The sequence below is a fragment of the Bos mutus genome, chromosome 23, assembly GCF_027580195.1.
Source record: "Bos mutus isolate GX-2022 chromosome 23, NWIPB_WYAK_1.1, whole genome shotgun sequence".
In the NCBI taxonomy this organism is placed as follows: Eukaryota; Metazoa; Chordata; class Mammalia; order Artiodactyla; family Bovidae; genus Bos; species Bos mutus.
Genome location: NC_091639.1, coordinates 4,685,092 through 4,973,449, shown reverse-complemented (window position 1 = coordinate 4,973,449; position 288,358 = coordinate 4,685,092). Strand labels below are relative to the sequence as shown.

Below are 288,358 nucleotides of genomic sequence, written 5' to 3'. Positions count from 1 at the left end.
CCAATCTTTAAAATGTTGCAAGATGTCAGCTGAGTGGCGGGAATTAAGGAAGGACCTGATCCTCAGGCTCAAATGTATGGTGGGGACCGAAGGGAGAGAGCGCCCCGAGGGGAAGGCGGGCACTGTACCTGTGCCTGCCTGGGAGCATCTGGTTTCAGTTTTAGTAAAGAAAAGGGCAAGTTCCTCTTTTGGAAAAAAATTCAAGGTTACAGCAAGTCCAAAAGTAAGAGGCAATATTCATAGTTGAAGCAGCCAGTAGACTGGCTGAGCCAAACCTAGGTGCCCAGTGATTAAATGTGTACAGAAGAAAAAAATGCATGTTTCAAACATTAGTTAGAATCAAACTAATTGTCTTTAATTTTTCAGAAGATGAAAAGATGCAAACTTAAAGCTTATGCAGAATCATTAATTTAACATACTACAAATGTACTAGAACTGACCCCTAAACTGGACAACCCCCCCGCCACCATCCTCAGGCCCCACACTAATCCTTCCTTTAGCTGCCACTCCGTCCACCTGCCCACGCTCATAACAAAATGCCCGGAAGGACTCTGGATGTTCGGTGCCGTTTGCACTTCCCTTCCCGGCCTTCTTCCCTGAGCCCAGCCTGGAGCCCCTCCCAGGCCCTGCGCCCCTCCCCGTCCTCCCTTCCACTGACGCCCCTCTTGTCAGCACCCCCAACAGCCGCCATCGGGCCAGATCCCTGCTCTGTCCTCTTTCGCCCCTCTGTGGTCAGCAGGTGACCCCTCCCTCCTCTGGGGTCCCTCTCCCCAGGGCGTCCTGGTGGACGCAGTGCCGCTCTGCCTCCCCTCGCTGTGGGGACTCCTCTGCTCTCACACCGTTGCCGTGCCTCTCAGTCGGGTCTCCAGCCTGTTCTCTGCCCTGAAGCTGGGCCCATGATTCTATCAACGCCCCAGCTTGTACCTGCAGCCCTGACTTTGCCCTCACAGATTCACTGCCTGGTCAGCATCTCCAGTTAGGGATCCAGGACATCTGTCAGGCTCCAGTGCCTGAACCTCCTGCCCCCTGCTCCTCTCCAGCCTGCTCCCCCAGACTTCCCATCGCCGTGTGCAGCATCAGCTATTTATCCAGTTGTGTGAATCAAAGTCTGGACTTGGGTTCTTCTCGAAGACCCCATGCCCGACCCAGCAGCTTGCCAGTCGGCTCTGCCTTGCTGTGCGGCTCCTGCTCAGTCGCCGGGGCGCCCGCCTCCGCTGCAGCCCTGCTCTCAGCCACCCGCCGCCCCCCTGCTTCCTGCCCACTCTCCCTGCCCGTTGTCCTGTCGCCCCCCAGCCCCACCCAGTCCATTTTTCTTACTGCAGCCATGGATCTTTCAGAAGGCACAAACCAGATCTGCCACCCACCACCTTAAACCCTCTACTGACACCCTCTCGCTCGCAGTGAAACCCAGAGCCCTGACCCGTGGCTGACGGGGTCCTGTCGATGTCACGGCTCGTCTCCCTCCCCGCGCGCCTCGCGGAGTCTCCTCCAGCCACACCGTGGTTCTCTCTGCCCTTCAGACACATCTGAGCTTGTCTCCACCTGGGCGCCCTGCCTGCCACGCGGTGTCCACAGATCCTACCAGCTCCCTCACCACTCTTCTTAGCTGTCTGTTCACATGACGCCCCCAGCGCCCTGCTCCTCTGAGAGGCCTTCCCTGACCACTCACTCGAAAATAGCACCTTCCCATTGGTATCTAGTGTTTCCCTGACTAGAACGTGAATCCTGAGGGCAGGAAGTGTGCCTGCCTTATCCATTCGGTGTTCCCACATGTAATCCAGGCATGTGGGACTTGCTCATTGAACCAGTGAATGGACGGATGGGTGGGTGGGTGTAATCCAGGCGTGTGGGACTTGCTCATTGACCCAGTGAATGGACGGACGGGTGGGTGGGTGTAATCCAGGCGTATGGGACTTGCTCATTGACCCAGTGAATGGACGGACGGGTGGGTGGGTGTAATCCAGGCGTGTGGGACTTGCTCATTGACCCAGTGAATGGACGGGTGGGTGGGTGGGTGTAATCCAGCATGTGGGACTTGCTCATTGAACCAGTGAATGGACGGACAGGTGGGTGGGTGTAATCCAGGCGTGTGGGACTTGCTCATTGACCCAGTGAATGGACGGACGGGTGGGTGGGTGGATATGCTGTAGTCTAGCACCCCTTCACCTGGATCTCTTTACATCTGATTTTTAAAAAGTGTAACATGAAGCAGCTGAGATATTTCTTCAGAGCTTAATTCTACATTTGGTAATGGATTTTTAAAAATCACGTAAAGATCCTTAAACTTTTGGATGACAGTACCAGGCGTAGATGTTCCATGGAGATGGTTTCCTCTTCATCGATGTGCCTTACCATGTGGCCCTGTGGCATACTGTTGCAAGGAAAGCTAAAATCTTTCTGTAGCAACTATTGAAAACTAACATTGAATTATAATAGAACTGTGATGTTTCTATTAAAAAATATTTATACTTCGAAAATGTTCAGTACTTGTCATATCATTAACAAACCAAATAATCATCTTGGAGGTACAATCCTTGTATCATAACTGAATCAGAAGAGTCTGAGAATCACAAGCTCTGGGATGGTTGAGGGGTCTGAGTGTTCACCGTCAACTCAAATTCTGCCTCTGCCACATAGTAACTAGGGGACCGTGGCAAGTTCCCGAACCTCCCTGTCTCAGCGTCCTCACCCATTAAAATATTAGTTCCCGAACCTCCCTGTCTCAGCGTCCTCACCCGTTAAAATATTAGTTCCCGAACCTCCCTGTCTCAGCGTCCTCACCTGTTAAATATCAGTAGTTCCCGAACCTCCCTGTCTCAGCGTCCTCACCTGTTAAATATCAGTAGTTCCCGAACCTCCCTGTCTCAGCGTCCTCACCTGTTAAATATCAGTAGTTCCCGAACCTCCCTGTCTCAGCGTCCTCACCTGTTAAATATCAGTAGTTCCCGAACCTCCCTGTCTCAGTATCCTCACCTGTTAAAATATCAGTAGTTCCCGAACCTCCCTGTCTCAGCATTCTCACCTGTTAAATATCAGTAGTTCCCGAACCTCCCTGTCTCAGCGTCCTCACCTGTTAAATATCAGTAGTTCCCGAACCTCCCTGTCTCAGCATCCTCACCTGTTAAAATATCAGTAGTTCCCGAACCTCCCTGTCTCAGCATCCTCACCTGTTAAATATCAGTAGTTCCCGAACCTCCCTGTCTCAGCGTCCTCACCCATTAAAATATCAGTAGGACAAGTACCAAAGTACCCGCTTTGTTCCAGGAATTCACTGGTTAACTTGCGTAACATATTTTAAACAGAGCCTGACATGTAAGTGCTATGTTTAATATTTGCTTTTATAAGTTTTATATCATCACCATCAGTTCTAGATGTCCACTAGGAGATTACTCTTTGTAATCCACCCGTAAAAAGGTTGATCGGTCAAGATCATAAGTGATTTAAGCTTCCTCAAGTGAAGTCCATAGCAGTTCCCCTTGGAGCATTTAGCTCGATTAGACTCCTTTCTGTTATCCCAAAATACGTATTAAAGCCAAAGGAATACTAGTTTTATAAATCCTTACATGGCACACCCATACAGCTGGTACCACAAATGATGTCACATTTCAGGAAGACCAGCTAATATATTCCATAGACTCAAAGGTACTTCTCGGGATGAAACGTGTTTGACTTCTAGTTCCCAGGCTGGTCTTTGATTTAGACTCAGATGAGGGGAAAACTCTAGCCTTTCACATAGGTCTCTGCCGAACCCATTTTGATAGCACTTAATGTACTGGAGTTACTCATTACCACATTTAGTAATATTGGTGAAATTTCTTCATTTCTCAAAACAAGTTTTGCTTACACCCTTTCAAAAGAATGTTACTGGTATGTGGGTAGGTTGTCTGGGGCCAGCCTCTTATCTAGAGACCAGATTCAGAAAGTCTGAGTTCATCGAAGCGACTTGGGCTGCGTGCTCTTGTTTTGTTTTGTTTAATAAGCATGTATCGGTCTGGCTAAAACACAGCGCTCCCCCAGCTAGGAACAATGCCACACACATCATTTCCTGCAGTAATGGAGTTGGAAGGCAATTATCTACTCACAAAACGGGCTGAAACAACAGTTCCTGATATTCTTCTCAAATACTTTTAACTTCCCAAGGAATCCGGAAAAAATAATTCCATGAGACGGTGTTGTGAATGAAGGTGTGACAATTCAGTTTCCTTGACGGGAGCCCAGTGACCAGCAGAAATGAATTACTACCCACTTGGCGTTACTGAGAGGGGCTCTGGCCCAGTGAGCTGCTTATCTTTGCTCCAGGAACCCTGTACTTGTGTGAGGATGGCCTTGGACTATTTGTTGTCCATTTATGGGAACCATCCCAGAGAGGACCTGCAGTTCCTGGAACTACACTTGTTTAATGACATTGTTTCCTTTTGCTCCTAAAGAGAATTTGAGACTGCTGTTTCAGACTTTCTAGATAAGAAATGTATGTTCTCTAGAAAGAATCAGTATAATACGATTTATAGTATTGTGAGAGCTTTCTCAACCCTTTGGTTCCTTTTTCTTGAATAGAGATTGGTGGTGGTTATTGTTCGGTTGCTAAGTCGTGTCCAATTCTTTGCATCCCCAGGGACTACAGTGTGCCAGGCTCCTCTGTCCTCTGCTATCTCCTGGAGTTGTCTCAAATTGATGTCCATTGAGTCAGTGATGCTATCTAACCCTCTCATCCTCTGCCGCCCCTTTCTCCTTTAATCTTTCCCAGCATCAGGGTCTTTCCCAGTGAGTCAGCTCTTCACATCAGATGGCCAAAATACTGGAGCTTCAGCTCAGCATCAGTCCTTCCAATGAGTAGTCAGGGTTGATTTCCTTTAGGATTGACTGGTTTGGTCTCATTGCAGTCCAAGGGACTCTCAAGAGTCTTCTCCAACACCACAGTTTGATTGTTAAATACTCATAGTAAGAGCTGTCTTCTCTGTGATCCTTAACCATGAAGGCGTCGCCCAGGTAGCCTAATGATATTCATGGCAAAAGTTAGCAATTGAGATGAATATTCAGACCGTGCCTTCTGGAATTCTCATCTGAAAGAAACCTTTGCCACACATTTCATCGGGGATACACACACAGGTTTTCTTCTTCATGTCCTGAGACAAAACTGGGCAGTCATTTGCATGGTGATCCTGGATGATGCCAGTTGTAAAGGTATTTGGACACTTCAGGGGGTTAACTGCCTTGAATTTCATCTGAATGTTTGTATTGACACACTTCTCGTTACTAAATACAAGGTGTAATATGTGTGTGCAAGTATGACCAGAGCGGCAGCAGAATGAAGAGAAACTCGAACACTGATGACTCAGGGAGGTTGTAGAGGCTGTCTTCAGAAGTTTGTCACAGAAAGGTAGGCTGTATTCAGTCCAGCTGTTTGTGTTTCATAAGTATTCTCCCTGCCTGGAATGTTAAGTGTTTATTGAGTATCTTTTCATTCAAATTGTTGTTGTTGTTCAGTCTCTCGGTCGTGTCCGACTCTTTGCGACCCCATGGACTGCAGCCCGCCAGGCTCCTCTTTCTGTGGGATTTCCCTGGCAAGAACACTGGAGCAGGTTGCCATTTCCTTCTCCAGGGGATCTTGCCGACCCAGGGGTTGAACCCGCATCTCCTGCACTGGCAGGCAGGTTCTTTACCACTGAACAACCAGGGAAGTCCCCTTTCCTTCAGATACGTCAAGTCAAAAGTATTTGACTTTTTTCTCTAAGGAAATATGTAACTTAAAGACACAGTATGAAATAGGCATTTAAAATTTTTTTTTTTTTTCTGACCGTATCAGGAATGGGTTGATTCTTTGGAAATAGTGGAAATAGCTCACCTGAGACTTTCTTCCTTTAAAACATCCTTCCACTTTGCCTGACCTCACTTGGCTGGACGGTGGTGTTGGCAGCCTCCACCTGGCTCCCAGTGGTCCACGTGTCCATGCTGTGGACCTGTCTCCTTTGGACTCCTGAAAGCTCTGTGCAAGTCCAGAGACTGAGAAATTCCAGGTGGAAATGGGTCAGTTGCTTTCAGGTAGCAGGTGACACTCAGAATGCCTAGCGAGGAGTGTGATGAAGCTAAGTGACAAGGGCTCGTGCCCCCATGGGGTGGCTGGTGGGCGGCGGGCCGTGCAGTTCTGGGTCCTGGCTGAGGTCGATCGGGCAGGTGGAAGAGGGCCAGGCAAGGTCTTGGCGCCCTGTTCCTCCCGTGGCGTCTGCTGGGCCGGGTCCAGTGGTCGTCAGCACGGTTCAGGAGCTTATGGAGAACAGACTGTGTCTGGAGTCTTAAGTCAGTTGCCCTGGCGTTTGGCTCTAGTTTGTATCACTGGAGTCATTCCTGTTCTCTTATCTTGGCTCACTCCCAGGACTGGCTTAACACAACCGTTAGGCCATTGTATAAATCCCAGTTACATTCATTGTCTTTCTAATGACCAGCTATGAATAATCAACACACTGAAACACTTAAATCCTAATGGCTGCCATATACATTTAAGGATGGATGCCGTTAATGTTTTCTAGTATCAACGTGATTTCCTTGGTAATACAGCAGTTCAGTAATGTAGATCACAGTTAAATTCCAGCTTGCTCCTTGTTTTCAATTCATTGTTACCATGCTGGGTAAAGGAACGATTATGAATTTGCATTTACCATAATACCTCTTTAATAATTACTTCAAAATGTAGAATGAAATTTTTCTAAAGCAAAAATCTATCTTAGACTGGATCTGAGGGCTGCATCACTCACCCAGTCCACATTTATTTAGTTATTACAGCATACTTTGTGAAGAACAGGAGATGGAAGTGAAGTATAACAGTGCTGCTGCTTATAAAAACTTCTGGTGGAAAAACAAAAGCTACTTTACACGAAATGGTTGGAAAACAATTCAGAACTAAATTTTAGACCTCTTGGATTGTGCATGAGGCAGAGACCACGGTGGCTGACATAGTTCGTTCCACCTTCCAAGGAGCCTTCGTGGAAGAGGCAGGATGTAAAAGATGAGGGCGGCGTTACTGGCCAGAAAAGAGAAGTGGGAAAAACATCGAGGAGCCTCTTTTGAATGCCAGACTCTTTTGACAGTAGCTTCATGCACGTAATGTCATTAATCCTGCCAAGTGGACATTTATATCCCTGTGTACACATGAGAGTACTGAGGATTAGAGAGATTACGAAGTTTGCTTAAGCTCGTGCAGCTAGGTTAGGGTTGCTAATAAATGGTGGTTAAGCTTATTGGCTCTGAATTCCTGGAAGTTTGGAATTTGTCTCTCTTTGTTTAGAGAGAGGAATCCCCTGTCCTGTAAACGACTGACTGTATGTAATGTCTTTGAACTTCAATTTTTTTTTTCACCTGTAAACTGGGGGAAATAATAATAGCCACCTCATAGATTTAGTGTGATGAGTAAACTAATGAGACCAAGAACTTAGCCGTTTCTGACCTACGGTATCCACCACATACGTGTTTTAAAGATACATATAGAGAGAATTGGAGTGAGATTCACACGTACACCTTGTCCGTCTCTAAAGCCTGTCCCTTGCAGAGGGAGCAGATGGGAAATCCAGACAGAATATGTGCAGGCAGCATGTCTGCTGAAGAGAGGCAGAGCCCCTCCTGCCTGAGCGGGGGTCAGGCTGGTGAGGGAGGGAGAGCAACGGGGAAAGTCTCCTGGAAGCTGAGGCTGAGGGGGGTCAGCCGCCGGGTAGAGGGTGAAGGCTGGGGGCCACAGGGGCCCCAAACGCCAGGGAGCTCGAGGACGGGGAGAGTGGGCTCGGCACCGTGGGGGGACGGGGGGATCTGGCATGTGTCAGCACTGTGCACGGTTGGCAGCACGGGGGGCTCCCGGTGCCACCCTCCCGCTGGGGACCCTGTCCCGCTGCCGACGCCCCAGCCACGGCTGCCCCTCGAGGGACCCCTGACTTCCTTCGCCTCCCTGACCTCCCTCCCTTCCCTGACCTCCCTCGCCTACCAAAGCCACAGCCAACTTTAACTAGAGATGATTCTGTCTCGATTAACAGAAGTCCACAGTGTTTTATTCTACGTAAATCACAAAACTGAATGAATGAGGAAAGTGCAGTGTACCAGAGAGTGCATTAGGGTGTGATTTTGTGTCTTCAGCAGGCTTCACATGCTGTTTTACTGCCAGCCTATACTTTACAATCTGGTAAATGGACTGCACTGCTCAAAGACGACATTTCCAACGTTACATCCTTGCCCCGTTTCTTACGTTTTCGCCGGGTATGTCCAGTTTGAATACAGTAATGCCCAATCTTCTTCCTTAGCAATATAGCCGAGTGGTTCCACCTTGTAGGTCTTACGATCATCTACAAAGGTTAATATCTGAAGATAGAAAGTAATCAGGCTGAGTATTTCCTGAGCAAATCCTTTGTTAATTAAACTAAGAGCTCTCATCTCAAGGCATAGCTGTTGCTAACATATTAAAGGAGCCCAAGTCCTGCAAATTATTAATAACTTGTATGTTCAGCCACTGGCTGGGATGAAGACTTGTAAGAGGTGTAATAACAGTGGTAGTAAATGTTAGGAAAGACTGTATCATAATGATTATGTGATCCCCAGAGAGGGGTGGGGTTGGGCCTGACCTCCTCCTCCTCAGCTGGGTCAACTTTGCATGCTTATCAAATTATATTTTACAAAAAAAAACAAAAAACCTTGCTCACATATTCACGTATTTATCTATCTGAGCCTGTCCTGTGAGGTGGACAAGAAAGGTGTTAGTATTCTCATCTGATGTAAGAGCTGAGGTTTAAAGAGGCTTTAAGTAACTCAGCTGAAATTAACTAATGGCAAATCCAAGACTCAGAATCTGGAGCTTTTTCCTCTGCCTCGTTCAGCAGCACAGACCAAAAGCAAGACTTGCATGAATGTAGTAAGAGCAGGTCCCTGACAGCAGTCATTTCCAAGGGCCCGTCCATGGAAGACGATGATACATGACAGGGTTTCCTCTCTGTCATTCAGCTTTTGGGTTGATGGTGAAGTAAGATAGTGAGGGGCCCCTCAGACAGAGTTAGATGTATCCAATTTAAAGCCCTGCCTGTTACTCCCAGGCCACATCTTTCCTACTTTTTGGTGTTCAGATAGTCTTACGAAATGATGACAGAACACGGTTATTTTGTTTTGTTTGTTAGCATCCCTACTTGATATAATAGAACTTCGGCAACACTGCATTGGGCCACAGCCTTTGTTTTAGAGATTTTTTTGAGTTCAGAATTTGAGAATCAGTGCTCTAGCATGATTTCAATATTTATGTATTAAGAGTTTAGGCTCGCAGTGTTATTTAGTTTATGTTAAGCCATTAAACCAGGCACTTGAATTTTTATACGAATTTAATTTTCTATCTCTCTTTTATTATCCTAAGTCAGTGATTCTTAGCTTTTTTGGCATAAGTCACAGATCGCTTTGAGAACCTGATGAAAACCCTGGATTCTTCTCGCACCCCCGCCTGCTGAAAGCACACACACCAACAGTTACCAGCACAGGCTGAGTAGTTCACAGACTTGGCGGTCCCAAAACCAGGACCCTCAATGCAGTGCTGCTTGGTTTGATTGTATATCCCATTCTGTTTTGTTCGTCCTGTTTGCTCTGCTCTGTTCGGTTTTAGGGCTTATGCTGTGGCATGGTTTCACAGGAGCCAGAGTAGAAGGCTCGGTGTTAAGAACTATTTTTTGTCTGAAGGTCCCTGTACTCTGTGTGCTTTTTCAGGTAGAGCTGTCACTTGGTGGAAGACTGACGGTTATTAGACTGTGTTGGCAAGGAAGTGGGAGCGGTTCATGACAGTATAAATTGATGTTATTTCTTTGGAGGGCAATCTGAAAATACCTATCAGCTTTTAAAGTGCACGTATTTGTGTTGGGTGTGAAGACATGTATACAGAGGTCTTTGTTAGAGTCTTACATGTATGAGTGAGCAACTAGAAACATAAAAACCTGTCAGTATAAACACCTGGAACTGGGTACATAAATTATCATGTCTTCACAACAGAATATAATGCAGTCGTGAAAAAGGATTGAGCAGCCTTATTGATGACCAAATGGAATGATCTCCAGAATATACTAAAATGTGAAAATGCATTTTAAAAGGAGAAAATGCACACACATGTGGGTTTGGCTGTCTCTGGAGTTTACACCAGCAGCTGGTAATGACGACTGGCTTGGAGGTGGGGGCTGGGAGACACGGGTCCTCTGGTGGCGGGGAGACGCTTACTTTTTCTGTGTGTTGTGGTACCCGAATGATTCTAACTGGGTCCTTAATAGTATTCAGTTTTTTAAAGCTAGTTTTTAAAACAAATTAATTTTTAAAATCAGTATAGAGTATGAGAAACAGAAATGAAAGAATATTTAGATTACATGAAATCCACCTAAATGAAAGGGATGTTGCAAAATGAACAGGCTTATTTATTTATTTTATTGATGCATAGTGGGGTTGACACGTATTAATTTCTGCTATATAGCAAAGTGATTCAGTTACGTATGTATATGTATGGAAGTTCACGCATTCTTTTCCATTATCGCTTACCGCAGGCTGTTGGGTGTCGCTCCCTGTGCTGTGCAGTAGGACCTGCTGGTTGTCCGTCCTGTTCATAACACTTTTGCTCCCCCCAAAGCCCCAGTCCACCCCCTCCCCCAGCCCCCTCTCCCTTGGCGACCCCAAACCTGCCCTCTGTGCTTGTGAGTCTAACCGACTTTTCTTTTTGCCTCGTTCCCTAATGTAAGAACACGGGGAGCGGGCGTCTGATGGAGTTAAGAGCTGGTAAAGGAATAAATCAAAAGAAATAGCTTTTCACACAGTGTGTGGCCAGTCTAAGGAATTTACCGCCACAGGCAGTCCTGGAGGCAAATATTGTGGCTGGATTTCTTTTCTCCTTTTTGGAAGACTAGTCACTTTTGTGCAGTCGTAACACTTGTCGTTATGCAGGAAGAGATAAGGGTAATCAAACCTGATGGTGCAGGATGTGAGCTGGTCGCTGGGAAGGAAGGACTCTCCCCAGCCTCCCTTCGTTTTTGGCTTCTTCAGTGCCGCAGAATAACATTACACAATTGGCTGGGTTCTCTTTGAAGAATGGACAGTACTTCCTCTGAATCATTAGATATTATCCGCAGCCAAGGGAAGGATTGCAGACCTGCCAGAAGCAAAGCTCTTCACTATATATATATATATTTTTTTTTTTTGCACCCAGAGTGATGGCTCCTTCAGTTCAGAATGAGGACTCTTGGTGGGACAGCTCTCCCGCTGCTGTACTGCTGCCGTGGTTCCCGGCAAAGAACAGGCTCGAAGGGGAAGACCAGGCTTCAGCTCCCCTCCCGTGGAGCAGGCCGGCTCCTCTAAACAACACACCCCAGATTATTGAGCGAGTGACTGAATAGATACTCAGGAAATAATTCATGCTTTTTTTTTTTTTTCTTGCTCTCTCTCTCTCCCCTTCCTTCTTTGGCTCCAGCTAGTAATGAATCCCTCCACCAGGGGGTAGACAGAGGACATAAACCACTGCCGGCCAGTCTCATTAAGCCCTCGTTAGCCAATTTGACATCTTTACGGGTCTCATACATTCACACGACTCAAGAAAGACTGCACCCACGTACCTCTCTCTTATGTTTTAAGACCAAGAGTAACGTGTATCAGGTTGACTGGAATTTGAGCACGTAAACGAGGTGTAAAATAGAATATGATGTCAAGCTGCGCAAGCTGAGTTGCACCGCAACAGAGTCCACTGCAGAAGGACTCCGTTCTGTCCCTGCCGTGCGATCAGGTCAAGGGCAAACCTTTGAAGCGTCCGGTCACGTGTATAAGGTGACTCTCTTGTTAAAGGAATTTCTACCCTCTTGGAATCCAGTAGCAGGCCGGTGGGGTAATTTGTTCAATGTGCAGAATCAATGTGCTTCCTTTCTTTCTTTTGAAGGAGGGAGGGGGTGCATGCTGAGTGGCTTGGGGGACCTTGGTTCTCCGGCGAGGGGTTGAACCCAGATCCGCTGTGGTGGAAGCTCGGCATCTTCACACTCGACCCCCAGGGGAGTCTTGCTGCCTGTTCTCAGTGCTCTGCCTTGCGGGGCCTTTGCCATCGGCCAGCAGCTGGATGGCGTCTACACAGTTAGGATCCCTGGCCCGCCTGGTGGCTGAGCACAGGGGCGTGGCATCTTGTCTGTCCTACAATCAAGATCCAAGACAGTCAGTCGTCCAGATACCCAGAGCCAGGAGAAACTCGCTTCCGTCATTATTGTTTGGCTTAATTACATGCTAGGAAGTTCCAGCTGAGCTTTTAAAATAAGATCTCTCATTATATTTAATTACGATGCCTTTTTTGCTAGCCAAGCCCACGGGCACCACGTACAGTCCCCGGGCACCACGTTTTACAGTCCCAGTCCGTTTCCAGCACCGTTTTAGGTGCTGGAGACCCAGTCCGTTTCCAGCATCGGTCCCGTTACGGCAGCCCAGTAGAACTTTCTGCGGTGCGGTCCCAGCCGAGGTGTGACCGAGGGCGTCTGTTCTGCGGTGCTGGAGGTGTGTGAGCGGTCCCGTTAGGGCAGCCACCAGCCGTGGGCTGGTGTGACCGAGGGCGTCTGATAGGGTCTGACTGTCGCTGACTTGTAAACATCGATGCCACCCAGCTTCAGTCCTTTACATCCCAGCCCATCATGACGTTAGTGTCCAGGCACATACAGAAGTGATGCAGCTATTTTCTCCCTTCCTGGGCAAAGCATTGCCATGGAGATTTAAGAGCAACACTAAGAAATGGTTTTCACATTGTTTCAGGGAAAGGGGTACAGTCTTGTCACCATGCAGCGCCTGCAGCTGTGACTCAGGTGCTGTCATGGGGCCTGAGCCCCTACCTCCTACCTGAATGGCAACCTCAGTGAACAGTAGTGAGGCCTCTTTTTCTAAGTGGAAAAACCTCGAGCAAAAATCTAAAAATCTTATGTTTGCATGGCCAAGAGCAACATGGGGTACTGGGAAATTCCATCAGTAAGCCAAGCAACTTCTTGGCAGCAGGAACCCTGTCTTTTTATCTGTTTCCTTCGTTCCTAGCATAAATTTTAGTAAGTGCTTCTCCAATGAGTGGTTTAGTATGTGGACAAACGAACATGGCTTAGAAAGGACGCTGGTAACTTAACCTCCCAGGAGTCTCTCATTAAAACCCCCGTATCCCAGCAGGTATCTTTCCTAGCAGAGAAGTGAAGTCACAGATACACACAATGTAAATGATCATGTTTTGGACTTAGGCAACAGCTGATACAAAAACACTGCAGACTCATCTGTGACTGATTGGAATACTGTACACAGTAAATGGTAGCCTGCATTTGAGCCTGTATAGACAATGGCACCCCACTCCAGTACTCTTGCCTGGAAAATCCCATGGACGGAGGAGCCTGTTAGGCTGCAATCCATGGGGTCGCTAAGAGTTGGACACGACTGAGCAACTTCACTTTCACTTTTCACTTTCATGCATTGCAGAAGGAAAATGGCAGGCCACTCCAGTGTTCTTGCCCGGAGAATCCCAGGGACGGGGGAGCCTGGTGGGCTGCCATCTATGGGGTCGCACAGAGTCGGACACGACTGAAGTGACTTAGCATTCACTGGAAGGACTGATGCCGAAGCTTCCCTATACTCTGGCCACCTGATGGGAAGAGCCGACTCACTGGAAAAGACCCTGATGCTGGGAAAGATTGAATGTGGGAGGAGAAGGGGACGACAGAGGATGAGATGGTTGGATGGTATCACCGACTTAATGGACATGAGTTTGAACAGACTCGGGGAGATAGTGAAGGACAGGGAAGCCTGGTGTGCTGCAGTCCATGGGGTCGCAAAGAGTTGGACACGACTTAGCGACTGAACAAGATTTATAAAATCTATGAATCCAGAAAAAAAGTGTCCACTTTCCACCAGACTTTAACTTCTCATTGAATGTATTTTGTAGGATGACCGACCCTCCTCCCTTCCTGCCGTTCCTTTTCACCTGAACCTGCTTTTAACCGAAGGATGTGACCTAGCCCAGTCCCTTCCTGCCATGACTCCTGCCCCATTTTACCATTACTGTGATCCATTGTGAGAAATTGCTTTGAGAACTAAAGCACAGGCTGGGTCGCTTGCAGACAGCAGCACTCGCCGTCTGCATCCTCGGTGGGCCGGGCGGCACCTGTGGCCCAGCCCGTGTGCTTTCTTCATCGTTGTCATCGCAGCAGTCCGTCAGTGTCTTCACCCGATCGACTCCTGCCTGCCCTTTTTTTAAAGTCATACATAATGATTGGAATGTCCTATCTGGTCAAGTGCTCTAACCTCGTTTCCTTCCTAGTATCAGCATACTTGAAATTCTAGCTCAAACGTAGATGCTTTCAAACAGCAAGCTGGAGAGCTATGGAAGGAAGAACTCGGAGCTCTGGGAAGTGTGATAACTGACCTAAAAGTCTGCTCGTGCCAGTAGCTGGCTGTGTGATCTTGGATGAGTTATCCTGCCTGGGGTCATTTCCTACCTCTGTAATATGGGGAGAAAGGAGTCCAGGTGTCCCAGATGGTCCCTCCACGCCCGAGAGTCTCACTGAGCAATTTGGTCACCCTCGGGTGCTATAAGGCGACACGAGACATTCCTGAGTGACTCAGGGAAGTTCCATCTCCTGTGATCCCAGGCCCACGTGATGCTGAATTGTCTGTCCTAGACCTCCACAGGGAAGGTGTTCCTGGGACTGGAGCAGGTTTCGTCCTCCTGCCTGTCCTCACTGTGACCCACACCTTCAGGGCTGAGCACTCACCTTCCTTGGGCACCGCCCAGGGGGTTCCTGCTAAATCAGCAAAGCCTGTGTTTGGCCCCGCTGTGTGTGACCCGCACAGGTGGCGAGAGGTGCTGGTTCCTGCGGCCCATGACTGGACCCAGCGTCTTGCCGTGTGTGCAGGGTGCACACGACGCACGCCCCGCCCCCGCCCTGTGCTTCTGCTCAGGGACAGAGCCTTGTCTGCAGCAGGTTCCTGCCAGCTTTAGGAGAAGGCTTGTGTTCTCTCTCTACAGGCACGTCCACGGCCACATTCAGGATGGTTTCCCTGATTACAGGGGGATCTGTTCTGGAGGGGCTTCCCTGGGGGCTCAGCGGTAAAGAATCTGCCTGCCAAGGCAGGAGATGCAGGACTCAGGTTCCACCCCTGGGTGGAGAAGATTCCCCTGGAGGAGGGCATGGCTATCCACTCCAGGATTCTTGCCTGGGAAATCCCATGGACAGAGGAGCTTGGCAGGCTACAGGCCATGGGGTCGCAAAGAGTCAGACACAACTGAGCCACTGAGCACACGTGGCCGCTGTTCAGAAGACAGTCAACTTCTTGACAGGCTTAGTGCTTCTGAGAACACGGGCTCTGACCAAAGGGGAGATGAAGGATGAAGATAGAGATTCGCAATGAAAGAAAACAGCACCCGCAACCCCCCAAAATACTTTCCATGCTATGTAAGTTACACACAAACATCACAGCCGATTCATACTTGATAAACGCTGAACTTCCCCTTTCTTTGATAGGAAGGCTGGGAAGTGAGATAAAGCAGGGGCGAGCCGTGGAGGACAAACGTCTTGACATCCAGTAAACCTCCACGTGTTTCTTTTTTTTTTTTCTGTTTTCAAGACTGGTTGCCATTTCCTCCGTGTGTCTTGTTTATCAGTGTGTTGACTCGTCCCCACACCAGAGAGATGGGTTTGCACATCTGCCAAGCGGAGTCAGTGAGAGATAACCGCCAGCGACAACAATGGTCTTCCTCAGTCCGTCGGCCAAAAACACTTTTGGCAGAGCGGGCTGAGAATTACTTATCGTCGGTGCCTGTTCTGGAAGCCCAGCGTGGTTGTTTGCCAGACAGAGATAGCAGGCAGGATGCGACCGAGAGCCAGACGTGCTGGGGCTCCACCTGGCAGACGCCGAAGAGGAAAGAGGGATGGAGCGGCCAGTTAGCACATGGCTTCCTGGTGCCCGGTCCTCGCCGCCAACACGAGCCAGTGTTCTGAAGTCAGCCAGAAGGACAGAGTGTGATCCCGAGTCGTGTAAGAATACTTAATACTTGATGCTGCAGAGAAGAGTTTCCAGAGATGTAATTTAAAACACACACACACACACACGCACACACAAACTATTAATACAAGCAACTCATCTGAAAAAGAATCTATTTTCAGTTGCTTTGGTTAAAACATACGTGATTGTGTGACAAGATGAGGGATGTTTTGCTTAATTCCCTGATCAGGGATGGAGCCCGTGTCTCCTGCAGTGGAAGTGCAGAGGCTTAACCAGTGGACTGCCAGGGAGGTCCCAGGGTGAGGCTGGGATTGCCTTGTAAATCACCCTCTCAATGATTTCTACAGCCTGACACATCCTTCCTTCTCCAGGGGTGGCTTTGATAACCTAGAGATGCAGTTGAAGTGGCCTAGCAGGCTGGACCTGGTTGTTCTGAACTACTGGACGGGTATACAGAACTAGTAGTGACTGTTCAGCTCCCCTCACTTTGCCTTAGAATGCGGGATGGTACACATCGCTTTGCAGGCTGTTCCAGTTACCGACATCAGATGCATCAAGTGGCACCTCCCTTGCCAGTTTCTGTTGAAAATTTCCTTCTTTGTCTCATAAGACTTTTTAGACAATTAAAACAGCAATAAAGGGATGATTTTTTTTTTTTTTAGTGGTACAATGCTAAACTGTAAATCACTAGTTAAACTACAAGTCCTGTGCAGCGTGAGTACAAATGAGCTTGATTCATTTGAAAGAGGGCAGTGGAGAGCCAGGCATCAGAGTTCTGTTCCAAAGTTACAGGGCTTGTCCTTCACAAAAGGACTCAAAGCAGATGTCAGTGCTGCGTTATTGGAATCTTGATACATAATTGATGTTTACAGAGTGATTTAAGAGTCCGACATGAAAGCTCCCTTGTCAGTGTAAGTAACTTAATTACACTGTGTGTAAATACAGCGTTCTCTTTCCCCTTACGTAACACCCACTCCCATGCTGTCAGTACTGTAAACTAATCAGCATCATCTCCAAAAGTTGTCTTATCAGGCATCTGTTACGGGGTTGTGCTAGGTCACCTAAAAATAGCCCTCCAGATCTTAGGGCACTCCTTGTCTTCTTAATGTGTGCCTGGGTTTGTTTTTATATGTTGGTCATTTAAATCCCCTGAAGAGGGATCTCAGAGTATGAGTCTTACCCCAGTGAAAGCCATGTTTCCTGGCTCTCCTTATTCTCAGTAAGATTTTGGCAAGTGAAGATGAGGCTTAGCTAGAGATTGCTTTGGTGTGGGTAAGGACCACACATCTTGGTCGAAGCGTTTTTGTCATTAGTCTCTTGGACTGTGTAAGATTGTAATTAGCCATCTGATTTCAATAGCAGCCCCTTTCTTGCATGAGGCACTTGACTTAGTATAGATAAATCAGAAATGTCAAGGCCAGAAAGGCATAGCAGTGACTTCCTTGGGATGAGGGGATTTTAATGCACAGAGCCCTAAAAACAGAATTCTGGATTTTATGGGCCTACCTCCCTTGGGCCAGCCAAGGGAGGGCAGGTAGGAAAGGATGTAGCAATGGAGAAGCCCTCAGGGTGTCTTCCGAGTCATCTTCTCCAGGTAGAAGAGTAGGACTTTGGGGGAAGGGGGGACATGGTACCTGCCGGTTCCGTGGGACGCTGGCACCTTATCTGTGCATATGAGACGAAGCTGGTTCCTATCAGCACAGAAGGTACTAACAGGTTATTGGGGAAGAATTGTTTTCCAAAATTTAGTTAATGTGACAAATTTAAGTATTTTTTGATTGTCAGAATGCTTTTAATGGAATGAGGTAGGCCCTTGTCTCAGCCACTTTACCTCTAATCTAGATGGTTTGGGTTTTTTTATAAACAGTTATGCTTTAAGGCAGTAATATTTTAGAACGGAGAATGGATTAAGGAAAAAGGAATGACACTGAACACATCTAAGGCAAATCGTCTGAACGCTAAAGAGAAGCACAGATGATCTGAATTATTGCTATGTTAAACCGTGTTTTCTCAAATCTAAGGTACACTTGTTTATTTTTTACATGTTACTTTTCTGGAATAGATAGCATCTTACACTGGATCTCTGTATTTAATGTGTCTGTGTTACCTTCCTTCCTCACCTCCACCAAAAGTCTGCTATAAACTCGTCTTAAAAATCAGTGACATTTTAGAATTAGTGGAATAAAGATGCCAAGAAGTAAGCAGAGATCAGTTTTCCCATACTTCCTCAGAGCCTGTCATTATATATGTTGAAGTGTAAAGATTACATTTTCCCTTACATGGTTGTCCTCAAAGGAGTATGAGGGCAAAGGTGGCTGTCCTGCTCCGTATCTCTTAGATAAGGTGTATGCAGGATCCTCCCCCATCACGTAGTTTAGAATTTCTGTTAGTGGCTCCAGATGATGAGAGAGAAAATACAAGAGTCAGTAACGTTTCCATCTGGAGCCATGCTTCTAAAGATCACTGAACTCCTTCACAGCTGTTGTGTATTTTACTCTCGGCAACTCGCTCGGGCGTGCTCCGTCCACACGCCAAGCAGGTGTCCTGCAGTGCACCCTGGCACCAGCCACCTGGAGTGAGTGTCACAGCCCGTGGGTTAAAGGCTCAGTCTCCCCAGCCTGCCCTCTCTCCCGACACCAGACAAAGTCGCAGGTGCCCACGCTTGTGATGGACTGGGTTCCCCTAGAATAACGCACGGAACTCAGGAAAGCATCACATAGTTTTATTAGAAGGGATGCAAATGGAAGGGACGCCCAGGGCCCCGTCTAGGAGGGTCCCGGGCACGGAGCCCTGTGCCTCTCCGTGTGGAATCTGGCTGGGCCACCCTTCCCGAACATCAGTGTGTTCAGTAACCGGAAAACTCCAGGGTTTTCGAGGGGTGGGGCCTCATTAAGTAGGCACAGTTGATTAAATCATCTCCAGTCCCCCCTTTCTGGACGTTATGCGTGTGTGCCCAGCTCTTTGCGACCCCAGGGACTGCACCGCCCACCAGGCTCTTCTGTCCATGGGATTTCCCAGGCGAGAATACTAGAATGGGTTGCTATTTCCTTCTCCAGGGGATCTTCCCCATCCAGGGATGGAATCCACATCTTTTGCATTGGCAGGCTGGGTTCTTTACCATGGAGCCATGGGGGTTGAGCTTGTCCCAAATTCCAAGCAGTTGGTCTTTCTGGTAATCAGCCATCCTGAAGCTCTCTAGTTGACCCAACTTGAGTCATCTTGTTAGCACAACAAAGACAGTTCAGTCAGTCTCGAAATTTCCAGGGACTGGAGACAAAGATCAGATATATATTTTCCATGGTACCCCGGGGCATAGTCCAGGTTTTGTATAAGGCTCTAGCTTGTGTCTCTAGCTCGGTTCTCTTCACTGGCTTACTCACAGCCCACTGCAGGCTCTGAGGGTTATCTCTTGCTGCCATGTGCAGCTCAACAAATCCTAAATTATGCTTAACTTCATCCCCTGAATTAGCTTGTCCTAAATCCCCATCATGGTTTATAGAAACCCCTGTCCTCCCAGGCATGGAAGCTCCAAGTTTCGGATTCAGCTCCAAGTTTCGGATTCATCTTTGACTTTCTCTGGTTATTAAGATTTTCTATAAATCTTATAAATCTTGTCTGATCCCATTGTTCAGATCACTGTACACCTTGTTTGAACTTTGGCTTCCTGGTGATAAGTGTTAAAAGATCCAGAAGCAGGACTTCCCTGGTGGTCCAGGGATTAAGACTCCAGGTGCAAGAGGCCCTGGTTCGATCCCTAATGAGGGAACCAGAGCCCGTATGCCACGACAAAGACCAGGTGCAGCCAAATAAATAAATACTAAAAAAAAAAAAAAAAAAAAAAAGCTCCGTAAGTGAACAAGCTGTTAGACCCCAGACCGTGTTCAACGCCACACTCTTCCTCACTTTGTCCTTCACTCCAGAGAGGAGAGATGTCCTCTCTGGTTGAGCATTTCAGGGCTGGATTACAGCTGAATCACAGATGTGACCACAGTCATCCTCAGCCCTTCTGACTCGAAGATCATCAGTCACATTCCCAGGGAACTTCCTCTGTGTGCCCTTGGCCGCATGGCCCACAGGTATCTCACAGGTCAAGTTTGGGGCTTAGCCCTGGGGTCAGGCTGCATGTCTTGGGAGTGGCAGTCAGACCTGGCAGATAGTGGGTGATTGCAGGTTGCAAGCAAACTAATCTCAGCTTCCTTTTTCTTCCCATTTCCTGGTGTTCTGTTTTATACATCCCACCATTTCCTACCCCACGTCTTCAGCGCATCCGTTCACTCGTTCGATCGGTTACCAGTCCACTTAGCCCCATCTCTCGAGCTCTTCGTCTGGACCAGGCACCGTTCTAGCATCGGGATAGAGCAGCGTCTAACAAAACACAGCCCCTGCCTCTGCGAGATCCGGGTCCAGGGTCCCAGGTGACCAGCCCGGCATTTAGGAGAACCTCAGGTGCGAGGCGTGCTGTGAAAGCAGTGTTAAGATAGGCTGAGGTGGTAGACGGTGGGGGTGGGGGTGGGTGCTCACGGGGATTCCAGGGCTACAGTGTGCGGAAGCCACGTGGGAGTTGGGTGCAGATGCACCTGATTCAGGAACACAAAGGCCCACTGGACCTTAACTCTGACAAAGTTGGGCCACGGTGTGTTCCGCTCGAGTCGGCTCCTGGTTCCCATCAGGGAAGCTCTCTGCTCTGAGTGAGCGCGAGCTCTCTCTCCCGGAAGCTCAAGGTGACAAGGCCGGGCCTTCCGCATCCCTTCTTTGTTGGTGTCGTTCAGTCGCTAAGTCGTGACTGACTCTTGGCGGCCCCGTGGACTGTAGCCTACCAGGTTCCACTGTGCATGGGATGTCTCAGGCGAGAATACTGGAGTGGGTTGCCGTATCCTTCTCCAGGGCCTGTTCCTGACCCCAGGATTGAACCGGGGTCTCCTGCATTACAGGAGGGTTCTCTACCTCTGAGCCCCCCAGGGCCGCCCCATCACCCCCCTTCTGTCCCCAGAAGCGCTTCCAGGGGTCTCTGTTGGCTCCCTGCCCCGGGGAGGGCTCAGCCGCAAACCCACTGCTGCTGCTCCTTCAGATTCCATGGCTCCCTGTCTCCCTGCCCCTCTCTCTCCATAAATAACCGTGCCTTCGATTTCTCTAGGGTGGTGAGTCTCTTACTTCCACAGCACACAAGGTCACAGTCAGCCTTGGGGCCCTCCCCAAGCATTCCGTGTCGGGAATCTCAGTGGGCATCGTGCTGGGGAGTCCTAGGAAGGGGCAGGCAGTGGCAGGCAGATGTGAAGACCGTGGGGGCGCGCTGCGGCCCATGGCCCTTTTCCGTAGGCAGGTAGCCCCTGGGTGACTGAATGCCTCATCATTAAGTCATGCAAGGAAAAAAGTCTCTTCTGGCCTGAAACCAGATATGGGAGCTTTCAACACCAAAGACAACTTTCTCGGAATGTTTTGTACGGAGTTCTGTTTGAAAATTCAAGTCAATATGATATCCACCATAAAGATATACTTTTGTTGTAGTTTGTAGTGTAGCTCATTTGTGATACAGGTATGTCCCTTTCCAGTGGTCTGCTCTGATTCATCAGGACAATGCAGTGTTTAATCCAGATTAATGTAATAGATTATAAAATACCTTTCTGTCTGTCTAACCTGCTTGTCCCTGTTTTTGCTTGACCCAGTCCAAGAAGGCCTGGTGAGAAGCTCTCTTCATGTGTTATTCTGGCTCCCTGTTTTTGGCTGTCCTGTGTGAATCCCAGTCCATGCCCACACCGCACTGGGCCCTCCCTCTGCATGGCCTGGTGAGAAGCTCTCCTGCTGAACGTTTAATGGCTGTTCCCTGTGTGAATCCAGGCGTTTTCCCTGTTTCCTCTGTGTTATTCTGGCCTCTGAGCGATGGAAGAGCTTTCCTGTGTGAATCCAGGAGCGTTTTCCCTTCCCCTCTGTTTAATGGCTGTTCCTGGGGATAAACCAGGAGCGTTTTCCTTCCCCTTCCTGCTGAACGCTTAATGGCTGTTCCTGTGTGAATCCAGGAGCGTTTTCCCTTCCCCTTACTGCTGAACGTTTAATGGCTGTTCCTGTGTGAATCCAGGAGCGTTTTCCCTTCCCCTTACTGCTGAACGTTTAATGGCTGTTCCCTGGGGATAAACCAAGGAGCGTTTTCCCTTCCCCTTACTGCTGAACGTTTAATGGCTGTTCCTGTGTGAATCCAGGAGCGTTTTCCCTTCCCCTTACTGCTGAACGTTTAATGGCTGTTCCCTGTGTGAATCCAGGAGCGTTTTCCCTTCCCCTTACTGCTGAACGCTTAATGGCTGTTCCTGTGTGAATCCACAGAGAAGGAAAGTCAGCAGAGGGGTTAACAGCAAACCAGAACACTAGCCTACACCTGGCTGTGCCAGGAGGGCTTCCCTGATGGCTCCGACGGTAAGGAATTCACCTGTAAAGCAGGAGACACAAGTTCGATCCCTGGGTCAAGAAGATCCCCGGGAGAAGGGAATGGCAACCCACTCGAGTATTCTTGCCTGGAAAATTCCATGGACAGAGGAGCCTGGCAGGCTACAGTCCATGGGGTCTCAAAGAGTCGGATATGAGCAGAGCAGAGCTTTTTTGTAAAGACTTAATGAAATGTGGTGTTGGAGAAGACTCTTAAGAGTCCCTTGGAGTGCAGGAAGATCAAACCAATCCTAATGGAAATCAGTCCTGAATATTCATTGGAAGGACTGATGCTGATGCTGAAGCTCCAGTACTTTGGCCACCTGATGCAAAGAACTGACTCATTGGAAAAGACCCTGATGCTGGGAAAGATTGAAGGCGAGAGGAGAAGGGGATGACAGAGGATGAGATGGTTGGATGGCATCACCGACTCGATGGACATGAGTTTGAGCAAGCTGCAGGAGTTGGTGATGGACAGGGAGGCCTGGCGTGCTGCAGTCCATGGGGTCACAAAGAGTCAGACACGACTGAGTGACTGAACTGAATGAAATATCGGGAAAACCCTGCTCACGGATTATTAAATTAAAAGTTGCCCAGGGAAAGCGTGTTCCATTCAAGGGCCTAAGTGGTAATGGTGCTCCAGGCACCAACAAACAAGCCAGCAATTCCCCCAGATCCCTCTGTCAGCAGCGCCTTAAGCCTCCAAGAGCTCGGAAGCCTCTAGGGTTCATTGGCTTCTGAAGCTGTGTCCCAGGACGGGCCAGCTCTCACTATTAGATAGCTTTGTTGAACTGAAATTCCTCTCTGCCCACTGGAAATAGCTCTGCGTCTAAGGGAGAAGGGGGGAAAGGTGTATAAAAAAGACCCAATTTTTCTTTAAAAACGCCATCCTGTCTTATCTCTGGGCTAAACACATGGACTTAAGGGAATAATTTTTACAAGATGTTTTTTCAAGTCCCCTCAGCATCTTGCTTTTCCTCCTTCTGAATTCTTTATAATTTGTCTGTATCTTTTACACTCGTTCTTTTTTTAAACTTGTTTTCTTAGCATTTTGTTTTATTATCTTGGCCTTGCTGCTCAGCCTGTGGGATCTTAGTTCCCAAACAGGGCTGGAACCCGCGCCCCTTGCCGTGGAAGCTTGGCGTCTTAGCCACTGGACCTCCAGAGAAGGTCCCCACTGTCGTGTTCCAGCCCCTCCTTTCAATACCCTCTCCCCTCCCATTGTGAATCTTTCCCCGATAAAACATGGATGGCATCCCTCACCTCTTAAATTCAATTTCATGGCTCTACTCTATAAAAACAACCACTTTTTTCCTGAAAACACTGATGTTGTGTGTGAATGGAAATGTACATATTCTTGGTGTTATTGGTAGTTCACATATGTTTGTCTGTGTACAGCCTGGGAAAGGTGGACGAGATGGAGATCTTTGTCCAAAGGTCTTGTGACAGTAATAATAGCTTACATATTTGTATCAAGTATTGTTTGATAACAACTACTATTCTAAAAGCTTTGCGTGGATTTTCTCATGTACTTTAACCCTCAGAAACTCACCAGGCTGGACTTGCATGGCTGTCCCGTGGGTGAGACTCTGAGCTCCCCGTGCAGGAGGCATGGATTCGACCCAGGGTCGGGGAAGTCCCCTCACGCTGCAAGGTCCGGCCAAACACACACACACCTTACCAGGTAGCAGTGAAGCCGAGGAAGACTACCTGACCCACCCGAGCGCCACAGCCAAGGCGGCAGAGGCAGAACTCAGGCCGCCTTCACAACCTCCGCGACTCCCTGCAGCCACCTCTGGGGTCTGTCAGTATCCAGCAACTACTCATAGGTTTCACCCATCAAAACCTGACCCAGCATTGCCCTTTTTTTGAGAGCTCATCTGACTAGTGACAAAATGCTTGAAGTGTGTTTGGAGTCTGTACCCTGAATAAAGATCCAAGGATTTGATGATATTAGGACCTGTGCAAAACTGCTGTGTTTTCATTTAGGCATTTTGTATTTTTAACCTGTACACTTTGGTCAAAGAACCATCTTAAAGTAATTTTTGTGAATCGAGAAAGACTCGTAACCACTAGTTTATTCTACGTATCTGTGAGCCTGTTTCTTTTTTGTTATATTCACTTGGTTTTGTTCTTCAGAGCCCAGGTATAAGTGACATCGTGGAGTATTTGTCTTCGTCTGACTGACTTCACGTGGTATGATGATCTCTAGGTCTGTCCGTGTTGTTGCACATGGTGAAATTGCATTCTTTTTTTATGGCTGAGTTGTGTTTTCATTCTTTCTCTCCCTCTTCTGCTTGTGGACAGCAACTGTTTCTTGTCTTTCAATGAATAAATACCTCGAAGATCCTTAACAAGTATTTGCAGAATGATTGATGCAGTACCGCTGACAGGCACTTCAACTGAAGGTATATATCCTAAGTGTTTTGCTGTTTAAAAATAATTAGCCTTATTAGACTTTCTCCGTGTGCCAGACTGTAGAAGCAGACTCCAGTCCTTCCTGCCCAGAGCCTGCCCTTCCTCCTCGGTGAGACGACATCCTTAGGGAGCGGCGGCGGGGGCGGGGCGTTAACCTGCGGGTCAGACTCCACAGCCTGCAGTGAGACACTGTGACTTCCCACTCGTGTGTTCTTGCTTCATCTGATACCTTGATTCAGGAACTTGGGGCTGTTTCTGCTTTGCTCTGACATGTCATCTGAGGACCTGGCCACTCTGTGGTACGAGAGTACCACTCAGAGGTACCAGCTGCAGTGGACCTCTGCAGGACTGGTGCCCAGGTGCCCACGCAGGCCTGCTTCATCCCTATTGCTTGAAATGCTCTGCAGTGCCCGACCCCTGCCTCCAGGAGAGACATCGGAACCTTAGGTTTTTGTTTTGTGCAGACTCCTCTCTGCACTTTGCCCTGAGTTTTCCTTGCTCTCCCATTAGAAGGAATATTAGTTTTTTGTTTTTAGGTTTTTTTTCGGCTGCACGACGTTGCTTGTGGGATCTTAGGGGACTGAACCCAGGTCACAACAGTGAAAGCGCAGAGTGCCAGGCAATGTTTTTGTTCTTGCATGACTTTCTTTCTCATTCACGTGAGCAGTCTGCAAAGGACTGCAATGTCACATTCTTAGAATTGCTCGAAACGTGACATCCTGAAATAGAGACTCTGACACTGAGACTAAAACCATCTTAGGGACTTGCCTGGGGATCCAGTGGCTAAGACTCCAAAGCTTCTGCAGGGGAAGCTTGTTTGAATCCTGGTCAGGGAACTAGATTCCACACGCTGCCGCTAAAGAGCCCGCATGTGGCAACAAAGATTGAAGACCCTGTGTGCCAGAACTGAGACCTGGTGCTGCCAGGTAAATAAATGATATATATATATTACATATATATTATTATATAGTGTATATATATATATATATATATACATATATTGTATATTTATTATTTGTAATTGTAACTATTAATATATAATATAATTGTATATATTATATAATAAATGTATTGATGTTAATATTATATTACATTTATATATTATTGTTTATATTGTATTAATATTATTATATACTAATATTATATAATTATATATTATATATGTTATATATTTGGAGAAGGCAATGGCAACCCACTCCAGTACTCTTGTCTGGCAAATCCCATGGACAGAGGAACCTGGTAGGCTGCAGTCCATGGGGTTGCTAGGAGTTGGACACGACTGAGCGACTTCACTTTCACTTTTCACTTTCATGCATTGGAGAAGGAAATGGCAACCCACTCCAGTGTTCTTGCCTGGAGAATCCGGGATGGGGGAGCCTGGTGGGCTGTCTCTGGGGTCACACACAGTCGGACATGACTGAAGCGACTTAGCAGCAGCATGTTAATATATTATCATATTATATTATATATTATATTATTATATTAACTATATAATTATATATTATATATAATATAATCATTATATACATTATATATTATACAATATATCATGACTTCATACATGACTGAAGCAACTTAGCAGCAGCATGTTATATATTATTACATTATTATATTAATTATATTATATATTATATTAATTATTATATTATGAATTATATTAACTATATAATTATATATTATATATTATATAATCATTATATACAATATATCATACTATATTATATATAATTATATATTATATAATTATAATGTATGATGTATATTATATAATTATAGTATAATAATTATATATTGTATATAATATATTTATATAATATATATTATATATAATATTATATATTATACAGTTATGTATATATAACTGTCTAGGGATTGTGCCTTTTTTCCTAGTAAAAAGGACCTATTGGTCTGAGCCTCTGCTTGGTGACAGATCTCGACCTGCTGGAACCCCAGAGCTGGTTCTTACTACTTACAATCAGCTTAAGTGGCTGCTGCCCTTTCAAGACCACCAGAACTTCTATGGGTGAACACAGCCTTCTGGGATAGAACCCACAATGTAACCTAATACTCTGGACTGAACTTCATGGAAATTGAAGTTGATTCCATTAGCAATAGATAAATCGGTCTGTTTTATTTTTCTCTAGTTTCAATAACAGTAATTTTAACATGAGTTTTACATTTGCTTTCTAGATAAATAGTTATCTTCTGTATTTTGGAACAGTTTTTATACTATAGAATTTGTGTGTATGAATTGGATAAAATTCACCAGTAGAAACAAAGAGCCTATTAAAAGAATTCTTTGATAAGCATCTTTACTTCTTTCTTGATATTTGGTCTATTCAGAATTTCATCAATTTGGTTAACTTTTTTTTTTTTCAGAAATGTTTTCAGTCTCAAGGAGTTTGTTGACTCTGTGAACATGCAGTTATATGGAGGCTCCTCTTAAAATTTTAGTGAATTTTATGATTGTCTTTAGAAATCAAAAAAAATCAGGGAGATGGTTTTAAGATTGTGTTAATGTTTTATTTGGCTGGGAAACTCAGAAATCTCCAAATCACAGGAAACTGAAGAATTTCAGTCTCTAAAGTGGGAAATTTTAAGATCTGAAAGGCAATTGAGCTGTAATGAGCTGGAGCAGGTAACACTGTAGAAGTTTGGGTTGTGAGTTGGGCTCTTCAGCATATGAATCTGCGCCTCACACCGTCCCCTGGTTTGCGCGTATGAATCTGCGCCTCACACCGTCCCCTGGTTTGCGCGTATGAATCTGTTGTTCACACCGTCCCCTGGTTTGCGGGTATGCATCTGTTCTCACACCGTCCCCTGGTTTGCGCGTATGAATCTGTTCTCACACCGTCCCCTGGTTTGCGCGTATGAATCTGTTCTCACACCGTCCCCTGGTTTGCTGCTGTGCTGTGCTGCGGCGCTTCAGTCACTTCAGGCGTGTCTGACTCTGCGACCCCACAGACTGCAACCCAGCAGGCTGCTCTGTCCATGGAATTTTCCAGGCCAGGATACTGGAATGTGTTGCCATTTCCTTCTCCAGAGGGTCTTCCCAACCCAGAGATGGAACCCGCGTCTCCTGCATTGACAGGTGGATTCTCTACCACTGAGCCACCAGGGAAGCCCTGTCCCCCAATTTACTCTGTGCTAAGTTGTTCCCGCAGAGTAACCAAACCTGATGTGTTTAATACGAGACTTTGCAACCTTTCCCTGCCAGTTTTCCGTGTAAGAACAGTTTTTCCTCTGATGGCATTCCTTGCAGAGATGGAATCTGTGACATTATTGAGAGTCCTTTCTCAGCGTCCTCGTGGTGAGCACACTGAGGTGTGGCCTGATGACTCGTCTCGTGTAACTGACTCCACTCGCTCCAGGAACCAAGCCGTAGTCATAAATGTATGAGCTCCAGCCCAGATGTCAAAAAGTCAGCGTGTATTTAGGAAAGGAACTATGTCATTGAGTGATTAACTCCTAGGAGCAATAGCTAAACTTTTGAATCATCTGAATTTAAAGTGCCACTTTTCGTCTTTACTTCGTAGCTGGAATTATTTACTAGACACTTGGGTTTTCAGTGAGAAAATAACATGGACACCTGTCAATATCAAGAATTTTCTTTTTATGGTCAGTCTGTAAAATTAGCCTGGGAAATGCAGCAGTTAATAATTTCCTACTTTGAGAGGAGCTTCTGAACCTTACCAGGAATTTTCCATCAGAGAAGGCAGTGGCACCCCACTCCAGTACTCTTGCCTGGAAAATCCCATGGACGGAGGAGCCTGGTGGGCTGCAGTCCATGGGGTCGCGAAGAGTCGGATACGACTGAGCGACTTCACTTTCACTTTTCACTTTCATGCATCGGAGAAGGAAATGGCAACCCACTCCAGAATTCTTGCCTGGAGAATCCCAGGGACGGGGGAGCCTGCTGGGCTGCCGTCTATGGGGTCGCACAGAGTCGGACACGACTGAAGCGACTTAGCAGCAGTAGCAGTAGCAGCAGGAATTTTCCACGGGTTGATTCCTCTAGGTGTATGTTCCTGGAGACAGGGAGCAAAACTGTACAGGCGGAAGGATGCTAGGAGCCAACCAATGTGGCATAGTGATGTGACCCTGTAGGCTGGCTATAACAAAAGTTTCACTCAAGGAACTTGTGGCCCCCCAAAAATCTTTCCCAGTTGAGCAGGAAAGCAAGGGAGTTCCCTGGTAGTCCAGTGGTTAGGATTCGGAGCTTTCGCTGCCACGGCCCAGCGTCAGTCCCTGGTCCAGGAACTAAGATCTTGCATGCTGCATGGGGCAGCTAAAAAAAAAAAAAAAAAAAAAAAAAAAGATGGGCTCTTCAGAAAAGGAATTCACTGATAAATGACTGATATGAATAGTTCCTTTTTTTTTATGGACTCAGACAGTAAAGAATAGTTAAACAGCCCTGCACATGGGTGGGTTATCAGTACTTTGAGGTAGTCAGTCTACCCCAGTGTTAATTTAGCAGGTGGGGAGCAGTGACATGTTTACTTTAGTTGGCCGTGGGTGCTGGTTGAGAGTTCTGTTTTGTTCCAAATGATATTACTCATGAGTCATTTATAATAGGCTTCCTGAGTTCATACTCTACCTACACATTTCAAAGAAGCACTTAAGTCAGTCCAGAATTATTTCTTGGGTTACAGTATTTTTAAGGCTAAAAACACTTCTTATACCATCCATGGTACATTTAGTAAAATGTCCTTTGATAAGCTTGTGGTTTAAAATATGAATGTTTTGCCTTGAGGGAGAAATAAAATAATTAATTTAATGTAATTTAAAGTAGGCTACTTTTCCATCTCCTGTTAGATTTAGCTAAGCCCCAAATAATGTAACTCCATTTTAAGTCTCCATTTTAATGTTAAGTATAACATTTAAGTCTCAGTATTATATATTGAGTTATAAGATGTTGCTTTCCAAACAGGTTTTCCATTGGAAGTGTTACTGTTTCCAAGTATTCTTTACTGTGATATTTATTGCATGTTGGAATATACCTTCAATTTTATAAGAAAAGTTAACGATGATAAAGTAATTTTATCATCAGCTAGACAAAATGTTTTATCATCAAATAAAATATTTTCTTACCAACTTTCAAAAAAGAACTCTACCCAATAAATGACATATGAGTTGGCTGGTGTGAAACCTATTAAAATGTACTATAGTTTACATGATTATATGTAGTATTTAAAAGTATTTTTACTGTATTCAGTAAACTTAAAATTAGTACTGCTTATAGCATGTACATATGTATGTGTGTATACACACTTCTTAAAATTGGGCACAGTATTTAAAAAAGAAAATATGATTCTTTGTATTCAAAAGGAACACTTATTAATCATGTATCAAACCCTGTTATATGCCAAGTCATTAACAGTAATTTTTGTGGCTGTTGTTAGAAGTGATAGTAACTGTGGAAAAAGTCTCCAGTGTGCCCTCTTTCATGACATTTAAGCATTCGGCTTTTCGATGGCACTTAATGGCTACTTCAGTTACTTGCGGATGCTTCCATTTTTGAAGACAGGTTTGGTAGTGGTTTTCAAGGTATATAGTGTTGAAAACAACTGCAGAACATTAAATTGTGAGTTAAGTTTCATGTGGGGCAAAATGAGGACTGCAGCCCGGGACACAGTGTTTCTGAGAAACTTCTCCGAGGAGGCAACCGGGGAAGCTAAGATATATGTAAGTGTTGCAGCAAAGGGCAAGTGATCGGGACATCAAAAGATTCCTGTTAATCAAAGACACCAGATACGTGCAGTTAAGGAATGAAGTGCTTCTCTGTGTGTGGGAAGCTGCAGGAGTCTGGGCCTACTGAAATCAGCCCTTTGGTGTGCCCCGCAGCTCTCTGGGAGCAGTTTCCCCGTGTTCACATCCTGCATGTCCTCAGGGCTCACCGGCTCAAGTGGAAGGGCTATAATCACCAGTGACCATGACATCCTTTGTTTACTTGATAGAGCAGGAAATATTCCATTTCTCAATAGGAATGCTTTAATATAGCTTCCCAAATTATTAGTGGTGCCCTCATCAGTATTTTGCCTGTGTATGTGTGTTTGCCTTTCCTTAAGCTCCTTCATGAAAGTGAAAGTGTCAGTTGCTCAGTCGTGTCCGACTCTTTGCGACCCCATGGACTGCAGCCCTCCAGGCGCCTCTGTCCATGGGATTCTCCAGGCAAGAATACTGGAGTGGGTTGCCATGCCCTCCTCCAGGGGATCATCCTGACCCAGGGATTGAACCGGGGTCTGCTGCATCACAGGCGGATTCTTTGCCGTCTGAGCCCCCAGGGAAGCCTGAGCTCTTTCTCCTCCCTTCCCCCCTCCCCCCACTGGGGTTGCTGGACTGGGAGAAATTATATGCCTTTGAATACACCCCAAGTTATTGCTAAATCCCTCTTCATGACAGTTCTTCCTTCTCTGATGGATTTCCTTTAGCTTCTCTCCTTAAAAGCTGCCCATACCAGACTTTATTAAAATAAGGACTTCCAAGAAACTTTCGGGCAGTTGAAAAAGTGCAGAACTTTAAAATGGGGACAGAGGAGACCAGCCTCCAGGAACCCGGTTCTCGTCTGAGTCCACCTCTGGCTTACGGCCCTTGTGCAGGAGCTGCTCCTTGTCCCACAGACGGTCCCTGGGGTTGATAGATGGGGCGGGTGTGCCCCTGCTCCTCACTGCGAGGAAAAGAAGCAGTAACCCAGCCGCAGCTTTTCTGCTCCTCAGGCAAAAGATGCTTTCTCCTTTGAAATGGAAGAGATGCCACCTTTGTCATTAATTCACAAATCTTTCTGGAGGGCCCAGAATGGTGTTCGGCCTTGGGAAAACAGAGATGCAGAAAAGACCACTTTTGACATCTCTGAGCTTCTGGTATAGGGAGAAGGGAGACAGTCAACAAATAAAACGGAGGTGAGTCGCCTCAGAGAGAGTCGTTGACAACAGAGAAGTGTCTCCCTGACTGCCAGTGGCACAGTGTGAGGGTGTTTCCAGAAGAATTCAACGCCTGGGTCTCAAGGAAGGACCTGGCTAGTCATAGGCGTTGGTCTTTTATGAACGGATGCCATCGGATACCAAATCAGTCAAACAAACCCACGTCACTCCTGACACCTCTTCGTCCCTGAGAGTTTTCTGTACTACCCTCCAGAATGTTACGCGGGAAGGTTTCTAGACGATGTCTGGGAATGTTCTTCCTTGAATGGGAAAGGCTTTCTTGATTCCTGAAGAGATGTGTTTCTGGAATGGGGAGACACAGGCTGGAAACCCTAGAAGCCAACCGTAGAAGGAGGAGGAAGGGAGAAGAATGCCGAGTGCTGCTTCTTAGAATTCAGTTTCAAGACAGAAAATACGTGGGGTTATTTGCACTCTTTTGGGAGTCATGACACAAGTATGATCGTGGGATGATCGTATTGTGATTTTCGAGGGACAGATCACTATTGATAAATCACACACATTTGTAAGAACATGATGGTAAATTTAGAGCAAATGAAACGGCCACTTGACGAGCTGCTGGGGGATAGGATGGGACATTATCCAAATCTGGCAAAGTGCTCCCAAACTCCCAGGCTAAACCGGGACAGGAGCCAGGGGAGGGTAGGTTGGGCCCCACCAACCTGGGAGACCCAGTCTACCTTGGTTTGGGTGAACGATGTCTACCCACCAATGACCCCTGACCGTTGACAAGGTATTAAGAATAATCCCCATGACGGTGGAAACCGTTGTGTCGGCAGAAACCACACAGGCTGTTGAGATGCAGAGCGTGTGAGTGCTCATCCCGTCTCTGCCACTCGGCTGGCTACCACAGCTGGCAAAAATCTGGGTGTCCTTAACCCTGCTGTTCCTGTCTCTAACCATCAAGGTAAGGCTGGATCAGGGAGGAAGGGGGAGGTGAGGGACCTCACACGAGGACTTTGTGCAGACAAGGTGTTGCCCTGCCTTGAGCTGCATCTGTGGAGCTTCTAGAAGGGAAGTCATCTGGGAAGATTTTGCCTTAAGTCTACTGATGGAGTTTTTAACATTTTTCCAACAATAAGTATTAATAGGTTATTTATAAAATGTTAAAAACTGAAAGACTACAGAAATAGAACTGTGTCTTCTTAAAGGAATAGTTTGTCAGTTAAGGAAATTTAATGTAAAAGAAGTAACTTATTTGTTCCTCTCTTGGAGTATAGCTCCATAATCCTTCATTGTTCTGAAATCCAAAGAGCTTTCAAAACAATTTTTAGAATAAGTTTGATTAAAACCTAATTATAAGCAGCTTTCCCAGGAAATCCTAAATGTGCTAGACCAAGCCCTGAAAGTGAGTAAATGGAGATGTAGGAATTTTTCTTCCCCCAAAGCCTTGTGTCCAGGTGCCTCGTGGTTCTGGCGCTGTTTGTTCCTTCTGAACTGTACCTTTCTGATTTATTCCCACTTTGATGATTATAGCATATACAGTTCTGTCGACTACAAAAGTAGTCACAGCCTGAAAGTAGAGAGTTATTTTATTTGGTGGGAAGGTTAAGGACTCTGAGCCCAGGAGACAGCATCTCCATAGCCCTGCGAAGCGCCAAGTGGGAGTCAGGTTTGCAGCAAAGAGGGAGGGCAGCCTAAACATCAAAGATTATTATTAAGTAAGGAAAACCAGGTATCCGGCTAAGGAATCTGGCGCTCTTCTCAAGCCTCAATGGCAACCCACTCCAGTGTTCTTGCCTGGAGAATCCCAGGGACGGGGGAGCCTGGTGGGCTGCCATCTATGGGGTCGAAAAGAGTCGGACACGACTGAAGCAACTTAGCAAGGAAAACCAGGTATCAGGCTAAGGAACCTGGCGCTCTTCTCAAGCTCACTGAATTCATTCCTTTTATAAGCACGCTGGCTGTCGGGCCAGATCCTGTTTCCCGAGCTGTCTGCATCCTTAATTCCTGTTCACTCAGGAGGAAGTGGCGAAGCGCTGCTGCTTACTTCCCCCGAGCTGCTCGCTCCCCTGGAGCAATCTCTGTGGGGTGTGTCTTCCTAAAAGAGTATTTTATCAGTTAAGGAAATTTAATGTAAAAGAAGTAACTTACTTGTTGTTCTCTTTGGGTATAGCTCCATAATCCTTCGTTGTTCTGAAATCCAAAGAGCTTCCCAAACAATTTTTAGAATAACTTTGATTAAAACCTAATTATAAGCATCTGCTGAATAGCAGGCATTGTATTCCCTTTTGGGAGCCCTCGTCATGTTTTTGGAGGCCCGAAATCGCTGATGGCTGTGACGTTTATTGCCCGCCAATATGGCAGGAAATATTTCATCTCACAGTTCCCTGATATGGATACAGTAGAATTTCCAAAATCACATGTCAAGAAGTTGTGTGTCCTTTAATGGAAGAGAATTTGAACACATACACAAAAAATGTGTCCCGCATCCCGGCCAACACAGGGGAGCAGCTGCAGAGTCAGCAGGCAGGAAGCAGCCTCTTTGTGACCTTTGACAACTTGGGTCTGTACATGGCACGTAGGAACTCTGTGGTGAGAGCAGGAAAGGTAGCTTAAGGACTGACCACACAATTGCACCCGTTCGTGTTCAGACCCCAGCTTCCCAAGCCCCAGGCTGTGAAAGTGCTAATGGAAAGGGGCTCTGAAGCTCACAAATCGCCTCACAGAGGGCGCTTTGACGTGGCTCTGGGGGAAGCTAATGGCTTGTTGTCATGGTCCTGACTTCACGGTGCCCACAGGTGCCAAACGGAAAAAGAACACGGGGCAGAGAATTACTGTTGCGACAGTGTTTCCTCTCAAACCCACAGAACCTGTCAGCTCGGTTGGAGTTGTCTTCCTTTGCGCGTATGCCATCTTCTGGGCTGTCAAGCTCCTAAGATTTGTGGGTGGCGAGATGATGTCATGTGTATTCAGCAGCTTGCAGTAATTTCCCCTCCTAGCCTTGCTCAAAGGTTGAGATTATTGCAGTGAGTGGGATCTGAGCCCGCGGATGCAGACCTCACTTCTCTTTTCCATTGCGATCACAATGCTCTCCTCTTCAGCCCGATGACAATCGCGCGGTCACAGCATTACATCAGGCTATCTCTCTTGAAACAGCATCATCTCAGCGTGCAAGCACAGCTGTGAAAACAAAACAGATTTTACTGGCAGCTTGCTTAAATCCTCAAGGCACACATTAATTCATTTGCCTTTTTAAAGTCGTATCGAAAACGTAACGTGAGAGACGTGGCTGCGGCGGGTGAGTCAAGAGCAGGACTCGGGAGCACAGAACAGACCCGGGTGCCGTGGCTGGACCCAGCGGGTGGTGTTTCCATCGTGGGTCTGGTTCCTGCTTGGGAGCGAGGGTTCCTCTGTGAGTTAGGGGGAAGCGATCCTGAACAGCCCAGTAGGAACAAGTAAATAGGACGAGCGTGCAGTGGTTGGATATTGTCACCTAGCAATGCAAAAGCAAAAGCCGTTCCTGGTGTCGGAAATAAGCTTCGGCCGAAAAGATGTTATAGTGATGGAAGGGAGAGGATCGGAAATGGCCGAGAGTGAATTGACATGAGAAGCAAAGGAACGTTCACGTCTTTTATTCCATAAATGGCAAAAACTGTCTAACTCACCGACAATGCCTACTCCATGCTTACCAGCCAGGCTTCGCCCAGACTGTTAAAGGTCCAAACTGGTATTGCTCACTGCCTATGTTCAGTCGCTCAGTCGTGTCCAGCTCTTTGTGACCCCGTGGACTGCAGCAGACCAGGCCTCCCTGTCCATCACCATCTCCCTGAGTTTGCTCAAACTCAACGTCCATTGAGTAGGTGATGCCATCCAGCCATCTCACCCTCTGTCACCCCCTTCTCCTCTTGCTCTCAATCTTTCCCAGCATCAGGGTCTTTTCCAGTGAGTCGGCTCTGCAAGTCAAGTGGCTTCATCATCAGCCCTTCCAGTGAATATTCAGGGTTGATTTCCTTTAGAATGGACTGGTTGGATCTCCTTCCTCGCTGCATGACCGGGCAATAAATCGGGACAGCTGTTAAGGCAGGAAAAGCAACTTTATCTGGAAAGCCAGCAGACTGGCAGGACAGCAGACTGGTGTCCCAAAGAACCTTCTTGCCCAGGTTTGATGCTATTAATAGTTTCTTTTATAGAAGGAGTTGGGGGGGAGGACACTGTAAAGTAAAAAGGTGATAAGTTGTTGCAGTTATTTCCTGACTCTGGCCAGACTCCAGAGGGGAATGTATCAATGTCTTCCTTCCTGCAGCCACTCACAGGTGGGCCTGGTCAGACTGTTTCCTGTGAACTGAACAAAGGTATTCTAACCTAATGTTTAGGCTTGGGAGGCAGGGTTTCCGTAGATGGGCATTTATGTATATTCTAAGTTATAGGCGACATCATTTTGGGCTTTCCAGGTGGCGGGTGCAGTGACAAAGAACCCGCCTGCCAATGCAGGAGGCACAAGAGATGCCGGTTCGATCCCTGGGTGGGGAAGATCCCCTGGAGAAGGAAATGGCAACCCATTCCAGTATTCTTGCCTGGAGAATTCCATGGACAGAGGAGCCTGGTGGGCTATATAGTCCCTGGGTCGTGAAGGAGGTGAAGGAGTCGCACACAATATCATTTTAGTGATTAACTTGTAGCAGAAGCAATAGAATACAAAGGTCCAAGGAAAAGGAACAGATCCAACATGGAGTCAGATTTGTTCTTCCCTGTCAATTCTTCGTGTGAAAAGGGCCCCTACTGAGAAGTCAGGGACCCGCCCGTATAGTCACAGATGGTGTGGACTGTGAGCTGCAGGGGACTGCAGGCTGTCCCCTTTCCTGGACAACGGGGACCGTGGCTGGACCTTCCTTAGCAACTTGGCTTGGTTTGCCTCTCACTGGTCTTGTATTTTGTTGTGTTAAAAAGCACGGAGAGGAAAATGAGAAAAGGGAGTTCACTGTGATATCAGAGAAGAGGTGCCTCCTTCCCTGAGCTGAATTCCAGGGTAGAAGCCCCCTGGGTGGCTATTCCCGGGCACAGGTCCCCCTCCAAAACAGAAGGACTTCCTGAGGCTCAGTCTCACCCAGCGAAGGGAAGACTTGGATGGGGTTTGACTTTGCCTGGGCCTCCACAACAGAGGACCACAGATGGGGGCGCTTAAACAACAGAAGTATTTTTTCTCATAGTTCCAGAGGCTAGGAGTCCAAGGTCACGGTGCCAGCAGGGCGGGTGTCTTCTGAGGCTTGCGGACGACTTTCTTCTCCCGTGTCCTCCTGTGGTCTTTCCATCTGTGTGCGTTCTAGTCTCTTCTTCTAAGGACGCCAATTATATGAGATCACAACCCACCCATATGACCTCATTTAACTTAATTACCTCTTTAAAGTTCTTATTAACTTAAATACGGTCTCATTCCAAGGTACTGAGGGTTCAGACTATAATATATGAAGTGGGGTGGGGAGCACCCTTCATCCCCCTAGATAACAAACAGCACCTGTCTCCAGCCAGGTGAACCCTAAAAGAGTTCACCCTAAAACCCTAAAAGAGTTTTGGTGAACCCTAAAAGACCAGGCAGTCTTACTGGTCAGACTGGACGGACTGGCAGTGGTATAAGTAGGAAGGACCCCTCGAGGACCTCAGAATCCACCCCACTTGGCCTTGACTTGAGAGCTCTGGTGTTAAGTCCTGTCACTAGGCCTTTTTTTTCTTTTTTTTTTCCCACTGGGGTGGTTTAGTTGCTCAGTCGTGTCTGACTCTTTGCGACCCCAGGGGCTGTAACCCACCAGGCTCCTCTGTCCCTGGGATTCTCTAGGCAAGAATACTGGAGTGGGTTACCATTTCCTTGTCCAGGGGATCTTCGTGACTCAGGGATTGAACCTGGATCTCCTGCACCACAGGCAGATTCCTTACCAACTGAGCCACCAGGGAAGCCCTTGTAGGGTGTAGGGCATGTCTTAAAGATCCATACGGAGGTCCTTGTTACTGTGTCTATTTTGCAGACACAACACTTTGCCAGGAAGTCTTGGCAGACACAGCCCCGTAACTCAGAAATTCCATGCTCCTGCATCCCCAGGACAGATGTGAGCAGCTGCCCTGGCAACCGGAGCTGCCCGCCTGCACGTGGTGAGACTACACCCCCAGGATGCCTGGGGTGTCTTCCCTGATAGCCAAGGGAGGAGGTCGCTGCGGGCTTTGGGATTTGGCTGGAAGAATGGGAATAACACCACCGTGTTGCTGAAAAATGCAAAGGGAGTTTTAATGGAGCAGGAAAGTTATAGTTACATCACTAGGGCTTGCCCATCATGAAATGCATTCGGTTTAGTTTATATGACGTCTCAGCTGCCTGTGTGGGACTGAAGATTCTTCACGTTTAGTGAAACATGGAGCAAGAAGGCACAAGTGACTAAATGCTAGATGTTCAAGACCTAGTTTTTGGTGCTGGTCAAAGGTTCATGGTCGTCCCATTATTTGTATGCATGTAGACTGAAGACCTGATTTTGTTGCCTTAATGGAATCAGTTATTAAAATGTCTTAAACTTTAGTTTTCTTTATACACATGGATTTTTTTTTTAAGGAAGAATTTTAAAAAAAAGGTAATGATATATCCAGAAGATGTTAAATTTGGACTAAAATTCTTTAAAAGGAGACTTTTATTTCTATGGAGATACAATTTTACTCAATCTAAAAAGAAGTAGATGAAAATGTACTCGTGTGTATATATGTGTACATATATATATATATTAACATTTCTCAAAGTTTTCCATAGGGTCTCTGTTTATAAACTTTAAGTTCATTGTCTTAAGTGCCAGGAATTTTGAGTCAAACAAAGGAAAGTTGGACCTGCTTATTAAATGAAATAGAAATATTGAATGAGGCATCATTCTTTGAAGTAAAGAGGAATAAAATGATGTTAATTCTTTAGACACTTGAACGTATCAGCACTGAGAAGTTCTGTCATTTTTTTCACAGATGAGTGCTAATTCACTCTGAATTGATACATATATATATGTGTGTGTGTGTGTGTGTGTATATGTATATAGTAAGTATTATAATATTTCTAAATCAGCAACTCAACAACAACAGATGGAACCAGGCATGGTTTGAAGCACTTTGTATGTAATAACTCATCATGTTGTAATAATTTCTTACAACAAATCTATAAAGTGGGTGTTATTAGAGTCCCCATTGAACAGATGAAGAAACGTAAGCACAGAACATTTAAATTATCCAAAACCACACAGCTGGGCAAGAGCTGGAATTCAAACTTCAGCAGTCTGATGCAGAGACTGCACCATTATTAACCACTAAAATGCACTGCTGTTCATATTGTAAATGGTCTGAATATACCATATATATTTTTAACTCAGTCCTCTCTTAAGGGATATTGGGTTGTTTCCAAAGGTTTGCTATTTTAAACAATGTTGCAATGAACCTGTGAAGTTATCTCCGAAAGATAAGGTGCTTAACCTATTGCTGCGTCAAGGGTATGCATGTGCTTATTTAAATTTAAATAACCTGTATTGTCAAATTGCAACAATCATGTCCATTAAATTTAAATTTTTTTTCAATTACAGAATTACAAAAGTGATATGAAGACATGCTTATTGCAAAAATACTCAGATGAAAGATGCACACACACACGCACACACACACAGAGCTCACTCCAGTCCTACTCCAATCCCATTCCTCTCCTGTACCCAGTGCTATCACAGTGCAGTATGTACCCTACTACAGGCAGTAAGGAAACCAGCCTTCTGGAACAGTTACACAGTATAAGAGACAAGATTGCAGAAGTAGAGGGAGCCACGAAAGCCACGCAGAGGATTTGTGATGTGGTATAAGATGACATACAGCTCGCTTACTCAGCCGTGTCCAACTCTTTGTGACCCCTGGACTGTAGCCTGCCAGGCTCCTCTGTCCATGGGATTTCCCAGGTGAGAATACTGGAGTGGGTTACCATTTCCTCCTCCAGGGGATCTTCCCGACCTAGGAATTGAACCCAGGTCTCCTGCATCTCCTGCACTGCAGGCAGATTTTTTTTTTTTTTTTTTTTTAACTGCTGAGCTACCAGGGAAGCCCTGTAAGAAATATAGAGCTATTCTTTACTGGAGACTGAGCAGTGACACACTAGACCTGTTATCTCAAGATGATCTTGGTAAAAGCAGCTGCACATGGTTTGGACAAGAGTACACAGAACTCGTCCTAAGAGCCAGGAGACTAGAAAGACCACCCAGGCAGCAAGTGGTGCTGGGCTGAGCCGAACAGTGCAAGCAGAACCAGAGAAGGGAGCATACATATGACTTCCCAATAAACTAATTGCCAAGTGACCTGCTGGAACTTACTTAGCAAAGCTGTCATGAACTCATGCACTGTATGTAGACATGGCTAAGTATCACAACCGCTTCGGAGAATTGTTTGATTAATTGACCGGCTTCAGTTCAAGTACTATCATTTCTTTCCTGCCTCTGCTGTCACTGTGTTCCCTGTCTCCTTCTTTGCTCCCTGCCTTGACTAAAACACAGAGCTGGCTAAACCCAGCTCCTTGTCTGTTCTGCACAACAGAACGTACCTGGAGGAAGCCCAGGTGTGTCCCGTTGAATTCTGGTGGGTCCCCACAGCCACCAATCAGTCATGCCAGACCACCCTGGTCCATCACTCTCCCATGCTTTTCTGGACCTCAGACTTCCTCTTCCCTCTCCAGACTCCAGGACTGCTTTGGTCTCGGTTCATGATACTGGCTCCCATTTTAGGACAAAATGGAAGCAACCAGAAGAGGACAGCTAGACATCTGTGCTCAACGGGCCCTGCAGCACCCCTCTCCTGGGCACTGAGGGCAGAGACCCTGACTGTGCCTCACTGGGGCCCAGTGCTTTTCCACGCTGGAGCGGGGCTGGGACGTCAGCCCTGTGCTCAGAACACAGCTGACTACAGCCATGAGACCCACTGGGTTGGGTCCACCATTCCCCTGGAGTCTGAGTTTGGAATAATGCTCTGGGATTCAGGCAGCTGTTAGGAGACGGCCTCTGAGCACCGTGAGAGAGATGTGTCCACGTGCTCACAGAGAACATTGCAGACCATGGCCAAGGCCATCTGCACAGCCAGCACGGCCAAGACGAGAAAGGAGCTGCTGAGGAAGTGGCCTTCTTCCTTGGTGGGAAGACTGTGCCCCAGCCCGAGTACTGATGGGCAAGCTTTGCATCAGCCTGTTGGCCTTGCACCCAAGGAATGTGTGGAAGACGAGCTGCCATGATAGCAGCCAGCAAAGGAGGAGCTGGGAAGACGGCAGGGCGGGAAAGCGCCGAAGACTGCAGCCGGATGTCCCCAGACATGGAGAGATAGCACGGTTCTTTCAGCTTCATCATTCAACGTGGGAACTCTTCCCCCCCCAACCCCCCCCCCCCCGACCACCAGCGTGCATCCCACATGAATTTGGAAAGATTTATCTCCCAGACAACTAAATCTCTTATGTTAGAATGTCTCTTCCTGCACCTATTAATCATTTAGGAGGAGATGGGCAGTGTTAACCAAGGAGGTTATGTGGATGGTGAGTAAATACCAACTCTCCATTAACCATTTTATGTTAGTAAAAAAAACAATTTATTGTAGTTTACTGCATTTACAATGTTGTGTTACTTGCAGGTGTACAGCAAAGTGAGTCAGTTAGTGTTGCTGTTCAGTTGCTGAGTCACGTCTGACTCTGCGACCCCGTGAACTGTAGCACGCCAGGCTTCTCTGTCCATCACTGTCTGCGGAGCTTACTCAAACTCATGTCCACTGAGTCAGTGATGCCATCCAGCCATCTCATCCTCTGTCACCCCCTTCTCTTGCCATCAATTTTGCTCAGCAACAGGGTCTTTTTCAGTGAGCTCTTCGCATCAGGTAGCCAAATAATTGGAGTTTCAGCTTCAGCATCAGTCCTTCCGATGAATATTCGGCACTGATTTCCTTTAGGATTGACTGGTTTGATCTCCTTGCTTTCCAGGGGACTCTCGAGAGTCTTTTCCGGTACCATAGTTCAAAAGCGTCAATGCTTTGGTGCTCAGCCTTCCTTATAGTCCAACTCTCCCATCCATACATGACTACTGGAAAGACCATAGCTTTGACTAGACAGACCTTTGTTGGCAAAGTGATGTCTCTGCTTTTTAAAACACTGTCTAGGTTTGACATAGCTATTCTTCCAAGGAGCAAGCGTCTTTTAATTTCATGGCTGCAGTCATCGTCTGTATTGATTTTGGAGCCCAAGAAAATGAAATCTGATGCTTTTTCCACATTTTCCCCATCTATTTGCCATGAAGTGATGGGACCGGATGCCATGATCCTAGTTTTTTGAATGTTGAGTTTTAAACCAGTTATACATAGACACACATCCGCTCTTTTTAAGATTATTTTCCCATATAGGTTATTACAGAGTATTGAGTAGACTTCTCTGTGCTATACAGTTGGTCCTTATTAGTTATCTAGTTTATATATAGTATGTGAACGTCAATCCTAATTTATCCTCACCCCTTACTACCTGGTAACCATAAATCTACACCTGTAACTCTTATTTCTGTTTTGTAGACGAGTTTCCATTAACCATTTTCGTTTTTTTTTTTTTTTTGCCTCATTCTGCAGCATGCAAAATCTTAGTTCCTCAACCAGGGATCAAACCCACGCCACCTGCATTGGGAGTGCGGTGTCTTAACCACAGGACTGCCAGCAAAGTCCCCCATTAACTATTGTAAAGCACTAAAAATAGCCCCATTTCTCTGATCATCACCAACTGGGAAATGGCTTTGGTCTTTTCTTTGGACTTGCTCTGTTGAGAGTAATCGTTCAGCTCTGCTGTCTTTTTCAGCAATCACATCTGAACCACCACAAAAGCTCCTTGAGGAAACTGGTTTCTCTTCTTCTTCAGATACACCTTCCAGAATGTTCTGACCTACAGAACAACAGGATGTCAGTGCTTTCAGTACCTGCCTAAAAGTAGCATTTGTAGCCCAATTATAACTCAGAACGCACCTGTTGAGTTCAAATGGCGGCGTTTCGGTTTCCACATTTAGAGAATGTTCTCTGCGGTCCTCTTCCCAAAGTGGCAACACACTGGGGGTTCATTTCACTCTCGGCAGGTGGGAAATAAACGCTGTAGATCCCCACCCCCTCCACCAGCAGGGATTTCTCCCACTGGCGTTCTCCCCCCTAACCCCCGCGCAGGACAGCTTCTCCCACACCTCCCGGCTGCAGTGGGGACCCGGGTACAGGGCTGGGAAGGAGCCACTGTAGCAGCTCTATTCATCAGTGGTGGTAACACCCCTGTGCCTGTTGTTTGTTTGGGAAGAGGCCTTGATGGTTTCTCAAGGAAGCCATCATCTGAGGGAAAACCAAATACGCTTTCGTTCATTCATTCAACAAATGTGTATTAAGTGCCTGCACCAGACGTCGTGTTCACGCCCATCAACCTACAGAGACTAGAGGGGAAAGCTGACGCTACATAAACCCACAGTCACTGTTCTGTTCGAGGGTCCAGAGAGAAAGGACAGATGTTAGGAGAGCACCGTGGGGCTGGGGGCTAGCCCCTGCTGGGGGTCAGGAGAGTCTCCCTGGAGGGAATCGTGTTCACTTCATTGTTATAAATATGCAGTCTCCCCACTTTTAGACTTCGTTGAGCTGGAAGGCAGGCCACCCAGAATTGGGAATCTAAGCAGGCCGCTCCTGGCTGCTTCCCACTGGGGCGACGTGTTCGTTCCAAGTGGGCCCTGGGAGCTGAGAGGAGGAACCTGGCAGAGCCGGCCAGGGAAGCCAAGAGCTCTGGGCCAGTGGTGACGGGGGCCATGCGGGGAAGGCAGGGCCATGACTGGCCCAGAGAAGGGGAGTGGCAGTGCAGGCACGGGGAGCAGCTTGACACCTCCTTGGGAAGAGCGAGTTACCAGTATCTAGTCTTAGTGGAGCCTGGGAGAGAGACGGGGAGGACATGGGCTCTGGGTTCCAGGGAGAGAGTGGTGGGCTCACTGGAGAGAGCGTCCTTCCTGGGGCTGACAGGGAGGAGGGCCAGGGGTTCTGGCCCTGACGAGCGAGCAGGGTTTCTGGTTTGAGCCAACCACAAGGAAGGACCATTTTCCGAGGTGGAGAAACAGAAGGCCAAGCAAATTGCGGGGAATCCTGTGTGTGAGGCTGGGCTCTGCCTGCGAGACAGGCAGATGCGGAGATCAATAGGCAGTGAGTGCACGGAGAAAGGTCTCGGCTGGTTAACAGAAGGTCAGCATCATCAGCACACAGATAGTGTGTCCACCAGGGCCGTGCATGAGCTCAGAGAGAGGGCAAGAGGAGCCATTTGGAGGCCAAGAAGCTTCAATCTCAGGGCCGGGCAGAGGGCACCGAAGAGGATGTACGCGTGGGAGGCATCGCGGTGAATGACTGATCAAGACATGGCCAGTTTTGTTTGTCTCGAAGCTGCCAGGAAGCCCAGTGACAGAGAGAGTGTAGTGTTCCTCCCATTTGCTGGTGTGATATCGTCGGTGACTTTGGTGTCCACTGGGTGCGGGAGCCAGAGGGGCACGAAGAATGAACGGACAGGGACTTGTGGATAGTGCTGGAAGGATTTTGCTATGAAGGAAAACTAAGGAATTGGGGTAGTAGCCGGGGGCTCCTGCGGTCAAGGGATGTTTTCTAAAGTTAGGAAATAGGAAGGTTTGTCCGTGGGTGGGAATGATCCAGCAGAGGGGAAGCGGTTGGGAATTCGTGCAGGAGAGAGAGCGGTTGCAGCAGGAGCCAGGCCGGGAGGAGGCCTGCGGTGGGGGCAGGGGCAGCCGGCTTACGGGTCTTCCTGGGCTGCTCGAACAAACTACCCCAAACCTGGTGTCATGAAAACAACACATGCTTCTCCTTTTACAGCCTGGAGGGCAGAAGTCCGGATCCGTGTCGCTGGACCAATAAAGTCAGATCGACAGTATGGCCAAAGGTCCCTCTGGAGGGGCCAGGGAACCATCTGTCTCTTGCCTTTTCCGGCTTCCAGAGCTGCTTCTAGAGCTGCTTTTTTGTTCTTTGTCGCTCCCTCCATCTTCAGAGATGGCTAGGGTGTTGAACATCTTCACATTTATCTCTGCTCTAGTCACACCATCTACCATGCCCACATTCCCCCCTGCTCCTCTCCTGTGAGGACATCTAGAGCCAACCGAGACAGTCCAGAATTACCCTCCTCCCCCCACCAAAGATCCTTAATGTATGAGAAACGCTGGGCTGGAAGAAGCACAAGATGGAATCAAGATTGCCGGGAGAAATATCAATAACCTCAGATATGCAGATGACACCACCCTTCTGGCAGAAAGTGAAGAGGAACTACAAAGCCTCTTGATGAAAGTGAAAGAGGAGAGTGAAAAAGTTGGCTTAAAGCTCAACGTTCAGAAAACTAAGATCATGGCATCTGGTCCCATCACGTCATGGGAAATAGATGGGGAAACAGTGGAAACAGTGTCAGACTTTATTTTTGGGGGCTCCAAAGTCACTGCAGATGGTGATTGCAGCCATGAAATTAAAAGACGCTTACCCCTTGGAAGGAAAGTTATGACCAACCTAGACAGCATATTAAAAATCAGAGACATTAGTTTGCCAACGAAGGTCCATCTAGTCAAGGCTATGGTTTTTCCAGTAGTGATATATGGATGTGAGAGTTGGACTGTGAAGAAAGCTGAGCGCCAAAGAATTGATGCTTTTGAACTGTGGTGTTGGAGAAGACTCTTGAGACTCCCTTGGACTGCAAGGAGATCCAACCAGTCCAGTCCTGGGTGTTCATTGGAAGGACTGATGCTAAAGCTGAAACTCCAGTACTTTGGCCACCTCGTGCTAAGAGTTGACTCTTTGGAAAAGACTCTGATGCTGGGAGGGATTGGGGGCAGGAGGAGAAGGGGATGACAGAGGATGAGATGGCTGGATGGCATCACTGACTCAATGCACATGAGTTTGAGTGAAGTCCGGGAGATGGTGATGGACAGGGAGGCCTGGCGTGCTGCGATTCATGGGGTTGCAAAGAGTCGGACACAACTGAGCAACTAAACTGACCTGCAAAGTCTCTTTTGTCCCATAAGGTAACCCTTAGCTGACATGGACGGGCTCTGGAGTGCTGTGGAGGACCCGCCTTGGCTTGGAGCAGGGAGACTTTCTTACTTTGTATAACTGGAGGGAAAGGGACTCGTGCGGGGCTTTGTAGATTTGGTGGCAGAAAGATGAGGGAGTTTCTGCTTTTGGCTTCAACTTTCTGCAGGAAGTATTGACAGCCGAGAAGGATGGTAACTGCAGGAGGGCGGGGAGGGGAGGGGAGGGGTTGAGGTCTGGAAGCAGCGCACAGAGTGGGGAACTCAACAACGTCTCGGCCTGGCCAGGCGGTAAGTATAGGATGAGAATCCACGGGATTTAACCGGGAGGTGAGGGAAACATCGTAGCCGGGCGGCTTGCGAGGAGACTGTGAGCAGAATAGGGTGTTGAGGCTTCAGGGGTGAACCCTCAGGGGTGTTGAGGAGGAGACACTGAGCCAGCAAACTTTAAGTACCGGAAGGATGGGCAGAGTGGGGTGCCCTTAATGCAGATTTTGGAGACACTGTGATGTCCAGTTATGACAAGCTCTGGGGTTTCCCTTGGGGAGGGAGTCACTGGGGGACAGAGAGACAGGTCATCAACCTGGATGCTGAAGGTGCTGGAAATGAAAACAGGGAAGACGTGGCCCGAGCCACAATCTTCAGTGAACAGGGAAGGGGGAGCTACCCGGAAGAAGACTGGTACTAGAAGTACCCGGGTGACCGGAACCGGAAGAGCAGTGGGGGCCACGCTCAGCAGCTTCCACGGAAAGGGAGCTGGTGGTTTGCTGGAGGAAGGAGGAGAAGTGCTATGAGCGGAATCATGCAAGCAAGGAGGCCTGGGTTTTCTTCCCGACTCGGAGGTAGGTAGCCAAGGTGTGAAAGACAAGTAGCTAACACTTGAGAGGGCTCCCATGTTTCCATTCAGATAAGTCAAGTAGCGAGGCTCTAAGAATGTGTGCTGATGCTTTAGTGGAAAAGTTTGGGAGGCCTGAGGTTCAAGGCACAGGGAAGTGGGAGTTCAGCAAATATGGGACTTTTGGAGAGCATCCCTGTGCTTCTAGTGGTGAGTGAGTTTCACAGGACACAGAACTTTTGGAACCAAGGGCCTCGAGCAGTGGACTGAGGACTGCGTTTTACCCTGTAGTGGGGGCTGGCGGGGGGGGGTGTTCTGGCGAACTATCATGGTCAAAGGCAGGCTTAGGGAAAGTTAACTTTCCAGCCTGATGAGTGACAGAGGCCCTTAGAAAGCCACTGCATGGTCCAGGAGTAAGGGCTGATCAAGGTACGAACACCGCGAATGGTGGAAAGAAGGGATTTGTCAAGAAATGCGGTGGGCTCTAATTACAGGAGATAAGGGAGAGGAGGGAGTGCTGGGGACAAGGCTCCCATGTTGTTGAGTGTTAACTGGTTGGTTTGGAGGGGAAATTGATGGCTTGGTATTTGGCAAACCGCGGTCTTAGGTTGAGCAGTGGCCAGAGCAGTGTTGATGACAGGTGAGTCATGGGGCGCTCCCCTTGCCGTGCCCGCAGTCACTGCCTCGGGTTCCCCAGACTGCGGACCACAGGAGGCAACCTGAGTCTCCTGATTCAGCTTCAGATCCCCAGGGCGAGGCCTAACCCTCAATTATGGCGTGCCGTCGGGTATGTGCGCAGGTGTGAATTGAGGTGCCCGATTCACACGCGTCGCACCTGGGTTCGCCTCGCAGCCCACGGGGCCAGAGCAGGCGCGTCCAGATGCACCTGGGGGCGCGGGCGCGCTGGGACGCCAGGCGGGCGCCGGTGGAGGAGGACCCTAAGGGGTTTGTGTCCGGGAAGACGCTGTAGGCAGGCTTTCCTCTCAACCCGAGGTAGGGCGGGGCAGGGCGCGCCCCCAAGCTTTCGCTTGGAAAACGGGTTTTCATCACACCCCTGGGCTCGGACCCAGAATCACAGTTGAGGTCCGAGAATTTGATTCATTCAGGTGTAAACCTCGCCCACTTCTGCTCAGTTTCGTGAATTCTGCTGACGGCAGCTCGCTCTTTCTTTCGCCTTTGTGTAGTTGAGGTGAGCCGAGGCCGACACCGCCCTCGGTGGCCTCCGGGCCCGGCCTCTCTGACCCTCCAGTCCTGGGCGCAGCCCCACGCCAGAGCGGGCCCAGCGGGGCTTGGTGGGGGGGGTGCCCGCGGGATTGGCCCAAGCCGTCCCTCCAGCCCTCAGGTGCGGGAGGCCCGCGTGGGAGACTGTCGGGGGCCTGGCCCACCCCTCCCCCGGGCTCCCAGCGAGGATCCCCGGGCACGCGCGGGCCCGTCTGGGCCGGGGAGGCGGGCGCGCGCCGGAGGGCGGGGGCTCGGGGCGGGGCCTCGGGGGCGGGGCGGGCGGCGCGGAGGGGACCGGCGGCCGGGGCGAGAGCGCGCCCAGCCCGCCGAGATGCCCGCGCGCGCCGGACGCCTCCTCCCGCCGCGGCCTCGGGCCCTGGCCCCGGCCATGCCGCCGCCGCTGCTGTTGCTGCTGCTGCTGCTGCTGCTGGACGCCGGCGGCGGGCGGGGGGGCGCCCGGGCCCAGGAGCCGGGGTCGGCGGCGGCGGACGGGCCCCCCGCGGCCGGCGGTGGGGGCGGACAGGACCCGCACGCCAAGCACCTGTACACGGCCGACATGTTCGCGCACGGCATCCAGAGCGCCGCGCACTTCGTCATGTTCTTCGCGCCCTGGTAACTGGCCGCGCCGCCCGCCTGGGGCTCTGCGGGCGCTGGTCGGGCCGGGGCTGGCGCGTGGGGCGCGGGCCCGCGTCCTGGGGCGCCCGGCGAGGGGCAGGGGCACTTTCGCGCCTGGGGGCGCGGGGGGCGGCGCGGGCCGGGCGCTCGCCGCTGACGTGGCGCAGGGGCCGGGACCAAGCGAGAGGGGGCGGTCCCCGAGGGCCGAACCGGAAAAGGCCGACGCTCCGGCTCCTTCGCCCGGCCCCCCGGTCCCGGTACCGGGGGGTCGGGGCAGGGGTCATTGTCCATCGGGGCCGCTGGGAGCCCGGAACCCGTCCGCCCCCAGTTCCCCAGCCCCAAACTAATGCGCTGGTCGGAGGCAGCGGCCTGCGGCTCGGCCGGTACCCGGAGGCCACGTGCGGCCGCGCGGACACCCGGGGTCCGGCGTGTACACGTGGACTTCCTGTCCCGTGCGCTCGCTGCAGGGCGGACCCCGGCCTGGGGGTTTAATTGAAACTCAGGGACTCCCAGGCTCTGCGTTCGCGAGGTGGGAGGGGGTGGTCCGGACATTAGAGGGTTCCCACTCTTCTCCCAGGAATCGGGGTGCCTTTTGGAGGCTGGGGGCCCCTCCGCAGCTCCGGGGGCGTGGCGAGCTGTGCTCCAGGTGACAGGAGCTGTTGACCCCCGACCCAAGGCTGTCCTCGGGCGCGTGGTCCCCTCCGCTTTCTTGGGGCCTGGCCATCTGGGAAGTGTGAGGTGGGAAAAGGCACAGCGTTGGACAGACTCCCCCGCCCCCGCCGTGGTTCCAGGATGGGGGGCTTTGCTGTGAGCCTCGGTGCCGACCCCAGAGACCCTTGCCCTGCGAGTCGTCCAAGAGACCCTTGACACGAGCAGAGGGACCGAGTGCCTTCTCCCAGGGCCTAGATGCCCACTGAGGGGGGTCCTCTGTGGGCGGCGCAGCCAGTCGGTCTAGGGCCCAGGCCTTTGCAGGCTTCACTGCAGAATTTGGCATTCTTGCCCAGAGCCAAGAGACTCCTTGAGATGTGGGAAAGGGATGCAAAAAGGATTAGGAAGAAGATGCCCAAGAAAAGCCGCCTGTTGAGAAAATGTGCCGGCATAAGTTGGAGGAAACTTTCCCCCCATATTCAGGTTATTACTACATTTCAGTTCCTTTGGAGTGACATCGACACTTTCAGTCGAGCTCAGACTTGTCATTTCCTAACTGTATTTATGGGATAGCTTGTGTTTCAAGAACCAAAGGAGCTGAATTTTTAGAACCCAGTGGTATAGAAATGTAAAGTAATGGTTGTGGATAGTTTCTTTGTGGAGGGTGTTCTCAGAGTAGCTGTTGCAGTTAAATACACTACTGAACTGAAGTCTGCTTCTGTGGAATAAATCTGCCCCTGGGTTGGTTGGTTTATTTTTTTAAAGACACCTGACATGTAGACATCGTAGGTCCCCGCAGTGCCAATGGAGTTTTGGATTTGGAGTCTCTGTGATGCTCACCATTTAGTCCTGGCCTGAGTGAGGGAGAGGACTAGTACATTCCTGTTTCATTGTGTGCGGCTTACAGAGTTTTAGGTGGATGCTCCCAGAAAAAGTAACTTTTAAAGTTTTTGTTTGCTTTCTCATAGTCTACTAGGAAATATTTAAACAGATGTGTGGGTTTCTGTGACAGCATTTAACAGACTTTATGAGCAAATTGGAGTATCAGCTAGTATACACTGGGCTGCCCCTGGTCTCTTTGCAATTTCAGTCTCTGAAATGTTGCGCACCCATGCAGGATTCGGGGGCAGGAGCCAATGATAGCATTGATCCTGTGTGTTTGCTCTGAACCTAGCAGAGGCAGGGCTGTCCTACTGCGGTAAATGGTGTGCCAGCGTCAGATCATAGCTTCTGTATGGCCAGTTTTCAGGTCACATTGAATCTGGTGACAACGAGGTCAAGGTTGGGGCCGCCGTCTCGAAAGGACCAGGTGGCTTTGCTCTGTTACTGACCACAAACTGCCTCAATGCAGCTGCAGTCTCAGTTTTTGTGCTGTAGCCCCAAGGGTCCAAAACCAGAGTGCTGACTGTGAGGCAGCCATGGAACCATCACGAGGAAGTTGCTGAGCACTTCGTACACGTCTCGGGCATCCAGTTGTAGAAAGGAAGATGCTTGTCGTCTTGGCACTTGCACCACATCTACTTAAATCTGAAGGTGGTTTCCCCTCAAAGTTATCTTCCAGAAAAGAGAGTTCATATTATATTTGAGTCTCTTATAAAGCAGGATTCTCTCCTCTGGCCTAGAAGGTGTTGCTTAGGGAAAGTTTGCTTAAAGCAAGCTCTTCTAGTGCTGCCTCTAGATGCTTCCTGGTGAGGTCATTTGTCAGAAAAGAGGCAAGGGGACTTAACACTGATTTTGTGGAGAAACTGCTTTGAGGAGGAACTTAGAAGTGCTGGGTGTTCTGACAGCACTCTAAAAAGCACTACAGCGAGGGGTTCCATGGTAGAGATCAGGAATTCACACTCACCAGGAGAAGGGGGAGCAGACCATGTGCCATAATGCTTTGAGAGCGTTCCTGGGGTCTGAGATTCAGTTTTCAGTATCAAAAGTATGGCCCTGTGAACAGCTGACAGTTAAAGACAATGATCAGCCATATGACTCAAAAAGATTTAGCGATGGGGAAGAGACTGATGCTGTCAAGAAATGGGACAAGTAGAAGCAATCATTTTAAGTTAGCATATTATTTTAAATGATAGATGATTTTAAAATACTTATGTCATTAAATTCTTACAGTGAATATTTTAAGTGTCACATTTAGAAGTTTTGAGTGGCCACAAGCGTGTTGTTTTTTTTAATCTTCTCACTGGTGAGAATGCAGAACGGATTTCATTCTGAGACTGACTTATATTTGGAGAGAGTGGGTTACATGGGGGAGGAGACCTGACCCTAAAGGGACCATGGCAGCGAGAAGGGCGGAGTTGCTGCCACCGAGAAGGAGCGAGGGGGCTCTCCCGACCAGAGAGAGAAGAGAGTGGATACCGGTGTGAACAAGGGTGGGATCAGAGCGCCCCGCTAGGCTAGGAGATGGCTGGCTGAGGAGCTGGGCTGGGCCCCCTCCGCCCCCGCGCTTAGCACGCTTCTTAGCGCCCCCTTGTTACAGGTGTGGACACTGCCAGCGGCTGCAGCCAACCTGGAACGACCTGGGAGACAAGTACAACAGCCTGGAGGACGCCAAGGTGTACGTGGCCAAGGTGGACTGCACGGCCGACTCGGAGGTGTGCTCCGCCCAGGGCGTGCGCGGGTACCCCACGTGAGTGACGGGCGCGCGCGGGGACCCCACGTGAGTGACGGGCGCGCCCTGCGCCCTCCACGTCTTGGTTTTTCACCAACCGCCTCAGGCCAAACGAAGTGCAAGTTGCGTTTTTGGCAACTTTGTAGTTCTGAGAAGTGAGGCAATGCCAGCTTGGAGCCGGCAGTCCCTATTGTTAGGGAGGGTTATTTGCGCGCTGTGTGTTAGATGCTTTTTTGTACTTTGTTTGGAAAAAGGCTTCAATTAGCTGAGTTTTCCTTTTTATGTAATTATGAACGTGTTTGCCAGACAAAAATGGTATTTTTCTCCATGAGGTCTTACCACATCTGATGTTCCAATGAACACCAACTGTCAGGAATTTTTGTCTGAATTTTTGGTCACTCTGTTTTTTTTTCTTTTTTGTAAGATTTGTGTGTTTTTGACTACTCTGGGTCTTTGTGGCCGTGCACAGGCTTTTCTCTAGTTGCGGCGAGCAGGGGCTACTCTCCACTTGTGGGCCCAGGCCTCTCACTGAGGTGGCTTCTCTTTGCAGAGCACAGGCTCTCCACGTACGGGCTTCAGTGGTGCAGCTCTAGACTAGAGTCCAGGCTCAGTAGTTGTGGCACACCGCCTTATCTGCGCCAAGGCATGTGGGATCCTCCTGGACCGGGGATCGAACTGGCGTCTTACATTATTGCAAGGCAGAGTCTTTACCCCTAGAGCATCAGGGAATCCCCGTCACGCTGTTAATTCTTCAGTCTCTTTTCTGCAGTTATTCCCCACGTGACCAGCACAAGGGCCATTTTTGTTGGAAAGAAAGTGCAGTCATTCCAATAAGTGAGACTCTATTTCCTTGGCAGTTAAAATAGTTTTTAAGAACAGAAGTTGAAACTGGCTAATTGAACAAAAGAGGGGCTTGATGAAGCTGGCTTAGTCTGCAGGCTGTGGGAGCGCCGAGGTGCTGCTCCACGGGTCTGGAGGCCTGTTTCTCTGCGCCCCACTCAAGGTGACTCAACTTGCCAGCTCTGCATCGCTCTGTTGCCATGGTGGGCTTAGGCCCATCGCTGATTGGCCCATCTTGGATGGAGTATTCATTCCAGAAACAGACCTTGTGGCCAGAGAGGCAGGATCTTGTTGGAAGACAGACTCTGCATTCGATGTTGGGGTGAAGGTCACATCTTCAAAAAGGGGAAGATGCCATTTTCAAAAGGCTTGGGGGGGAGGGGTCGGGCACTGCAGGTCCCAACATTTGTTCAAACTGATGAATGAAGTCAATCCTGTATGAGACTGGAGCTGATCTTCAAACCCGAGGGGCCGCGTGGAAAGTGGCGGGCACTCTGAGCTGGAACCTGGATGCCGCGCTTTGGACCCTGCCTCTGCCGTTCACTTATCCTGCAGCTCTGGCTGCGGTCCTCAGCCTCTGAGTGTGAAGTCGGATGCTGGCACCCCCAACCCCCACACTGGTGTGTGCAGGCACCAGTCTGAACGCACCCAATGCATGCTAAGGTTTCCCCCAGCATTCGGAGACTTGGCATTTCCATAAAGGGCTCTGGGACTCTTGATCTTTGGTGACTGCTTGCTGATCTGGGTACGGAAACTCAAGTCTGTGTCAGATCAGAGCACTAGAGACACAATTTCCTGCCGTACGTACCTGCCTGTTGGTATCATTGTCCTGTGCTTCACTGCATTGCCTTTAAAGTAAACTCCGCTTTGGATGAAGAGCATCCCAGAGAAGCAGCCAGTGCGCTGTGGGGCCAGTTCCCTGTTGAGGGCTTGTGACTTCGAGGGGCAGGAGCTGCAGGTGGTTGGTGTCCACTCTTGAGTCTGGCTGTGTGTGGCCGTATGCACCATAAACCAGTGACAGGGCTGAGCAGGCGTGTGTCGGGGAGGGGAAGAGGGGAGGGGAGGGGAGGGGAGGGGGGTCCCACCCCACCCAGGCCTGCTCGTCTCAGCTCTCTGGGTGCACCATCAGTGACCCCACAGACGCTGTTCACAGATATCAAAAGATCCACGTTGGAGCAGGCATCCTGATTTGGTTTTTAGATGTGATCTCTCCAAGAAAACCAGACCCTGCTTTAGGGTCGTTAAAGAGAATTACCAGCTCCCACTGCATGGTTTGCAAAGGAGCCCTGTGACCATCACAACCAACACCAGATTCTTTTCACAGAATGCAGAAGGTGGGGGTGTGCTGCATAAAATGTAGGGGCCTAGGGCCTTCACACGTTGACCTGTGCCGGCTTCTAGAGGCGTTTCGAGGCCTGGATCAGATGATGCTGTAAATGCTGGGCGTTGGGGGGATGGGGGGGTCAGCACATTAATGCTTGTGTCATCCCTTCCGGGCACCTTTAACGGGAGTAAAGGGTCGGAGAGGCGGGGAGCTTGGGTTCCTAGGTCCCTAGAGAAGGCTGCCTGTGCTCAGGAAGCTGTTTTGAGATCTTCCTGTTGAGCCATTAAAGCATCTTTATCATCTGGGAAAATGTTAGCAGGGGCAGAGCTGAAGGAAGTCTCCAGGGCTGCCATGCAGAGCGCCCCAAAAAGAACAGAGAGGCAAACTCTCATGGTCCCAGGGGCCGGAAGCCAGAAATCAAGGCTCTGAAAGCCCTCGGAGATCCTCCTTTGCCTCTTCCTGGCTCTGGCAATCTTTGATGTTCTTTGACTTGGAGAAGCACCACCCCAGTCCTCCTCCTCAACACAGCCTTCTCCTGTGTGCCGTCTCTCTGTCTAAATTTCCCTTTTTATACAGTCACCAGTCATATTGGCTTAGAAAGAAAGTGAAATTTGCTTAGTTGTGTTCAACTCTTGGCGACCTCATGGACTATACAGCCCATGGAATTCTCTAGGCCAGAATACTGGAGTGGGAAGCCTTTCCCTTCTCCAGGGGATCTTCCCAACCCAGGAATCAAACTCAGGTCTCCTGCATTGCAGGCAGATTCTTTATCAGCTGAGCCACAAGGGAAGCCCAGGAATACTGAGTGGGTAGCCTATCCCTTCTCCAAGGGATCTTCCTGACTCAGGAATCAAACCAGGGTCTCCTGCAATATAGGCAGATTCTTTACCAGCTGAGCCGTCAGGGAAACACGGTATTGGCTTAGGGCCCACCCTACTGACCGCATTTTAACTTGATTGCTTCCATGCAAATCCTGTTTCTAATTCAGGTCACAGTCTGTGGTAGCATGGGTCAGGACTTCCGGCAGATCTGTTAGTCACCTCATAACACCATCCCGTCTATGGTGGTAGGACTTCGTCTTGCTGTTTTCCAGAGAGACCTGTCAGTGGGGATTGTCTCCCCTGCAGTCTCCTTGAGAGAGAGACAGTTCACCAGGAAAACAGGTGCCCACGGCGGAGGTTCAGCAGCAGCAGAAAGGTTTGGGGCTGTCCTTGGCGCTTGAACCCGGTGGCCTGCTCTCCACTACCGCCTGCCTCTCCATCCATGGTGAAAACAAAGTTAGATGCCCCGTCAGGGAAGCTTGTCTCTCCCCAGGGTCTGTGAATGTCTCCAGAATCTCAGACTTGTGCAGCTTAGAAAGGTTTTTAATCCAATAACAGAAGGAGATTTTTAAAAATCAGTTTCGTTTCAATCAGTGTATACCGAATGAGGAAAAATGAACAGATGAGGCTCTCCTGCTTTTAACCTTAGCAAAGAAGCGAGGTAGGCAATGCCTGGTTTCCTTCTAACACTCTGAGAAGCCACTTATTTCCATCCTGAAGCGCTCTGTCGGAGGGTGGCGCCTGGCCGAGAGGGAGGTGTGGAGGACGGGTCACCCCAGTCCTCAGTGGGCGCGGCGCACGTCTCCAGAGCATCTCAAGGGGGTGGGCACCAGTGGTCACAGGCGTGAGGTCAGGTTGAGTTGCTTGAAATGTTAAACTTCATGGTTTTTGTCATGGTTATAAAAGCATAAGCTGCCAGGGAAGGGGAGAGATACACTTCATTGGAGTCACATCGAGGTGTACCCTAGCCTATCACAGAATCTGAGCTTCTGGGTGAGGTTGGTAAGCCCATTCTCACTTGAATGCCTTCTGCAGCCAATGTGTTGGTTTTCTTGTTTGGTGTGAAGCTTCATTTTAAGATCTTTGTGAGGTCAGCCATCCAAACTCACAGTTCTGATTTCTGCATATCTTAACTTCGTATATTCTGATGCTGCACGTTGGGCATCTCCAGCAAAATCCACATACACGCCAGGAAGCATTAGGGGGTGTTTAGATGGGTAGGCTTGCCCCAAAATGCTAGTCTGTGTTGCTCTGTTTTCAGTAGCTATATTTTAGTAGCCATGCTTCCCCTTCCATCCTTGACGCCTTCTATTCTGTCAATCAGAGAACTATTCCCTCCCCTCCCTGCGCCCCTTGACACCTCCTGTTATGTTCTGTCGGGAGCACGTTGTCTCGTCGCCCAGGCAGCGGCCCGGCTTTGGACCTGTTTGTCTCAGGCTCTGATGATGCCTTTTGTTGTTGTTTAGTCGCTTAGTCATGCCTTTTTGCGACCCCGTGGACCGTAGCCCACCAGGCTCCTCTGTCCACGAGATTTCCCAGGCAAGAATGCTGGAGGGGGTTGCCGTTTCCTTCTCCAGGGGATCTTCCCCACCCAGGGATTGGACCTGCATCTCTTGAATTGGCACTCGATTTCTTTGCCACAGAGCCAGGTGATGTCCCCGCTCCCCTCCAAGGGCAGAACTCTTGCTCCATCTGCAGATACCTTCAGAGGCTCGTATGTGTGGAAAATAGAAAAGAGTCCTTCTCTGGGGACAAGTGAACAGGCCGTTATCAACCAAAGTCAGGGCTGTGCTTAAAGTTGGAAACTTGAGCTCTCATTGTAGCTGGATAGTCACGCCTTGTGAAAATTGAATAGCTGACACAGGAAATAGCCTGGAAATAAATTTACTGTAGAACAGTGCAGTTTCCACGACAGTTCTAGATTGTTCTTCAAAATGCAGAACATAAAAACGACTGAAGCCGGGAAAGGACAACGAATACCAGGCAGGGGAACCTGGGGAATTCTTACTCCTGAATCCTTGGATCTGTGGGGCTCAGCCTGATATGTTCACCTTGGTTTTGTTTTTCAAGAATAACACGAGAAGCTTTTAAAAATTGAGGATTAAGTGAATATGCCACCTCCTCAAACATTGCTTTTCTTTTTTTTTCCCAAGCGTTATCAGAGAGGGGCAGGGGTGAGCTGGCTGCAGCCCGCCAACACCCCGTTTTTATGATTGCTTCGCTAAATGAGTTTATTCTTTGCTCGGAGCAGTTTGAAGTGCTTTAAAATCTACTCTGTCTAATCCTCTGTTACTCTTTTCAGCTTGAAGTTCTTCAAGCCTGGCCAAGAAGCTGTGAAGTACCAGGGTCCCCGGGATTTCCAGGCCCTGGAAAAATGGATGCTGCAGACACTGAACGAGGAGCCCCCTGTGAGTGCACACACGGCCACCCCTCTTTCTTCCTGCATTTGCGGGGTAGTAAAGAGGCCAGATTAGCTACCATCTTAAAGCAACTTTTTAGAACTCAGTGATATCATAGGTAAAGATTCACTTTTTTGTTATTGGTGTTGCGATTTTTAAAGATTCTGATAAAATACAGTATAAAATTTACCCTCTTAACTATTTTCCAGTGTACAAGTCAGTGGTATTAAATACATTCATAATGCGGTGCAACCATCCACCCACAGAAATTTTCCATCTTCCCAAGTGGAAACCTGGGCTTCCCAGATGGCTTAGTGGTAAAGAACCCGCCTGCCAAGCAGGAGACATGGGTTTGATCCCTGGGTTGAGAAAAATCCCCTGGAGGAGGAAATGGCAACCCACTCCAGTATTCTTGCCTGGAGAATCCCATGGACAGAGGAGCCTGGTGGGCTACAGTCCCTGGGGCTGCAAAAGAGTCGGACAGGACTGAGCAAATGGACAATAAGCAGAAACCTTGTTCCTGTTAAACACTAACTCCCCAGCCCCTGGCACTCGTCACCCTATATTCTGTCTCTATGAATTTGAGTACTCTCTAAGTACCTTACTGGGGAAAGATGAAGTTTTAGAAGCTTTTTATTTGGAGATGTTCAAACACGCACAGAAGTAGGGAGAAGAGTGGTGAGTGGCGGGCAGCGCGCAGTGGAGGTGGTCCTGCGTGTCCACCTCCGGCCCCAGCAGTGCTGGCAGTTTGGTCTCCGGCCTTCCCACCCCTTGTTTGGATGCGGTCAGGGCCGTCGGTAACCATTTCAGAATGCAGCCCACAGGAGCGACTTACTCCTTTTTAACGTACCCTCCACTCCTGTCTCACGCGTCATTCAAATCACGCTAATTCCTCAGTGCCAGAGATGGACTCGCGGCCTCCCGGGGGCCAGGCCTCTGCCGGGGCGCCCAGTCCAGCTCAGCCCTCCCCACCTCCACAGCCCACTGCCTTGGGCCGTACCCCCAGTGTGACTCTCCTTTGCTGCTCAGCCCCACAGCCCTGGTGGCGTTGCTGATGACAAAACTTAATACCCTGAACTCCCTGTGTCTTAATGGCCACTACTCCCTGCTCTGAGGATGTAACTGTGGAAACTCTGATTTCTGAGGCCTGTTTTTTTTTAATTGAAGTGTAGTGACTTACAGTGTTGTGTTACTGAGATGCTTTTTAAAGACATGGTTACGTGTAGCATTCCTGAGAAAAACCTGTAGTCCTCAGTCCCCCAGTGGACGATAGGCGTCTCCGTCTTGTCATAAATCACGATGACCGTGAGCCCTCCACGCAGTGTCCCTCCATGCACGCTGCCTTCTGGTGAGTGCTGAGGGCCCAGGCCGCAGAGGCCGAGCTGGGCCTGACGGGAGCAGAGGTGGCCAGTGCGCCTGCTTCACGTTTCTGATGAGGCCTGAGTGCGTCTGAGGTCTCTGCACGTGGCTTCCGTCTCAGCACTTGACTCAGTCTGTGGTCTCGCATCAGGCGAGTGTCCCCTGGCCTGGAGCTGGTCTGGGCAGTTGCAGGGGCCTTCTGCTGTCCCCTTCCAGGGTGTCTGTGTGGTTCTTCAGCTCTCCCCTACATTCTGTGTAGAGCTCAGAGCCGATCAGAACCCCAGCTACTTCCCAAGTGCTGCTTTTATCTCACATTTTAAAAAGTCTCGAGGCTTCCCTGGTGGCTCAGTGGTAAAGAACCCACCTCCCAACCTAAGAGACACAGGTTTGATCTCTGGGTCGGGAAGATCCCCTGGAGAAGGAAATGGCAACCCACCCCACCCCAGTAGTCTTGCCTGGGAAATCCCATGGACAGAGGAGCCTGGCAGGCTACAGTCCACGAGGTTGCAGAGTCGGACACGACTGAGTGCCACCACCCAGAACTGCGTGCTGAAGACCGCTGGCGTACAGTGTTGAGTAAGTGTTGACCAGAGCTGTGTCTAATTTTAGGTAACAGGGAAACCACAAACCCCTCAGAGTAAATTTGCATCTTTGTCACGACAAGAAAGCTGGACCAGCAGGTGTAACTTTCACATAGATTTAAACTTAAAGTTGTTTTTTTTTTTTTTTGATTGTTTTTTTGGTGTTCTCTGGAGCGGGGAGGAAGCCAGTTTTAAAGGAGAGTTCATAGTCTCCAAAAACATTTAAAGTAAGTTTTTCACCAAAAAGCCAGTCTTCTGCGATGACTGTATTCAGGAAGCCATCAGCCAGGGTCAGGATGGCAGAAAGCCGTCATCTCCCCAGCCGACATCCCTTTCGGGGTGGAGCCCAGAGCACAGGCTGGGGACGGTGTGGCCAGGCCGAGGCTCAGCATTGCCCACCTCAGGGCCTGTCCTGGGGGCATAGCCACATGGATCCCAACCCAGACCTCAGTCACCCCCCTGCCATATCTTGGCGTCTCAGAGCCGTGGGCATCTCAGGTAATTGCTGGAAATGATGATAGGGTGGCTTATTACAGAAAAATTCAAGTATTCAGACTTCATATTACAAACCAAAATTCTTCTCCATATGAATTTTGCTTTATATTTTAAGTGAAAGCTTTTTTTAAAAACTTCTATGAAAGTGTTGGTCTCTCAGTCGTGTCTAACTCGTTACAACTCCATGGACTGTAGCCCACCCCTGTCCCTGGAATTCCCCAGGCGAGAATACTGGAGTGGGTTGCCATTTCCTTTCCGGGCGATCTTCCCGACCCAGGGTTTGAACCTGCGTCTCCTGCATTGCAGGCAGATTCTTTGCCATCTGAACCACCAGGAAGCCCTTCTGTATTTATAACTAAAAATAACTTAATATATACGTTTTCCTATCTAAACAGGATAAATTTAGGGGTTTCCCTCCTATTTTTATAGTAATATATTAAAGTCAAGGAAAATCTGCCATTTCTTACCTTCTACTCCAATTTTTATATTTCCATGTTTCCTTCTGTATTTTTTCCTTAAGTAGTCATCATCACATAGACATGGTTCATTTCACTAATGATCTTTTTATATAGTTGAACATCTTTACAGTGATCATGTTTTATCTTCTGGATATGCCAGAATTAACCTTTTTTCTGTCATTGGATATTTAGGTTGTTGAGATAATTTTTCTCTCATCAGAAACGCTATCTTTGTAAAGGACTTTTTTCCCTACTTTGGAGTGACTTTTTAGAATATCCAAACATAACATTGCAAGGCAAAAAATAAAAAAGCCAGACCACTTTTAGAGCTCCTGTTGAGTAGTGCCGAGCTGCTTTCATTTTTTAAAAAGGTCTTTATTCTTGGCCGTGCTGGGTCTTCACTGCTGCGCGGCCTCTTCTCTGGTTGAGGCGCAGGAGTTCGCTCTAGTTTTGGGGCACAGGCTTCTCCCTGCGGGGCGTTTCTGGTTGCGGAGTGTGGCTCTGGAGCACACGCTCAGGAGCTGTCTCCCTGCGGGGCGTCTCTGGGGAGCAGGCTCTGGAGCACACGCTCAGGAGCTGTCTCCCTGCGGGGCATCTCTGGGAAGCAGGCTCTGGAGCACACGCTCAGTAGCTGTCTCCCTGCGGGGTTTCTCTGGTTGCGGAGCGTGGCTCTGGAGCACACGCTCAGTAGCTGTCTCCCTGCAGGGCGTCTCTGGGGAGCAGGCTCTGGAGCACACGCTCAGGAGCTGTCTCCCTGCGGGGCGTCTCTGGGGAGCAGGCTCTGGAGCACACGCTCAGTAGCTGTCTCCCTGCGGGGCGTCTCTGGTTGCGGAGCGTGGCTCTGGAGCGCACGCTCAGTAGCTGTCTCCCTGCAGGGCATCTCTGGAGCGTGCATCTCTGGGTCTCCCTGCGTGCGTCTCTGGAAGGCTCTGGAGCCTGCGCTCAGTAGCTGTCTCCCTGCAGGGCGTCTCTGGGGAGCGTGCCTCTGGAGCACACGCTCAGGAGCTGTCTCCCTGTGGGGCATCTCTGGTTGCGGAGCGTGGCTCTGGAGCACACGCTCAGTAGTTGTGGCTCACGGGCTTAGTTGCTTCTGTGCATGTGGGATCTTCCCAGACCAGAGATCAAACCCGTGTTTCCTGCATTGGCAGGCGGATTCTTGACCACTGGACTTCCAGGGAAGCCCCAGGTTGCTTTCTTAAGACTCTTAAGCCCACGTTGTCCCCAGCTTGGGGACGGGACCCATTCTGTGATACACTGAAGTTCCTGTAACGATCATCTATCTTTACCTGCCATGGAACAAGGACCAAAGACGTGCTCCTTTGGTGCCACAAGTGGGCGTTTCACCACCGCAGGCCCTTTGAGCACACACAGCGACACCCAGCCCCCTCTTTCACTGTGTTGGACTCGCTGCCTGTGCCTTAGCCGTCTCTCTCAGACACCCTTCTCTGTGGGTCCTTAGCACTTAACACAAACGTAGCATGGAAGTCAGGCCAGCAGCAGAAAGCTTCACGTTGCTGCTGTTCAGTCGCTCAGTTGTGTCTGATTCTTTGTGACCCAGTGAACAGCAGCACGCCAGGCTTCCCTGTCCTTCACCAGCTCCCAGAGCCTGCTCAAACTCATGTCCATTGAGTCAGTGATGCCATCCAACCATCTCATTCTCTGTTGTCCTTTTCTCTTCCTTCCTTCAATCTTTCCCAACATCAGGGTCTTTTCTAATGAGTCAGCTCTTCCCATCAGGTGGCCAAACTATTGGAGCTTCAGCATCAGTCCTTCAAATGAATGTTCAGGACTGATTTCTTTTAGGATTGACTGGTTTGATCTCCTTGCACTCCAAGGGACTCTCGAGAGTCTTCTCCCAACACCACAGTTCAGAAGCATCAATTCTTCGGTGCTCAGCCTTTTTCATGGTCCTACTCTCACATCCATACATGACTACTGGAAAAACCATAGTTTTGACTATACAGATTTTTGTCAGCAAAGTAATGTCTCTGCTTTTTAATATGCTGTCTAGGTTTGTCAAAGCTTTGCTTCCAAAGTGCAAGCGTCTTTTAATTTCCTGGCTGCAGTTGTCATTTGCAGTGATTTTGGAGCCCAAGAAAATAGTCTGTCACTGTTTCCCCATCTATTTTCTATGAAGTGATGGGACCGGATGCCATGATCTTAATTTTCTGAATGTTGAGTTTTAAGCCAGCTTTTTCACTCTCCTCTTTCACTTTCATCAAGAAGCTCTTTAGTTCCTCTTCGCTTTCTGCCATGAGGGTGTTGTCATTTGCATATCTGAGGTTATTGATATTTCTCCTGGCAACCTTGATTTCCAGCTTGTGCTTCATCCAGCCCAGCATTTCTCCTGGTGTGTTCTGCATGTGAGTTAAATAAGCAGGGTGACAATATACAGCCTTGATGTATTCCTTTCCCAATTTGGAACCAGTCCGTTGTTCCACTTCCGGTTCTAACTGTTGCTTCTTGATCTGCATACAGATTTCTCAGGAGGCGGTAAGGTGGTCTGGTATTCCCATCTCTTTAAGAAGTTCATTGTGATCTACACAGTCAGAGGCTTTAGCATCGTCAGTGAAGCAGAAGTAGAAACTTCATGCTGCTTTACAGTTACAACCCTGCCCAGCTTTGAGCTCTCAGCATTTTGAAAGCTTCTAATGACTTGACTTGGATATTCATTTTAATAGAAATACGAACCCCTAGATAAGAACTGAATAATAGATACCCACGTGTCTGTAGGACCGTAATGTCTCAGTGATCATGTCTTTACCTCTGCTTGCTTTGGCTGGAGACCACAAATGTGCTGGCCTAAAAGAAAATGAGATATCTGGAATGGTGTGGTTTGGTGGTTAGTAATTAGCTATATACTGGTGTCTGCTCAGGTACTGGAGAAGCGCCTTTTTAAAAGCCACTGCAGTGGCACCCCACTCCAGTACTCTTGCCTGGAAAATCCCATGGACAGAGAAGCCTGGTGGGCTGCAGTCCATGGGGTCACTGAGGGTCAGTCATGACTGAGCGACTTCACTTTCACTTTTCACTTTCATGCATTGGAGAAGGAAATGGCAACCCACTCCAGTGTTCTTGCCTGGAGAATCCCAGGGACAGAGGAGCCTAGTGGGCTGCTGTCTATGGGGTCGCACAGAGTCGGACACGACTGAAGCGACTTAGCAGCAGCAGCAGCTTGTCCCTTCACCGTTTCTGTCCCAAACTCAGTCCTGTGAATTACGTTCTTAAAGGCGCAGCCCACGTTTGCCCTGTGGTTTTTTTCTCTGAGGACTTTGATCCGTCCAGATTTCCCTCTTGTCACTTTTTTTCTTTTATAAGCTCTTCAGAGTTTCACCTTCCTTCCCAGATTTCCTTACTGCTGCTGTGCATAAAGGGTGGCCGGGCCGCCTGCTGTCTGCTTTGTCCCCTGTGTGCCTCGGTGCCACTCGCTGCTGTGTTCTGCCAGCCACCTCGGGTCTCCTCTCCACGAACCCAACAGGGTGCTGGTTTGGGGCGGCCCATCCTTCAGTTTGCTCTGTTGGGTTGGGTTTGAGGGCAGCAGAGGACAGGTTTGGGAGGGGGGGCTGGTTGTCACCTGGTTGCCCTGGAGCATCAGTCCTACACCACTTGCCAAGGGGCCTCTTGCCCCTCGACACAGCAGCATCCCCCGGAGGGGGTAGTGGCAGAAGGTTCCAGGCAGAAGCCGTGATGGGCTCCATGGTGCCTCGACACACATCCGTGGTGACTCTTGTTCTGTCTCCCCCATCAGACTCCAGAGCCCGCGGTAGAGCCGCCCCGCACTCCCGAGCTCAAGCAAGGCCTGTACGAGCTCTCTGCCGGCAACTTCGAGCTGCACGTGGCGCAAGGTAGGCGGGCGGGCGGGCCTGCGTGCGTGGCTAGGGGCGGGCCGCAACCCTGGGGGCGGGGCGTGCCTAGGGTCCTACCTCCCAGGTGGCCAGGGCTTCTCTCCCAGCTTGAGGGCTCGGGGCCACTGCATGGGTGGCGTTTGTCCAGGGTTTCTCTCGTGCAGCCCGCCGACACCTGTGTCTAGCGCTCTTTCTCTTGGAGATGACACCTCTCCATCCGATGGAGAAGCCGGTTCTGGTGCCAGGCTGAAGCTTCGGGTGTGCGGAGCACACGCGTCAGGACTGGGCGCTCTCACCTAACTTGTGCACGGGCTGGACTCGCACCCCTGGATGATGTGATGTTTCTTTAGTTAGCCTTAATCACGTGCTTACTGACCTGAGGCAGAAACAAAGGTTTCTCGTAACTGTTTAAAGCAGAATTTAGTTGGGACCGTTATAACACAAATCAGGATACGTGTTCTTCACCCTTAAACTACTTTTTTGATACCACATCTTAGTCTCCTGGGACTTCCCTGGTGGCTCAGACGGTAAAGCGTCTGCGTACAATGCGAGAGGCCTGGGTTCAATCCCTGGGTCGGGAAGATCTCCTGGAGAAGGAAATGGCAACCCACTCCAGTATTCTTGCCGGGAAAATTCCATGGACTGAGGAGCCTGGTAGGCTACAGTCTATGGGGTCACAAAGAGTTGGACACGACGGAGCGACTTCACTTTCACTTTCACTTTCTTAGTCTCCTAAATGTCAGAGTGACCCAAGTACAGTTTCTTAATAACGTATGTAAGAACTCCCTTCACAAGCTCAGAAGCATGGGCTCAACAGTGAAGGGCTTGAACGTGAATCCAGCCGCCAGGCTGACCTCTGCTCTCAGATGCTGCCCTGGAGAGAGATCCTCCGTGTGACTGAGGCAGGACCGTTCTGAAAAAGGGCTTAAAATTGTGTCTGGCCTTGTGGGTCCTGCCTGCTGGGAGTGAAAACCCACCCCCTCCAAGGCTGGAATCACTTGTGATGCCTGCAGCCACGTTCGATTTTTAATTAAAGGTCATTATTGGTACCGATGCTCTGGGAGTGGACCTTCAGGGTTTCTGTTCTCCGGGAGTCACTTTGAGGCGTGCTGGGACTCCCCGCAGGACGTGTTACCAAAACCACCCAAAGCCCAGCCCTACCCCCTGAGCGGGTCACCTGCCGAGGGGCCGAGTCCGCAGGTCTGCTGGGAAAGCGGTGCCCCACCCACCCTGACCCCGCTCCCCTTGAGGCGCCGGGAAGTCCTGGACCCGCTGTCTCCACCTCACAGCTCGGGGCGGTGATGGGCCTGTCTGGGGAGACATGGTTCCAGCCTTGCAGACCAGCTGCTAACATATATATATATATATATTTTGTTTTGTTTTACTTTAAAGAACTGAGGTATAGTTGACACGAAACATTGACTGTCGAAGCAAGTTCCCCTCAGGTCCCTCCGACGCCTCACTGCTGTGCTGACCAGGTGCCCCCTGGGCATCACCACGCGAGCCTGACTTGGAGCCTGGGTCCCCGTCAGGGCTGCTGGTTGCTTCTCTCCCTGCCTGCAGCCTGACGCCTTTCTTTGCTCTAGGCTGGTCGAGGTCGAAGAGCCGAGATAAAAGTCTTCAGTGTCTCAGTCATGATGTGGTTTACTTCCTAGCCAAGAGAGTGATACTCGAGTTTTTGGGTTTTTTTTTTTTAATCTTCTATTTTATCGTGAAATAAAAGCTGGATACAGAAAGCAGTGTAGGGGCAGTGAATGGTCGTAAAGCACTCACCCTGTAGCCACTGTCCAGCTCACGTCCCCGCTCCTCTCCCACCCGCTTCCTTCTGTCCCCCGAAGAGCCCTGCCTGACCGGGCGGAAACCACCGCTTACTTTCCTCTCCGGTTCGTCACTCGAGTGTGCCCTCCGGCACAGTAGTTGAGGCTGGTCTCTCTCCTTTTTTAAATCTCTCTCTCCTAAGTCTCTTTCAGTCTCTCTGTTCCCTCAGCATCTCTTTCTCCCTTGCTTCTGTTTGCCAAGCACACAGACCTGCACATTTCCTGCAGTGGGGACTCCTCGTATTCCCAGGGTGTGGAATACAGCCTCTCTGTCCCTGGGCCCTCATGTCTCTATTCCATGTGAGCTGGCAGTTGGCTCTAGGGCTGTTTTCACTCCGTGTTTGATGTTTTGAGGGGTGTGAGCATGGCTGCATGGCTGGGCAGTCTCTCTCTGATGTCAGCAGCCTCGCCCATCACTGCGCAGAATCCGTAATTCACCAGAGATGCCAGCCAGCACCACTGCTGAAATGACAGGGTCCCTTCTTCATTTTTTTTCAGCAAGAGGTAACTGGCCCTTGTTTATCACTCCGTTATCCAGAGTGCAGTTCATCTCAGGAAAGACAGGCTGTAAAGTGCCCGCTTCTTCCCCTTTTTTGCCAGTTTTCCAAATAATGAGTTGGTTCCCTGGTGTCCTTCAAAGGTGACAAATTCCTTTCTAAGGATTGCCACGAACTCAGGGATAGAGACATATTTGATGGGGAGTCACTTCTTACCGGCTGAAGGGTTCATCCTGAGCTGAGCTTTGCAGGAAGACGGAGCTGAGATGCGCCCATTCTGTCCGTGTGGGTGGCTGTGAATCACTCTGTCCCCCTCCCTGCTTTCTCCCCCCGAAGGAGACCACTTCATCAAGTTCTTCGCCCCGTGGTGTGGTCACTGCAAAGCTCTGGCTCCGACCTGGGAGCAGCTGGCTCTGGGCCTTGAACATTCCGAAACTGTCAAGATTGGCAAGGTGAGTGAGCATCCTGTTGAACTGGAAATAGACCATCTTTGGCTGGATTAATTAGCCGAGTAGCCCATTATTAATTCTGTGCGTGTAGTCGCAAACTTGATTTATTAATTCCATTTAATGTGCCACTTGATAATTCATTTCACCTTCACAGATGGCAACCTGGTTTCGAGAGTGCTGACTTTTCCACATTCTAGAGATTAAAATTAGGGCTTTGGCTCCTTGGTTGATTTTGAAGCCATGGCCTGTTAAGAGGCCTTTCTGCCAAGACCTGGGACAGAGCTGTAGAGAACATTCACTGGATGCCCTCAGAGACCAGGCACACTGGGTCTCAGCCAGGAGCTGGTTCCTAAAGGACCTCGGCTACATGCCCACACAGGGTACAAAAGACCCACCCGAAGTGAGCCCCACCTGCTCACACTGCTGCCTGGAATCCTTTCCTACTTCACGTGGGGAAGCCAGAAGTGGTGCCTAACCACTGGGTTTTCTAGAAATATCTAGGGTAGCTTCTGGATCTTCAAGCACTTTGTAATCTCATCCATCCCCCATCACCCACCAAACACCCCTGCCTGCATCGCTTTTTATCAAAGCCTCCTCCTCTGCTTTGCCGGGGACTGATTCGTATACAGACTTAGCGCTGTGTGTCCAGTAGTTAATAAGAGGCTCTGCCCAGCACAGGGAGATGCCAAAAGCACAAGCCTGGGGTTCAGACAGACGTGGCCAGCCACCTCAAGCAGTTCTGCACCCCCGTCTCCCGCTCTGCAAAACCAGGACGAGATCTGACTGAAGTGGGTGGCAGTGAAGCGCTGAGCGCAGACCTGGGCTCGGAGCAAACGCCTCGGAAGTTAGAGTGTCGTTAAAGGAATTTTTCACTGTTGCCTGTTAAAGACTTAAGAGTTTTTTTTTGTTTGTTTGTTTGTTTTTCAGTTTTGTCTTTTTATTATAGTCCAAATACTCCTATTTAAAACTGATGACTTTTTTCCACTTTATCTTAAAACTCTGTAAGCTTGAACCTGAGAAGACATTTTTCCCATCCGAGTACTAACCTGGCCCTACCCTGCTTAGCTTTCGAGATCAGATGAGATAGAGCGTGTTGAGGGTGGTCTGGCTGTAGACCTGAGAAGACGTTTCTCAGCTCACCTTGTGACTGGCTGGGGCGGGGGGCGGGTCTCTGTCCCTAGCAGCAGGCCATCTCCTCTCCAGCTGTCAGGGTAGGGTCCCTTTTTCCACCTGTTAACCTGCTCAGGGTAAATGATCACTTCCTAAAAGCTGGTGTTTTTAAATGAGTGAAAATAAATCACATCTCTGAAGTACATCTTGTTCCCCTGCCCCCTCCACTCAGGGGCAGCTGAGCAGTTCTTGGGAAAGGTCTCTCCAGAATCTGCAGACACTGCAGAGACTCTGCCCATGGGGGACTTGAGTAGTTTTCTTTCTGAAAAAAGTGCTGAGTGTCCGACAGACAGTTGGTAGTTGGTCAGGAAGGCCCTCGGAGAAACTGGGTGTGCGCTCTCTCTCTCCAGGTGGACTGCACGCAGCACTATGAACTCTGCTCAGGAAACCAGGTCCGAGGTTATCCTACGCTCCTCTGGTTCCGAGATGGCAAAAAGGTGCGTCTTCAGGTCTCCGTGTGGAGATAGGAGGTGTGTCTGTGCCCCAGCTGAGCTGTCAAGTGGGTTAACAGGGCACGGCAACCCACCCCAGTGTTCTAGCCTGGAGAATCCCCACGGACCGAGGAGCCTGGTGGGCTGCAGTCCATGCAGCCGCAAAGAGTCGGACATGACTGAGTGACTGAGCTCAGCACAGCTGCCAGCACAAGTGGTTTGGGCTCTGATTTAAAGGAACACATGTCACGGGACGAGAGGTTCTTGGTCTTCCCTGGTGAGATCTGGTGGTTGAGAGGAACCGTCAGCTGTTGACACACAGCGTTGCAGGCTCAGGTTATCTTTAGAACAAGCTGGATCCACGGTCCTGTTCCACTGCTCTGGCCCTGACCTTTGAGGGAGTCAGCGTCCGCTCCATCCCTGGCCGATGGACTGAGCCCAGGCCTGGTGACCCTTGGTTCCCCAGAAGAAAGGCCCTGTCAAACTCTGCTCAGAGCAGATCATTTATGCTTCGCCTTGACATTCGAGCAGCGGACGCCACTGGCCAGGACCCCCAGAGGGAGCCGCCCGAAGGCAGGGGTCCCGGGCGGGCAGGGGAGGGCCCACAGCGCTGACGTGTGCCTGTGCCCCGACAGGTGGACCAGTACAAGGGAAAGCGGGATCTGGACTCGCTGAGGGAATACGTGCAGTCGCAGCTGCAGAGCGCGGGGCCTGCCGCCCCAGAGCCCACCCAGCCCTCGGAGGCCCCGGCGCTGGCCGCCGAGCCCGCGGCCGACCAGGTGGGTGCCAACCAGGAACGGTGTGGGAACGGCCCGCACTCCACGTTTCAACACGACCTCATCACCTGCTTTTATGTGCTTATAGGGGTTTCTCTTTTAAACACCTTGAAGCAGGTGTGAGACAAGGATCCTGAAAGTATGTGTCCACGTTTCTGGAGCGTTCTTCCCTTGGGTTAGTCATCGCTGCCCTTGTGTCAGCGAACAGCTGAGGGGCAAGTGGGTATTTGCTGGAGGGGCTGCGCCGGCAGGAGGGCAGGGCGAGGAGGCCAAGGGCGCCGTGTGGGGTGGAGAGGAGGTGGCCACTGCGCCGAGGAAGGTCTTGTCAGCCCGCCAAGGGTCTTAGGTCTGTAGGAAGCCAGTGGCGGGCTTGGAACAGATGGGGACTTGACAAAAGCTGCCCGGCTACAGCCCGTGTGCAAGAGATGGGAAAGGGTTGTATTGAGATGGGCGGTGTGGGCCCCCACAGCTGAGGGGACTCCAGCTCCACCAGCGCGTTGGGGTGGTGGGGAGCTTGGCCAGGGACGCTGGGTGGGCACTGGGGTGTCCGGGGGACGGTGCACCGAGCTCAGGGTGGGAGGAGGGAAGCAGTTTTCAGGGCTGGGCGGGGGGTGTGGACGTGGCGACAGGTCAGTGTGTGCGTCTGAAGCTGCAGCCGATGTCTGTCTCCCCAGATGAGTCGGGTGCCGGGGGTGGGAACGAGACTACTTGGGGAATAGAATTGTGTTTGCTCAGCTAGGAACCGTAAGGCGTGGTGGTCAGTTTAGTTCCTAAGTGGAATCCTCGTGTTGCTGATTCAGTTCACATGGTCTGTGGAGTTCTTCCCCGGGACGGGGTGCCTTGGTCCTGGCAGGGACGCCCTCCCTGCCCCACAGTGACCCTCTAGCCTCAGTGCTCACAGGGTGGTCGTGACTGGCTGGAGCCACCACGCCCCGAGGCCAGGCATCCATGCTTGGAAAAGCCAGCGGCCACCTACCCCCTCCACCCCACGTGGGGCTGCGGTGGGCCTCCCCTGCCCACAGCGGGAACCTCAGCGCCTGGGGACTGCGTGGATGTTGGTTAAACATTGACATTTTGTTTTCAGAAGTAAAGAAATGATTTTGTAGTTACGGACCCCGTGTAGGGGAGCATGTTGCAGTGGTTGTAAAGGTCATCCCAGATCCAGTCTAATTATATACTGGGATGTTTTCATCAAGCCCAGACGGTTTCTATTTATACTCACCTTTTCCACCGTTAAGTGGATCTTTTGGGGAGTGTGGTCACCTCTCCGGACAGAAAGGTGGCAGGGTCCGGACGGCCTCCCGGGCACTGACACCAGGACTCGGCCCCGGACTCGCGGGGGCGGCCGTGGCACGCAGTCACGTGACACAGCGCCATGCCCTTGCTCCCACGTGAGGATGGCACGTCCACTTTTGGAGTAGATACAATTCTGTAAAGAACCATCCCGATGGAAGCGCTTAGAGCGGACTGGCTCGCTGCCCCTTTGCCCTGAATTCTCCAGAGTTCAGATTGAACAGTTTTCACATTGACTTTGAATTTTAAGATGGAAAGCAGCCTGTTTATTTGTAAAACACATCAGTGCCTATGCTTTTCTAGGGTCCTTAGAGAAGAAAATCTCTTTACGAATCCACAGATGAGAGCAGTAGAACCAGCGAGAACAGCAGTGTGCGTGCAGACTTCAGGGAGGCTGGCGGTTTGGACTTGGGTCAGTGTTTGGGGCTCCAGGCCCACGCGGTGCAGACCTGGGCGTGGCCCGCCCGTCTGCATGGCATCTCCTGGGCTCCGGACCGTGGGACCTGTGATTAGTTGCTGATGTTTTGTGAAAAGCGAGTCTTGTGGGTATGTGTATGTAGCCTTGGAGCACACGTTGCAGCACACGTTGCAGCACTTTAAAGATGTCTGACGGGCATTTCCGGGATCCCGAAACTTGACCCACACGGTCGTATCTGCTGTGTTTGAGTCGTGGCTTTTCCCTCCCCTCAGGGCACCGTGTTGGCATTGACAGAGAGGAACTTCGATGACGCCATCGCAGAAGGCGTAACCTTCATCAAATTTTATGCTCCATGGTAAGTGGCTGTTGGATCAGAAGCTGCTCTGTCGTCATGCCCTCAAGGTACACCCTGATTCCCCACTCGCGTGCCGAGCCTCGAGACTCAGTGTTGGGCACATACCACGCTCACACACAGTCGTGCTCTCGGGGAAAAGAAGGGTTACCGCTCAGCTCCTGCATTCAGGTAGGCGGAAGTTTGGAGGAGGAGGAGGTTCATGCTCAGCCTGCTTTGGAGAAAACACTGGAACAAGACTGGCCCCACGGCCAGCGTCATGTTGAAGTCGTGTGGGGTCTGGGTGCGCTCCCACACGGATGGCCGTTTGGGTTCAGCACCGTGAACTTCCTGATGGAGCTTTGCCAATCCGTCTCGGGATGTTAGGGGAATTGACTGGAGCTCGGGTTGCCGCTGGAGCCATGCAGCATGTCAGTCAGCTGCCCTGCCCGTCCCGTGGCCTTTGGGGACCGGAGCAGAGGTGGGGGCTGCTCCAGACCAAGGCACCGGAGGCGGCAGGAACACAGTGGGTTCCGGGCTGTGCCTCGCACCTGTGACCCTGGAAGCCTGTTTCCTGTTCACCTCCTGCTCACGGTACACTTATAAACAAGGGAGCCCGCAGTTTACCGCAGAGAAGGCTTCCCAGCTCAGTATCGCTGTCAGCCCTTGTTGCCTCTGTCCAGTTACCTGAACATGTGGATTCAGGGACGGGGGTGGGGAGGAGGAAGGCTGACATTTATAAACTCAGGCCCAGGAGGCCGTCTGGGCAGCGGCGCGTGGGTGAGCGGATCCAACGCCTCAGCGGCTCCGTCATGCTCTGTCCCCAGGTGCGGGCACTGCAAGGACCTGGCCCCGACCTGGGAGGACCTCTCCAAGAAGGAATTCCCCGGCTTGGCGGAGGTCACCATCGCCGAGGTGGACTGCACTGCTGAACGGAACCTCTGCAGCAAGTACTCGGTGGGTCCGCATGGCCGGAGCCTCCTGGGGACAGAATGGGGGTGGGGGGGTTCCCAGGGGGACTGTGATGGGGTGGCCTCATCCGAGGTCACTCACGCTGCCCTCCTCCTCTCAACAAAGTGTTCGTGTCCTTTTGAGCGTCTTGAGGTTTTTTTCCTTTCTCATTTGAAAAGCAAAAAGAGCTGCTCTCCCAAAAGATAAGGCTTTTCTCTGTGAGTGCACATGATTCCGTGGTGGTGGGCGGGGAGTGAGGCTTCCCCACCTGGCAGGAGGCTGGCGGTAGCTGAGACTCAGAGCTGGAGGGCAGGACCCCACCTGCAGGACCGTTCTTGTTGGCCGAACAGCTGGCGCGTCGCCTTCCTTGTAAACGCCTGAGGAGCTTGCTTTTCAGACACGAGGCGGCGCTCCACAGAGGAAGTGTTTGATCCTACACTTCCCCGCTGGGAGGGCTGCACCAGCAGCCTAGGCACGTGGCTTGGCTTCTTCATGCAGCTGTTGCCTTCTTTCCAAGCTATTAGCACCACTGAATAGCCTAGTACACTTGCAGTTTCTGTTTTTCAACTTGTGCTGTTCTCTTAAAACACTTCTGAGGCCTCTGGAGTTTATCAGAAGAGATAATACCACAAACGTCATCTGCTTACTAGAAGACGGCGTGTCTGTGTTTTCAAGAGAAAAGCGGTGAGCCGTAGCGGACAGGCGTGTGTCCACGAGGTTCTCGCTTCCCCTTAGTGTGGCCTCGGAGCACCTGCATGTCACCCGGGAGCTTGTAGGAGTGCAGCCTCTCAGGCCCGCACCAGCTCCCCAGGGCTCGTGTGAAAGTCTGAGACGCACTTCAGGGTGAAGTGCCTCCTCAGTGCTGATCTTGAAAGTGTTTCGTTTGGGTTTGAAAAGTGAAATAGAGCCCCAAGGCTCTGCTTTCTGCAGCCTTGGGTAGTTTGCTGAGGGTCTGTGCGCTCTGAAAATCTAGCTGTAGACTTCCTTGGGCTCGAGGGTCTTTTCTGATTTTACTCTGTGCATGAATCAGGCTCTTTTTTAAGCTTTTCTTTTCTTTTTTTAAGGTACGAGGCTATCCCACACTGCTGCTTTTCCGTGGAGGAGAAAAGGTTGGCGAGCACAGCGGGAGCCGCGACCTGGATTCCTTGCACCGCTTCGTCCTGCGTCAGGCAAAGGACGAGCTGTGAGCCCGGCGGGGCGCCGTCCCTCGGCCGCTCCCTGCTTCCCTGCAGCGGTGACTCAGAGATCCGAATGTACTAAACTCGTGCTGTCTTCTCCGTGTGTGTTTTTAAGCCAACACACCCTACAGATTCTTAAGTTTCTCTAAGTAAATGTGTAACTCACGATCCCTTTGCAAACTAAATATTTTCGGTGGCGACCTACCATCCATTCCCCCCTTTAACTTGCTCTTCGTGAAATCGAAATGGTTTCCTTTGAGACTAAAACAGAGTCGAGGAAAACCCAACTGCCAGACTACTTTTGGCTCCCTAGTGATTCTGGTGACAGCGTCATCCAAAGCATTGTTTTCAAAGGGCCCACGAGTCCTAGCCAGGTGGCCTTGCCTTGTGGCCCTGTTGAGTTGCTTTGATCACATGACTTGTTCATACGTGGCTGGTCCATAGCTTGGAGCAGGTTTCACACACAAACCCCCGATGCCTGTGGAAGAGCCACTTGTCCAGCCCCTCTGGACCTCCTGTCTCTGCGGGTGCCTCTCACGGAGGGTGGTGAGCCGCCGTGAAAGCCGTGGTACCTGACACGTGCCTGAGTAAGATAGTGCCGCTGCCATGGCCTTGTGTGGGTGTTGACACTTGACCGATTGCTTATTACTGTTCAAGGAATACTTCTGTCTCTCCTGCAAGATTTCATTTGGGAATGTGAAGCCAGAGTCCCTGTGAACGTCAGGATTCGATGTCTCTCGTGGAAACTGTGGACGTGGGAAGTGCCACACAGCTCGTCGTGACCCTTCTAAGAACTCCTAGGAAGGTTGTGATTGTCTCTGCCTCCCAGGAGGGGGCAGGAGGGCTGCACGAACTCTCCCAGGTCGGGTGTCAGGGACCGGGAACACCCCGCGGCCCCGCAGCAGGTGGCGGCAGATGCCCTGTGTTCGGTCCGCCTTCCAGGAGGCCGCCCATCTCCTGTGTGCAGAGGGGATTGACTCGACCTCCAGACCAAGGCAGGCAGGGTTGCAGTCGGCCACGTCCCTGGTGTCCTGATTCACGCCATCCTGGGTATAAAGCCCTTTTACCGACGCCCTTGGAAATCAGCCGCCGTAGGCCTAGGCTCCCATAAGGTATGTAACCTGTACATCCTTCCGCATCAGTTAGCCCTCGTGATAACACCCTTCGCCCCACCGCCCTTGCTCAGGCAACGTGGCTGCTTAGTGAGAAACGAGACCCCGTCCACTGTCCGCAGCAGATGAAACAGCAGGATCCTGGCCAGCCTCTGCCTTAAAGGAGATCTTTATTAATCATGTATGGTTCACAGATGTTCTTTTAAAAAAAAAAAAACCCAACTTTCTAGAGAAGCACAATCTTCATGAGTGGCTTCGGCTTTGCATTGAGTCTTGTTTTAAAAGAAAATCAAAGTGGTACAATTTGTTTACACTATGATACTTTCTAAATAAACTCTTTTTAAAAAAAAAAGTCTGGTGTTCCCTTAAATGTTACAGCAAAACAGATATAAAATAGACAATAAATTATAGTTTCTATTTACAAAAAAGCTGTGAGTGCAGATATAGATCATAAATGTATTATTTAATCAGTTTAGTATGAATTGGTTTCCTAGTACATGATCGTGAACAAGACATCTTAAGAACATCCTCATCTTTGATCTGAGTCTCATTTTCAACAGGAGAAAACCATGATTTCGGTTCCCAACCCACACGCCTGTCCTAACCCCTTCCTCAGTCTAGATGACTTAGGAAGTCCTCAGCCCATCGCTTCTACTGGTCTAAACCCTTGATGCAGAACGCTATCCCATCAAAGAACTGCGTTACCAACACAGGAGAAGTGGCGGTCCTAATGTAAGTGAGCTTTTCAGAGAGCCATCCCCCACGGGAAGGGGTGCAGACGAGTCGCTCGGGTAAACGATGGCTTTAAAAAGGCTTCTCTTCTGTGGAGCCTCCCCCTCAAAGAGAGGGTCACTCACTCTCTGCTTTTGGTCCTAGCACAGAAAACAGCAAATGCTGGGGCGAGGAGAGGGGTAAAGGATGTAGTTTAACTAAAATAAGTGTATCTTCTCTCACCAACAAAATGCCCACATGACAGCAAGACTGAGACAAAAGGCACTTACTTGCAGGCCGCCCAGCTGAGACCCACGTTCCCAGGGCAAGATCGGAACAGAGGTGTATCCGACCCTTCCGTGATCTGCAAACTCTGAGAAGCTACTGAACCCGCTGATATTTGAGCCAAAGACGACTTTTACTTCAAGATTATTTTCCCTATTTACTCTCTAAAACCACAAGGATCTAAAGCAGTAACTGATTTTGGTGGGTTTGGGGAGGGTGCAGAGGGGAACCCCTCCAAGTTACATTTCTGCAGTCCCCAGACTTCAGACGCTCGAGTGCTGCTTCCTAGAGCCCGATGGCTACTCACAACGCTCACGGTGTGAGCAAGGGGCGGACGGGGTCCCTTCGGGTCTGCATCGGGCGGAAAGGCCAACGCCAGCCGAAGGTGGCCTCGGGGTCTCCTCCTGCGTCCCGGGGGCCTCTGTGGGCTTAAGGCGGACGTGATCCAGGAGTCCAGGCAGTGTGTGCACAGCGTCCCCAGCCATTCACCCCGAGTCAGTGGCACCCACACGCTCGTACGACCATGTTCCGGTACTTCTTCAGGATGACATTGGAGTTGTCGTCGAAGTAGAGCACCGAGATGGCGTTCAGTTTCGTGGGCGCGCAGCACGGTTTGGGGACGTACTCGGGGTTCATGAGGTGAACCTGTTCCAGAGACGAGAGGAGGGGGCGGCATTAGGGATGGCCCCCAGTCCTGGCTGACCCCCCGCCCCCCGTGGCGTGAAGCCGGCCAGCGCTCACCAGGGTCTGCACGATGGCATGGTTGGTAGCGTTCATGTGTGCGTTGAGAGGGAACGAACATTCTCCGTCACAGTAGTTGGCAGCGTAGCCCTTGGGGGCAATGATCCAGTCCTTAATTGAACACAAAAGGAAGCGACAAGGGGTCAGCACACGGGCCCCACACCCCCTGGGTGCTGAGGAACCCCATGAGAAGGCCTCGCTCACGTGGGGCAGCTAAGGAGACAGACACGGGGTCAAGGACGCGTGAGGGGCAGAGTGAGGTGCAGACCTGCTCAGTCTGACTCTGGAGCCCTGGTTCCCACAGCTGGGCCCACCTGCCCCGGCCTGCCTGCAGGCCTGCGGGTGGTCGGCTCCAGGAACCTGGACCAGAGGTGCCTCCTGGAGTCCAGGGTTCCCCTGTCCCCATAAGGCCACCTGCACACGAGAACCATCTCCAGTCACGTGGCACCTAGAATTTGCCTGAGCAGCGGCTTCAGGAAGGAGGCAGCACACGGGTGCCCTTCCAGTCTGGGTGAGCTGATAACTGTCAGATCAGTTTTTCCAGCCCTTTCTCGAAACGCAGTGCACACTGTTGAAATGCCCAAAGCAACGCAGGCCCTGGGGACTGAGAAAGAACGAGGGGAGAACTCTGGGCTGGCTGCGGATCTGCAGGGACTCGGAGGCCGTGCACCTGGGGGTCCCTGGAGAGGTGCAGGGGCAGGGGGCTTCAAGCACAAGTGGGCGGGCTGTCTCCCCTCCTCTCCAAGACCTAGGCAACTGAAAGGCTCCTAAGTACCTTCCCAGGAGGAACCTTCCCGACCCTGAAGTGCAAGGTCTCTGATGATGGCAGCCGCTGCCTTCAGGACGAGAGGAGGCCCTGAGACGGTCAGGAGCACTCACCTGCCACCCCAGGTCCTGGAAGCTCACGTAGAGCTCATGCTTCCGGCAGGCCGTCTTCAGCTCGCTGCTGTTGTAGTCTGCTGGGGATCAGAAGGCGCACCCATAACTCCCTCATTCCCTCCTTCACAGCCTCACCCGGACCCTTGGCCGCGGGCGAGCCCCCACTGGCCGCAGCCTGGGGCACCCAGAGCTCCGCAGGCTGCCAGCCGCTCGGGCGTCTGACACGCTGTTTCCCCTCTACCCCAGGGTCGGGCACACCGGCTCCCATCTCGACATGCCCGCACTGACCCGAGTGGACCTTTCAGCAACAGGGGCATGTTGTGACCCCCTGTTGGACCAAGAGGCCCCAGAGCGCTAACTCAGAGGACACGATTCACGTTCAAGACAAACACACTGGCAGGTTCCAATTCTAACGGGGACCATCCTGAAGCTGCTTGGAGCCTGTGAGGATGGCTTGGGGGGTCAGGAAGGGCCTCCTGAAGGGGGCGCCCTGGAGCCAGGAGGCCAGGAGTGGGGGGACACTGCTGTCCAGTCCCTTGACCGGGTCAGTGTCCCCCAGCCCCCACTAAGCCACCCCAGGAGAGCAGCGCCCGGCACATCAGCAGAAGCGTGCACACCTCTCTGGAGTCAGGCCCCGCTAGTCTGGTTTCTCACCCGACCCCCGCTCATCGAGGGCTGACAGAGCCGCTTCTGTGTGGCATGCCCTTCCCAAGAAACGAGGGGCCCCATCAGACGAGGCTTCTGTCCTCCAGCAGCTCGGGGAGCGGCAGGGGTGATGCGTGATGTGCCCAGCTCACTCCAGCACAAGACAGAATCTGGATGCTGTGCACGGGCTGCTGGAGAGAAACCCCCTCGGGAGGTCAGAGAAGGCACAGTTACGAGGCAGAAGGGGAGAGAGCAGTCATGGAACGAGTGTGAGGACGCGTGAAGAGTGACCCAAACCGTGGACTCTCCTGTGCGATCACTCCAGCTCCAGGGGAGAGAGCAGTCATGGAACGAGTGTGAGGACGCGTGAAGAGTGACCCAAACCGTGGACTCTCCTGTGCGATCACTCCAGCTCCAGGGGAGAGAGCAGTCATGGAACGAGTGTGAGGACGCGTGAAGAGTGACCCAAACCGTGGAATCTCCTGTGCGATCACTCCAGCTCCTCATGGGTCCCCAGAGAGCCCAGGATGGGGTCTGCTCCCCAGAAAGAACTCAGGCCAACCTGACCTCTGGGGAAGGGGGATTGGAGATGGAGGCCAAGTCCTGAGACCCGCGTGATGGCTCTGGACATGGGGCTTGGGGGAGCCCGCAGGTGGGCAGGCACGTCCGCGTGTGGAGCGCGACCTGCCGGATCCCTGCGGGGGGGGGGGAGCCCCGTGTCCCAGGCTGCTCTTCTCAGAGGGGGAGCGAGGGGCTGTTCCTCCCCTGTGTCCCTTATAATCCAACTGGAATCCTGAGTGCAGCACCCCCCCAAGGCCCAGGAGTTGCTCCAGAGTATCATCAGACAGGGGAGGGGGCGCTGCAGGAAGCCCTGAATCCCTCCAGTAGACAGACCAGCGGGGGGCATCAGAAGCGAGCAGAGCCCCTGACCTCGTGGCACCTGTGCCCACCCCAGGCAGGGAGGTCAGGACGGAACGGGACTGGAGGACCCCTGGCTGGTGTCAGGATGCAGGCGGGGGAGTTTCTCGTCTTGCCGACTGGAACCGAGATGACGTGGGCGAGGGCTCCCGCCGACACTCCGCTCTGGCTGACCCACGGTCCCACCCCCGTTCTGGCTCTTTCTTCCCTGGGGCCAAAGGCTGGGAGATGCTCAGGAGAGCGGGGGTTGCAAAGAGATGGACACAGCTAAGCAACTAACCTTTTAAAACGCATTGGGGATTTTGTCATTTTGACCTTAAATTCAAATTTTAGGGCCAGTAGCTTGGCTCCCAGATGTCTCGGTCAAGAGGTAGAGGCTTGTCCAGGGTTTTTTAAATGAAACCAGAACTTAATTCTCCACAGCTGTGGCGGACAAGTGTGGCATGAGTGATTGGAAAGTTGAATTGTTCCAAACTCCATATTCATAATACTTGACTCGCTTTTGCCATTAAGCCCCTTTAGGGTAAAAGTTGCCAAGGAATGAAGCTGACTAGAACTTGACCTTCTCCTCCATCCCTAGGGTTCACCCCTTATGAATGTGCTATTGGCCAGTAGGCTGAATAATCAGAGGCATAAACAGATGCTGCCAGACACTCAAATAATCCATCGAGTACTGCCATCTCCCAGGAGAGCACTGGGGGCCGGGGGCCTCTAGCTAGGGACTGGGGACAGAGGGACATGGAGCAGAGAGTCTCAGGGCTCAACCTTTAAGGGGTATCTCTGTCGTCAAGATCCTTAGCTCCCTATTCTCTTATTCATCAAGATAAAGGCTGAGAAGAGATCAGAGCCCCGATTAAATGGAGCTGTGTGAGACCTTGAAATCCTGCAGCCACAAACGAGTGGGATGGGCCTTCACCGCTGCCTCTCCTGCTAACCATCTCGCCGTAAACAAAATCGAGACACTGAAAATCAAGCTGCCCTCTCCCCGCCTGCCCCTCACCTCCCCAAACACTTTATGAGATTATCGACACCAGAAATCCTGCAGCGTCATGGCACAGGTCTGGGCTTCCCCTGGCAAGCCTCGGAAGCCCTGTGGATCATGGGGTACATGGGAGCCAGAGCCGCCTCTGGGAGAAGCTGGCGGATCCGGCCGAGGTGGGACAAGAGTGGTCAGACCGGTGCAGACGGAGGTGCCCGGGGAACAGCTGCTCTTTGTCCCTGACCTTGTCATTCTAGGCTGGAAGGGAGATGAGACCAGGGAACTGTTGCCTCTAAAAACAAGTTTCCTCTGGGAGGACTAGCCTGAGCTCGGAGAACCTGGGCCGTGTGGACAGCATGCTCTGTGTGCCTGCTGTTCCAGTGTTTTCCTGGCCGAGCGTGGGGCCAGCAGCTGGCGTGGCCTGGGGTGGGGGAGGGGCACGACCAGCCCCCGACAGCCCCGGGTGGGGGGGCGGCAGAAGCCCTGGCTCCTCCCCTGGGCCCTGGTTTCTTAGGCGCCCTGCCTGTCTTTTCCCTCCTCTGTGTTTCTTTTCTCTCTTCCTCTTGGGGCTGGAAAGGCGGCAGGGGTGCCGCTGACCCCAGGGCTTGGGCTGGGCCGGGGCCGCCCAGACTCGGATGCCGCCGCCTCCCGGGGCTGCCCAGCCCCGCCTGGGCGTGAGGAGGGCCCTGCCCTTCTCATCTAGGCCGCCCCGTGGACTGTAGCCCGCCAGGCTCCTCTGTCCATGGAATTTTCCAGGCAAGAATACTGGAATGGGTTGCCATGCCCTTCTCCAGGGAAATCTTCCTGACCCAGATATCGAACCCATGCCTCCTGCATTGGCAGGCAGGTTCTCTACTGTCTGAGCCACCAGGGTAGCTCAATACCTTTGAAGAACTATAAACAGCTACGTCACAGCCCTGACCCATGTCCATTCTACCCAAGCATCGTGTCCATAGTGGATGAGCCCACTCACCTCTGGCACATCCACCCATGGAAGCAAATAAGGAACTAGAGGGGACACCTGCCAAGAACTAAAAGGCTGAGCAAACACTGATCTGTGAGGAGGAGAGCCCCTAGTTTGTGGGCTGAAGTTCCCTGAAATCTACAGCAAAAGATGTGATAATTATAATAAAGTACCCGCATCGCTGCTTTGCAAGTGATGAGTTCTACTTACTTTTCTTAAGCTGGAAGCATACTGAATGGTCCCAACTGGAAAGTTCAAGAGGTAGAAGATATGAACTAGCAACAAGAAGGTCAGCAGTATATTTACATGTACCAGAGCCACCTCTCCTCCCAGGATCCCTAAAGATACATGTTTGGGTGGGCTGGAAAAAGACAGAAGGAGAATTTAAGAGATGCTCACAGGTAGCATCTGAATCAATGAAGAGCTCATTTTGGGAGAGAGAGAGTCTTGTGAAGTTACTGGTTCATGACAGTCAGCAGGGCTGAGTGACGGCACCACGAACATGAAGGATGAAGGGGACCCAAAGTTAGCTAATCCGATTTGACATAATTGTTCCAAGTGGCAGAAAATGTTTTAAAACCATCTGCCAAAACATGGAGCAAGTCTCACCCGTGGTGTTGGCAGCCAGCTGCTAGACATGGCAGAAAATCTCAGACTCACCAGCTGAACTGAAATCGCATTAACTACTCCTGCCCCAAAGATGTCTAGGAAAGATCTTGAAAAATGAGCTAGAACAGAATCTAGAATCGCCACACAGAACCAACCCTCAAGGCCATTTGTTCACAACTCTTGTAATGGGTCGGTCAGGTGTCAGTCCCCCTGGAGACAAAATCATGGAACCGGAGAGAAAGATACTGTGGAAGAAGCAGGTAGAATGAGACCATCTAATGAGAGTTCTGGGAACCGTGGACAGGGTGGGCACCACAGGATCAGTGGCTGAGTCACTAGAATCCCCAGTGGGCTTGCACCAAGCCCACTGGGGATTCTAGTGGTAAAACGTGTCAGAACGATGAATGATATGGTCCAGACGATACGCAAGCCCACTGGAGAAGTGCAAATCGGGGTAAGTGAAACCCATCCAGGGAGACTTGGGTCCAAACCCACTGTTCTGGTGCATGTGTTTGGAAAGTCCACTAGAAGGCCAAGGAGAGATGTGAGAGCAGATTTGGGGGAGGACGGGGACAGGCAGACAGGCTCGCGGCCCTTCCTCGTTGAGGATTGGTCCTGCCGTCTCCAGATTTGGCAGCTCAGCTTTAAACACAGACGCATATTTCCCTGCCACGTTTCAGCTGGAGGACAGGCAGCTGGAGGACTGATGTGCTCACTCCTCTGCCCAGCAGCAGGACGGTGTCTGGTGGGCTACCCTGCTGGTCGTTTGAGTGGAGAAATGTTAATTCCCTAGGAGCACATCGTGGAAGACGGGGGCAGCAGGGGGCAACACTCTCTTCCTTCAACCTCCGGAAAGACTCACAAGGAGAAGTCCTGTCTGGACTCACACAGTCACACGCGACCACAGCGGTCTGTCTCAGCAGCATCTACAAAGTGCATAAAAACCCAGAAGCGCTTGGCCCCACAACAGCCCAGAAATAAACATGAACCGGCTGGTCTGTGCCCCTGGGCAGGAGATTGTCATCTTTCTGGAAATCCTTTCTCCAAGAGCAAGTGCCTCTGCACATCCATCCCCATTAATGGCAAGAATAAGTAAGGAGGAAAGAACCAGAGAGAGAGAGCAGGGGACTTCTTGGCGGTCCAGTGGTTAAGAACCCTCTTTGCAATGTAGGGGACGCAGGTTTGATCCCTGGATGGACAACTAAGCCCGTGAACCACAACGAAGATCCTGCATGCTGCAACTAAGACCTGACTCAGCCAAAAGATAAAGAAATATATGTTAAAAAAAAAAACCAAAAAGTAAAGCAATACTTCAGTGGGTCTAACCGGATCATTAATTGGACCATCTTGAGAGAGTCTTTGAAGATAGTGGGGGGTCGGGGGGAGGACTCTCCAGAGTAAGGGGTTTAAACCCCCTTTTGCGAGGGCAGAGGCGTTTGTTAGGAACTCTGCTTTCTTACCCCTGAAAAAGGCAGATACACTTGCCTCTTCTTACAAAGCAATCCACCTTTAATACTCATATTTAATTCAAACTCATCAAACTGGAAACAAAATGCTGAAAGGGACTTGGAAGAGAATAATTCAGTGATGCCACGGAAACCCAAATCAGAGATGACATGTTTTCTCAATTAGAAAAGAAATTTTATGTGTGTACTGGTGGGGGGAGGGGAGGTGGAATAAATCAAGTGAAATTTTCATTTAACAAAAGCAATCAGCATCCCAGAGCTGCCTTCGTGTCTGAGGTCCCAGCACCAAACTGACCGCAGCTCGTTAATGAACGGCCGTCATTGGCGGGCTGCGCCGCCATGCCCCGAGGAGAAGCCCGGGATGATTGCTGTTCCGAAGGCTTCCTCCACAGCGCATACAGGAAAGTCATCACTTCTTCTTTTTCTTTAAACCCTAGCCCTGACTGTTTCTAGCAGTAAACACAGGAACACCCATGCTGGGCGACGCTTCCAAGAAACAGCAAGAGGACAAGCGGCAAAATGTCACATCACGCTGGGTGGCGCCCCTTCTGGTTCCACATCCAAGTTACTGGGAACTGAAATGGCTGAGTCGGAATCCAGAGTGAAGACACTGCTTCCCACAGGAAAACTGGGTGCTTTGGAAAGTTCCACGAACTCTTTCCAGCCGCAGAAGATGACATTGTTTTAAAGCCACCTGGAAGAGTTAATGCATCTGCCTGACGTATTTTACATCCCTTTTAAGGAGCCTGACATACCTGCTAAGAACTTCCTATGGCTGGAGGCACCTCATCTTTGAGCCAGAGCGATGCTCCTCATTCAATCCCAGCAAAGCCACTGAGCATCAAGCGTGCCCACCAACCGCTGGGTAAACCGAAGCCAAACTGGATCAGGTTCGTCCTGAGTCACAAAGCAGGGCTTCCCAGGGTGGCAGTGTGAAAGCACCGGTGCTGCCGATGCAGGGAACGAGAGAGATGCGGGTTCAGTCCCTGGGCCAGGGAGATTCCCCTGGCACGGCAACACACTCCTGTATTCTTGCCTGGAGAATCCCATGGACAGCGGAGCCTGGCAGGCTACAGTCCACACGGTTGGAAAGAGTCGGACATGACTTGGCACATGCACACACGCTAAGTTACAGAGCGCTGATAAGGAAAGCAAGATCTCTGACTACAAATCCCAAAGTGAACCCTCAACTTGGTGCCTGATTTCCGGGCTAGTTAAAGGGAAAGGAAGCCTGGAACCTGTAAGCACCCAGCAAGATGCACCTTGTTTTGAATTCAACACTGACCAGCTCTGTGCTGCCTATCAGCGCCTGCATGCCCTGCCTCCTGTTCTGAAGACTGGCTCTGCATGGGAGGGAGCCTGTCTGCAGGACTGCTGAACTGACACTCTGGCAGAGAGGGCTGTTTCCTCTCTCTTGCCCTTTGAACCTGCCCATTCAGGGCAGGCGGTGGGGGGTGGGGGCGGGGCCGCACCCCACCCGCTAGCTCCAGGCTCTGCTGAAGCTACTGCAGAAGAGGCGCTCTCACCCTGAAGCTGAGGTTGCCTTTCTCAGCACATGTCGAGCTAGGCTTTCTGAGACCACCACCAACAAAGGAAAAAGGAAAGGGGATTCCTACTATCTGCTGAGCCCATGGGTCTCACCACATCTCAAGGCAGAACACCGAACTGCCCAGTTGAATGAAAACCAATGAAACCCATCAGAGAGGGTGCTGGAACTGACTTGCCATCACTCCCAGCCAAGAGCACTGACCGACACGAGCCCGCCTTCTACAAAGGCATGAAGTCTGTCTGTCACCACTTCCCGGGCATAATGCAATTTGGAGAAAATGCAGTCATTCCCTGGATCTTTATGGGAATGAAGAAGAGCTGGGAGAAATCTGATCAGACAGAAGGATGCTTTTCTGGGACAGCAGACACTGAGGCTGTCTCAACCTGCAGACAATCTTGGGGTCACAAAGGCTCCCCTCTGACGGCCTAGGCGTCCGTCCAGATAATCCAGGGCACCTACAGCTGCACGTGGGCCTGCAGAGCTGGGCAGCGCCTGCAAGCCTCGGCAGGTCCTGTGTCCTCACAGACACCCCGGGGCCCACAGGCGTCCCTGACCCACCTGAAGCGCTGGAGGCCCGCGACACGTCCTGGGCCGGGGTGGAGCGGTTCCGGGCCTGCTGCCGGCGCCGCCCGGGGGCCGACCGGGCACTGCGCACGTGGACCTCACTGGCCTTGAAGAAGGCCACCATGAAGGGCTGCTTGTCGTAGGGGCCGTCCCTGCCCACCAGGCCCGCGGCCCCAGGGCTGATGCTGAGCCCTGTAGGCAAATACGGAAGCGCACCTCTGAGATGTGGCACCGAGCCTGGTGTCCACCTGCAGGGCACGCCCAAGCCTCCCGGGTGCCCTCAGAGAGGAGGAGCCCACGTGCGGGTAGACACGGGGCACCCTGAGCCCTACCCCCTCCTCCTGCCAAGGTCCCGGGAGGCAGGGCAAGGGGTGGTGGGGCCCCCAGTTCCCCTGTTCCTTCTGCTATCTTCTGTTCACACCCATCTTCCCCATCTTACGTCTCCCACCCAGGAAGGTGACTTCATGGGCTGACTGGGTCCGGCCCGAGGGGACTGGGACCTGCCAAGCTCTGACACTGCAGGAGCGGGTGCAGGAAGGGCCCCCACAAACCTACTCAACGTCAGCACCTAGAGCTCACCCCGGCCTTCCTCTTTAACTCAGCACCCAGCTCCTACCCCTCTCTGAGGCTCCCGGACCATCTAACTGTCCCTGAGTCCTTGCCAGGAGGCCCTGGGGCAGGACTCTGCTTGTCCACCAAGGCTCCAGGAGGTCGGGAAACGGGGGGCCCGCCTGGGGACCACGGCTGCCCACACCTGCCGCCAAGGAGGCAAAGGCCCGAGTCCCTGAACTCACCATCGCGCGTGACCACGCTCAGCTGCAGCCCCATGTTGTGCTGCGGAGTCAGGACCCACAGGTTGCTGGTGGCCGTGATGTCGAACTCCAGCCAGCCCGCCTCTGAGGCCCACACAGCACGCGTGCCCAGCAGAAACAGGTCCGAGTCTCTGGAAGAGAGAGGAGACAGAGGGTGAGGGCACAGGGCCCCGGCTCAGCCCGCGGTCCTGCCAGGCGTCAGAATGCAGGCAGGACGGTGGCCCGTGCCCGGCGCCATCAAAGGGAGTGCACATGAGCTGGGGTGCCACACCGGCTTCCTCCTGACACGGGAGGGCCCTTCACGTCCGCGGGAGCCTCACAACTGCTCGTGCCAGAGGTTTTTAGATTTAAGAAAAAATAAATAAGTAAACGGGCCTGTGGTTGTTCACTTTATGGCTAATGAACTCTAAAAAGAAAATGGAGGGGTGGGGGGCCGAGAAGAAAACGATGAAAAAAATACTAAAATCAGGATTAGTAAAGATGAGCATTTACTAAGCTTTGATTTTTTTTTTTTAATGAGGGTCCAACAATCCTCACATGTTCTTAGTTCCTGTGGAAGGGGAAACCAGGGTTCACATGCTATTTCTGAGCATCAATACTTTTCTTTTAATCAACACCTTTGCACACGGCCTGCGGTTAAGAGCCGAGTCCTTGCTCGTGTGGACTGCAGAATGGAGTCGGTGTCGGCCCCACCGTGAGCCGCCTGGGCTCCTGTGAGGCAAACTCAATGAGCCCATTCCTTCCACTGGACTCCACAGGGCTGTTCTTATATTTACATACACATTTCTTGTCTTTTCTTTTTTACAGTTTCCAGCTAACACAACCCACGGGATCATGGACAGACAGGGTGAGGGACCCATATGCTGTGACAAAGCGGTGTGAGGGACGGTCACCTCGGGGTATCACAGGGACACCCATCTGAGTTGACGCCCCGGGGTCACGGGCAGAGAGTGGCCTGGAATCCCTGTGACAGGGAGGGAGAGGTTTCCACCCTCCCTGGGAAGACGCAGACCCCCTGGTGCTGGAAACATTCTGTGTGGAGAGCTTACAGGACAGAAACATGACTAGAATTCAGTACTAAACTTAAAATGAGCATCATAATACGAACAGCATACATTTAAATCCATTACAAAGTGCCTGCATCTGCTCGGCTTGGGCCATCCTGCAAAGCAGGCAGAGGATCATTACCCCCATTTTACAGGACACTGCGACTCAGACATGAGTTCACAGACACGTCATGGTCAAGGCCAGAAGCCAGTGGATCCTGAGATTTCCACAAGGGCCTTCCCGCCTTTTGAGATCATGATGAAAGACAACCTGCGACAAAGGAACAAAATGTATCTCTAGTCCATCCAATGGTCTGGAGGCCAGCGAAACCTCTGAGTGAAAAGTCTTAGACTTCTCAGAGGAGAAACAATTTTTCCTGTTTACCCCGCTCAGAGCTGGAAGGCAACACTATTGTCATCTTTTCTGAGCTCGGAGCAGTAGGTGTGGCTACGCAGCGTTTACTCAGCTGGTGGACAGGGTCTGCGGGGGGCACGCCCGGCCTGCCATCTATAAAGCTCCCCCCTCAACGCGTGTGTCACAGCCCCTGCTGACAAATTACCCCCCACCCCCGTCACTGAGGCGACTGTGGGCGGACAGACGGGGGTGTTCATGGAAAACAGCAAGAGGGGACACAAGTCCACAGCTTTGAAGTGAAGATGTGAAGACATCAGTTCTGTTCTGGAAGGTAGGAAAAGACTCTCATCCAGAAATAACAGAACCAGGAACAGCAATGTGGGGACAGTCTGGTCCTGAAAGAAGCACCAGACACGTTCTTATCAGAGGAGCAGTTCTAGAATGAGGATGTGGTGGGGATGTCAGCGCCCACAGGGTGCCATGGCTGAGGGGCACTGGTCACTAGGGCGTCAATGGGGCAACTGGCTCATGTTCTTAGGACTTGTAACAAGGATGCAGAGAAATACAGCCCAAGATACGAGTGTGACACGGCTGGTAGAAAGAGCTCAGTTCAGTACAGTGGCTCAGTCGTGTCCGACTCTTTGCGACCCATGGACTGCAGCACACCAGGCCTCCCTGTCCATCACCAACTCCCAGAGCTTGCTCAAACTCATGTCCATTGGGTTAGTGATGCCATCCAACCATCTCATCCTCTGTCATCCCCTTCTCCTCCTGCCTTCAATCTTTCCCAACATCAGGGTCTTTTCCAATGAGTCAGTTCTTCACATCAGGTGGCCAAAGGATTGGAGTTTCAGCTTCAGTCCTTCCAATGAACAGTCAGGACTGATTTCCTTTAGGATGGACTAGTTGGATCTCCTTGCAGTCCCAGGGACTCTCAAGAGTCTTCTCCAACACCACAGTTCAAAAGCATCAATTCTTTGGCACTCAGCTTTCTTTATGGTCCAACTCTAACATCCATACATGACTATTGGGAAAACCATAGCTTTGACTAGATGGACCTTTGTTGGGAAAGTAATGTCTCTGCTTTTTAATAAGCTATCTAGGTTGAGCTAGAATGAGCTTTTATATTTCAAAAGTAGGGCTCAGGACAAAGGAATGGGGGAGTCTGTCAGCTGAGAAAGTGGGAGATGGGACAGAAGGCCATCATCCAAAAATGGGGCAGAGACAGCAGAGGACAGGAAGAAGAGGGGGTGTGGTTTAAGGAGGGCAGAGGAGGCACACGAAACCATGACAGGGAAGAAATGGAGTCCACAGGTGGGTGGGGCTTGGTGGACACGGGAGCCTGTGTTGTAACCTGACGCTGCTCCAGGTCACCCAGGGGCCCCCCACGTACCCCCCCCAGGACCTGGCAGGGCTTCAGGGCCGCGCCTCGCTGACTGTCCGGTGAAGACAAGGCTGGTTCTCGCCGATTAGAAGACCAGGGGGTCCACACACACGTGGGCTGCAGCTGAGCTCCGGGGCTCAGGGCACGGAGGCCAAATCAAAAACAGCCACTCAAACAAGGGTGCTCAGGTCCCTGGGAGCAGGGGTGATGGAGCGCAGGGACTTAAAGTAACCGGGCTCAGGGCCTCCCCAGCGGTCCAGGGGTTAAGACTTCAGCTTCCAGTACAGGGGGTGTGGGTTCAAACCCTGGTCGGGGAGCTGGGATCCCACAGGCGTCGTGGCCAAAAAACCAAAACATAAAACCAAAACAAATTCAATAAAGACTTTACAAACTGGTCCACATAAAAAAATAATAATAATAATAACTGGGCTATCGGCCTGGTGGAGCAGCAAATACCTCCCGGGCTCCCAGCACTCGGGCGCCGGCCAAGCGCTCCCGCCGACCAGAAGAGGATGGGGAGGCCGGTCCCATCATGGCTCCCTTCCGGAGCTGGCGGCGCGCAGCCCGCAGAGGGGGTGTGTGTGATGGCCACACGGGGTTCAGGGGGGTGACCAGAGCTTGAAGCTGGAGCCCCGGCTCTCAGCCACCACACATCCAAAAAGCGGAGTCAAGAAAAGCATAGGACAGATGACGTGTGATGTCACTTATCTGTGGAATCTTGAAAAAAAAAAAAAAGATGATACAAATGAACTTAATTACAAAACTAGAAACAGACTCACAGAGAACGATCTTATGGTTACTGGAGGGGCAAGTAGGGGAGGGGTGCATTGGGAATTGGGGATTAACAGATACACACGACTGTACATAAAATAAACAAGGACCTACTGTATAGCATGGGGAACTATATTCACCTATCATGTAATAAATAAACTATCGTGGAAAAGAATCTGAAAAAGAATATATATATAAAAATATATGAATCACTTTGCCATACACCTGAAACTAACACAATATTATAAATCAACTCTACTTTAATACAAAGATTTTTTTCTAATGCATAGAGCAGAGGTAAGTAAACACCCAGCAAGGGCTTGGAATAAAGTCAGAGATCCAAACCCACTGCCCATCAGTGCCAGTGGAGGCTGGATACAGAAGTCAGGTTTCAGATGCTTGGGGCTGGCAGAGGAGAGCAGTCAGGGGTGACTCTGCATGTCAGGGCAGGAGGAGGAAGGTCGAGATGCCTCACACCCACGGCTGGGATGCCAGCAGCCTCCCCGGCTTCTCCCCTCTCCCCTTCCGAGCACAACGCCCTCCGTCTAGATACAGCCATCACTGACACACGTCCAGTGAGGCAGAGGGCCTTTCACAAGAATGAGCCTCTGAGGGGGGACCCCGCTGGGTCAACGCTGCTCGTGACTCAGGTGAGTAAGAGACACTATTTGTGGCAAGTCACCAAAATGGCCCTGGTCTGCCCACAGCTGTTTACCTTTCTTCAATGACACGTGACCTTCTCAGTCTACGGACTCTGTCAAAGGGTCGCCTCACACAAGACGCACCCGGTTCTGTGACGTGAGCAGCAGGGCTGCCCCTGTAAACCACTCCAGGGGCGTCGAGGCCTTCTTTATGCAAGAAGAGCATAAAGTGCAATTTTCAAACAGAATGGGAGCCAAAAATCATTTGAGAAAATGAGAGAGTAAGGCAAGGGTTTTTACTTTTTTCTTATGTGATGTATTGTACATACAGGATCACATCTAAACTTTTACCAACTAAAAAGGTAGAAAAGAAAGAGAATATTTGAAAACAGAGTACTAGAAATCAGAGTAAACTGCTACACACTGATTCAAGTAACAAGGCTGAATGGACATTACTGTATACACTATATATTACATAATAATATTGTATACATTATATATCACATATATAATAAAGTTCATTCACCTGTTACTTGAATTATACACATTATGTATTGCAGGAGTTCCCTAGTATTATTATTCCCAGACAATAAAGAATCTGCCTGCAATGCAGGAGACCTGAGTTCAATCCCTGGGTCAGAAAGATGCTCTGGAGAAGGGAATGGCAACCCACTCCAGGATTCTTGCTTGAGAAATCCCATGGACAGAGGAGCCTGGTGGGCTACAGTCCATGGGGTCACAAAGAATCAGACATGACTGAGCAACTCACACTTTCTTTCATACTATGTATGCAATATTATATACACTACATACTGTACTAGTGAAAGTCACACAGTCGTGTCCAACTCTCTGCAGTCATGTGGACTATAGCCCACCATGCTCCTCTGTCCATGGAATTCTCCAGGCAAGAATACTGGAGTGGGTTGCCATTCCCCTCTACAGGGGATCTTCCCAACCCAGGGACTGAACCAGACTCTTTACTGTCTGAGCCACCAGGGAAGCCCTCATACTATGTTATATGTACTATATTGTATATATTGGGCTTCTCTGGCAGCTCAGCTGGTAAAGAATCTGCCTGCAATGCAGGAGACCCCGGTTTGATTCCTGGGTCAAGAAGATCCCCTGGAGAAGGGAATGGCAACCCACTCCAGTATTCTTAGGCTTCCCTGGTGACTCAGATGGTAAAGAATCCACGTGCAATGAGGGAGACCTGGGTTCGATCCCTGGGTTGGGAAGATTTCCCTGGAGGAAGGCATAGCAACCCACTCCAATATTCTTGTCTGGAGAATCCCCATGGACAGAGAAGCCTGGCGGGCTACAGTCCATGGGGTCGCAGAGAGTTGGACACGACCGAGCAACTGAACATAGCATATACTATGTTATATAATCAGCCAGGCTCCCACTGACTTTATGGCAGTTGAATTTACCCAGTTTTCACTTCTAGGATGAGCATGGCATAAAGAGAAGTTTCAAACATCAAAGGCACCAATTCGGTAAGGTATATTTCATCCTCGACAAACCAACACAAATCCCTTTGAATCCGGATAGTAACACAGCTCTGCCCTTACACGCTGTTCACCACGGGACAGCTCTTACATGTGTTAGCTCCTCACAACTGCCCAAGAGTATTCACACCATCACAGGCGAACACAGCGGGGAACGGAGGCGCACGCGGTCACGCGGCTTGCTCACAGGCACTCCGCCGGCACGAGCACAGCGGGGATGTGGACCCAGGCAACCTGGCCCTGAGCCATCACCACGGAGGTTCCCAAGGCCAGTGGGCACCAGACGCCCCTGGAGGCCGTGCTCACACACAGACTCTCAGAGTTTTGGCGGCAGGGCCTGTGAGCTTGCATCCCCATCAGATTCCCAGGTGACGTTGCTGCCACTGGTCTGGGGAGCACACTCAGGGCCACTGTCGTTGAGCACTCTGCCTTTCTCTAAAGTATGAGGAGAATGACCTTGGCCTGCTGTTTAGACTTCAAGTTTCAAGCTGTCAGCTCTCAAAATACCTTACCTCTCTCTCTAAAATAGTATCAAGTCATGTAGACTTCATGCGTAAATGCTTGATGGTCTTGGGGACTGGCCTTACCCTTGGGGATTTATCAAGTGAGACTAACAATCAGAGTTACGGGTGAGATTAAATCCAAAGTAGCAGGATTATCAGAAGGCTTGCTTCTGTGTGTCCAAGACAGGGAGCAGGGGAAGATGGAAGGCTACTTTGTTCAAGTTCAACGCTACCTAACCTGTGCTTGGTGACCACATAGATGCAATAATGTTCCCATACACTGGGGTAAGAGGGCGGCAGAGGACAAGATGGTCAGATGGCATCACCAACTCAATGGACATGAACTTGAGCAAACTCTGAGAGGTAGAGGAGGACAGGGAAGCCTGGTGTGCTGCAGTCCATGGGGTCACAAAGAGTCAGACACGACTTAGCGACTGAACAATAACATCACACTGGGGTATATATCCCACCACACCCCAGTGATTGGGTACAGACTGAATGAGGTTTTGAGAGAGTCAATTCCTAGGTAGGTTGATAAGAAGTCCGGGGGTCCCCAAGAAGAGAGGGGTCTGGAATTCTCAAGGAGGAGGAAACGACAAACGTTTTCTTTTCCTCTACATTGCTTAGTCCTAGTCACATAAAACATTTTTATCTTTAAGCCTGGAAGTGATGATTACACAACAAACAAGTCAGTTTAAACAACTAAGTTTAAACTCTGTACTAAAGATTATACAATGACGTGTCCTGCTTGAGTACAGTTTCTCCTTCTTGAAAACCTTCTGACTAATCCTGATATTTTAGAATGTATATTATGGGAGTGGGTCTGGTAGGATCTTTCTATTGTTAAATTCTAATCTTGTTATCCTAAAATGTAAATTGTTGGCATGGGAGTGGGTCTGGTAAAATTTTCACAAGCTTGAGACAGTCTTTTGATTGTCTCTGGCCCCCGATTGAATTCTTCTCTTTCGGAGGCCAAGAATCCCAGCGTCCTTTCGTGGGTCAGCAACAACCTCTCAGTTTCTGCCACCTTTTAAACATGTCACAGGCAAATTTTATGTTTTGGTTCTTATCACCCATGCCCACATCCACATCCCTGCCCAACATGGGGAACTAAGGCAATAAAAGTGCTGCTAATTGGTGATTTTAAAACAAATAAAAAAAAAAATCTTGACTATACAACCATGGCCTGCCTCCCAAAAAGCTGGACATCCTGGTGCAGAGATGCTGGCAACTAAAACACCTGGGTGTGAATAATAGAGAAGGCAGCATCATTTCCAGACACAAACCTCTTTTCTTTTCTCTGCCACATTTACCAAGTGGGTAAACAATTCCCAAACAAAAGTTCTTCCTGTTCCCCACACCCTGACGTCCCCCTCTCCAAAATTTGTCCTTGTTCTTTTAATTCTTCTCTAACCTTCTCAGCTACCCTTCCAAAGAACAGAACATAGACAGGCAAGGGGAAGAAGGCTTGGTAGCTTCTTGACTCTTGTTTTCCCCTTTGACTTCATGGGGGTCTTTCTAAGTCTAAGGAAGATGCTCTTGACTAAGAAGATGAAAGTAACTGGTTACATAACCGCAGGTGTGGGTCGGGCACGTTGCCCCTTTCTCAGGAGCAAAGGAACAAACACTACAAAGTTCAGTGCTCGTCTGGGGCCCAGGCTGAGTGTGCCAGAGATTACCAAGCCAGCAGGAAGATTTCAGTAGTCCCTAGGGAGGGAACCTGTGACAGCCAGATTCAGAAACAGGCGTGGCTGGGCACAGCGATAAGAAGCCTTTGATTTTCCTCTGCCCAAACAACAATCGACTTCTCCCATCCCGCCTTTCTCAAATTTGCCCTTCTCTTCATAAAAGAACAGTCCCAGATATCTCACTTTCAGGTCAGTGGAGATAAGAGTTCATGTTCCTTCATTTCGGGAGGCATCACTGAACATCCAACGGAATTCATACAGCAATCACTCTATGAGCATCAGTCTGTGAGAAATGCTTTCCTAAGAACATGAATCTCCTAGATGCTGGCCCAACGACTGGGTTCAAGTCTGGTTTCCAGAATCAAACTGTTTGGTTCCAACATCAACATCTGTGGGGATTCATTATAAAGATTTCCAAATAAAAATATGACACTTCAGAGATGGGTGCTTTGGGGTATGGTGCATCAAACGAGCACTCTTACTAAGAACAGCGAAAATCACAAACCTGTTTGAAGCTACCTTAGAGCCACCAAGAAAGGCAAACACTTGATGCGGCAAGAGGTCAGAGAGAAGAGAAGTGCATCAAGGCTGAGCCTGTATCCGCCACTGCTTTTTCATCTCCGGGCCTTGGTTAATTCCTGGCATACCGCAAAGATGTCAAACAGAATGGGGTAGCAGCCCAGAGCCTGGAGCGGTATCATTGGCTGGCAATGCAAACTGGAGCTTCAGGGAGTTATGACTTGGAGGGCTAAGGTCCCAGAGGACTGCACAGAAGTGAGCTCATCAATGTGATTTCATAGAAGTTAGGGGTCCCTTCCTCTAGGATCTTGGCTCTTCAAGGCCTGACTGCCGTGAACTCCAGTATTTCCATTTGAGACATTTGCCAAATGTTAGGCTGTGTTTGCGTGGAGGAAGAAGCTGAGAAAACAAGCAGGAAGAAACTGCTTAGAGGCTAAACAAAAGCACAGCAGAGTTTTTGGCAGTCTCTCAATGCTGGGGAGTTTAAAATTAAGAGTTCAGAGCCCACCATGGAAGAGAACTTCTGGTAAACAACCTAGACCTTCAGCCGAGACCCCTAACGAGCTAAACTGCAGGAGAAAGGGAAAACAAGAAACAGATGCCTCAACATATCCAGAAACCTGGCTTCAATTAAAACTGAACAAGCTGACCTGCCTGCCTTCCAGAAGAAAGTGAAATCCAGTCTGGAAGGAGACACCAGTATCTAGAACTGTTTTTCATAAATAAAGTCCAGAATATAATTTCAAAAAATGATTTGGCATGCTAGGAAATAAGACCAAATGAAGAAAAATCAAGGAAGCAAACAGATCATGAAAATAGACCCACAGGTGATTCAAATAATAGAATTTTCAGACATGATCTTAAAATCTAGCATTATATTAAAAGGATAAATCCCAAGTTCAGTTTGTTTCAGGAATGTGACATTGATTATAGACATCCCTCAGTATCCTTGGGGGACTGGTTCCAGGACCGAATTCTGGATACCAAAAAATAGCTAGACACCAAAATCCATGTATGCTCAAGTCCCTTACATAAAACCATGTAGTATATCTGCATATAACCCATGCATGTCCTCCTGTATATTTTAAATCTCTAGATTACTTATAGTACCTAATACAATGTAAGTGCCGTGTAAATAGTTGCAAGCACATAGCAATTCAAATTTTTTGGAACTTCCTGAAATCTTTAAAAAATATTTTGATGCGTAGTTGGTTGACTCCACAGATGTAGAACCCATGGATATATGAAGGACTAACTACAATCATGCCCCAAAATTCAGAAAAAAATCCACATAATTTCTAATTTTAAAAAACTCATAGCAAAGTAAGAATAGAGGAGAATTTCCTAAGTCTATTCAGAGTATCTACAAAAACATTTATAACAAACATTGTCCTTAATGGTACAGATTAAATGCTTCCTCCCTTAGATCAGAAATCTGACAGATTTCCAATGTCAGATTAGAAACCTACCAGAAACCTGAATGGGATTCAATATTACACTGGATGTCCAGCAAGCACAATAACAGAAGCAAAAATATAAGAACTATGATGAAAAATTAAAAATATTTATAGATGACATTATATTCATGGAAATTCTAAAATAGTGCAGAGAAACATTATTAGACTATGTACATTTGCAAGGTTGCTGGATATAAGATCAATATCTAAAAATCAATTGTTATTTCTATGGGTACAGCAAAAAATAATCAGACACTGAAATTTTTAAAAGATAACAATACCACTCACAATAGGATGGAAACTTCAATACTTGGAATAATTCTAATAAAAACATTCAAGACCCCCACAAACTGTAAAAGGTTACTGAGAGAAGTTAAAAGCAAACCTAAATAAACATTCTTGGACTGGACCACTCACAATTAGCGAAAGTCAATTCATCCCAAATTGAGCTCTAAATCTGACAAAATTCCAAGTAGATTCAGAATTTCAGCACAGAGCTTCTTTGTGGAAACTGAAATGCTGATTTTATAGTATACATGGAACTACAAAGGACCATCAACAGCCGAGAAAAGCTTGAACAAATTTGGAGAACTTACATGCCAGATATCAAGACTTCCCTTAAAACTAAAAGACTCAAGAGCATAATATTGGTACAAGAAGAGAAAAATCAACCAACAGAGCAGAACAAAGATCTTAGACACAGACCCACACTTAAGTGGTCACATGATTTATGACAAAGATGCCACTGATGTGAATGGAAAAAGGACAGTATTTTCAATAAGCGGTCCCGGGTCAACTAGGTTTTTTTATTCTTATATCTAAACTCTCTAATCTACGTCCATCGTTCTCAAATACCCAGAACTATAGAGTAGAGCTCATTCTGCTGGTCTAAATACTTCCATATCTCACAGGCTCTCAGCATCTAATCATGACTCAGACCTGTCCCAACCTGGACTCTTCTCCAAGACCCTCCTGACTGATTCCTCTGTTTCCGATCTCCGTGAATGGTTCAGAGAAGTGTGTCAAATTTAAAATTCTGGAAAACTGCTTTTGCCTTTCGACAGTTATTTTCTCTCCTGGGACAATTATATTCTATCTTAAAAACAGGTCAGAATTGATGAACTTAGTCACATAAACAATAATTCAGTCTGGCCTTCTTCCTGGGGACTCCACCAGCATAGCCTCTGGGCAGCCTAAGGAAATCTTTCTCGGTTTTAAAAACCAACTCCACCACAGAATTGCCCTGCTTCCTTGATTCAAAGTTGCACATCTTCCAGTGCTAAAAACGATGCTAAAATTAGGATGAAGCATATGATCCAAACTGAGAAAACTATATCTATACAAAAAAACTCCCACTTTGCCTCTGTTTGTTTGCTTCCCACTCCCTCTGTTTGCAAACAGAGGAGTAAGTTGTGCTGTTGCTTATACCAGGAGGAACCGACTTTTCGATCTGGTAATTAATTCTCGCTTAAATGTCTTACAAAAGACTGCACCATGATAAAACACAAAAAAGAAAGTTATCACACACACAGAAGACAGACTATCACTGCCAAGCGACATATACATGCCCAGAGTACAGAATTTCACAGCTAGCAGAGGCACGCGGGGCCGACCCATGGACCAAACAGAACCATCTTTCAGACACTGAAAACATTTCTGTCTGGCTTCCAAGAGATGCTGTTTGACTTCCAGATATACAAAAGTGAATTAAGAGGTAAAGTATATCTTTAACCAAATAAGAAATACAGATGAGAATGATATTCCTAAAGGCCCCCAAATTGCACTATTAGTATAAAGGCACGTGAGTACCTATGAACTGAGCGACATGCTACCATCATGCTGCCACACATGATAACAAAAGGTTGACAGTTAATCAGAGCAGCCTTTACCCTCCAAGTATGAAGACAGCTTAGCATGGACGCGCTGCAGGAGAAAATGCAAAGTAAATGGACAAAAACACCACACCGTGACTAAGTACAACTACTTACCTGTGATTTAGTCTTTCATCGCCTCCACACCTTTCCTTTGGAAAAGCTGCTAACACATCCATGGTTGACCAATAGATCAATGAAGGTTTGCAGAGGTTTTTCCCACCAGGAGTCCTCAAGAGCCAAAGGCCTGAATTCTAACAGACACATTTTTACCCAGAGCTGTCTCCTGTGCTACCCAAACAGGAGCATCCTTGAGATGTTCTTATCCAAGCTGAGGAGTTGAAGATGCAAGACGTGCCATAAGGGGACCGTTTCCCTCCTTCTGGCACTTCACCTTGGGACTGTCCCCACAGCATGGGGGTGACTTTGAGTAAGCAGAGCACACTTTAGGCCTAATCTGGACTTGACACAATGTATATACGCCACATTTCATCCTCCTATAGCATAAAGTGCCTACCCACCTGTCTGATGTGGTCATGGCTAAACTCTAAGGAAGGGATTTGGGAAGGTTTTTCCCAAACTCTGAGCATGATATAACTGCCAGTTTCCACCAGGGTCATCATAAACATATAACAATTCCTAACATCAGATTTTAACAGCAAACTCATCTTAAACTACCAACCCCACTCCATACTACAGAGTTAAAAATGGGGGGAAGGGAGAGTTAGGGAGTCTGGGATAGACACGTACACGCTGCTGTATTTAAAATGGGTAACTAACAAAGCAACTTCCCTGGTGGCACCGTGGATAAGAATCCACCTGCCAATTCAGGGGACACAAGTTCGATCCCTAGTCCGGGAAGATTCCAGATGCTGGAGAGCAACTAAGCCCCGGGCCATAACTACTGAGCCCGAGGGCCCTAGAGCTGGTGATCCAACAAGAACAGCCACCCCGGTGAGAAGCCCGTGCACCACAATGAAGAGTAACTCTCACCACAACTACAGAAAGCCCTCGCCTAGCAATGAAGACCCAGCACAACCAAAAATAATACATAAATTATTTTTTAAAATAAAATGGGTAAACAACAAGGACCTTACTACAGAGCACAGGGAACTCTGCTCCCTGTGATGCGGCAGCCTGGATGGGAGGGGAGTTTGGGGGAGAATGGGTACATGGATATGTATGGCTGAGTCCCTGCACTGTCCACCTGAAACTACCACAGTATTACTCAGCTATACCTCAATACAGAATAAAAAGTTAAAAATAAATAAACAGACTACAAAGAGCACATGTGTGCTTCTGGGTTGCCAACCCCCCTCCACTCCACGAGTTGCTCCAGTTCTTTTCAGGACTTAGATTTCATCTCTAGGCTTATTCTCAGGTTTTGAATAATGTATCAGCTGCTTCAACAAACACCATCTAGTCATCGCTGTTTTTTAACTTACCTGGTTCAGTGATTTTTTTACCAGAGGCATGAGGTTTCTGCAGAGTTCACAGCAAAAGCCTCCCTTCCAAGCATCTTTCCTGACCCTCCCTGGGTCAGACTCCCTAGCTGCCCTTTATAGCAGGAGGTCTGACACAGAACTCCTTCAGCCCCAGCTGAGGGTATGACTCAGCAATGAAAAACCTGCCTTTTTTTTTTCTTTTTCAAGGAGGCCAACTCTTTTGCAACACACACATGTCTTAAGCTGATCCATCAGATGCTACAAATTTCACTGAAACACAGATTAGACAGCTATGTTTCTTCATGAGCTGGGAGAGTCCTTTTTAGCCAAGACACTCCAAGATGGTACAGATGGGGAGATGGGACCTTCCCCAGAAGGGGTCCCATGGTTCAATCTGGAGGCCTCTGAAAGAAAACGAGGAGGCCACAGGCATTCTGGGCTCCAGGCCCCTGATAAGAAAAGACAATCTCCTCCTGGCCAACCTGGAACTCTTCAAAAGCACGAAATTCTCCCAATTCTCCCAGGATTTCCCCTTTCCTATGCACAAAAGTTAAATATATCCATCGCCAAATACTCCCGTCCTAGAAGGCAGAGCGATTACAGCTTTGACAGAGAGTCATCAAAGGTTGGGACCATTGGGGAGTCTGTTTTCCAAGCTCACTGCTGGCCTGGAGGAAGCCTGACACCAGCATCTGAAGCTCAAGGCAGCTGTTCACTTCTGGCTGAAGCTCAATGTAAACCTCACAAATAGTCTGCTAGCATGTACTCTCTCTCTTTGGTAAAATAATAATAATTTTGAAAAAAAATTCATAGTCACAAAAGCTCCAATCCAGTGTTTTCACCATGAAGCTTATCCTGCAGAACAGAGGAAACTATGCTTTCCAAACAGAAGTCTGAGCCAAAAAGGCACCAGCAGATTATTTCCAACACAGAAAGGCAATGAGACTGATAATTAGGCAAAATGAAAGTCAATGGCTAAATTAGTCATAAACAGATGTGAGAGTTGGACCATAAAGAAGGCTGAGCACCGAAGGACTAATGCTGTCAAACTGTGGTGTTAGAGAAGACTCTTGAGAGCCCCGTGGACAGCAAGATCAAACCAGTCAATCCTGAAGGAAATCAGTCCTGAATACTCATTAAGGGCTGATGCCAAAGCTGAAGCTCCAATACTTTGGCCACCTGATGCGAAGAGCTCACTCACTGGAAAAGACCCTGATGCTGGGAAAGACTGAGGGCAAAAGAAGGGGATGCCAGAGGATGAGACGGATGGATGGCATCACTGACTCAATGGACATGAGTTTGAGCAAACTCAGGGAGATGGTGAAGGACAGAAAAGCTTGGTGTACTGCGGTTCATGGAGTTGCAAAGAGTTGGACACAACTTAGGGACTGGACAACAAAACCAAGCTATTCCAAAGAATCACTGAATACTGAATTTCTCTGAAATACTGAAAGATGAAAAGCTAGCAATGAAGAATTTACTTTTCAACAGAGGCCCTTAACAGTTAAATTGATCGATATATTTTAATTTAGGAGTGATAGTCAGACATCAGAAAACTTCCCTTCCAATCTGAACTTTTGGTCTGTAATAAAGATCCCACAGTGGCTCTATTTCACTTATTATGTATTATCATGTGGCTGAGATTCACCTACAGCGGTCAGTGTGTATGCCCACACCAGCGTGTGTCCCCAAAGCCTGGCACGTCCTTCCTTCTCCACTTTCCTCATAATGGACCTGAATATGCATCAGGGTCAAATGTCAGCAGTGCTCTCAAAACAGTTCTTGTGTGGGGCAAAGTTCACATTTGTTATTATTTTAGTGCATGTATTGAGACAGACCCATAAGTCCAGGAGAAACGAAACTCATTCCTTTGGACCTTCTTGGCCGAGACTTTTGGACCTTCTTGGGAAGTCAACAGACTTCCAGGACCAAAAGCAAGAATCTGGAGTTGGTTTATGAAACCCAAGCTAATAGAGTCCATAAACAAAGGGGTGGGGAGTTCCCTTCCCTTTGCATTCTCTTACTTTTATCTTCAGATTTACCATATTATTGCCAGAAAATCCTATCACGTGCCAAGTTCCCACTTGCTACCCGACGAGAACCACGGGCAGCGCTGACCTCTGCCCCAAGCTCTCCATTTGACCAAACCACTCAGCTGAGCCCTAAGGACTAAGCAAAATTTCAAGGTCATGGGCTTGTTCTCTGTCTCTGTAGGACTGAAATAAAATGCTGTACTACTTCATCCCTTAGCCCCTCCAATGCTCTAAAAAATCACCCCATGGAAGGATTCTTTTACTTGCTAGGCAGCCCCAAGAACACAGTTCTTTTGTAAAATGGTGTGGCCTCATTTCAGGAAACAAGAATAATACAAAGAGGACACTAATAGATGGAGAAATATACCATGTTCATGGATTGGAAGAATCAATATAGTGAAAATGAGTATACTACCCAAAGCAATTTATAGATTCAATGCAATCCCTATCAAGCTACCAACGGTATTCTTCACAGAGCTAGAACAAATAATTTCACAATTTGTATGGAAATACAAAAAACCTAGAATAGCCAAAGCTATCTTGAGAAAGAAGAATGGAACTGGAGGAATCAACCTACCTGACTTCAGGCTCTATTACAAAGCCACAGTTATCAAGACAGTATGGTACTGGCACAAAGACAGAAATATTGATCAATGGAACAAAACAGAAAGCCCAGAGATAAATCCACACACCTATGGACACCTTATCTTTGACAAAGGAGGCAAGAATATACAATGGATTAAAGACAATCTCTTTAACAAGTGGTGCTGGGAAAACTGGTCAACCACTTGTAAAAGAATGAAACTAGAACACTTTCTAACACCTTACACAAAAATAAACTCAAAATGGATTAAAGATCTCAACGTAAGACCAGAAACTATAAAACTCCTAGAGGAGAACATAGGCAAAACACTCTCTGACATACATCACAGCAGGATCCTCTATGACCCACCTCCCAGAATATTGGAAATAAAAGCAAAAATAAACAAATGGGACCTAATTAAACTTAAAAGCTTCTGCACAACAAAGGAAACTATTAGCAAGGTGAAAAGGCAGCCTTCAGAATGGGAGAAAATAATAGCAAATGAAGCAACGGACAAACAACTAATCTCAAAAATATACAAGCAACTCCTACAGCTCAACTCCAGAAAAATAAATGACCCAATCAAAAAATGGGCCAAAGAACTAAATAGACATTTCTCCAAAGAAGACATACAGATGGCTACCAAACACATGAAAAGATGCTCAACATCACTCATTATCAGAGAAATGCAAATCAAAACCACTATGAGGTACCATTTCACGCCAGTCAGAACGGCTGTGATCCAAAAGTCTACAAGCAATAAATGCTGGAGAGGGTGTGGAGAAAAGGGAACCCTCTTACACTGTTGGTGGGAATGCAAACTAGTACAGCCACTATGGAGAACAGTCTGGAGATTCCTTAAAAAACTGGAAATAGAACTGCCTTATGATCCAGCAATCCCACTGCTGGGCATACACACCGAGGAAACCAGAAGGGAAAGAGACACGTGTACCCCAATGTTCATCGCAGCACTGTTTATAATAGCCAGGACATGGAAGCAACCTAGATGTCCATCAGCAGATGAATGGATAAGAAAGCTGTGGTACATATACACAATGGAGTATTACTCAGCCATTAAAAAGAATACATTAGAATCAGTTCTAATGAGATGGATGAAACTGGAACCTATTATACAGAGTGAAGTAAGCCAGAAAGAAAAACACCAATACAGTATACTAACGCATATATATGGAATTTAGAAAGATGGTAACAATAACCCTGTGTACGAGACTGCAAAAGAGACACCGATGTATAGATCAGTCTTATGGACTCTGTGGGAGAGGGAGAGGGTGGGAAGATTTGGGAGAATAGCATTGAAACATGTATAATATCATATATGAAATGAGTCGCCAGTCCAGGTTCGATGCACAATACTGGATGCTTGGGGCTGGTGCACTGGGACGACCCAGAGGGAGGGTAGGGGAGGGAGGAGGGAGGAGGGTTCAGGATGGGGAACACGGGTATACCTGTGGCGGATTCATTTAGATATTTGACAAAACTAATACAATATTGTAAAGTTTAAAAATAAAATAAAATAAATAATAATAATAATAAAAAGAATAATACAGACATGGAAAAAAATAAAGTCTACTGTTCTGTCGCATCTACATGATAAAAAAATACATTTGAGACACATTAATTCATACACACACACACACACACACTCTCAAAGACATTATATTGGGTTGACCAAAACGTTCATTCAGGTTTTTGACCAAAAGTTCATTCATGCAATTATCTTAATGACCTTTTTGGCCAACCAAAATATATGTATATATTGTATCACTAGCACATAGCCTTCTATTCACTTGACTCAGTAGCATTTGTAAGCATCCTCATATAATTTTCAAGTATGAACCTGTCAGCCACCCTCACCCTCCATTCAGAAGACAGCCTAAGCAATAGTGGGAACCAGTTCCCAGTCGGTTCTGTTTCTGATCACAAAGGGTGCTTAGTAATTACTATTCACTGGCTAGCTTCAGAAAAGAAAACTACTGGGAAATCTTCACCGTAAAAGCAAAAGTATCTTCTTGCCCGCTAAACTAGCACTGGGAACACATCCCTCGTCACGCCCGTGGGCTGCCCTTGAACTCCAAGCCACCTTCCCCAGACACGCTTGGGGTTACAGGGTGATGGGGTGAGAAACGGGGCCCAGCCCGACCCTTTGGGGTTCCTTGAGCCTCCATACCTGTGCTGATGCTCCTGTAAGACTTGGTATATGCTGATAAGAAAAGTTTGGTTTTTAAAACTGCCCACAACACAGTCCTTGTAGATTCGGAACTCTGCAGCCGTCACCGCCTCACCCTCAGGAATCTGGGATAGGTTGAACTTGAACTCTTTGTGGTGTCGCTGGCGAGGGGAGAACTCCTTGTCGTACTCCACTATAGGATTAAACGAGAGAGAGTGACAGCTGTTGTTACTTGGCTGAGTGCCACAGGCTCACCTCGAGCAAGTCCCCCGTTTTCATTCATAAGAGGATTACCAGTTACCCATGGCTTCTGAGAGGGGGTCGGGAGTGGTGGAAGGAACCATGGGCTAGGCGGCCAGGCTCAGACAAAAATCCTTCATTTTACTCAAGGATTAAATACAATGCTTAGATTCTATTTAAAGACTTTAAATAGCTTAATCAGGTCGCATGAAAGCAAGTTATTTAAACGCTTCGCTTAAGGGGTCGTCATCTGCACAGGTGGGAGAATGGGGGCTTCCCAGAAGTTGCAGGACTTCAGGAATCAGTGACCGGGACTTGCCTCTGCCGTCTAGCCCCCCACCCACCCCTCCCAGCCCCTCTTCTTCCAGTAGCCCTGGCCCCTCGGGTTGCTTCCTTCTCTCCCCACCAAGCAGCTGACAAGACCCAGGGCAACCCTGAGCTGACCTTTGGTGGGGGTCCTGGTAGTCGGGGGTGCATTCCGCCTGGGTCTGAAGCTTTCAGGGTCTGCCATATTTTGCCTGGTGGCTGGTGGAAATTTTTGTTGAGGGGCTTAGTGTGAAGCTTCGTAGAAAACATTGTTCTAATTGAAGTCCACTGCTTCCTTCTCCTGGAGGAAACTGGGGGCTGAATAACTCTGCGAGGAGGAACCCTCTGAGTTTGAAGCTGCCAGGGTCTGCCTAACTTGTCTATGGAACCCAAGTATGAGGACAGAAATGTGCAAACACACCACCAATGGGGTGACATGCTGTTGTCCAAGGCTTTCTTAAAAACTGGGAAAGGATCGAATCGACACGTTTTTTCTTGCCCATATTCTGGCTATTCCACGTGGCTCGCTGGATCTCAATACCCCGACCAGGGATGGAGCTGAGCCCCTGCAGTGACAGAGCCAAATCCTAACCATGAGGTCACCAGGGAACTGCCTGAAGGCTTTTTTAAAATGAAATCTTTCCCCTGCTTTTAATAAAGCCAAACTACAGAAAACTACAAGCTACTGATTATCCTCCTTCGGGGCTGGCCTTCAGATGTCCACACAGAGTCCGAGGGAGAGAAATGCTGTCAGCCTCGTCACTGTAGGAGAGAAAAACCAACACCCCACTTCCCACCACAAAACCCAACTCTTCTCCCCCGAGCTCAGAAATGCTTCTGCCCTGCTGTTCCTGATGGGTTTTTTTCTTTCTTAATGGCAACCACAGTAAGATCTCATGAGCAAATTAATCCTTGTTGGCAGAGTTTCTTCAGGGCTTGTGGGTAGGAAAAAGAAGTTCTTTGCCACCTCCAGTGGCCCACTTTCTACCACTTGTGCTGTTCTCCATAATCACCAGAAAAAAGCTTTGCAGATTTAGTGTTTTTAAAAAAAAAAGAAGAAAAAGCCGCCAATAACTCTTTATATGAGCTTGAGACCTCAATGGCATTGCAGAAGCTAGGGAAAGTTAAGCTATCCATCGGTATGGGATTTTCAAGAATTTCTGAAACTGCCATGTGACTGTGCAACAAATCTTTTAGTTTCAACTTATCCCTTTGGAAGGGTAAGAGGAGAGGGAGTTATTCAAAAAAAAGGGTAAACTTTCATTTGTATAAAAGAGTTTGAATATAAGTATGAAAAACAAAAAAAGAAGGTCCAGACGGAAAGCAAGTCACCATTTAGCCTCAACAAGAGAACAGGTTTTTAAATTAGTGGCCAAGCATGAAAAGCATCATTGTTGGGGAGTTCATCCAAGGACACCCACACCTCATGGTGGATCACTTTTCTCTAAAACTGATCTGCCTTTTTAGTTTGCTGTGTTATCATCAGTGGTTAAGGCGAACCGAATCTGATTTCCCAAAGAGACTTTCTAAAAAACAGTCACAGAGCTATTCTATAGGCCTTCTTGGGTGCTGAAATTTTAGTATCAAGAAATGAAAGCATATTCTTAAGATTCTTTTGAGAGAATGCCTAAGAATTCCTCAAAGAAGTCATTAATATAAACAACAGAAAAAACTATGAATGCAAACAAGGTACAAAGCAGTGACAAGGTATTTCAGTCAGGAAGAGAGAAAGGGACAGACATTTCAATACATGAGAAACGTTAGTCCTTGGAGAGGTATGCCACCCCCAGTAAACCAAACCTTCCTGCATTCACACCCCTGGGTGGTTGCTCTCCCCTGGGCTGGCTCTGTGACCTTCTCTGGACCAACAAGAGGCAGCAACAATGGTGAGGAGTGACTCCTGAGACTAACTCGTAAGTTTTGACTTTCCTTCTGATTAGGTGTCTTGGGATGCATGTCTGAGGCAAGATGGCTACCAGGTAAGAAGTCCCACTACTCTGAACCCCCTACGCTACAAGGAAGTCCAAGGTAACCATGTAGAGAGGCTGTGTGGTGTATAAGGACATGGAAGGAGAAGGGAGGAGGGAGGAGGGAGGAAAGAGTCCACTCAATCCCCAGCCACCTCAGGGGGTCCGCCGGACGTAATATGAAGACGCCATCTTGGATGTCCAACGCAGTGCAGACTTGGGATCACCCAACCCCTACCAGAGACCACCTGGCTGCAATTGCATGAACGCCCTCCAGGGGGAGCCACCCCATTCGTCCTCGTCTTGTCACGAGACTGTGAGAGACGATCCCTTGTTGTTCCGAGCCACTATGTCTTGGGTGATTTGCTACAGGTAAGAGGCAAACGACACAAGAAGAGAAGGGAGAGCCGGAGAGGATGAGAGAGAGGGAGGGAAGGAGAGAGAAGGTGCGTCTGACCTTGCCAGGAAGGGGAGAAGCTGCGTGCAGTTCTTGAGAAGGGATGTCGAAATCCTGGGAGGCGATGTGTGTGACTAAGGAAGGGTCTTGGCAGCCGCTCGCAGACAGATGTGAAGAGAGAGATAAAGAGTCTAAAAAGGAGAAAATAGAAGCGTAGTTCAAAGCCCTCCATTTTATTACCGTGTGAATTAGAACTCACGGCCTTATAATGTTCATTTCCCCAGTTCTCCTCAGTGTGACCCTGAAGGACTCAACTTCCTCCTGCTGTTGTTCTTTTATCCTTCTTGGAGGACATGCATGGTCTCCTCAGTCCCCCAGGCGTCTCTGATTGCTGCCCAGCTCGTGTTAAGCTTTCCCACCCAAATGTTTTATGCCCCTTCGGTCAATGCTATAGCATCTTCCTCAATCTTCCTATGAGACCTCAGCTACCAGTAACTGAAGTATGCTTGGAATGCCTCCTCTCTCCCCAAATCTTCTGCCCACAACTGAATTTACACAGTGCATTTGCTAATGTCTCATATAGATGCAAGAAGTAAGTACAATTAAATCACTGCCTACAAGTGTTTGAAGACTACCATAGTAAAACAGTCCAGTATTCTTGCCTGGAGAATCCCATGGACAGAGGAGGCTGGTCGGCTACCGTCCATGGAGTCACAGAGTCCGACACGACTGAAGCAGCTTAGCACACGTGCAAGGGTTCCAATGAGCTTAGCCTTTCCTCCTTTAAGCTGCGTGAACTGGGCTCCTTAAACATCGGGGTGAGAGAGGGCTGAGCGGGGGATCCACTGCCTCCTACCTCTTCGGGAGCCCCTGCCTCTGGCTTCTCAAAGATGGTGCTGTGTGTGGAATCCAGTGAAGTAGTAACCAGGAGTGTGGACCACAGCGGGGAGCTCCCCAGGGGTTGTGAATTCCAGCTCCCCGTTATCTTACTCCAGTGATTCTGAGCAAGATGTTAGCCAAAGTTGCAGTTATCAGTTAAATGGGAAAAAATAACATTCCTGAAGATTGAAAGAGTCCGTACAAAACAGTCAATGGTAGAGAAGTGCTCGGTAAATGTTAATTGTAAGCTTCATCAGCTGGTGGTATTTGAGACTGTAGGTCCCCTGAGCTGGGTGTCGGTAGACCTACTCCTGAGTCTTCACACAGGGCCGATTAATGTTCCTCTAAATGAGCTTTTTAAATGGGAGAGTATAATACATTCTCTGGAAAGGAAGGTGAGTGAAATCCCAGTCTTGAATATCATCAGCCTTGGAGTTTGGCTACTGAATACAGAGCTGTGTTCTCTGAGGCAACAATTCCTAGAATTTTTCATTTCAAGGACCCCTGAAAACACTTCTTTTTTTTTTTTTTAACAGTAATGACCTTACACAAGGGCATCTCCTGTTTCTGTTTACCTTTTCTAAGGAAAATAGAGCAAATAAGACAATAAACTGCACCCTTTCGACGCTCTGATTTTATTTTTAAAGGTCCTTTTAACACCAAATTGAGTAGGAAGGACATAATTCAAGGATATACACAATCCTTGGAGTTGAATCAATTTAGCTTTATAGAACTCACTCTATTCTCTCTCCTTGCCTCAGACGAATACTAGTTGAAATTTCAGAGCAGCACCGGACCTCTGGCCAACAGACAGGGGCCACAGCAGGAAAGAATAAATGTTACTGGGTTAAGATTATAAATGTAAAAGTATAAATGTAAAATGTATAACATGCAAAAGTATGTTTATATATGTGAGTTTACAGAGGTAGTGAAGCATAATAACAAAGCACCAAGGAAACCAGCACCCAACTTAAAAACTGGAAGGAGATCAATATTTCTCTCCGAAGCCAACCCCCACCCTCCACTCAAAAGGAACCTCGGGTCAGAACAGTGTCTGGCAGTCCCTTGCCTTTTAAAAATGAACAGTTCCCCTCATATATGTGCATCAACAGATCACAGAGTAGTTAGTTTTTCTTTTGCTCCTGAAGTCCTTCCTTTCAGAGACATGATGGGAATTTTACAGACACCCAGGGAAAATCTAGGCAAGACCACAGCTAAGCATGAAAGCTATCCAGGCAGGGGTGGGGGTTGGGGGGCGTGGTCTCCACTGCCCATTGGCTAGTGGTGTGCTGAGTTTCTATGGGAATGGCATTTTTCTTAAGATATGTTGGTGGGGATATGGAGAAAGTAAAACCCCTGTGCACTGCACTCCTGGTAGGAATGTAAAATGGTGCAACTGCTGTGGGAAAAAAATTATTCCTCAAAAAAAAAAAAAACAAACAGAATTATCATATGATTATCCAGGGATTCCACTTTGGGCTATGTGGGGACATCCAAAAGAATCAACAGGGAATCAACATCAGGGACTCCAACAGATGTTTGTACACCATGTTCATAGCAGCATTATTCACAACGGCCAAAAAAATAGGAACGAACCAATATCCACCATGGATGAAAGGATAAACAAAATGTGGTCCATACACACAATGGAGTACTATTCAGCCATGAGAGTAGACATTCTGAAACATGCTACCATAGGGATAAACCTTGAGGACATTTTGCTAAGTGAAATAAGACAGTACAAAGGGACAAATAGGGGTCCACTTATGTGAGATGCCCAGAGTAATCACTCCTTGCCAGGTGATTCAGTAGTATATAATCTGCCTGCAATGCAGGAGATGTGGGTTCCACCCCTGGGTCAGGAAGATCCCCGGAGAAGGAAATGCCAACCCGCTCCAGTCTTCTTGCCTGGAAAATCCCATGGACAGAGGAGCCTGGCAGGCTGCAGTCCACGGGGCCCCAAAAGAGTTGGACATGACTTAGCAATTAAAACAAACAAAGGATCATCAAATTCTTACAGATAGAAAGAAGAATGGTGGTTTCCAGGGTCTGGGTGTGTGACAAGTGAGTGTTTAATGGGGCCCGGGTTCAGCTGGGGAAGATCGAAAGGTTCTGGGGATGATGGTGGTTGATTGCTACACAACACTGTGGATGTCCTTAAAGTCATAGAGCATGTACAGGAAAATGGCTAAAGTGGTATAGTTTATGTTTTGTGTATATTACAATAAAGAAATTAAAAGTGAACATTTTCTTTCTTTCTTTTTTTTTGATCATGCAGCTTGCAGAATCTCAGTTCCCCAACCAGGGATTGAACTCTGCGACACAGCATTGAAGTGCCTAATCCTAACCCCTAGACTACCAGGGAACTCCCCACAAAAGTAGGCATTTTCTCACACAATCACAATGTATGATCACAGCTGAGTTAAAATAATTCTTCACTGTCCTCCTATACCAAGTCCATCATTAATTTCCTCAAATGCCTCAAAAACTGTCTTTCTACAGTGGATTTATTGAAATTAGGAGCTAAATAAGGTCCATTCCTCACACTTGGTTAAACTGCCTCTTGAGTCTCTTCTCAACTAGCAAACCAGGAATAGAAAGAACTCCGTGAATCCGATAAGGAGTCTGTGTAAAAGCCTACACTAACAACCATCTTCACGGTGATACACTGGAATCACTTCCTTTAAAACCAGGAAGAAGGGGAGGATGCTCATTTCGGTTTTGTGCTGGAGTCCAGCCCAGTGCTGCTGAAGCTACACAACAGGGAAGGAAGAGACATGTTACCAACTGTGGACCTTAAAAGAAAGTTCAGCAAACTGCCTCCTTGACCATCTCAGTGAGCTATAGCTGCTATAACAAAAACGCAACAGATCAGGCAGCTTAAACGGCAAACATATATTTCTCATAGTTCTGGAAACTGGAGATCAGGGTACCAGCAGGGCTGGTCTTGCTGAAGGTCCTGGCCCTTCCCAGTTAAGTCCTCACATAGCCTCCCTTGGTGCAAGCAGGCAGAGGGACAGACCGTGAGCTCTCATCTCTTATAAGGACACTAATTCTGTCCTGGGGCTCCACCCTCATGACCTCACATAGACCTAATTACCGTCCAAAGGCCCCACTTCCTAGTACTGTCTCACTGGGGATAAGGGTTTCTACAGTATAAATTCTGGGGACGCAAACACAGCCCATGACATTGACCTGACGGTGTCACATGGTATTCTGCTACCGTTCCAGTTTATGATTTGAAAATTTGACATTCGTGTTCCTACGTGACTCTGATGATGGTCTCATCTCATGATGTTGTTTGATTTCAAGTTATGCTTGCTCTTGGAATAAGCTGGAGAACATTCATTCTCTTTCAAGAAATGATCTCTTCCTGGAAAGTGTGGGAAGCTTATTGGTAGCATCTGATCCTGGTGTTTTCCTTTGGTGAACATTTTTAATTATTCATTTTCCTTTAAACATATCTTTCCTTTAAACAAGATATCTTTTTTCTTTCTTCAGGTCAGTGTGTATTTTCTAGAGGTTTGTCAATTTGAGTTTAATTTTTCAAATTTATTGCCAGAAAGTTTTCCAAAGTATTCTATTATTTAATCTCTGCAGACATTAAATAATAAATATTAAATAATATTGTTTATTTGTGGATTCTGTTTTTCTTGACTCATCTTACTGAAGGTTATTTTCTTTTTCTCACTACCTGCTTAACTTGATGATAAAGATATTTTAATGTAAGTATCTTCTGAATATCATCCCACAAAATCGGAATTATATTCACTAAAGTTGTCTAGAGAAAAATAAAGACATCAACTGCAAATATAAAAGAAGAAAGAGGGAGGGAAAAGATTGAAATAATCTATTTATATATTTAAGAGTATCACAAATTCATAACTCTCTCACTAACTGGACTCATTCAATGGTTAATTCATATGGCTTAGTTAACAGAATTACAATTGACCCTTGAAAAACTGGGGGGTTAATCCGAGTGTGACTTGTAGCTGGTGCTCCATAGTCTCAGTTTCTCCAAATCCTCAGCTTCAGCCAGCCATGCACTGTGTAGTGTGTAATATTTGCTACTGAAAAAAATCCCCATGTAAGTGGATCCACACAGTTTAAACCCCCATTGTTCAAGGTCAATCATACGTTCATTCCACAATAAATTCTACATTTTCCAAATGCTTAATGCTTCCACTTTAGACCAAACTTGAAAAACCGAAAACCCCTTTTTTAAAATCACCATTCCATTGACAACAATAATCATCTTTTCATGCTCTGGCACAAGTTGATTTCATTTTAGGTGACACAAAGTTCTAGCTAGTTTTCCATGAGTTGTAACAATGGTGGCCTTCTGACATTTCTGTGATAAGCTTCCAACCTTAAGTGGTCATAGAGACACTGAGCTAAACTCTCCAACTCAATTTTTAACCACAGCCCCATGACCCTTTACCCTCCGGGATTCACCAAATATTTCTAAGTATTTGTATTCATGTTCTCTGAACTGATGCTCCTATAAATAGAAATCAAGAAGAAGCTGTTTTCCTGGCTGTCATGCTCTATGTTCTAAATGACATTTTCCCCTTAAATTTCACTTAAAAAATTACAGATGGACAAGTGGTTGCAAAAATAGGGTACATTAAAAAAAAGGGAGAGAGGTCCCATGTAATACCCTGTATAACTAAGAACAACAACGAAACCAGGAAACTGACACTGGCAAGTTAGTATTGGAGCAAGTCTGTTGATTTCACCAGCTTTTACATGAACTTTTAGGGGATGTATGTATGTTATGATTCTATGACCACCACCAAAATCCAGATCAAGTCACCATAAGGGACCTCCCAAGGCTGCCCTTGGATTCCAAATAAGTTTTAAAGATCAGACTCAGTACATATATTATAGAGAGCTCTAGGAGCAAAATTCGTGGCTACATATCATCATTAGCCATAAGGGTTAACCAAGTCACTTTTCATTTTAAAAACCTCATCTTAGAACTTCTCCCCCATTTGCCCCCCAGATACTCACATCACTTTAGACTGGGAAGATGTTCAGTAGTTATAACCATGCACATCTTACAGTAGAAACAAGACCCAGACCTCAGCCAACATGAGAGGGCACACTTGGGCTCCTGATAAACATAGGTCACAAGGACAGAGTTAAACTGAACAGTGGCAGCCTTATCAAGTCCTAAAGAGAGCAAAGAGCCACGTTTTTGCCTAAGAACTGCTATAAAGAAGCAGACTATGTTTAGTAAACACCAGTATACATAATATGCATTTTTTTCATAGATAAATTGGAGGTCTTCAGTCAAATCAAACAAATGTGATAGCCCAAAGAGAAAAATCAACTCTGCCACACCTCTGGTTTCAATGGCACAGCAATATTAGGTGGAATGTCCTCACTGGCTGAGGAGAGAAGTGAGTCTGTATTGATCGAATCAGACTCATCCTGTCTTCCTGGACGACCTGGCGTCTCAGGTCACTTTCACGTCCTTGTTCTTGCTGTGCTACAGCTCCACGACCACACGTGAGCTGTGCTTCCTTTGATTCTGCTGGGATGACACTGGACTTCAGTTTTCTTTGAGATGACTCTTACATGGATACTATATTAGCCCCTCTCATTCTAACTTGTGCATTTCTTTTTTAAATTTTGTTTATGTATCTAGCTATTTTCGGTGGCACTGGGCCTTTGCTGCCGCATGCGGGCTTTCTCTGGTTGCAGAGAGTGGGAGGCTGGGCTCGAGTTGCGGTGTGCAGGCTTCTCATCGTGGCGGCTTCTCTCATTTCAGCTCTCAGGGCCAGGAGTTGTGGCACAGAGGCTTGGCTGCTCTGCAGCATGTGGGATCTCCCCAGATCAAGGATCGAACCTGTGTCCCCTGCACTGCAAGGCAGACTCTTAACCACTGGGCCACCAAGGAAGCCCCTAACGCCTGCGCTTCTTAAAACTGCACATTTATGTCTTACCTCCTCATCTCTGGGCTGAATCATCTCTTCAGATCTATCTACAAGTTCACCAGTTCTCTCGAGTATTTAATGTATAGTTTAAACCATCTATTAAGTTTGACATTTAACGATTAAAAAAAAACTTTCCAATAGCTGTTGTCATGGTTGCTGCGTGGTCTACTTTGTCATTTTCGGTTGTCCTTTATCATTGTTATATAGTATACACGTTTCCTTTTTTTGTATTTCCTATATAGCCATCTTCCCTTTTCTAATTTGGTTTTTCTTTTCTAAAATGTGAAATCCTTGGGAGGGTTGAATCCTCGTTGTCTTCCCATCCTTCCAATGACTTTCCTTTTGCTGGTTTTACCTTCTCGGGGGTTTGGAAATTTTTAGGTAATTTTTTTTTAATTGAAATTCATCCCAAATGTTTAAACTGGAGTTGCTTTTATTTAAAAAAAAAAAAAAGTGTACATTCGCTTCTAAGAGGAACACGACCAAGCTAGAATCAGCGATCTCTTCTAGAAGCTTGGGGGGCCCTGGCTTCACTTGGGACCCTCTGGGACGACTCCCCCAGCTTGGCCTGGACCCTGAGCTGGTCTCGGGATCTGAGTGGTGCTGGTATTTGCACTCCCAGACACCCCGCTTTTATGTTTGTTTGCTCACGGTGACAAGCCCGAGGGAGCCCTCCACGATGTCCCAGAGTCCCTGACATTCTTGCCGGAGACATACTTGCCTCTGTTTATCCTGGCCCTGGTCATCTGTTAGCAGGAGGGCCTTACGAATGATCTAGCTTGCAACCCTTCCAGAATCTGGAGCCTTTATCTTTAGTGTCTGAAAAATAACATTTGGGACACATTCCTCTCCATTCCGAAAGACATTATAAAACTCGCCTGATGTTTGAAGCCTCTACCAACGCTACCATACACATCATCTCATCTGCTTCTCTGGAAAGTCTCAGTGGCCGGGCAGAGCACACGTGATCACCACAGCTATCAACAGGACTCACAGGCCGTGCAGAGGCTTCCCTACACAGCTCACTTTTAGGATCCCAGCCAGGGTTTTATGCTGATGGCTCCCACCGGTCATCTCCAGTCCACCGCTCTCCCTAAGGGTCCATGTCACCATCCAGCACCATCCCTCATGTACCTGAAGCCCCAACATGCACAAAAGGAAAGGCATCAATTCCCCAGTTAAGCTGCCCTGTGGCTTTACCTCTTGTCCGCCCAGCCAGACCCAACTGGCCGATCAATTACCGGCTCGTGTGGATCTCACCTTCTATGACTGCGCTGAAGCCACATGCAGCTGATGAAATGCAAAGTGACAAAAGTGAAAAACGCAGCTCCTCAGGCCCACCGGCTGCGTTAATAGTGTCCGGCGGCCACACTCAGCTGGCGGATACTGTGTCCAAAAGCAGGTCAGGGAACACGCCATCGTCACAGCTAGTTCTATGGGACGGCATGCTTTGGAGGTCTCTCTGACCACCACTGACCCACCTGCTCCTCCTCGACCACTGCCCCTTGTCCCAGTGTGGCTGCCAAGCTCCCCTGCTAGACCGTAAGCCTCTCAAAAGCAGGGTCCAGAACACATTCATCTTCATACCCCCGGAGAGCACAAGAATGTCTGTTGAATGAATGTAGGAGCAGGACTCAGGGCCGCTCCTTGCTCTCTCCTGGGCACCAGTGTCCCCAATGGGCAAAAGGAGCCAGGGCAAGTGTGGCGCCAGGCTTCACACTCCAGCCCCTGGGCCATCCTCCAGAATGTGCAATGACTAAGTCGTGTCCAACTCTAACCTAGAGGACCGACGACACATCTGTCCAGGTTAATTTTTTTTGAAGCCGCAGCACGCTGGACCCAGAACACCAATTTTCATATTGCTTTGCACTCAGTGTTCAGGACGTGAACTCCAAGCATGTTAAATTTTAAAGCGCAAAGGAAAGAAATTAATCGGCTCAAATTGCTTCAGTTACACTCAAGCCATATCACAAGGTCACCATGCGCAAGAAAGACAGAATGGATTTTTAATCCCATCCTGAATCCAGAGAAATAGACCTCTGACATTCTCTTTCTCTCGCTTTCATTCTTCTTTAAACTGAAGTGAAATTTGCATAATAAGATGAACCACTTCAAGGTGAATAATTCAGTGGCATTAGTACACTCACAGTATTGTGTGATCACCATCACTACCTGGTTCCAAAACATTTTCATCACCCCAAAAAGAAAACCCACACCCCTTAAGCAGCAGCTCCCACTCCCGCCACCCCAGATCCTGGCAACCACCAATCCATGCCCCACCTCTACAGATCCGCATGTTATAGATGCTGTGTAAGAATGGAGTCATACAACCCTTTGTGACTTGCTTCTTTCACTCAGCACAAGGTTTTCAAGGTTCATCGGTCATGTTAGAATATATCAGTACTCCATTCCTTTTTGTGGCTGTATAATATTCCACTGCAAGCACATGCCACATTATGTTTATCTGTTCATCCGCTGGAGGGCAGGTGGGCTCCTTCTACCCTTTACCTGCTGTGAATAGCACTTGTAAGAATGTGACTGCACGTGGGTCTGAGTGCCTATTTTCTATCACACACCTCTTTCATTCTCTTTTGTTCTCCTTCTTCATCTCTCCTTTTCAGCCACAGAATCCCCAGAGTTAATGCTGGAGAAATTAATAATTACCTATTAGAGTTTAAACACAGCCTGTCCCCAGAACTCGGGGAATTAGTCAAGGACCCTCCTCAGGACCACGCTGGGCAGGACATCTGAGCAGAGAGAGGCCAGAGAATAACTGAGTGTGGAGTGAACACACACAGCCCTGTCTGTGCTCACAGGGGGCATGGGTTCGTATGTGTGCAAAGTAGGCTCGCAATAAATGTCTGCTGACTCTGGTTATAAAGGCAGTTAATCCAGGGGAGCTACAGGAGAGACCACAAGGAGGGAAGATAGATGTGCAGCGTCGAGAGAAGAAAGGGGCACTTCAGAGGCCAACAAAGTGGGAGGAGTGACCGGAGACTGAAAATCAAGCTCTAAGGAGAGAGGAAGCTTCTCTCCAAAGCCATCCTGGGAAAGGTGAGAAGGGAGGGACCCTCGCCAAATGGCTATCATTTCCTCGTTTCAAAGTCAGGAGCCGAGAACACAGAAGAGAGCACAGAACCAACAGGCGAGGCTGTGAGACCCAGATGCAGCTTCCTTCTGGACTGTCAGCCACTGTTTTCAATCTGCTGCATCTACAGAGTGGCCTAAACTCTGGAAACTACTACTTCTTTTTCATGTACTGGAATATCAATAACTCACTTACTAGAGGGTATTACGCCTCTGTTTACCGATGTGGTGACACCCTGCATAGATGGAGAAGTAACTTCCATCCACAGGCAGACAGAATTCAGACCTCAGGCACAAAGATACTCAGACAATGCCCGTGCTGGGGGCTCAGTCATGCCGGACTCTTTGCCACTCCATGGACTGCAGCCACCAGGCTTCTCTGTCCAAGGGATTCTCCTGGCAAGGATGCTAGAGCAGGTTGCCATTTCCTTCTCCTGGGGATCTTCCTGACCCAGGGATCGAACTGAAGTTTCTTGAACCTCTCACATTGACAGGCAGGTTCTTTACCACTGAGCCATCTGGAAAGCAATGCCCAACAGGGATGCAAAGCACTAGAGGATACATCTTTTTTATTAAGACCCTGCCCATCAGGGATTTTCTTCACGTACACCCTTTCATGGCATATAAATCCCACCGTCTTCATCCCCTTCTGCAGAGACAGCAAGAGCATGAACAATCCACTGAACAGAAAATCAGTCCTTAAATAACAGAGAATTGAACTACACGGGGCCAGTTTCTCTCGTTGGGTGGCAGCTTAAATAAACACTAAATCCTGCCTTTATCCACAGTGGACTTCTGACCGTGACAATGGAGCTATTTGGTTTTGATGAAACATTCAAGTCTTAAAAGTTAAGAGTAACTGACAGGCCAGTTTCTCGCCCCGGTTCCCAGGGTGACCAGGGTTTCAGATTCCTGGTCAGTTACACTGCATCAGATGACCTGTTATTATCCACGGCCCAGCGTCGGGCGTGCCAAGCACAGGATCGGGAGAGAACTTTCTCAGGCTCCCATCCAAGCCCCAGGTGGTCTGACTGTGGGGGGCCACTGCACTCAACCGCCCCTTCACCCCAGTGACACCCAAACCCGCAGCCACAGAGGAAGAAAGCACAGGTGAGCTGGTACTGAGGGTGGAAAGCCCCTCCAGCGTGCACCCACAGGGTGGGGCATCTTGTTTTGTCACTTTCTGCATCCTGAGTGCCTGACCAGCACCTGCATGGCACAGGGGGCCAGTGAACCTTCTCTGCACGAGGGAACTACCCATGTGGAGGTGATGGGCCCCCACTGCCCAGGCACCGGCGGGCCTAGCCTGGCCGCTGCAAGGCCACAGCAGACACACGAACCCTTTCTGGTCAACCTAAAACGTGCAATTCTAACCCTCAGATGCAATCACAGCTGCCGTCTCCTAAACAAGGGAATGGAAAACCCCCCATGGAGTTCGAGGGGGTCCCCACAGCATGGCCGAGCCCTCTGAGCACAGGACACGGAAGAGGGCGGTTCCTTTCCTCACAAAGATAAAACCTCGATGGCCACATCCTCCCCAAAACACAACAAAACATTCTCCCGGGCTGCTGTCAGACCATCTCTTTCTCTTTCTGGGGGAAGCCCTCCTGGTCTCTCCTGAGCAACTGCGATGCCGATGTGTTTAGCCTTAATTGACTCCAAGATTTTATCAGCAATGCTTCCAACATTAAAACAATAGACACACTAAGGTTAAGCATTTGACTGTATGATTTGGAAGAAAAACAAAGCAGAAAACACCTATAAGAGGTTCAAAAGAGTGGGAAACACAGAGCTTTACTTCTGGCTCTCCTCTCCCTGTTCTGGAAAAAAAAAAAAAATGCAACTCCTCGGTTAACCAGCGAATCCTTACCTGAATGACATAACTTCTCAGGCAGTTTTACTCATAAGAGTGAAACCGACTCCAACCTACTGCAGTAGTTCCCCAGAAATGATGACGACGATGGATAATATAAAGTCAGAAAGTCAGAAATGAGATGGGAAACACTCAAGTGCGACAGATGGGCGGTATGCACTCGTTCGTGTTTTTCATTTGGTTCTGATTTCCTCATTAACAAGTGGGGCAGGGAAAACATCTCTGGATGGAACTGGAAGCTCAGGTTCTCATCCCCTTTTCCTGGAGACCCCTCCCCAAAACCACCACCCTAGATGTGTTTGCCCGGCCGTAGTTTGTATGCAGCCTTGTCATTTCACCTCAGGGCTGAGTTTAGGAAAAACCATGCTGGAGGAGGAGATCCTCACCCAAGCATCAATCTGCGGGAAGGCAGGGGAAGGCAGAGGCGCAGCGCAGCGATGGCCAAAGGCTTCTCGGTAACCCTCCTCCGTCTCCTAATTCAAAACATTATCCTTCGTGATTGGAGGACATTCTCTGCTGCGTTGATTCACTTTGCCTTCCTGAGAACACGACGCAGAGAGGCTCCCAGTGTAGAGTTACTGATCTGCCTCCAGATTAGGTCCAAGCTAAACCGCTCACTTCACATTTTGTTTTCCCTGAAGCACAGCAGGTCCACAGGGTTGGGGAGCCCATGGGGCGGGCGGTTCCCTTGGCCAAGTCACAAGATCTGGGTTCTCTCTGGATCTCAGATCACAGACCGAGGAGATGAGCTGGCCGCCTTGGGAGAAGTGGGCCCGAGCAAGAAGTGAGGAGGGCCACAGGGCTCAGGAGGAATCACCGACTGCACACGTCCCTGGAGTTCAGCTGGACGAGGGGCTGTGACTGACCTGGACCAAGTCCAGCCTCGCTCGGGCAGTGAGAGGATCCAAAGTTGTGGTTCACAGGACAAAACGAGACAGGAGAGAGGCAATGACTAGAAAGGAGGCTGCCTGGGGGTCCCCGGGGGCACCCCGCATACATCAGGAAGGATAGCGCTAACAAAGGAACCCAGCAGGCAGTCGTGGAGACTGGTTCCCATTTGACGGGCGGTTGCCCTGGACCCCCCGGTGGTCCCAGCACAGGAGGTGGGGCCCACATGCAGTGGGTGCCACCAGATGCTTAGCCTGGCTCACCCACATCAGTTTTCCCCTTACTTTTTCTCTTCCTGCCTGATATTGGCAAAAACCAGACAAACCAAGTCCAAAGGAAAGTATGAATGAGGACGGTTCAGTCCAGTCACTCAGTCATGTCCAACTCTGCGACCCCATGAACTGCAGCACGCCAGGCCTCCCTGTCCATCACCAACTCCCAGAGCTTGCTCAAGCTCATGTCCATTGAGTCGGTGATGCCATCCAACCATCTCATCCTCTGTTGTCCCCTTCTCCTACCACCTTCAATCTTTCCCAGCATCAGGGTCTCTTCTAATGAGTCAGTTCTTCTCATCAGGTGGCCAAAGTACTGGAGTTTCAGCTTCATCATCAGTTCTTTCAATGAATATTCAGGACTGATCTCCTTTAGGATGCACTGGTTGGATCTCCTTGTAGTCCAAGGGACTCTCAAGAGTCTTCTCCAGCCCCACAGTTCAGAAGCATTGAACAGTATGAAAAGAATGAGGACAAGTCATGAGTAATTATTCAAACCACCCTAGATCATCAGGACCTTTCCCTCAAAACCTGCCACCAGAGCCTCCAGTGATCAGTGCAATTCATGGGCTGGGTTGTAACTTTTCTCTTTTTAGAGCCTTCAAATGCTCCATGGAGGCAGTGAGGAGCCTAGCACAAAATAAGCCATGAATGAAGTAACTTGCCCTCAGGTTAACCCAGGCTGACAAGGGCATTTCCACTGCCCCTCCAGGCGGTGACCAACCTGGTCCATTCTGATGATGAGAAAAGTCACTGGGAAGGTGGACACACGGAAAGGCCTTCACCACTCAGGAGGGCAAGAACAAGGGGCGGCCGGTGTGACACCAGCGTGGGAAGGGTTGACCTGGCTGGAAGAGACCCGGCAAGAAAGAGAAAAGGAAGCTGTCCCTTTATACCCCTTCGAGACCAGGAAGGAAGTCCACTCAACTGGGTTTGGAAACAGAGGTGGCCAGGGGGTCCCAAGGCTCCCTGAGTGTTCTGGAAGGATCTGCAGCCTCCGTGGCATGGCCTCAGTTCACAGACACCAGAGTCCGCTCCATCTCTGAAGTTCCCTTCGTCCTGCTCCTGGCTGGACGGCCTTGGGAGTGGGACTGTGCGTGCTACTCAGTCATGTCTGACTCTCATGACCCCATGGACTATAGCCCCTCAGGATCCTCTGTCCATGGGATTCTCCAGACAAGAATACTGGCGTGGACAGCCATCCCCTTCTCCCCTTCCTGACCCAGGGATTGAACCTGGGTCTCCTGCATTAGTGGGCAGATTTTTTTTTTTTTTTTACCACTGAGCCACTGGGGAAGCTCCATGAAAGGGACCAGGCAGGGTCAAAACGAGAAACCAGGACCAGAACTGCGGGGAGGAGGGCGACAGCAGGGTTAGGAATGACATTTCCTTCTCGTGGCCCTGCCTCAAACAAAATGCCGTGAGGGAAGGATGAAAAGGGACCTGAAAGACGAATCTATAAATAAGAGGCCACTGACCTACCGCTTGAGTTTGCCCAAGACTGAAGGGTTTTCTAGGACACGGACCTTTGAGGGCTAAAACCAGGATCAGCCCAGGCCAACATGGATGGCTGGTCATCATACTGCTTTGGGACATCTACTCCAGTCCACCTCAGACTCTAGAAGTTACCTGGATTAGACATCACATGTGTCTGCATGTGGCACACACATGTACTCACACACAATCACATGCACACGCCTTCTGGCTGCGCCTCTGCCCATGTACTCCACACCATAGCTGGTCCCTTTCCTTCCCTCATTTTATGCTCCAGCCACTTCTCACAATTCACTTTGTCATCATGAGCACTGTTTCTTCCTCTAATGACTCATGTTCTCAGGTCTTTCCCTAGTAAAACATTGCATATCCCTCTCTGAAACTGGAAAAGAGCGTCTTGCCAATTTCATGTGTTTATATTTTTTTATAAAAGGCAACATCGGCTCATTAAAAGGACCGCTTTTCCCCGGATTGTGACAGCCTTTTCCTTTTTACGATATTATCAACGTGTCTGCACATAACCTCTGACCCAGGTAGACCCTGACAGTTGCACATGACCCTGAATTTCACAAGCAGCTCCACTCCCTGTTCACTCTGAAGACAAGGGACACGGAGCCAAATTCCAGGAGCCAAAGCTCTGGGTCCAACCAGTCCATCCTAAAGGAAATCAGTCCTGAATATTCATTGGAAGGAATGATGCTGAAACTGAAACTCCAATACTTTGGCCACCTGATGTGAAGAACTGACTCACTGGAAAAGACCCTGATGCTGGGAAAGATTGAAGGCGGGAGGAGAAGGGGACAACAGAGGATGAGGTGGTTGCATGGCATCACCGACTCAATGGACATGAGTTTGAGTAAACTCCAGGAGCTGGTGATGGACAGGGAGGCCTGGCGTGCTGCAGTCCATGGGATCACAAAGAGTCGGACATGACTGAGCAACTGAACTGAACTGAAGCTCTGGGTGGCACCTCCTTGTTTGAAGAGAAGAAAGTCGGGGCTCCACGCCCACTGGGAGCACTTCCCTTTGGGGCTGGTCTATGACTGGTGTTTAATCATAGACAGTGTCCATGAGACAGGGAACCCTGAGAAGCTTCAGGTCACAGTGAAGACCAGTCATCAACAAAGCACAGCTCACATCAAGATGTCAGTGACCGCCCACAGCTGCTGGCAACTTTGGGGAAAAACTCCCCAAATCAGAATCAGAGGGGCTGATTCTGATTCACAAGTGATGGTAACAAGCTAAAGAACATGATCCTACAAGGAGTAAGAAAGAATCCAAAATCTCTTGTTTTTCCCCCAAATCCCCTTCATAAAATGTCCCCAAAGTATAAAACAAGCTTGATGCTGTCTCTCGTCTTACAAAAGCAACGTCTGGAACACTTTTTTATACTTCCACAGCAGTGAGATTAGGAAAACTGGACTAATTTGCACATATTTGCTTATTTTTGATCTTCGTGTTGCATAAATTCTGAGAAAAATCAGCAGAACAAAATAGTCTAGGCCACGGATTTGGTCTATTTCATGCTCTTAAAAGAAAATTCAAGGAAAGAGTCCAATTACAAATGTGTTAAACAAACAACGTGTGTGCATGGAGACGTGACCTAGCTGTGTTCACCTGTTGGGCCCGTAACGTGACCGACCGCCCATGACAGGCGGGACTGGCTGGTAAGTCACGGAGGGCACACGGCCTGACATCCCGGACTTCTGCTTCCGCACTTCTCAGCAGGATGATTCCCATAGCCCCTTCTTCCCAAGGCTGCATTGCTTTTTATTTTATTTTTAGCTGGAGGATAATGACTTTAGTGATGGTTTCTGCCCTACGTCGATGTGAAGCAGCCACAGGCACACACACGCTCCCTCCCTCTTAAACGTCCCTCCCCATCCCACCCCTCTGGGTCCCCAAAGGCTCTGGGTTCCCTGCCTCATTCAGCAACTTCCCACTGACCCTTTTACAAATGGTAATGTGTGTTTCAACATTACTCTGTCAACCAAAATGCTCCAGGTCTATCATGACAGGAGAGGGTGGGGAAGACCCAGGATTCAAGTCAGCTGAAGGTTCAGTAAAATCTTAAGAAACACTTCTAATTCAGCTTTAAAACACAAGGCAGGTTTTCTGCCTTAATAAACATACATTGCTCCCTTATGACTGGGGCTCCTGCATAACGTCTATATTATTAGCTCCTACTGAGAAATAAGGTCAGAAGAAAATAACGCCTGGTTGAAAGAATCTCGAAGACACAGCACACACCTCTTCCCCTTCACACACACACACACAAAATATAAGAATCAAATGAGCTCATTCACACATGTAAAGAGCACTCTGCAAATTGTCAAGTTCATGGGCAAGGCGTCATTTTAAATTAGACTGAATGCTTCCTTGGCCAAGGACCTGCCTAGAAGCTCATTTCTGCAGAGTGATAATCTTGGCTTTTTCTTTTTCTTTTTCTTCTAGTGAAGTATAGTTGGCTTACAATCCTGTTACTACAGCAAAATGATAAATATATGTGTGCTCAGCTGGTAAAGAATTGGCCTGCAATGTGGGAGACCCAGGTTCTATCCCTGGGTTGGAAAGATTCCCTGCAGAAGGGAAAAGCTACCCACTCCAGTATTCTGGCCTGGAGAATTTCATGGACTGTATAGTCCATGGGGTCACAAAGAGTTGGACACGACTGAGTGGCTTTCACTTCAAATATATTTTATACATAGAGTCTTTTTCAGATTCTTTTCCCTCATATCAAAGGGAAAATATTGAGTATAGTTCCCTCTGCTATATAGTAGGACCTTGTTGGCTATCTGCTTTATACATAGTAGTGTAATGTTTATATTAATCCTGAGCTCCTAATTTATCCCTCCTCTTTTTCAATTTCACTTTCTTTCCTCCGTAGAGTTCAATATAATAGATAATACTGGTTAACTGAAGGATCTGCTCTTAGTCACTGAAGTATTACCACAATAAAAGACCAATCAGCTAATAACCAGTATTAGAAATAGTAAAGAAATAGTTTTTGCATTCTATAGAACTTTCCTCTGATATCATAGTGAGTTTTCTTTTTTTAACCTAATATATAACTCCTCTAGGAAAACTGGACATTAGGGGCAAACAGTAAAGCCAAAAACCACCACCAACAAAACAGACTATACTCTGATGTGCTAATGCCCTTTAATAAACACAACCAGTTCTTAAGAGTTTCATAAATTGGTCTACAATAAAGATCACCAGGCACAGAAAATATAATCTTTCCTAATTAGGCATTTTACTTTGGGCCAGAATCCAAAGTCATATACCAGTGGGAAACTCACAGGTTTCTGTAGTCAGACAGATCTGGGTTGAAATTCCAGCTCTACCACTTACCGATGTGTGACCTTGAAGAGTTATCTGACCTCTAAATTTCTTACTTCCCTTTAAAATGGGGAGGACATTTATTCTGGCGACAGTGGTGAGGACTCAGCTGAAGGACACAGGTGTCACACAAATGTTAACACTGTCCTCTTCCTCACCTTTTCCACTTATTCTTCCCCTCTTTGTTTTTTTAAAGAAATTTATTTTTAATTGGAGGATAATTGCTTTACAGTGCTGTGTTGGTTTCTGCCATACATCAGCATGAATCAGCCTCCCTTCTAACCTCCCACCCCGCTAGGTTGTCCCAGAGCACCGGGCTGAGCTCCCCGTGTTATATAGCAACTTCCCATTAGCTGTCTATTTTACATATGGTTATTCTTCCCTTCTTTTCTCTTCCTTTCTTAAAACACCCTTCAGGAAAACATATACACAAGCCCCTCGAGCATCCTACTAACTGATGACTTTGCAACCCAGAGGGCAGGATTTCTGTAGGCCCTCACTGTGGGAGATGTCTAAGGAAAAAGCACCCTCTCTCTCTTTCCACTCCAAATGTCTCAGATTCTGACTGCAGCCACCCGGCCGACAAACACAGCTTAAGCGACATTGATGCACAAATGATTAACAAATGCCCTGCCAACCATTAGGTTTGGGGCTTTGCTGGTAGCTCAGAAGGTAAAGAATCTGCTTGCAATGTAGGAGACCCGGGTTCGATCCCTGGGTCAGGAAGATCCCCTGGAGAAGGGAATGGCAACCCACTCTGGCACCCTTGCCTGGGAAATCCCATGGACAGAGGAGCCCGGGGGGCTACAGTCCACGGGGTTGCAAAGAGCTGGACACGACTAAGAGACTAACACTTTCACAGAACTACTATTTCTACGCTACTATGTTCTATTTCCTCTTATTCTATTTTTGGATAAATGGGTTGTGTTGGGAAATTCAGCAACCAGAGAGACAAAGGAAGATGCTGATACTAAGCACGGCTTTGTTGTGAAATGCTCATCATTAATTACAATGCAAATGAATTTAGCCATTTTCCTCCATTCTTAAAGACCTCACTATAGTACTATTTTATAAAATTTAATTTACAATTCAACTATATGACCATTCTCCAATCATGTTCACCTTTGAAACGCTTCACCGCTGTTTAATTTCAAACAAGACTATGGCATTGCTATTGTCATTATTCATTCTTAGCAGCAAAAGCAATAATAGCAGCATTTTACTGAATACCTATTAGGTGTCAAGCAGGGAGGGGCATCTGCAAATATCGAATTCATTTTTTGCAACTATGAAACAGTAACAGACTTTATTTTCTTGGGCTCCAAAATCATTGCAGATGGTGACTGCAGCCATGAAATTAAAAGATGCTTGCTCCTTGGAAGAAAAACCATGACAATCTTAGACAGTGTATTAAAAAGCAGAGACATGACTTTGCCGACAAAGGTCCATATAGTCAAAGCTATGGTTTTTCTAGTAGTCATGTACAGATGTGAGAGCTAGACCATAAAGAAATCTGAGTGCCTAAGAATTGATGCTTTTGAACTATGGTGTTGGAGAAGACTCTTGAGAGTCCCTTGGACTGCAAGGAGATCCAATCAGTCCATCCTAAAGGAAATCAGTCCTGAATATTCATTGGAAGGACTGATGCTGAAGCTCCAATACTTTGGCCACCTGACGTGAAGAGCCAAGTCACTGGAAAAGACCCTGATGCCAAGAAGGATTGAGGGCAGAAGGAAAAGCAGGCGACAGAAGATGAAATGGGGGCATGGCATCACTGACTCCATGGACATGAGTTTGAGCAAGCTCCGGGAGATAGTGAAGGACAGGGAAGCCTGGCGTGCTGCTATTCATAGAGTCACAAAGAGTTGGATACGACTTAGCAGTGGAACAGCAACAGCAGTATCATTCTAATTTACTGATGAGAAACCTGCCCAGATTCCCAAAGCTTCTCAGCATTCTCAGCAAAAGCCAGAATTTCGGTCCACATAAATTTTTTTAATCACAGTCCATGCTTTTAGCCTCTCTGCTATTCTGCATGCACACAGGTAGTTGCCACTCATCCAACATTATCCCCACATCCATCAATTATCAGTGTTTTGGTACCACAGCTTCCAGGAAGGACTGGGAGTAAAGGCTCTGATTACTTGGCCAGAGAATCCACGGGTGATCCCTTGATTAAATCCCAGGAGTTCTTGGTCTTATCAGGAGAGAAAAGACCCAAGAAAGGAAAGAACAAATCATATTACAATAGGTAACTTAGAAGCTTGGCATCACATAATCTGAGTATCTTGAAAAATATTTAAATGAGCTCATTTTACATCCCAAACAGGTTAACCAAGATGAGACACGTTGGTTCCTGCCAGCTGAGGGCACTAGGGGATCAAGTGGCATCCATGTGTCTCCATCCAATGGCCGGAGGAAAGAGATTAATGAGACAAAGATGGAGAGAGAAGCTCCCTGTAGTTGCCACTGAAGAATTCAGCCTGCATGTGTGCGTGCTCAATCATGTCCGACTTTGCAACTCCATGGACTAAAGTCCGTGAGGCTCCTCTGTCTGTGGGATACCAGGCAAGAATACCAGAGTGGGTTGCCATTCCCTCCTTCAGGGGACCTTCCCAACCCAGAGATCGAACCCACATCTCTTGTGTCTCCTGCATTGACAGGTGGATTCTCTACCACTGCGCCACCCTAAGCCACAAAGAATCCAGAGATGATGACAAAAGATAAGACCAAGAGGATATGTGTGCTTTATGTGAAAGGATAAAAAAAAAATCTGAAATAAAACTGAAGAACAGCAGAAGGTGGTGAAGGACAGAAAGAAATGAGCAACACAAGAAATATCTTAAGGACAAAAAAAAAAAAGTTAAGCATTTTTGGCCTTTGGCAGGGGTAGGCAAATGCCTAAATCTCCTAAATCCCCAGGACTGAAAATAGGAGGAGATATCAAGCCATGATTATATTACCTATCAAAAGGATTTTGCAGAGGTAGTTAAGGCTGCCCTGGTGGATCAGTTGGTAGAGAATCCATCTGTAATGCAAGAGACTGCCTACAATGCAGGAGATGCAGTTTTGATCTGTGGGTCAGGAGGATCCTCTGGAGAAGGAAATGACAACCAGCTCCAGTATTCTTGCCTGGGAAAATCCCATGAACAGTGGAACCTGGGGAACTACAGTCCATGGGGATGCAGAGTCAGACATGACTTGACTTAACCACCACTAATCAGTTGATTTAAAGTTAATGAAGATGAAGACTATTATCCATGTGGGCTTAATCTAGGCCCAGGAGCCCTTTAAAAACAAAGTTTTCTCCAACTGGTGGCAGAAGATGAAATCAGAGTAACTCCTGGCAGGATGTTATTATCGGCTCTAAAAATGGAGGGAAAGACAGTCTGTTGAGGCTTCTAGAATCCAGAGCAGCCCTGGCTGACAGCAAGCAAGAAAATGGGGACCTCAGTCCTACAACCACAAGGAAACGCCTTCTTCCCAAAACCTGAACAAGCTTCAAGGTAGATGCTTCTCCAAGTTTTCATAGAAGAAACCAGATTGACCAATATTTTCATTTCAGTCTTAAGAGACCCTAAACAGGTCAGCCAAGAGCCCCAACTTTATGATCTACAGAACAATGAGCTAACAAGCGGATGTTGTTTTAAGCCTCTAAATGTGTGATCATTGGTTATATGGCAGCAGAGATAGTGGGAAGACAGAGGAGCCTGGCGGGCTACTGTCCACAAGGTCCTAGAAAGTCAGACACGACTTAGCGCCAACAGCAAGCAGCAGAATACTGTCTGACTTGGGTTCAGATCTTAGCTCTTGTCCTTTCTACAATTTGTAATCTTGGGCAAGTTACTCGAGCTCTTTGCTTCCCCATCTGTAAACAGAGACGATGAAGCACAGCCCAGAAAGTCGGTGGGAGGACAGGATTAGCTGCCCAGTCCCGTTCTGGGAGAAAGAATCGAAACAGCAGGATGTCCCTGAGGCTTCCCTGATGCCTCAGAGGGTAAAGCATCTGCCTGCAACGCAGGAGACTCGGGTTTGATCCCTGGGTTGGGAAGATCCCCTGGAGAAGGAAATGGTAACCCACTCCAGTATCCTTGCCTGGAAAATCCCACGGACAGAGGAGCCTGGGGGGCTACAGCACACGGGGTGTAGCCCCCACGGGGTCGCAGAGTCGGACACGACTGTCCGACTTCACTGTCACTTTCTTTCCCCCACAATGGCCACCAGGTGGCCAAACAAGAACATGAATAGCTGGGCTTTCACTCTAAGCCCCAGCTGGATCAGGGGAGGGGAGCAGAGAGGGTGGCATGGGAGTGAAGCGTGAGGCGTGAAGGTCGCACTGGCTATACAAACTATTGACTATTCACAACTCAGATGCACAGAATCAAGGGGATCCCAAAGGTTAACTGAAGACAGATGCTTTGGATAATGATGTACTTAAAACCCATGTCATTCCCAGTGTTGCCTGGAGAATCCCAGGGACGGGGGAGCCTGGTGGGCTGCCGTCTACGGGGTGGCACAGAGTTGGATACAACGGAAGCGACGTAGCAGCAGCAGCATTCCAAATGCAGTGGAGGTAGTCTACAAAGTGAAATCATACATCAGGACAAAAATTAGTGAATAAGAAAGCTGGGGAAAGGGAGAGAAAACCAGTGATGCACAAAGTGCCTGGTACTGGGACTTCCCTGGTAGTACAGGCGGTTAAGACTTTGCTTACAAGGCAGGGGCTGTGGGTTTGATCCCTGGTCAGTGGGCTAAGATCCCATGAGCCTCAGGGCCAAAAAACCAAAACACAAAACAGAAGCAAGATTGTAACAAATTCAACAGAGATTTTTTAAAAATCCATGTAAAAAAAATTCTTTTAAAAAAATGTGTGGTATTAAGATCTTTTAACCACATCAAGGATGGTATTTGACCTTCTCAATGATCACTGAAAATAAGGACAAGGACAGTTACGCCACTCCCAGGGAAATTTGCTGAGAAAAAAAGTGTAGACCTGGAAGAGGGTGCTCATGTGGGTGCTTACAACTGGGACACTGCATCATACTGAGAAATAATTGTTGAAAATACACCATAGACACATATTTCCTTCTCAATGTTTTTTGGGTGACTTTTGCATATTTTAAATTCAATTTTAGTATTTTTCTTCATGATTTTTATGGATTCACGATAAGAGCAGCTTTTGGTCTTATTTGTTGCTTGTTGTATTTGCAACAAATAAACCAAAGAGATAGTATCACAAAGGTATTTGTATAATTTTAATTATATTTTGACATGTTTTAAATTTTTATGTAGTTTAACATATAGGTATATTTCCTTATGTATAAGAAATGTGTATATATAACATATCTATATAGAATACAATTTCCTATCACTTTACTTAGGATGTATTTTTCCATCAGGGATCCACTAAATAATTACCTTTATTTTCTTCCAGTTTGTAACAGCTTAATCTTTTTTAAATTCCTGTTGGCTACCACTTCAGTATTCTTGCCTTGAGAACCCCATGAACAGTGTGAAAAGGCAAAATGATAGGATACTGAAAGAGGAACTCCCCAGGTCAGTAGGTGCCCAATATGCTACTGGAGATCAGTGGAGAAATAACTCCAGAAAGAATGAAGGGACGGAACCAAAGCAAAAACAATACCCAGTTGTGGATGTGACTGGTGACAGAAGCAAGGTCCGATGCTGTAAAGAGCAATATTGCATAGGAACCCGGAATGTCGGGTCCATGAATCAAGGCAAATGGGAAGTGGTCAAACAGGAGATGGCAAGAGTGAACGTCGACATTCTAGGAATCAGCGAACTGAAATGGACTGGAATGGGTGAATTTAACTCAGATGACAATTATATCTACTACTGCAGGCAGGAATCCCTCAGAAGAAATGGAGTAGCCATCATGGTCAACAAAAGAGTCTGAAATGCAGTACTTGGATGCAATCTCAAAAACGACAGAATGATCTCTGTTCGTTTCCAAGGCAAACCATTCAATATCACAGTAATCCAAGTCTATGTCCCAACCAGTAACACTGAAGAAGCTGAAGTTGACAGTTCTATGAAGACCTACAAGACCTTTTAGAACTAACACCCCCAAAAGGTGTGCTTTTCATTATAGGGGACTGGAATGCAAAAGTAGGAAGTCAAGAAACACCTGGAATAACAGGCAAATTTGGCCTTCGAATACGGAATGAAGCAGGGCAAAGACTAATAGAGTTTTGCCAAGAAAATGCACTGGTCATAGCAAACACCCTCTTCCAACAACACAAGAGAAGACTCTACACATGGACATCACCAGATGGTCAACACCGAAATCAGATTGATTATATTCTTTGCAGACAAAGATGGAGAAGCTCTATACAGTCAGCAAAAACAAGACTGGGAGCTGACTGTGGCTCAGATCATGAACTCCTTATTACCAAATTTAGACTTAAATTGAAGAAAGTAGGGAAAACCATTACACCATTCGGGTATGACCTAAATCAAATCCCTTATGATTATACAGTGGAAGTGAGAAATAGATTTAAGGGCCTAGATCTGATAGAGTGCCTGAAGAACTATGGAATGAGGTTTGTGACATTGTACAGGAGACAGGGATCAAGACCATCCCCATGGAAAAGAAATGCAAAAAAGCAAAATGGCTGTCTGGGGAGACCTTACAAATAGCTGTGAAAAGAAGAGAAGCGAAAAGCAAAGGAGAAAAGGAAAGATATAAGCATCTGAATGCAGAGTTCCAAAGAACAGCAAGAAGAGATAAGAAAGCCTTCCTCAGTGATCAATGCAAAGAAATAGAGGAAAACAACAGAATGGGAAAGACTAGAGATCTCTTTAAGAAAATTAGAGATACCAAGGGGACATTTCATGCAAAGATGGGCTTGATAAAGGACAGAAATGGTATGGACCTAACAGAAGCAGAAGATATTAAGAAGAGGTGGCAAGAATACACAGAAGAACTGTACAAAAAAGATCTTCACGACCCAGATACTCACGATGGTGTGATCACTCCCCTAGAGCCAGACATTCTGGAATGTGAAGTCAAGTGGGCCTTACTTAGAAAGCATCACTATGAACAAAGCTAGTGGAGGTGATGGAATTCCAGTTGAGCTATTTCAAATCCTGAAAGATGATGCTGTGAAAGTGCTGCACTCAATATGCCAGCAAATTTGGAAAACTCAGCAGTGGCCACAGGACTGGAAAAGGTCAGTTTTCATTCCAATCCCAAAGAAAGGCAATGCCAAAGAATGCTCAAACTACCGCACAATTGCACTCATCTCACATGCTAGTAAAGTAATGCTCAAAATTCTCCAAGCCAGGCTTCAGCAATACGTGAACCATGAACTTCCAGATGTTCAAGCAGGTTTTAGAAAAGGCAGAGGAACCAGAGACCAAATTGCCAACATCCGCTGGATCATCGAAAAAGCAAGAGAGTTCCAGAAAAACTTCTATTTCTGCTTTCTTGACTATGCCAAAGCCTTTGACTGTGTGGATCACAAGAAACTGTGGACAATTCTGAAAGAGATGGGAATACCAGACCACCTGATCCGCCTCTTGAGAAATCTGTATGCAGGTCAGGAAGCAACAGTTAGAACTGGACATGGAACAACAGACTGGTTCCAAATAGGAAAAGGAGTACGTCAAGGCTGTATATTGTCACCCTGCTTATTTAACTTCTATGCAGAGTACATCATGAGAAATGCTGGGCTGGAAGAAGCACAAGATGGAATCAAGATTGCCAGGAGAAATATCAATAACCTCAGATATGCAGATGACACCACCCTTATGGTGGAAAGTGAAGAGGAACTAAAAAGCCTCTTGATGAAGGTGAAAGAGGAGAGTGAAAAAGTTGGCTTAAAACTCAACATTCAGAAAACGAAGATCATGGCATCTGGTCCCATCACTTCATGGGAAATAGATGGGGAAACAGTGGAAACAGTGTCAGACTTTATTTTGGGGGGGCTCCAAAATCACTGCAGATGGTGACTGCAGCTATGAAATTAAAAGACGCTTACTCCTTGGAAGGAAAGTTATGACCAACCTAGATAGCATATTCAAAAGCAGAGACATTTCTTTGCCAACAAAGGTTCATCTAGTCAAGGCTATGGTTTTTCCAGTGGTCATGTATGGATGTGAGAGTTGGACTGTGAAGAAAGCTGAGTGCGGAAGAATTGATGCTTTTGAACTGTGGTGTTGGAGAAGATTCTTGAGAGTCCCTTGGACTGCAAGGAGATCCAACCAGTCCATTCTGAAGGAGATCAGCCCTGGCATTTCTTTAGAAGGAATGATGCTAAAGCTGAAACTCCAGTACTTTGGCCACCTCCTGTGAAGAGTTGACTCATTGGAAAAGACTCTGATGCTGGGAGGGATTGGGGGCAGGAGGAGAAGGAGATGACAGAGGATGAGATGGCTGGATGGCATCACCGACTCGATGGACATGAGTCTGAGTGAACTCTGGGAGTTGGTGATGGACAGGGAGGCCTGGCGTGCTGCAATTCATGCGGTCGCAAAGAGTCGGACACGACTGAACTGAACTGAACTATTTCCTATAGCTAAGACATGAAAACAAGCTAAATGCCCATTGACAGATGAAGGGGTAAAGATGCAGTGCACATATACAATGGAATATTACTCAACAACAAAAAGGAATGAAGTCATGGCATTTGCAGCAACATGGATGCACCTAAAGACATCACACTAAGTGAAGTCAGAAAGACAGACACTATATGATATCGCTTACATGTAGAATCTAAAGTAAGACACAGATGAACCTATCTACAGAAGCCGACTCAGGCATGGAGAACAGACTTAGGACCGCCAAGAGGGGGAGGGTGTGGGCGAGGGAAGGATTGGGAGTTTGAGATTAGCGGATGCAAACCGTTATAAATAGTATGGATAAACAGCAAGACCCTACTGTATAGCACAGAGAACTACATTCCATATCCTATGATAAACCACACCAGAAAAGAATATGAAGAAGAATGTCTGTATGTATAATGGAATCACTTTGCTGTACAGCAGAAATTAACACAAAGTATACATCAACTATGCATCAATAAAAATTTAAAAAATAAGGTAAAATCTATGAAAATGAAAAAACGTCCTGTTGTCTAAGACTGCTGAATTTCAAAATGCATCTGAGGTTCAGGCCAATGTCCGTGGGAGCTGGTATGGATAGGGTTCTTTCAGCAAAGAAAAGGAACCTTTCTCCAAGATTTAAAAAGTTTAGATACTTGTTGTCTAGAGCCAATTCACTATTGGTCCTGAGAATAAGTAAACAGATTCCCCATTTCTCCTCCCTAAAGTCCTCCCATTGTCTCCATCCAGTTGTAACGCAGCTCTATCAAAGTCCATCAAGTGTACCAAGTCATGATCTAACCCAGAACCACTAAGCCGATGCTGAGTTTGGAGTCTTGGCCCTCGGTCTGCTCCCCCGCCCTGTTCTCCTCACTTGAACACCTGCCTGTGTTTGCACAGAGCTCAGCAGAGGCACCGTCCTGCGCTCTCATAGCCATTTGGAGGGCAGCAATTTTCATACATACTTTTTCCCCCACTTAGTTAGCAATCCCAGTTGAAAAACAAACATGTAAGTATTTTCATCACTGGCGGCTTTTACAGCCCAAAGAGAAAATTAGGTGCTTCCATCATAGAAGTTATCTGTAGGAAGACTTCTCATCTCTGCAGGAGTTTACCTGGAGAAGTGTAACCAAGGGTAGAGAGAAGGCACGTGAATTTATGTTAGACACACAATGAGGAGACCTGGAATCTATTAGGTCAAATTATACCCTGTGTTACCGGTAAGTTACAGAACAGAACACTATCCTGAACATAGACCCCGTTTCAGGACGCTGAGTGCTTTATAAACAGCCTTCCAAATCATGTTGTCTCAGGTAGAGAGGAGGTCACAAGGGGCTCTCCTGGAAACACTTCTCTTTAGGGGACACTTGCCCCATCAAGGGACCTATCCCCATGGCAACCAGTTACCAGGCCAACAGTGATGCCCACAAGTCAGACCTTCCTCCCAAACAGTCTTTTCCCATGTCCTCATCTCTGCCTGATGTCTCCCCCTCCCATCATCTCATCCCTTAAGCAAGTGTCTCCCATTCCATGACACGCCACGCACCCCAAGTCTCAGCCCCCACGAACCCCCATGTCCACCTGACTCTGGCTCCAAGACCTGGACCCTGGGGACCCCCAGTTCACACCCCCAGGAGAGCCAGGAGTGCAGGGCATCCAGGAGGGGATGTCCAGGCACAGGAGCGGAGTGAGGGTGGTAGATGTGCAGCATCACTGCCTCAGTAACAGGGGGTCTGGGAGGGTGTGGGGGCTGGGACACAGGGCAGCTGGCGCCACCTGAAGAGGACAGCAGTCCCGCTTACCCACAACCTTTGACACCATTTAGCACGAGCTGCATCGTCGACCAAATGGGACTCTTTAGCCACAAAGCATGAGCTTAACTGAGCTGAAAGTGTACTTTTCAAGTCCTTGACATGGCACCTCCCAGTCAGGGGAAAAGTTACTTCAGCTGGGGTGGGGCGAGGGGGCCCCGCTTCAGACCCAGGGTTTCAAAGCATGCCTCTGGTCAGGTTAGAACTCCAGGCCCAGTGGTTGGACTCCACATGGTTGCTACCCCCATGGAATACACCAGAAGCCCATTTCATCTCAGAAACTCCATCCCCAAGAGTCATTGCTGGCCAAGGGGTGGCCTCTCTCATACACTCTGAGATTCCCCTTCTCACAAGAAGACATATATTTTTGGAAGCAACTTAACTGTCCATAGACAGATGAATGGATACAGAAGATATAGTATGTATACACAATGAAATATCACTCGGTCATTAAAAAGAATGAAATAATGCCATCTGCAGAAACAAGGATGGACCTAGAGAGTTATCAGCCTAAGTGAAGGCAGTCAGACCAAGAAGGACAAGTATATCACTTATATGTAGAATCTAAAACAAATACGTTAGACATTCCCTGGTGGGACAGTGGTTAGGACTCTCCTTTCACTGCCGAGGGCCCAAGTTCAATCCCTGCCCGGGGAACTAAGATCCTGCAAGCCACGGGCCATGGTCCCAAATATTCAATAATTTAAAAAATTTTTTAAATGACACAAATGAATTATATATAAAAGAGAAACAGACTCACAGACACAGAAAACAGACTATGGTTACCAAAGAGGAAAAGGTGGGGAGGGATAAATTAGGAGTTCAGGATTAACATATGTACACTCCTGTATATAAAATAGACAACCAATAAGGACCTTCTGCATAGCATAGGGAACTCTACTCAGTATTTTGTAATAACTTACAAGGAGAAAGAACCTGAAAAAGCATATATATATAAATATATATACACACATACACACACACATATATATATATGTTGGCTTAAAATTCAACATCTAAAAAACAAAGATCATGGCATCTGGTCCCATCACTTCATGGCAAATAGATGGGGAGACAGTGGAAACAGTGACAGACTATTTTCTTGGGCTCCAAAATCTCTGCAGATTTGGTGACTGCAGCCATGAAATTAAAAGACGCTTGCTTCTTGGAAGAAAAGCTATGATCAACCTAGACAGCATATTAAAAAGCAGAGACATTACTTTGCTGACAAAGGTCCATCTAGTCAAAGCTATGGTTTTTCCAGCAGTCATATATGGATGTGAGAGTTGGACCATAAAGAAAGCTGAGCTGAAGAATTGATGCTTTTGAACTGTGGTGTCGGAGAAGACTCTTGAGGGTTCCTTGGACTACAAGGAGATAAACCAGTCCATCCTAAAGGAAATCAACTCTGAATGTTCATTGGAAGGACTGATGCTGAAGCGCCAATACTTTGGCCACCTGATGCATAGAACTGACACATTAGCAAAAACCCTGATGTGGGAAAGATTGTAGGCAGGAGGAGAAGGGGATGACAGAGGATGAGATGGTTGGATGGCATCACCGACTCAATGGAAATGAGTTTGAGCAAGTTCTGGGAGTTGGTGACGGACAGGGAGGCCTGGTGTGGTGCGGTCCTTGGGGTCCCAAAGAGTCTCACATGACTGAGGGACTGAAGTAATATATATGTATATGTATGTGTGTGTGTGTGTGTGTAACTGAATTACTTTGCTGTACACCTGAAACATAACATTGTAAATCAACTAAACGTCAATTAAAACAAAAATCAAACTATTTTTTAAAAAAAGATACACATATTTTAATGCTTTACACGTTTAGGAAAATACAATGAAGGACACTATTACACAGAATGAATCCTTTGGAAAATTACCTTCCTAACAGATAATTCACACTTCGCAAGTTTCCATTCTGCAGCCCTTGAGGAAGAAAGATCTAAGACAGAAAGAAACACGGTGTGCTACTCCAGAGTGGTGACTTTCTAGGCATTAAAGTTCAGCATGGAGGCCAGAACCCAGTCAGTGCCTCGGACGTGTTTGGGGCGGTGAAGCAGCCACCCTGTGGGGGCGACGAGGCCCCTGTGCTTGGCAACCCCCCAGCTGCCTCTAGAGCCTTGGGACGGCCGCTTGAGCTCAGCTTCCATTCTCATCTGTACATTTAGGCTACTGAGCTGAACTTCTTGAATGCCCCTCGGAGCTTTGGGAATTCCAAGATGCTTTGAAGCTGTTTTCTGACAGGCTGGTGGTCACACAACTTGAGCAGCACCACTTTATTATTGATGGATAAGATGAGCCACTTGGCAAGAAGAAAATGTCTCATTCTTCATGAAGCCAGATAAATGAATATTTTTATTTTTCCCTATCAATTAGTTCAGTTCAGTCGTGCCCAGCTCTTTGTGACCCCACGGACTGCAGCACTTGCCTCCCTGTCCATCACTATGTCCCAGAATTTACTCAGACTCATGTCCATTGAGTCAGTGATGCCATCCAACCATCTCATCCTCTGTCGTCCCCTTCTCCTCCCACCTTCAATCTTTCCCAGCATCAGGGTCTTTTCCAATGAGTTAGTTCTTCGCATCAGGTGGCCAAAGTACTGGAGTTTCAGCTTCAACATCAGTCCATCCAGTGAATATTCAGGACTGATTTCCTTTAGGATGGACTGGTTGGATCTCCTTACAGTCCCAGGGACTCTCAAGAGTCTTCTCCAACACCACAATTCAAAAGCATCAATTCTTTGGGGCTCAGCTTTCTTTGTAGTCCAACTCTCACATCTATACGTGACTACTGGAAAAACCATAGCCTTGACTAGATGGACCTTCATACCAGATAAATGTATATTTTTATCTATTTTTTTCCTATCAATACATACAATTAACCAAGAAAGTTAGATCTAACTTTGAGAATCTATAGAGCAGGCAGTGGAAATAGAGGTCTATATATTTTTTAAATGGCTTAAAACCTGGGCTAGCAATGCCTTAGCTTTCATAACAAGCAGCCATTAAATATTTGCTCAGTGCACAAATGCAGAAATAAGTGGCTTCACAGTATAAGAGATTCGGGAGAAGTAATACACCTTCGTGATTAGATTCCATTTCCCTGCATTTTTGTTGTCTTTGATGTTTTATTCCCTAAAGACTTCTGAAGCATTCAGGCCAATTAGGCTGGTTTGTACACAGCCTTTTTCTCAAGCCCAGTGTAGTAGAAATTCAAACACAATCACACATTGTCTGCCCACTGGGCTCTAAAGCCTAAAAAAAAACAACCAACAGCCTTTGCAGTAATAACCATGTCCAACTATTTCACAGTATGAAGGTTTCCGCCGAATGGCAGTGGGTGGGATGCAGTCCGTGGTCCAGAGCATCTCCTGGATTAAATGTTTTCTGGCCGTTCTCAGAGGAGAAGAGCAGTTAGTCTGCATTTAATTTTTAACCCATGCTTCATCCCCTTCCGCCTCTATACAGCCACACGCGGGGAAACAAATTCTTGTTGCCGCTGCTGCGCATTCTTTCTCCAGTTCTTCTGGGCTGTTCTTCCGTTTCTGTTTAGAACAGCTAATCTCCCCCAAACCCGGTCGAGGGCAAGAGGCACATCTCGCTCATCCCTCACCACACAAACAGAAAGAAGGCGTGGACACCATCAACCCCTTGAACAACAGGCAGCCACAGACCCGAGGAAGGCCCAGGAAACGTGATATCTATTCCCCACTCATTCCAGTGCATTATTACAGGTCACAAGAAAGCTACCAGAGAGTCCCATTTAAAGAAACTCAAGCTACAAGTTTTTAGAGGATGAATGTTAACGTCTTTGCTCTTAAATCTGTATCGTCATAGACATTAAAGAGAGGCATGTTTCTGTATTACACGCTCAGGAGAAGCAGCAGGGCCCTTGTCAGAGCACTTTTTTTGTATTAAAAAAAGATCAGTCCTGGATTCGCCCATGATCACAAGCTCTCCAGCACCTCAAGGCACAGAAGTGCTAATGGGAAGAGGATGGTTCTGACCCCAGTAACTGGACATTTGCCTGGTTCGCTCTCTCGGGGTGAATAAATTCTGCCAAGTTTGGTGCCTCCCGGAAAGGCAGAACGGAGGGGTTTCAGAGATTAGTCGGGTCTTTCGGTTTCCTAAATTCTAAGAATAAATTCAAAAGAAACTATAAGCAAGGTGAAAAGACAGCCTTTCAGAACGGGAGAAAATAATAGCAAATGAACCAACGGACAAAGAACTAATCTCAAAAATATACAAGCAACTCCTACAGCTCAACTCCAGAAAAATAAATGACCCAATCAAAAAATGGGCCAAAGAACTAGTCATTTCTCCAAAGAAGACATACAGATGGCTAACAAACACATGAAAAGATGCTCAACATCACTCATTATCAGAGAAATGCAAATCAAAACCACTATGAGGTACCATTTCATGCCAGTCAGAATGGCTGCGATCCAAAAGTCTACAAGCAATAAATGCTGGAGAGGGTGTGGAGAAAAGGGAACCCTCTTACACTGTTGGTGGGAATGCAAACTAGTACAGCCACTATGGAGAACAGTGTGGAGATTCCTTAAAAAACTGGAAATAGAACTGCCATACGACCCAGAAATCCCACTTCTGGGCACACACACCGAGGAAACCAGATTTGAAAGAGACACTTGTACCCCAATGTTCATCACAGCACTGTTTATGGTAGCCAGGACATGGAAGCAACCTAGATGTCTATCAGCAGATGAATGGATAAGAAAGCTGTGGTACATATACACAATGGAGTATTACTCAGCCATTAAAAAGGATACATTTGAATCAGCTCTAATGAGGTGGATGAAACTGGAGCCTATTATACAGAGTGAAGTAAGCCAGAAAGAAAAACACCAATACAGTATACTAACGCATATATATGGAATTTAGAAAGATGGTAACAACAACCCTGTATGCGAGACAGCAAAAGAGACACAGATGTATAGAACAGTTTTTTGGACTCTATGGGGGAGGGCGATGACTTGGGAGAATGGCATTAAAACATGTATATCATATAAGAATTGAATTGCCAGTCCAGGTTCGATGCAGGATACAGGAAGCTTGGGGCTGGTGCACTGGGATGACCCAGAGGGATGGTATGGGGAGGGAGGTGGGAGAGGGGTTCAGGATGGGGAACACGTGTACACCTGTGGCGGATGCATGTTGATGTATGGCAAAACCAATACAATATTGTAAAGTAACAATAATAATAATGAAATTTTAAAATTCAAAGTTGCAAATGGACAATTCAGAGCTTACAGTCTTAAGAAATTAATAGCACCACAGGAACTCGAAGCAGTTGGCTTGGGCACGTTTGTAGGAGTCCCCACCTCCCCACAAAGGCACTGAACAGCTTCCCAGCAACAGAACAACACGGCTAACTGGTCTACCTGACAAATGTTTCTCCACCTGCCTATCCCTAGGTGTGCAGACTTTACTACAGAAGTTTGTCTTCTACCAACCAAAAGCACGAGCTGACTTTAAGTGCAATCCTTTACATGCGAACTTATTTTATTTGAAAACTGTTGGTCAGTAGCACAGAGAAGAACTGGTATCATTCACAGGCACAGGGTTGAGCAGGGCTGCATTTCATGCTGGAATTTTTTTTTTTAATATTTATTTATTTGGCTGCAGTAGGTTTTAGTTGCAGCATGTGAGATCCTCAGTTGCAGCATGTGGGATCTAGTTCCGTGACCACAGATCAAACCCAGTCCCCTGCAGTGGGAGCATGGAGTTTCAGCCACCTGACCACCAAGGAGTCCCCACGCCTCTTCAAGGTGCACTTGAAGCAAGAGGGAGCAACAAGGAAGTCTGCCCTTCCTGGGGTGGCCCGAGTCGTCCTCTCCCATTTGGGACTGCTGCTGCTGCTGCTAAGTCGCTTCAGTCGTGTCCAACTCTGTGTGACCCCACAGACGGCAGCCCACCAGGCTCCCCTGTCCCTGGGATTCTCCAGGCACATTTGGGACTGCCTCTCCCTAATTTCCTCTAATAGCAAGGCTTCTCAGACTTAACATGTCTCTGAATTACCTGGAGAGTTAGTTAAAACACAAATTGCTGGTCCTCCCCCTCGCCCTGAGTCTCTTGTTTAGGAGGCCTGGGGGAGGGGCCTAAAGTTGCAGATCTAATGATGATTCCTTAGAAGATGCTGCTGTGGCTGACTTGTGGACCACGCTTGGAGAACGGCTGCTCTGTGTGTATGGTAAGGGCAGAGATGGGACAGGACATACAAGGCTCCTGTGGGCACTATTGTCTTCTTTTCTCCCTCAATGACAGCCGTAAGGAAAGCATTACATAAGGGGAAGACCCGCGGCTTCCCACTTAGGAGAGTAAGTGAAGTGACAATCTGAAGCAAGGGATGTTGAGATCAGATGTGTACATAGTTGTTAATGTTGAAATGTAATGGCATGGAGATGATGGAATCCCTTCATCAGGAAGTTATGAAGACTAGAGGAGCTTTTGGTTTCAATATTGTGATTTAAACTGAAGATGGGGCTGAGGGGGTGGTAGACCAATCCCTCCCCATCCCATGACAGGTGAAGTTTTTCCTTTCCTACCAGCCTAGCTACACCAGATTAAAGAGCCTCTGGATAAAGCATGAAACCTTAATTCTAAACTCCATTTTTGTTTTAAAAAGTAATCCAGTTATGGATAGACTAAGTGGAAAATAATTTCATTAAGATGTAAAATATTTAGAGTGGTTCAACTCCAAGAAAGAAAAAGATAATTGGGGAAAGTCCTTGGTATCCATGGATTTATTGACTCCAGGACCCACTTTGGATACCCAAATCCTCCGATGCTCAAGTCCCTTATATAAAATAGCACAGTATTTGCAAATAATTTGTGTACATCCTCCTGGATACTTAAATCATCTCTAGCTTCCCTGGTGACTCAGACAGTAAAGAATCTGCCTGTGATGTGGGAGACCCGGGTTCAATCCCTGGGTCGGGAAGATCCCCTGGAGAAGGAAATGGCAAGCCACTCCAGTATTCTTGCCCGGAGAATCCCACTGGCACAGTATGGGGGGCCACAAAGAGTTGGACATGACTGACACACTTCACTTTCCAGGGTGCTGACACCTGATACAATGTAAATGGTACGTGAAATCGCAATAGTGAAGCGAAAGTTGCTCACTCATGTCCAACTCTTTGCCACCCCATGGACTATACAGTCCATGGAATTCTCCAGGCCAGAATACTGGAGTAGGTAGCCTTTCCCTTCTCCAGGAGATCTTCCCAACCCAGCAATCAAACCCAGGTCTCCCGCACTGCAGGAGGATTCTTTACCATCTGAGTCACAAGGGAGGCCCCAAATTGTAATAAATACAACGTAAATGATATAGAAATAGTTGCTGGCATGGCAAATTCAAGTTTTCTTTTGGGAATTTTCTTAATTTTTTTTCCCCCAGATATTTTGGATCTGAGCTTGGTTGATTCTATGGATTCAGAACCTGGGGACACAGAGGGCCAACTGTACTAAAAGTCCTGTATAGGCCACTGTGAAATCCTCCCTTTATTAAAACCACTTTCTTTTCTACTTGTCAGGCCCAGAAGAAGTATGTATTCCTTAGAATCACAGAAAACATCCAGCCAGTAGAATCCATTTGCACAACCACAAAAGCCATACACTTACAAGTCAAAAATCTAGGGAAGAAGTTACAACCCACACCTGAGCATAGTCACTCAGGTGTGCACATTTTCAGGATAAGAATGCAAAGGATTACAAAGATGTCTGTCCACAAGGAAATCAGCTGGTTAGCAATCCTAGAAACGGAAACAAGTGGGTATAACTTGCACTGGGTTGGCCAAGAAGTTCATTCAAAACCCAAACGAGTTTCCTGGCCAATCCAATAGGTGGCCTAATCTTGCTGTAATCGGGAAGAACCTTTTGTTTTCTATTACAAGGTAATCACTAAAGGGATGTTGCCTATAAACTTAAATTTATACACAATGACCCAACTCCTGGGTCTCTGCCTCCCAGGTAATGAACCTTATGCTGAAATATCTTTGTTTCGGTTGGTCCTAAGTTGCTTCAGTCATGTCCGACTCTCTGCAAACCAGGCTCCTCTGCCCATGGGATTCTCCAGGCAAGAATACTGAAATGGGTCGCCATTTCCTTCACAGGGGATCTTCTCCACCCAGGGATCAAACCCTCGCCTCTTACATCTCCTGTACTGGTGGGTGAGTAACTTTACCACTAGCCCCACCTGGGGAGCCTGTTTAGCCTACCAGGCCCGCCTGTGAATGACTGCAGGCAGAAGAAATGAACACATGCCCCTGGAGACAGATGGGAACCAGGCAATGTTTGACTTTAGTCTACAAGAAGCCTAAATTCTAACTCAGGCAAGCTGGTTCTTTGGGGCATGAGCTCACCATTGTCTTCATGGGCTGGCTTTCTGAAAAGTCATCACTCCTTGCCCCAACAGCTCATCTCCCAATTATTGGCCTGTTGTGCAGCGAGCAGTATAAGCTGAGACTCCGCCACGTTGCTAAGAAGTGGCCACTACAAGAGACATCAGTGTCACCGAGCTGGGTGGGATAGCTATGCCTCTGTCACCATCCGGTGAAGCTCCTGCTCCCCCGATGAGAGAGGAAGTCTGCACAGGGGGGTGGGGGGAGCTCCAGGGAGCGGCACTGGCCTCCTGCCCCCGGGCCTCTGGAGCTTGGCACCAGACAGTTAACTGGACGTGTTGAGCAGGCTTTGCAGAAAATCTGTTGGATGCTAATCTCCTAAAAAGCGTCCAGCCGCATTGCTGACCCCACATCTCGGAACGCGGCAGCGCTCACATGTGGGAGCTCACATTCTTTCCAAGTGGACACTTCACACTCGAGCAGTAATGAGGCGCAATGTGGCTGGAGTCATGTGTCGTTCCAACCGGAGATAAACAGACCCAAATGTGCTGTCCACGCTGACCCCGCTCAGTGTGGGAAGCCTCGCTTGGGACATTTTTCACATCGCAAAGTATTTAAGATTTTAATGGCCCTGTGACTACTGTGCTAGAATATTTTATGATCTCTGACCCTCAAAATGCTCTTCGTGGGGTTTATTTTGCCTTACATGGTTCAACAAGAGCTCTTCTAAAACAGAAAAGCTCTTGAACCAAATATTGACCCTGTTTACACTTCCCTGGTCGTCCTGAAATACGTGCTCCTCACTTCCGTTCACTCCTCCTCCCTGAGTCCCCCACAGAACTCGGAGGGGCTTAGATGCACTCTCCTTCCAGACTGTCTGATGCTTCTACACAATTAAAATTCCATCCATCCTGAACCGTCACAAGAAGATAACAGGACAGACACGGTTCTTGAACCTAGCAGAGAACCACAAAGAACAGCAGCATCTCAGCGTCTCAACTTAAAAAGATACACATCACGCTACTTCTTAAGATGACGGCAACCAAACTAAAAAATAGTGCTGACTGGCTCCAGACCATCTCACATAGCTGCATGTCAGCGTGTAGCTTTGTAATCCAAAAGGTAACGTTTCTGAGCTCCACATCACACACAGCGTTGATGAAGAGCTCAGGGGCGACTCTTGCTCCACTGCCCGGACGCCAGATGAAATGACCCAAGTGGTTCTGTGCTGCAGGACGGGCTCAGGCAGCTGAAAAATGTATGCCAGGTTTGCTTGTTTTCCATGCCATCAATCGCATCTTGGATTGGATGAAATATGGTAATCCACCATGTACTACCGAATCAATATAATTACATTTTATCCTCCTGAAATGAGGGTTCTGAGCTCAAGGACCACATGGTATCCCTTTTTGTATTCCAGGGTAAGCACACTTCCTGACATGCAAAGTTGGTAGCACCACAATGGACCTAAAATGATTAGAAAAACGTGCAGGAAACAATAAGGAGTTCACTCGAGTGAGAGCTGAGGGACCTACTCGGAACATTAGAAGAGATGCGAAGGTCCTCAGCTACCCTTCAGTCCAGTAGTCATGTACAGATGCGAGAGACGGACCATAAAGAAGGGTGAGCACTGAAGAATTGATGCTTTTGAACTGTGGTGTTGGAGAAGACTCTTGAGAGTCCCTTGGACTGCAAGGAGATCCAACCAGTCCATTCTGAAGGAGATCGGTCCTGAATATTTATTGGAAGGAATGATGCTGAAGCTCCAATACTAATACTTTGGCCACCTGTTGCAAAGAGCCAACTCCCCAGAAAAGACTGAAGGCAAAAGGAGAAGAGGGTGGCAGAGGATGAGATGGTTGGATGGCGTCACCGACTCAATGGACATGAATCTGAGCAAACTCTGGGAGAGACTGAAGGGCAGGGAAGCCTGGTGTGCCGCAGTCCATGGGATGGCAAAGAGTCGGACACTACTGAGCAACAACAATCCTTCATTTCTCTCCTCACATGGAGGGACCAGCCCTAGCCAACCCCATCCAGAGACTGCTCTTTTCCTATTCAGCCCTGTCTATGTTTCTTTCCTAGCACCCTGCAGAGCTTGAGTGGTTATTTACATCCAGTTGACTTCTTTCTGGGTTGTTTCCCTTTGGGAAATGAGAGGTTCATCAGTAGCGGCACCAGGTCTCTCCTTCTCCCCGGCTGTGTCCCAGCCCCTGGCAGTGTCTAGCGTGAAGCAGGCACTCAGCACAGACCCGCTGGTGCCTAACCGGCTCCTCCCCTCCAGCACACGCTCTGAGCCAGGAGGCCACATGGGCCACAGATCAACTCATCTCAGCATCTGGAAAAAGGGTGTTGGCTCAGAATGTCCCTCTGGGATGAAGAAACCATGGTGATGCTTCAAGGGCAGAAGGCCATGCAGAGAAAAAGTCTCAGTCCATTCAAGGGCACCGCCATGGCCCTCTCCTTTGAGCGACCTGCTCAGAAGATGCCCATGCCGTCAATGGCTGCACCTTCCCCAGGCTTCGCTGATGGCTTAGATGATAAAGAGTCTGCCTGCAATGCAGGAGATCCAGGTTCGATCCCTGGGTCAGGACGATCCCCTGGAAGGAGAGGGTGGTGGTAGTGTCCTCAAATGGACTTAGACTTCTCTGGACAATTTTCTGCCCTTGAAGCATCCTGCCCTTCCCCTTCGCCCCTGCCCCCCGATGAAAAGTCTAATTCAAGCTTATCAAATAATAATGTTCTAACTCAGTCATGCTTCAAATTCAAGGTCACACTGAACTCTGTGTCCAATCCATTCATTCTGACCACTGTATGGAAAGCCCCTGACTCGTGACTATGCTAACACCTGGAAACCAGAGTTCAAAAGAGATGAGCTCTCAGGCCATCACTGGGGGCTTCCCTGGTGACTCAGATAGTAAAGAATCTGCCTGCAATCTGGGAGACCTGGGTTCGATCCCCATTTTGGGAGGATCTCCTGGAGAAGGGAATAGCAACCCACTCCAGTGTTCTTGCCTGGAGAATCCCACGGACGGAGGAGCCTGGCGGGCTACAGTCCATGGGGTCGAAAACGAAGTCAGACATAACTCAGCGACTCACAGGACTGTCATTAGTCTCTGAATGACACTCCATTATACAAATCAACAGCCTGCAGGAGGACAGAGACACATCTGTGTAATCCGCCCCTGCAGGGCTGGTGCCAGGAACACAGAGGGACTCAGTATTCATCGACCCAGTGAAGGAAAACTTCCCATAGGACACTCCTCACTGCACTCAGTCAATCACAGTTTTCTTTGAAATCCCAAATATCTGCAACCCAGAGGGCTTCTCTCTTCCTAACTGACCATAATAAGAGATAAGCTGAATTAGGTGAATGAACTGGCTCACATAAGGTTCTCATTCAAGCCGAAGGTCTCGCAAGCTGTCCACCAAATGCCTTCTTAATGGCCTGCTGGCAAGCTCTCTGTGTCCAGGAAGCTGATCTGGAATTTGCCCTCTGGATCCCTGTCTGCTTAAGGATACCCTGTATCCACCCCCTGACAGAAAGGGCTTCCTCCAGCCCTTAGGCCAGCACACATGTCACCCTGACCCAGATCAAGCTGATCCTACCCATTGGGGTTCTACAACCATCTGCACCCCGTCATGCAAAGCTGCTGCTGCTCCTGCCGCCCCACCCCCTATGTCTCCTTCAGAGACCACTCTTGGGAGAGGCCCCCCCGGGACCCACTCGGGCAGAGACCCTGTGGCGATCCAGAAGGTGTCTGTGCCCCTGCTATGCTCTGCAAGCCCTGAGCTCTCACCGGCCCCAGGTTGGCACACCTCTCTCCCCAGCTCAGGCGGAAAAGCCTAGAGAAGGCGCTTCCCCTGACACTGCTCTATTCTCTGGACAGGCCTCCTTTGCCCCTGAGCTACCACGTGAGTCACCTGAGATCCTCCGGGATGCCAAGCCCGTGGGTGAAGCATGACTTGGCAGCATCCATTGTCCCGGGCCTCCCATCCAACCACTGCCAATCCTGGAGCTCCACGCTGGCCAGAAGAAAATGATTTCCTGTTCACCTGGATCTGCTCTTAAGGCTGCATTCAGCCTCAGCCTGGCCGAGCCCAGCCCGAGCGTCAGAGCCCACAGGTGCCTCTCTCTCAAGTTTCGCAGTGCGTCACGGCTCCACGATGGAGACCCGGACTGAGGTCCAACGGTACCAGGCGATGCCAAGAAAACAGAGGACTGTCTCCCAGAAAACAATCAACAACACAGTCTGGGAACTCGGCAAGAAAGTTTCTGAGAGGACAGGGTTTGAGTTCATAAATGCTCTATTGAAAAAGTTAAGGCTCAGCCACCAGGATGAAGCAATCCCACTCATTTGCACAGGAGGAATCATCCATTTGGAAATGTTTTTTCCCTCATCTCTGCCTTCGTTACTGCATCCTGGAAGGGAGAAACAGTTCTACTTCCAAATTAAGTGAACAAACGAGAACAATCTCAATTCTTCAAGTCTCCCTCCGACGTGAAGCGAGCTGATGCTTTCCCCTAAAGCTGACAAAGAAAAGGTTGGGCTGGACCAGCGCAACTGACTGGCGTCCAGGTCAAAGTCCAGGATGTGTGGCCCAGCTTTGTTTTGCTTTATGGCCACAACGTGAATACCCACCCCTGACTAGTTCAGGCAAAGACTCACCAGCACTGGAACGTATGCACTGACTATAATTCTTTAATGAAGTGTTATTGGCAGTAATCCCACTCCTAGGCATATATCTGGAGAAAACTAATTCAAAAAGACTTAAGCACCAAATGTTCACAGCAGCACCGTTTACAACAGCCGGGACATGGAAGCAATGTCCTAAAGGTCCATCAACAGAGGACTGGATAAAGAAGATGTGGTACATACATACAGTGGAATACTACTCTGCCATAAACAAAGAATGAAATCATGCCATTTGCAGCAACATCAAGGACCTAGAGATCGTCACAGTAAGTGAACTGAAGTCAGAGAGAGAAAGAGGAACATCTGGTATCACTTATACGTGGAATCTACAGTATGATACAAGTGAACTTATTCACAAAACAAAAACAGACTCCCACACACAGTAAACAAACGGACGGTTATCAAAGAGAAGGACGTCCACGCGTGTGCTCCGTCGTGTCTGATTCTCTGTGACCACAGGGACTGCATGTACGCCCCCAGGTTGCTCTGTCCACGGGATTTCCCGGGCAAGAATCCTGGAGTGGGTTGCCATTTCCTGCTCCAGGGGATCTTCCTGACCCAGGGATCAAATCCGCATGTCTTGTATCTACTGCACTGGGAGACTTTACAACTGGTGCCACTTGGGAAACCCAAGGGGAAGCGGGGTGGGGGGTAAATTAGGAGTTGGGGGCTACGTGTACACACTACTTTATATAGAATGAACAATCCGCAGGGACCTTCTGTATAGCACGGGTAACTATACTCGGCATTTTGTGATAACCTATAAGGGAAAAGAATCTGAAAAACAGTAGTATATACTTAGGTACGTATGTATGTCCTCAATGTCTTATAATAACCTGTAGTGGAGAGGTATCTGAAAAATGTGTGTGTATGTGTGTGGCTGAAATGCTTTGCTGTTTACCTGAAATTAACACAGCCTTGTAAATCAACAATGTTTCAATACATTTTTTAAATGTGAAGTATTGTTGAATCAATTGGCTTGAAAAATACTCATTCCAATAAATACTTCCACAATGCTCATAAACATGGAAGTAAAATGGTCAATAAAAGGAACCCCAGAATGGCTGAAAGTGAAAGTCGCTCAGTTGTGCCCGACTCTTTGTGACCCCATGGACTGTCCATGGAATTCTCCAGGCCAGAATACTGGAGTGGGTAGCCTTTCCCTTCTCCAGGGGATCTCCCCCACCCAGGGATCGAACCCAGGTCTCCCACATTGCAGGCAGATTCTTTACCAGCTGAGCCTCGAGAGAAGCCCTCAGAATCAGTAAATAAACATATAAACTCAGTCCCTAAGGGGAAACAAAATTCTTTGCGTAGTAGGAGAGCTACCACTGAAATCCTGGAGCTTCGTAAGAACAGAACCCAGAAGTGCCACCATCCAGATCTGGTTTAAGGCCCAGATTTCCAGAACTGTGGAGCGAGAGGGGAGGACAAAGGAAGAGCAGCTTCAGGAGGTAAACGTCAGCAGATTCTGTGAGACAAAACGGCTCAGAGGCAAAAGCCAACATGTGGGCAACGTGTGCGTGCCAGTATTTTACGGACATTAATGATTAACTGCAAAGTTTTCCACTGGAACTACTGGACCTCACGAGACAATTTTAAGTCTGCATGTAAGAGCTCTCTCCCTAAGAGTCCAAAGAATGTTCATATTTATCATCTCATTTGTCTCTGCTGCTTACTGTGAGGCAGGATCAGGATTGTCTCGTTTTACAGCCTTGACAGCAGATAAAGTCTAGTGCGCACGTGACGTGTGTGGAGGGGCTCACAAGAGGACAGAGCATGCCAGAGAGTAAGGAAGCTGCTTTTAGATAAAACCCATGTGCATGCGTGTGTGTGCGCGTACACACACACACACACACCCCTTCCTTTATCATGATAGCATTTGCCTCTTTGGGATAAGAGAAGACACACTGATAAAGATGATACGAACAAGACACAAACTCAAAAATCATGGGTCCCTGAACCTCAATTCAGGACTTCATTCATTTGGCACGTTTCCTTTCTTGATGGCACCTGACCTACCGACGTCTGCACTTATCCATAAGCAATGGGTTTCCCCTAAACAAGTGGAAAAATGTTCCCTATCAAGTGAACAGGCTCAGCTGCTAGTGAAGGTGGGGATTAACATCAGAGCTTTCAAGGTTTAAAGATGCTCAGATTTTAAGCCCTGTAGACATTTCTTTTTTAAACAAACTAAAATACAGGGGGAATATAGGTTTTGGCTGGCGCTGTTGTCAACTCTGGGGGACTTCCCAGGTGGCACAGAGGTAAAGAATCTGCCTGCCAAGGCAAAAGATGCAGGTTCAATCCCTGGGTTGCAAAGATCCTCTGGAGAAGAATACTACAGTATCCTTGCCTCAGAAATCCCACGGACAGGAGAACCTGGTGGGCTGAAGTCCACGGGGTCACAAAGAGCTGGACATGACAGAGCACAGGGGAGCTGTCAACTCTAAATCAGGACTGTGTATTTACAAAGCTGAGCTGATTGACTGATATGCTTAACTAGCCCATTATCCGTTCCTCCGGATATTTTAAGTAACAGCCCTGCGCTTATCTGGTGTTGGCACTGTAAGAGACCTTTTCATTTTGGTCTCTCTTCCTTATTTATAGTGAAAATCTGAGGCCCATTGTGCAACTTGCACAATGACACTCAGTTGGCATCAAATAACCTCTCTCTGAAATAAAAATACATATATACTAATTTTTTTCTCTTCAATAACTCCAGTAGGCCTCCCCCAGGCTAACCCAATTTACTGGCAGTGTTCAGAATTCGACTTCATACACGAATATTGATTTAGCATCCAGCCCTGACCCCTGCTTTGACTGGCGGGGCTTCAGTGACCACTAAAAATCCACAATGTAAATAACCCCTGAAATGGATAATTGCAAACCGAGTGCAGTAATTTTAACAAATTAGCTTGGCACTCGGGCCCCCCAGATGAGGTTATCCTGTTGAATAAGTGGTTCTCTCCTCTCTGCCTCCTTTGGAGACGCTGCCAGATTCTACCATCTGAACCCAGGAATTTGCAGTAGCCAAAGATTTCATGCTCTGTGTTGGAAAGTTCGAGTAAGCTTGTTACTCTGAGGCTACTGACCAATTAAAATCAGTCCGTGAGGTGGTGAGAGCGCGTGAGTGAGGTCAAGAGGTAATAATTAAAGATGATGTAATGAGATGATCCAACCTCCCCCGGCTGCCAGAAGGCCCGGCGGTGACCACGCTCCTGCTCTTCCTGTATCACTCTGGCGTCTGGCCATGGAATCTGCGAAATAAAACCCCCTCTAATCCGAGCTGGGGTTTCTCTGGTTCCCGAGTCGAGGCTAGTCACTGTTAAGTCTGAATGTAAGAGGATTACTTTACGGGTCATCTTCCTCAGGCTACACGCAGCACAGGGATTGAGGATGATTTACAAACATTTCACATCAGCAGGTGTCTGGTTTGTCGGCCCCTGACCCCGAGTCCTGTGGGTGGAACAGGTCTGTGCACAAGTGTAGATGGGACAGCTGAGCCTCACCCTCAAGATGAACAGGCCTGATGAGATGCCGCTGTCTGGGACACAGACCTGGGAACACGTGGAACACAAGCAGCACACTAGTGCGGATGGGTGCTGCGCCCAGCGGTGATCCGGCTATCTGATGAAACACCAGGAGGGAACTGGACTGGGTGGTGGCTGTCCGGCACCAGCTCTAAGAGCCTGCGTGACTGGGAACAGGCACTTGTCCTTCTATCTCAGGTCTGTGCCCGTAAGGCAAAGACGATGACCAAGATCACCTCTGTCACAGACTGAATGCTCTGTCTCCCCGCCTCCAAGTTCATACGTTGGAATTCTAACCCTGATTTGATGTGATGCTATTGGGAGTGGGGGCCTTTAGGAAGTGCTTAGGGCACAGAGGTGGAGCGCTCTTGAATAGAATCAGTGCCCTTTGGACAGACTCCAGAGAGCGTCTGTGCTCCTTGCATCACATGTGCGTTGCGTGTGTGTGTCAGTCGTTCAGTCATATGCAACTCCTTGTGACCCCACAGACTGTAGCCTGCCAGGCTCCTCTGTCCATGGGATTCTCCAGGCAAGAACACTGGAGTGGGTTGCCATGCCCTTCTCCAGAGGATCTTCCCAACCCTGGGATCGAACGTGGGTTTCCCACATTGCAGGCAGATTCTTTACCATCTGAGCCACCACAGGACCCAGGACACAGGGCAAGCTGTGCCCATGCCTGGTGAGGAAGCAGATGCTCACAAACACCAGACCTGTCATTGCCTCGATCTGAGACTTCCCAGCCTCCAGGACTCTGGGGAACAAGTGTCTGCTGTTGACAAGCCATCCAGTCTATGATATTCCGTTCTAGCCACCCTGACAACTAAGACGGTCTCTGTGGTTCCTGCTAAGCCCAGGGTCCTCAGCTCTCTGGTCTTGCATCCAGTTTGAAACATATGACTCATGACAAGAAGCTTATCTGGCCTACAAGTAGCCCTTGGCCCTTAGTAACTTATTGACCAGAGACATATTAACACATCTTTTGTTACCTGAACATTGTGGACTGGAAACATTTCAATATTCACTTACAAAACAGATCACCGGCCACAGGCATTTGTTTCTGCAAACCACCCCCTGGGTCAATAATGTGTTAAAATATAAGAAGGCTGATGGACTCAACAGAGACAAAGGGACTCCATCCATTTATGTCCGTATATCAAATACAGGGCAACTGTCGTATTAAATCCCAGACTTGGTCTCCTTAGTGCTTCACTCACCCGAGCAAGTCAGCTGATTAAGAGACCAAGATTACATAACGAGAGAGCTTCTAGAGGCATATTTAGCTTGAGGGAAAGGATGACAGAAGCATGAGGCTCATATCACAACGGCAGGTAGAAGTCGCCCCACCCAAGGAGAAGGACGGACTGACACGTCTGATCTCTTTAACTGCTAGTTTCCGCACTTCTCTCAAAACACCATAATGGAAGAAATTATCATAGAAAAGTTCACTTAGTAAAAAAGAAATACGCGTGAAACAAAAAAAGTCGAGTGTGTAAAATCATTTCTCTTTCACCTTGGGGCCCTCAAAAGCTTGCGTCAATCTGCTGTTCTGCTGCTGTTAGTAATAAAGCTGAACTCTGAGAGATGAACCAAGTGATCTCTTGGCCCACGGAACTTACTACTCATGCAGTTTGTTCTCCAGGCAAGAGATTTACAGACCCAGCGAGAAAAATAAATCAAAGGCACGCCTGTGAATAATGTCCAACGAGAACAGTGGTGTGATGACATGTCGCCATTTGAAGTTTGATGGCTTACTGCCCCCTCTCAACACCCACTCTTGTGTCTCACCTAGAAGACAATTTCACATTGGAATAATTTATAAGCATCAATTTGCCAAGGTCGATTGCTAACCTTCACTTTTCACGTGATGAATTTGTAGGTGCTTATTAGGATTAAAATACATCACCTCTCAGAATATTAGTTCTTTGGCTGTAGATGCCAAGGAAAGTTGAAGCAACTATACACTTCATTGCTTGGGGTTTGTAACAGCCCGTGTTTTGTGTGGTGGATGGAAGGGTGGGGGGGCTGCCTTGCTAGATTTATTTTGGAGCCTGAGGACTTAGGGGCACATGAAATAGAGCACACGCTTAAAAATAAGCACCACCTGAAATTTCCAGTGTGTCATCTCCACAAAGAGTCTGATGATGTATACTTGCTGTAGTTACTGCAAAGTTTCCTACTGCTTTACCAAATTCTCATTATTGCATTTGTCAGGCTGTGATGAAACACACCACAAACACTCAGTACTTTAAGAAGACACTGAAGTCCAGACTCTTATAAGTTAAATTGAAAAATAAAAATAAATACCAACCCACAGGACCAAAAGCACAAGCCAGGGTTCTGCATATGCACCTCAGACTGTGCGAATATCTGAAAAAGAAAACCAATTATCCAGAAAGATTCGGATAGCTATGACTTGAGAATCAGAAGACTTCATGAACAAAATTTAAAGGCTGGATTCAACTGTGAATCCAGCAACTTTTGTTAAAAAACAGCCTGCCATTAATTTCTTTACGGAGTAAATACTGCATGAAATAGAACTAAAATTCCATTATGTATTGAGTATACTAAAAGTAACGCAGGGGGAAAAAAAATGACATTGTTTTATAAGTATGACATTTTCTGGCAAAATAGAAACTTCTTGCTATGATTTCCAGGCCTCATAAAAGACATTTGACACGTACGGATAATTTTATCTTTTTCTAAACAGATTGTCCATAATATTAAAATAATGGAAAAGAACTGAGGAGAGATTAGCTAAGACATTCTGGCGTCAAGACAAAGCCCAGACAAAGCTCATATTGCTACACACGAGGAAGGGGGAGAGGTCCATTAACACGCCTTCATACGACGTGGGGAACCAGGTGAAAGTAACGTATTGTTTTTCCACCGAGGCAGGAGGACCTCGCCTGCAACAGAAGCCAGGCCTCCCCAGCTGTGACGGCTGCGGTCTGGCTCCATCCCTCCCTCTGGTCACGGGTGAGATGCCCCTGGCAACCCCGATGGCCCTCCCTGTCTTCTTTCAAGACCTCTCTATAGGGTGTGACGTTACTGACCCCACCCGCCGCCACCCTCCTCCCTGATGCTTTCTTATTTTTGGCTGCACTGGGTCTCCTCTGCCACTCAGGCTTTTCTCCAGCTGCAGGGAACAGGGGCTACTCTTGAGTTGTGTTGCCTGGACGTCTCATTGCGGGGGCTTCTCTTGCTGTGGAGTTCGGGCTCTAGGGCATGCAGGCTTCCGTAGTTGTGGCTCCTGGGCTCCAGAGCACAGGCTCAACAGTTGGAGCCCAGGGCCTTAGTGGCTCCAAGGGATGTGAGATCTTCCTGGAGCAGGGATCAAACACACGTCCCCTGCATTAGCAGGCAGACTCTTATCCCCTGAATGCTTTCAGATGTCATGCGTTTCCGATTTTGTTCAGCCTCCTTCCCAGGGTCGTCCTCTCCCACTTGCATCTTCCCCGGGAACCACTTCATCTTCACCCTGGGGACTCTCCCTGGACAACTGGGTCCACCCCACAGTTAACCATAGCTCCACGCAGTAGGCTCCAAATCCTACACTTCAAGTCTTGACCTGTGTGAATTACAGATTTGATTCCAACTGCCTGCTTAACATTCCCCATGGGGACCTCCAACTCAGCGCATGTCCAAATGAACTCATCTTTTTTCCTCCCAAACCCACTTGTTTCTCCTTATGAGGGTTAATTGTATGGGCCACCTTGACCAGTCATGGAATGCCCAGATAAGACACTCCTCCTGGGTGTATCTGCAAGCATTTCTGGATAAGACAAACATTTGAATTGGTAGAATGAGCCCAGGAGATGGTCCTTCCAATGAGGATGGGCATCGTCTAATCTGCTGAGGGTCTGAGCAGAGGAGCATGTGGAGGAAGGCAGATCCTGCCCCTCTTCTCCTGTATCGTTGCTTCAGTTGAGACATCGCATCTTCTCCTGCCCTTGAATGGGATTTGTTCCACTGACTCCTGGTTCTCAGGCCTTTGGATTCAAGACTGAATCACACCTGTAGCTTCCTGGGTTTTCAGCTCGTAGACCCCAGGACTTTTCCATCTCACACACATATGAGCCTATTCCTCATAACAAATATCTCAGTCAGTTCAGTTGCTCAGTCATGTCCAACTCTTTGCAACCCCATGGACTGCAGCGTGCCAGGCCTCCCTGTCCATCACCAACTCCTGGAGTTTACCCAAACTCATGTCCATTGAGTCTGTGATGCCATCCAACCATCTCATTCTCTGTCGTCCCCTTCTCCTTCTGCCTTGAATCTTTCCCAGCATCAGGGTCTTTTCCAATGAGTTAACTCTTCACATGAGGTGGCCAAGGCATTGGAGTTTCAGCTTCAGCATCAGGCCTTCCAATGAATATTCAGGATTGATTTCCTTTAGGATGGACTGGTTGGATCTCCTTTCACTCCAAGGGACTTTCAAGAGTCTTCTCCAACACCACAGTTCAAAAGCATCAATTCTTCAGCACTCAGCTTTCTTTATAGTCCAACTCTCACATCCATACATGACCACTGGAAAAACCATAGCCTTGACTAGATGGACCTTTGTTGGCAAAGTAATGTCTCTGCTTTTTATATACAAATGCATAATATATTGAAGTCTTCAGTAAAGAACCTGCCTGCCAACACAGGAGATGAAGGTTTGACCCCTGGGTCCAGAAGATTCCCTGGAGGAGGGCATGGCAACCCACTCCGGTATTCTTGCCTGGAGAATCCCATGGACCGAGAAGTCTGGCAGCCTATAGTCCATGGGGTTGCAAAGAGTTGGACACGACTAAAGTGACCTAACACACACACACATAATATACTGATGTATAATTTTAACATGTAAACATACAACATGTGAACTTATATAAATATATAGACCCAGGATATATTCTACCAGTTCTGTTTCTCTGGAGAACGCTGACCATCACAAGCTCAGCCTCTACCTCATTTTAGAGGCATCACCTCCACCCACACACCTGAGGCAGGCGTCTGGCATCATGTCCAACACCCGCCTCCCTCCCCGCCCTTTCCCCTTTCCGATCAGTGCTCATCGCGCCAGTGTGGCTTCCCTGGTGTCCTCAGAACTCGTCTCCTGCTCTCCGCCTGCAATGTCACTACCCCTGCCCCCATCTCATCTCTGTGCTTCCCAAGGTCATCCTATGCCATGAAGCCTCTATCCCTGCCACACAGCAGTGCGCCTGGTCATGTCAGTCCTGATTAAACTCCTTCGATGGCTCATCACCGCCTCCAGGGCTGGATCGAGGCAGCTTCATGACAAACTGGCCCTCTGGGGGCAGGACCCTGCCTCCCCGTACCCCCTGGAGAGCAGGTTATCTTACACCCCGCAGTCTTACTATTCCACCCCGTCACCAGCCAGCACATCCTCCAGATGGCCTTCCCGGGCCAGCTCCTCCTTCCTTAGGACCCGACTCTGCCCTCAGGCTTATCTGATCAGTTGAAGGCCTTGAGAGCAGACACAGGTTTCCTAGGTGATAAGAAACTCTGTCTCAAGACCACCGAAGCAACTCCCACCTGAGAGTGCAACCTGTCGGCCGCTCTGCAGACTTGGAACTTTCAGCTCCCACCAGTGGGTGAGGCATCACACAGGGAAAGTCATTAACATCCGTCCGTCCATCTGTCCTCTTGGTCCTGCTTCTCTGACCGACAGAGGAGCCTAACCTGTCCTTGGGAGGTCAAGGAAGTCTGCCAGGGGACTGACTTTTAAATGAGAAGCAGGGACTTCGCTGGATGTCCAGTGGGCAGGACTCTGCTCCCGATGCAGGGGGCCCAGGCTCCATCCCTGATCAGGGAATTAGGTCCCACAAGCCGCAACTAGGAGCTTGCATGCTGCAACTAAAGGTCCCACAACTGAGACCCCAGTGCAGCCAAACAAATATTTTTAAAAGAAAAATAAGTTGCCACTGAAAAAGTACACACACTTTACAAAATGGGATGGAGGGTCGGGAAGGATAAAAAGTGGACAGACATGAAATAGACTAAGATGGTAAAACCGATAGGACCTGGCAACTGAAATGGGCAGGAGCAGGGTGAGAGAAGGCAAAGAGTTAAGGTAATGCCCCTCTTTGCTGGCAGAGGAAGCTGAGTGTCTGGCGACGTCCTTCACTGGACAGGGAACTCAGGAGTGGCAGGCCTGGGGGACAGAATGAAGTAAGTTCCTACATGTTGACTTTGAGGGCTCTGGGACTTTGGAGGGGTGATGTTCAGGCAATCAGGAGGGTCTGGGGAGAAAGAGAGAGAGAGAATTCTGGGTCAGGAATATAGACTTGACATGGGCTCGGGACACTCAAAGCCCCAGGAGAAGGTGAGGCTGCCATGGAGAGCAAGAAGGATGTGGAGAAGGATACGGAGGGCTGAGAGCAGAGCCCAGGGAACTCAAATCACGGAAGAGGGCTGGAAAGACAACAGAGGGGACGGGGGGCCAGGAAGGCAGAGGGCAGACTGCGACTGGACATTGCAGAGCCAGGGGAAGACCATGCTTGCCACGGGAGACACATCACAGCAGCGCAGGCACCGTGGAGCAGGCTCACCAGGCTGGCGGGAGCCACCGAGAACACGCAGCGGTGATGGGTCTGCTGGGAATCCTTCAGAGTCCTGCAGAGCAGCTGAGGCCAGTGAAGTTAAAACTGTGGAACAAGGTGCTCATCTATTCATGCCATGCTCTGCTAAGTCACTTCAGTCGTGTCCAACTCTGTGCAACCCCATAGATGGCAGCCCACCGGGCTCTCCCGTCCCTGGGATTCTCCAGGCAAGAACACTGGAGTGGGTTGCCATTTCCTTCTCCAATGTATGAAAGTGAAAAGTGAAAGTGAAGTCGCTCAGTCGTGTCCGACTCCCAGCGACCCCATGGACTGCAGCCCACCAGGCTCCTCCGTCCATGGGACTGTCCAGGCAAGAGTACTGGAGTGGGGTGCCATTGCCTTCTCCCTATTCACACTGGGAAACTAAAAATAAAAATCTGAGTAAAGAGAAAATAAAAATTTGCCACCTCATGTGCAAAGAATGCAGCCCGCATCCTTCTGGGGGAAGACAGACAGGGCTTCCCTGGTGGCTCAGATGGTAAAGAATCCACCTGCAATGCGAGAGATCCAGGTTCGATCCCTGGGTCGGGAAGATCCCCTGGTGAAGGGAATGGCTACCCACTCTAGTATTCTTGCCTGGAGAATCCCATGGATAGAGGAACCTGGCGGGCTACACTACATGGAGTCGAAAAGAGTTAGACTAACACACAGGAGAGTCAGCAGAGGGAGGGGATGCGGTGGGGGGGGGGGTGGGGGCAGGCAGGAGGAGGTGGTGCTGGCCCCGGGGGAGGCGGGGAGGCCTTCTGGGAAGGTGGGGCCCATGAGAGCATGTTTGAAAGTTCAGGGAAGGAGCCTGCAGAAAGGGCGGATTAGAACCTGCGGAGGGGAGTGAAGACGAGTGGGTTGGAGGAGACTGAAGGGCTGGCGATGGTCAACAGAAGGCATCCGAGTTCTTCCCTATGACGGGAGGCAAAGAGGAAGAGGAGCTCCTCAGAGACGATCAGAGATGTGTCGGCAGAAAACCCGCAGAAAGAGGAGTTTGGAGAAGCAGCAGCATCTTACAGATGCTGAGAGGGGAACTGGGGGGCTTTTCTCTGTTTTGACTACAAAGGCCTGAAAGACCACGGTGAACACTGACAAACTCTGCCAACACCATCCACTTGATACTCACTACTGGAGGCTAGGAAATTTCTCCATATATTGAGGGGGCAGGAGGGAGGAGACCACGTGACAGCCGTGCACACGAAGTCCCAAGCCAGCATTCCAGCTCGTGGGCCAGGTTCAGAAACCTGGCTGAGGGAGGCAACTGGGAAAAATACAAGCACCCTCTGGAACCCAACACATCGCCCAGTGGATGGGACAAAGCGGGTGATCCCGAGTGAAGACCTGATGGACACTGAACGCTGGCAATGCTGAGCAAGCAGGAGACACGGTCCAGCCAGCAGCCCACACCCCGGGCCAGTTGGAGGGGGTAACAGCAGCGGCCCCCACGTCCAGCAGCTACTGCACACCGGCCAGGCTCAGCACAGACCCTAAAGAACCTCCTGCATCTTGAAAAGATACGAGGGTCACTGTTTAAAAGCCAGCCAGGGAGAGTCTCAGAAGAAATGCTACAAGCTGGGAAATGATGACTGGGAAACAACTTCCTTCCAGAAGGGAAGCTGTCAAGACACTTTGGAAATGGGTGTTGAAGAGCAAGTCACTGATGCCCATGACCCTCAGAGCCTCTGTCTGTCCGTCCGTCCGTCCATCCCCCCTCTAACACCATCCCCATGTTTTCCGTTTGAGGTGCATGTGAACTGCAGTCTCCCGTGTTCCACTCACCTTCGCATTTCACTACCTACTTCTAAACTTCCATCTACTGTTCAGTTAACTGTACTTCTCAGAGTATTTTTGGAGGCCCTTCTCCTTGACCTTTCTACGTAGATGACTGCTAAGAGTCATGGGCTCTGAATCAGTCATCTCCCAACGAGGGTCCACAAATCCCTGGGGGGCGGGGGGTGACAAAGACTTCCTGGAAGGACATGAACACAGATGGATTTTAAAAGTAATGACCTTTCCAGAATCTCAGTTGCCTTATGAATTGTTTCCTAAGCCTGATTGGACCGAGACTATAGCTGGTTCTCTTCTGCTGCCTCCACTTCCTTCTCTCCCTTCCAGAATCTTAAAGCACATTGACGGGGAAAGCATCCGGGGTGCCAAATAAAAAGAGTAATTCAAGCATGCATTCCCAAGGGAGAGCCCTGGACAGAAAAGTATAGAAAACTTCGCTTTAAAACAAACAGAGATGATATAGTAAGGGTGGAGATGTCTTATTTCCATCAGATGACAAATCCACTGCAAAGCCCTTGCCTTTCCCAGCTATATATTTTAGAGTTTAAATTCAGAAGTCAGATGGTTGTTTGGAGGTACATGTTGACGTGTTTATTTACACTGAAAAAAACACAGTGACTACACTTCTGATTGGCCTGCTCTGTTCTATAATGACCGGCTTTGCCACTGTTTTTTTATATTGGTGGGCAGTTTTCAAATATGCAAGTCCAGAACTTCCACATTTTGATGAAAATACATTTAAATCATACACTGTAACAAAAGACCTTTAAAACTGTTTGTGTGAATAGGGGCTTTCATTGCTGGCTGGAAAAGGTATGAAGGGGGTTCCTGGTTTCTTTGCATAAGCACAGACAGCAGCGCTAAGCCCCTGTCCATTCGGTGCCGTATACAACCTGTATATGTACACACAATAGTAGACGCTGCGTCCCTTGAAGTCACTCTTAGTATACAGAGGGTTTGAAAGATCCCCAGTACTTTATATATTATTAATATGTACAAATGACGACTCTTCTTTCTCTAGCACTTCCAAGCCTCTCTGCCCAAGAACACTTGAAGATCTAAATTCAATTGATTGAGCTCCACCAAAACGCTTCTGAGGACTCCAGCCTCCTTCATGGATGTAAGAAATTTATTTTCCAAGACACACAGATGACCAATAGGCCCATGAAAAGATGTTCATCATAGCTAATCATTCAGTTCAGTCGCTCAGTCGTGTCCAACTCTTTGCAACCCCATGGACTGCAGCACACCAGGCCTTCCTGTCCATCACCAACTCCCAGAGTTTACTCAAACTGATGTCCATTGAGTTGCTGATGCCAACTAATCATTAGAGAAATGCAAATCAAAACATTGAGGTACCACGCCAGTCAGAATGGCCATCATCAAAAAGTCTACAAACACTAAACACTGGAGAGGGTGTGAAGACAAAGGAACCTTCCGACACCATTGGCGGGAATGTAAACCGATGAGGCCACTGTGGAGAACAGTATGGAAGTTCCTCAGAAAACTAAAAGAGCTAGAATATGATCCAGCAATCCCACTTTAGGGCATAAGGGAAGCAAAACTATAATTTGAAAACATACATGCACACAAATGTTCACAGCAGCACCGTTAACAACAGCCAAGACACGGAAGCAACCTGAATGTCCACTGACAGATGAATGGATAAGGATGTGGTGTGTACACACACACACACACACACACACGGAATACTACTCAGCCATAAAAAGAAGGAAATAATGCCATTTGCAGCAACATAGACAGACCTAGAGATTATCATCCTAAGTGAAGTCAGACAAAGTCAAATGTATGATATCACTTATACATGGACCTAAAATATGACAAATGGACATACCTATGAAACAAAAGCAGACTCACAGACATGCAGAACAGACTTATGGTTGCCAAGGGGGAGGGTTTTGGAGGGAGGATGGAAGGATTAGGGGTTTGGGATGAGCCGATACAAACTATTATATATAAGATGGATGAACAAGGTCCTACTGCATGACACAGGGAACTATGCTCAGTATCCTATGATAAACTATGGCCTAAGCAGCACCAGTGATAAAGAACCTGCCTACCAACACAGGAGACATAACAGACAACGGTTCGACCCCTGGGTTGGGAAAATTCCCTGGAGGCGGCCATGGCAACCCACTTCAATATTCTTACCTGGAGAATCCAAAGGACAGAGAAGCCTGATAGGTTACAGCACACAGGGTCGCAAAGGGACTCAGCATGCATGCATGCACAATAAACCATGATGGAAAAGAATATGAAAAAGAATAGATACATGTATAACTGAGTATGCTGTACAGTAGAAATTAACACAACATTGGAAATCAACTACACTTCAATAAAAAATTTTTTAATAAAGGAAACGTCCTCTAGACTTGGGCAAGGACTTCCCATAACACGAGGGACTGGCCACTCTTGTAGCTAAATATTAATCCTCGGTTTCTCTTCTTTCTAACAGGTCACATTTATCACATGTGGTGTGAAGGAAGCTACACTTGAAACAGGCATCCAGATTGACATAATTTTATCAAAATGGCTTTTGATTTTAAAGAAGAATCGGCATAGTGTAGTCAGCAATCCAGAAGGTGGGCAAAACCTGCCAAATACACATGTGAGCCCACCACGCAGTAAAAAGGAAGGACTCTAGAAGGGAAATGCCAGGATCCCATGATTTATGGGATTCCGGGTAAGCACTCTCGTTATTACCATAATGAAAGTAATAAACATTCCATAGGAGTTAAGAAATACAAATTCCAGAAAAGTTCGACCAGTGTCGAATAGTTACTAAATTGAGAGTCTTCATTCCAACCCAACACACAAATATGCCAGAGTCAAATGTGGCCTTGACCCTTTCAGACAGAGCAAAGAGTGGCCAAACAGCCCGCCACGCTGAGCTAGCAGCCCCTTGCCTTGCTAACAGGGTTTCAAAGAAACAGCTCCCCAGCTCCGAGGGAGTGAGGAGTCTAGCAGATCCCTCCTAGAGCTTTTTCGCAGCCTGCAACAATTCATCTGTCAAAAGAGCACATGAATGGGAAAAATCCACCGGCTGAGCCAAGGGCTGTGTTGCAAGTGTCTCAGATTTTTGAGAGCTGGCCAAACACGCTTTTATGGATTGTTTTCACCCTCTTGGCTTTGCAGCCCCTCATCTCGAAATCCTTGATAACTATTTTAGAGGTGAGACTCCAGTTCAGACACTGACTCAACTTGGGCTCTTTTAGAGAGATCCAGGCACATTCTTCAGCACAGATGGTGGATCTGCATATGGACTGCTGGCCAAAGTACAAGTCAACACATTTTCCTTTCCCCGAGAGATGATCCATGCTTCTCGAGCTCACTGTTCAAGGACCGAGCCTCCCAAATTCCGGACTCCCGTCTCCCTCTCCAGCTTCTTCCATGGGACATCCGCCTCTCCCCCTGTCCTTTTCAGACCATCAGTGGAAAGGGAATGAGAGGAGGTTGAACTCTAACTAGTCAACTGAGCTCCACTGGGGAACAGATCACCAAACGAGGATGTCAATGCCATCACCCAGATTCGGGGTTTATCTGTGGGTCTGAATTATTCCTGTTCTTCCTACCTTGAAAGGGTCAAGGATGATTGACAGCTGGCTGCCGGTGGAGTTCCAAGTGGGACAGCCTGTCACAGTGGCAGGCCCTCAAGGAAATCCTTCCTTTGATACCCCCTGAACTCGGTCACCCACATGGGACCCTTCTACTGATGCTCAGAGTGTGCATTATAAGCTGCAAACCTCTGCTGTTCCTTCTACTTTCTGGACTGTCTCCCAAAACACTCCAGAGGGCTTGCTTGTCCCTGGGGGCTGTCTTTTCTAGGCTGATTGAACATACAGAGGTTTGGGACACATACCCCAAAATTCTAACTCACAGAAGAACAACCTGCGAAGGTGATGGCCAGCCTATAGCAACAGGTGCCGGCCAGGGGGCATGGCATGGTGAGGAATGCGAGGGCTTCTACTAAGGAAGCACAGCCAAGGATGTGAGCTGAAAGGTTTCCGGAGGGATTTTATTTAAAAAAAAAAAAAAAAAGGAAAAACAGACTGAAGAAGGGAAAAGCAGCTGTTTGGAAATAAACTGTAAAACATCTGTAGCACACGGGCAGAATTCTCCAAGCATGAGCATACAGTTTTAAAGGGCCCTCACCTTGTAACAACAGCACTCCAACCGCAGAGCAGACACCAAGGGTGACGACCCATCCTTTGAGGAGTTCCTAGTGGGCTGGGGGGAAGGTGTGGCCAGATGTGCTCTGCCCGGGGAAAGGCCAGTTTTTCCTGGCAGGCACCCAGCACAGCTGTCCTCTACCGTGCCAGGCCCCTAGGAAGGGAAAGTTCAAAGGAAGCTGAGTAGCCCAGCAATACCGACTTATCATGGATGGAGCTTAAAGAAGGCAAATATCAGGGACCTGCTCTCCTTCTACTGGGAAGCCTGAGCTTCTGCTCTGTGCGTTTTCAGGACTCTTCGGGATCCATTTATGACCAAAGGGAAAAGAAACTTTCTGCAGTTTCTTTGGCTTCATTTGCATCACTGCAATAGAATTCAGAGATTTTTTTTTTAATCAAGGTTCAAGGGTCTAAGTAGCTCAATTTATTTTTCAGTAACTAAGTTACCAGAAACTTGTAGCGTGGCTGTATTTATTTTCTAAAGGAGGCTCCAAGTTGGCAGAGGGATTCTTGGATGGACATATTTCTTCACGTTCTCTTGATCTCAGTGTGTGGAGATTCACTTAACAGCTGTTTTATGTACAAGTGTTTTTTCAGCCACATCCTCCCCCTCCATAAACAGATTTTTTCTTTCAGGCAAGAGAAGCCTGCAAGACACAACAAAATACGCGCCTGCTCCTCACGCCTCTGCCAGCAGCAGACAGAAGAGTTTACGAAGATCGCTGTGTGGTGCGTCCCCATTTATTCCTTTCATAGCTTGAGAGGGAACTGGAGTTGAAAGGGCAAGATGCTCCCCTCCCCGCCAACCCCCAGGCTGCTCCCCGTGGATCGCTCTCGAGAAGACAAATCATAACAAACATGCTAATTCTACTAAGTGTCTGACAATTCCGAATTTCAAACACAAAGACCCCTTTTCTCATTTATCAAAAAAGCTCTCAGCGAGGACTCAGACTTGTGACACATGAAGAGAAAGAAGCCAATTAAGCATCACTCTTTAAGCTCTAGCTTTGGGTTAATTACAGCAATAATTCCTGACATTTTTTGAAACAGCATTTATTTAAGAGTGCCAAACTCAGTAAGCCTGTTACCTTCTTTCCTGCTGTGGCCCCGGAGAATAGGAGACAAACCCCGTTTTTGTAAATACAGGAAGGGGATCATCACAGCCTTCTGGTATACCACCGTGCCTCTTTTTTTTTTTTTAACCTTTTCTTTTGCACTGGGGTATACTCAGGTGGTATACCCAGGCCCCATCACTTCATGGCAAATAGATGGGGAAACAATGGGAACAGTGGCTGACTTTATTTTCTTGGGCTCCAAAATCACTGCAGATGGTAACTACAGCCATGAAATTAAAAGATGCTTGCCCCTTGGAAGAAAAGCTATGACCAACTTAGGCAGCATATTAAAAAGCAAAGATGTTACTTTGCTGACAAAGGTCTGTCTAGTCAAAGCTATGGTTTTTCCAGTAGTCATGTATGGATGTGAGAGTTGGACTATAAAGAAAGCTGAGCACTAAAGAATAGATGCTTTTGAACTGTGGTGTTGGAGAAGATTCTTGAGAGTCCCTTGGACTGCAAGGAGATCCAACCAGTCCATTCTAAAGGAAATTAGTCCTGGGTGTTCATTGGAAGGACTAATGCTGAAGCTCCAATACTTTGCCACCTGATGTGAAGAACTGACTCATTAGAAAAGACCTTGATGCTGGGAAAAACTGAAGGAAGGAAGAGAAGGGGATGAGAGAAGATGAGATGGTTGGATGGCATCACCAACTCAATGGACATGAGTTTGAGCAAGCTCTGGGAGTTGGTGAAGGACAGGGAAGCCTGGCGTGCTGCAGAGAGTCAGATATGACTGAGCAACTGAACTGAACTGATACCCAGGTGGCGCTGGGTATACCCACTTCCTACCCAGTGGTAAAGAACCCACCTGCTAGTACGGGAGATGTAAGTGTGGGTTTGATCCCTGGGTCAGGAAGATCCCCTGGAGGAGGCCTCAGGAACCCACTGCAGTATTCTTGCGTGGAGAATCCCCATGGACAGAGGAGCCTGGTGGGCTACAGTCCACAGGGTTGCAAAGAGTCAGACACCACTGAAACGACTTAGCACGCACGCACACATAGCTGGTTAACAATGTTGTGATAATTTCAGATGAACAGTGAAGGGATTCAGCCATACATATACATGTATCCATTTTCCCCCGAACTCCCTTCCCATCCAGGCTGCCACAAAACACTGAGCAGAGTTCCCGTGCTATTCAGAAGGTCCTTGTTGGTGATCCATTTTAAATATAGCAGTGTGCACAAGTCCATCCCAAACTCCCTAACTATCCCTTCCTCCCATCATTCCTCTGGGCAACCGGAAGTTCATTCTCTAAGTGTATGAGGCCACACTCTTCAACCTCAGTGGCCCTGCTCCAGCTGCCTGGAATAGGTGTCCAGGGGGGAATCTGTTTCCTCCAGAATCCATCCAAACTTTCTTGTCTCCATGACTACCCCTCTTGGTTTGCCAGCGAAGCATTAGCAATTCCTTGCTAAGTAGGTGGCAGATGACTCCAGGGACCTCCCCTTCCTGCACTGAGAAGCCCACCTCAGACCCTAATAAACACAAACCCCTTCTCCACTCCCTCAGTGCACGATGGAGCCATGGAAGGAGGAAGTGGCCGGGTGAGCGGTGATCCGAGGCAGGAGGCGGCCAGTCTCTGTGGGGACCACCTGTCCCTCCTTCCCACTAGTGCTCCTGCAAGCTCAGCGTTAGCATCTACCGAGAAGTAAGACGGTTTCTCACACTCCCTCCAAGATCAAGCTATTACACTTTCTTCTCTTCTGTGTTTGAGCTTCTCTCATGCTTGTACAAAATACCATCATTTGAAGTTCAAAGGATTTTCTAAGAAAAAGCAAATTTTGCCAAATGTGTTAATTGGTGTGTGGGAGGGGAACTCTGGAAAAAGTTATCTGGGGTATGAATTTTTAAAAATGTATCTTGGCTCAGAAAAGCTTTGTTTTGCAATGCTACTCGTGATAACAGTCTGAACATATGACTAGCACCTGATCTAAACACACACTTAGACACACACACCCCTAGACCCATTAAGGTATACTTGAAGATGGCCAATTCACTTCAAAAGAAATGGGCACTGAAAATGACTTTCATATTTCTTTTTTTAAAAAGATTTGATTTACATAATAAGCAGGGGAGATGCAAGAAGATGAGCCACATATCTAATAATGAAATGCAAAAAAAAATGTCAACAATCACAAAAGGAAACTGCAGAGGAGGAAACCACATGAATGTTAGAAATAAAGGCATCTTAAGACATGGAGAGGGAACCATAAACGAGAGAGAAAGACAACCCACAGGATGGGAGGAAATATTCGTAAATTATGCAGCCAACAGGGGATTAATCTCCAAAATTTACAAACAGCTCATGTGGCTCAGTATCAAAACCATCATCCAATCAAAAAATGGGCAGGAGACCTAAATAGAGATTTTTCCAGAGAAAACATACAGATGGCCAATGGGCACATGGGAAACATGCTCAACATAGCTCATTTTTAGAGAAGTGCAAATCAGAACTACAGGGAGGTATCACTTCACACCAGTCAGAATGACCATCATCAAAAGTCTACAAACAATAAATGCTAGAGAGGGTGTGGAGAAAAGGGAGCCCTCCCGCACTGCCGGTGGGAATGGAAATTAATCGGTGCGGCCATTATGGACAACAGTATGGAGGCTCCTTAAGAAATTAAAAATGATCTACTGTGAAAGTGCAAGTGTCAGTCACTCAGTCATGTCCAACTCTTTGCAACCCTATGGACTATAGCCTGCCAGGCTCCTCTGTCCATGGGATTCTCTAAGCAAGAATACTATCCATTCCCTTCACCAGGGGCTCTTTCTGACCTCGGGATTGAACCTGGGTCTCCTGCACTGCAGGCAGATTCTTTACCATCTGAGCCACCAGGGAAGCCCTAGAACAATGACATGATCCAGCAATTCTACTTCTGGGCATATATCCAGAGAAAAGCCTTGTTCAAAAGGATACATGCACCCCTGTATGGCATCACTGTTTACAACAGCCAAGAACATGAAAGCAACCTACGTGTCCACTGACAGGTAAGTGGATTAAGAACATGTGGTACAGACACACACAGTGGACTATGACTCTGTCATTAGAGAGGATGGAATGTCATCTGCAGCAACACGGATGGGCTTGGAGACCATCATACTAAGTGAAGTCAGAGAAAGACAGGTACCACATGATAAGATTTATATGGAGACCATCATACTAAGTGAAGCCAGAGAAAGACATGATAATGATATTATATGGAGACCATCATACTAAGTGAAGCCAGAGAAAGACAGGTATCACATGATAAGATTTATACTAAGTGGGAGACCATCATACTAAGTGAAGCCAGAGAAAGACAGGTATCACATGATAAGATTTATATGAGACCATCATACTAAGTGAAGCCAGAGAAAGACAGGTATCACATGATATGATTTATATGGAGACCATCATACTAAGTGAAGCCAGAGAAAGACAGGTATCACATGATAAGATTTATATGGAGACCATCATACTAAGTGAAGCCAGAGAAAGACAGGTATCACATGATAAGATTTATATGGAGACCATCATACTAAGTGAAGCCAGAGAAAGACAGGTATCACATGATAAGATTTATATGGAGACCATCATACTAAGTGAAGCCAGAGAAAGACAGGTATCACATGATAAGATTTATATGGAGACCATCATACTAAGTGAAGCCAGAGAAAGACAGGTATCACATGATATGATTTATATGGAGACCATCATACTAAGTGAAGCCAGAGAAAGACAGGTATCACATGATATGATTTATATGGAGACCATCATACTAAGTGAAGCCAGAGAAAGACAGGTATCACATGATAAGATTTATATGGAGACCATCATACTAAGTGAAGCCAGAGAAAGACAGGTATCACATGATATGATTTATATGGAGACCATCATACTAAGTGAAGCCAGAGAAAGACCAGGTATCACATGATATGATTTATATGGAGACCATCATACTAAGTGAAGCCAGAGAAAGACAGGTATCACATGATATGATTTATATGGAGACCATCATACTAAATGAAGCCAGAGAAAGACAGGTATCACATGATAAGATTTATATGGAGACCATCATACTAAGTGAAGCCAGAGAAAGACAGGTATCACATGATAAGATTTATATGGAGACCATCATACTAAGTGAAGCCAGAGAAAGACAGGTATCACATGATATGATTTATATGGAGACCATCATACTAAGTGAAGCCAGAGAAAGACAGGTATCACATGATAAGATTTATATGGAGACCATCATACTAAGTGAAGCCAGAGAAAGACAGGTATCACATGATAAGATTTATATGGAGACCATCATACTAAGTGAAGCCAGAGAAAGACAGGTATCACATGATAAGATTTATATGGAGACCATCATACTATAGAGAAAGACAGGTATCACATGATAAATATGGAGACCATCATAAAGACAGAGTATCACATGATAAGATTTATATGGAGACCATCATACTAAGTGAAGCCAGAGAAAGACAGGTATCACATGATAAGATTTATATGGAGACCATCATACTAAGTGAAGCCAGAGAAAGACAGGTATCACATGATAAGATTTATATGGAGACCATCATACTAAGTGAAGCCAGAGAAAGACAGGTATCACATGATATGATTTATATGGAGACCATCATACTAAGTGAAGCCAGAGAAAGACAGGTATCACATGATAAGATTTATATGGAGACCATCATACTAAGTGAAGCCAGAGAAAGACAGGTATCACATGATAAGATTTATATGGAGACCATCATACTAAGTGAAGCCAGAGAAAGACAGGTATCACATGATATGATTTATATGGAGACCATCATACTAAGTGAAGCCAGAGAAAGACAGGTATCACATGATATGATTTATATGGAGACCATCATACTAAGTGAAGCCAGAGAAAGACAGGTATCACATGATATGATTTATATGGAGACCATCATACTAAGTGAAGCCAGAGAAAGACAGGTACCACATGATATGATTTATATGGAGACCATCATACTAAGTGAAGCCAGAGAAAGACAGGTATCACATGATATGATTTATATGGAGACCATCATACTAAGTGAAGCCAGAGAAAGACAGGTATCACATGATATGATTTATATGGAGACCATCATACTAAGTGAAGCCAGAGAAAGACAGGTATCACATGATATGATTTATATGGAGACCATCATACTAAGCGAAGCCAGAGAAAGACAGGTATCACATGATATGATTTATATGGAGACCATCATACTAAGCGAAGCCAGAGAAAGACAGGTATCACATGATATGATTTATATGGAGACCATCATACTAAGCGAAGCCAGAGAAAGACAGGTATCACATGATATGATTTATATGGAGACCATCATACTAAGTGAAGCCAGAGAAAGACAGGTATCACATGATATGATTTATATGGAGACCATCATACTAAGCGAAGCCAGAGAAAGACAGGTATCACATGATAAGATTTATATGGAGACCATCATACTAAGTGAAGCCAGAGAAAGACAGGTATCACATGATATGATTTATATGGAGACCATCATACTAAGTGAAGCCAGAGAAAGACAGGTACCACATGATATGATTTATATGGAGACCATCATACTAAGCGAAGCCAGAGAAAGACAGGTACCACATGATAAGATTTATATGGAGACCATCATACTAAGTGAAGCCAGAGAAAGACAGGTATCACATGATATGATTTATATGGAGACCATCATACTAAGTGAAGCCAGAGAAAGACAGGTATCACATGATATGATTTATATGGAGACCATCATACTAAGTGAAGCCAGAGAAAGACAGGTATCACATGATATGATTTATATGGAGACCATCATACTAAGTGAAGCCAGAGAAAGACAGGTATCACATGATATGATTTATATGGAGACCATCATACTAAGTGAAGCCAGAGAAAGACAGGTATCACATGATATGATTTATATAGAGACCATCATACTAAGTGAAGCCAGAGAAAGACAGGTATCACATGATATGATTTATATGGAGACCATCATACTAAGTGAAGCCAGAGAAAGACAGGTATCACATGATATGATTTATATGGAGACCATCATACTAAGTGAAGCCAGAGAAAGACAGGTATCACATGATATGATTTATATGGAGACCATCATACTAAGTGAAGCCAGAGAAAGACAGGTATCACATGATATGATTTATATGGAGACCATCATACTAAGTGAAGCCAGAGAAAGACAGGTATCACATGATATGATTTATATGGAGACCATCATACTAAGTGAAGCCAGAGAAAGACAGGTACCACATGATAAGATTTATATGGAGACCATCATACTAAGTGAAGCCAGAGAAAGACAGGTATCACATGATATGATTTATATGGAGACCATCATACTAAGTGAAGCCAGAGAAAGACAGGTATCACATGATAAGATTTATATGGAGACCATCATACTAAGTGAAGCCAGAGAAAGACAGGTATCACATGATAAGATTTATATGGAGACCATCATACTAAGTGAAGCCAGAGAAAGACAGGTATCACATGATAAGATTTATATGGAGACCATCATACTAAGTGAAGCCAGAGAAAGACAGGTATCACATGATAAGATTTATATGGAGACCATCATACTAAGTGAGCCAGAGAAAGACAGGTATCACATGATATGATTTATATGGAGACCATCATACTAAGTGAAGCCAGAGAAAGACAGGTATCACATGATATGATTTATATGGAGACCATCATACTAAGCGAAGCCAGAGAAAGACAGGTATCACATGATATGATTTATATGGAGACCATCATACTAAGTGAAGCCAGAGAAAGACAGGTATCACATGATATGATTTATATGGAGACCATCATACTAAGTGAAGCCAGAGAAAGACAGGTATCACATGATATGATTTATATGGAGACCATCATACTAAGTGAAGCCAGAGAAAGACAGGTATCACATGATAAGATTTATATGGAGACCATCATACTAAGTGAAGCCAGAGAAAGACAGGTACCACATGATAAGATTTATATGGAGACCATCATACTAAGTGAAGCCAGAGAAAGACAGGTATCACATGATATGATTTATATGGAGACCATCATACTAAGTGAAGCCAGAGAAAGACAGGTATCACATGATATGATTTATATGGAGACCATCATACTAAGTGAAGCCAGAGAAAGACAGGTATCACATGATAAGATTTATATGGAGACCATCATACTAAGTGAAGCCAGAGAAAGACAGGTATCACATGATATGATTTATATGGAGACCATCATACTAAGTGAAGCCAGAGAAAGACAGGTATCACATGATATGATTTATATGGAGACCATCATACTAAGTGAAGCCAGAGAAAGACAGGTATCACATGATAAGATTTATATGGAGACCATCATACTAAGTGAAGCCAGAGAAAGACAGGTATCACATGATATGATTTATATGGAGACCATCATACTAAGTGAAGCCAGAGAAAGACAGGTATCACATGATAAGATTTATATGGAGACCATCATACTAAGTGAAGCCAGAGAAAGACAGGTATCACATGATATGATTTATATGGAGACCATCATACTAAGTGAAGCCAGAGAAAGACAGGTATCACATGATATGATTTATATGGAGACCATCATACTAAGTGAAGCCAGAGAAAGACAGGTATCACATGATAAGATTTATATGGAGACCATCATACTAAGTGAAGCCAGAGAAAGACAGGTATCACATGATATGATTTATATGGAGACCATCATACTAAGTGAAGCCAGAGAAAGACAGGTATCACATGATATGATTTATATGGAGACCATCATACTAAGTGAAGCCAGAGAAAGACAGGTATCACATGATAAGATTTATATGCAGAATCCAAAAAGTGAACAAAGAGAAAGACAGGTATCACATGATAAGATTTATATGCAGAATCCAAAAACGGAACAAATGAGCTTAATCATAAAACAGAAACAGGCTCACAGACTTAGAGAGGAACTTACGGTCACCAGCAGGGAAGGGTCAGCGGGGGGATAGATTGGGAGTTTGGGGTTGACGTGTACACACTGCTGTATTTGAAATAAATAAAGGACCTATCCTGTATAGCACAGGGAACTCTACTTAATAGTCTGTAATAACCTAAATGGGAAAAGAATTTGAAAAACAATAGATACATGTATATATAAAACGGAATCACTTTGCTGTGCACCTGAAACGAACACAACATTGTCAATCCACTGTACTTCAATATAAAATAAACATTAAAATATAAAACACAAAAAATAACATTGAACTTATGAATTATTTCTGGAATTTTCCATGTACTGTTTTCCAATGGCAGCTGACCTGGGTAACCCCACAAAGTAAACTCACAGATAAGGAGGCGGGGGGGAGGACTACTATATACTGTTTGGATTAGAAAGTTGCAAAGGGTACAGGATAAAAATACAACTGCTCACTCACATTTAAGAAACACTTATTGCCTGCTTGCTAGGTAGAAGCTATTTGGGATATAAAAGGAGGACTTAGATTAATTCAAGGATTAAGGAAAACTAACAGTGTGCAGGGTTTTCCTTGGGTTTTAAAAAGAAAAAAAGAACCAAAAATGCTCCCGGGGTGGGCGGTCGGTCTGGTACCACTGGTGACACCCAGAGACACAGAATTAAACTGGTCACAGATGACACGGGCGGGAGCTTCTCGGCTGCCCAGAATAAGTCGTGACGAATGAGCGCCACAGCTAAGCAGAAACAGCACCGAAATAAACGGCCGGGTGTGTGCGCTATCTAGAGTCGCCTTAAGTCAAACACACGCCACCACACACGGCCCAAGAAGCGAGAGGTAGGATGAGGTGAACCAGGGCTGCAAACTGGTTTCCCAGAGGCAGCCTGTGGTCTCAGGGAGGAAAGCACGCACGGAGCCAAGCGCTCCCTCCCCCACCCCAGACACCACAAAAAGACACAGTGGGCACCACGGAGGCCCCTCCCTGACCTCAGGTGACATCGCCCTGCTCCGTGAGCGTCCTCCCGGCTTTGGTGTCCCTGTCTCTAACACGGGGCTCCTGGCCTCGTGGGAGCACCTTGCAGAGGCAGTGGATGAGCCCACCTGAGAACACTCTGGAAAGCAAACCGCTCTCTGCACGAGTCATAGCATTTCACGATCGTTAAGTACGCTACGTGCAAATTAAAAGCTCCTTCCAGATGAAATCCACCCAGGTGGTGATGAGTGGAGGTAGTAACTTGAGCACCCCCCAGAGGGCACCGTGGCAACCGGGCACCACGGCCAGCACACTCGAAGGCAGTGTACACACCTGAATGCAGTGTGCTCGCTCAGATGCACTGCGCACACTTGACCATAGTGTCTGGCTGGCTGGGCGCCTGCCACACACACCTGGAGGGCTGTGACCTGCTGATCGGCCAGCGCTCGGGTCCTCTTGGTGGACTCCTTCGAGAGACCCACAGGGGTCCAGCAATTGCCAAGATCGTCTGTCCACCAGCAGCAGAGTCAGGAACTACTACCCCTCCTCCCCAGCTTGCATGGTGTGCCTGATGTTATGCCAACATCACAAATATCTGAACACCTATACATCTGAGGCCTGGGCTAGGAACTTGAGGGAAAACAAAGAAGGTGGACAGCACCTACCCTCAAAATGTTTATCATCTTATTGGAGAAATAAGACACAAGGAAATCAATCCTGAATATTCACTGGAAAGATTGATGCTGAAGCTCCAATATTTTGACCACTTGATGCAGAGAGTCGACTCCTTAGAAAAGACCCTGATGGTGGGAAAGATTGAGGGCAGGCAGAAGAGGGGGCGACAGAGGATGAGATGGTTAGATAGCCTCACCAACTCAATGGACATGAATTTGAGCAAACTTTGGGAGACAGTGAAGGGCAGAGCAGCCTGGCGTGCTGCAGTCCGTGGCATGGCAAAGAGTTAGACATGACTGAGGGACTGAACAACAAGAGAAGATAACCAGCAAGGCAAGAAGATGACTAAGCATCAAAAGAACGAGAGAGATAAGAGAAACACCAGATGAGGGAAGAGCCTGGTGTCCTGGACTTAAGACAAGCTCTGCTTTGACTCATTCAGAGGAAGAATCTGGGAACTCACTTCATAGAACCAAACTCCAGAGAAATGGAGCGGGGTTAAAGCAAGACCATCTTGGTAATTCCCAGGTGGTCCGGTGGCTAAGACTCTGTGCTGCCAGTGCAGGGGGCCTGGGTTTGATCCCTGGTCAGGGAACTAGATCCCACATGTCCCAATTAAGATCCTGGCACAGTCAAATTGTGTGTGTGTGTGTGTGTGTGTGTATACACACACAAGACTCTTCTCAAAGCATGAGATCCCAAGACTATGACAGCAGTTTCAATTTCTCTACTTCTCTCAAGCTTTCCCTGTCCTTCACTTAAAGAAACGTATAAACACTGCCACCACAGAAGCAATGCCTGGGAAACAGCTCCACACCCGCTCACTCACACAGAGGCAGAAAGCTCCAGCAGTCGGGGGTGGGATTCGGACTCAAGACACACCTGGTCTGTGCTGCCACCGACTCTGAGGCCTGGACAAGGCACTGCGCTGCTTCAGAGCATCAGTCTGCTTATCTCTAAAACGGGGTCAACACCAACACCTCCAGGGCTGTCGTGGAAATAGAACCAGACGGCACACTCAAAGAATGGAGCGCAATGTTAACCGCATCGTGCTCAGTACAGGTTAGCTGCTGACAACGTCTGGGCTTTAATGTCACACGGCACACACACATCTATTTCCCTACAAGGCGCGTTTACCCTCGGTGTACTCCCGCTGCTTTGAGACGAGGGCGCCTGAAAGGTCACCTCCTCGTCACGTCTGGTCCAACCCGCCTCTCGCCACAGTCTCCAACTGTGCTCTGAAGGTCAGCCGACAGTCAGTAAACAGTTATTTAAAGTAATTTCCAAACGGCACAGTTGCCCACTCCGAGGAGATGCGCCTCTGAAAGCGGGCAGGTAACCGGCCTCCTGACCCAACAGGTAATGTTCCTTATACAGAAGTTATTAGCACTCATTTCGGGAAAGGAGGGAAAACAGAAGGGCCGTGCCATCGTTATTTGACCTTCTGGAAGCCAAAGGAAACACCGACATATACGGGCGCGGCCCCAGGCGGGGCGGGAGCCACGGGGCCCGAAGTCTGGGCCGCCCAGGCCAGCGGCCTCCGAGGAGGGTCACTGAGCCGCCCCAGCTTTAAATAGAGAGGCGTGTTTACACAGGGAACTAATTCGGTAGTTCTGATGTGTTTGCTCGGGTTTGACGCCTTACTTTCAGCTTTTCCCCCTCTCCTGTTTATTAAAATAATGATGATGCCAGAGAGATACAGGTCTTCATTAGGCTGATGTGTTGGTTTTGCTTTATTTTAACACTGGCCCCAGCTCCTCCAGCTCTTTCCCGCTTCTCTCCCCCACCTCCCTCCCCAAGCCTGCAAGTGCCAGATGTCTCCTAAGAAACAAGGCCCTCCCTATGTCTGCAGCTGGCCTGCGGGAGCCCCGTGTACCCTCCATCTCCCCGTCCGGTACCGGCACCTGAGGGAAGGGCTTGCTGCAGCTGACCAGGGTCCCTGGAGGGAGGCGAGCCGCTGAGGGCTCTAAAGAGCGTGCCCCAATAAAGCAAGTATTCATGGATGACTTTGTATAACTTTTTAAAACCACAGTGCATAAAAAACGTGTCCACTCTCCCCTAACCTGATGTGTGCCTGTGTGTACGCACCTGTGAGTGTGTGGAGTGCACACACTGGACGAGTGTTAACAGCCTGACGGCTGAGGTGCCCTCGGGGGCCACCTGCTGGCCCCCAGGGTTGATCCGGCCAACCCAGCCTCTGTCCTTCAGCTGACCATGCACCCTGATCGAGAAGACGCCTCCCAGGTCAAGGGCGAGCTTCTCAGCTGGAAGATATCCTTCCTTGATGGGGCACAGGAGATGCCCCACTTCCTGAGGGACCCCCGAAGGTGAGGCTGGCATCCAGAAAGCTATGGGACTATCTCGAGCTCTACAGCATCAACCGTTTCTGGTTATGACTTCTTTGTGCAGGGCTAATGAGGGTGCTTGACCTTCTAAGAAGAGGTCTGGGACTATTTAAATATCTATTCAGGCTGTGACTATATCATACCCCTAACTGGTCGGCAGGATTCTCACCCTGCTGTATGCCTTTTCTGTGTATGTACATCCTCTCCCCTTCTTTTCACTCCTACTGTCATGGGGAGCTCAGGCCATGGCCTGTCTTCCCAAATCAACAGGAATGTCAACGTAAGATACATTATCTAAACACGTGTTATCGTTACTACTCTCAATTTGACCCCATGGACTGTAGCCCACAGGCTCCTCTGTCCATGGAGTTCTCCAGGCAAAAATACTGGAGTGGATAGCTATTCCCTTCCTCTAGGGGATCTTCCCAACCCAGGGATGGAACCTGGCTCTGCCACGTTGCAGGCAGATTCTTTACCATCTGAGCCACCAAAGAAGCCCCTAATTTGACAACCACCAACAGTAAAGTAGGGAAGTGAGGCGTAAGAACGAACTGGGGGAGCGGAGCACTGCGGAAACAGCCCTGGTGACCCAGTGGACGCTATGAGGTTCTTCCTCCAGAAACACTGGAAACGGCAGGGAGCTTGATGACAGAATAAAGAGGAGGAATTCCCTGGGCCCCACCCTTCCTCCTGAAGACCCAAGAAAACAAACCATGAATCTAGAAAGCAGAGAACCTAGGGTCATGTTACCTCCTCTGCTAAATTTATCTTTTGTAACATCAAAGTCTCTATGAAAGTCTCTTCTCGATGTGCTAATTAAAGTTCCTAGCCAAAGTGGAAAACTGAAAGGGGCCGCGTGAGAAGTCCTCTCAAAGTCTTCGTGTATACCTTGGGCGACTATCTCAACATTGGACTCCTGGGCTTCCCTGGTGGTCCAGTGGCGAAGAATCTGCCTGCCAGTGCAGGAGACGTGGGTTCCATCCCTGGGTCGGGAAGACCCCACGTGCCGCAGAGCAACTTAGTCCAGAAGCCACAACTCCTGAGCCTGTGCGCTAGAGCCCAGGAACCACAACCAATGCGCCCATGTGCCATTAACTTCCGAAGTCCACACACCCTGGAGCCCGTGCTCCACAAGGAGAGAAGCCATAGCAACGAGAAGCCTAAGCACCACAGCTAGAGGACAGCCTCCCATCACAACTAGACAAAAGCCTGAGCAGCAGCAAAGACCCAGCACAGCCAAAACGAAATATTAATACAATTATATAAAAAAGTACTGGATTCTTATTTCAGCTCTGAATTTGGCTTCATCAGTAGTCGAGCATTATTTCCAAGCACTGTAATATTTGCCTTTGATTCTTCCCTTGGCTACATAACCAACTAAGGACGCTGTCTAATGGTTTAATTAATATTTTTCAAGAAAAACATAGTCTTATATTTGAAGTGCTATTGCATCTTAATGTGAGCAGAATGAATAGAAAGTTACTAAAAATGAGTGTCATTTCTTCTCAAGCGATGACAAATAAAGATGCCTTCTTTGCCACCCCGAATGTTTACCTTAGTTTTAGAATCACAGAGGAGAGATTATAAACACTCAACTAAGTCACTGGAATTGATGAAGAACCTTAGCAATTTCCTCCCCAGCAATCAAGAAGCGCTCATGTGACCTGGACCGCCAAGCAAAGAAGGTCAGCTTTGGAATGCAAATAGTGGGAGACAGACAGAGCTGACCTTCTGCATTCCTGCAGCTAGGAACGTGAGCCTAGGTCCCTGGACCCTGCCAGTGAGAGGCCAGCTTCATAGGCCGAGGATGCATCATCCTCGTGGGGACTTCACTTTGATGATAACACAGTACATTAACAACGGGCTTCCCTGTGGCTCAGCGGGTAAGGAATCCGCCTGCAATGCAGGAGACCTGGGTTCAATCCCTGGAAAGGCTACCCACTCCAGTATTCCGGCCTGGAGAATTCCATGGACTGTGTAGTCTATGGGGTCACAGAGAGTCAGACATGACCGAGTGACTTTCACACTTTTACATTAAAAATAATCAAGGTGTATTATGAACAGAAAGCAAAATCTGCATGATTTTTTGAGAGAATGCAAGAAATTTGAAAAAAAAAAAAAAGTATCTTAGGCCCTCAGTGGTGGCTGTGGGTGCTCCAGGCATTTCCAGAGCACAAGTGGGGTCTCCACAGCCTGCAGACACCAGGTAACTGACTCATCCAGGTGGCCACACAGAGGGATGCCAGTGGCTCAACTCTTACTGAGAAAAGTGTTGTGAATTCCTCATCTCATATTTCTCCCTGGCACCTACCGAGGGGTGGAAACACCTCCTCTTCACCTCAATTCCCTCCAGCCACCCTTGGCTTCCAGGTGAATCTTAACTCACCTGTAGGATCCAGGACAGTTTCTCCCTGACCCACATCCCCATCTGCGGGTACCTGCTGGTTGGGGCTGCTATTAATATTTAACCCCTGGCCCAGAATCCACAAGTTCTGTCCATCCTGTATCCCATGGTATAATGTGTAGCACATAAAAAGCACGCGATAAATATCTGTGTAATATGTGAATGAATGAATAAATTTGCAAAGCAGAGCATGAAACACTGCAACATTCCACAGAAAGCCAACGGCTTTCTGGCAATGTTGGTGAGAACCCACCACAGGATACTTCTCGCCAAGGTCTCACACTCTTGGTTCACAATAACAACAAGGAGTAAACAGCCTCCGAGGATCTGGAGAATGAAGGACATTCCACACCACGTACAATGAGGACGGCATGAGAGGCTAAACACCTGTCAGCTACAGCTTGAACTCGGACTCAGTGAGGACTCATCACAATGAGTGCATGAGCATCAGGACCACCTGAACTGTGCAGGCAAAGGGGACATGCCACTGATTGTGAGCCATGGATCCACCCCTCAGCCCCCCAGGAGTAAGTCAGACAACCGGATAGCAATCACAGGGCCAATAATAACTTAGAGATGTAGACCTTTAAAGCCAGAGGGGATGCCGTAATGATCTTTTCAACCCCTATCTTTCCACAAATGAGATGACCAAGACCAGCCATTGCTAAATAACTCAGCTCAGTTTAAGACTGCGGAGCAAGGCCTGACACCCAATTCTTCTGGTTCCAAGTTCAGTGTGTCTCTTACAACATCACTCTGCTTGGGCCTTACATCTGCTGCTGAAGCTTTTAACACAAGTGTTTTGAAATTGCTTTCAGAGATTCTTAGAAGCATCTGCTGATGTTCTTTCAGGCTGTCTGAGTCTCCAGAATCCATGTGCAGTCCACCGACCACAGCAAACGAGGCTATTGATGGTTCCCATTCTGCTGGAATTAAAAGATGCTTGCTGCTTGGAAGAAAAGCTATGACATACCTAGACACCATATTAAAAAGCAGACATGTCACTTTGCCTACAAAGCTCTGTATAGTCAGAGCCATGGTTTTTCCAGTAGTCATGTATGGATGTGAGAGTTGGACCATAAAGAAGGCTGAGCACCAAAGAATTGATGCATTCCAACTGTGGTGTTGGAGAAGACTCTTTAGAGTCCCTTGAACAGCAAGGAGATCAAACCAGTCAATCCTCAGGGAAATCAGTCCTGAATATTCATTGGAAGGACTGATGCTGAAGCTGCAATACTCTGGCCACCTGATGTGAAGAGCCAACTCATTGGAAAAGACCCTGATGCTGGGAATGACTGAAGACAGGAGAAGAAGGGGACAACAGAGGATAAGATGGTTGGATGGCATCACTGATTCAATGGACATGAGTTTGAACAAACTCCGGGTGATAGGGAAGGACAGAGGAGCCAGACCTGCTGCAGTCTCTGGGGTCACAAAGAGTCAGATACGATTGAGTGACTGAACAACAACAATAATCAGACCTCAGACCTGCCAGTCTGAGTGACAACATCAACTCTTGCATATAGAATCGCTACAAAAATGCTGTTACAAGAATGGCTTAAAAAAAAAAAAAAAGAATGGCTTTACTAATGCGGTGTAGGGGAGGCCAGGGAGCAGGAACACAATCCCAGGAGCTCGTCTTTGCTGCCTGTGCTACGGGCTTGTCATCCAGTGTGCACATGGCCTGAGCAAGAGGCTGACCCAGTGTTCCTTGGATGGATTTCCTCTCTTTTCCCAGTACTTTGGAAATGCATTTCTTCTGGCGGGAGCAATGCAAAGGAAAATATAGGTTTTAGGTCTTGCTCTTGCAAAACATGGACACAGTTATAATTCTTACCATCTGATTCAGTTAAACCATTTAACAGATATGACATCACACCCTTCCTAACCTTTAACTTATTTCAAAGTAAAAAGTTTAAAAAAAAATAATAAACGGGGGATTTTCCTGATAGCCCAGGGGTTAGGAATCCGCCTGCCAATGCAGGGGACATGGGTTCAATCCCTGGTCTGGGAAGATCCCACGTGCCACGGAGCAACTTAGCCTGGGTACCACAACCACGGAGCCCTCGCACTTTGGAGCTCACGTGCCACAACTAGAGAGTCCGTGGGCCGCACCGAAGAGCCGTGTGCTGCAACCAAGACCCGCCTCAAAGAAACCAATGAATATTAAAAACAAAACAAAACACCTGGAAGAAAGGGTGGAGGTGGAAACAGTGCAAAGCACACGGAGCCCGCCTGCTCTGCCATCCCGGCACGGAGGCTGCCTGGGCACCACCGCTCGGTGACTCCCCCGTATAGCCAGGGTAAAGTGCAGATCACAGAGCCAGCTGAGCAACGTGAGGCAGGAAGGATCTTAATTCAGGTGAAGACGTGCTTATAAAATTGGTGGAAGGGCAGGAGGTGCAGGCTCTGGAGTGAGCACACTTCCAGAACAGCCTACCCGAGGGGCAGCCAGTGGGCGATCAGGAAGCCACTGGCCCACAGAGGCCCCAGGACCACAACAATCTCAGCCGGCCCCGGGGAAGCAGCTGGCCCCAAAACACACACCGACTCGCGATCAGGCGCCTCCCGACTCCTCATGTGGGCCAGTACTTCAGTTCCTCCACCATGTATGGACAGGGGAATGGATGTCACTTCTAGAAAGGGACTCTAGGAGGAGGATGGAGCGGATGCTGACCAAGCTGACATTCTGTACATCCTGTGTCCACCAGCCAGAGGAAGCCCTCCTTCCTCGAGCAAGCACCTTGAGGCTAACCCTCACGCTGAAGCCTCCCCTTTCTAGAAGCTTCCGGCTCGAGTCCAAGCCCTCGTCCCAGTTAGCCAAAGCTCCAAAGAAAACAGGCTCCAAAGAACAGGTTTCAAAAAAGACATCCAGATGGCCAACAGGTACGTTAATCTTCAGGAAATGCAGATCAAAACCATGAGATCCAGTGATAAGATAAACAGGCACTAGGGATGTACTATAGGCCATGATGAAAACAGAACTAATACGGCTGTACGTTACATGAGAGTTGTTAGGAGTCAATCCTAAGAATTCTCATCACAATGGAAACATTTTTTTTCTTTTTTTTAATTTTGTATCAATTTGAAAAGATGGAGGCTCACTCAACTGTGATAATCATTTCATGATGTAAGTTAAATCATTACGTTATACACCTTAAACTTCCACAGTGCTGTACGTCAATTATATCTCAATAAAACCAGGAGGAAAAAAGCTACAGTGCAATTATCACCTGACGCGTGTCAGGACGGCTATCATCAAAAAGACACGCAATAAGCCTAGACGAGGATGTGGGGGAAAGGGAACTCGTACACTGTTGGGGGGAAAATAAATTGGCGCAGCCCCTATGGAAAACAACAGTTCTCAAAAGCTTAAAAACAGAACTATAATACAGTCCAGAAATTCCACTTCTGGGAACATAAGAAGTGGAAAGGAGAACACTAACTCCAAAAGATATCTGCACGCCCATGTTCATGCAGCATTGTTAACAACAGTCAAGACACAGACACAACCTGTGTTCACCGATGGATGAACGGGAAAAGAAAATGTGGTGTATATAAGTAATACGTGCATGCTCGGTCACTCAGCTGTAACTGACTCTGCGACCCCATGGGCCATAGTCCGCAAGGCTCCTCTGTCCATGGGATTCTCCAGGCAAGGATACTGGAGTGGGTCGCCATGCCCTCCTCCAGGGATCCTCCTGACCCAGCGATTGAAGCCGCATCTCTTATGTCTCCTGCACTGGCAGGTGGGTTCTTTACCACTAGTGCTGCCCAGGAAGCCCGTATATACGTACAATGGAATATTTTTCAGCCATAAGAATAAGGAAAGCCTGCCATTTGTGATAACACAGACAGACAGTAAGAGCGTTATGCTAAGTGAAGCAAGTCAAACAGAAAGACAGATACTGCACAGTCTCACTTATGCGTAGAGTCGAAACAAACTCACAGACACGGAGAATGACTGGCGGTTGTCAGAGGGGTGCAAAGTGTGTGCAGGCTGGGGGAGAGAGCTGAAGGAGATCAAAATGTACAAACGTAAACAAATTTTTAAAAAACCAGCAGGCACACAGCAGTCCCAGTGGAGTTGGCTGGGGACCAGACCCCGGGTTTCCCATCCACCCCAGTCACCTAAGTCACGAAGCCATCAGGAGACACCTGACCGACCACTGCCAGCCACTGCCCTCAGTCAGGCCCCCATCTGTGCCCAGTTGGATGCCGAGACCACCCCGGTCTCACTTTTGATGCTGGGACCCTGCTCTCCTCCCCTCGCAGAATTGCTGGGAACTACTGCTCTTCCCTGCCCGTTTCCTTGAGCAGGAGTCTGCCACCTGCCACCAGGTGAGCCGGCAGCTGCAATGTGCAAGAAAGAGCAGGCAAAACAGGTCTACAGCCTGGCACTGCCACTAACGGCTGAGTGAGCTAAGTCAGGGCTCTGGTCAGAGCCGAGCTCTGGTTTTCTAGTATGTAAAACTGCGGGCCTGATCCACCCAGGACGTCATAAGATGTTGAGACAAGATATACTACTGCCAGATGGGCCAGGTCCGTGGTGAGCATGCAACGCGTCCTGCGTTCTTTGATTGGGCTCTGCCCACTCCCTCGGTCTTCTTCGCCACTTTTTTTGCCCCCTGGTGCTCGGGGATGAGCAGGGCACGCCTGCCATCAACTGCTCACCTCTCGGGACCTCCCCTGCCCGCCTGCCGCCACCGTGCTGGCCAAGCAAGCCTCTTTTGAGCCTGGTGGTTTTTCAACCACAGTGACTCACAACCAGATGTAATAAAATACTAGAGTCTGAAAAAGAGTCACATTTTTTATAAGTTAGATGAATCGGGGCTATCCCCAGTCTCCCTCATCTCCCGGCCCTTTCCTGGGTGGAAAGGAAGCAGTCAGGACAGGAGCTGGTGAGCTGAGGGTTCTCTCTGCCACAGACCCAATGGAGTCCCCCAGACCCTGGAGATGACCAGGCACCACGTGGATATCTGCATGCAGAAGCTGATTTGGGGGGGAACCTTACTCTAACCTGCAGGCCCCATTTGGCAAAATCCAAGTCCCATCACTAACTGCTGTCCACTCACCAGCTTGGCTCAGGACTAGCCAAGCCTGGGCCAGTGAGGCTGCAAAGACATGGACCCCTCTGAAGATAACAAGGGGTGACAGTCAAAGACACGCTGGGCTCTTGGCCCTTTCATACCGTCCTGAGAAATCACTACAAATGGGGTAACGAGCCATTACCTCCAAATTCCATATAGGCTCGAGAAAAGGGTCTCTCCCAGAAGAAAGAGCAAGGGAGGGAAGGAACCTGTTCCTTTAACTCTGCCCAGATATGAAGACCAAAGGCAGGACAGACATGTGGAAACCCCATACAATCCATTCAGCTGCATTCGGATTAATGACACTAGAAGGTTCACCGTTGAATTAGCTACTGTTGACGTTTTTAAGTCCAGTGCCTCAGTTTACCCACTGTTCACATTTCTCTTTATTCCTACACCTTTAAAATAGCCTTTCCTTAAGGATGCTCTTCTGAAAGTCTGCAAATGTGCACACTACTAATGCAAACAGAACTGCAGCACACACTGCAGAGTCATCTGAATAATCTGCAGGTTCTCTATTAGTCTGTGTTTATACCCGGTCCAGGCCTGGGCCAAGTTTGGCTCGCTTGTCCATTCTTTCCCTGCCACTGACCCCGTCTGCAGGGGGCACTCCACCAGTACCTCTGCTGTGCCCTTCCTCCCCAGGACCCCACCCCAACCACATTCCCTAGAAAAACACATCGTGATGAATGAACAGGACTCAAAGCAGGTGTTCTCAGCCCTTCCTTCCAAAGGGAAACAGGATGTACCTGGCTTTGCCCCAAATGCCACCATCTACAAGAAAACTGGGTCTACTGGGCTGTGTACATGTGTGGACACAGAGGTGGGGCCAATAGAGGGTTACACTGGGGTTTTATATGCATCACGTAAGAGCATGTACAAGTGGGAACTACAGAAACAGCATCTGTTGGACAAAATTCTGTGCAAACCGAGAATCTAGTTTCTTCTGAGTATCTTTAGTCATCTTCCTGACTATGAACAGCGTACAGGGGCTAAAGTGAGAAATCCCCTCTGAGAATCTGAAAGAAGAGAAAACTGCCTTTGGAAAATGAAATTTTAAAGCAAGTCATAATGAATCCCACTCAACCATCATAAAGAGAAAGATTGGTTCCTAGGCCTGCAAGGTATGAGAGTAGTCAGATCAAGTGTTCCATAAAATATCTAAAGGAAGAAGGTAGGAATGTGCTAATGGACAGTGAGCTAATGGACAGTCACCAGAGCTTAGGAAGGAAGGGGCCAGAGTTGCAGGCAGACAGGTTCTACCCACCCACGTCCAGACTGGCCCCGGAGATCCCCGTCTTAGAAGCTCCTGTAGTCTAGTCCCAGTTCTGCCTCATCACCTATTTATAGCGTGATTCCCGAAGTAGAAGACCCCCAGGAGACACATCCTGCGGGAGGACACAAGTACTTGATCGTGTTGGCAGTGATCAACCTCACTGCACATCAATAAACTGGCCTCCACTTTTGAGACTTGGCTGGCCATTCCCAGGGGGAGAACGTCCCACCATCTGCTTGCATTTGTCTGGTCCTGTCAAGAGTCACGATCACATCGTATTATAAATCAATACATTCGATACTAACCAAATGGGCTGTGGGCCTTTACAGCTACGGGACAGGCTCAAGATTCAGCCAGAAAAAGACTCCCCTACAGGTGTGATTCTGCGCAGGCAACAGTGAGAAGGATGACTTAGGAACATCCCCCTGCAATGAATGAGGACAATGAAATGGAGAGGTGTCCCCATTCCCTTGGAACCCTCGCGTGGCTTAGGACCTGGATGAGTGTGGCAATGCTGGGGGAGGGCAGAAGTGCTCCAGGAAACAGAGGAAGACGACCGTGGCGTTCCCAGAGGTACCCCTGAGAGGGGAGGATGGGCAACGCCGGGGCACACCGAGCGAGAAGCCCCTTCTAGCGACAACCAAAAGGACGTCTAAAAGCAATGACTGGCCGAGGTATCCGGTTTTGCACTACACAGTCTGCTGTCTCTTCACCTCCTGGGAGCCCCCCCTTTGCAGCCTCCCCCATTCAAAGTCTTCAATCAAATCTATCAGCAAGGCAACATCGCGTGACTATAAAAAGCATCGGAACACAGACTTGGGACTGGGCTGCGAGAGCCCAGGATCTGGCTCCTTCGCTCACTCTGCGACCTTGGAGAAAGTTATGTAACCTCTCCACCTCAGCTGCCTCATCTGAGCAATGGGACTAAGATCAGTAACGACCTCACATAAAGCTCTGTGCACGACATTATGACGTGGGAGGGGAGATGTCTCAGCCAGGTCCACTCAGGGCTGACCCTCCAGGCACAGAAACAGACACCCAGGGCCGCGGCCAACAGAGCTACACAAACACCACCACAACAGCTTGAGGAGAAGAAGTCTAGGGCTTAAGGAGCTAGATGAGCCCTGCTGATCCCTGCGTTAGACCAACAGTTCCCAGGAGGCGCGAGTGGTAAAGAGTCTGCCTGCCAACGCAAGAGACGCTGGTTTGATCCCTGGGTTGGGAAAATCCTCTGGAGGAGGAAATGGCAACCCACTCCAGTATTCTCTTCATGGACAGAGGAGCCTGGTGGGCTACAGTCCATGGGGTGGCAAAGAGTTGGAGCAAGTAAGAAGCACTCAGCTAGCAATTCATGTAAAAGGAGGTTCAACTGCTTAAAAACAGGATCTGGCTCATTTTTTTAAGCATTTTATACTGGGTATGTAAACTGTTCCATGTACTCAAAAATAGGAAGACAGCTTCTGCAATCATTTTTTAAGTTCATACTATAAGTAGCTATATAATGCATATCAAAACTGAATAAGGATAGAAAATGGAAATGTACAGCAGTCTCATTTGACTATATCCAAAGATACTAAATATAGGCGTCTATTAAAATATTTCTACACGAGAAGGGTTTATTCCAGGATGCAAGAATGACTCAACATTAGAAAATGTGTTTACACAAGTCACTACTTTGAAGGTTGCCCACTGTTGTGATTATATATTTTATAATAAAAATATATAGTATCCAGGGCTTCTCAGAGGTCCTAAATGATGAAAGACAAGGAAAAGATAGTTAAGAATCTTGGAAAGAAAATTTCTAATTTATCTTTATTTGAAGATGGATACAGTGGTCTACTTAAAAAATCCCAGGAAAAAAAATCAACCTCTCTGCATCATTTTTTTTCTGTTTATTTAAAATAACTGCAATTATAAATTACAATTTGCAAATTATAGTACTATTCCAAAATATTTTCCCTGACATTCCAAAACTCTATCTCAAGTATTTTCCCCACGCTTGATTTCTCTGTGAATTAACCAGATAAATCTTTCAGACTTTCAATTCTGAGGCTCAAAATTGCAGAAAAACAAACCTGGCGGAGGTCATGTTAATAGAGAGGTGATGACCACAAACATTTGTGCTGAACTTGACCCCCAACTTCACATATTCTGAGGCATAAGCCCCTGGCTTGCCAATTGTGCTGCAGCCCGGAATCTGCTGGGGTGTCTTTAAGAGTGAGATGCTCAGCGCCCACCCCAGACACTGCAATAGATTTAGGGTAGGCTGCAACCTGGACATCAGGATTTTAAAAGCACTTCAGGTGATTCTCAAACCTAACAAACCAAACCGCTGATTAGGCAGTTCCCAGGCTCCTTGTCCTTTTGGCAAGTCTGGGTTACAAAGAGCTGAGAGCGCAGTTCAGTCTCATTCTTTCCAACATCCAGCTTGGCTCCTCTCACCTGCAATCCATCTCTGTTCTAATTCAGGAACCACTGGGACATCGAGTACTGTGTTTGCCTTTGTTCATCCTACCTGCGCTGCGATACTAACACATCATGTATGTACTGAGTAAGCTGGGCTTGGGGGAATCTGTGATCTCTTTAAATGGTTTAATCTAGTTCGTGGAGTAAAGCTCCTATTAGATTTCCTCGCCACCGACCTTGCAGGTGCTGAGCGGTGACAGTGATTAAGACCTGATCCTGAGACCCCTGGTGTCTGCAGTTTACAGTGTGGCAGAAAAGAACACAAAATAACAAGAACAAAAAGCCTGACCGGGCATAATGGAGTGTGATGAGTACAACAAGAAAGGCGCAAGTCAAGCGTCACGGCCAAGTGTCTCAAGGAAGAGAGAAACTCTCCTTCACCTTGCAGAATAATGAGACAGGAAGCAGCAGCCAGTCCTCAAGAGTATCTGAAACAAGGAGGAAGAGACCCTTAGGCCCCTGGCAGGGTGGGCAGGTGTGCCTGGGGTGGCCACTTTCCAGGGGAGCCGCAAGAATCAGCCAGAACAGGAGAAAAGCTGGGAATGATGAGCACATGCGGTGAGGAAGTCGAGGTGAGGCCACCGCAGGGCCAGAGACCGAGGTTCAGAAACAGGTAAACGACACCGGAAGACAGGAGGCCTGGAGAAGCAGAGGCAACGTGATCAGAGCCCTTGGGAGAGTCTGAGAAGCCCAGGGGATCCAGCACGGACACAGGCAGGGCGCCCAGTGCCAGTGAAAACTAGTCCCTTTCCCTCCTGGCTTGGCATGCAAGGATCTTGGAAGTCACCAGTCCATTCTAAGAACAAATAGCAAAGCAAAACAAACCGAAAACCAGCAACTCTTCTTGGACCCATCAGAGAAGTGAGGTCATGGGCAAGACACTGCCCCTTAACTTTGGAGAGATGGACAAAGACAGGACTGCAATTGACAGGAGCAGAGACTCATGAGCAGAAGTCGCTGTGGGAACCAGCCCTGGGGTAGGAAATCCTGAACTTGAATAGACAGAATTGCAGGTGGGGGGTGGTGGGGGTCGCTGCAGACAATTCTGAAATTAAAACTCCAGGGGAACCCCAGGCTTTCACACATTTCACCTTCTTCAGGAACTCAACCAGGTTCTCACAGTGAAGAACAGAGAAAAATCCCCTCAGGATTCCAACAGGAAGAGGGGGAAAGTGGTCATTTTGAAACCCACCTGGCCACTCTGCACCTAACGAGCCGTAAGATCGCGGGAAATTATTTCACTAGAGCCCACCCAGCCTGGGAGCAAGAAAATTCCTGACTCCCACTCCCTCAAGCCACCCTGTCCCTCCACAGGGGGAAAATCAAGGCGCCCTGAAGTCCATGGCCAGGAGCACAGGTTCACTCGAAGACTGAGCTATAACCCCAGGACTGGAGAACACATTCCGTCTCCTCCTCTCCGCCTCACCACCACATTCCTCAGGGCTTATTAATTCCTGCAGTTTCTTTGACCTAATGCATCAGGTCTGTCAACAAAAAATTACAAGGCATACTAAAAGGCAAGAAACAAAACATTTTGAGGAGAGAGAGCAAGCCTCAGAATCAGATTCCAATAGGACAGGGATGTTAGAATTAGGAGGTCAAGAGATTAAAATAACGGTAACTGTCAGGTATAAAAGATTTACCAGCTGGTACCCGAGTAAAATTGTCCCTGGCTGGAAGACACTAACAGTACCACATTTTCACCTAAGATAGCAAAACATGAAAAATTGCGGCTTTGTTTCTGGGAGAAAAACAGCTGAGAACTTGAAGCACCACCTGCACCCAACCTATTAAATCCGACTCTCTGGGTGAGACTCAGATTAGACAGGGATGCAATCTATCTTCATCCATGTCACCCAGCAAAGGCTTCCACACAAAGGACATGCCTTCAAATGTACCTATTGATTTTATTTAATTGTGTACATTATTAAAAAGAGCAAGCCTACATGTAAGCACAATAGTATGCCATTATATACTATCCAATTATTTCTAAAAATCCATTTTAGCAAACTCTTCATCAGAAATAGACTACAAAACCCCACAGAACATCTGCAGGTAAGATACTATGCTCCAAACCAGGGCTCTGTGACAAGCTAGAGGGGTGGGATGGGGTGGGAGGGAGGTTCAGGAGGGAGGGGACATATGTATGCCTGTGGCTGATTCATGGTGATATATGGCAGAAACCATCTCGGTATTGTAAAGCAATTCTCCAATTAAAAATAAAAATTTTCAAGATACAATCCTCAAAACTCTACAAAATCTCAAAGACCACCTGGGAGCATATAGTAAACGCAGAAATAAACTCCCACTTACACACGGTCAGCCGTCACCAGGCGTCAAACCTACCATAGCAAACAGGGTGGTGACACCCACAGAAGGCCACGTTCTAACCCCTAGAACCAGGGAAGATGTTACCTTATATTGCCAAAGGGATTTTGCAGATGCAATTAAGTCACAGATTTTGAGATGTGGAGATAATCACAGGTTATCAGCTGGGCCCAACGTAAATCCAGGTCGGGTTGCACCGTGGGAGGCAGGAGGAGAGAAGTGATGAAGAGGGTGAGAGAGACTCAAGGATGGAGGAAGAGCCACAGGCCAAGGAAGGCAGGGGCCTCTATCAATTGGAAGAGGCGAGGCAATGGTTCCCCTAGAGCCTCCTTCAGAAATGCAGCCTGGTTAACACCTGGAGTTAACCCAGTGAGGCCCACATCAGACCTCTGGTCTACACAAATGTAGGAGCAGCGCTCAAGTTGCTTGAAGTCACTAATGGCAGAAAGAGAAGGGGAATTAGAGAGCCTCTTAATGAGGGTGAAAAGGAGAGTGAAAAAGCTGGAAACATTCAAAAAAAAACTAAGGTCATGGTATCCAGTCCCGTCACTTCATGGCAAATAGAAATGGAAAAAGTGGAAACAGTGGCAGATTTTATTTTCCTGGACTTCAAAATCACTGTGGATGGTGACTGCAGCCATGAAATTAAAAAACACTTGCTCCTTGGGGAAAAAAAGCTATGGCACACCTAGGCAGCGTATTAAAAATCAGAGACATCCCTTTGCTGACACAGACGGGTGTGAGAGTTGGACCATAAAGAAGGTTGAGCACCAAAGCATTGATGCTTTCGAACTGTGGTATTGGAGAAGGCTCTTGAGAGTCCCTTAGGCAGCAAGGAGATGAGACCAGTCAATCCTAAATGAAATCAACCAGAATATCCATTGGAAGGACTGATGTTGAAGCTGAAGCTGCAATACTCTGGCCACCTGATGCAAAAAGCTGTTTCATTGGAAAAGACCCTGATGCTGGGAAAGATTGAAGGCAGGAGAAGAAGGGGGTGACAGAGGATAAGATGGTTGGATGGCATCACTGATTCAATAAACATGGGTTTGAGGAATCTCTGGGAGACAGTGAAGGACCAGGAAGCCTGGTATGCTGCAGTCCGTGGGGTCACAAAGAGTCGGACACAACTTAGCGACTGAACAACAACAGGGGTTCAACAACAACAACTTGGGGTAACTTGCTGTGGCCGCGACAGGAAGCACCTGCCCTCCACCAGCGTCTGCTGAAGTGGGCCAGGGCGGCGAGTTCACGCGAGAACACTCACCGGGTCTCTCGCCCTGAATGGTGCTGATGCTGACAAGGCGAGGACTGAGCTTTGGTTGCTGTGTGCTTCCGATGCGCTCACCTGTTCTTGCTAACGTTAGGCAGGACACGGAACAGAGCTAACCCACCTGAATCAAGCAAGGACTGACCCTCTCAGCAGTCTGCTTCTTGGGAGGCCGGGAAGAGGGATTCTTCTCCTAACCTATAACAGTGACAGTGGATGTAACTGCCCTCATCCTTCTTAAAATTCTGAGAAGCAGGTAAAATAAAATGTTGAAAAGAACTGGGGCTTCGCTCTCTCTGGGAAAGTAGCCTAGCCTCTCTGAGAAATAAACCTACAACCTTGGGCATCCTTGGGCCAACCAACTTAACCAATCAGGAGAGGGATTCCGAAAACCAATTCTCCAGAAACTCAAGGCTTTAAACTCTCAAGACAGGTCCATTTCTGGAACATTTTAAGTCACCACTAGTTAGAACACAGTTTTATAATGAAAGGGAATGCAGTACGTTCCAGTGAGAGTGAAACAGGACAGCGTGTGTGTCTGACCAAACCTTCATCGAGCAGATGGAGCCCCAGGGGACAGAGTCACCCCCCAACCCTTGGAAGAGGCAGCATGTCCCTTTGGAGTGTCCAGGTGGCCACTGCAGGGTGTGCCCCATGTCAGTCTCTGCAAAACCATCCACGAAGCACCAGGTGACCGGCTGTAACTACAGCTAAGGAGTAAGACTGGATTTGCACTCTGGAGGGAACATGAGTTATTCAAGTTTTAACACTTGAATTTTAAAAGTTCAATCTATGATCCTTCTTTAAAGGGACGAAGGGCCAAGGAGACAGTGACATACTGAGAATGATATGAGAGAGAGGAGGAGGAGGAGGAGAAAAATTCAAATGTGTGGCAAGTCTCTCAACAGAGAGAGGACCTAAAGTCAGACAATTCTGGCAAACAGTAAGTGTTTAATAAAAGTCTGTCCAGTGAAGGCAGGTATAGATCCTCAAGCCGTTAACAGCCAAGGTGACAAGGTGTCCGGGCACAAAATAAACCCCTTCCTGGCTTCTCTCTCCTGGTCTCCCTCGGGCCTCCTTACTGCCAGGGACCCTGCAGGTCCAGCAACAAGAGTGTGGTGGGAACCGGACACAGAAACCCGACCCCACGGAACGTCACAGCGGGCATCTGCACACGTGCGCTGTGAGCACTCCAGGCAGCAAGCCCACGTCCGTGCGGTCAAGGAGGAAAAGGCAGGAGTGTGGTCTGAGACTTCACCTGAGTGTGTGTGTATTCGTAGCTCAGTCATGTCCTACTCTTTGTGACCCCAAGGACTGTAGCTTGCCAGGCTCCTTTGCCCATGGGGATTCTCCAGGCAAGAACACTGGAGTGGGTTGCCATTTCCTTCTCCAGGGGATCTTCCCAACCCAGGGGTCAAACCCAGGTCTCCTGCATTGCAGGCAGATTCTTTACCTTTTAACCTACCCAAGAAGCCCCTCATTTTAGTGGGAATAGCTATAAATACAGGCTGCTCGGCCCATGAATTCCTAATATCTTTTTCTCAAAGCTGCAGATAATTTTAAAATAAGCAGGGGAAGATAAATGTCCCCTCCCATCCCCTCCAGAGAAGGACAGTTCCCTGCTTGTATGGCTTTCCAGGTGGTTCAGACAGTAAAGCGACTGACACTTTGCTTTTATATTCAGAGGATTCATCTGAGGAAAGCAGATGAAATTTCAGACTCCTTTCCCCCCAAGGCCTTCCCACACTCATCATTGTAAACACTTTTCAGCCTGAACTGAAAACCCAGGCTTGCCTCTCCATCCACCCTGCTTCTCCCAGAGTGCGCGGCAGATACCCGGGCACGTACCCCCTTTCCGGCTGCTGAGGTCCCCTGGCAGGCACTGCTGGTTTTATACCGCTTCTGAGAACTGATCTTTCAACAGCTGTGTTTGTTTACGGGACAAGAAAGGAACACAGAACACGCACGCTGGGTCCTGCGGAGTTTGCCTTTTGGCGTCTCCCTCTGCAGACAACACAATATATCAGACCTTGTCACCCAGTTAGAATCTGCTATCGGAGGAAGCCAAGAGGGTGGGCAGAGAGGATGTCGCCAGGAGTGGAACCTGAGTTGTTTGCTGTATAGTCAGACATTGATCTCCCCCTTAAGGGGGCCAACAGGCCACAGCTGGGCGCCCATCTGAACTTGCCGCTTCCTAACAGCGGAGGGATGGTCCTCACTTCCGCCACAAGGAGGGACGGCTCTGTGAGCCCCTTGGGGTCCCACTCAGGCATGTAGGCATGATGGAGCCAAGGCCACAACCCACACTCCACATCTGGCCAGCTGTCTCCCACAGCAGAGATCTTTGCATGAAACTCACCAGCCTCCTTTCTAAGCAGTTTTAAAAAGATGTGAATAAAAGTCTCTGACATAAAGCAAAGGCAGATGCTTTCTTCAAACTTTTTCTGTTCAGAAAAAACTTTGCTTCTGGTGTTTTGTTTTTTAATTCCCCTAAGAGTGCCCCTCCCAACTTTAAAATAAAATCAGCTGTAAGAGGATCATTATTCTCCATAAAAATACCAAACTTTATCATTCCTTTTTTTTTTTTATGAATCCTTCTGATCCTCTTATTTCAAAGTAAAGGGGTGTCTTGTATTTTCATTTCTCCACAATGTCTTTTGAATGATTCCTCCCACAGGTTAGCTGAAGAGAATGGAGACTGAACACATCAGGAGCTGTTTCTAAATTCTAAATTTGCTCTGGGGTGTATGCTCTGTTCTTTGAAACAGGCATCTCTAAAGGCTCACCTATTACCCAAGAATTACGGAATCCACAGGAGTATCTGCAAAGCTGAGTGCAGGGGCTGCAGACACAAAGGAGTCCAGAGGGCAGGTGGGAAGTGGGGACACCTACATAGTCGTGTTTTGGGGCTGGGTCCCAAGTGTTTAAAGACCACCCCGCCTCCACTGCTCCCAGGCTCCCAGGACACTGCGAAGGCAAAGCAGACGCCAGCTGGCTGCACTCTGGTGTCACCTTGCAGCTTCAACATCGAGCTAAGCATGGAGGTTTCTCTGTCATCTTGCTCCTGCTCGCCTCAGGGGACAATGTGAATATTCATGCACAAGCAGTGCTCTGATAGGATGCTGCAGTCACTGGAAGAACACTTAACGTGCGGACAGACACACACACACGCACACTGAGTTGTGTCTTTATCAGAGAACAGAATATAAATATAGTTATATTGCTATAAACACTATAACCTGTAGAGCCAGAAAGACTATCTTGTATGACATGGATTAAATCGCCATATCTCATAGAATGCATTGACCATTTCACTCAGCCAGCTCTTAAAATATGTCATGAAAGTGAAAGTGTGAGTCACTCAGTCGTGTCCGACTTTTGGACCCCAAGGACTGTAGCCCACCAGGCTCCTCTGCCCATGGGATTCTCCAGGCAAGAACACTGGAATGGGTTGTCATTCCTTTCTCCAGGCAGTCTTCCCAATCCAGGGATCAAACACAGGTCTCTTGCATTACAGGAAGATTCTTTACTGTCTGAGCCACCAGGGAAGCCCATTTATGGCATATCTCTTCATTTTATATTTGTCTTCTCTCCCTGATAAGCTGTAAACTCCAGGAAATCAAGGACTACTGCCCAAGGGTTTGAATCAAGGTCCGAATCAGATGGCAACCCTGGGGTCACTGGCATGGCCTGGACAAGTTCTTTGAAAAGTAACACACAAGACTTACCTGGTGGTCCAGGGATGAAGAATCCACCTGCCAATACAGGGGACAAGGGTTCAATCCTGCTCTGGGAAGATCCCACATGCCTTGGATTAGCTAAGCCCACTCACCTAGAGCCTATGCTCTGCAACGAGAGAAGCTCCTCACCACAACTGGGGATCCAGTACAGCCAAAACTAAATTAAAAGCGTTAACTTCTCAAGAATACACAGAAGAACTGTACAAAAAATGAGCTTCCACGGCCAGATAATCAACATGGTGTGATCACTGGGTATGTAAACTGTTCCATGTACTCAAAAATAGGAAGACAGCTTCTGCAATCATTTTTAAGTTCATACTATAAGTAGCTATATAATGCATATCAAAACTGAATAAGGATAGAAAATGGAAATGTACAGCAGTCTCATTTGACTATATCCAAAGATACTAAATATAGGCGTCTATTAAAATATTTCTACACGAGAAGGGTTTATTCCAGGATGCAAGAATGACTCAACATTAGAAAATGTGTTTACACAAGTCACTACTTTGAAGGTTGCCCACTGTTGTGATTATATATTTATAATAAAATATATAGTATCCAGGGCTTCTCAGAGGTCCTAAATGATGAAAGACAAGGAAAAGATAGTTAAGAATCTTGGAAAGAAAATTTCTAATTTATCTTTATTTGAAGATGGATACAGAGGTCTACTTAAAAATCCCAGGAAAAAAATCAACCTCTCTGCATCATTTTTTTCTGTTTATTTAAAATAACTGCAATTATAAATTACAATTTGCAAATTATAGTACTATTCCAAAATATTTTCCCTGACATTCCAAAACTCTATCTCAAGTATTTTCCCCACGCTTGATTTCTCTGTGAATTAACCAGATAAATCTTTCAGACTTTCAATTCTGAGGCTCAAAATTGCAGAAAAACAAACCTCTCATGTTAATAGAGAGGTGATGACCACAAACATTTGTGCTGAAACTTAACCCCAACTTCACATATTCTGAGGCATAAGCCCTGGCTTGCCAATTGTGCTGCAGCCCGGAATCTGCTGGGGTGTCTTTAAGAGTGAGATGCTCAGCGCCCACCCCAGACACTGCAATAGATTTAGGGTAGGCTGCAACCTGGACATCAGGATTTTAAAAAGCACTTCAGGTGATTCTCAAACCTAACAAACCAAACCGCTGATTAGGCAGTTCCCAGGCTCCTTGTCCTTTGGCAAGTCTGGGTTACAAAGAGCTGAGAGCGCAGTTCAGTCTCATTCTTTCCAACATCCAGCTTGGCCTCTCACCTGCAATCCATCTCTGTTCTAATTCAGGAACCACTGGGACATCGAGTACTGTGTTTGCCTTTGTTCATCCTACCTGCGCTCTGATACTAACACATCATGTATGTACTGAGTAAGCTGGGCTTGGGGGAATCTGTGATCTCTTTAAATGGTTTAATCTAGTTCGTGGAGTAAAGCTCTATTAGATTTCCTCGCCACCGACCTTGCAGGTGCTGAGCGGTGACAGTGATTAAGACCTGATCCTGAGACCCTGGTGTCTGCAGTTTACAGTGTGGCAGAAAAGAACACAAAATAACAAGAACAAAAAGCCTGACCGGGCATAATGGAGTGTGATGAGTACAACAAGAAAGGCGCAAGTCAAGCGTCACGGCCAAGTGTCTCAAGGAAGAGAGAAACTCTCCTTCACCTTGCAGAATAATGAGACAGGAAGCAGCAGCCAGTCCTCAAGAGTATCTGAAACAAGGAGGAAGAGACCCTTAGGCCCCTGGCAGGGTGGGCAGGTGTGCCTGGGGTGGCCACTTTCCAGGGGAGCCGCAAGAATCAGCCAGAACAGGAGAAAAGCTGGGAATGATGAGCACATGCGGTGAGGAAGTCGAGGTGAGGCCACCGCAGGGCCAGAGACCGAGGTTCAGAAACAGGTAAACGACACCGGAAGACAGGAGGCCTGGAGAAGCAGAGGCAACGTGATCAGAGCCCTTGGGAGAGTCTGAGAAGCCCAGGGGATCCAGCACGGACACAGGCAGGGCGCCCAGTGCCAGTGAAAACTAGTCCCTTTCCCTCCTGGCTTGGCATGCAAGGATCTTGGAAGTCACCAGTCCATTCTAAGAACAAATAGCAAAGCAAAACAAACCGAAAACCAGCAACTCTTCTTGGACCCATCAGAGAAGTGAGGTCATGGGCAAGACACTGCCCCTTAACTTTGGAGAGATGGACAAAGACAGGACTGCAATTGACAGGAGCAGAGACTCATGAGCAGAAGTCGCTGTGGGAACCAGCCCTGGGGTAGGAAATCCTGAACTTGAATAGACAGAATTGCAGGTGGGGGGTGGTGGGGGGTCGCTGCAGACAATTCTGAAATTAAAACTCCAGGGGAACCCCAGGCTTTCACACATTTCACCTTCTTCAGGAACTCAACCAGGTTCTCACAGTGAAGAACAGAGAAAAATCCCCTCAGGATTCCAACAGGAAGAGGGGGAAAGTGGTCATTTTGAAACCCACCTGGCCACTCTGCACCTAACGAGCCGTAAGATCGCGGGAAATTATTTCACTAGAGCCCACCCAGCCTGGGAGCAAGAAAATTCCTGACTCCCACTCCCTCAAGCCACCCTGTCCCTCCACAGGGGGAAAATCAAGGCGCCCTGAAGTCCATGGCCAGGAGCACAGGTTCACTCGAAGACTGAGCTATAACCCCAGGACTGGAGAACACATTCCGTCTCCTCCTCTCCGCCTCACCACCGCATTCCTCAGGGCTTATTAATTCCTGCAGTTTCTTTGACCTAATGCATCAGGTCTGTCAACAAAAAATTACAAGGCATACTAAAAGGCAAGAAACAAAACATTTTGAGGAGAGAGAGCAAGCCTCAGAATCAGATTCAATAGGACAGGGATGTTAGAATTAGGAGGTCAAGAGATTAAAATAACGGTAACTGTCAGGTATAAAAGATTTACCAGCTGGTACCGAGTAAAATTGTCCCTGGCTGGAAGACACTAACAGTACCACATTTTCACCTAAGATAGCAAAACATGAAAAATTGCGGCTTTGTTTCTGGGAGAAAAACAGCTGAGAACTTGAAGCACCACCTGCACCCAACCTATTAAATCCGACTCTCTGGGTGAGACTCAGATTAGACAGGGATGCAATCTATCTTCATCCATGTCACCCAGCAAAGGCTTCCACACAAAGGACATGCCTTCAAATGTACCTATTGATTTTATTTAATTGTGTACATTATTAAAAAGAGCAAGCCTACATGTAAGCACAATAGTATGCCATTATATACTATCCAATTATTTCTAAAAATCCATTTTAGCAAACTCTTCATCAGAAATAGACTACAAAACCCCACAGAACATCTGCAGGTAAGATACTATGCTCCAAACCAGGGCTCTGTGACAAGCTAGAGGGGTGGGATGGGGTGGGAGGGAGGTTCAGGAGGAGGGGACATATGTATGCCTGTGGCTGATTCATGGTGATATATGGCAGAAACCATCTCGGTATTGTAAAGCAATTCTCCAATTAAAAATAAAAATTTTCAAGATACAATCCTCAAAACTCTACAAAATCTCAAAGACCACCTGGGAGCATATAGTAAACGCAGAAATAAACTCCCACTTACACACGGTCAGCCGTCACCAGGCGTCAAACCTACCATAGCAAACAGGGTGGTGACACCCACAGAAGGCCACGTTCTAACCCCTAGAACCAGGGAAGATGTTACCTTATATTGCCAAAGGGATTTTGCAGATGCAATTAAGTCACAGATTTTGAGATGTGGAGATAATCACAGGTTATCAGCTGGGCCCAACGTAACCAGGTCGGGTTGCACCGTGGGAGGCAGGAGAAGTGATGAAGAGGGTGAGAGAGACTCAAGGATGGAGGAAGAGCCACAGGCCAAGGAAGGCAGGGGCCTCTATCAATTGGAAGAGGCGAGGCAATGGTTCCCTTAGAGCCTCCTTCAGAAATGCAGCCTGGTTAACACCTGGAGTTAACCCAGTGAGGCCCACATCAGACCTCTGGTCTACACAAATGTAGGAGCAGCGCTCAAGTTGCTTGAAGTCACTAATGGCAGAAAGAGAAGGGGAATTAGAGAGCCTCTTAATGAGGGTGAAAAGGAGAGTGAAAAAGCTGGAAACATTCAAAAAAAAAACTAAGGTCATGGTATCCAGTCCCGTCACTTCATGGCAAATAGAAATGGAAAAAGTGGAAACAGTGGCAGATTTTATTTTCCTGGACTCCAAAATCACTGTGGATGGTGACTGCAGCCATGAAATTAAAAACACTTGCTCCTTGGGGAAAAAAGCTATGGCACACCTAGGCAGCGTATTAAAAATCAGAGACATCCCTTTGCTGACACAGACGGGTGTGAGAGTTGGACCATAAAGAAGGTTGAGCACCAAAGCATTGATGCTTTCGAACTGTGGTATTGAGAAGGCTCTTGAGAGTCCCTTAGGCAGCAAGGAGATGAGACCAGTCAATCCTAAATGAAATCAACCAGAATATCCATTGGAAGGACTGATGTTGAAGCTGAAGCTGCAATACTCTGGCCACCTGATGCAAAAAGCTGTTTCATTGGAAAAGACCTGATGCTGGGAAAGATTGAAGGCAGGAGAAGAAGGGGGTGACAGAGGATAAGATGGTTGGATGGCATCACTGATTCAATAAACATGGGTTTGAGGAATCTCTGGGAGACAGTGAAGGACCAGGAAGCCTGGTATGCTGCAGTCCGTGGGGTCACAAAGAGTCGGACACAACTTAGCGACTGAACAACAACAGGGGTTCAACAACAACAACTTGGGGTAACTTGCTGTGGCCGCGACAGGAAGCACCTGCCCTCCACCAGCGTCTGCTGAAGTGGGCCAGGGCGGCGAGTTCACGCGAGAACACTCACCGGGTCTCTCGCCCTGAATGGTGCTGATGCTGACAAGGCGAGGACTGAGCTTTGGTTGCTGTGTGCTTCCGATGCGCTCACCTGTTCTTGCTAACGTTAGGCAGGACACGGAACAGAGCTAACCCACCTGAATCAAGCAAGGACTGACCCTCTCAGCAGTCTGCTTCTTGGGAGGCCGGGAAGAGGGATTCTTCTCCTAACCTATAACAGTGACAGTGGATGTAACTGCCCTCATCCTTCTTAAAATTCTGAGAAGCAGGTAAAATAAAATGTTGAAAAGAACTGGGGCTTCGCTCTCTCTGGGAAAGTAGCCTAGCCTCTCTGAGAAATAAACCTACAACCTTGGGCATCCTTGGGCCAACCAACTTAACCAATCAGGAGAGGGATTCCGAAAACCAATTCTCCAGAAACTCAAGGCTTTAAACTCTCAAGACAGGTCCATTTCTGGAACATTTTAAGTCACCACTAGTTAGAACACAGTTTTATAATGAAAGGGAATGCAGTACGTTCCAGTGAGAGTGAAACAGGACAGCGTGTGTGTCTGACCAAACCTTCATCGAGCAGATGGAGCCCCAGGGGACAGAGTCACCCCCCAACCCTTGGAAGAGGCAGCATGTCCCTTTGGAGTGTCCAGGTGGCCACTGCAGGGTGTGCCCCATGTCAGTCTCTGCAAAACCATCCACGAAGCACCAGGTGACCGGCTGTAACTACAGCTAAGGAGTAAGACTGGATTTGCACTCTGGAGGGAACATGAGTTATTCAAGTTTTAACACTTGAATTTTAAAAGTTCAATCTATGATCCTTCTTTAAAGGGACGAAGGGCCAAGGAGACAGTGACATACTGAGAATGATATGAGAGAGAGGAGGAGGAGGAGAAAAAATTCAAATGTGTGGCAAGTCTCTCAACAGAGAGAGGACCTAAAGTCAGACGAATTCCTGGCAAACAGTAAGTGTTTAATAAAAGTCTGTCCAGTGAAGGCAGGTATAGATCCTCAAGCCGTTAACAGCCAAGGTGACAAGGTGTCCGGGCACAAAATAAACCCCTTCCTGGCTTCTCTCTCCTGGTCTCCCTCGGGCCTCCTTACTGCCAGGGACCCTGCAGGTCCAGCAACAAGAGTGTGGTGGGAACCGGACACAGAAACCCGACCCCACGGAACGTCACAGCGGGCATCTGCACACGTGCGCTGTGAGCACTCCAGGCAGCAAGCCCACGTCCGTGCGGTCAAGGAGGAAAAGGCAGGAGTGTGGTCTGAGACTTCACCTGAGTGTGTGTGTATTCGTAGCTCAGTCATGTCCTACTCTTTGTGACCCCAAGGACTGTAGCTTGCCAGGCTCCTTTGCCCATGGGGATTCTCCAGGCAAGAACACTGGAGTGGGTTGCCATTTCCTTCTCAGGGATCTTCCCAACCCAGGGTCAAACCCAGGTCTCCTGCATTGCAGGCAGATTCTTTACCTTTAACCTACCCAAGAAGCCCCTCATTTTAGTGGGAATAGCTATAAATACAGGCTGCTCGGCCCATGAATTCCTAATATCTTTTTCTCAAAGCTGCAGATAATTTTAAAATAAGCAGGGGAAGATAAATGTCCCCTCCCATCCCCTCCAGAGAAGGACAGTTCCCTGCTTGTATGGCTTTCCAGGTGGTTCAGACAGTAAAGCGACTGACACTTTGCTTTTATATTCAGAGGATTCATCTGAGGAAAGCAGATGAAATTTCAGACTCCTTTCCCCCCAAGGCCTTCCCACACTCATCATTGTAAACACTTTTCAGCCTGAACTGAAAACCCAGGCTTGCCTCTCCATCCACCCTGCTTCTCCCAGAGTGCGTGGCAGATACCCGGGCACGTACCCCCTTTCCGGCTGCTGAGGTCCCCTGGCAGGCACTGCTGGTTTTATACCGCTTCTGAGAACTGATCTTTCAACAGCTGTGTTTGTTTACGGGACAAGAAAGGAACACAGAACACGCACGCTGGGTCCTGCGGAGTTTGCCTTTTGGCGTCTCCCTCTGCAGACAACACAATATATCAGACCTTGTCACCCAGTTAGAATCTGCTATCGGAGGAAGCCAAGAGGGTGGGCAGAGAGGATGTCGCCATGGAGTGGAACCTTGAGTTGTTTGCTGTATAGTCAGACATTGATCTCCCCTTTAAGTGGGGCCAACAGGCCACAGCTGGGCGTCCATCTGAACTTGCCGTTTCCTAACAGCGGAGGGATGGTCCTCACTTCTCGGCCACAAGGGAGGGACGGCTCTGTGAGCCCCTTGGGGTCCCACTCAGGCATGATGGAGCCAAGGCCACAACCCACACTCCACATCTGGCCAGCTGTCTCCCACAGCAAGGAGATCTTTGCATGAAACTCACCAGCCTCCTTTCTAAGCAGTTTTAAAAAGATGTGAATAAAAGTCTCTGACATAAAAGCAAAGGCAGATGCTTTCTTCAAACTTTTTCCGTTCAGAAAAAGACTTTGCTTCTGGTGTTTTGTTTTTTTAATTCCCCTAAGAGTGCCCCTCCCAACTTTAAAATAAAATCAGCTGTAAGAGGATCATTATTCTCCATAAAAATACCAAACTTTATCATTCCTTTTTTTTTTTTTATGAATCCTTCTGATCCTCTTATTTCAAAGTAAAGGGGTGTCTTGTATTTTCATTTCTCCACAATGTCTTTTGAATGATTCCTCCCACAGGGTTAGCTGAAGAGAATGGAGACTGAACACATCAGGGAGCTGTTTCTAAATTCTAAATTTGCTCCTGGGGTGTATGCTCTGTTCTTTGAAACAGGCATCTCTAAAGGCTCACCTATTACCCAAGAATTACGGAATCCACAGGAGTATCTGCAAAGCTGAGTGCAGGGGCTGCAGACACACAAGGAGTCCAGAGGGCAGGTGGGAAGTGGGGACACCTACATAGTCGTGTTTTGGGGGCTGGGTCCCAAGTGTTTAAAGACCACCCCGCTCCACTGCTCCCAGGCTCCCAGGACACTGCGAAGGCAAAGCAGACGTCAGCTGGCTGCACTCTGGTGTCACCTTGCAGCTTCAACATCGAGCTAAGCATGGAGGTTTCCTCTGTCATCTTGCTCCTGCTCGCCTCAGGGGACAATGTGAATATTCATGCACAAGCAGTGCTCTGATAGGATGCTGCAGTCACTGGAAGAACACTTAACGTGCGGACAGACACACACACACGCACACTGAGTTGTGTCTTTATCAGAGAACAGAATATAAATATAGTTATATTGCTATAAACACTATAACCTGTAGAGCCAGAAAGACTATCTTGTATGACATGGATTAAATCGCCATATCTCATAGAATGCATTGACCATTTCACTCAGCCAGCTCTTAAAATATGTCATGAAAGTGAAAGTGTGAGTCACTCAGTCGTGTCCGACTCTTTGGACCCCAAGGACTGTAGCCCACCAGGCTCCTCTGCCCATGGGATTCTCCAGGCAAGAACACTGGAATGGGTTGTCATTCCTTTCTCCAGGCAGTCTTCCCAATCCAGGGATCAAACACAGGTCTCTTGCATTACAGGAAGATTCTTTACTGTCTGAGCCACCAGGGAAGCCCATTTATGGCATATCTCTTCATTTTATATTTGTCTTCTCTCCCCTGATAAGCTGTAAACTCCAGGAAATCAAGGACTACTGCCCAAGGGTTTGAATCAAGGTCCGAATCAGATGGCAACCCTGGGGGTCACTGGCATGGCCTGGACAAGTTCTTTGAAAAGTAACACACAAGACTTACCTGGTGGTCCAGGGATGAAGAATCCACCTGCCAATACAGGGGACAAGGGTTCAATCCCTGCTCTGGGAAGATCCCACATGCCTTGGATTAGCTAAGCCCACTCACCTAGAGCCTATGCTCTGCAACGAGAGAAGCTCCCTCACCACACCTGGGGATCCAGTACAGCCAAAACTAAATTAAAAAGCGTTAACTTCTCAAGAATACACAGAAGAACTGTACAAAAAATGAGCTTCACGACCCAGATAATCAACATGGTGTGATCATTGACGTAGAGCCAGACATCCTGGAATGTGAAATCAAGTGGGCCTTATAAAGCATCACTATGAACAAAGCTAGTAGAGGTGATGGAGAAGGCAATGGCACCCCACTCCAGTACTCTTGCCTGGAAAATCCCATGGACGGAGGAGCCTGGTAGGCTGCAGACCATGGGGTCACGAAGAGTCGGACATGACTGAGCGACTTCACTTTCACTTTTCCCTTTCATGCATTGGAGAAGGAAATGGCAACCCACTCCAGTGTTCTTGCCTGGAGAATCCCAGGGACGGGGGAGCCTGCTGGGCCGCCGTCTATGGGGTCGCACAGAGTCGGACACTACTGAAGTGACTTAGCAGTAGCAGTGGAGGTGATAGAATTCCAGTTGAGCTATTTCAAATCCTGAAAGATGATGCTGTGAAAGTGCTGCTCTCAATATGCCAGCAAATTTGGAAAACTCAGCAGTGGCCACAGGACTGGAAAAGGGCAGTTTTCATTCCAATCCCAAAGAAAGGCAATGCCAAAGAATGCTCAAACTACCACACAATTGCACTCATCTCACACACTAGTAAAGTAATGCTCAAAATTCTCCAAGCCAGGCTTCAGCAATATGTGAACCGTGAACTTCCAGATGTTCAAGCTCCTGAAAGAGATGGGAATACCAGACCACCTGACCTGCCTCTTGAGAAATCCGTATGCAGGTCAGGAAGCAACAGTTAGAACTGGACATGGAACAACAGACTGGTTCCAAATAGGAAAAGGAGTACGTCGAAGCTGTATATGTCACCCTGCTTATTTAACTTCTATGCAGAGTACATCATGAGAAATGCTGGGCTGGAAGAAGCACAAGATGGAATCAAGATTGCCAGGAGAAATATCAATAACCTCAGATATGCAGATGACACCACCCTCATGGCAGAAAGTGAAGAGGAACTAAAAAGCCTCTTGATGAAAGTGAAAGTGGAGAGTGAAAATTTTGGCTTAAAGCTCAACATTCAGAAAACGAAGATCATGGCATCTGGTCCCATCACTTCATGGGAAATAGATGGGTAAACAGTGGAAACAGTGTCAGACTTTATTTTGGGGTGCTCCAAAATCATTGCAGATGGTGATTGCAGCCATGTAATTAGAAGACGCTTACTCTTTGGAAGGAAAGTTATGACCAATCTAGACAGCATATTAAAAAGCAGAGATATTACTTTGCCAACAAAGGTCTATCCAGTCAAGGCTATGGTTTTTCCATAGCCTTGTATGGATGCGAGAGTTGGACTGTGAAGAAAGCTGAGCGCAGAAGAATTGATGCTTTTGAACTGTGGTGTTGGAGAAGACTCTTGAGAGTCCCTTGGACTGCAAGGAGATCCAACCAGTCCATCCTAAAGGAGATGAGTCCTGGGTGTTCTTTGGAAGGAATGATGCTAAAGCTGAAACTCCAATACTTTGGCCACCTCATGCGAAGAGTTGACTCATTGGAAAAGACCCTGATGCTGGGAGGGACTGGGGGCAGGAGAAGAAGGGGACGACAGAGGTTGAGACAGCTGGATGGCATCACCGACTTGATGGACATGAGTTTGAGTGAACTCCAGGAGTTGGTGATGGACAGGGAGGCCTGCCATGCTGCGATTCATGGGGTTGCAAAGAGTCGGGCACTACTGAGCAACTGAACTGAACTGAACACAGGTTCCCTCGAAAGGTGGCTCCCTCCATCTTAATGAAGACACCACCTTTTCCTGACACCAAATGCAAGGTAAGACTCTGCCCATATCCTCAAGGAGGTGATGGACAGACCAGAAGGGGCAGGAAAAAGTGAATAAATGACAATCCAGCCATCAGAAAGTGCCAATCAAATGCTATGAAGACTTCAAGGAAAGGAAGCTGGCATCTTCTCCCAAAGAGGCCAGTCAAGGCTTAGGGAAGGAGCTACAGTTTGAGATGCGCCTAGAAGGTTGGCTAAGAGCATGTAAAGCAGAGCAAAGTGGTCAGGGTTGAGAGACAAAGCCTGCTTCAGCAGCTGCGTCTAGGTCTTGGGCGCCATCCCAATCCATCCACTCCTGTCGCTTCCACTAAACACAGACCGTGGCTGTGGGGCTTGGTTATGCCTTGGCAGGACTGGGATTTTCTGTGCTATTACCTGATCACACTGAGTCCATTCCAAAACATCCTATGTCCTCCTCCATCTCCCCAAAAGAGAAATGCTCTTGGAAGCCTATGTTAAAATAATACACCGTGCTCCTTCTGTCTCCCGCCCAATTATATGATGTTGGAACGCTCTGCTGGAAAACTCGCAATAATGACCAGCCAAGTGCTGAAGGGCATAATGTTTGGACTGTCAAACAGGTTGCTCGTGATGCAAATCTATGACTTCAGAAGTGATTTCACAAACATTTTGGGAACAGCGATCTGACTCATAAGCTCCAACGTAGTCTCATCGAACAGCTGTGCGTGTAAGTCGTCCAAAGATGGTCCTGGAGAAGTGTTACCGAGAAAAGCAGAAAACAAGAGGAGAAAGTCTGCACCTTGAGGAGGATATCATTTCACAGTGAAACTTTGCCACTCAACACGAGGAGGGCAGGCCAAGCCGACCACAGCAAGGGTGCCAGGACCATGCATCACTGATCGGGGGGGAAACACATGTATGGGCTTACATTATTTTACAAGATTAGCTGGAGACTTTCCACCCCGATTACAGCACTAGGCAAAGAAAACACACTTGGGAGGTCTCATAACACAACATTCATTTCGTACAGAACGTTTTGATCCATTGAGGACTTTCACTTTGACTTTATGTTTTGTTCCCCAGGCCTCTGTTGTTCGCACATTAAAATGCTACCGTCCAAGAGAGTTACAAGCCTTGCCCAGGGCCGCCCAGCCGTTAAGCCAGGTGGGAGGCTGGCGTCCCTGCTTCCACTGATCTCTTCCCTTCCATCCACACGCAGACTCGAGAAAACGGTCAAAGGGATGGTAATTCAGCATTTTTCTGTTTCAACTTTACTGCTATTCATCACACCAGTGCAAAAAAAAAAGAAATGTGAAAGTCTGGTTTCTTAAAAATAAGAATGGAATCAGCAGGCGTTGAAATTTTACTTCTTTGTTCTTTCACTTCATGTGAGCTTTTAAAATCTGAGGTCCTTCAGTTAGGGAATTGGGGATGGACATGTACACACTGCTATATTTAAAGTGGGGAACCAACAAGGACCCGCTGTACAGCACAGGGAACTCTGCTCAGTGTTAGGGGGCAGCCTGGACGGGAAGGGGTTGTGGGGGAGAACAGACACATGTATGTGTATGGCTGGGTCCCTTCACTGTCCACCCGAAACCATCACAACATTGCTAATCGGCTATACCCCAATACAAAACTAAAAGTTCAAGAAAAAAGTCTGAGATACCTAATTCCATAAAATGTGTCCCTTAGTTAAAATTCAAACCAAGTTGGAGCCAAGAGCCTTAAAAGAGCCTGGGTTCTACCGAGGCGGCAACCGGGATCTAGAAAGGTTAAGGCTGCAAGGTTACCGGCTAGTTAGTGGCAAGCCAAGAAAGAAACACAGTGTTCTGGACCTCAGCATGCAGAGTATGATGGAGGACCTTGGAAAACCTGAATGCCAACCGCCTACAGGACACAACTTGAGTTTTTTTCCACCCGTGCTCTGACAGGTCACCTTGAGCTGCCCAAAGAACCATCTGGCAAAATTCACGTCTGATGGAATTGTTCAGGAAAGCTGAATGATCTTCCTAGGAGCACAGATTTCTGGTAAGATGGAAGATATTACTAGTGTTGATATTTACATGGTCGGGAGGGACTTAACATCTGACAGCATCTCCTGAATCACTGAATGAATGATCCCCAGATTGGCAGTGAGAATGACACTGTGAAAAAGGAGAGCCATCCTTGTACCAAGCTACCATTTAGAAGGTAATTCCATAGCTAATGTGCCAGACTCTGTGCTCAAAGACACACAAGAATAAGACAAGCCCTGCTCTCAGGAGCTCTCGGTCTGGCCAGAAACGGATGCATAAACAGACCACTCGCATGGGTCTGACGTGAGACACTTCTGTTCCACCACTGCCCGCGGCCTCTCCTCAAACCAGACACGCACCTGTGGACAAGCTGAGCCAGCAGAGAAGGGACCACATGCTCCACCCCCACCCCATGGTACATGCCAGCCCGTGGGGGGCGGGTGGAGAGGGTGAGGGGGCTTGCAGTTGGGTTGACAAAGACTGGACGCCAAAACTGCTAAGCACAGCCTGACCTGAAGGCGCCCCTCTCCTCGTGCATCAGGCTTGGCAATAGGTCTCCCATGACCAGTCCACCTAAGGCTTCCCAAGCCTCCCCTTCCAGCCACTATCACCACAGCTATTCAAAAGAAGTCAGAATTAACGTGCAAAGACCACAGAGCACTGTAAGGAAGACAGGGGGGTTGTTGGTCCTGTTGTAAACAGGCTTGGTGGCAAACCAGAGCTGTCGGCATGGCCATTTTCCCAAACACAAACCTGGTGAAGTCCTGCAAGGACCTGATAGAGGCCTAGATGAATTTCTTGGTCCTTCAAAAATGCCCAGGGGTGAGTGTTCAGCTAGAATTCTCTAAAGCGATTCCTGATTCTGCCAATCATTCCTAGCCTTGAGTGAGCATCTTTGTCCCTTTACTCAGCTTCCTGACTGGCAGAGGAAGGCCATCACTTATCTAAGGGAATGGGCTACTCATCTGGCACTCACATCCTCAACATGAACTCAGAGATGCTGGAATCTGCAGGGATTACCATCTTTCCAGAAAGAAGCTATTGCTCTGACAGGCAGTGCGTGGAACACTTGTGAAAAACGTTATACATCCCCATGCACGTGGGGTTTCCCACACGGTGCTAGTGATAAAGAATCCACCTACCAACACAGAAGATGTAAGAGACCGGGGTTCAACCCCTAGGTCAGGAAGATCCCCTGGAGGAGGAAATGGCAACCCACTCCAGTATTCTTGACTGGAAAATTCCATGGACAGAGGAGCCCTGTGGGCTACAGTCCCTGGGGTTGCAAAGAGTCAGATACAACTCAGTGCACATACACACCCCCATGTGTGAGCATTCTTCTCTAACCAAAAGACTAGTTTGCCATGATTATTCTGTCACTCCTCTGCAGAGCTTTGATCTACAGAAGCCTCTTCTAGAGCAATGGTGAAGATAATTTGAGGCAGGATTCTCAAACATGTGAACATCCAGAGAGTGGCCATTTTCTCAGGCTAGGGAGTGATGATCAACAATCACGACTGAAGGCTGTTGAAAAATGAAGACCACGGGATGGGATTTCCTGCAGAGCAGTGAGCCTTCAAAGGAAGCGTGCAGGAATACCTTTGAAGATGAAGCTCTGGATGTAACCATAAAGCAACTCCGACAGACCGAGTAGGATGGGGTCTGAAAATGGAGCAAGCAGCATCTCTGAAACGAGTCTTGTTTCAGCAGAAAGAACGTCCTTGTCAAGAGTCACAGTTGAGGTGAGTTCCTTTGTCTCTGAGGGAGAATGAGCAACCTAGAGACAAATCATAGCTTCAAGGGATCAAAAGAACTTTGGGGACCTGTATGTACCGGGTTGAACAGTATCCCCTGCAAAACTCACATCCCTCCCAGAAGCTCAGAATGTGACCTTATTTGGAAGTAGGGTCCTTGCAGATAAAATTAAGATGAGGTCATAACTGGAGTAGGGTGGGCCCTTAATCCAATGTGACTAACATCCTTATAAGAAGAGGTGAAGAGACATAAAAGCAGCAGAGAGAGAAGGATGCCACATGAAGACAGAGGCAGAGATTGGAGTGATGCTTCTACGAGTCAAGGAATAACGAGGAGAGCCAGTAACACCAGGAGCGAAGAGCAAGGCATAGAACAGACTGTCTCAGTGGCTTCAGAGAGCACAGCTCTCCCAATACCTTGACTTCAGGCTTTCAGCCTCCAGAACTGTGAGAGAATTAACTTCTGCTAAAACCCACCCAATTTATGGTACTTTGTCATGGAATCCCCAGGAAGTTAATACACCATATTATGAATTTTGCAAATGAAATAATATAACTAGCACAATCTTCTGACTACTTTATTCCATGCAATGGAAATTTCCCTTCTGCCCATGAAGACTAAACACTATGGAATTGCCCTCGCAGCATAAAACAATTAGAAACCTAAGGAATAAAAGTTATGATACAAATAATGTGAGCCTGATGATTGCCCTAGATCACTGCCTAGAAAGAATTTCAGTTCTGGGGGCTGTATAGAGCCTAATAATATTACTGAGTTCAGGAGACTTAGACTGGAGTTTGGGGAGACCAACATAGCTAAATTGCAGGGTTGGATACCAGAAAAGAGGGAACTACACAGAGAGAGCAAGCTCCAAAGACATGCAAAGGGGTCTTCTCTAGCCTGTAGCTGAATTCTGAACTTTTCATGAATCAGTAAAACCTCCAAGACACGGAAAGAGCTATAACCATAAAAAAAAAAAAAAACAAACCCAGAGGTCATGCAAGGCTGGAAAGAGTTTGTGTCCCCAAGAACCAGAGTGCAGAAACATCATAATATGTTGAGCCTCAGGTACAATCTTCAAAAAGAATGTGCTTTATTAGGGAGATAAATTATTCCTAAATAAAGGCTGATCTGTGTCCACTCTAACAAAAAGCAAACTTCAAATAGATCCTCAAATAGATCCGCAAGTTACTTAACTGCACACCAAATAAAATTTAACTTTCCTTAAAGGAATATAATGAAATCCAGCAGCACACAACACCAACGCCAAAATGAACGGGCAAAGAAACAGGAGACTATATCGTATCAGATCAGATCAGATCAGTCGCTCAGTTGTGTCCGACTCTCCAAGACCCCATGAATCGCAGCACACCAGGCCTCCCTGTCCATCACCAACTCCCAAGGTTCACCCAGACTCATGTCCATCGAGTCAGTGATGCCATCCAGCCATCTCATCCTCTGTCGTCCCCTTCTCCTCCTGCCCCCAGGCCCTCCCAGCATCAGAGTCTTTTTCAATGAGTCAACTCTTCGCATGAGGTGGCCAAAGTACTGGAGTTTCAGCTTCAGCATCATTCCCTCCAAAGAAGTCCCAGGGCTGATCTCCTTCAGAATGGACTGGTTGGATCTCCTTGCAGTCCAAGGGACTCTCAAGAGTCTTCTCCAACCCCACAGTTCAAAAGCATCAATTCTTCGGCACTCAGCCTTCTTCACAGTCCAACTCTCACATCCATACATGACCACAGGAAAAACTGTAGCTTTGACTAGACGAACATTTGTTTGGCAAAGTAATGTCTCTGCTTTTGAATATCGTATGACCAAAAGTAAAAGTCAAAGCAAACAGACTCAAATAAGAGATAAGAGCAGACAAGGACCTTGACTAGTGATTATAAATCTTAAAAATATGCTCAAGAATGTAAAGGAAAACAGTATACAGAGCGAAAAAATGAAGCTACAAAATACATGCATGAAACTTCCAGAGTAAAAAAAAAATTCACTGGAGGAGACTCAGCATTTCAGATAACGAAGAAGAAAATATTAGTGAGGCTGAGGCATAACAATAGAAACTACATCAAATGAGACAGCACAGAGACCAAAAAAAAGACTGAAAATAAACACACAGAATTTGGTGAACCGTGGGGTAATATAAAGCTGTCTAGTATTTTGAGAATTTTAGTCCCAGAAGGAGGGGAAGTCCCAGAAGGAAAAAAAGGGGAAGACTGAAAAGTGACTTAAAGAAGTAATGGCCAAGTTTGAAGACAAACACTACCAAGTCACAGATCCGAGAAACTCAAGAAACTCCAACCAGAAGAACCATAAAGTAAGACCAAGGCACATGATAAAACAAAGCTGGTGAAAAACAGTGACACAGTTAAAAATCTTAGAAAGCAGCCATATAAAAGAAGACACATTACATATAGATACATGAAAAGCAAAAGGTTGGAGACACCCTGCAGACACTAACCAAAGAAAGCTGGGGTGGCCATAATAATTTCAGATGTAAGGTGACTTCAAAACAAGGAATATTACCAGGGATAAAAAAGGTACATTGCATAATGCTACAGATAAGATGCTAGTCACTCAGTCGTGTCTGACTCTTTTCGACCCCGTGGACTGTAGCCCACCAGGCTCCTCTGTCCATAGGATTCTCCAGGAAAGAATACTGGAGTGGGTTGCCATTTCCTTCTTCAGGGGATCTTCCCAGCCCAGGGATTGAATCCAGATCTCCCGCATTGCAGGCAGATTCTTTACCATCTGAGCCACCAGGGAAGCCCTAACGTTATAGAGTCCAGTTCATTTAAGACACATAGCAATCCTAAATGTGCATTCCCCTAAAAACAAAGCTTCAAAACCCTGAAAGAAGAACGAGAGGACTGAAGGAGAAATGGGTGACTGCTTAATGATGGTTGGAGAATCCAACATTCAGTCATCGATGGAAGTAGATGGAAAGGCAGTAAGGAGACAGACGACTCGGACTTCCCTGGTGGCTCGGTGGTAAAGAATGCACTTGCCAATTCAGGAGACATGGATTCCACTCGTGGTCCGGAAAGATCTACGTGCTGCAGAGCAACTAAGCCAATGTGCCACAGCTGCTGAGCCCAAGCACCCTGAAGGCTGCGCTCCATCACAAGGGGAGCATCACAAGGAGTCTGTGCGGTGCAACGTGAGAAAAGCCTGCACAGCAGCAAACCCAGAACGGCCCAAATAAATAACATTATTCTTAAAAAAGATGCAGAAGATTTGAACAACACTATCGACCAACTTATCCTAACTGCTATTTACTGAACACTCCACTGAAAATCAGAACATACGTTTTTTTATTTGCACAAGAAACATTCAAGATATGGCTCCAAAGTGAAAATCGCTCAGTTGTGTCTGACTGCTTGTGACCCCATGGACTATACAGTCCATGGAATTCTCTAGGCCAGAATACTGGAGTGGGTAGCCTATCCCTTCTCCAGTGGATCTTCCTGACCCAGGAATGGAACCAGGTCTCCTGCACTGCATGCGGATTCTTTACCAACTGAGCTATGGGGCTGATAGTGCGGGGCTCCAAAACAAGACCAAAATTCAAAAGGACTGCAATCATCCTGTGCTCAGAGTGCAGTGGAATTAAACTAGAATCGGTAAATCCTCACACATTTCAAAATTAAAGAACATACTTCTAAATAATCAACAGATGACAGAAGAAATCACAAGGGAAATTTTTTAAATATTTTGAACTGAATGCAAATGAAAACACAAGAGGAAAAGCTGGTGATAAGAGGGAAATCTACACCATTTAACAGTTATTTTAAAAAAGGAGAAAGGTGCATACACCAGAGTGATGAGAAGACTTATCATTTGGGAACTCAGAATGATTTGAGTCTCAACGCCATTGGACATCTGACTTCTCTCCCCCGCTTATCTCCCAAGACATAACTCAAGCTCGTCTTACATACGGGCATTTCTGGAACAAAGACACCCCTGCCTGTTAGCTCTGTGAAGAAGGCTGTGAATTAGTTCAGGGCCTCTCAAACTTTACTTTGCCGATGAACCACCTGGGTGTCTTTTAAAAATGAGATTCTGAATCAGAAGATATGGGATTAGGCCTAAAATGATGCGGTTCTTTTTTATATAATTTTACTTATTTTTTGGCTGAGCCGGGTGTCTTCATTGCTGTGCGGGCTCTTCTCCAGTTGTGGTGAGTGGGGGCTACTCCCGAATTGCAGCTCCTGGGCCCTAGAGTACAGGCTCAGTCATTGTGGTAGGTGGCTGAGTCGCTCCACGGCACGTGGGATCTTCCCAAACCAGGGATCGAACCTGTGTCTCCTGCACTGGCAGGCGGATTCTTCACCACTGAGCCAGCAGCGAAGCCCCGAGATGATGCATTTCTAACATGCTCCCTAGCAGAGGCAGACCATGCTTTCAGTGACAGGGAGCAAGAGCCCTCTCCTCCAGATTCATTTTAACCAGGAACAATTCCTCCCTCCGAATCTGTTTTTCATGTCCTCTGTCCTCTCCCCTCTCTGGATAAAAAGTCAAGAAAAGGTCAGCAGGTGATGGAGACAGAGTGACTTAAGAGAGAAGAGACAGAGCTGGCCAGAGACCATTTGATCAATTAAGTAGCAGGTGCTTGATTGAGATCAGACTGGCTTTAATAACCATTAAAGTGCTGAAGCCTTTCTGAATGCCTAAAATGACTTTGGACTCAGACCAGTATTTTTTTTAACAGCAGTGTTATTACCATATATAATGAGAAATCTTAAAAATAAGGCTGGTTCTGTGTTTAATATTACCTGCTTTGGCAGCATGACTGAGCCTGACTCCTAGCTGACCTTGTTCACTGATCCCCTGAACAAGGAGTAGGTGTTTATGGTGCTCAGCAGACGATACTCGGGCACGCTGTGGTCCTACACAAGAGGCTCTTCAGGAAAGAGAAAGGGGAGGCCACATGAACCAGGCTTCGCGGAATTCTTCTGCCTACCCATCCACAACAGAATAGGGCTTCCCTGGTGGCGCTAGTGGTGAAGATCTGTCAATGCAGGAGACGCAGGTTCGATCCCCGGGTTGGGAAGATCCCCTGCAGGAGGAAATGGCAACCCACTCCAGTATCCTTGCCTGGAAAATCCCAGAGACAGGGGAGCCTGCTGGGCTATAGTCCATGAGGTTGAAAAAGAGCCGGACACAACTTAGCGGCTAAAACAACATCTACAGGCTAGTCCTCGGTGCTGAAACGATAGTTGTATGCAGGGCCATATAAATATTCTGCACTTCGGGAGCAAAGGTTTCTGTTCACCTGCATCTTCCTTATCTGCAAATTGCCAATCCCAGAAAGCTCGAGGATGGAACAGCAAAAGCTCTTTTTTGAATGTATTTGCTTCCTGGCATGAAAAATTACATAGAATTAAAATTACGCCTTTTTAAAAAAAAGAAAATTTTAATTCCAGTTATAAATTCATTTCTATTAGGACTCAAAGACTTTTGTAAGACTGACTCAATGACTGTAGATAAGACTTTTTAAAGCAAATTACTTTTTTAACAGTTCTATTTATTTGGCGCTCCACGCAGGATCTTAATTCCCAGACTAGGGATTGAACCCACGCTCCCTGCTTTGGAGGCGGAGTCTTTTATCTATTGGATGACTGGAGAAGTCCCTAGACTTTAATTCATCCCGCAGAACCAGTGGAGGATAAGTGCCCCTATATATGTCACGAAACTAGCCTGGAATTAAAAGTTTGAGCAATTTATCTTCAGGACCTGGATTATGTAGTTTAAGAATAGAAGCCAGCATAGTATAGCTCATGAGCTAGCTACCGAGTTTTATAAATAAAATTTAATTGGAATATACTCTAATGAGACTCCCATTTTTTTTAAGTACTGCTTCTGCACTACTGCAGAGTTGAGTAGTTAGGGCAAAGACTCTCCCTTGCAAAGCCCAAATATTTACCCTCTGGCCCTTTACGAAAAAGTTCCCAACCTCTGTTCTAGAAGAATGAGCAAGGACCAAGACGGTTCAAGGAAGTGGAAAATTATTATACTGAGCGTGACCCAGGTGGCGCTAGTGGTAAAAAACAAAAACAAAAACAAAAACAAAACCTGCTGGCCAGTGCAGAAGACATGAGAGACTCGAGTTCAATCCCTGGGTTGGGAAGATCCCCTGGAGGAGGGCATGGCAACCCACTCCAGTATTCTTGCCTGGAGAATCCCACAGACAGAGCCTGGCGGGCTGCAGTCCATGGGGTGGCAAAGAGCCGGACACGACTGAAGTGACTTAGAACACACAGATGCCAGGGCACAAAACTATCAACTCTCACAATACAAAACCGTAAATGAAGCAACTCCGTGAAGTCGTGAATTTCCTGGGACATGAAGGATTCAAGCAGCTCTTAGGTGACCATCATCCTAGAACAGTGGTGAAGGGGATGAGGCGCCATTCAAAGGGTTCCTTAAAGCCCATCTCTGACGCTGCATCATTCTGTGTTATCAGCAACACAGAGGTCCACACGAGACTCCTTGAAATACAGTCTCACTTGACTCACGAAGAAAAACATCTTACATTATAGCTAAGAGAATCTAAAGAAAACACGCATCTTGAAAAAGAGAGCCCTGGGTATCTTTTGGTGGCCGGTTTGCCTGTAATCTGCCCACAGGAGTGACTCTGCTGGACAGAAGCCACGTCTAATTCTGTGGCCATTACAGTGCTTAACATGCCATGATTGCTCCACAGAGATCTGTAAATGTAATTTAATGATGTCTCTGTATAATCCACACTGCCAAATCTTTCTGCAGTCTTACTCTTGGGCAGAGAATGTATGTGTCGACCCAATTACAGACTCTGAAATATCTGCAGTACCCCTGGATCTTTTCAAACAAGTCAGTAGTGTGTTCTACAAATCCAGGTGGGTGGGCTCATGGACAAGGCAAGCCTAAAAAGCCCAAGATTCATCCTTACTTTTCATTTCTTTACCAAATTGCTTTTATAATATAGCAAATTAAGAAGGGGTGTGTGTGTGTGTGTGTGTGTGTTTTGGTTTCCAATTAAAGTATTTGACCTGTCTAGTGCATTTTAGTAGATGGAGCTAGGTTTCACTCCTCTGCCAAACACACTTTGCAACTCTCAAGCCAATTCTTTCTCTGACCAATTTGGCAATGTGGTTGGCTAGGCCTGCAGGTAGTAGTGAGAGCAGAGAGCTCCCAGGGAAACATTCATTTTTATGGTGTTGGCTTTCACCTAGGTATCAGCGGGAGGCAATAGCACTTGGTCAAGTCCGCCTTCAAGCGACATCAAAGGCGCTGAGCATGACGTGGCTGAGCACAGACTAATCCAACAGCATACGAAGCTCTGGGCTGCAGCCAAGAGCAAGGAGGTTGAGAATTTCCGTTCTGGCTCCCGATGAAGAGTAGCTTAGGCCGCATCCTTAAGTGGACCCCTCCGCCATCTCAGCTAAGACAGCCCAAGAAGAGACACAAGGTGGATCGAATCAGAGCTCTGACGTCACACAACGGGCAGACATGCAGGTGAGGAGGTTACCTGATGTTTAACCTCAGAGTGTTTGATGCCCATGGAAACCAGACATAAAACCAGAGAGCAGCCAAGTTATTAAAAATCATACCCTTTATTAAGTCTCTCTTTCAAATAAAGAATGTTCACTTTGTGCTTTTTTTTTTTTAAAGAATAGAGAATTAAAAAAATCAAAGAGACTTTGATTTTTTTTTAACTTCAAATTCCAGAACCAGCTGGAAAGATCTCAAGATATACCTAGTGGAGGTCCCTCTATTTATGGAGTTCATTTAATTAAGTAGCAGGACAGGTAAAACACAAGCAAACCAGCCAATGACAACAAAAGTTATTGTAAAAGTCACTCCGGGGCATCTCAGGCTAAGTCATGGCCATTGTGCCTGCTCAGAAACGGAAAAGGAGACGGCTCAACGTCCAGATTCAGAAACTTCTGCTTCCACATGTTGCTCTCATCACTCCCTGATAAGCGGCAAACAGATTTCCAGGGCTTCCCAGGTGGCTCAGATGGTTAGGAATTCGCCTGCAATGCAGGAGACCAGGTTCGATCCCTGGGTCGGGAAGATACCCTGTAGAAGGGCATGGCAACCCACTCCAGTATGCTTGCCTGGGAAATCCTATGGACAGAGGAGCCTGGCAGGCTGTAAGTCTATGGGCTTGCAAAGAGTCACTGAGCGACTAACACTTTCACTTTCAAACAGATTTCCATCACAGAAGCTGCTACACTCCCGAAGTCCTGTGTGTGGAAACATCAACCTCTTCCTTCTGGACAAGCTGCTACAGGAGGACGTGACTGTAAGATCTTAGCCTCCTTGGATGAATCTACAAGTGGCAAGGACGGTAGGATCCCCTTAACACACCGAGGTCCCCCTTTAGCCTCCCAGTCACCCGTTCCTATGCATCAGCACGATTTATGCCTTTGCTGCTGTGAGTGCTCTTATTTTAGGAACACCAGCCCTTTAAATCCCACCCACCCTTCCCGGCACAGTGCTTCTCAAGAGTCTGGTCCCATGAACCACTTGACTAAGAACCATTTAGAATGTCGTCTTTTTTTTTTCAAGTAGAATTTTACTTTTATCCTCATTCAGCTTCACATACTATCATCCATCGCACTAATTATTTTTCAGTAGCTTCAACTTTTCCATCTCATGGTCTTTCGATTAAACCTGCCTGGCAAAATCTCAACCTGGGAAGGATTCAATGCGGTGTTTATAGCCAGGTTGATGAGCACTTCTGGGGGGAAAGATTGCACCCTGCAGATTAGTGATGTGTTAGCGATGTCACTGAATGTTCTCTCATCTGAGTCCACACGCACACCCCATCACTCCGCCCCAATCTCTCACACACTGTCACCTCACCCTCACACATTTAACGAGCAATCCTCAATACCTCACTTCAACTCTCTCAACTTCTTACCACCAGATCTGCTAACCAGCCTGTATCCAACACCTAGAATGCTTCTTAAAATGCAGATTCCTTGATTCCACAGCAGACACACTGATTCAAAACCCCTGGGAGGAAAGTCCAGGATGGCACATTCTAAACAATCTCTTGAAATCATTCTGAAGCCCGTGATCCAGAGACAAAGCATGTTTAATGTCAAGTTCAACCTGCCTTCAGAGATCATCCAAGTGATGTCACATTATCCCCTCTGCACTGCGGACCGTGTATGACGCCTAACCATTTGGCAAAAGACTCCAGTCCATACACGTGGTGACATAACAGGGTATACAGGCTGTTTCTTTAGAGAAGTGCCCCACAGGCCTGGTCACAGAAGTATGTGTGGGGATAGTGGACCCCAAGACTGTGACAGGTTTCTGCTATACCTACTGTGGTGCTCAGGGAACTCTGCTTAATGCTACATGGAACCCAGATGAGAGGGAGGTTTGAGGCTGAATGGATACGTGTATAATGTGAGTCTCTTCCTAAAATAAAGAGTAAAAGGTGAGTCTCTTTACTGTCCACCTGCTGATGCTTTGACAACTTACTATAGATCTTGCACAGTAATTTATTTCTCCCCCACATCATATTGAAAGCACATCTCAGAAAATTTACAGAAATACAATTTTATAAAACAAACATGAAAGAGATGCAGAAATAGGAACAAAAAGAAAAACAGGGCAAGAAAATAATAGAGAAAAATAAATGCTGTATAATAAATAGAAGTAGTTCAGAGTTTCCTAGTGACCAAGAAAAATGGAAATATGACTATTCATAAAATTCAACATTCACAAGATAAAAACTGGTCCCCCCCCAAAAAAAAAATCCTGAATTTCCCTAATGCTGGCAACTTGAGCTAAGTAGAACCTCATATTCCGAAAAGCAAATCAATTACATAGAACGCCAATCCCTTGCCCTTCAGGTGGAGGCACAAAGGTTCATCAGTGGTGCCTTTGGTAGATGAAACACAACCTTGGCAACAAGTGTCTACAGAAAAGTTCCAAACACGTCTACTGAAGGACAGAAAACCTGTGGCATTAATGCAGGGGCTCACGAGAGCAGAACTAGAGACGTTTCCTGTTTCACTAGGTTACCTGATTGGCTAAATGATGTAGGGATTTCCAATTTTTTCCCCTGGAAAAAAGCTTTTCCACTGTTTTTTTTTTCACAGATTCATCCTCTATTGATCTCAGGAACAGGGCATCTTTATAACACAGCAGCAGTCTTACAGTCCAAGAGCCTAGCACCGTGCTGGGATGCAATAAATTACAGACTCCGGAATTCCAAGATTACAGGCCTATGGAATTAGAGTGTCTCAGCACATGACAACCATTCAGACATCGACAGTGAGTCTTGGATCATTCGGCTCGGGTAGGCTTAGCAACAGCCAACGTCTCCACCCAGTCAGAAGCAGGCCAGAGGCATTGCTTATTCACGGGGTATTTATGGGCCCTACAACTGGTGTGCTGCTGCTGCTGCTAAGTTGCTTCAGTCGTGTCCAACTCTGTGCGACCCCATAGACGGCAGCCCACTAGGCTCCTCTGTCCCTGGGATTCTCCAGGCAAGAACACTGGAGTGGGTTGCCATTTCCTTCTCCAATGCATGAAAGTGAAAAGTGAAAGTGAAGTCACTCAGTCATCTGGTGTGGCCCCCCCCAACACCTTCCTTTATTTTACCTTAGGTTGGCAGTCCTTCAGCTTTATAAATTTCTCTCAAAAACATTATCCCCTCACGTTCCAGAGAGCACAATAATGCCTAGGTACTTTCCAGAAGAGCTTACGAACCTGTATGTACACATGGCTACATTTAAAATGGATGACCAGCAAGGACCTGCTGCTGCACAGGGAGCTCTGCTCAAGGCTGGGTGGCAGCCTGGGTGGGCGGGGGTTTGGGGGAGAATGGGTGCACGTAGACGCGTGGCTGGGTCTCTTTACCGTCCACCCGAAACTATCACAGCATTGGCAACTGGCAATGCGCATGCGCCAACACAAAGTAAGAAGTTAAAACAAACCAATATTTCCAGTTTTCTCTTCTGATGGTTTCCTACTCTGAGAGCCAGAAGATAACGTGTTAAAGAGTAGCATGTACTGCCCAATATTTCCAGTTTTCTCTTCTGATGGTTTCCTACTCTGAGCGTCAGAAGATAATGTGTTAAAGAGTAGGACAAAGAACACGAAGATATTTTTCTGTGGCTTCTAATTGCCAGCACATACAATAGCAGTGTCTAACTATAAGCACTTAGGATACACCCAGGGGAGGACCCTGGTGGTCCCGGGGTTAAGACTCTGTCCTCCCAATGCAGGGAGCCTGGGTGCAATCTCCGGTTGGGGAACTGGATCTCATATGTTGCATCTAAGAGTTTGCATGCCTTGACGAAGACCTGGTGCAAGCAAACAAATAGATAATTTAAAAAGAGAGAGACAGATACACTCAGGACAGTGCTAAGCCCGCTACAGAGAGTATCTCAATGCATCCTCACAAGCACACCTCAAGGACTAAATGTAATTGCCACTTCCGGTTTCTCCAGGTGATAAACCGGAAACAGACTCCTAGTGGGGTGAGGCTCATATCCAAACACAGGCAGCGTCTCGCCGCCATTCGCACATTCCAATTCAAGGACCCCCAAGGGACAAAGATGAGCACCAAGGCCACACCACTGGTTTTGTTTTGTTGCTTATTGCTGCTGTAACACATCCCCGCAAACTCAGCAACTTAAAATAAGGCACGGCTATTCACTCACGGCTCTGTAGGTCATGTCCTCCCGTGAATTAATCCTTATCTGCCCAGAAGGGCACTCTCCACCACTGTGTCTCCCAAGATCTGAAATGATTCAACAATAGAACCAACATCCTTTGGCCTTTGCGTGTTACCCGTAACCCTTTTACTTCTGGGTCCTTTTCTTGCATTCCGTGGAGGGTATATAGATAGTCACTGCAAAATCTTTCCATTTTTTAATACATTTGAAAATGTTCACAATAAAACGCTAGCCAAAATTAAGAGTTGAACCACAACTTGGAATCGGCTTCCTCAAAAAGGTGTGGAAGTCAATCACAATATTTGCAGGCATCAACAGGGAGGAAGCCAAGAGCTCCTTGTGGAATTATAAACGAAAAGCGCTTAGGTAAGAGTTTGGTAAAATGTTTGCTGCCCAGTAGGAAAAACCATGTACTGTAGCTGACCTTAGAATCATGGAAATAAAAGCCTCATTCCAGCGAAACGCTCCGGTGACATATTTTATTTTCGCAGAGTGGAACGGGGCTACCCCGGGGTTGTCCCTGTGGTTTTTAGTGATGCAAAGTGGCACTCCGGGAGGAGTTTCGGTCCTGAGTTCAGCTTCCCGTGAGCCAGGCCCCAGAGGAGCAACAGAAACAGAATGCCTGCTGAGGGAGACAGAGAGACATCGGGTGCGAGGGGAGGAGTGAGCAATCCCACCGTCCACGAACAAGGGCCTCGAGGAAGAGAGAAGCCAAAGGGCTGAGCCACCTGCTTCAGAAAAGCCTGTCTTGTGTCATCCAACCCTGAGAGGAGAGTGGGAGTGTCACTGTTAGAGGAGGCCCCACCGATACAAGATGAACCGTGCTCCTTACAGGAGCCAAAGGGGAAGAAAGGAGAGGTAGGTCATTACAACCACCCAGACACCTTAACCTTGCACGTGCTGGGGGATGCGACACTATACGCCGTTGCTTGATCCTAACGGTGGCCGAAGGCAAATAGCAAAACAGTAAACTAGCCAGGATGTGGAAAACAACCCGAGTGTCTGTTGATAAATGGAAAAGAAAATGTGGGATACACAGAAACAACAGAACAGGATTCAGCCTTAAGGAAGGAAATACCTGCTGTTCTCAACCATGTGGATGAACCTGGAGGACCGGATCCTAAGTGAAATAAGCCAGACAGAGAAGGATGAATACTGTGTGATCTCACTCACACACAGACTCGAAAACAGCCCAACTTGTAGTAGCAGAGAGTGGAAGAGTGGTTGCAAGAGGCTGGGGCAGAGGGAGGAACAGGAAACCGTGGGCCCAAGGGTACAGTTTCAGTTACGCCAAGTGAATGGGTCCCAGGGATCTCAGCAGAGCGATGTGGACACAACTAATACTGCAGTATCTACTTGAAATCTGCTACAGGCGGAGATCTTAAGTGTTCTCACCACAAAAAAGGGAAAAAAATGGTGGTTACGTGAGGTGACGGACATGTTCATTGATTCTAATGGTATTTCACAATATAGCAAATCATTACAATGGATGCCTTAAGTACATACAGTTTCTATTTGTTAATTATGCTATAACCAAACTGGAAAATTATTGTATCTATTTACTACTTATTTGGGGTTGGTGGGCTATAAAGGGAATCTAGTCAAGGCTATGGTTTTTCCAGTAGTCAGGTATGGATGTGAGAGTTGGACTGTGAAGAAAGCTGAGCGCCGAAGAATTGATGCTTTTGAACTGTGGTGTTGGAGAAGACTCTTGAGAGTCTCTTGGACTGCAAGGAGATCCAACCAGTCCATCCTAAAAGAGATCAGTCCTGGGCATTCATTGGAAGGACTGATGCTGAAGCTGAAACTCCTAGAAACTCCAAACTCCAACGTTGGCCACCTCATGCGAAGAGCTGACTCACTGGAAAAGGCCCTGATGCTGGGAGGGATTGGGGGCAGGAGGAGAAGGGGACGACAGAGGATGAGATGGCTGGATGGCATCACTGACTCGATGGACGTGAGTCTGAGTGAACTCCGGGAGTTGGTGATGGACAGGGAGGCCTGGTGTGCTGTGATTCATGGGGTCACAGAGAGTCGGACACGACTGAGTGATTTAACTGATACTGTACCTTCCTCTGCAACTACTTTATTCACTCAGCGCTTTGTTTTCTCTGATTTAAAATATTTTCATCCCACTTGATTTTTTGTCTGCAGCCAAACTAGAAATTTAGTTTTTCTCCTAAAAAATGCAAAGTACAGCTACATATATTTAAAAGGTGTAAAACACACCAGATCATCACTTGATGAGACGGACGCATCTCATTCTCATAGTTCCCGTGGCAACATCCTACAGCTCCTCAAGTCAACTGTGAAAGAACTACATTTGCTGCTTCCCTTCCCTCCACACTAGGGCTAATACATATCCTGGAAATGAGAATGCTTACATCTGGCATACTCCGGTAAGGAGGGCAAAATGAAAGTGGGTCAGGAAGGGAAACAAGTTTCTCTGTCCCAAGACCTACCTGTCTCACGATACATAATTTAAGGACTAAAGAGCTGTTTAAACAACTTCTCTAACAGCCAATAAAAAGATAAACATCCCATTTCGCATGCCCTTACTCTCATTTGACGTTTTTTTCCAACCCATTTGGACCCACTTGCTCCCACTTAAGCCTTCTCTCCGACTGACTGCTCAGAGGTTCATTCTGCCTGATTCATTTCCCCAGTCGTCTGGAAAGAAGACAGGTGGGGGTGATAACTCCTGTCTGCTCCGGGCACCCACTCAAGAGACCACCCTCGACCTGGCCAGCCCTCACTGCTCCTGGTAGGGGAATCTCAACCCTGCCCTGAGTTTTGATCCAGTTTGGGTTTTTAAACACTCTCTGTTGCTTAGTGGGGAGCTGAGTGACTTCGCTTCAATAGACATGATGTCACCCCCTCAGCCCTTATGCAAACAGTGTCTAACACCTTCGCGATGGAAGCCGAGCCAGCTGACTCCAGGAGAAGCTGACAAGATAAGTATTTTGCGTCGGCACCTGCAGGCGGAGTCAGGGCACAAGCTGGAAACTTAAATTTAGACCCGGCAGCACTTCTGACTCGATGAACACTTCTTAAAGTCATAATGACTGACATCAGAGAGAGGAAAAATAACATTTCTCCTTTCCAAGGCCTTTTTTCCCTTCCCTCCACCATCCAGAAAGTCACAGAATGTAAACCCAGCAAGAAGGCAGTGTCTTGTTTTATGACCACCGTTGCCCATGGAAGTTCAGAAGCGTGCCTCTGACCTGCAGGGATTCACCACACTGAGGCTTCTCTCCAACAGCCGGGGTTATTGCAAGGAGAGAGAGAGAGAGACCACCACACACAGTCATTACATATAGAGAAACTGACCGCCATCCACCCCACGAGCATCTATTGAGTACGTGTAAAGTAAGGCACGGTGCCAGGTACTGGGGAGAGAAGAGTCGTCCAGGTGAACAAAGCATCACACGATGAACAATCAGGGACGTGGGTGTGGAAGGTGATTTGCCCAAATCCCCCAGCAAGCAGGTGGCAGTGCCCTCACGGGAACACAAGGCTCCCACCTCCTGCCTCTAAACCACACAAAACTCATCCACAACACAGCTGACCATCAAACGTGCCGTGCTGCGCCGGGGAGGGTCACTAGACCCCAGCGTTCTTTCCAAGAGGCGTGGCGCATGGTGGGCAAATGTCCAGAAGGCTTCCTCAAGAACACAGCCTGGGAGCTGGGCTGTAGAGAACAGGTCCCACGGAGAATGTGGAAATGGGCAGAGATACAACGAAAATGAGAGGAATCGGGAGAAAAAGCCAGAGGAAGGGAATCATGGAGCAGACGTGGCTGGCTGAATGGCAGTGGAGACGAGGAGGGGAGGGATGAAGTGGAAACAGGGTGGAGTCAGATGGCATCCTGGCATCCTCAGGAGAGGAGGAGCCAAGGAAGGTGACGGAGGGGGAAACAGGTCACATCTGTGCTACAGATACACCAAGCTGGCGCTGGTGCAAGGGCGGCCGGCACAGCACCCCAGGCCAAGGTCAGAAAGACCTCATCTGGGGAACAAGGGAAGAGAACGCAGGAGAAAGATGGGAGTGAGAGATTTCAGACGTAGGAACGGCAAGTCCGGCAACCGCTTGGATGTGGGCATGAGGCTAGACCAAAGGCGCCCGTGAGCAGTCGGCACCCACCGTCCACGTAGGCTTCTTCACGTGCAGATTCCCACAGCAAGCCCCTGCATCCCGGCTGGCTCCAGGAAGGCTTTCATTGCATCGACAACAAGAGATCTGTGCTGACTCTGAACTGAATGACTGTCCTGCCGTGAGACGGGTACAGACACAGAAACTGCCCAGTTTGGTAACCACTTGACCAGTCATTTTATACCAGTGGGATCTGACAAACTGAGGTTTGATTTTTGTATGTATTTTGTTTTCCATTTCCCTTCTCTAATCATTCATTTTTAATGAATTTGACACAAGTAGGGGTCCACAGAAATTTGGACATTTTGAAAAACCCAACTGGGGCTTGCGCAAAAACAGTTTAAGAAGCAAACTTTGACCACACTTTGAATGGACAGGCGAGTAAGACGGGCTCACGTGATCAGGGGCTCCCACTGGAGACCTCCCTGGGGCTGACATCTGGCCACCAGAATCCCCCAGTTCCCAGACCCCATCACCGCAGCCCACTCAGCCTACACGCACACCACCTGAAAGGCACCACCCAGCCACATTACCTCCTTATTCCTACATCCGAGTGGGCTCCCCCACCCCAAACCCACGGCGATCCCAGCCCCGTGTGCAGGTCGAGTATTACATGCCAACCCTCTGAATCTTTTTTTTATTCAGGAAATGTTCCCAAACAGCTATACAGGGGACAGAAAAAGAACCAGGAAAGAGCAAGCAGAGTCACAGAAGCTAAGCAGAGGATTTCTCAGGACTGTGCAGCAGGTGGTAAGGTGTGTCAGAAGGTTAAAGGCTTTAAGAGAGGAGGGTGAAGACTCAGGGAAGGGTGCTTAGTCGCCTTTGATAGAAGAATGTCCCCAGAGTGATGGGGACAGAAGTCAAACCGTAAGAGGACAGTAGAAAGTGGGCGAGCTTCGCTGAGTGGTGGGGGAGGCGAGGAGAGAGCTCAGCAGCTTCACCAGACTGTTCTATGGTGTAACTGGATGCTATTTTGAACATTAACACGACTCTCGATAACAATTCTCTACCCCCGTTCTCCAAATTCTCCCCTATCTCCTAATGGTTAGGGCTTCCCTGGTGGCTCTGTAGTAAAATATTCATGTGCCAGTGCTGGAGATGAGGGTTTGATCCCTGGATCGGGAAGATCCCCTGGAGAAGGAAATGGCAACCCACTCCAGTGTTCTTGCTGGGAGACTCCCGGGCTGGCTACAGTCCACGAGACTCAAAAGGACACAGTTTAGAGACTAAAGCACCTACTACAGAGCCATTTAACCCCACCTACTAATGGTTAGTGTAAATCTGCAGCTGTAAAGTCCTTTTCCTTCCTTGCTGAGATAATAGGGTGAGTGACATCTGTCACTCTTCAAAGCAAAAGGCCATAAAGAAATACAATACTTACATGTTCTTACACCCCCCTCACCCAGACGACACAAAAAAAGGATGCAGTTCTATTTAAGCTTCCAGGATCCTTGGAGAAGGGTGAGCCTAGCAGGGGAAAGTCAGGAGTAAACTGGAGTCTGCTTTCTTAAATGTCTTGGACTTGTGCCCTACCTCAACTGCCAGAATTTGAGAGAGACACAAGCAAGAATCTTGGTGATGTTTGCCCGAGGCATCAAACCCTTTCAGCTTGAGTATCAAGGAGATGCCAACAGTGTCTCTAACCATCCCCAAAGGGCCCCAGATGCTTGATCTTGAAATCAGAAGAGATCTCATTTTTCATTATGAGCTCCTATAAAAAAAAATAAATACGGGAGGTGAGATACAGGATGGAGGCCGGTCAACACTGCAAAGAGCGGGCTTGATCCTGGAGAGTTCTCTGACCCAAAATCATCATTCACAAGCATCTTCAGCAAATTCCATTCTTAAGGATGTTCCAAGCATATACAATGAAGCATGAACTGAAATGGCATCAATGAAAGATGGGATTTTCACTACACTTCCTCTATATTAGGATATTATTCTATTTCCTAGCATAGGCAACCGTTTAAAAAGAATAGCCCTGGATACACTATCTTGATTGTGGTGATGGTTTCAGAGGCACTCATATAAGTCAAAGTTTATCGTATCATATACTTTAAATAAGCAGCCTACTGTATGTCAATGATACCGTAAGAAAGCCGTTGGAAAAAATTAATAAAAGATATACATATGGAACACTCCTAGAACCTCTGAGCATTATAAAGTCTGGGGTTTCTCTGCTACATTCCAGAGAATGAAAAGGCTGTAGTGATCAGGGTCCAGCCAGGGAAAGAGAAACCCTAGCAAGTGTTTACAACAGAAAGAATTGAATGCAGGGGACTGCTGGCATCACAGTGGGAGAGGCAAGCAAGTCATGGTGAGACAACCCACAGACAAGCAACAGCCCGAAGCCACGGCTGCCTTCAGGAGAAGAAAGAGGGCCTGGGGCCACCCGTGGAAGTCGGCACCAAGCGGCCCTTCCAGACAGGGCCGAAGCCGCTGGAAAGGAAGCTGCCTGCGGTCCCGCCGCTGCTCTACAGGGAGACCCAGGAAGGGTCAAGAGAGACTATTAGGGCAGAGAAATGGCACAAGGATGTTTCATGGGGGAAAGGGGTTACAGAGCAAAAGTCAGCTCAAAAAACTCTAAAAAGCATGTTAGCAGACTTCCCTACTGCTGGGCTTGTCAAGGCTTTAGCATGCTCCCAGACACGGGATCTCCAAGAGAAGAATGTAACGCTAAGTGCTTCCACACTCTTCCTCTGCAGAGCATTTGGGAGACGTGTCCCACGAAATGCTATTAGGAAAACGCTGATCCAGCCCAATATTCACATTTACAGACAAAGAAAGACGTTGAGATTTGGCTAAGTGGCTTGAACAGGCTAAAAAGGGATAACACAAAGACAGGAGGCTTAAGCTTCTGGAATCTTAATCAAGAGCTCTTTCTTCAACTCTGCACTGAAGAGGCCTTAAAGCACTTTCTATCACCCTCAAGAAAACCAGCTGCTTAGCCACTCTGGTGAGCGAGGTGTCATTTTGGTGGTAGAAGCTATGAGGCTCCATGAAGAGGTGTATACAGCGTGCTGTTCATGACAACCAAAGGCATCAGCACCACAGAAAAAGAAAAAGGTGTAAAAGAGGAAATAAAGGCAGTGGGGTGGCCAAATTTATTAATGGGAGGAAGAGGAGAGAGAAAGGAGAGGAGAGAGGGGGAACCAAGCTCCACAGGGTACCACTCACATGCTTGAGCCGTCTGGGCTTCCGCCTCTAACAGTGACGACACGTAGGTGCGTGTACGACAAACAGCCTTAAGCCAGCAGATACACAAGCAAGGTGCAAGATTGGTGAGAGGGGTTCCCAAAGCTGGTATGAGGGCATTCTGCCCTAGAGACCCCAGCAAAATGCAGAGGCCTGTTCCACAGCCCGTGGGAGAAATGCAACTCTCCCAATAGCTTCAGCTGAAGACACCTGAGTCCTCCTCACCTTACCCTCCATAAGCCTTTTGGCTCAGACTTCTGTCCCAGATGATGCTGGTGGCACAGTGCATGAGAATCCACCTGCCAATGCAGAGGGCGTGGGTTTAATCTCTGGTCCGGGAAAATGCCACGTGCCAAGGAGCAACCAAGCCCGTGTGCCCAACTACTGAAGCCTGCACACTCTAGAACCCACATGCCATGGCTACTGAAGCCCCTGGGCCTAAAGCCATGCTCCACAGTGAGAGAAGCCACCCCGTGAGGAGCCTGGGCACCACAACGAACAGTGCGTGCTCCCCGCAACCAGAGAAAGCCACGTGCAACAGCAAAGACCCAGCACAGCCAACAGAAATTAAAGTTTAACAGAGGAAAAGATTTCTCTCCCACCAGAGAGTGTGAAACCACCATGAATACTAAGCCCGGTGATACGGGAGCAAGCTGAAGTCCTCAAATGTACTGACACAGCCCTGGTGCCAAGCTCCTCTTTTTGAGGTTTCATCTCCGCAGGGATGTGTCAGGCGATAAAGGGAGTTGTGTAGCTAGAATTGAGAAAATACCCCAATCACACAGATAGCTGACTCAAGGAGAACTGGGGGGAATTCGTGAAGGGTATCACCTTACGATATTTGCAAAGAGATGCTCACAGATCCCCAACCTACCTCAGACGAATCGCCAGCTATTTGTTCAACAGCACTCTTGAGGGTTACCATGCTACTTGACTACTGCCTTTTCTCATTATTTACCATTAATCGGTATAGCCTTTTCTCACGGAAAACAGTTCAAAGCAAATGAGCCTAATCTACTAAGACCACCAGTTTACGGAGTCTCTGTTAATTTAATTTTAATCTGATCTAAACAGTCTCTCCTGAGGAAACCTTTTCAAGTTCCCGGATCCTGCCACTAAGGGAGTAAAAGGTATTTTTGTTGAGTTTCTCGATCCAAAACTCACACGAAGTTTTAACAATATTTTTTTCTTCCTTTCTGAAAACTTGAACCCCTCTCCCCAATAACATCCCCCACCCCCCAAATTTTAATAATTTACAAGCACAGAATTCCTGATTCTTATCCATTCCTCAGGCTGCTTTCTTTTACTCCCCCAGTCCCGCCGAGCACGGATCAAACAGGGCACAAGCCAGGGAGAAATTTAATCGCTCGTATCTCTGCCTGAGGGATTGTCTAGGTACTATGGTGACAGACACCTCACTGAAAGCATGTGGAGGAAAAAAGACTTTAAACTCCTAGACTTATAAAAAAAAAAAAGAGAGAGAGAGAGAGGTTTCTAATGGAATTGCTGTCAACGCACAGAAACACAAAATAAGGCCGGCAAAGTCAATCAAAACTACTCATATACTGATGGGGTAAAGCTCCAAACAATATTGTTCGAAGGTATTTTGTTTCTCTTCCCCCAAACTCTGCCTAAGTTGAATTTTTGGGTTTTTATTGATTTGCTTTTCCAGCTAAATGTACAGTTTCTCCACAGATTTTTAGGTGGAACTACTCCATATGATACCATAACCATGGACACATGTCATTAAACATTCATCCAAACCCAGAGAATGCAGAAGACCAATGGTGAGCAATAATGCAAACTATGGACCCTGCGTGATACTGTGTCCATGCAGGGTCATTGACTGGAAGCTGTGTACCAGTCTGGTGGGGAATGGTGGTCCTGGGAGGGGGTGTACGCATGAGGAGGTATGGGCATACATAGGAAATCTGAGCTTTTCACTCAGTTTTACTATAGACAGACTGTTCTAAGAAGTATTTTTACTGTGCAGGTTCTCTGCTACTTTGTTCTGATAGAGGTGTGTTTAATAACATCTGGGGGGAAGTGAGACTTTTAGTCCTTCATTGCGTGGTTTTCAAAGCTCTGTCTTTAGGGTATGTCAATTCGTAGATTGAAAGGGGACGTGGGGAGAAAGTAAGTGGTCTCAGAGACCAAGGTTGATTATAAAAGTCTCCCAGCCACATCACCATAGAAAATAACCCAGACGAGGCAGTGGTTAGTTCCTGCTCTCCCGATACGCGAGTCAGAATTTTCTGCCAGCCCGTGTTCGTGAACAGGAAGCCAACAAGACTGTAAACACAGGAACCCCCACCAACAGACACAGATGTGGAGGGCTGGAAGTTCCACCCTGGACAAGGTGAAAAGGCTAAGGGGCAGGGGAGTCGTAATAAAGCTGTCAGCTGGTTTCAAAGTTCGGCGGAGAGAGGGCTCCTGGGCTGTGCCGCCTGCCTGCTGAGAAGTCAGCCCGCTCCTCCCCCCTCGGACCGCTCAGATGATGAGAAAACAATCTGAACATAAAGTCAGCACGACGGAGCAAGGACGTCTGAAGCGTGGGACAATCCCCGACCTATCTGGCAGGATCAGAAACCAAGGGCGTGTGCCCATGAACCCAAGGGCCAGGAAGGCTCTCCCACTCGGAACTAGAACCTCATTCTGCAAAAATGCTTGCAGGGGAGTCTTCGGCCCAGTCATCTGGGACTGGGTTGGAGATAACTGGACCGTGGGGACCCATCCAGGAATTACCTGATGCAATTTAGATAGCATCTCTATTATGGACCTAGTCTGCTTAATAATGGACATGGGCAGGGCAGGAAGAGAATCAGAGCCTGTGAACATCAGTAGAACAATGCTGCTCAGGGCAACGTGGTTTTCAGCTCATTTTTGGAGAAGAAAACAATTCTTTAAGGTCAACGGTCCTTCGGCATACCAAAGAGGAGGATATTTATAGAGATGCTTAGTTTTTGTTTTTCTTTTCTAAAAGCAGAGTTCTAGGAGAGAATGCTATCCACTAAAAGAAAATCCACAAAATTCCAGATCTGGGCTCCCCACCTCTTGCCCTGGGCTGCAGTCTTGCATGCTTTTAATTTCTCCTGAATTATCCACTCACGTCTGACCAACAACTCTATGGCCCTATTTCTCAGATGCTTTAGGCTCTCAGTGGTTCTGTTGGTCGTTCCTCAGCTTGAGACGCACCAGCAGTGAGGAGGAAGTGGGCCCAAGTACCTCTCACAGTGTAACTACAAACAGAAGAGATGACATGAACCTTTCACGCTGTAAATTCTAGGACCTATGGATGACACAAATGGATCATCCCTAGCTGCCAATGGATAAAGGAAACCCAGCTTAAAAAACACGTTGTCCACTGCTGGGCATGTTCCTCCAGAAAAGCAATGTCATGGAAGATAGCTCCATGTCTCCAGCCAGCTCCAGGGTCTAGCTTCATAAGGAGGCTGAAATTCTACTTATTGACAGTGGGAAAAAATAATTGCAGAGCACATTTTCAAAACACTAGTAAGTGGAGCCAAAAAGTCCAATCAACTTCAGCAGACTACAATGTCTTATTTCTAAAGCTTGGAGGGGGTACTAAATTAGGAGTTTGGGATTAACATATATATGCAGCTGCTGCTAAGTCGCTTCAGTCGTATCGGACTCTGTGCAACCCCAGAGACAGTGGCCCACCAGGCTCCCCCGTCCCTGGGATTCTCCAGGCAAGAACACTAGAGTGGGTTGCCATTTCCTTCTCCAATGCATGAAAGTGAAAAGTGAAAGTGAAGTCACTCAGTTATGTCCGACTCTTCGTGACCCCATGGACTGCAGCCAACCAGGCTCCTCCGTCCATGGGATTTTCCAGGCAAGAGTACTGGAGTGGGGTGCCACTGCCTTCTCCGATATATATGCTACTATATATGAAATGGATAACCAATAAGGACCTACTGTATAGCACAGGAACATACTCGATATCTGGTAATAGCATGTTAGGGAGAAGAATCCAAAAAAGATACATGATACATATATATATGGATAACGGAATCATTTTGCTCTACAACTGAAACTAACACATCTCTGTAAATCAACTATAATGAAAAAATTTTTAATAAATAACACAAAAATTAAAACTAAAAACCATTAAAAAACAGATATTACTGCAGTTTCAAGAATTTCTGGCATGCACTAAGACTGTAGAGGCTGATATATCCCCGGTTCTTTAACTAGCTTTCATGAAAACAAGACTGGCTTTCCTTCGCCTTAACACAAGTGTCACCACTATCCTAAATAGCTGGTAGGACTAGGGGCATTTTCTGGTCCCAAGTTTCCAGAGGACAAAAGGTGGAAGAGAGGGGAGCCAGAAGGTAAGAATATTATGAGAAAACGTGCTTACATAAAAGCAACTCGGCTGTCACGACGAAAACAGAAGTGAAGACAGCAGTACACACCAGCTCTTTGTGGGGAAAACAGAGGGGAGGAGAAGATGCCAGCCGCACCCCACACCAGCCCCTGGGTGACACCACGCGGCCAGGACAGCTATGTCATCTGCCTGGGACAGGCTGGGTAGAGTGATGGTCAGCATGGGGGGGGAGGGGGAGGAAGGTTAATGTGTAACAGCTGTGTATACGCGTGGGCCTCTCAAGGGCTCAGATCGTAGCAAGTGTCTACACTGATTTCTACTCCTTTTACTCATACTTACGGAAGCTTGGACTACTCTGGAACACGATGATCTGATTAAAATATCGCCCACTTGTCTTCCCACTGCTGGAGGCATCAAAGGCGATGTCACAAATTTAGACAAGAGGAAAGACTGAAAAACTAGAATAAGGCTCAAATGGAAAAATTAAAAGTGCAATGTCTTCATATTAAGAAAAACAGAGCCTCCCATGGAATAATCCATTGTTAAACACAGGATGGTAAACAGGAGAGGGAAAAGTACCCAAAGCTGACTGGACCCAAGAAATGGTACTCGCCTCACTTTCCTAACTCAGCTTCATAAACAGACGGGAGAGAGGCAAAGACCAGAGCGACTGGTCATCTGAGACTCTCTGATATCCAGTATTCACCCCTCTCACTCCCATATCTAAGCAAACGTGTGAAACTCAACATTCAAAGTAGCCAAACTCTGAAGGTACAGGGCTGAAGCAATTACACGCTGAAGAAAGTGCTGAACTGTGGGGATTTTTTCACTGACACAGATGTTTATATCACTAGGGATCCTTCCTCTATGCGAATCAGAGTTAAGTTCTCAACAGAGGAACTAAGAATGACTCAACACATCTAAAAAGGATTTATACCCATTCTTAGAAGGACATTCAGAGGAAGCACCATCTGAGAGCTAAACAATGGTATCTGCTTGCCCTTTGATCCAAGTTTAAGAACATTTTGTACAACTTGGTTGAAATACCACTGAATTTCACATTTAGTATTTGAAATCTCTTTAGAGGACCATCCACTGCTTTTCTGAGCCACACTCCTGCAATCAAGTTCTTCAAACTATTTTTGCTGTGAATAGCTTGCAGGCATGGATTTATTTTCTCCTAACAAAAATCTTCCTAAACACAGGCAGCTTAAATGAAAAATAGGCCCACTGATCATATAAGAAAAAGACACTACAGTGTATCTGGTTACAAATCCAAGGAAAGAGTACTCCATTTTTCTTCTAATTTATGTTTCCCAAGAGTAATTTTGTTCAGAAGATTGCCAGTATTTTTAGTACAATAAGTTTCTTGTTACTGGTAGGAACACATGCTGATTCCTTTTTCTGACCATAATTTGAGTGGGTTTTTTTTTTTTTTTTTTTTTTTATTTTATCCTAGCATCTGCGGGCTTCCCTGGTGGCTCAGCTGGTCAAGAATCTGCCTTCTATTCGGGAGACCTGGGTTCAATCCCTGGGTTGGAAGATCCCCTAGAGAAGGGAAAGGCTACCCACTCCAGTATTCTGGCCTGGAGAACTCCATGGACTGTATGGTCCATGGGGTCGCAAAAAGTTGGACACCACTGAGTGACTTTCACTAGCATCTGTAGATCAATACCTCATTAATTTAAAATAAAGTCTGACATGCAGAGATTTAACTAAAACTTTGCACTACTCTCAAACGTAATGCCTATTATGAATTAATATACACACAGGTAACTAATAGAAAGGTGTTTAATAAAGCCTGAAAATATGCATCAGATATCATGAATCTCAGACGCTGAGATTACCTGTCTTCACTTACCTCAAATGTTTTACTTAATAAAAATCATGTAGGTTCTTGTTGTTCACCTGAAACCATCACAACATTGTTAATCAGCTATACCCCAATACAAAAAGTTAAAAAAATCAAGTAGGGATTTTCCTGCTGGTCCAGTGGTTAAGAATCCACCTGTCAACGCAGGGAACACGGGTTCGATCCCTCATCTGCGAGGATCCCGCATGCCTCAGGGCCACTAAGCCCGCTCGCCTGTGCTCTGCAACAAGCAACAGCGACCACTGCAATCAGAGGCCCCTGCACCAAAGAGACGCCCCCACTCACCGAAACTAGGCAAAGCCCATGTGAGGCAATGAAGACCCAGCTCAGCCCAGATAAATACGTTAAAGTTCATAAAAATCAGTATGCCACTTGTAAATGAGCTAAATAAAATCAGATATCCCCTAAGCAGATTCGTGAAATACGAATTTTACATGAATATGCCTACTTTCACTCCCTCTTGATTAAGCACCTTCAGTATGCTCAGCATTGTGTTAGGAACTTCGGTTACAACAGTGGATAAGCCTGGCTGCTTTCTGAGGCTGACATCCTAGAGTGGTGACAAACAAAATGAGTAAGCAAATTTTAAAAGAAAAAAAAACAGCACTCCCTGTGATAAGTGAAACCAAGGAAATCAACAGGGTACGGTGACCGTAAACAAGTGAGGGAAGGTGGGGGCCGCAGCAGTTCCTACCAAGTGGTTAGAGGAGGTTTCTTCTCAAAGGTGAGCTTTAAGCTAAGACCCGAGACAGTTCAGGATACTTCTCCAAGGTCACCACATTGGCAGGCTTGCTTCTCAGGCTGCCAAGACATTTTCAGCGCTAGGAAACAAGTAGGAAAAGGCACCCATGGCCAGGATTGAATGCAGGTTAACGAGCACTCAGCTTGCCTGGCGGGCACTCTGCACACCAGCCAGTTAGAACGAAAGAAGTTATACATCAACAGACTGCTTACCCAGAGAGTGTAAAGCCATGAACACAGCAGCCAGATGACCAGCCTTGGGGACACGCAAAAGAAATGTATCCTGTTGATTCATGCTTCCTGATGATGGTCTCTGACTGACAAGGCTCCAGGCCTTTTCAATGTATTTCATGAGTAAGTTACTCCTCTGTCCCAAGAGGATGTTTACAACGATGTAACACATTCCCTTAGACCTACAGTTTTTAATTTGTAACTTTCAGTTTGTAACTTACCTAACTCAGTAGGAATATAAGAACACTTTAAAATCCATCCTGCTACCTTCTGTAGGGTTCTTTTAGTCATGTAATACAGTAACTTAACACGCCGTTGACAGGGAGGAAGAAATCTGTGGATTGTCTCAACACCCTTAGGGAATCCACATTGCGAAGCAATTACTGAGCTTCCCAGGTGGCGCTAGTGGTAAAGAACACACCTGCCAACTCAGGAATCATAAGAGCCACAGGTTCCGTCCCTGGGTCAGGAAGATCCCCTGAAGGAGGGCACGGCAACCCACTCCAATATTCTTGCCTGGAGAATCCCCATGGACAGAGGAACCCAGTGGGCTACAGCCCATAGGGTCGCAAAGAGTTGGACACGACTGAAGCGACTTAGCACAGCACAAGCAATTACTTCTTTCAAATGTACTGTCCTAATGGTCAAAGCTATGATAATCAGATTTCATCACATTTTTAGCCTCTCATAATAAAATCCTCCTTTCCTACTGCTAAATGGATTAATATTAAATAGCATTGCTTGAGTGGCAGGTGGCATGGCTTCTGACTTGGATTCAACTTACCTGGAAAGGTTTTCTCCTCTACCCATGTGGAGTCCAGAACCGGATCTACAGATAGCTATAACTTGCAATCACAAAGTCTAAGAAGGGCTTGGGGCAGAATTCCCTACCTAGGAGTCTCTTTTGTTTTGTAACAGCTGGTCCCTGGCCTGAAATGACACTATTATTGAGTTCTTTTAGAATTTTTCAGTGCTATTTTTTGAATCTTTAAAAATCTTTCTGAAAAATCCCTAGGGAGATACTATGTTAAACGGTTGCTTTCGCAGGATTAGAGTTGACAAACAGCTTCAAGCTTCAGAAGCCACGTGTACCTGTAGACCTGGAAAGCTCAGAAAAGCAAGGAGAGAGAACTTGGAGGTCACTAAACAGTGAATGTCAAACTTTACAAACTTGCCTCAGGCCAACGTACAATTTCAAATACCAGTGGTTCTCAGACATTGGAATCACCCAAGGATCTTTAAAAAACGCTGATATCCAGCTTTCAGCCACGCATTGATTTAACTGATGGGGGTACCACCTGGACATCTAGGCCTAAAAGCCCTCCAGGTGACTCATGCACAGCAATGTTTGGGAGCCACTGACATAAAGAAGCATTGCTGTTAACTGCTTTCTGGAGTGATCTGATTGCCTTCAGATACCAGGTGGTATCTCCCATGCCAGGGCTTCTGGACCGTAGCCACTAAGATTCTGACTTAACTACTCTGGGGAGCAGCCCAGCATCACGTGTGCCAGGTTGAGAACCACGACCTTAAGCCTAAGAACTGTTTTCTGGAAAGTGTGATACAACTGTCTCTGAAGAAGTCACAAGTGCTATTCTTCCCACTTTGTTCAAGTCGGGGATTACCCCCAAAAGGCAATGAAACATTTCTCCAAGGGAAGAAATTTAGGGGATTAGAGGGGGGGTAATGAGGACGAGGGCAGGGGATGGAATTTACTAAGACAGAAGCAGCAGGGATGTTAGAATAAGGAACAGCGCTGGTGCCTCCCCGGTGCCCCAGCTTGACTGACTGGCTTGAGAATTTCCTTAGAATACTTCTTGGAGGTGGCTCCACCTTGGCTTTGATCCCAATAAATTGTGAAAACTCCTGTCCAATCAGAACCCGTGGCGCTGCAAGGAGCCAGACAGGCAGGCCTGGAGCCTCCAGTCCCTGTGAGATTCTGCGTCAGGAGTTTCCCAGGAGGATGCCTGCACCCCTCGGACGTCTGCGGTCTTGCTCCATACCCTCGGAACCCCGCCCCTCCGCCCCAGTCCTTTCTTCCCCCAAAGCTCAGCGGAGTTGATTCTCTCCTTGACAGACTTATAAAGGACTCGCTTAAGGGTTTTGACATGGGGATTGTCCTTAAAAGACGGACGTCTCCGACGTGGCTTGGAGACGCGGGTGCTGCTCTGGCAATGCCTGCAAACCCACTTCGGGGCCTGGGCAGAGCCGCGCGTCTCGCCCCGGAAGGGAAGTCCGCGGAGACCCACCCCACCGCGCGGCTGCGCCCGCTCCGGTCGTGGCTCCTGCGCCCCACTTCTCCCTGGCTAGAGCGCGGCCCCTACATCGCTGCGTCTACGCTGAGTCAGTTTATGAATGAAGAGGAGCATAGATCGGAGGCACAGATTCTGGGAAAAGTCCTCCTCACGAACGTTCTCATTTACAGATGCGAAGACGCGAGGGGGAAAAGCTCTGACTCGGTCCGGGTTTGCCACAGAACATTTGCGGCTGAGCCCGATTTAGCCGCCCTTGAATTTCCATTCTGTTGCCTGGCAACCGGTTCAGACCAGCTCCCGGCCCAACCCCAGCCCCCAACCCGCACCCTTTCTCTGCCCGTGCAGCTTGGGCCGAGCTGATCAGGAGTTCAGCCTTTGGGGGCTCGGGCCAAAGACATGTGAGCGAGGGTACTAGGGGAGCGACCCCAAGCCCGCGCGAGCCCAGCCTGGCCGGGGCTGGCGAGCCTCCCGCGGTCCTTTCGGGACTTCCTTGTGCATCCCTCTCCCCCCAGATCGGTGGACACTACTTAACCACAATCGTCAACTTTCCTTAAGTTCTCAGCTGCTCCGGGATTCTCTGAGATCCCGATGGGAGAACAGGCACTCTCAGAGTTGAGGACGCCGAACAAAACAGGAGGGGGAAAGTGTTGAAGCGCCTTCTCCGTCCCAGCTGGCCCCACTCGGGCCGGACTTTTTTGTCACAGTCGAGTTAACGGGGCCCGAGCCGGGCACCAATTGGGAAAAGCGCGGACTGTGCTCGGGCGGCTCGCGGAGACGCGCCAGCCAGCGCCGCATTCGCGGCCCAGTGCCCCAGACGCCCCTGCGCCGCGGCGAGCAGCCCGGGGCTGGGAACTCACGTGCCGCCCCCTCTCCCGCCCCCGGGCCGCGCAGGTGGTGCGAGGGCAGCTGGCGGGTCCGCGCTTCCCCGCCGGGGCCCCCAGCGCCAGGGGCTCCTCCACCCTCTCACGCCCCGCGCCCAGGAGACTGGAAAGGGGAGGATGTTCTGGTCTTTACGCTACCCACCCACTCACCCCGCCCCCGATACTTACCCAGGTTCACAAAGCTCATGACCATATCGGCGTCGTTGAGGAAGGCGCTGTCCTGCGCGCTCGTCAGTGGGGACGCGCCGCCGCCAGGCCCGGTGGCCAGGAGGCTCCCGCTGCCGAGGGGGTGCGCGGCGCCCGGCGATGGGGACCGGGGCTGGGACGCGTCGGCCCCTCCGCGCTGCCCGGGCTGCCGCCTCTCCTCGTCCGAAGCCCCGTCCTCCTCGTCGTCGGCGGACAGGGCGTTGTACAGGTCCAGCATGAAGAGGGGCGCAGACTTCAGCCGTCCGGGCGGGGGCTCCCCGCGAGCTGGCTGCTGCTGCTGCTGCGGGAATACCGGGGGCTGCGGGAGGCCGTGCAGGGGCCGCGGCCGGTGCGGGAGCCCCAGCACCGACAGGATCTCTTTCTGCATCTCCCGCTTCTCGTGCGTCTTGAGCCGCCGGTACAGGAAGCCCGAGGAGGAGGTCTGCGGCGGGGGTGGCCGCTCCGCGTGGCCCGGGCTCCCGCCGTCCCCCAGCAACGCCCCCCCGGCTGCGGCGGCGGCGGGCAGGGGCGGGGGCCCGCAGAAGCTGCACAACAGCCCCCACCACCAGCACAGCCACTGCGCCGTCCGCCCCAGCATCCCCGCCGGGCCGGGCGGGCCCCGCGGGCCCCGCGAGGCGTGGAGCGGCGGAGCGAGGCCGGAGCGCGGCCGCGGTGGCCCTTGGCGTGAACAGCTCCCCCCGCCACCTCTCGGCGGGCTCGCTTCCCCTTCCCGGCCTCAGTCCTTATCTCTCATGGTTCTCTGGGGCGCCCCCAGTTGCCCGGACTGGAAGGGAGGCGGAGGGGGCGCGATCCCCTCCGCAGAACCACTGGAGGGGCAAGGGGAAACCCCGCACTCCCGCGGAGGTCTCCGGAGGCGCAAGGTCCAGGCCAGGTGCGTCCGAGTCCGGGCCGCGCTGCGGCGGGCGTCCTCGCCCCTGGGCGAGTCAGGGGGCAGTTACTTTAGGGTTCAGCTGCCGGCGCACAGCCCTCCCGGGGCGGCTCACCAGCGTCGGGGGATGCCCGGCATCGCCCCCGCGCACGCCTGCGCCTTGCTCGCGCGGCCGCCGTGAAGTGCCCCCGCCGGAGGGCCCCGGCCGTGGCGACAAGGCGTCCCAAGGTGCCAACCCTCTCGGCAAGGCTTGAACTTCCTTCTCTCTCACAAACTCCGCGCCCCTCGGTCTCCGGATCGCTCTCGAGATCTTGGCGCGCTGCTCCCCTGCCCGAGCGCAGGCGGTGAGGATCCTGCTCTCCGTTCCGTGCTGACTCGGCTGCCCCCACCCCGGCCTAACCCCGGTTCGCAGAAGGGATGGGAGGGACGCGGGCCGGGGCGCGGAGCGGCGGCGGCGGTGGCGCCGGAGTTCGCAGGCTACCGCCTCTCGGAGCCGCGCTGCCCGCAGCGGCCAACGTGGGCTTTCTGGTGCGCCTCTCGCCCAGGTACCGCACTCCAGCCCCCGGGACGCCCCGCCCCCTGGAGATGGACAGGCCGGCCGCCAATGGGGAGGCGCGCCTCGTCGGTATTTAAATGGACCCGCCCCCTTCTTGCACCCTCCCTCTCCCGGGAGGCGGCGCCTCCGCCGAGTGTAGGTTTCAAGTATAGAGAATTCTCGCAGGCGTCCCAGGAGCAGCGACTCAGAAAGGCAACCAGATCATCGGTAGGGAGAACGATCTGATCAGAGCCCAATGGAAACCTTGCTCTTTTACGATTCCATAAAAGGCCTAAACTGATGTTTTTAACTAAATAAAAGTAAAGTCAGCTGTTAAATCAGTGTCACCTGACTCAGCTGAGGAAGAATAGAAAAATGATGCTTTTCCCATTCCTTCCTTATTTTCTCTAATTGATGTAATGTAGTCATTTAACAGTCACGTGGCTTCTCCAAGACAGCTGCTGGGACTTGGGGCACAGCTGCGGAGAAGCTGCTCCCAAAAGCCACAAAGAGGGTCACGTATAAGCCAAACCCTTCGTCCAGAGGGCTTGGGCCGAAATATTTTTATTTATTTCTTTATTTGGGCTTCGGCTTTGCTTCTTAGGGGCTTCCCTAGTGGCTCGGTGACGAATCTGCCTGCAGTGCCGGAGACCCAGGTTGGACCCCTGGGTTGAGAAGATCCCCTGGAGCAGGGGATGGCAACCCACTCCAGTACTCTTGCTTGGAGAATCCCATGAACCGAGGAGCCTAGCAGGCCACAGTCCATGGGACCAAAAGACTAGGAAACAAATTAGCGACTTAGTACTGGCACTTCACTTCTTAAGCTAGCCCCCAAAAGAAAGCCGGTGTATTCAGATCCTATAATAGAAAAACGCACCCCCACCGCCATCTTCTTGGAAAGGTTTCAGTGCTTCTCCAGTTTGTCTGTTAAGGTTGCACCTTAATGTATTGAAATGCACTCTAGTTCACATGAAGCAAGATCAGTAAAACTTGAGGTAGTACAGGTAATTTCAATAACTGTAGGGGCTTGGCGTGTTCCCATTATAGACAGGGCCCTGAAACTCTGGTTGCTGGGAACATTAGACAAGATCAAGCACATAAAACACGTTATAATTTTATGGCAGGCTCACTTCTCAGTTAAAGACACTGCCCCTCCATCCAAACACCACCCCCACCATCTGCCATCCAGGAAGCAAATTCATTTGCTCTTCCCATCCAAAAATGCCAGTTATTGCTGCATCTTAGAAGGAAGTTCTTGTAAAACATTTTAATCTTTTATCTACCTGGTTGAAAACATGTGCCTTAGAAATCAATACTGACCTGGCTGCCTTGGTTCACAGAGTCCAAGGCATTTGGGAGCCAGACCAACCAAATACATAGAGCCTTATAGGATCTGTGATCTTAAGGGACCATGAGGTTTCTGCTGATTCAAGCCTTATAAGCATTTTTACTTTGTTTCATAGAATCTGTTTTGAATGGGTAAATGTTTTTACCTCCCATCACCCCACCACTCACTGGATTGCTCTTATCTGTTGTCCTGTTTCAGCCCAGACACACTAGTCTTTAGGACAGACTTTGGTTTTACAAATGTCCTATAGCCATTGCTCTCAGGCAAGACAACATCAGCCACACTGACAGCCAATCTCTAACCATCTGCAGGTGTTGTTTTCACCTGAAAAGAGGAACACATCACTCCCTTGGTCTGGGATTCCAGGCCCCTTAGAATTCAAGAGCCTCCATCTCCCTCTTTCTTCTGCTGGGACCTGTCAGCAGCGTGAAGTCGTTGCAGTGCAAAATATTGCAGCCCCCAAGAGCTCTGATCAGAAGATCCGAAGTCTAAGCAAGTATATGTGGGCTTCCTCCTTTCTCGAACCCAGTCACGCCTTCTTAAGACTTCTAGTGAGACACGAGAAGAGTGAAGCAGCTCCAGCCTGTCAGGGCAGTGGGGAAAGCCCTGGAAAACCAAAGAACCCTGAGCATAGGGCACTTTGGGAGGCCTGTGCCCTTCAACACACAAAAGCAGACCATGACCCGTCTATTGTACACGCACCTTTTACATGAGCCAGAGGAGAACTCACGCAAGCTCACCACTGTCTCCTTTTCTCAGATACTTGGTAAGAGATAGGTGGATCTGTGTGACCTGGGTCTAAAACAGCCCTTAGTGATTTGTAATCAACATCTGTGCAGCAACCCTGACTCAGTTCTGCCATGGGCTCCACCAAGAAGTACTCTCAGGTCCTGTTGTGAGATGCTAGAAAAAAGGGGGTGCCTCCCAATGACAAACACAAGAGCACACGACTCTCTTAAGAGCCAGAGGGGAAACATATGACGTGAGATATGACAATGGTCATAAAGACGGTGACATTTGACCAAGGACCACAGGAGAGGATGCACTCTCCTCACATCTCCACCGCCCCCTACACGTGCATATGTGTGTCAGAAAACACTCAAACATGGCCTTGGATCCGTTAGGGGAAAGAAGTATGAAGAGATATGATTCTGAAATTTTCATACAGTCAAAATTGGGACCACTGCTTCTTCAAGCCAATCTCAACTCCAGGTGGATAAGGGACGCCAAACCACCACCTCACTCCCTCCCTGCTAATCTGACCCCTGTCCATCACCCACTCCAACCCTCCTCCAGAAGTCCCAGGACTAGCGGCTGGGCAAAGTCCTGATGTGATTCAGGAGGGATGGAGGAAGGGCCAGGAACGGGTCTGCCTCTCAGGGTCGGCTGGGCTGTGTGATGGAGGGAAATCAGAGGGAGCTTCGCCCCCTGCAGGACACCAGAGTATCACCGCCCCTCTGCTCTGTGGGCCTGGCCCGGCTTCATCAAGTTCTCTGCAATTCTCCAGAACATCTGGGTGGAAAGACAAGGAATTCGGTCAAGAAGCCGGATGTGGAAGCCAATCCATATCAAACATCTGGCGGCTTGGCTGACATTTCATGCAGATGGCCTTCCGTTTTCTGGAGGAGGTTGCCAGTCCCAGCCCTGCCCACAAAATAGGGGACTGAGGAACCCCTGCCGAAAAGCCAAGGATTGCCCTGTGCCTTTGGTGACACGGGGGTAGGATGGGAATCCTGTACCCAGGGGTCTGTCAGGGCACAGGGTAGGTCACAGGACAGAGTGTTTATGAGACCAGTTACCCATGTTCCTTTCATGTTATGAGGATTTCCAGTTTACATTTATGACACACGTGACCAAATAATTTCTATTTTAAAAAGATGCTGCTATTAATTTGGTACATCAAATATTCTATACTCTATGCTTTCCTTTGAATTATTAGCAATAAACTGCAGTTGCAGTCTTTGATTTGTGTACTAAATCATACTGGGCCCCTCTCAACTGACTTTCTTTTGCAAGATGTAAGTAGCTGCTTTTAGAATTAATCTAACATAGAAGCATTGTAAGCTACGCTGCTCTTGTGTTTAAAAGCCTGAGGTCTGGTCGCCTGGAATCCTTGGGCAGCTCCACTTAAAATACTACATTTTTATCTTCTACCTCCCTGTAAGGATTTGAGTATTTCTTAACTTGAATTTCTCAATATAATAATTTGCTCAGACTTTCAAAATGTCAATTTGGAGTTGCGTGAAAAGGAAATATGGTAAGTAAATGTTTGCAGAGTATGAGAAATGAGAATTTGAGAGTTAAATAAACATTGCTTCTGAAAGCTACACCTGTAAGGCAGCCTTCAAAATACAGGTCTCATCCAGAGGTCTGTGGCAACACTCGCATTCACTCACACTTTCCTTTTACTGTCAACTATTCAAAAATGCTGGGCATTCACACTTCAAAATATCATGCGAGCCATCATATTTTCCTACTCATGAAGGACATCTGGTGGCAAAGTGAAAAACTAATACATAAATCTGTTTCCAGAGAAATTTTCCACACTGTAACCCAAGCAGCAAACCTGTTACTTGTGTGTGTGTGCCTCAGACTTTTCTCACCAGCTCACATCTTTATCATCCAAGGATTTAGACGGGTTATGTTATATCAAGCCACAGAATCTTTAGAAACATCCATAAGATTCATTTTTGAAATGTTCATTGGTTAACTGACATGGGCAGACTAAACTTTAATTATTTTTATTTTAACTGAGTTAAACAATGCTTAACACAGTCCCATGACTAGCTCTACTATCCCTGGAGTCTGGTTCCAAGAAATCACCGAACATTAAGTCCCACTGGGCGGTGCCTGAGGTCTCTGAGCTCCACCCGTCTGTGGTTCCCTCTGGATGTGTCCCTTGGGTGTCAACCAGGAGGTCCCGTGAAAATATGACATGATTTTACTCCCAATCCTTTTCACTGGTAGAGCTGTAAGCAGTGATGTGGGGGCGGGGGGCAGGGAAAACCACACTGTACTGGGTAAAATCAGGTTAAAATGAAAACCAAGGCCATCTTTGAAAGAGGACGAGGAAGTCTGAGATGTGTACCAGTGGGAAAGCACATGTTGACACTAACTGGGACTGTTGTTTAGTTGCTCCGTTGTGATCGACTGTTTGCAACCCCATGGACCGTAGCCCACCAGGCCCTTCTGTCCATGGGATTTCCCAGGCAAGAATACTGGAGTGGGTTGCCGTTTCCTTCTCCAGGGGATCTTCCCATCCCAGGGATCAAACCCACATCTCCTGCATTGGTAGGCAGATTCTTTACCACTGAGCCACACAGGAAACTTGATACTAATTACCCAGCCTGTATTCATTCATTCATTCATCTGACAAATATTTGAATGACATATATTGAACAGCCACATGTGCCAGGCTCTGTTCAAGGTTTGGGGACACCAAAGAGTCAGATTTTAGAAGGAGAAGATTGACAATAAACAGAATAACTAAGAAAATATATTCAGGTAGGCAGGCTATTGTCTCTGTGATTTCTTTTTTTCGCTCTCAGTATTCCACCTGTGAGTATGTTTCTGTACACTGCAGAGGGGACTTTGCAGACAGAATTAAGTTTGCTAAGCGGAAAGTAGGAAGAGTATCCTGTAGTAACCAGGTGAACCCAATGTAATCACAGGGGTCCTAAAAAGCAGAAGAGAGGGCTTCTTCCCTGGTGGTCCAGTGGTTAAGAATCCACCTTGCAATGCAGGGGACACCAGTTTGATCCCTGGTCCGGGAAGATTCCACAGAGCAACGAAGCCTGTGCGCCCCAATGACTGAAGCCCACACACTGCAGCTACTGAAGCCCAAGCACCTAGAACCCGTGCTCCACACAAGCGGAGCCACTGCAATGAGGAGCCCGCATGACGCAGGGAAGAGCAGACCCCTCTTGCCACAACTAGAGACAGGCCTGAGTGCAGCAATGGAGGCCCAGCGCAGACTAAATAAATACTAAAATAGATACATAAATCTTTATTTATACAAAGAGCAGAAGAGGGAGGAAGATGAAATAGAGCAGCCTGCAAGGGACTGGCACCGCCTTGCTGGCTTCGAAGGTGAAAGAGCCAAGACCCATGGGCGCAGGCGCCTCTAGAAACGAGGGCAGGTCTCAGGCGACAGCAAGAACAAGAATCTAATTCTGGTTTCTGTCAGCAACCTGAACGATCCTGGGCGCGGTTCTCACCCAGAGACTCCAGGAGGGAGCCCTGGGTAGCTGGGTCCTTGATGTCAGCCTTGGGGTTGGGCGGGGGGGTACCCCAGAGCAGAGGAACCAAGCCCACCAACGGCCCACCTACACAACTGTGAAGGTAATAAGTTTGTGCGGCTTTAAGCCACTGATGCTGTGGAATTTTCTCTCACGACAACAGGAAACTAGAAAGTATGTAGTACAGTGACAAGGGCCGTGGGAAAAAACAGACAAGGGAGAGGGCGTGGGGAGCGGGGACGGCAAGGAAAGGCTTCATCGAGAAGGGAACCCTTGAGTCTGGACCCAGCAGAGGAAAAGAGAATCAGCCTCGAGGCTATCTGGGTGAAGAGATTTTGGGGCAGTGGGGAAACGGGACGTGCAAAGGCCCTGAGGCAGGGGCATGCCTGTTGTGTCTGAGCAAGAACACGGAGGCCAACAAGGCCAGCCCAGAGGAGAGAGGGGATGACAGTGTAAAACTGCGTCAGGTCCTCAGGGCTCAGTGGAGGGGCAGACATAGGGAACAGACTTACGGACACAGTGGGGGAAGGACAGGGTGGGACGAACGGAGAGGGTAGCGTTGACGCCTGTACATTACCAGGTATAAAAGAGACCGCCAGTGGGAATTTGCTGTACGATGCAGCGTGCTCATGCCCAGTGCTCTGTGGCAATCTGGGTGGGGGGATGGGGCAGGGGGTGGGAGGAAGGTTCAGGAGGGAGGGGACACATTTACTCCTGTGGCTGATTCATATGGACAGATGGCAGAGACCAACACAACCAGGTAAAGCGATTATCTTCCAATTAAAAATACATACAATTTCGTAAAACTCCAAAAACAAATGCATCAGAACCCCAAGGAGGTGCTATTTATAATGGCAATGGGCCTGATCACTTTCATCCATCTCTTTTCTCTCTTTTTCAGATGGGGTGAACTCTGCTGTATGTCCTGCAGCTCAAAGACTATCATCTCCACTCTACCAGAGCCCATCTGGTAAGTTTTTTTATTTCGGTAATTGTATTCTTTCCATTTGGTTCTTTTTTTTTTTTTTTTTATAACGTCTGTTTCTTTGCTGAGATTTTCTGCTTTTTCATTTATTTCCAGGGAATTTGTAATTGACTGTGGAAGCATTTTTCAGGACAGCTGCTTTTACAGCCTTGATGATTTGGGTGAGATGAGGTCATCTGACATCTGAGTGATCCTTGAGGTGGTGCTGGTCAGTAAGTTGGGGCTTTCTTGATTCTTGGCCTGGCAGGTGGTTTGGGGGATTTTGAACAGGTTTTCTGTGGGGCTTTGTTTGTTTTGGTGTATTTTTGTTTTGCATCCTGGGCACTCTATTCTGTCTTCAGTCTCTGTGCGTGTGCACTAAGTCACTTCAGTCATTCCCTGGACTGTGGCCTACGGACTGGAGTTCGCCAGGCTCCTCTGTCCATGGGATTCTCCAATCAAGACTACTGGAGTGGGTAGTCTTGCCCTGCCCTCCTCCAGGAGATCTTTTCAATCCAGCGATCAAACCGGCATCTCTTATGTCTCCTGCATGGGCAGGTGGGTTCTTTACCACTAGCGCCACCTGGGAAGCCCACGAGGCTCTGGGTCCTATTTACGTCTTTTATCAGGCAGTTGCCCTGCCTAGGTCTAGCGGGCAGGGACTGGCCTCCTTTTGTAGGCATGGCTGGTTCCAATGGCAACTTAGTTTTCAGAGGCTTTGTGCTATCATCATCATCTGCATGGTTTCTCCAGTGCTGTGGAGTGCCCTCATCCGTGTTAGCGCTGCCTGAAGGGCCAGTCTTCCCCATACAGACCCCTGGGTGTCTCTCTGCGGGGCGAGAGTCCTTTGGAGACAAGGAATCTCTCTTAGAGTCAACTTTTAGATACCCATATACTAATGATCCGGAGAAGGCAATGGCAACCCACTCCAGTACTCTTGCCTGGAAAATCCCATGGACGGAGGAGCCTGGTGGGCTGCAGTCCATGGGGGCGCTAAGAGTAGGACACGACTGAGCGACTTCACTTTCACTTTTCACTTTCCTGCATTGGAAAAGGAAATGGCAACCCACTCCAGTGTTCTTGCCTGGAGAATCCCAGGGACGGGGGAGCCTGGTGAACTGCTGTCTATGGGGGCTCACAGAGTCAGACACGACTTAAGCGACTTAGCAGCAGCAGCAGCAGCATACTAGTGATCTGCAGTCAAATGTTGGTTCCAGGACGGTTCCCACCAACGATCGCATGAGTCATTTTTATTGTTGTCGTTGTGATATGGAGTCGGTGATTTAATTGATTTTAACAAATTCCATATAGTCACAAACACAAATAAAGGTAGCTTAATTAAAACACAGTTAAGGACAAAATAGGAAGGACTTCCCTGGTGGTCCAGCGGTTAAGAATCTACCTGCCAATACACGGGACACAGGTTGGATCCCTGATCCCAGAAGATTCCGCATGCCGTGGGGCAACTAAGCCTGTGATCCACACCTACTGAGCCTGTGCGTCTAGAGCCTGTGTTCCTCAACAAGAGAGGCCACTGCAATGAGAAACCCAAGCGCCGTAACCAGAGAGTAGCCCCCACTCGCCACAACTAGAGAAAGCCCACGTGCAGCAACAAAGACCCAGTCCAGTTCAGTTCAGTTGCTCAGTCGTGTCCGAATCTTTGCGACCCCATGGACTGCAGCACACCAGGCCTCCATGTCCATCACCAACTCCTGGAGCAGCCAACAAATAAAGAAAGAAATATTTTCTTTAAAAAAAAAGGAAAATCAAAAATTACTAGATTGGAACCAAGTCATCAGGCAGGTATCTAAAATCATAACAGAAATTAAGCACTGTATTTAGCTCAGAGATGCATCAGGGGCAAGACAAAAATGGAAATGGTGGGTTATATTGTTCTCAGAGTCGAGTAGAAAAATGCAATGGTATCTGGAGAAAATTTTCTTGCACTGAATCCTCGGAGGGCTTTTTAATGTAGTTCCTTCTAGAAATCACTCCTCTGCCTGTTGATGACTGTATGCTCATTTCTCCTTTGACGGAATAAGCCAAATCTGCTCCAGTAAGATTTGTACTTTATATTCCAAAAGCAAGCAGGCACTGCTGTTTGGGATTCCGTGTGGGGTTTTGTATGGCGTCTGAAACGCACCAGGGAGTTACTGCTGCTGCTGCTGCTGCTGCTAAGTCGCTTCAGTCTTGTCCAACTCTGTGCGACCCCATAGACGGCCTCCCACCAGGCTCCCCCGTCCCTGGGATTCTCCAGGCAAGAACACTGGAGTGGGTTGCCATTTCCTTCTCCGATGCATGAAACTGAGAAGTGCAAGTGAAGTCACCCAGTCGAGCCCGACTCTTGGCGCCCCCATGGACTGCAGCCGACCAGGCTCCTCCGTCCATGGGATTTTCCAGGCAAGAGTGCTGGAGTGGGGTGCCATTGCCTTCTCCGCTAGCAGTGTGCAAAGAAATCGTGTCTACGTTTGAGTACAATTTCTACACGTATTTTTCCACGACAAGAATGCAGGAAAGGGCAGAAATTTCAAACACACCTGAAGTACTTTTACCCAGTATGTTTCTTGTTAAAGAATCACTGAAGTGCATGATTTCTATACACCCTGACCGCTCTGTGTTTACAAAGCCAACAGCCCACGCAGGCCCCTGGCTACCTATGCTCACGTGACGAGATTGGGGAACAAGAGGTCGATGAAAGATCTTGCCGAACAAAAAATTTTTACCAAATCTCATGCAGAGGCTAGTGAATTTACCCTTTAAGCAACTGAACTAGGGTGGTAGAAAGAGCAACTCACAAATCAATGAATTTTCAGTCGCCCTCCAGATACGCAGCCTGGTTAGTTCGGGCAACAATCACCACATCTCACTGTTACCTGGTCTGAAATCAAGACTGTAGGCTTTTTTTTATCCCAGCCCTTAGCACAGTGCCGGGCACATAGTAAGGTGCTAAGTCAACATTTATTCAGTGATAGAATTTTATTGGTTAACAGCTTGGGTGGGAAAAGAGAATGCCTGAGACATTCTCCCATCACACACTTTCTCTACCATGAGAAGATCTCAAAACATAAGAAATTATGTGCATTCATAATAGTTAAACTAAACTGTAGCCAACGATAATAAATATTACACTATTCACTAAATATAAGCAAAATGTCAGAGCTTTAAGACAACATGATTCTCTTCCCACACAGACATTAGCATGGGATCACCAAAGCTAATTTTAGCAATCACCTCTACTCCTTAAATGTGTATAAATCACACTCATAAAAATGAGACTTTCATACAGAAATAAAACTAAAATTTGCCAATACACCTCAGAGTAAAAATGTTATTTAAGGATTAGTAAAACATTTATTTTCCTAGCATGTGAATAGGACACTTGTTCTCCTAATTTTCCTTCACGTCCCTCACCAGAACTGAAGCTTCTGACATCTGGAACAGATTCTTTCAGATGCACACATACACCTGTTTCAAATTCAGACGCCCCAAAATCAATGCAAAAAGAGACCTTCCAGACAACACCAGTGGGTCAGGCCTCCTGTCAACCATGCACTTGGCTAAGGAAAGAAAGCCGTCTCTCCCCGCCATGAGACGGGAGCGGAAGGGGAGATTTTGTAAATGCTGCTGTACTCTGCTGGATCCCTCAGTTGTGTCTGACTTTTTGCAACTCCATGGACTATAGCTCACCAGGCCCCTCTGTCCATGGAATTCTCCAGCAAGAATACTGGAGTGGGTTGCCAGGTCCTCCTCCAGGGGATCTTCCCAACCCAGGGATCAAACCCAGGTCTCCCACATTGCAGGCGGATTCTTTACCTTCTGAGCCACCAGGGAAGCCCATTCAATTAATGAAATGACCGCATTATCACTTACAGGCTCATGGAAGCATGGGGTTCACAGTAAGCCTTTTACTGTAATTACCTTAGTTCTAGGTGCTTTTCTCTTTTTATCAGAGAAACTCAAGACACATTCTTTTCAAGACCGCTGCGTTCTAGTTATGCAAGAATCAGTGCTAGAGGGCGCTTTCCTGGTGGTCCAGTGGTTAAGACTTTGAGCTCCCGATACAGGGGGCCAGGGTTCAATCCCTGGTCAGGGAACTAAGATCCCATATATTGCAGCAAAGCATGCATGCTGCAACAAAGACCAAGAGCAGCCAAAATAATTAAATAAAATTATATACATATATATAAATATATAAAAATCAGTGCTAGAAACCCACTGTACAACCTAATGCCTCTGGTTAACCATACCCTCTGTGTGTTTGTATGTGTGTGTGTGTGTGTGTGTTGTGCTTAGTCGTGTCTGACTCTGCAACACTATAAACTGTCACCTTCCAGGCCCCTCTGTCCATGGGGATTACCCAGACAAGAATACTGGAGTGGGTTACCATTGCCTACTCCAGGGAATCTTCCCGACCCAGGGATCAAACCCAGGTGCCCCAGGTCTCCTGCATTGGCAGGCAGATTCTTTGCCTCTGAGCCATCCGGGATTTCCTTAACCATACCCTCAGTTCAGTTCAGTCGCTCATTCGTGTCTGACTCCTTGCAACCCCATGAATCGCAGCACGCCATGCCTCCCTGTCCATCACTAACTCCCAGAGTTCACTCAGACTCATGTCCATTGAGTCAGTGATGCCATCCAGCCATCTCATCCTCTGTCATCCCCTTCTCCTCCTGCCCCCAATCCCTCCCAGCATCAGAGTCTTTTCCAATGAGTCAATTCTTCGCATGAGGTGGCCAAAGTACTGGAGTTTCAGCTTCAGCATCATTCCTTCCAAAGAAATCCCAGGGCTGATCTCCTTCAGAATGGACTGGTTGGATCTCCTTGCAGTCCAAGGAACTCTCAAGAGTCTTCTCCAACACCACAGTTCAAAAGCATCAATTCTTCAGTGCTCAGCCTTCTTCACAGTCCAACTCTCACATCCATACATGACCACTGGAAAAACCATAGCCTTGACTAGACAGACCTTTGTTGACAATGTAATGTCTCTGCTTTTGAATATGCTATCTAGGTTGGTCATAACTTTCCTTCCAAGGAGTAAGTGTCTTTTAATTTCATGGCTGCAGTCACCATCTGCAGTGATTTTGGAGCCCCCCAAAATAAAGTCTGACACTGTCCCCATCTATTTCCCATGAAGTGATGGGACCGGATGCCATGATCTTAGTTTTCTGAATGTTGAGCTTTAAGCCCACTTTTTCACTCTCCTCTTTCACTTTCCTCAAGAGGCTTTTTAGTTCCTCTTCACTTTCTGCCATAAGGGTGGTGTCATCTGCATATCTGAGGTTATTGATATTTCTCCCCGCAATCTTGATTCCAGCTTGTGTTTCTTCCAGTCCAGCGTTTCTCATGATGTACTCTGCATAGAAGTTAAATAAGCAGGGTGACAATATACAGCCTTGACGTACTCCTTTTCCTATTTGGAACCAGTCTGGTGTTCCATGTCCAGTTCCAACTGTTGCTTCCTGACCTGCATACAGATTTCTCAAGAGGCAGGTCAGGTGGTCTGGTATTCCCATCTCTTTCAGAATTGTCCACAGTTTATTGTGATTCACACAGTCAAAGGCTTTGGCATAGTCAATAAAGCAGAAATAGATGTTTTTCTGGAACTTTCTTGCTTTTTCCATGATCCAGCGGATGTTGGCAATTTGATCTCTGGTTCCTCTGCCTTTTCTAAAACCAGCTTGAACATCAGGAAGTTCACAGTTCATGTATTGCTGAAGCCTGGCTTGGAGAATTTTGAGCATTACTTTACTAGCATGTGAGATGAGTACAATTGTGCGATAGTTTGAGCATTCTTTGGCATTGCCTTTCTTTGGGATCGGAATGAAAACTGACCTTTTCCAATCCTGTGGCCACTGCTGAGTTTTCCAAATTTGCTGCAAATTTGGAAATCCCCATGGACAAGGGGCCTGGAAGGTGACAGTTTATAGTGTTACAGAGTCAGACACGACTAAGCACAACACACACACACATACAAACACACAGAGGGTATGGTTAACCAGAGGCATTAGGTTGTACAGTGGGTTTCTCGCACTGATTTTTATATATTTATATATATATATATATATATATATATATATAATTTTACTTTTATTTAATTACTTTGGCTGCTCTCGGTCTTTGTTGCAGCAAACCATACCCTATCGTGCACTTAAAGTTTTACTGAGGATAGATCTCATGGTCTGTGTTCTTACCCAGAAAAGGAAAGGAAGAATGTATGGAAACTTTTGGAGGTGGTGGAAACGTCTTTGACCTTGACTGTGGTGAAGTTTCCATTGGTGTCTGCACGTGTCCAAACTCATCGAACTGCTTATACTGAATAGGTGCAGCTCTGTGTAGGCCAGCTATACTTCAAAAAAGCTGGTTTTTTCAAAAGTGATCTGAATGATATGTTGAGACATATCAGACAGGATCGTGAGGAATTCAGACCATCAAAGGATAAAGGATAAACCACCCCAAAGGGTTTGAACCAAGGAAAACTGACTCTGATACTGTATTTTAAGCTATTTAATAGGCTGCTTTGCAGAGCATAAAAATAGGAAGGCCCAGAGGGGAATATTGAGATAAGCCAGGTAAGCTGCACCCAAATTTGTGGCCTATGGAAACTGTGAGATAATAAATGTTTGTTGTTTTCAGCTGCTAAATGTTGAGGCGATCTGTAGCAACAGAAAACTAAAATGGATAAGAATGTGAGGAACAGAAATCTTGATCAAAAGAAAGCTAGAGAACTATGGTTAGGATTGACAGTGTTAAGTAACCAACTTCCTGAGACATCTCAACTCAACGGGGTCAAAATGTAAACCATCTTACATTTGTCCAGCCTTATGCCTTCCACTGTTCTCTGTCCAGTCCCCATTGGCCCTTCCTTAACACAGCTGCGCAGATTTCGTCACTTGCCACTCACTTTCAGTTGAGAAGCTCACACAGTTTAGCACTTCAGCGTCTTTACTAAAAAATGTCAAGCTAAGATTTTGAAGGAGCATCCCACACCCATTATTGGATCCACAGTCTGCATAACCAGTGGTCAAAACCTTACAATAATGTTTCACCAATCTTATGGTTACCGAAAGGGGAAGAAGGGAGGGATAAATATTAGGAGGCTGGAATTAACATATACACGCTACTGTGCATAAAAATGGGCTTCCCCATTGGCTCAGCGGTAAAGACTGTTTGCAGTGCAGGAGACGTGGGTTCAATCCCTGGAACGAAGATCCCCTGGAGGAGGACATGGCTACCCACTCCAGTATTCTTGCCTGAAAAATTCCATGGTCAGAGGAGCCTGGCAAGCTACAGTCCATGGGGTCAGAAGAGAGTCTGGCACAACTTAGGAACTAAACAACAATTTATAAAATAGATAACCAACAAAGATCTATAGCAAAGGGAATCAGTTAGATATACATCTGTAATGAATGAAGTGAACTGAAGTGAAAGTCGCTCAGTCGTGTCTGACTCTTGGTGACCCCGTGGACTATACAGTCCATGGAATTCTCCAGGCCAGAATACTGGAGTGGGTAGCCTTTCCCTTCTCCAGGGGATCTTCCCAACCCAGGGATTAAACCCAGGTTTCCCACATTACAGGCGGATCTTCACCATCTGAGCCACCAGGGAAGCCCAAGAATACTGAGGTGGGTAGCGTATCCCTTCTCCAGGGGATCTTCCCGATCCAGGAATGGAACCGGGGTCTCCTGCATTGCAGGCAGATTCTTTACCAACTGAGCTATGAAATACAACATTGTAAATCAACTATATTTCTTTATAAAATTTAAAACTTTTTAAAGTTATAGCAAAAAAATGTGTTTTATAAAGGGTATCTCACAGAACATTATAACTGCTCAGCATATTCTTCAGAATTCTGCCGAAACAAAACCCAAAATCTACTGTTTTTATTTTCCCTAGAATCCATTTTAAGTATAACTAAGAACAGTGCTCAACCGTATAATAAAGTTGTGTGTTTCCTCCTTCTTGATCATCTGCCTTTTAAAACGTTCCCAATCAGAAAACAGGCAGATGTTGAGCATGACTGCCTCACTGCAGGAATGAACAGCTCGGTCTCCTCACTGATGGAAATGCACGTGCCAATTTACTATTGCTTTGATGCACATCTTGACTTGATGAGCATTGATTTCTATTCAGTGTCTTGTTTAAAATGCCAGCTTCTTTGATATCTTGCTCCTCTTCCTTTAATATCGCTAATGTTTAAATGGATGTTCATAGGTTTGAAATGATTTCTTAGAGGAGTTAATTCATCCATAAGACAATGAATATTCCATGACTTGAGCCCAAGTTTGCAAAATATCTTGTGTGCCCCTCCTGGTGCTGTATCAATTTTATAATTTAGACGTGTTCAGAAAACCAGGGAGAGGCTGACCTACAGAGATTCTCAAGCACTGTAATTACTGTTTTTATTTCCAAAAATATTTTATTGGCTTCTAAAACTCGTGTGTGTGTGTGTGTGTGTGTGTGATTTTCAAGCTATTTATCTTCCTCAACACTCTCCCTTATCAGCACCTCAAAGGATGTGGTCTGGTTCTCTGCCGTCCTGTCTATCCTGGGCCTCCCTCTTCCACGGATAAGGATGTGAAGAAACAAACGAGAAAGCAAAGGTGATCCTAAGCAGCTCACGTCCTGCTGGTGGCGGTGATGGGGAGCATCTTTGAGCCACCTGATGCTGCTGCCCTCTGGCAATATCGAAGCTTGTATATACCCAGGACATGTGTTTGGGTATATATATGGGTATATATGGGTATATTTATATGGTGGAGGTGGCGTTCAGATCTGCCCCTGCCTTCGCCATCACTGAGAACCCCTTCAGAAAGGGGTACCATGTGTCTCTCTGGCCCTCAGTCATCTCACCACATTGGGCATCGCTTTGCTGGCCCAGGTACCTCCTGGAGGGCCTTCCTTCCTGCCCTTCATCTGACTTCAGTGCTCCTTGTTATTTATCCATGGAAGCCACTGAAGGTCTTTTCCATACCCTCTGAAGGCCAAAGAGAACTACAGTGAGGCCCCCAACAGCCATCTTCTTTATCCAAACTATGTTAAATCACAGTTCTTACTCACCCTACTGGGCTTCCCCTGTGGCTCAGCGGGAAAGAATCTGCCTGCGGTGCGGGAGCCACAGGAGATGCAGGTTTGATCCCTGGGTCGGGAAGATCCCCTGGAGAAGGGCGTGGCAACCCACTCCAGTATTCTTGCCTGGGAAATCCCATGGACAGAGAAGCCTGGCGGGCTACAGTCCATGGGGTCTCAAAGAGTCAGACACAACTGAAGCGACTTAGCGTGCATACACTCACCCTTCTGGCAAAAGTTAGAAAGGTCTCTGGACTTCCCTGTTGTTACAATGAATCAGAATCCACCTGGCACTGCAGAGGACACCGGTTCAACCCCTGGTCCTGGAATATCCCACCTGCCAGAGAGCAACTATGCCCGTGCGCCACATCTACGGAAGCCCTCACGCCCTGGAGGGCTCTGTGACCAGAGAAGCCACCGCAGTGAGAAGCCCGCACGCCACCGTGAAGAGCAAACCCTGCCTTCCACAACTAGAGAAAGCCTGCGTGCAACAGTTGAAGACTCAGCGCGACCAAAAATTTAAAAATAAATGAATAAATTTTTGTTCAAGTTAGAAAGCATCTCACTTTAGAAATGTCAGGCAGAGGCTCTGCTTCTATGGATACACGTGCTCCTAACCCTGGGGGATACCCAGCAAGCTCCCCCACAAATCCCTTCACCACGCTCCCCTCTGCTCCCAGGGAGACCCCAGAGGAAAATACAAGGTTTCCAGCTTCACAAGCATGAAGCAAAGGAGTGAGACTCCAGCCTTTCCTCCTGCGAGTCATTCATCTCTGCGAGTGACTCTCTGGATGCTCCCCGCATGGGAAAGAGCCCTGCCTCCCTGGTGAGGAAGGGAAAAGCCTCCCCCCACCCAGGGGTCCCCTCTCTGCACTCCTGGGGGGTATGGGGGGAAGACAGGAGTCATGGCTGAGGCTGGTAAGGAGCTGTCTGCTGCCTCCTGAATAATCCTCGAAGGAGCGAATGCCTCTAAATTGCAGGCAGTCGTTGGAAAGGATTGCGTCTCTGTTCTCCGTTTTGGACACATGGTGACTGAGCGAGGAAGACAGTAGAGGTCTCACTTTGTGTGACGGAACCCTCAGAGGCTGTCCCAGGAAAGCGGACAGCATATCCAAAGGCCAAGAAGAGGAAGACCACGACTCCTGATGAGGAAGGACAGCCGTATGTGTGATTTGCAAGGGCTCTAAGATCTGAGTCAAAAGCAGAGGCTAAGGGCACAAAAAGAGACCTAATTGTCTAGAGACCCGCCATGCCCTGTTGCGCTGTGCTGGGCTCAGTCACTCAGTCACGTCCAGCTCTTTGCAACCACATGCCCGCCAGGCTCCCCTGTCCATGGGATTCTCCAGGCAAGAATACTGGAGTGGGTTGCCATGCCCTCCTCTGGGGGATCTTCCAGACCCAGGAATCAAACCTGTGGCTCCTGCATCTCCTACACTGTAGGCAGATTCTTTGCTGCTGAGCCACCAGGGAAGCCCCAAGTATGCCCTACTGAGGAGTAACAATTATGTACCATTGGTGGAGCACAGTTGTGGAAGAGTTTTTTGCAAAGGAGTGACAAGATTCTGTTTGCAGGTTAGAAGGGTGGCTCTGCGGGCACTGTGGTGGGTAGATCATCTTGATGTGTCCGGAATTAAGAGGAAAGGAAAGTCGGGTGTCCTCACGTCTCATGCTTGAACTGGAGGAATGGCAGGTGTGATGGAGGTGAATAGAGTGAGGAAGACGCCAGCTTTGACCCATTGGTTTCTGACTTGAGGAATGTGGTGGAGAGCACAGGTATTTCCGGAGGTGGGGTTCAGCAGCAGATGAGCTCCGCTCTGGACGTGTTGCATTGGAGGCTCTCATAGGGTGTCCACATGGAGCTGCCTCGTCGTAAAACCATTTCGGTGTCATTTCAGGGGCTCTGAGGAGCTCCAGTACCACAGTTCTTTATGTCTCAGCTCAGGAAAGGATTCAGCAAGAGGCTAAGTGATAGATAAGAAGTGATTTACCAGAATGGGACGCTCGTGAGGTTTACAAGCAGCCAGGTGAGAAATATCATGCCCCTAGAACTTACTGGGCTACAGTTTCACAATCAAAGGAAAAGTGGGGAGGGGAGAAGACTTTCTTTGTCTTTCTTGAGTGGACCTCATGCTTCCATCATCTGCTCTGCCTCCAGGTTGAGCAGGGGAGTTTTCTTGTCCCCACATGGTCAAGCTAGGTCCACAGATTGTTTTTCTCTGTGGGCAGAGAGCATGTCCTAGGGGTCCCTGACTTACTGAGCTCCTTGGGCAGCATGTGGAGCTCCTGCCACCATTATTGCACTGTTTGGGGGCACGTCTTGGGCTTCTGCGGCCTGGTTTTGTGGCTAAGCAAGTCCGCTTGGCTCTGTGATTAAGCAAACCTGCTCTCTTGAGTGATCGTTGACTTCCAGGGGTCGCCCATATTTCTCCCACTTACACTCCCCTGGTGTAATCACCTCCTTTATCCCTGTACTCTGTCCCTGTCATTCCCCCTCCAGGTGGTCACTCTTTTTGCTCACAAGGGGGTGAGGGGTGACTTGAGCGACCATCAGCTGTCTCCTGCTGGGGTGGGCAGAGGCCTGCTGGGGAGGAGTAAACACCGGGCTGACTGTCCCTTCTCTGCTGGGAGAACTGCAAGTCGGTGTCCCTCTGGGGAGCATCACCCTCTTAGCCCTCTTAGTTGATACGTATTAGAGGACGAGTCTACAGAAAGATTGGAGAAGGCAATGGCACCCCACTCCAGTACTCTTGCCTGGAGAATCCCATGGATGGAGGAGCCTGGTAGGCTGCAGTCCATGGGGTCACTGAGGGTCAGTCATGACTGAGCGACTTCACTCTCACTTTTCACTTTCATGCATTGGAGAAGGAAATGGCAACCCACTCCAGTCTTCTTGCCTGGAGAATCCCAGGGACGGGGGAGCCTGGTGGGCTGCTGTCTATGGGGTCAAACAGAGTCGGACACGACTGAAGTGACTTAGCAGCAGCAGCTACAGAAAGATAGAGATGAAAAGAAATCCCTCAATGAGCATTAGAAAAGTCATTAAAAGAGATTATAACCATAATTTTGAAGATCCAAACCACATTTCCCCCAGATAGATTTTAAGTCCGCAGGAGGGTCGTTTAAGGCTTCAATCTGTTTCTTTTTGCTTAGGCTCAGAATCTCAGTGTTTTATGTTTGAGGGTCTGTGGAGTCTTATCTCACTCATAGATTTAATCTGCTCTTTTTTCCTTTTCTGTTAATATCCTTTGGTGGTATGGGAGGCTTCCTTGTCCCTTGAGATACCAAGTGGCCCCTGATTTAGCCAATAAGTCCCTTCCATTAAAGAAACAGGACAACCAGGCACAAGCAGAAGGGAATATAGGAACAACTAGCCATGGAGGTTGCAGAAAAGGGGTCCCAGGATAAAAGGGGGGGGTCCCGGGATACAAGGGGGGTCGTCCCGGGATACAAGGGGGGTCCCAGGGAGGTGTGCCTGGTGTCTGGGGCTTTCCCTCTGCCAACCCCCCGGACGCTTGCAAAGGGCACACGGGTCACAGTCTTTCCCGCAGTGTCCTCTGTCCACACAGGGCACACTAACTTGTCCGGGTACCCGTGGGCCGCGCGGTCCACCGTGGCCAGCCAGACTGGCCCAGGAAGCCTGGGCTCCCCTGTGGCGGGCTCTGAGAGGATGAAGCCATCTTCACCTCGTGGGCCTTTTGCTTGTCTCTCTGGGTGTGTTCACCCTCTTTGGCCATATCCCTATTAATCTTGGGGCTTCCCTGGTGGCTCAGATGGTAAAGAATCTGCCTGCAATGCAGGAGACCTGGGTTCGATCCCTGGGTGGGGAAGATCCCCTGGAAAAGGGAATGGCAACCCACTGCTATATTCTTGCCTGGAGAATCCCATGGACAGGGGAGCCTGGCGGGCCACAGTCCATGGGTCACAGGCACAACTGAGTGACTCACACTTTGACTTTCTTTCTATACTGAAAACTGAAGATGCCAATTGGAGTAAATCGCTCATGGGGTTCTGAGGACTGGCAGTGCTTTTTGAATCCTTTTTTCATCTGATGTCTGGAGCAGACTGGGCTATGAAATGCGTAGCCCAAAGGGATTTTGGCACTGGAAGGAAACTTTTGGATAGCTTTTTACTGCTCCAGTGAAAGCTGCTGCTGCTGCTGCTAAGTCGCTTCAGTCGTGTCGAACTCTGTGTGACCCCATAGACGGCAGCCCACCAGGCTCCCCCATCCCTGGGATTCTCCAGGCAAGAACACTGGAGTGGGTTGCCATTTCCTTCTCCAATGCATGAAACTGAAAAGTGAAAGTGAAGTTTCTCAGTCGTATCTGACTCTTAGCGACCCCATGGACTACAGCCGACCAGGCTCCTCCATCCATGGGATTTTCCAGGCAAGAGTACTGGAGTGGGGTGCCACTGCCTTCTCCGGGTGAAAGCTGCTAAATTCATGAAAATGGTTGCTCCAGCAAGGGCTGTCTCAGAGGTAGGAGCCAAGACCCCAGTCACTGCTGTTACAGGAAAAGCCCACGTTGACAGAGCCCTCACTGACCAGGGGGTCGCCCAGCCCCAGCAGGTCACACAGCACACTGGGTGGGGAAGAACGCTGTCCCCGAGGCAGACTCAAAATGGAATCACCAGATAAGTTTTATTGATAGAGATAGATGGGACCATATGATTGATAGTTTAGTAGATGGCATGAAAAAGCTTTTTCACAATTATGAAAAAGTGAAAGAAGTCCAATAGGGACCAGATGAAAATCCTTCAGTTTTTTAAGGGAGATTAGTGGAGGCTTTAAAAAAGTTCACAAATGTGGATCCTTCCTCCCCTGAGGGACAGGCCCTTTCTGTTACCCATTTCACAGTCCAGTCTGCCCCAGCTATCAGGGGGAAAAAAGACATCCAAAAGACGATTGCCGGTCCTTAGACCCCCATGAGCGATTTACTCCAATTGGCTTATTCCGTTTTCAATAATAGGGATATGGCCAAAGAGGGTGAACACGCCCAGAGAGACAAACAAAAGGCCCAAATGGTGGCAATGGCTTTGTCCACTTAGAAACCAACACAGGGGAGGCCAGGCTCTCTGGGCCGATTTGGCCAAGCTAAACCACATGGCCCGTGGGTACCCAGACAAAATCACTGCACCCCGTGTGACAGACGGGACACAGGAGGAAAGACTGGGATCGGTGTGCCCTTTCCAAACAGCCAGGGCACTGGCAGAGGGCTTGTTCCAGATGCCAGTGAGTGATGGGGAACCTTGACCTTTGACGGCTTCACAATCAAAAGACTGACCGGGCCCAAGGTGAGAAGAGGCTCTACCTAGAGGTCTCATCTGCCAACTAATGTCTAAGTGGTCACTGAAGTGATGGGCCACTGAATAAAATTTCTAACAGATGCTGGTGCAGCCTTCTTGGTTTTAACCCTGAGGATTACAAATCTTAACGACTGGGAGTGTCAAGGAAAAGACAGGGGCACACCTCCCTGGGGCCCCCCTTTTATCCTGGAACCCCTTTTCTGCAACCTCCATGGCTAGTTGTTCCTATACTCCCTTCTGCTTGTGCCTGGTTGTCCTGTTTCTTTAATGGAAGGGACTTACTGGCTAAATCAGGGGCCACTCGGTGTCTCAAGGGACAAGGAAGCCGCGCATACCACCAAAGGATATTAACAGAAAAGGAAAAAGAGCAGATTAAATCTATGAGTGAGATAAAAGACTCCACAGACCCTCAAACATAAAACACTGAGATTCTGAGCCTAAGCAAAAAGAAACAGATTGAAGCCTTAAATGACCCTCCTGCAGACTTAAAATCTGTCTGGGGGAAATGCGGTTTGGATCTTCAAAATTATGGTTATAATCTCTTTTAATGACTTTTCTAATGCTCATTGAGGGATTTCTTTTCATTTCTATCTTTCTGTAGACTCATCCTCTAATGCATATCAACTAAGAGGCTAAGAGGGTGATGCTCCCCAGAGGGACACCGACTTGCAGTTCTCCCAGCAGAGAAGGGACAGTCAGCCCGGTGTTTACTCCTCCCCAGCAGGCCTCTGCCCATCCCAGCAGGAGACAGCTGATGGTCACTCAAGTCACCCCTTACCCTCTTGTGAGAAAAACGAGTGACCACCTGGAGGGGGAATGACAGGGACAGAGTACAGGGATAAAGGAGGTGATTACACCAGGGGAGTGTAAGTGGGAGAAATATGGGCGACCCCTGGAAGTCAACGATCACTCAAGAAAGCAGGTTTGCTTAACCACAGAGCCAAGCAGGCTTGCTTAGCCACAAAACCAGGCCGCAGAAGCCCGAGACGTGCCCCCAGTGTAATAATGGTGGCAGGAGCGCCAAATGCTGCCCAGGGAGCTCAGTAAGTCAGGGACCCCTAGGACATGCTCTCTGCCCACAGAGAAAAACAGTAATTTGTGGACCGAGTGTGACCATGTGGGGACAAGAAAACTCCCCTGCTCAACCTGGAGGCGGAGCGGATGACGGAAGCATGAGGTCCACTCAAGAAAGACAAAGAAAGTCTTCTCCCTCCCCACTTTTCCTTTATTATAAAACTGTAGCCCAGTAAGTTCTAGGGGCATGATATTTCTCACCTGGCGGCTTGTAAACCTCACGAGCGTCCCATTCTGGTAAATCACTTCTTATCTATCACTTTGCCTCTTGCTGAAGAGCTGAGACATAAAGAACTGTCTTACTGGAGCTCTTTGGAGCCCCCCAGACGACACCCAAACAGTTTCAGTTGGATGTACAGGAGTATGCCCTAGTGACACCCGACTAGAGACACTGACTTGGAAGCTGGACTCGTAAGTGTGAGTGCATTAAGTGTAGAGTGACTACACTCAGGATGGAGTTCTAGAGGCCACTGACATTCTAGGAGTAGGATGGGGAAGAGGGAACCAAAAAACACACTGGGAATTATCACTGAGGTGCGTGGGGAGCCAGGAGAATGGTGCCATCTTATTCGATATGGAGGAGACTCCATGCTGAAAACGCTATCGAAGGTGTCATGAGGTGTCGTTTGAAGTGCTTCCCCGGGACGTAACCATCAGAACATCCTTTGAGATCCTAGGGAGGAAATTGCAGAGGGATGGGAACTGGTGTATAAGGTAAGTCCAAGGAAAGTGAAGAAGTAGAGAAGACAGAAGAAGGAGAATGTCTCCTGGGAAGGGAAAATGATTTAATAAAGCTGAAAGTGACTACAGGATCAAGAAAGGATGTGTATGCGGCCAAGAGGGTGTGCTGGTGGGTCTAGTTCAATTCAGAGAAGGGAGAGGAGAGTGTCCTTGAGGGCTTAACTGCAGTTCTTCCTGCTGAGATGACCGTGAATTCTAGAGAATACTGCTACTGTAAGTCATTCAGTCGTGTTCGACTCTGTGTGACCCCATAGACGTCAGCCCACCAGGCTCTCCTGCCCCTGGGATTCTCCAGGCAAGAACACTGGAGTGGGTTGCCATTTCCTTCTCCAATGCATGAAAGTGAAAAAGTGAAAGTGAAGTCGCTCAGTTGGGTCCGACTCTTAGCGACCCCATGGACTGCAGCCCACCAGGCTCCTCCATCCATGGGATTTTCCAGGCAAGAGCATTGGAGTGGGGTGCCACTGCCTTCTCCACTAGAGAAGAATACTTCTAAGCTATTCATGGGGCTTGTGCATGCGTGCCAAGTCACTTCAGCCATGTCGTACTCTGTGCAACCCCACGGACTATAGCCCACCAGGCTCCTCTGTCCATGGGATTCTCCAGGCAAGAATACTGGAGTCGGTTGCCATGCGCTTCTCCAGGGGATCTCCCAGACCCAGGGATCAAACCCACGTCTCTTAGGTCTCCTGCTTTGGCAGGCAGGTTCTTTACCACTAGCGCCACCTGGGAAGCACAATCATGGGCTTACTAAAGCTTCATTTACCAGCCTCGCGGGGATGTAAGACTCCAGTAGAATTTTAGTAACCAGAAATTTAATTTCCAACATCTAATTCTTTGCCTAAGTCTCTGTTTTCATCCCAAGAAAATAAATACAGAAGCCAGAAATACCATGTCAGCACGCTGTGAATTCCGTCCATTTCTCCGGCAGCATCACATTCACATCTGGCATTTTGATAAAAACAAGACGCGTCTTTGAAAGCACACCTAACTGTAAAATATTGATCATCTGAATCAACCAGTAACTCTTCCAATATTCTCCCAAACCTCAGTGAGCCCCAGACACTGCCGGGGAACATAGCCAGTATGGAGATTAGCCACAAGGTCATACTCATCAGTTTCCCAAGGGCACTGCCGATGGAGTGTCTCTCATCTCCACACAATGCCGAGTTTCAGTTCAGTTCAGTCGCTCAGTCGTGTCGACTCTTTAAGACCCCATGGACTGCAGCAAGCCAGGCCTCCCTGTCCATCACCAACTTCCAGAGTTTACTCAAACTCACGTCCATTGAGTTGGTGATGCCATCCAACCATCTCATCCTCTGTCATCCCCTTCTCCTCCCGCCTTCAATCTTTCCCAGCATCAGGGTCTTTTCAAATGAGTCAGTTCTTGACATCAGGTGGCCAAAGTAAATGTTGAGTTTATACCTCCTCAATCTCCAGCTTCCTGCCTCATAAAGGATAGCGGGTGGGAAACTTTTGGCAGAGAAAAGTCTTCATTTTCCTACCAAATCTACAACCTTATCTTCTTCTACTTTTGTCACAATAAAGGAGGTGTCTCTCCTACCCCTGAATCGGGGCAAAATGCCCCGTGTGCACACTGGTCACGCCTCCTTGTGGTCTCCAGGGGCTTGGCTCTCGATTCATCAGCACCAGGTGTCTGCCTCACACCCACAGCATCATCACCACGATCTCCCTATCAGTGACGGGTAACTTTCCCTTTGCCCAAGTGCTTCCGTGTGTTCCACTTCCAAGAGCTTTCCTTCAGTCCCTCCCCAGCACACTCCCCTCCAGCCTCCTCCCCATTTTCCTCTTTCCCCGGATGGCTCTGAATTGTGGTCTTCACCTGCTACATTTCAACACATCCCAGTCGGCTTCCACCCCCACCGTGCACGGTCTTAATGACTACCATCAGCAACATCTACTAATGGTTAGTGTAAATTTGCAGCTATAAAAATCCGTAATACATGCTCAGTCACTAGGTCATGCACCACCTTTGGGACCTCATGGGCTATAGCCCACCCGGCTCCTCTGTCCATGGGATTCTCCATGCAAGAATACTAGAGTAGGTTACCATTTCCTCTTCTGGGGGTCTTCTGACCCACGGATCAAACCTACATCTCCTGCATTGGCAGATGGTTTCTTTACCACTGGGCCACCTGAGAAGCCCTAATACTAACATATTCTTCCTTAAATGAGTATTTACTTAGATCTGACTTCTCAAAACAAAAACTAATTTACTAATTTAGAAACATTATTCTTCACCACTATATATGTAGTCAGTTATGTTGAAAGTGCTTTCATAAAGCTGACAAAGCATCACAGTCTATTTTTGTGAATTCATTTTTCAATCTTACAAGACTGTGTAGATACACAAGCCCTACTGACATCTGCTTGTATCATCCAGAGGTCTGGAACGTGATTTGCAACTGTCAACTACATGATGAAGCTGTCCAAAATCCATGGAGGCAGCTGCATACATTTTGAAACCAGAGTCAAAGTTCTATTTATTCTTCGACAGTGTAAGTGGTGCACATTTTACAGGATTATGGAAGGTAAACCCTCACCCCACCTTCTGTCGTCATTGTTTTGAACTTACCCTACAGAAATTTCTTTCATGGGCTAAGCATTTCCTAAGTTGCTCTGTTCCTAAGATGAAATGTTACATATATTTCTTTATTTTTCACTGAAGTAGAATATACATTCAGGCTTCTCTGGGGCTCAGTGGTAAAGAATCTGTCTGCCAATGCAGGAGATGTGTGTTCGATCCCTGGGTCAGGAAGATCCCCTGGAGGAGGAAATGGAAACCCACTCTAGTATTCTTGCCTGGGAAATCCCATGGACAGAGGAGCCTGGCAGGCTACAGTCCATGGGATTGCAAAAGAGTTGGACACAACTCCGTGACTGAACAATAGCAACAATATACATTCAGAACATGCATATGTCTTAATGTGCTATTGGTGAGTTTTCACATGCTCAGCCCACATGTATAACCAGCACTCAACTCGAAACAACACGATCAGCCTTTAAACCCCACTTCTAGCAGCTGCTCCTCCCAAAGATAACCACAGTCCTGACTTCCAACAGTCTTAGTAGCTTTGCCTGGTTTTGGACTTCATAGAAATGGAATCAGGCAAGACACTGATTTGTGTCTGGCTTGTTTTGCTCAACACTGAGGTTTAAACACCTTATTAATGGGTCTATAATCGTAGGCTAACCTCCACAGCACTGCAGTTCTCATTCAACCATTCAGTAAATATTTGTTGAGCTCCTCATGTGTGCCAGGAACAAATGAATCTTCGTTTCTATAGATAACATTTCAGTGTTCATTTGTTGATAGAAAGTCAGTAGAGAAAATTTTAGTTTCCTAACATGTCTTTCACAGTGAATTGCTTTGCCAAACTGAATTTCAGCAACCTCCAAAATAACCTCAAAATCAAGATACACATAAGGATACAGGAAATACTTTTTCTTTCAATAGGAACAATGTCTATTTGTACGAATATTCTCAATGTTTACTCAATATTCTCAGTGTTTTCTCTTACAACATTTTGTGACTGAAATATTTTTTTTTTCCAGATTTGTGAATCTAAATTCTTGGGAACACTCAGTTCTCTGGACCAATTTGTTCTGAAGCAGGTGAAGATTCAAGGACACACTGAACTTACCTGTGAAGCCCAATTTTACCACCACTTAGCTGTGCAACTTTAAACAAGCTCCATAACCTCTCTGTGCTGCTTTCTGCGTCTATAAAAAGTAGTAAACCTACATGATTTCTGGAGACTCTCCTAGTGTGAAAATTCTATTAATCTTTGTTAAAAATAAGAACTAATTTCCACAATGGAATATTACTCATCCATGAAAAAGAAGGAAGCCTTCCATTTGTGACAACATGAATGGATCTTGAAAGCATTATGCTAAGTGAAGGAAATCAAAGACAAATATTATATGATATCACTTACGTATAGAATCTAAAAAACAAGACAAAATCAAAACTGAGCTCATACATATGGAATACAGGGAAGAGACTGGTGGTTGCCAGACAAGGGTGGCGGGGAGTCGAGGTGGGGGAAATTGGGTGGAGGGGTGCAAAAGGGACAAGCTTCCAGTTATCAGACAAATCAATCCTGGGACGTGACGCACAGCATGGTGACTGCATATAACGATACTGCATCATGTATCTGCAAGTTGTTGAGAGAGTAGGTCTTAAAAATTTTCATCACAAGAAAAAAGCTTTGTAACTCTGTATTATGATGGATGTTAACTCATCTTATGGTCATCATTTTACAGTATTTACATATGCTGACTTACTATGTTGTATTACCTAAAACAGTGTGCTGTGCTCAGTCGCTACAGGCACGCCCAACTCTTTTGCAACCCTGTGGACTGTAGCCCGCCAGGCTCCTCTGTCCATGGGATTCTCCAGGTAAGAATACTGGAGTGGGCTGCCATGCCCTCCTCCAGGGGATCTTCCCCACCCAGGGATGGAAGCTGCATCTCCTGCATTGGTAGGCAGATTCTTTACCACTGAGCCACCTGGGAAGCCCATTACCTAAAACTAATGAACGTCATGTTAATTATATCTCAACTTTAAAAGACCAATCTCAGATGAGAGGCTTTACGAAGTAGTGCCCACTTTCTGTAGAGTAGATGCCTGAAGACAGTACATAAAGAGGATTTGTACACTTGCCTTAGAGAGGTACCTCCCACCAACATCCAAGGAATATCATAGAAATACAGTTTCTTTGGGGCTAACACTCTTGCTATTCAAAGAAGAGCTCCAAAATTATTTTTCCACCTTTCACACTGAGGTGGAAAAATGCAGAGCTCAGTCTGATCACAGTGACAGTGTGCATAAGACAGCATAGCTTTTGCTCTGGAGCATTTTGTAAGTGGCAGGCCTGAGCAATGACAACAATACCACAAAAAAGCTGGGGTCTATTTCCCAAAGAGAAAATAGATCGAATGTACTGCCTGTTTCCTTGGTTCTGTAAAATATTTGATTAATGATCTTTCTCACAAATAAGAACAAAAAATAGCACATTAACATGTTAGTCCTTAGAATTCTCAAGCCTACATTCTTTAAGCTACCACAAAGCTTAAAAATGCAGTAACTAGGGCTTCCCTGGTGGTCTAGCGGTTAAGAATCTGCCTTGCAAAGAAGGGAGACCAGTTCAGTCCCTGGTCCAGGAAGATCCCACTTGCCACAGAGCATCTAAGCCCGAGTGCCACAACTGCTGAGCCTTGTGGTCTAGAGACCCCAAGCTGCAACCACGGAGCCTGCTTGCTGCCAATACTGACCCACGCACCGAGGGCCTGGGCTCCAAAACCAGAGAAGCCTCTGCGAGGAGAAGCCCAGGGCCGCAACGAAGAGTAGCGCCCCATCCCCCGCTTGCTGCACCTAGAGAAAGCCTGTGTGCACCCACAAAGACCCACCCCAGTCAAAAATTAAGTTAATAATTTTACAAAACTCTTTAAAAATGCAGTAACTTAGTAGATGAGTAACTCCGTCATTTCTTCTGCATCCCCTTTCCTATGCATCCTCAAAGAGGAAAACTGGATTGTTCTTCAAGTTTAAGTGGCGATCAATAAAGTGAAGCCAAGGGACTTCTCTGGCAGTCCAGTGGCTAAAATTCCACACTCCCAATGCAAGGGGCCCAAGTTCAATCCCTGGTCAGGGAACTAGATCCCACATGTGGTAATTTAAGATCCCAAGATACGGCACAGCCAAATACATAAATAAAAGTATTTTAAAAATAAAAAAAAAATTAAATGAAGCCAAACGTCTGAAGGATGTTGACAAATAGACTCATATCTGGTCTACTGGCGTCCATGTCTGTTTCTGTCTGAGTTCATGGCCTCATGTGTCTAACACAGATGGGGAGAGAGCAAGACCCAGCACAGAAGCAATCGATACGGGCTCTCTGTCACCTCTGAATGGGAAATTACCAAGGTTTACATCAAACCCCAACTCTATTTTGGGTTTATTTGAGGGAGAAATATATCAACAAGGATTTTTTTTTAACCTCTGCAAAGTAAGTCATTACTTACGTAAAACAAACACCCCAGAAAGGAAAGCTCCACCATCCGTCGCCTGCAGTGGGATTTGAGGAAGCGTGCTGACGCAGCTCAGGCCTCGGGATGCCAAACAACAGCTGAGCTCATCTGTATGCAGTTGGTAAATTTGTAAAAGGTAAACTACAAGAAATGTGGCATAATGACACCATAAGGGGGAAAAAAAAGTCGTTTGTGAGTCCGCTGTTCTTTAAACTCTTTGAATTCTTGCTTCAGCGGCTCTGTTGAGTCACAGCTGTGATCCGTGTTGGCATGAACCAAAAATAACACCGCGAGCTGCAAAGGTTACAGGGTTCGGGCCAGCTTTTTACGGCCACACAGCAGTACCTTTCTGTTGAGTGGAAATGTAACATTTAGCTTGTAAGGGAAATCTTTCTCAAGCAGGTTCTTATTCAGAGTTCTCTCGGGTCTGCCCAGGGTGCTGTTTCTGCTCTGCTGAAAGCAGACGGCCAAGGTACAAAACACAGGAATTGGATGGACACTCTCGTCTTCAAGGGACTTCCACTGAACCTCCAATGCTGGACAAGACCACTGATGGAGAAAATGAAGCGTGTTCCTTAGGCGACACAAAATCAGCTCTACATCTGACTTTGATTAGAAAACATAAACCCTTTTCAGAATCTTTCCCCTTTCTTCCCCTCCTCCCCCCAAAATGGCACTGCTTCAGTTTTTCCAATCATACAGTGATATTTGGAAAGTTCCATGCACTTCCATTAAGAAAAATACAGAGAAGGAAAAAATACATAATGGCCATCTATCATTTTGTATGTGGGACTCAGTTATGGGATTCTCAAAAAAAAAAAAAAAAAGGGAGAAAAAAATCAACTGTGTGTTACATAAGTAATTTAAGTCTGTGAGAACGATAACTCTATTTTGCTCTAAGAAATGACTTTTATATTCAAGGGCTGATTTTATTTGTAATTTCCCCACTAGGGTTTATTTTCCTCTGACCTTCCTTTCACTCACTTCATCATTAATTTAACACACAGCAATGCAGGAGACGCAGGTTCGATCCCTGATTCAGGAAGATCCCCTGGAGAAGGAAATGGCAACCCACTCCAGTGTTCTTTCCTGGGAAATGTCACGGACAGAGGAGCCTGGCAGGCTACGGTTCTTGGGGTTGCAAAAAAAAGTCAATCATGAGCTACTAAACAACAACAAATTATTAAACACCTATTATGCTCTAGGTGTCTAGATATAGAGGTGAGTGATGTCAGCCCTTGTGAGGGGGAATCGAGTTGGGATGTGAGTCAAAGAATCACAGAATAAGTTTGACAAAACGGTTATGGCCAGGACTCTTCAGGAGAGCCTTGCACTTTAGTGCTTAATGTCCAGAGACTTGAACCCAATCAGGGCGGTCAAGAAAGACACCCATCGTGGGACTTCCCTGGTGGTCCAGTGGTTAAGAATCCACTTTCCAATGCAGGTGATGCGGGTTCGATTCCTGGTCGGGGAACTTAGATCCCACCTGCTGTGGAGCAACCAAGACCACGTAACAGAGCAAGAGACACCTGCAACCAAGAGCCCACATGCCACCACAAAGCCCAAGGCAGCCAAAAAAGAAAAAGAAAGATATCAGCCAGGGGGCAAAGAGCAGTCCGGGTGGTGGACCACTGTTCCTTGGAGCATCTGAAGAACTAGAAACAGGGCTGGTGGAGGCCCAGAGGGAACAGGGGTTGGAGCAGGGGGCTGGAGAGCTGGGTAGGACTCAAAGTCACCGATAAGCACTCTAATCCTTCTCCCAAGACCAGCAGGAAGCCACTGAGGTTGAGCACTGAGTAAGTAGCGGGTGACCTAAGCACATTTCAGTTTTGTGTTTGTCGTATAAACTCACGGTTGAGTCAAAAAACAAAACTCCAGGAGACACAGAGATGAATCATTGTCGTAATTATTAATTATTGCTAGCAATATCCCTAGCAACACACGTTTAAGAATAAACTTGGCACAGGCCAATTGCCTAGCGGCGACAGACGACCATTCTTCTCTTCACGGTCATAGAAAGTTGACCCAAACCCTGGTAACCTTCACCGTGAGTCATGTCAGTTTTGGCCCATCTCAACTCACCTGTTTCCAAAACACTGGGGAGGTGCTCTGGCAAGACAGGTCCAAGGCCCTCCACAGGCCAGTCACGCAAGCAGCCTCAGGCCATGAGCATCTGCAGACGGAGCGTCTGGCGGAAGACGCCAAGGCAAGGGGCAAACCCCAGGAGCCCCGAGTGGTGCCTGCTTCTCAGAGTGGCAGAGCCATAACTGGAGTAGCCCTCCTTCCAGAAAGCATTTTTCATGTTAGGGCTTCTTATGTGCGAAAGGGCCTTCAGACTTCCTGAAACGAGTGAGCAGTCCTGCTGTGGTGACCCTCCACCTTCTACCTTCCCGAGTGTGAATGCACAGAAACCTGCGTGATCACACCGCTGCAGGAAAGGACTTCCCGGGGGTCCAGTGGTTAAGAATCTGCTTGCAATGCCGAGGATGCGGCTTCATCACCTGGTCGGGGAACTAGGATCCTGCATGCCTCGGGGCAACTAGACCTAGGAGCCCCGACTTCTGAGCCTGCTCGCTCTAGAGCCTTTGCACGGCAACTAGAGAAAGCCCGTGTGCCACAAAGACCCAGTACAGCCAAAAAAAAACCAAGACAAAACAGCCCACAGCAGGTCCCGTCCAGAGAAACCCACACCTTAGGATCAGCTTCCTATGCTTTCATCCTCTTCCTTGCCTACCTGCTTCTGTCTAAATCTGCCCAGATGCACATACCCAAGAAAAAAAAAAAAAATTAGCAAAATTCTTACTAAAAAAAAAAATGTGCTTTTAAGATTTGTCAAAATGTTTTGAGACTTAGGTGGGGGAGAATGAGGAGAGGAAGATGTAGGTAAGTCCCTCCTCTCTCTCTCAAGTCCCCTTGCAGAGTCAGTTCGGGCAGAACAGTTCAAGGCAACTATAACAGAAAGGAGAACACAGGAGGTTGAGCAGACCCACAATAGACAATGAACAGAAGAAGAATAAGCACAGAGTAGGCTTCCCAGGTGGCTCAGAAGGTAAAGGATCTGCCTGCAGTGCAAGAGACCAAGGTTCAGTCCCTGGGGCGGGAAGATCCCCTGGAGGAGGAAATGGCAACCCACTCCAGTATTCTTGCCTGGAGAACTCCACAGACTGAGGAGCCTGGTGGGCTCCTTGGGGTCACAAAGAGTCCAACATGACTGGGTGAGTAACACTTTCAGAATCTTCACCCTGTTGTCTCTAGGACTTAGCCCAGCAGGTTCCTTGGTCTGTGGAATTCTCCAGGCAAGAATACTGGAGTGGATTCCCATTTACTCCTCCAGGGGATTTTCCCGATCCAGGGATCGAAGCCACATCTCCAACGCCCCCGGCATTGGCAGTTGGGTTCTTTACCACTAGCGCCACCCGGGAATCCCTTGGGGATAAAATGATGCCACAAATGTGGGGAAAAAAAAAGAGAGAGAGCTTTGTCAAGTTTACATGTTATATACGTAGTCACAGCCCAGCTCTCCTGATTGGTAACCAGTATCCAAACCAATAAATTCACAGTTCAGGCTTAACAATGGCCATCAGTGATCTCAGCCCCTTTCCTCCGAATTCTTTCCGGTCCCCACCTCCCCACTCCCCCCCCCCAACCCTAACTCTACTCTCAGATTCCTTAGGTTTTAGTGTTGCTTCCTTAAGGAGATCTGCCTTGAGGTTTATTCATGTCCTTAACCCCTTAAACTTCTTCAGCTAAAACCCATTGCCACCCTAAAGGTCCCGCCACTGATCTCGCTGCTGTGGAAAGTTTGAAATCACTCGGCGTAAAACCCATTTGAAATGGAACAACCGCAGTCTATTTTAAATGAGATAAGGCAGGCACCAAGTCTTCTATTCACTTCTCTTTCCCTACAATAGAGGCAGAGGGATTTCCTGCCCATTTATAAGGCTATTGTTTTAGGTTTAGGAGGAAGTTGTAAAACAATAAAACAGAGGGGGGGAAAGCTGTCTGATAGGTTTATCCTCAAAGGTAAGGTCTAAACGACCCCTCACTGCAATGGATAGTTTTAAGCCCCCAAAAGTGTCACGTCTGACTTTGCGGTCAGACCTCAGACATCACCACCAAGCCGCTGACTCACCCTCCCAAAGGAAAGGGTGGGGCTGGCAAATGTAAACAGAGAGCAGGACACCTAAGACTGAAGACTTGGGATCCGAACACCCGGGAGGAAGCGGCCCCACCCCAGGAGGGACCATCGGGATGCAGCTCTGGGCTTGACGGAAAGCATTGAGAACCAGCTTGCGTTAAGGTTGCCAGTTTTTAGCTTCAAACACTAGAAACGCTTGCCTGTGAGTCAGCAAACATCTCCTTTTGGTTTCGAGGCTGGAAAGTAGAATTGTCTCAAATTTCTGAAGTTGTTTAGGAGAAAGGATTCTCCTTTCTTACCGGTACCATCAGCCCCTTCACCTCCGGACATCCCTCTCTCCACACTCCAGACCTGCCCATCCTGGGGGCCTGGAAGCAGGTTAACTGGCAGAAGATGCATGGGCATTTCCACAGGCACCCGAGGGGACAAAGACCATGCAGTGTGTACCACCCTCTCCAGGGGGATCTTCGGGGGGCCTCTTAGCCTGGCCTCTCTAAGGACCATCAGCCTGCCAGGGGCCCCATCACACCTCACCCCACAAAGAGGGGTCCAGGGGTCTTATTCAGACTGGCACACCCTGCATACCTCAGAGCACGTGCCTGAACCGAACTTGCCATGTAGAATCTCCCAGGAATGAGGAACTGGAAATCAGAGGCTGCATGTCAGTTTCTGCTTAGGTGGCAAGTTGGAGGGATATGAACGTACATGAGTTGAGAGCCATCTTCTGCCATCTGCGCTGATGCATAGGACCTGACAGTCTATAAACAATAAAGTCCTGTGAAGAGATGAGCCAGAGAGAGAGAGAGAGAGGAAGAGAGACAGAGCAGGAGGGAAGGACAGAGAGAGAGGAAGGGCCCGTCTTGGGGTCTGATGACTCTGGTCCTGACTCTCTCCCCCGCCCCTACACCCTTTGGCTTCCCTGTCCCCAGGTTCCGTGAGATAGCCCCACATTCCTGGAATTAACCCTCCCCTTTTATTCCAGCTAAGTCAGGTTGATGTCCGATGTCTACAGCTACAGTGGACCCCAGAGCTGCCTCCGTACACGCGCTTTCCTTTTCTTGGCAACTGTCTCCATTTGCTTTCAACACTCACTTCGCCTCAGTGCCACATACACGCTTTAAGGGGATGTGATTTCAAAACAATACATATGACTCAAGTTTAAGTTAACCAACAGCTACAGGTTTAGACAGGTCTGTATAGTCCTATAAGAAAAGCTATGACAAGCTTTTGAAAGAAAAGCTGCGACCAACCTAGACAGCATATTAAAAAGCAGAGGTATTACTTGCTGACAACCGTCTGTCTAGTCAAGGCTCTGGTTTTTCCAGTGGTCATGTGTGGATATGAGAGTTGGACTATAAAGAAAGCTGAGCACCAAAGAATTGATGCTTTTGAACTACGGTGTTGAAGAAGACTCTTAAGAGTCCCTTGGACAGCAAGGAAATCAAACCAGTCAGTCCTAACAGAAATCAGTCCTGAATGTTCATTGGAAGGACTGACGCTAAAGCTGAAGCTCCAATACTTTGGCCACCTGATGCAAAGAGCTGACTCGTTGGAAAAGACCCTGATGCTGGGAAAGATTGAAGGCAGGAGGAGAAGGGGACGACAGAGGATGAGATGGTTGGATGGCATCACCAACTTGATGGACATGAGTTTCAGCAAGCTCTGGGAGTTGGTGATGGACATAGAAGCCTGGTGTGCTGCAGTCCATAGGGTCACAAAGAGTTGGACACAACTGAGCGACTGAACTGAGTGACTAATAATCAAAACTATGGTTTTCCAGTGGTCATGTACAGATGTGAGAGCTGGACAGTAAAGAAGGCTGACTGCTGAAGAATTGATGTTTTCAAATTGTGGTGCTGGAGAAGACTCTTGGACTCCAAGGAGATTAAGCCAGTCAATCCTAAAGGAAACCAACCCTGAATATTCATTGGAAAGACTGATGCTGAAGCTGCCACCTAATGCAAAGAGCTGATTCATTGGAAAAGACCTTGATGCTGGGAAAGACTGAAAGCAAAAGAAGAAGAGGGTGGCAGAGGATGCGATGTTTGGATGGCATCACTGACTCGATGGACACAAGTTTGAGCAAAGTCCAGGAGACAGTGAAGGAGAGGGGAGCCTGATGTGCTGCCTTCTATGGGGTTCCAAAGAGAAGACCAGACAACAACAACAGGTTTAGGAGTGAACTCAACAGCTGCTGCGGCCAAGGAGAGGTGGTGGTGGTTTAGTCGCTCAGTCATGTCCGACTCTTGCAACCCCATAAACTGTAGCCCACCAGGCTTGTCTGTCCATGGGATTCTCTAGGCAAGAATACTGGAGTGGTTTGCCGTTTCCTTCTCCAGGGGATCTTCCTGACCCAGGAATTGAACCCAGGTCTCCTGCATGGCAGGCAGATTCTTTACCATCTGAGCCACCAGGGAAGTACCCAAGGAGAGGTGAGGGTCAATATTCTGACAGCTTCCAGGATGACCCCCTCACTCATTTCTGTGGTCCTGATGGAGAAGCAGGCCAACCAGGGAGTTGTTGACAGCCTGGTTATGACCACACAGAGGACACCCCCGACGGCTAAATGGAAAGATGGAAAAGAAGCCTTGTTTCAGAAGACACCACAGAGCTGCCAAGTCAAACCATTCCCAAAGTCCACCCTCCCTCAGACTATCCATTGACATGGCCCCATAAATCCCTTTAACTAAACATCTCAACTAGAATTCCTGAGACACAGATCTGCAGACTTCCACGGCAATAGTCCCAAACTACTTCAGTATATTCTGGGAGAATAAGGAAAACAGGAAAAGAGGGCTTGCCTGGAAAATCAGAGTCTTCCAAGATACCAGCTGTCCTTGCCACCAATTACCAATGGAATCTTGGGCAAGTGTGTCTCTTCTTTGAGCCCAGCTGCTCATTTGCCAGGTGAAAAGGACTAATACTCTTTGATTTTAATTGTTGACCCTGAGTGCCAACATTTGTTGAATCCTCTGGGAGTGATTTATGATTACATATGTGAATTGTCCCATACTCTCAAGACTCAGAAATCAGCAACAACAAAACATTTTATTTGCATTAAAACTTTCATGGATCCTGGAGAAGGAATGGCAACCCACCCCCATATTCTTGCCTTGGAAATCCCATGGACAGAGGAGACTGGCAGGCTACAGTCCATGGGGTCACAAAGAGTTGGACATGACTGAGCAACTTTCATCAACATCGTGGAGAGAGGAAATGAGGGGATACAGCTGAAGAGTCTTCTGACTGAGTCCTGTTCACAAAGGCCAACCCTTGGAGTATTGGGGAGTTATCAAAACCAAGGAATCCAGGGGTTTGGGCCCCTGCTGGTCACACCCAGCTGGGGGACACCCTTCCCTTGAGCTGTGTGGTTATGGGTGACCTCTAACAGTGGAAACAGCAACTGGTCCATCAGGCTTTGTGAGAAGGATATAAGAGTGTGCTATTTAATGCAGGCTTTGAGTTGGTTGGCGAACGCATTGAACTCTTCAAAGTTAGTATTTGTTACTGATATTATTTTTCAAGACTTCTTTTTGTCAGCGACTGCTTTGTTTCTCCCTTTCGTGATGTGGTTACTGCTAAGAAAATAAAACCTGCCCCAACCCAGAAACTCAGAAGTGATACTCCAGGTTCTCTCACTGGAAAGAAAAACAAAAACAAAACCAGTATAATTGACTTCCACCACAAAGGGCACATGCAAGATTGTGCGTGCACTCATTAAATTCATAAAGGATATTGGATCCAATCGCGCAAGAATCAAGCTGGGAGCAGACCTGCCATATGGATTTACTTTTACTGGAGGTTTCCAAATATTCAATTTTAGAACAGACTTTGGTGCCGTCTTTTTCAAGAAATCTCTTCTCCCCACAACTTTAAATAGAGCTGAGCTAAAGTCAAGCATGATCGCAAAAGAACAAAGCAAGAGAGGTTCACAGATCATCCTTTGGTAAAGTTCCAAGGAGCTATCACATGACAGCATCTGTATATCAGGCCAATTTTAAGACTGATGTCTGTCCATGCTTGGGAAAATAATACTGGAGAAAAATATAATTCTAGAGACCATAAGGAATAGTACCATGTACATTTCCCGCTTTAAAAACAAGATGGTTACTTTGGTTGGCCAAAAATGCATTTCAAACAAAAAATATTCCTCTATTTTCTCAACTCACAGCCTCAAATTGGAGAACTATAAGAAATCATAGTAATTATTACCCACTCCAGTCTTGTTGTTAATTGGCCTATCTTCCCTGGTGGCTCGGATGGTAAAGAATCTGCCTGTAATGCAAGAGACGTGGGTTCGATCCCTGGGTGGGGAAGACCTCCTGAAGAAGGGAATGTCTACCCTCTCCAGTACTCTTGCCTGGAGAATGCCGTGGACAGAGGAGCCTGGTAGGCTACAGTCCACGGGGTCACACAGAGCTGGACAGGACTGAAGCGACTATCACTTTCACCCGTAATTAGGTAGAAAACTAGTCTGAAATATGACTAAGCCTATTAAGAGTGCAATATTCAGTACGGTATGATTTTGTTTACATGAAGTTCAAAAGCAAGCGAGGCTAATCTACGGTGTTAGAAGTCAGAATATTGGTTCCTTCTGGAAAAGAGGAAGCGGGTAGAGGAGGGGCCTCTGGTAACGCTCTTTCTCTTGATCTGGGTGGTGGTTAAATGCATGAGAGTTCTGACATGCATAATCAAGCTGTGTGTTTACAACTTGTGCATTTTTATACGTATGTTACACACCAACCTAGAAGACGTTTATTTCACCCTCAAAAAAGAGTCTGGGTAATTACATCTAAGTCAAAAAGTGAACAAAGAGATGTCATTTTATTTTAGATCCAGCATTTACTTTAGAAACACATTAGCTTTTTACTTACCTTTTTAATATGTGGAGATTCACTATTTGGGGTGTACACTGTTACGAGTGTAACAAATGCATGAAGTCAGGCGCTCCCCTTTATCAAGATGCAGAGCAGTTCTCACCTCCCCCAAAGAACTCCTCAAACTGCTCCTTCAACTCCCAGCTGGGGACCCCATCCCGCCCATTCAACTCCCAGCAACCACTGATCTGTTCCTGTAATTTTTGCATTTTCCAAGCATGTCGTATAATTAGAACCACATAAAATGTAGTCTTTTAACTCTGGCTTCTTTCACTTAGCAAGAGGCATTTGACATTCATCCACGTTGTTACATGAACCAGTAATTTTCTCCCTATTATTCCATTCTGAGTAGTATTCCAGTATTTGGATGTACCACGGTTGTTTTATCCATTCACCAAAGGACATTTGGGTTGTTCCCAGTTGGGAGCATTCACGGACAAGTTTTTATGTGAACAAATGTTTCCAGTTCTCTTGGGTCAATACCTTGGAGTGGGATTACTGGATTGCCAGGAGAAATATCAACAACCTCAGATATGGAGATGATACCTCAAATGGCAGAAAGTAAAGAGGAACTAAAGAGCCTCTTGATGAGAGTGAAGGAGGAGAGTGAAAAAGCTGGCTTAAAATTCAACATTCAAAAAACTAAGATCACGGCATCCAGTCCCATCACTTCATGGCAAATAGATGGGGGAAAAAATGAAAGCAGTGACATATTTTATTTTCTTGGGCTCCAAAATCACTGCGGACATTGACTGCAGCCATGAAATTAAAAGACACTTGCTCCTTGAAAGAAAAGCTATTAACAAACCTAGATAGTGTATTAAGGGCTTCCCTGGTGGCTCAGAGGTTAAAGCGTCTGCCTGGAATGTGGGAGACCCGGGTTCGATCCCTGGATCGGGAAGATCCCCTGGAGAAGGCAATGGCACCCCACTCCAGTACTCTTGCCTGGACAATCCCATGGAGGGAGAAGCCTGGTAGACTACAGTTCATGGGGTCGCAAAGAGTCGGACACAACTGAGTGACTTCACTTTCATTTTCACTTTCAGACAGTGTATTAAAAAGCAAAGACATTACTTTGCCAACAAAGCTCTGTATAGTCAAAGCTATGGTTTTTCTAGTAGCACATACAAATGTGAGAGATGGACCAGAAGAAGAAGGCTGAGCACCAAAGAACTGATGGTTTCAAACTACAGTGCTGGAGAAGACTCTTGAGAGTCCCTTGGTCTGCAAGGAGATCCAACCAGTCCATCCTAAATAAAATCAACCCTGAATATTCATTGGAAGGACTGATGCTGAAACTGAAGCTCCAATACTTTGGCCACTTGTCGCAAAGAGCCGACTCTTTGGAAAAGACCCCAATGCTGGGCAAGATGGAAGACAAAAGGAGAAGGGGGCAGCAGAGGATGAGATGAATACAAAGCATCACTGATTCAACGGGCACGAATGTGAGGGAACTCCAGGAGACAGTGCACAGGGAAGCCTGGCGTGCTGCCGTCCGTGGGGTCGCAAAGAGTTGGACATGCCTGAACAACTGAACAACAGCAACACAGTAAGTATACGCTTACTTTCTAAAACACTCAAATTTTTTTCAGAGTGCCTGTACCATTAGCGCTGCCACCCCCAATGAATGAAAATTCTATTGTTCTGCATTCTTTAAAGCACTTCTTATTGTCTTTTTTTAAAATGCCATTCTAATTGGTAAAAAGCTCATGTTTACAGAAAATATTTGCCCAAGATTCTACTAGTAGTACACAGAGTAAGTTTAAAATGTAGAAAGAAACAGTATACATGAATATAATTCTGCAGGCCAATTGAAAGTATTCTACTTCCTTAAAAATAAAGAACTATCTTTCATAATGAATTCCTTTAATACTTGATAAATATTCATTGGCTTATATCTATTGGCCATTTGTATTTCTTTCATGAGAATGGCCTCTTTAGCCAATTTGCTCATAATTGTATTAATATTTTTTTTTAACATTTATTTATTTGCACTCGGTCTCATGTATGACATGCGAACTCCTAGTTGCAGCCTGGGGGATCTAGTCTCGGGACCAGGGATTGAACCCAGCCCCTGCATTGGAAGCCCGGAGTCTTAGCCACTGGACCACCTGGGAAGTTCCCTCATTCTGATATTAATATTTTAAAAGCTCATCTGAAAGAGCCCTTTGTGTTTTATGGAAACCAGACTGTCAATTATCACTAGGCTGTAGATAAGTCTGTGCTTTTACTTTGTTTACAAAGTTTGCGGCTACAAAGAGATTCTCTTAAGCTTAGAGTCAAATTTATAGCAAGATCTTTTCCACTCAAAGATTATTTTTTAATCTTGACCGGTGTTTTCTATTTTTTTTACATCGTTTTCTCCTGGGCAAAATTCACCTAGAATTAATTTGGATGTGACAAGGGAAGGATCTCAAAGACTAAGATTTAAATGAAGTAAAAGAAATTAAAATCTGCAGGTCAAAGGTGGAAAAAAATTTCCTAAGATTAATAAGCTTCTTTCCAGAAGTGTGTTTTTTAATGATTTTGTTTTTATTTATTTTCAGCTGTGCTGGCTCTTCATTGCCACCCGGGCATTTTCTAATTGCAGAGAGCGGGGACTCCTCATTGCAGGGGCTTCTCTGGGTGCTGAGCTCGGGCCCTAGATCACAGGCTCAGGGGCTGTGGCCCGTGGACTTGGCTGCTCACAGCATGAGGGATCTTCCTGGACCAGGGATCGGACCCGTGTGCACTCTTCACCACTGAGCTACCAGTGAAGCCCCAGAAGTGAGTTTTTAAATTTAGGTTTCTCTAGTCACTTTTTGAGCAAGCTCTGGGAGATGGTGAAGGACAGGGAAGCTTGGCACGCTGCAGTCCGTGGGGTCGCAAAGAGTCGGACACAACTGAGCGACTGAACGACAGCAAAGTCACTTTCACTTGATGTCCCTCCCACTCCAGCTTTACAACGTTTTGAGAGTTTTATTTTTTTCAACTTTCATGCAACATAAAATGATGGAGACTTCTTGGGGAAATGTGACAGCAAAGTCTGCTCTTAAGTATTTCTAATGTAAATGACATAACTTGATCTTGAATAGCTAAACCGGACACCCAACACATTTATTTTAAAAACTCCATTGGAAAAAATGTAAATTCAAATGGCACTATTTGATTCCAGTAAATGTGAATTCAAATGCATCGTGTTATATACCTGGGGCCAAACTGTCGCCCAAAGCACAGGACACCCCGGGCTCCCAGCTGCCATTGGAGGGATGGGGCTGGTCTTATGTCAGCTTCCTGGTGGCTCAGTGGTAAAGAATCTGCCTCCCAAGCAGGAGACCTGGGTTCGATCCCTGGGTCGGGAAGAACCCCCGGAGAAAGAAATGGCAACCCTCTCCACTATTCTTGCTTGGGAAACCTCATGGACAGAAGAGCCTGGCAAACTACAGTCCATGGGGTCACAAAGAGTTGTGACTCAGCAACCAAACAACAACAACCTCTTATGCAATGCATGTTTCCCCTCACTGACTTGAGATGTCACTTTTATTATATAATAAATCCCCATTTGTTCTTGGGTTTATTTCTAGATTCCCCATGGCTTTTTCTTAATCGGTCTACAAAATGGACTCTTTTACAGCTTCATCATGTGATGACTTTTGACATGAAAAAAATAACCTTCAATTTTTTTTTTTTTGTATTTTACTATGAAAATTAACAGATACAGGAAAGTACATAAAGTATGTAAAAACTTTTAAACAAATAGTTATAAAGAGAACACTTGTATAAACACAACCCAGGTCAAGAAATAGAAGTAAAATTTATTTTTTTAAGTTGTCTCCCACAAACTACCTATTTAAAATATGAATTATCAGCTAGCTCTGACAGTTAGACAAGCATATTTTCAGTCATTTAGTAAAAGTTTAGATGTAATTGATAGTGGAACTAATAAAGCTCCGGTAAAAAAAAAAGTACTAGTTAATTTTGTTATTTTTTAAGTAAATGGGGTTTAAACCTTATAATTCCACATTGCATAAGCGCAACACAATAATTTTCCCTTATTACACAAAAAGATTTTTCTAAGTATATCAGTCTTATTTTAAAAAAGAACATTTAAACTTAAGAAGGACCCCTTTTCAGATGTTCAGAAACATTTAATTTATAAACAGATCTGCACTGTGCAAGAGGGCGGCTACCAGCCAGGTAGCTAATTAAACTTAAGGTAATTAAATAAAATGTAAAATTCGGTTTTTCAGTCACACTAGCCACATTTCAAATGTTCAAAAGCCACATGTAGCTAGTGGGTACCCAAAGCGTCCAACACAGAGGGAGAACGTTTTCATCATCGCAGGAGGTTCTAGTGGGTGGCTGTGGGCTAGACCCTTCTGGGCTTCCACCAATGATCTGAGGGGTCGAAAACACTAATCTGAGTTGTCTTTAAAACATTCAAGATAAACAGTGAAAATAAACATAGGAAACAGAGGTCAGAAATTAAAGAGAGAGAGAGAGGAATGTACCAGGAATGAGTGATATTACACAATTGAGCACTAAATTTTGTTTTAACCTTGTTTAGCCAAAGCTGAACAAATAAACAAAACATTCAATGGGTCATATAGTTCTCATTCCACAGCAGGAAGCATACACTTTTATTTGGCAAGAAGTACTGTTTCCTGATGATAATATTTGGTGAGAAAATATTATGGGGAACCTTCTATCAGTGTAACCCATGGGTGGCTGAACTGGTCAGGTGACCTCCACTCACCCCACACAGCTTGAAATTGATGCCTCACATCAAAAAAGTAGCAAAAATCAGAGACTTCCCTGGTGGTCCAGTGGTTAAGACTCTGCACTCCCAATGCAAGGGGGCCTGGGTTTGATCCCTGGTCAGGGAAGTAGATCCCTACATGTTGCAACTAAGATCTGATGTGGCCAAATTAAAAAAAAAAGTAGCAAAAAAAACATCATTAGCAAGTAATGTTGATTTTCCTGAAGGTTTTTCAAGGAGATGAAGGGAGGGATTACATTACCGAGCACAGGGCAATGTCTCATCCAACTGTGGGCTAGCTCTCACTGTCCTCATCCGACCTGTGGACTCTTCTCCAGTGCCCCTTCAGCTCACTTTTCCTCTCCTCCCAGTCCCTCCAATGCCCACCTCCTCACCCACAGCCTCTAAACATCCTCTCTATTGGTCATAACAGTTCAGCTCTTGCCTTTGCACACACACCTCGTCCAGCAAAGCCAAAGTTCAGTGAGGACCCCAAGGGTGACCCACAGTGAGCCCTCCAACCCACTTCACAGGGGCTCCCCCTGAGCCGCCATCTGAACAGTCATTTTGAAGGGGAGGGGAAAAAAAAACAGAGCTGAGGCTGGGGCGTTCAATCACAACTTAGTCAAAGCAATTCTTATGAGAATTAAATGAATTTGGTCCAGATACTTTGGTTTCTGCTAAACTCTGTAGCCCTCCAGGCAAAACAGAAAAACAAATAGACATGGGTACAAGAATTAAGATGCTTTCCTGGGGCAGAGGGAAGACTACAAGCTCTTACTGGAGGGACACTGTCTTTTCCAGCTCGACAGCTGGTGACATCAGGTCCTCTGGGGAAATGACTTTCCCAATCACAGCCGTCATTTAGAAACAGATCTGAGGGACCTCCCTGGCGGTCCAGTGGCTAACACTCCCAATGCAGAGGGCCCTGGTTCGATCCCTGGTAGGGGACCTAGATCCCACATGCGCGACTAAGTGAATAAGGGTTCACGTGCCTCAACTAAAGATCCTGCGTGCCGCAACTAAAGAGCCCCCATGCCTGATGAAGACTGAAGATCCCCCTGCCACAGCTAAGACCCAGCGCAGCCAAATAAATCAATAAATGAACGTTGCTGGTTTTGGTGTTTTTTTTTTTTAAAGAAACAGATCTGAGATTCCAGCATACATCTGTCTAAACAATCCCATGACACCACCCTGCCTCCCTTATTGATCACAGCATGGGAGAGGGTAAGGGAAACAAAAGGTCATCATGGTAGCCCCCAAACCTGAGCCTGTCTTAGGGCCCAGTTAGCCAACACTGGTCGCCATAATGAACTCCCCCAGAGCTGGCATCCCTCTGTTGACACCACACACTTCAGAAGGAGGAGCATGAGAGATACGGTCTCTGTGCTTCCTCCCCTTTTTTGCAGGTGGAAATTGGTTAGAAGTCCATTTAGACACAGGAAGAATGATTCTTCCCTGGTGGCTCAGACGGTAAAGAGTCTGCCTGCAACCCTGGAGACCTGGGTTTGACCCCTGGGTCCAGAAGATCCCCTGGAAAAGGAAATGGCAACCCACTCAAGTATTCTTGCCTGGAAAATCCCATGGACAGAGGAGCCAGGTGGGCTACAGTCCATGAGGTCGCAAAGAGTCGGACATGACTGAGCGACTTCACTTTCACTTGAGACGTGGAAATCATAGAATTGTAGAACTGGGAAAGACTCTCGAGTCCTTCCTGTACAACTTACTGCTCTTATAGACGAGGTCAGTGGAGTCCAGAGAAGTGGGGTGTGTTGTTTAAGATCACTAGCCCGTCAGGGGCAGAACCAGAAGAACCCAACGTACCTGTAGCTCCAATTGTTTAAATCAGAGGCCACAAATCATTGGCCCACAGGGTATTTTTAATTTTTAATTGTTTGCTATAATTTTAAAGTTGGGGGAAAAAAATCAGAAGTGCTAACACAGAGTTACGGCTGGCTCCTTTAGGTAAGCTGTGAGACTCTCCATTCACAAGTGGAACATGTCCCTCCTCCAAGCAGGCAGTAAGCACACCACGCTCCAGATCCATGTCTGATATATTTTTGTAACTGGGGTCTAGCCTATGATTGTACTTAAGGCAGATGAACTCTTGAATGAGTGTTGCATGATGTCGGGTCGACATTTCGGCATAGAGAGTCGTGAGAAGCGACAGTCTTCTGGTTCACGGTTCTGCTCTCCATCCTGAGCTGCTAGCTTGCTGGGTGAGGTTAACATCCATGGAGATCACCTGGAAGCCTCCCCACCTCATGGGCCCCCCGCCCACTCCCCCTCTCCTTCCCACATCCCCCACAGTCACATGCAAAGTCCTGGAATTCCCCTGAAGCATGCAATGATCTCCATCTCCTTTCTCTGGCATAAGCTCCATCCCATTCACTCTGGCACCCCTGCCCCCCACCACACCCATAGACACAGCCTCAGCTCAGTCACTCCCGTGTCACCCCGCCTATCATCAACGCCCCCAGCCGTTCTCCTTTCTCAGCAAGCCCAGCCTCCACGCTCCCTGTCACAGGATCTCAAAATGTTTTTCAGACTTGAAAGGAATATTGTGGTCTAATAATTTCAGAGCACTTTTCACAAACATTTTTGGGGCCCCAAATATGTAATTTAGCAACTTTGCACAAATGCCCTGCTTTGAAGAGGCTTTTGGTCTGCCTTTTATCTTTGCTTGGGTTTTTCCCCTTTGGTGCATCAGAATTTTTTCTCTGTTGAGCGTGAGGTTCACGCTGTGGTGTGTGTGAGTGTTTGAGTTATCTACCAGATAGAGCAATATGTTAACTGTACTGAAACTTTGGGTTTATCATTTCTAGGGCAACTGTTTAGAAGACTAACTACCAAAAACTAAGCTTTCCCACCCACTGTAGAAACGTCACATTCAAACATACTGAGAACTTAGAAAGTCAGCTTTAGAAGCAAAGATACCAACCACAGGGGGATAACCTATAATTCTGCCAGAGAGTGAATATTATATTTCCAAATGAGTAAAAGGCCGCAAGTGGGAAAGAGAGCTGAAAAAAAATCCAAACTTCATTAAAATAAGGGTTGCCAACAAAGCTGAATTACCTTTGACAGTCACACTTGCATGAAAACATCTGTTCTGACATGTGTATCAAGAGATCCAAACATCTAAAACTGGAGAATGAATAAGCCATTGTTTAGTCTGTAAAGGGCAAGACTGTATAAATGAAGATAAAAGTGGCAGAAAAAAAAGGTACAGAAAAGAAAGATTCCTATAGAAACCGTCCAGCAAAACACAAATGCAGGAGAGGGTGAGACAAATGGAGAGAGTGGTGCTGACGTATATACACGACCATGTGTAAGGCAGTGGGAAGCTGCGGGGAGAGGAAGCTAGGTGGATAGCTGGATGGATAGACAGATAGACAGTGGGAAGCATGGAGCTTCCCAGGTGGCCCGGTAAAGAACCTGCCTGCTAGCGCAGGAGACTCAGGAGACATGGGTTCAATCCCTGAGTCGGGAAGATCCCCTGGAGAAGGAAATGACAACTCAAATCCCAGGTCAAATGAGCCTGGTAGCCTATAGTCCATGGGATTTCAAAGCGTTGGACGCAACTGAGAACACGCCTGTAGCACAGGGAGCTCAGCTCGGTGCTCTGTGATGACCCAGAGGGTGCGGTCAGGTAGGGGGTGGGAGGCCCCAGAGGGAGGGGATGTATGTGCAGGTAGAGTTGATTCACGTGGTCGTATTCACATGTTAGTTAGAAACTAACACAGCACTGCCGGAGAAGGCAATGGCACCCCACTCCAGTACTCCTGCCTGGAAAATCCCATGGATGGAGGAGCCTGGTGGGCTGAAGTCCATGAGGTCGCGAAGAGTCGGACACGACTGAGCAACTTCACTTTCACTTTTCACTTTCACGCATTGGAGAAGGCAATGGCAACCCACTCCAGTGTTCTTGCCTGGAGAATCCCAGGGACGGGGGAGCCTGGTGGGCAGCCGTCTATGGGGTCGCACAGAGTCGGACACGACTGAAGCGAAATAGCAGCAGCAGCAGTAGCAGCAACACAGCACTGTAAAGCAATTACATTCCAATTTTTTTTTTAATGACAATGGGATACACCAAAGCTCCATAGAAATGGATTATGTCCACTAAGACAACAGCAACACACACGCACACACACAAATGAACGTGCAGAAACCTTCCCACAGATGAGAGAGCAAAACCCTGAGGAAGAAAGCAGCAAGATGAGAAAAGGCCTGTTAGTGACTCAATGGCCTGAAACAAGATTAGATGGAGGAGGGGTCAGTTATGCAGATGCAGTCAGAAGGGAGGGGGGCTCGGGGAGTGACGGGAGGGTGCTCAGGGAGCAAGGGGAGGACAGCAGAGCCCAAACCCAGAGAAGCATCCCAGAGACAAGATCCAAGTCTTCAGCCCCTTTATCAAGGGTTGTTACCCTCCACCCTTATTGGATGAAACTTCCCGGGCTGCCCCTTCAAGCAAGCACACCAAATACTAGGAGTTGCTTAAACCAACAATCCAAAGAGACGAGCAGGCAGGTTAAAAAGAAGTAAAGAAAACAAGAATTGGAATGCCTTAGAGGATCGTCTTCCTAATAGAATAACCTGGGTCTCCCACATTACTGGCAGATTCTTTACCATCTGAGCCCCAGGGAGGCCCAGGAGAATAACAATGATCGCACAATTAGTATGATTAGGACGAATAGCTAAAAATATAGATTTCAACCTCATCTGTTTTGCCAGCTAGGCTAGCCAAAAATTAAAAAAAACAATTAAGTCAGGGGCTTCCCTGGTGGTTCAGTGGTAAAGAATCCACCTGCCGCTGCAGGAGACCTGGGTTCGATCCCCATGCCATGGAGCAGCCAGGCCCATGCACTGCAACCCCTGAACCTGTGCTCTCGAACCCAGGAGCTGTACTGAGCCTGCGTGCCTAGAGCCCGCGCTCCACAGTGAGAGACGCCACTGCACGGAGAAGCCTGCACCCCGCAACTAGGGAGTAGGCCCTGCTCACTGCAACTAGAGAAAGCCGCACAGCAACGAAGACCCAGCACAGACAAAACATAAATTATAAAGGGATAAGTGTTAGTCTCTCAGTCATGTCTGACTCCTTGCGGCCCCATGGACTGTAGCCCGGCAGGCTCCTCTGTCCATGGGATTCTCCAGACAAGAATACTGGAGTGGGTGCAGCCATCCCCTTCTCCAGGAAATCTTCCCAACCCAGGGATCAAACTCCGGTCTC

General features: G+C 47.7%; 2 protein-coding genes across 3 annotated transcripts; one reads left to right on the top strand and one right to left on the bottom strand.

Moving 5' to 3' along the window:
• Positions 1-48,128: 48,128 nt before the first annotated feature.
• Positions 48,129-73,312, top strand: TXNDC5 (thioredoxin domain containing 5). Its single transcript, XM_070361242.1, has 10 exons — positions 48,129-48,449; positions 51,580-51,729; positions 56,999-57,104; positions 63,737-63,833; positions 66,484-66,599; positions 68,117-68,203; positions 68,833-68,976; positions 70,957-71,039; positions 71,843-71,972; positions 73,031-73,312. The coding sequence occupies exons 1-10, from the start codon at positions 48,169-48,171 to the stop codon at positions 73,151-73,153; spliced, it is 1,317 nt and encodes a 438-aa protein (XP_070217343.1). The 5' UTR covers positions 48,129-48,168; the 3' UTR covers positions 73,154-73,312.
• A 1,289-nt stretch (positions 73,313-74,601) lies between these two features.
• On the bottom strand, positions 74,602-239,893 carry BMP6 (bone morphogenetic protein 6). 2 transcript variants are annotated; one of them, XM_070361240.1, is made up of 7 exons: positions 239,145-239,893; positions 103,368-103,560; positions 85,361-85,509; positions 84,561-84,758; positions 76,873-76,952; positions 75,994-76,104; positions 74,602-75,897 (listed from the first exon to the last, which is right to left on the bottom strand). In XM_070361240.1, the coding sequence occupies exons 1-7, from the start codon at positions 239,758-239,760 to the stop codon at positions 75,748-75,750; spliced, it is 1,497 nt and encodes a 498-aa protein (XP_070217341.1). In that variant the 5' UTR covers positions 239,761-239,893; the 3' UTR covers positions 74,602-75,747. The 2 variants fall into 2 exon arrangements, with proteins under 2 accessions (XP_070217341.1, XP_070217342.1); XM_070361241.1 differs by having other exon boundaries at positions 76,873-76,949.
• Between the last annotated feature and the right edge of the window lie 48,465 nt (positions 239,894-288,358).

Bases quoted from the DNA above. Each gene is read 5' to 3' on its own strand.
- TXNDC5 (XM_070361242.1), top strand. From the start codon at position 48,169: ATGCCCGCGCGCGCCGGACGCCTCCTCCCGCCGCGGCCTCGGGCCCTG. The intron at 63,834-66,483 runs GTAGGCGGGCGG...CTCCCCCCGAAG, and splicing joins CGAGCTGCACGTGGCGCAAG to GAGACCACTTCATCAAGTTC. The intron at 66,600-68,116 runs GTGAGTGAGCAT...CTCTCTCTCCAG, and splicing joins AAACTGTCAAGATTGGCAAG to GTGGACTGCACGCAGCACTA.
- BMP6 (XM_070361240.1), bottom strand. From the start codon at position 239,760: ATGCTGGGGCGGACGGCGCAGTGGCTGTGCTGGTGGTGGGGGCTGTTG. The intron at 85,510-103,367 runs GTATGGAGGCTC...TCTCTCTTCCAG, and splicing joins TTACAGGAGCATCAGCACAG to AGACTCGGACCTGTTTCTGC. The intron at 76,953-84,560 runs GTGGGTCAGGGA...TCTGATCCCCAG, and splicing joins GCGGGCCTCCAGCGCTTCAG to CAGACTACAACAGCAGCGAG.